Source organism: Capricornis sumatraensis, chromosome 12 (assembly GCF_032405125.1).
Source record: "Capricornis sumatraensis isolate serow.1 chromosome 12, serow.2, whole genome shotgun sequence".
Lineage (NCBI taxonomy): Eukaryota > Metazoa > Chordata > Mammalia > Artiodactyla > Bovidae > Capricornis > Capricornis sumatraensis.
Window position 1 is genome coordinate 45,045,493 of NC_091080.1, and position 243,793 is coordinate 45,289,285.

Consider the following 243,793-nt stretch of genomic DNA (forward strand, 5'->3'; position numbering starts at 1 on the left):
CCCCAGGAAACCACCATCTACTTCCTATAATTTCGCATTTAGATTTAATTTTCTAGAATTTTATTCAAATAGAAACACATACCATGTACTTTTTTGTCTAGCGTCTTTCATTCAGCTCAATTATTTTGAGATTTATCCATGCTGTGGCATGTTTCAATAATCCACCCGTCTTTATTGTGGAGTGGTACTCCATTGTACAGACATACCAGAGTTAATTCATTTCCCTGGAATATATCTAATACATTTGGGGTTTTTCCCAGTACTTGGCTATTACCTTAACAGCTGCATATGTCTTTTTCTATTGGGTACATACATAGAAGTGGAATGTCTGGATCACACAGAACCAAGCATTCCAGTCCCTCTGAATCCTTACCAACACTTAGAAGGGTCAAGTTTTTCAAATTTTAGCCCTTTTAATAGGTGTGTAATGGTATCTCAATGCAGTTTCATCTCCCATCTCCCTAAAGAGCAATGATGTTGAGTATCTTTTTAGGTAATTATTTGCCATTTTCATAATCCTTGTAGAAGTGACCATTTAAATATTTTGCCCACTTTACTGAGTTTCAAGAATTCTTTACACATTCTAGCTCTAGATCCTTAGGCAGGTAAGTCTGGACATAACTGGAAGATGTTATATTCTGTCAGCCTGTGGCTTTTCTTCTCATTCTCTTAATGGTGTCTTCGAAAGAGATTGTGCTCTTCCTGTATTGTATCTGAGAAACCTTTATCTAAGTTCACAGATATTTTTTTTTCCTATTTGATTCTAGAAGTTTCATAGTTTTGGGTTTGATGTTTAGGTTTATAGTCCATTTTTAGTTAATTTCTATATATGGTACAAGGTATGGATTGAATTTTTTGTGTATGATATATTCAATTGTTCATACCATTTGTTGAAAGGCTGTCCTTTCTTCATTGAATTCCCTTTGTGTTTCTGTCAAAAATTAGTCGTCTTGACTGGTAAGGATGTGAAGCAACAAGAACCCTCATCCATTCCCAGTAGGAATCTAAAACGGTACAGGCAGTTTGGAAGACAGTTTGACAGTTTCTTACAAAACTAAGCATACTGTTACCATATGATCCAGCAATCTTACTCCTTGATATTTACCCAAAAGAAATGAAAACTGTGGTTCACCAAAAACTCTGCACAGGGATGTTTATAGCAGCTTTATTCATAATTAACAAAACTGGGGGAAAAACCAAGATGTCCTTCACTGGATGATGGATAAATAAGCTGAGGTCCATCCAGGCAATGGAATACTATTTAGTGCTAAAATGAAATGAGCTATCAAGCCATGAAAAGACTGGGGAAAATCTCAAGCGTATATTACTGAGTGAAAGAAGTCAACCTGCAAGGGCTACGTTCTGTATAATTTCAACTGTATGATGCTGGAAAAAGCAAAACTATGGAGAGAGCAAAAAGATCAGTGGTTTCTAAAGGCTTGAGGGGGTGGAGGACAGAAGATTTTTGGGACAGTGAAAATACTCTGTATAATACTATTAATATAATGATGGATATGTGTCATTATACATTTTCCAAACCCCAAAAACGTACACCAAGAATGAACTATAACAGAAATTATGGACTTTAGGTGGTTAAGATGTTGTATGGATTGGAGGGGAGGGTAGTATATGGGAAATCTCTGAACATAAAATTGCTCTAAAAAATACAGTCTTAATTTTTTAGAAGTATAGAGATAAAAGTAGTGAATTTAGCACATCAGATCTCTTTTTCAGTGATGTTGCTTCTATAATACATTTTCTTTATGAGTATTTGCTTCTTAGCATAAAATAGAGAGTAACAAATACAATTTTTAAATTGAGGTGTCTCCCGATTTGTGGGTCTCTTTATGGACTTTGTATTCTGTTCCAGTGATGGGTCGGCACAGTCTCAGTGACTGTAGCCTTATAAGCCTTGAGTTTACATGGTGTCAGGACTCCAACTGTGCTCCTTGTTCTGGATGTTCTCACTCCTTTCTATTTTCATATGAATTATAGAATCAATCTCCAATTTCTTAAAAAAAAAAAAAGCTTGTGAAATTTTGATTGAGGTGACCTCTGATCAATAGGCCAGCATGCAAGAGATATACAGCTTAACAACACATAAACATGGTGTATTTCTCCATTTATTTGACGTCTTTTATCTCAGCCACATTTTGTAGTCTGTGGTGAATTGGTATCTTGAATATCTTCTGTGATATTTGTCCCTAAATATTTGTATCCTATTAAATGTTACTTTTATTTCAATATCTGATTGTTCATTAAGTATAGAACAGACTTTTGGACTCTGTGGGAGAGGGTGGGATGATTTGGGAGAATGGCATTGAAACATGTATAATATCATGTAAGAAATGAATCGCCAGTCTAGGTTTGATGCAGGATACAGGATGCTTGGGGCTGGTGCACTGGGATGACCCAGAGAGATGGTATAGGGAGGGAGGTGGGAGGGGGTTCAGGATTGGTGTACACCCATGGCGGATTCATGTTGATGTATGGCAAAACCAATACAGTATTGTAAAGTAAAATAAAGTAAAATTTTTAAAAAAAAGAAAGAAAGAAATAAAAAGATTAAAAGAAAAGAATATGTAGAAATGCAATTGGTTTTTGTAGTCCCTGGTGGCTCAGTGGTAAAGAATCTGCCTGCGATGCAGGAGACCTAGGTTTGATCCCTGGGTTGGGAAGATCCCCTGGAGAAGCGAATGACAACCTACCCCAGTATACTTGCCTGGGAAATCCCATGGACAGACTGGCACGCTACAATCCACGGGGTCGCAAAAGAGTCAAACGCAACTTGGCGACTAATCGATAACTTGCATTCTGCAACCTAAACTCGTTTTTTAATTCTACTGGCTTTTCTGTAGATATCATCAAATCTTCTGCATAAATGGTAATGTCAGATGCAAGAAAAAAATGGTTCTTCTTACTTTCCCATCTGGATGCCCTTCATTTCTTTCTGCTTAGGATCTCCAGGACAATGTTGAACAGAAGTGGTAAGAAGGAACAACCTTGCTGAGGGTTTTGTCAGGAATTATTTTTAATTTTGTCAAGTGCTGTTTCTAAATTTACTGAGATGATAACTTGCTTTTCTTTTTTGCTTGGTAATAAGTTGAATTACACTGATTTTCAATTGGCCAGTCAACCCTGCATTCTTGGAATAAAGTCCCACTTTAGACATGATACATTATTTTTTCTTTAAAAAAAAAAAAGGTTGGATTCAACTCGCTAAAATTATATTTAGCTAAAATTATATTTAGAAGTTTTAAATCCATATGTTCATGATGGATACTGATCTGTCATTTTCTCTTCTTGTAAAGTCATTCTCTGACTTAATTCATAAAATGAGTTTTAAATATTTCCTTCTCTTCAATTTTCTGCATTTATCTTAAAGTGATATTTCTTTTTCCTTAAACATTTGGTAGAATTAACTAGTGATGCTTCTGAGTCTAGAATTTAATTTGTGGGGAGGTTCTTAATTGCAAATTCATTTACTAATTTTGTAATTAATATGAGTATCTATATCTGTTGGTAAAGTTAATATTTCACATTTAAATATTAATAGCAATAATATTAATCCTATTAGTAAAAATAGGGCTATTCATGTTATCTATTTCTTCCTGAGTAAGCTTGGTATGTTGTAGTTTATGTTTTTCAGGTAATTTGTCCATCTAATCTAAATGTTTTAATTTATTCAACATTAAATTTTGTCATCAATTGTTCCTAGTATTACCTTATTTCATTTTAACATCTATAGAATCTATAGTAATGTAACCTCTCCATTTTTATATCTCTAACTTATATCTTCTTACTTTTTTCTCTGATCAGTTTGGCTAAACGTTTATCAATTTTATTGATCTTGTCAAAGAACCAGTTTTTTGTTTCATTAATTTTTTTCTGTTGTTTTTCTATTTCATTAATTTCTACTCTGATCTTTATATGTCTTTTGTCCTGCTCACTTTAGGCCAAATTTTCTCTTCTTTTTCTAGTTTCTTAAGATGGAAGTTGAGTTCATTGGTTTGAGGATTTTTTCTTTTGTTTCTTCCTTTCCTTTTTCTAATAAAGGAATTTAGTAAATATCAATTTCCCCTAAGTATTAACTTAGCAGTGTTCCACAGTTTTTGAGCTGTTGTATTTTAATTTTCACCTAGTTCAAGCTACTTTATAGTTTCACTTCTGACTTCTTTGAACCATGGGTTCAAAGTCAAAATATTTAGAAGTTATGTTTTCTTAGTTTTCAGTGTTTATGGATTATCCAGAGACCTTTCTGCTAAACTGGATTCTATTGTGGTCAGAAGGCATTTTATCTTACTGGTTGCTTGATATTTTTTATTTCCATAGATATTATTGAGCATTGTTCTGGGATAAAATTAAGCTTACTTTAAAATAGTTTGATCCTTTTTGGTGTTTCTTTTAAAATATATTAGGTAGAACTGGAACAGTGTTTAGTCTAAGGCTAATTACTCTCCACTATTCACTGGATCAGACCTTTCTGTGTACTCCACCCAAAGCTCTGTAAATCCTGAGAGGTTTTAGTCTATTCCTCTACCCTTTCTAGAGGGCAATTACTAATCAAATGTATTTATAAATTGTTCATACATCTGTCACACGCTCCTTAATATAGTCCCTTCAGTGTGCTCAGAACCACTGGGTGTGGCTCCCCAGTAAGAGAACCTCATGATAAGCCATCACATGTTTCTGAGATAAAAACAGTCACACAAGAATTTGGAAACTTAACGACTGTTCTGAATTACAAATATAGACTAATCATTATAAAATGTGCCCAAAATGTACGCCAAGTTATATCATACTGACTTTATATATGTTTCATTTTTCGGAGACACTTTTCAATTCCAAGTAAACCAAGAAGGAATACCTTTGAGAACAATTCTAAACATCCAGTTGAATGGGAATCCAAAGAAGATCTCCAAGAGCCCAAATCCATTATATTATAAAGCACCAGATGACACTCTGCTTTAAACCACATCCCAGTCCTCTTCTCCAGAAAGAGGTGATATTTTATACAAAGGGGGCAAGAAGAAAATTACGACAATGAACTCATGACATTTTCACAAGAGGTAGGCGCAAGTTGTGTTAGGTGTTCAGTTGTGTCCGACTCTTTGCGACATGGACTGTAACCTGCCAGGCTCCTCTATCCATGGAATTCTCCAGGCAAGAATGCTGGGGTGGGCTGCCATTTCCTTCTCCAGGCACAGCTAAGTGAGTCCATATAGATTCATATTGTATATGAAAACAAATTTTAACAATTCTGTTCTGCTTTATAATCCCCCAAATATATCAATATTTGCTTGCTGAATAAATTAAGGAGTTTCAGTTGAAAAGTTCCCTTCACTTAAATTTTGGTCAGATTCTAAACAATCCAGTGCGTATTATGTTGAAAGATCATGACTTTCTCTAAGAATAAAACTTTATAGTTGACCAATTTTAAATGGCTTAAAAATTTAAAGCACCAAATGTGACCTTATGACTACAAAAAAAACCTTCTATTTATCCAAGCTACAATAATAATATTTATTCTTTCTATTTTAGTTTTAGTTTTCCTATAATTTGAGCTCCTGCTATTTGAAAAAAAATGACTCAAGTGTCCATAGCAACCAACTAATTAGGATACAGAGCAGCTCGATGGAGTGCAGTTTGACTTTTTCAAGGAGTTGATGTGTTTGGCAACACATGTATTACCACGTAGAATGCAGAGCAGGGCAGTGGCTTGACTTATTTTCAGGCACGTTAATTCATGTACTTTGACAGGAAGCACTGCTGATATGACTCTTTCCCTTAATAATCCACATTTTAAGAGAAGTGATCATTTTGCTTCTGGAACCAAATGAAAGCTCTGAGATGAGAACAGCAGGATCCAGCCTTCTTAAACAGGAAATATGCCAGGAAGAGGGAACAGGAAGCATGGACATAGGCACATGAGAGTCACCTCAGAATTTAAAACTGCTTCTTGGAAGCAGATCATCATAAGAAATCCAAATTTTGCACCCTCCCTGGTGACTCCACAGTAAAGAATCTGCCTGCCAATGCAAGAGATCCAGGTCCAATCCCTGGGTTGGGAAGATCCCCTAGAGGAGGAAATGGCAACCCACTCCAGTACTCTTGCCTGGAGAACCCCATGGTCAGAGGAGCCTGGTGGGCTAAGGTCAGTGGGGTCGAAAAGAGTCAGACACAACTAAGCAAGCACAGGCAAGCACCAAAGTAGCATTTCAGGACTCAGATCTATCTCTGGATGGCACCACACTGGTGGACGGCCGTGTCAGGGAAATGTTCTGCCCTCGGGTTCTCTCCATCCAGGGCTGGTCACGTGTGTCTCCTGAGGATGGCGCTCTCTCTTCTTGCCACTACACTCTGCTTTGAATGCTCCTGGTGGTAGTTGATGCTGGTTACTTGTTCAGTCATGTCTGACTCTTTGCAACCCCATGGACCATAGCCGATGGGATTCTCCAGGCAAGAATACTGGAGTGGATTTCCATTCCCTTCTCCAGGGGATCTTCCCAACCCAGGAATCCAACCTGAGTCTCCTGCATTGCGGTGGATTCTTTACCATCTGAGGCACCAGGGAAGCCCTGCTTTGAACGCTGCTCTAATTCAATTAGCCCTCATCCCGCAAACCAAACACATCATAAACTCTTCCAGAGAAATTCTAAAGACCACCCACCACATCCCACTCATTCCGTTTATTCTGCAGCAGGCACTGAAGCATCTCTACTCTTCAAATATGGGACATACAGAGAAGACCCAGGAAAGCAGGAAGCCAGGGCCCCCTAAACTAGAAAAGGATTAACTACAGATTTTTAATTCTGGTGAAGACAAAATAAGAAGTTTTATCCCTCTAACTACAATGTGTAATTTCATCTCTTCAGTATAAATGTTGCTGTTAGATGCCTCTTTATATTTCTCTTTTATTTACCTTTAATTGGAGGATAAATTGTTTTACAACATTGTGTTGGTTTCTGCCATTCATCAGCATGAGTCAGCCATAGGTATACTTATGTTTCCTCCTTCTTGAACCTGCCTCCCACCTTCCACCCCATCCCAGTGCTCTAGGTTGCTACAGAGTACCAGGTTGAGTTCCCTGAGTCATACAGCAAATTCCCACCGGCTATCTATTTTACACATGGTATTGTATATGTTTCCATGCTACTCTCTCTATTGCCCCTTTCTTTATGTTTCAGTGAGGTCGGTTGTACGGGAGACGAGGTAGTTTCTGAAGCTTCATTGGTTCTTGTACCTTCAGACTCCTGGTATCCTTAAAAGATATCACAAATATGGAACTGATAATGTTTTGAAATTCTGGTGGGTTTTCCTGTGTATTTTCCCACAGAAGGAAAAATGGGGCTGCCTCTGTTTCAGAAGAAACCCATTTACTGCCCAGGAGCAGATCATCTACAGAAAGAATCTGTACCATCAGATTCAAGGGCACTCAAAACACCGTCCTGGGCGAACAGGGGTGGGAGAGGGGTGGAGTAAGAGGGTGGGTCTAGCAGATGCAAACTTATATACAGAATGGCTAGCAAAAGGTCCTACTGTATAGCACATGGAGCTACATTCAATCCTGTGATAAACCGTAACGCAAAAGAATATGAAAAAAAGGGGGCGGGGGGGGGAAACATTGTTTTAAAACAATAGGACTTGAACAGGAGTACATCTAACTATGTTCTTATATATTCCTGTAAATTGGATACATAGTTGAAGATGGGTGAAGCTCATGGAACATTGTCCTAATTGCCTTCTCATGTGGGCCCCCCAGTCCAACAGGATCCAAACTGCACGCTTACATAACAGTCGACAGAGAACCCAAACTGAATTTAAGTAACAAGCTCTGAATTTGACTTCTTTTCCTGCACGACATCTTCAGCGCTGTTTCATGTCATATAGCAGCTGCTCAATATGTATTTATTGAAAGAATGAAGTGGATATTTTAAAGCTTGTATTTTCACCTCTTTTATTATTCTGTATTTTCAGTGCTATCCTATTGTGGACTGTGCCTGTGACATGAGGTAAATGAGAGGGGGACATTAAAGTAATATTAACAAAAATTAATAGGGTCACCTTCCTCTAAACACAACGAAAGTCTGTGCGTGCAGCCCCCAAAGACACCGTGCAGCCAAGCTGGCCTGAATGCAGGCCGACTGCCTCCATCTCCAGGAACCAAGGCCCCGACCGGTGCTGGCCAATCAGCCAGCCCTCTCCACTTTCTCAGGGTCCATCACAGGCCCTGAGAGTTTCCATCCAGGAAACTCTAGTAAAAGACCCAACGAGCCCAGATTCTCCACGAACAAAGCACCGTCAACACATCCAGAGGGCCAGCAGCTATAAGCTCTCTCTCCCGTCCCTCCTGCTCTTTTATGTTTCATCTCAGACATGACGACTTCAGATCCTCAAAAGTCCACGAGGCGCATGTACATATCCCGGCCCCCGGCCCCTCCCATCCCCGGATTCATCACAATACACCAGGGTGCCTGTGGTTTAAGCTCCAGGACCCCTGGGGGACCCCGCCTGTCTCTTTACTGCTGATGCCAGATCCACACAACCAAAGAAAGGGGGAGAGAAGGCGTGAGGAATAAGGAAACAGAAAGGGAGGGAGGGAGGGCAGGATTTGCTCGGCCGTGAAGAGACGAAGAGACGTTCAGAGGACCGCCTCTTTCTGAAAGAGCAGTTATACTCCTCAGCACCCTCACAGGCCAGGAGAAGCCCTCTTTTTATTCATCAGAAGCAGAAATCCCACAGAGCTGCCATGCACACGCCCTGCACACCCGCAGACACTGGAAGCCAGAGACAGCAGCCAGGTGGAGCCTCCAGAGTGCTCTGCCACACCCCCCAAGGTGTTCAGGGAGAAGCCTGCCAGAGTGTGTTCACAGCAGGGTTCCCCAGGCCGGGCCACGGACGTGGTCAGGACCACTTGCCCATCCCTGGAGGCCCTGAGCAAAGCAGGCAAACTCAGCAGCACAGCCCACCACAGGCTGATACACCATCTTGTAAATCTTTCATTCCCAGCATCAAATGTGCCCGGTTCAGTCCATGAAAAACAATAGAAATCACAACCAAAACCACAACATAATCAGAAGGATCTTCAGAAGGGCTGGGAAAAACAACAGCCAGTTACAAGCAGTTGGCCAAGGGTTGTTGAGATACCTGGTGCTATGCTCAGTCGTGTCCAACTCTGCGAACCCCTGGACTGCAGCCGGCCAGGCTCCTCTGTCCATGGGGATTCTCCAGGCAAGAAGACTGGAGTGGGTTGCCGTCCCCTTCTCCAGGGGATCTTCCCAACCCAGGGGTTGAACCTGGGTTGCTTATGTCTGCTGCATTGGCAGGCGGGTCCTTTACCACTAGCGCCACCTGGGAATTTTAAGATAAACCTGGGGATGCCTGCAACTTTTTAAATTCAAATTGTTTTAAAAATGTTTTCCAAGACATAAGCTGGAATATATTCAGAGAATAATGAGAAATCTAGAGATGGGTTTTCTCTTTGACTATCAATCAAACAGCAAAGAGGCCTCTCTTTGGTGTCTTCCCGGCCTCCCTGGTCACCGTCAAAACACCATCCAAACTTAGAGCCGGACCCACCACCCTAGAGTGTGAGCTGGCGCAGTGCCAAGGGGTAGGACCCATATGGGCAATACTCATTACCACTTTCTTCCCAAAGATGATAGAAAAGGCCATATCTTGTTTCTGACTGCTCCCCCTACCAACCTGGTGAAGAAAATGTCAAACAAAATTCTTCTAAAGACCTAAGGGAACCAGCCGCCCAGGCACAGGGCAGGGAGAGAAGCCACACGGAGCTCTGCTCCCACCTGGCCAGCCCTACACACTCCCCAGGATGCGGTACTCTTAGTGATGGAGGCAGGCACCTTGCAGTCTCATAATTCCTCCCTGTCCCACTGGCAACAATAAAATATCAGTTTTAAACCATGAAATGCCTGTGGACACAGTATGTCACTGCATGTATCACAGATACATGCACACAGACACACGGGCTTGGTGGCTCACGCCTGTTTTGAGTCCATCTGGTGCTTTCCCCAACCCCCACCATTTCATTGCGCTTTCGCGCAAGTGGCCACAAACAGTGGATCTAAATCTGGCACGTTTCGAGGTCCAATGACACAGCACACACAGAACGCGACCTCAGACAGCGCCTTTGTCCCCTCACCGTCCGTGGAGGCCTGCACACAGCTCCGAGTGCTGCCCGAGGCATGCCCGCGCCTCTCTAACCCTGGCACCCCCCACTCCTTCATCTCAGGCTCACAGAAAAGACAGACACCTGGGTGGGTCTGCTCCCCCCTCCCAGCGCCCCACCCCCTCGTCCCCTCAACACACACGCAACAGCTGTAAGAGCAAGGAGATCGTGTTTTAAAAATTTCATCAGTTGGTGTAGGCACAGAGTCGGAAGCAGCTCCAACATGGACATCGAGTAAAAAATACCAGTTTTCCAAAGTCTGTAATTATGTATTTACACAAATTACATAATCCTGTATGTATTTACATACAATTACAGATTATCAAGTAAATAACACAGCATAGTGTCAATGAGATGAAATCGCATGAAAACCATAAACTGAAGCCGTTCACTGACCCACAGAGCAGGACATGGCAAGGACAGATGCCCCGGAGTGACCTGGCATGTCCTTCGACACGGCCGGGGGACAGGTGCCCCAAGGTGACGTGGCATGTCCATTGGCATGGCCTGGGGACATTTGCATGACAGATGGGGGGCGTGATCAGTCCATGCCTGTTAAGTCTGTGACTGAGGTGCAGCATTGGCACCAGTTAAGACAGTGGTTTGGCTGGCCAGGCTCATGTTTGTGAAAACTGGACCCACCACTCCAGAAGTGGGGGGCAGCTGTCCACGGCCTTGGGTGCCTTACAACAAGAACCGGGTGCAAAGCCAGGAGCTGGGGGGCTCACTCCACGGCCCCGCAGAACAGTGCCGGCCCCAGACCTGAGCCATCCACTCCCCCGGCACACTTATGTACAGAAATTGCATAAGTCAGTATTTATTTATTTACACACCATTACAGTTTATTATATCAGTTGCCAAAGCATATAACATTTTTTCTTAAAAAAAAAAAAGTCACTGAAAAAAAAAACAAACACCTCCAAAAGTCGACATTAAAGTAGCACTTTCTAGGAACCCATGGAGAGGTTTGTCTTTTTCGCAGATGGTTTTCTTTCTCTCCGACGGGTCAATCCAGCATCTAGGGCTACCTTAAGATCACTTTTGGCTGTCTCCTAAAATCAGTTTCTTCAGTGCTAAACATTGTACCCACGACATCCTAGAAACGTGATCCTTCCCTGTGGTCAGAGGCTTGGTGTTTCTCAGCCAAAAATATTAAATGCCTTTTGGAAAATCTACAGACTGAATATGTGCACATATTAGCAGCAGCAAAGGGTTAAATAATAAATAAGAATACTACATCTTGGGATTAAATGCAGCTTCTGTTTAGAGGAAAAAAAAAGAAAATAAATGAAGAGGACACTCTGACCTTTATCATAAATCAGATATTTTACATTGCTTCTGACCCCTCCCCCACAACATTTCTTAATTCCAAACACTGGACTTGGTTTTTCCTTAATGCACATCAGTGAACCTGCCCATTCTCTACTTTGGGCCAGGGAAGGGGCCCCTGTGCTCATGACAAGAACCCATGAGCTTCTACCTCAAAACAGCTTTGACTCACCAGTGACATAGTTTTATTTTTCATACAGAATGTGCATCAGAGCAAAACAAAGCTGGAATATTAAACTTTAAAATCAGTTACATAAATCCCAACACATTTTTTAACTGTCACTTTCAATTTCCCATGTAACTGGCTAGAAAGTGTTATAAGTGGTATTTGAATTTGTTATAAATTTCTTCTTCTTAAATATTGCTTTAAGAATTTGGCTCTCTTCTCCTTAGTATAGAGTAAGAAATAGTCTCCCTTGCCCAAGGGCAGGTTTCAAAATTATTGCTACTAAAGAAATATGCATTCTTATGCTTTTTAGCATAAAATGTTATAAAAGGCTAGTAAAAGAGATATTATATAGTAACTTCCCCTCTAAAAAAATCAAGTGCTTGTGAAGACCCTTTTAAAAAACAAAACACAGTCAACAAGTATTTATTTTCCCTCATTGTTATGATTGATGGAGATTTATTAGTTTCATTTTGCAAGTCATATTTGAAGGGTGTTTTTACCAGGTATTATGACAGGTCACACCAAAAGCAATTTTCTATAAAAGATGTTACAATGACCCCTATGGTGCTTGTGTAATTTAATATTTGAGAGCCAAGTTTATAAGAATTACCCTGCTGTTTTGATTCAGATTGTTGTCCCCTAAAAAAAAAAAAATCTGTACCAAGTAAGCTTTTTTTTTTTTTTTTCCGTTTTGAGAATTCTAAACCAGTACATGTTTGAAATGAGTCCTGTTGTTCTGGAGCTCGACTAAAACAAAAACACAGTCATTGTTTAGCTTTGGTATATTCTGTGATAGATTTAGACAAGTAGGGTATATACCAACCATCATGTTCAACCGTGGAGGAAGCCACTTAGGAGAGAGGAAATAGTACAGACACAGAATAAACGTTTGAGACCCAGTTAATCTTTAATCCTCTGGGGTAAGCTATGGGACAAGCAGTCTGAAGAGTGGATACTCGGTGTCATGAGCGGTACGCGTTAGTTTACAGTAACATGGGCACGACAGCGGCTGTTGCCTTCGGGACACAGGGCCATTCGAGTGTCTGAAATCCATGCACGCCACGTTCGCACGTGGACTCACCACAGGTTCTAGCGGACTTGCCATTTAATGCTTACAGAGCCTAAAGCTTCCAAATGCCTATCTGGCCTGTACATATTTCATTAAAAATAAACTCTATATAATAAATAAATATATAAAATAAATAAAATGTCGCCTTTGGAATCTCTATAAATAAATTTAACTTTTTTTTCTTTTTCTTTTTTACTAAGAGGTCTTTGCTTTAAATTCACTGGGATGACACCCGTGACAAGGAACCGAGAAAGTCTTGTCGGTAAGACCGCGCCCACCACACCTGCGGAGACGCAGCGGGCCCGTGGCCACCGGCCAGTCCCGACGCGTCCAGCTGGAGCAGCTGTGCTGACCAGGATGAGAAAGGACAGACCGGGCAGGTACATGCATGGCCTGTCCTCTCTCCTCCCCGCTCTCTGCAGGCCCTGCCCCCACGTGCCCCCCACCCCGCATCCCCGGCCGCCCTCTGCCCCAAGACCCACTCGGCAGCGCAGCGGGCAGGGGTCCCGCGGGAGGACGAGCCCGGGGCACAGCACAGTCACACGTCCCCTCCACGCCTCCGTCAGGCTATGCATGCGACAGAGTTTGGCAACAATGGATGTGATGACACAGCAAATCAATAGGGACCCACCGCGTGAAACCTTTATAGTGGTTACTTTTTTAAGGGCTCAAGTGAAGAAACGGTCTTTGTCAACTTTGGCTTAGGATATCCTTATAGAGTTCGGGTACTTTGTCGGGGTCCACGGGTCTGGGTAAAAAATGGGTGAATTTCTGGTGCCGCTTAGTCCTGGTTCCTTCCCGGGGGGTCCCGTCCTTATTTAACGCGACGTAGAACCTCCGTCCAGTGTCCACATGCTTATACAGGTTGGAGGAGTACGTGTTGTACCAGTTCTCTTCAAACTGTTCTCTGAAGACACACTCTTGCGTGAGTTTTTCCTGTCAAAAAACAAAAGCAAATATTTTGCAAAATCAGCTTCTTTCTGTATTTAAAAGTTGTTAAATAACTGGTGAGAAAATACCAATTTTAACCCACTTTAAAGGTACTCTGCAAAAGCTACTTACCTCTATAAATTCAACTATGTTCTAATTTTTTTTGTAATGATTAAAGCACAAAAAGAATCTAAATTTTTTCTAGTTAAACTTTTCCGAGTCCCAATTATATGAATGAGTCAGCAGGCAAACGCAACTAACACCATGAGCTGTTCCTGTTTTCACCACAACAGTTAGGATGGAGACCATCCTGGGGGCGGGGAACCTTCTCGTGGACAGAGTTTCAGAGAGCCGCTTCATCGTCAGGGTCCTTTCAGAGTCCTTGCCATGAGGACCAACATCGCCCATGACGTTACAAGTTTTCTGCCCTTTGAAGCAGTGGAAGTTATTTATTACTCTACAAGAGTGGTTTTCAAACTTCAGCGTGCAGAAGAATCACTTCGGGATACTTTTTTTCTTTCAATGAAGAGTTCCAATCCCCAGCCCTTTAAAATTCTGAGCCAGAAAGTCTGGAAATACACATTTTGAACAGGCCCTTGGGGAACTTGGAGGCAGCCACCACTGGGTCCACATTTTGAGATACAAAGCTTTCTATCAGGACTGGGTCTTCCTTAGTACAAAGAAGTGAAGACAAACATCCCAGCCCTCGGGCTTCCTTGAACTTAGACAGAAGAACCATTCCCCTCCCGGTTTAAAAGCAGAAAGGGTCCATATTTTCATAAATGTATTGCACTTTGCCCTTCACTGGAGCTTTATGAAAGCCTGGATTCCCAGGAACCACACAACCAGGGCCCCTGCAGTCATGTATCCTGAGCACCAAAAGGAATAAGGACCAGAGGCCCTGCTCACATCTCACCCCCACCGTGAGCTCACTCCAGGCACAGACACAAATGAGGCAATGTGGGGCGGGTTGGGGGGCTGCTCTTCTTGCCGTGCTGAAACTTCAAGGTCCATACCTTCCCAGGTGGTAGTGTAAAAAAAAAACACTAAAATGACTTTTGAAAATATTCCCCTTACTCTTGCACACCTGGCCCCTTATGTAAGAAAGAAAACCTACAAATATATGTTCACGCAGTTACACACTTGAGGATACAACTCAGAGCACTGATTCACAGCCAGCCTGATGGACAGTGAGGGTAGGGACAAGGGGGGGCAAGTCCTGCTGAGGATGCTGAAAACCAGAGAGGACTCATGAGCCAGCTTCCTGACATCGTTCACCAAACGCTTAAACCACCCAAGGCACACAGGACCCACACCTCCTAGGAGGGGCACTTCTGGGTGATCAAAAACACTGAGTGGGTTGTTAACAAAATATGTCCTTGGACAAGTCTCTGTTAAGTGAGTTGAACCAGGGGAAAGGATTGAGCAAGAAAGACCAATGGGGAAACACTGGACCGCTGAGGTTGCAGGGGGAGCAGCAGCCCCTCCCCTGGGAACTAACAGAAAGGCCCCCATCTCCCTTCATGAGCAAACCCAGAGGAAACCCCCACACTGGGGAGACCAGGCTGAATTTGATTTCTCTTCCATCTCCATTAAAGCAGACAAAATAAAACTAGTGTTAAAGACATTAACAGCTACTTCAGACTTTACTTCCATCTGTATAATAAATATTCTCCCCACAGACAAGATTACTCTTGGCTTAAAAGGTCTGGTTTGAGTTTGCAGTGATTAAGTAAGTTTTCTAACCAGGCGATGTTCATTTATTTTCTGCTTAATAAAGTGGACCAAAGAATGGAATTGTAGAGCCTTCAGTTCTACCATGGAAATCAAAAAAGGAATTTAAATCCAGCTTTCTTTTTCTTAGCAGGAAACCACATTACCTGATAGATGCATGTGTGTGCTAAGTCACTTCAGTCGTGTCCGACTTTGTGTGGCCCCCTGTACTGCAGTCCGCCAGGCTCCTCTGTCCACGAGATTCTCCAGGCCAGAACACTGGAGCAGGCTGCCATGCCCCTCTTCAGGGGATCTTCCCAACGCAGGGATGGAACCCATGTCTCTGACAACTTCTGCATCGGCAGGTGGGTTCTTTACCACTGCACCACCTGGGAAGCCCTGGCAGATACTTTGTTTATGAAACAGGGTTCCCCTCCTCCTGGACCCTGAGCTGTGCCCCGGCCTCTGTCTGCTCTGAATACGGGTCACACCTGCTGGACACTGGCCCTCTATGGATCAGGATGAGACACACCACCTCAGGGTCTGCACCCATGAGGGGCCTGCCTTTGGAGCCACAGGCATGCCCCCAGCTTCAGCCTCCACAGCCCTCCTGGAGCAGGTCAGCGCCACACCTGGGGCGGGGCCAGGTCAGGCGCACAGCTCAGGACACCGCTGGTCACCAAGGTGGCTGTGGACACTTGACATCAGAACCTCTCAGAACTGGAGCAAACCTCAGCCAACAGCAAGTGCATCTTTCCCCCGAAAATGCCCTAGATAGGGGTCCCTGCTCAGGATCCTGTTGTCATGGTGACGGCGCATCTCCAGGAGCTCTGCCCAGACTCTCCACCTTCCACTTCTCACTAACAGAGGCTCCCTCCAGATATCCTGTCTGTCCAGGGACTTCCAAGGCCCCTCCAGAGGGGCTTTACATGGGGGCTACTGTCAGTTTACAAAAAAACCTTTTTAAAAAAGTTGAACGTGGTTAAGAAACTGAACTAATCTTTTCACTGCTCCACAAACATGGCTCTGTTTCCCTTATGAGGCTGTTGTAACAGTTGTATGTGTACAACAGTTGTAACATATTGTATGTGTATGTCGTTACACATACAATATAACTTTTTAGACAACTCAGAAAATGAAGTAAACTGTTCCACTATGATCTCCAGGCAGCAGTTTTGTGATGGCTGAAAGGTCAATCATCTCATTCTTGGGAGGATTGGATAACTTCAGTTAACTAGTTAAATGAGGCATGCAGACAATACATTGCCAAACGCCTGATCCAGTTGAGCTCCTCTAATTATTATGCAAGGATTACAATGCCGCTCAGATAAACCTGCAGACCTTAAAAACTTTTTCTAATTTAAAGGATCATAAAAATTAAAGACCCTGATACCTTTCTATACCATGTATATGCTTTCAAATAATTTTTTCTTACTATTTGGGTTTATGTTAATGTGTGATTTTTGTTTTAGACAAGCACAAGATTTACAGAATCAATCTCTTCATGACCAGACTTCAGTACTTAGCGATAAAATATTTAGTTGAGGTGAATATATTTATGTTAGGAATGTGTAGTCCAAAGTTATTTATCTAAATTAAAAATAAGTAAATAGATGCAAATCAGGATAGCAAAAATATATATTTTAACCTGTATTTATATATATATATGTGTGTGTGTATATATATATATATATATATATGCAGGAGAAGAAACAGTTTCTGCCTTCAAATAAACTATACACTTTAGAATTATAGAACTCAGATGTTTTAAAACTCACCACATGTTTCCAATGCAGACGGTTTATAGAGTATTCCACTATAAAGTGATCAATTCTTGTTTTATTGTATTTCCATGTTTTAATTTTCTTTTTTAGATTATTTAACTGTAGCTGTTTATGGCATACCTATCTTTGAACTGCTGGATTATGTCACTAGGCTTGGGTGGAGAATGTGGCTTTAATTCAAAAGTCTTCTAAAGCCCATGCTTTGGAACAAAATCTGGTGAATGTTAGCAACTATGGAAACCTCTTTTCATTTTATATCATCAAATTCTAAGCAGTGGGAAAAACTGAAATTAAAACTTCAAAACTTTTACCAATCCTATTAAAACCAAAGCATGAGATAATAATGTGAAAATTATAGTATGCCCCAGAGAATATTTAGGAATGTTATACGACATAAACTCATATGGACACTAATTTCAACTATTTGACAATTGGAAAATGTGTAATTCACATGGGCGTTACCATGCCCAAGTCCCCATTTAAAAGCTGAAATCAGAAGTTTCCAAACTTTGAGAGTCAAGAGTTCTCATTGAAAATACTTAGACTTATGCTGCTATTTTAAAACATGATTCCATTTTTATACATATAAACATATGGTGTAGTTCTAACCACACCATCCAAATGCTTGCTTGTGTTCAACTCAAAGAGTTGTTTAAACCCCCAGCATAAACATAACTCAAAACATGTAAATCCCAAGGTCAGAAGTCACTTTGATAGGAGAGTTTCCAACCTTTTATAAGTTAATGATTTGATGTAATCACTCATTCTCTGCTGTTGTCCAGTTGCTAAGACCTTTCTCATCCATCACCGAGGTTTCCACGTGCAGGCTTATAGATTTCAGCAACCCTGCTCTCCTTACCTCCTTGTTGTTCAGTCGCCAAATCGTGTCTGACTCTTTGCGACCCCACTGACTGCAGCACACCAGGCTTCCCTGTCCTTCACTGTCTCCTAAAGTTTGTTCAAACCCATGTCCATTGAGTCGGTGATGCCATCCAAACATCTCATCCTCAGTCGTCCCCTTCTCCTCCTGCCTTCAGTCTTTCCCAGCATCAGGGTCTTTTCCAATGAGTCAGCTCTTCGCATCAGGTAGCCAAAACATTGGAGCTTCAGCTTCAGTCCTTCCAATGAATATTCAGGGTTGATTTCCTTTAGGATTGACTGGTTTGATCTCCTTGAAGTCCAAGGGACTCTCAAGAGTCTTCTCCAACACCACAGTTTAAAAGCATCAATTCTTTAGCACTCAGCCTTCTGCCTATCGTTTATCCCAGTCATGATATTTAGACTTCCCTTAACTACAATTACTTATATAGATCCACCTTCCTCATTAATAATCTAGCTGTAAAGTCTTAGTGGGAACTGTTGCAAGGATTGGGGTGATTAAATATAATGATGAAAGGACCATTAATAAGAAGCCAGGTCTTTTAATGCTTCTCTCCTGGGAGAAGTCCCCAAACAGAAAGTAACAAACACAGAGAACAGGTGGGAAGACACTGTGTCTTATTTGATTAGAAGCTCCAGTCCCTTAACATGTCTCACCTCCAGCCTCATTTTTCAAAACTTCTTTAAAATCCCCACCATCCCCAATGGGCCTGCTTTTACACCTGCAATCCTGGCCATCAAATGTGCCACTGGAATTGGGGGAACATGTGAAGCAGGTGTGTCTGGTGAATGCACATAGAACAGATGGACAGGCAACACTGTGTCATCAAATATACAGAAAATTAAGAATTCCTACATTCTCTCCACTCCTCCCACCAAACCAAACCAAACCCTCCAGAAGCGGCTTAAGCATCTGTGGACTCAAAGGCTGGGCCCAGTCTGAATCTGGAGGAACACACCAACATCTCCTAGGCTGTATGCTCACCAGCCACATGGCACCCACAGTTCAGCCAAGGACAGGACCTGCCAAGAGTACTGCAGGGCAGACAAGGCTACTTAGAGGTAATCTTCACAGCTACACCCAGAGACAGACAATTGTTTGGTACATCATGTTAGTTCACATACTTGCAATATATTTTCAGAGATGGAGACCCACAGGGGAAAGAAAGTCCCGCCCAAGGTTGAAGAGAATTCCAGTTTGAGAAGTTTAATATTCACTGTAGGCAATATTCTTACTTCTGTCTCAGTGTCTAGACAACACACATTTGATTCATCTGCGAAGAACTCTACAGGAAAAGTTCATAAAATTTCTTTCAGGATCTTAGAACACCTAGTTAAAAAGAAAGCTTATATAACATTTCTTACCATAATAACTATCTTGATGAGAGAAGTCATTCAATGACCACTTAAAATGCACATCACAGACTTGCAAAAGCTGAAAAAACTTCAAGCTAAACATTGCTCTCTCTAAAAACTGAAAGTAGAAGCACAGACAATGGAGGAGAAGAGGAGAGCTTCAAGGCAGGGAGGTGGAATGAAGGAAACAATTCCTGTTGTTAAGGAGGTACCTGGAAACAATGGGACCCAGACACCCAGTCTGCAGGACAATCAACACACACTGCAGGGGGTGGAGTCAAAACAGAAGAATGTACCAAAGATTTTCTGCGGTAGACCAAACAGGCAAGATTCAGGCCTTGGGTTGCGGAAATGAAATGAGAGAAACTGAAAGATTAACAAAGACAATGGCTGTGAAGCCCAAAGGCAATTTCTGAAGAACAAGATTCACAGAATCTCCGAAGTGACGGTGACCTCACACCCACACACACCCCCCAAATGGGGTTGATCAGCCATCCTGGGGGCTCAAGTTCCTCCTCTGTGAAGAGAGGGTACAGGACCCAGAGACATCTAGGGTCTCTCTCAACCTAAGAGCAAACGGTCCAGCCTTGGAGCATCCAGTGTGGAAGCCGAGATGCCCACAATGACTGGAGAAGGACGCACTGAAAGGGAAATGGAAAAGGAGCTGCAGTGTCGCCAGAAAATAGGGAAGAAACCAACTTAAAATGTGCAGCATCCGTTGCCAACGCAGAGACGCGGCCAAGTGATGCTTCTGGCAGCGGCCAAGAAGGGAGGCTGCTGTTTCGGGGAAGAAAGGACGGGGACAAAGACAGGGCCGTGGCACCAGAGGCCTCTCCTTCCCTCCCTGGGAGACTGGCAGGACACCCCCCTTAGAGGGTGTCTTATGTTGGGGGACCACTACTGACCTCTTCCCTATGTTGACCTCAATAATCACAGCTCACGAATCAACATCTGCCTGACCAACAAAACCTGTGTCATGAGCTGCCCCAAGAGAACTGACTGGGAAGAAAAGCCAAAACCTATAAGAAAACAGTTCTCGAAGTCACAGAGTATCCAGAGCAGCACATGTGTGCTTAGTCGGTTAGTTGTATCCAACGCTTTACAACCCCATGGACCGTAGCCCACCAGGTGCCTCTGTCGATGGGATTTCCCAGGAGTGGGTTACCATTTCCTTCTCTAGGGGATCTTCCTGACCCAGAGTTTGAACCCGTATCTCGTGTGTATCCTGCATTGGCAGGGGGATTCTTTACCCACTGAGCACCTGGGAAGCCTAGGGAGGGCCTAGAGCTGGGGGCAAAGCTGGACATGTCACACAAGGCAGAGGAAAGGCGGCCCCAAAGCGAAGTGACCGAGGACTGCGAACTTCTCAGACACACACTGTCATCTCCCCAAGATGCACAGAGAAACCCCTCGGGGGGTCACACACACACACACACATGTCTCTGCTATCTCCTGGGTGCCCTCACCACGCAGCTCCAACTGGATTCACATCAACCCAGACTCCTCTAGAACCAAACTCATCCTCCCAGCCCTCACCTGGTGGTAGAGAAATGGCCCCATGCTCGTGCAAAGTTACCAGTGCCACTGTCCCTTCCTCTGAGCAACATGCGGGTCACTCTCTCAAGGCCCCTCTGCTAACAGCCCACTTCCAGGACAAATACGAGCTGACACTATCAGTCACCCAGGCACCAGATCCACAGGCCATCATGGCCGTTTTCAAAAGAGTGCCTTCACTCTGAGACCCCAATTCTGGGGGTGGACACTCTGGTGCCGCCACGGCTGGTAGACTTCGCCAGCATGTGGATAGGAGAAACCATCCTCGCCACCATCAGTGATGGAAACTCTGTCCTTAATAAAGAAATCCAACTATTTAATTCAACAAAAAACATAACATACTAACGTGCTGCACTTGAGAAGAAGGTATACAAAATTAACCACGGCAAACACAGCTTTATGGTTTACAGTCTGAAGGATAACACAAGGGATGTCATAGTTTGACCTGAAGGAAAATGCTTATTTCCTTCCTAACTCTTAACTTCTGAATTCAAACGTTCAAGAAACACAACTTCCGTGGGTCTTGCACAGGGAGCTCTGAGGTCGGATAGGACAGCACATCCGTCGTGGCCGCACTCGGTCCTGAAGGAGGCTGAGGAGCCGCTGCTCAACCCCAGGGAGCCCAGACGGCGCCCGCGCCAGCCGTTCTCACGACGGGCTGTCGTCAACCCTGGTTCCTACTCCAGCCCGCAACCCTGAGGAGGCGGCCCTGGAGCTGGGGTCCCAGCCCTGTGCTTCCCCTACTCCACGCTTCATCTCCAAGTTCAAAGTCTTCAGGATGCAAGGACAGGCAGGAACCTTCCATCAAGACACAGCAAGCTGAAAACCAACTCAAAAGACAGGGAGGGAAGGAAAAGGGATGTAAGCCACTCCAGAGGACCCGCAGACAAGCCCCTGCAGACAGCGAGGCCGAAGGAAAACAGGGTTTGGGGAGCGGGGAGGAGGGGGCACAGAGATCAACCCCGGGTGGGGAGCAGACAGCAAGCCCGTGTCCACGTCCAGGGCAAGGCCCCTGCAGGCCACGCGGAGCTGCCCGGTGGCGGCTTTGGCATGACCCTGACAGGTCTGCGCTCACAGCACATGGGCACTTCCCACAAAGGAGAAGCAAACCGCGGCGGTGATGTCAGGACAGTGACAAGGACGACAAAGGGCTGAGGGAGGAGGAGACGAGCTTGGTCAGGATCCTAAGCACTCACAAGCCCTTCTTGGGCTCCACTTGATACCATAGCCTCCCCATCCTTGGGGGGCTCTCAGCGGGGGTGCTGGGAAAACACACACATCTTTCAGCTGCCTGTGAGATCACCGACGGACACCCAGGTCAACGGACAAGCCCTCCTGACTGGAGCAAGGTTGGGGGGGTAGCCCCAGGATGAGAGGCTTTCTCAGGGCGGCTCCAGGGTGCCAGCCAGGACACAGAGCAGCATGGCAGCAGTGTCTCCTGAGCGGCTAAGGACAGTGACAGTGGAGGACCCCTCAAACGTCAGCGTCGTGGCCTCTGGCAGCTGCCAGGAAAACCAGAAGCAGAGACAGGACCGCTGTGTGGGGGCGGGGGGCGGGCGGGGGAGCAGAATAGGGACCCGTGAGCAGCCACATCTCCAAACCCTGCAGCCCCAAGGTTGCCTTCACACCAGCCCCTCCCAAACTGCCTTCTCTGTGAACCATCCAGACCTCCCTCCCAGCCCGGGATGAAGCCCCGCCGCCAGCCCTCTCTGGACACAATTCCATTACCTCAACCATGTTTGCACATCCAACTCCCCCCAGCGTGGCAAGTTCCACTTGAACCAGCGCTAAGGTCGCCCCAGGAGGAAGCAGCCTTACACGCGATGACGCTCCATGTGGATCAGGCCCTGAACTGCAGCTCCTGAGGAAACGCGGGTTCGGAGCCTGTTTCTCTACTCATCACATGCTTGTCAAACAACCATTACACAGCCCTGCTTTGTTCTGTCTCCATTTAAGTTAATATCATGGATTTGTCAGCTGTGGACGCAGGGCAGTGACTCAGGACGGCTGAGACTCCTGTGAGGCCCGTGTTTCCTCTGTGACACACGCCCAGACTCCCGCATTTGGGACACGCACAGCATCTCAGTACTAGGCCCCAGGGGCATTCTGATCAGAGAAACCATCCTGGAAAAGCACAAAAACATGAGACTCAGGCACTAAACATACGCAGGAGAGGATGTTCACTCAGCAGGAGCTGAAGGCACAAGGCTGCACGGCCTCACAGGGCCCTGGCCAGCAGTAGCTTCTGCTGCTACTCTTGGCAGGTTTGTGAGTCACACCATTCCAGGGTCATACAATTGGGTACACAAACTCCAGCTGGTGGACAAACGTGCAAGCACATGGCCTGCAGTCACGAGGGTCGACTGTTCTCTAGCACCTATAAAAGTGCTGGCCTGTGTGCGCAATGACACCGCCAAACCCTGCAGGGTTATGAAAACAAGTGAGTGTGCACTCGCGTGTGGGCGCGTGTGGCAGGGAGTGTGCACGGCTGCCCCTCAGCATCAGTGCAAGGAATGCGGGGATGCAGAGACTGAAGAGAATCAGAAGGTCATGTCCCCAGCATCTAAGCCCCAGGCCAGGCCCCACCTGTTCTACAAAGAGATGCGATGTGGCGGGCAGGGGGTGGGGGTGGGGGAATCGGAGCACTGACTCAGGAAGCTTCTGTGCCGAGATCCTGGAGCCTAAAGGAAGCCCGCCCCTGAGCACGAACCCCAGTCCCAGGCCATCCTTCTCTTTCCCTCTCTGTGCACATGGGTGCACTGAGCCCAGCCCATGGGCCTGACGATGAAAACCAGGTCCCTGGTAGCTCAGACAATAGATCGTCTGCCTCCAATGCAGGATACTGGGTTTGATCCCTGGGTCAGGAAGATTCCCTGGAGGAGGAAATGGCAACCCACTCCAGTATTCTTGCCTGGAGAATCCCGTGGACAGAGGAGCCTGGCGGGCCACAGTCCATGGGCTCACAAAGAGTCGGATAGGACTTAGCGACTTCACTTTTCAGAGCCTGTGATGCCTCCCCACCTGTGAGCCCTGCCACCGCTTACCTGCCAAGTTAGCCACACAGGCCTCAGATCATCAGGGGAGTCAGCTTGCTGCTTAACAACAGAAACTTGACTACAGTTACATAAAGAAGAAGACAAATTTTCTTATAAAAGATGATTTTCCACTAATTAACAGCCAGGAGTATAGATGCTAAGGAAACAAATGAACCACTAAGTAAAAACTAGGCTGCTAGAAGGAAACAACTGTTTCAAAATCATGTCCCAGAAGGACAGACTAGACCCTGCTCTGATAAAAGGGTTATTTCTGGGGGGAAAAATATATATATATATATTTTTTTTTAATTCACAAAAACAGATGACCACTCTTGTGTGTATCAAACAAGATTAATTCACCTGCATTCAAACCAACTCCTTCCTTACCCTCTGTGTGACCTTGAGTCCGTCACTAAGCCACCAACCCCCATCTCCTCACCTCCAGCACAAAGATGCTCTACTAGCTAAACTGGCTAATACAGTAGGAATGGTCTCCTGAGGCGCTGCCCTCCTTCACAAAGAACTGCCACGCAGTCCTCTGACAGCCAGCAACCTGCGCATAGGATGGGAGGCCAGGCTCCATCACTCGGTGTCTGCTTAAAGCCACCCGCTTGCAGAGCATGCCCGCCCCAGGGAGGCCACAACACAGAAGACTCTTGCCATTTCCCCTGCAGGAATGACACCCCTCAGACTCAGCATCCAGGACCCGCTGGCATGGCCGCTGCCAGAGTTGTCTCAACTGACACAGCACACAGACAAACCGCTGAGTCCAGCAGGGACTGGCCACCAGGCACGGTGTCCTGTTCCACAAGCACACGCTCTCTGCATGTGCCCACGCTGCTCACACAGGCACTGCAGATGCCTCACGGAGACCACAGGGACCACCCCCTATCCCAGCACGTTTCCATACCTGCACATCCCGGGAAGATAAAGGCTAATCCAGGGGCAACAAGCTTCCTGCAGGAGCATCATCTCGGACTTTTCATCTCCCAAAAAGTAAAGGAATCCTTTTAAGGCCACTCAAAACCCTCCTGAGGCCTGCCTATAGCCACAGATGGTTGCCCAAGGATGTGTCTGTATCTGACGTCACCTTCAGCACTAAGCAGCAAAACCCTCACCACTGGAACTCATGGGAAGAGAAACGACATCCTTAGACTATCCGTGTGGCCCAGGTGACACCTGGCTTCCCAGCAATTCACCCAGGAGGCCATGGGAGGAGGCCACCCCCCCAACCCCAGTAGCCCTGGGGACAGGTATGCTGCCCACGAAGCTGTATCTCAGCCCCACTCAGGTAGCTTCACCCATCACATCAGACCCCGCCCACCGCTCCAGAGTCCAGCCATTCCACGGTCCAGGGTAAATTTTAATATACGTATGGTTTGCGTTGCAGTCGCCAAAGGAGCACAGAGTATCTATGTTTGTACATACTCAATTAAAACAAAAATAATTTAAGGCAAATGGGGTTTGGGATGTGAGATATTTTGCCGTTTCCTCTTACCGGGGTGGACATACACCTTCATCCTGGGATGGGTGGTCCTTGAAGCCCCCCAACCACTGCCCCCCTCTGTGGAAACACCGCACGAGGGACAGCTCCGGTTCACACAGGCCCAGCCAGTGTGGACAGGCACCCCACGTGATGTTCTGGGCTTTAAAGTTTCTACGCAGTGGAAACACAGTCTGAATCCAGCACACCCTGGTTACTGATTACACAGACTCACATGGACCCAGCCGGGCGCACCTGTGTCTCTGGAAATGTAACAACTAACCGACGGTCCACAGGTGCCTGTGTGACCAGCGTCTCTAGTGGGTGGTGGCCAGGCTCCCGTGCTCCAGTGCTGGTCTGAGTCCTTGCTTTGTCCCAAAAGCTCTGGCCCAGGAGCAAGTTACCCCACCCCTTCTCTTTCAGCCTTAACAGCTAAGCAAGGTCCCACCAGCAGAAAACCGGGGTGGCCCAGGTGGAAACCCAGGACAGTGGAGGTGGACAATGACAGTTCAGGTCACGCTATCTACGTGTGACATACTACACAGGTGCAGGCGTGACCGGCCAAATGGCTGGGGTGACGACCCTACGTGCCAACAGCATGTGACACATACAGCGGGGCCTTCAGGAGACAGAGACCGGCTCCTAAGAGCCAAATTCAGTGGGAAAGACCAACGAGAATGAAAACTCCAGACAGAAAACAGCAGGTGCTGAAAGGGATACAAACAGGGGTCTGTCATCCTCCTCATCACGTCTTCAGGTCCCATGCTCCCCTTTCCTGCACCGTTACAGTTTTAGAGACTGTGCTGCCTCTTTTTAATGAAAATGTCAACAACTCTCATTAAAGGCAGGCTTCTTGAAACAGATTAATTGTTTTCAAGGCATTCTTTTTTAAAGAGGTATTTATTACAGTGAATTATTCTTGACAGTTTGAAGTAACCTGATGATGCTCAGATGATTCAGGTGAAGACCCTAGAGGTAACGAAGCCTTACGTCTACTCTCTGTCATGAGAACAAAAGTGAAAAATGTAAACTAATATTCTAACATTTTAATTCTCTGCCCAAGTATACACTCGTGTGTGTGTGTGTGTGTGTGTGTGTGTGTGTGTGTGTGTGAGAGAGAGAGAGAGGGAGAAAGAGAGAGAGAGAGGGAGAGAGAGAGAGATCTAAAGAGAGAGAGAGAGAGATCTAATACCCTTCCTAAATCTCACCCAGGCAGGGTAGTCTAATCTTTACATTTGAAAAATTACACACCTTCACTTTTATGCCTCCCTTTTTTGAGACTCCTATACATCCCTCAAAACCCAGTGAAATGCTGCCACCCAATTTCCCCAGGCAACTACTTAGACACTCTTCTGGATTCTCAGGATATTTGTGATTCCTCTAACATGGTGCAGTTCACACTGAACTGAATTATTTATAGGTATATTTCTCCCACCAGAGTCTGAGACACTTGCTGTGTTGTCATGCACTTAGCACAATGCTGGGCACATATTAAGTATAAATGTTTGAAGAAATGAGCAGATGAATGGACATCTAGGGATGAATTCAAAACAGGATTACAATAATCAAACTCCATCCCAGAAACAGAATGGCTCAAGATGTTCCTTAAATCACATCATAGTATACATCAGCAATAGAGTTTTTCCTGTCTCCACAGTATGACAGGGTGTGTGCATGCTAAGTCACTTCAGTTGTGTTTGACTCTTTGCAACCCTATGGACCATAACCCGCCAGGCTCCTCTGTCCATGGGGATTCTCCAGGCAAGAATACTGGAGTGGGCAGCCATTCCCTTCTCCAGGGGATCTTCCCAACCCAGGGACAGAACCCACATCTCTTATGTCTCCTGCACTGGCAGTTGGGTTCTTTATGACTAGCGCCATCTGGGAAGCCCTCTGACAGGGTTCAGAATCCTATATATTTTTCTGAAGAAGTATTATCCCATTCACCTCTGACCTTTTAGATCTAATACTAATATAGTCTTGGAAGCAAAAGAACCACGTAAATGAAAAGAGAAAAAACAATCCTAAATACACTTCACATTAACTTTTGCTGCACTTACACATGCATAGACTTTATAAAAGTGATGGCTAATTCCCCAAATCTCCTGTTCACCTTCTTTCCCAATGAGATCAGTCTTTCCAAGGTTTCCTCAATGTTTAGAAACACACCTTCTCCACTCCGCTGAGCTTCACACAACTTCATATAGGTAAACTTCTCAGCTACGGTTTCTGGCGTGCTAATAACAGAATCGCTGCCTGCTTCTCTCTCCTTCTCTAGGTCTCTTTGCGATGGAGAGGGGATGTGCGGGTCACCCCGTTCTCACTGCCACACAAGGGTGATGACAACCACAGTGCAGTGTGGCTCTGGCCACCGAGGAGATGGACTCCCTCACATCTGTGTGAGGTGTGCACACAGGCAAACCAGGCAGGCAGCTCGGAAGAGGCAGTCCTGCTGTGTAACATCATGGGCACACAGAGAACATCAAAGGACAGGCAGGGAAGATGGGAGTGAAGCCCAGGGAGCCCAAGGCATGAAAGGCCCAGACCCAGAGCAGAGAAGCCGTGAGGCCGCCCGAGTCTAGCCCCTGTCTGGACAGGAGAAGCAGGCGGGGGCGCCTGGCATCCCAATGGCCACCACCCTCCCCGGACACCATCCTCTTCAGCCTCTGCCCCTCCCCCAGGGATGAACACTAGGACAACACGTCACAGCGCGGCTCAGCATGGGGACAGCAGAGAGGGACATTCCCTCCAGCAGGGCCCAAGGGACACACTGACCACACAGGCAGAGACAGCCAGGGCTGCACCTCAAGGGTCAGGAAGCCATGAATAAACCACAATGTTCAATCCACTGCAACCCAACGAGGACCCTCACCAGTGCAGGCCCAGGCTGTGTGCAGAGCAACACTGAAAGGAAACCTGCAGCCCCCACCTCAACACACTAGGGAACATGGACCCACAACAAACAGAGACACAACCACATCGGAAGTCTACATTTCTGGAGTGGACACATAACAAACATGGACACAACCAACATGGACACACAACCAACGCAGACACACAACCAACACAAACAATCACACCAGAAGTCTATGTTCCTCCAGTGGACACATAGCCAACATGAACACACAGACAACACAGACACATAACCACACCAGAAGTCTACATTCCTCAGGTGAGGATGGAAACAAAGAAGGCGCTGCCGGAGCCCAGAGGACACACACGCACACACGAGATGCTGACCCAGAACTCGGGCTCCCGTGGGTAGGGAAGGTTTTGCAGCAGAGGCAGTATTGTCACCGAATCCTAAAGAAAAAAAGCTGCCTCCTGAGGCACAGGGAGGAGGGGACGGCAGGGCGGGGTGGGGGACACAACCCCACGGCCCATCAGATGACAAGTGACCAGAGAAGAGCAGGGAGGCAGACTTGAGGCACATGAGACAGGGAAAGGAGACGGCCTAGCAGAGCAGACCTGGGCAGCAAGGTTTGCCGGGGCGAGTGGATGGAAGCAGGTGGCCACCGCCTTCAGGGCAGGAGCTCAAGCAGTCTGAGCGGGAAGCGGCGGTGTCGGGGGCTAAGGGACCCTCTGTTGGCGGAACCAGGGTGGGCACGGGGGAGGCTGGAGGCTGAGGAAGGAAATGAGGGGGTGGGCAAATGCGGGTCTGGTCAGCTGTCCACCAAGCAGGGCCCCAGCCTGAGGACACCTCCAGGCGAGCAAGGACATAGAGGGCAAGGGGGCTGTCCCACCTCTGCTGGGCACCTCAGGCTCTGAACCAGGCAGCGGGCCTCACAAGCCCCCAGTCAGGCCTCCCCGCCACCCCATGGTCACCAGATCTCTGCCCCAGGGGGGCTCAACCGGGGACACGTGGAAAGGGTGGGGGCAAGGAAGAAGGCAGACGGGCCCCTGGAAGAAGTCAGACGTGGCCCCACAACAGGCTATGGCCTCGAGGACACAGGTCCATCTGCTGTGGACAGAACGTGGCCTCTGACTGCCCACTTGTCCATCCCTGCCTTCAGAGCACTTCACCTTAATGCATGCTGCATAAAACACATAAAACAACATAATGTATATGGGCTACACTTTATGTACACAACTTTTAAACAATTTGACATGAGGCACTGAGATCTACGCTCAGAAAACTCTGAAGACCACAATTCCAGGTGCCCGGCCGGCTGCAGTGAGTGCTCTCTGCCTCCACAGGGAGCTTCCAACCCACTGGAGACAGGAAGGAAGACATAATAGAAAAGAAACTCATAATACTTACAAATAATTATTATATTTTTCTATTCCTTTTCGCCCACAAGAATATCTGACAGTACTTTCCATCTCCCTTGTCTCTACATAATGAAAATCTTATGTAGCTCAGAAAAAGGGCTGATACTCACTGCATGGTCTATTTCTAGTTTTAATTACAATGCTTGCCAAAGCTGGGGAGAGATCATTTCAATTCATTTCAAAAATAACTCCCATTCAATACCAGAAGATGGGATTTTTCACAGTTTTGAATTTTTTATTTACTGGGTAATGAAAATGGCTCAGCATATAAATAAAGCGTTTGCTTTAGAAACTTTGGTTTAGTGAAGATTCAGGGCTGACATCTATTCATAACAATGAAGTGGTTTTCTTCAAAAAGTGAAAGCCTACACTCCCCTTCCCACCACCACCAGTTTCATTTCTATTTATAACCTCAAGAAAGAGTGGTTCCCAGCAAACGTGAGTCAGGGAGGCTGGCGAGGTGGCCCGCTGCACTTACCGATCCATATAGCTCCCCCTTCTCATTCATGCCGAGGTAGAGTCCACTGTCCACGCCACGGATGCTGACCAGACCCACGGCTATACTGATGAATTCCAGGATCCCTGCAAGACCAAGACAGAGGGACACAGGTCAGGGCCTGGAGCACTGCCCTCCACGCATCCACAAGCCCGGAGCACCGAAGAGGAGCACTTACTCAGGAATCGTCTTCTCTTAAAACTACTGCCCCAAAGAACTGATTTTTCCACTAGATCTTAGCTTCTAGTTATGAGACAAAAACACTTATCAACATGACACATAACAAAGAAAATGTTTTTAAATAAAAAGCTAGCATTTATTTTCTCTTTTAAACTTTTTATTTTATTTTATATTGGAGTATAGCTGATTAGCAATGTTTTGATAGCTTCAGGTGGACAGCAAAGGGATTCAGCCATACATATACATGCATCCATTCTCCCCTACACTCCCCTCACATCCAGGTTGCTACATAACACTGAGCAGAGTTCCCTGTGCTGTACAGGAGGTCCCTGTTAGTTATCCATTTTAACTACAGCCGTGTGGACATGTCCATCCCCAACTCCCCTCAACTGTCCCTTCCCCCTAATTTTCCCCCCAACCTTCCCCGACCCTCATAACCATAAGTTCATTCTCTTAAGAAAAAATCTGGTATTTACATAGATGTGGTAAGAAATGACAGGTCAGATAAGCCAGTGTACATGTTTTAAGTTATACGAGTATAATGTAAGACAAAAGTTACTTCTACTTTAAAACTGTGAAATGAAGTATCCGTGTATGGGCATGGATTGGAAAAAAGTTCTATTCAGAGAGAAGTCTATGTCTCTTCAAGCAAGAATGGAGATGCCAACCAAAGACTTGTCTGGTTTACATCGAAAATTATCCGGCTCTCTCTATCCAGTATAACTGTATTATGCTCCATCTGGAAAACTAAAAGGCCTACATCCCAAATATTTCTGCTTAAACAAATTATTGATTTTTCTCTGTGCTTATCTAAGCCGCAAAGAGATAGTTAAGCAATTAAGATAACACAATATTTGGAGGAAAAAAAAATGCTCATTGCAAAAAAATGCTCTTGATTTAAAATAGGCATGGATTACTATAACCCAAAATCAAATCAACATAACAATCTTATTTCCTTCTTTCCTCTTGCTTACCTCACTAAGAATAACATTGCCTAAACTGGGCATAAATCCAGAATTTTATAGTCACACAACAGCAGCTCTAGGTTCCACAACAATAGTGTTGTTTTAACATGATTATCCAACGGCATTTTGGGACAATAGTAAGACACTCATGCTCAGCCATTTTCTCCACATTTTGTATTAAAGTGCTACACTCTGTGTAAACCTTGCATTAACACATACCAAATACTGAGCTGTTTTAGAAATATCTGCAAATATTAAAGTAATTTACTTACATTTAAAAAGTTTAGAAAAAAAATAGGGATAACTGCGCTACAGTCAGTCTCCTGTGACTTGTAAAAAAGCACTTACATGGATTTTTAAACAATTAATTTTGCAACTCTCACAAAACAGACTGTGCAGCAATCATAGCAAGACATGGAGTACATAAATCTAATAAAGTAAAGGTTCCAAGGTGATGGACAGAGAGAGAGAGACTGCTTATAAAAGGGTGTTCCTAGTCCTGTTATAAGCACAAAATGTAACACATTCTTTGAGCTTAGTTTACAGACTGTCCATCTGAACATGCAAAAGAAAAAAAACCAACTATGTATTTTAACAGAATGTGAAATAATGTGTGGGAAAATATGATGAGAAATTGCCTTCTGAATCTGATAATCGGTGAGTCTCAAATGAAAAACACATCTGAAATAAGTTCATTAATCAGCCATTCCCTACCTCACAAAGCAAATGGAAAGACAAATAAGGCAATATTTCCATGAGAGTCAGTTCATGTGAGATGCACACCCTTATTGATGAATCGTTTTATTTCATTATGCCACATCCAACTCTTAGGATTAAAAATAACTTACACTGTGGCATTTTATTACTAAAGGAGTCACATACTACAGTGTGTCTCTTCTTAGCTACCTGAAAACACACACTAGTAATCCTGAAATAGGATAAGGAATTCATTAAGGTCCAATTTTCACTGTAAAATGGAAACATTTTGCCCCATTGCAGCTGAACAATTTAATACAGTATGTCAACTGAAAGTCATAAAACTAAAAGATACTTGCACCTTCTAAGAGGGTATTTGATGATCTCTGCTTTCCCTAACATGAGGCAGCTCTGAGAGAACTAATAACAGCTATCAACCAACATTGCCCATCAGCCCCAACAAAACCTAAGTACACAAGCTCTGACAAAGCCATGTGCCTGGCTGGTCTACAGGACATCAGAAGCACCAGTCTCGTCAGTGACAACCCAAACAGCCAGGGTCCTCCAGCATCTAGTGTGTGCCCAGTGAGAGGCCTGCCACTCGGGCCACATAACAGCCCAAGGCGTCATCACATGCGAGCCTTCAGATGACATATGGGGACACTAGGCTTAAGGACAACCTCCCCGGGAGCAATCAGACTCCAAGGCCTAGATCCTTACTGACCACGCACATCTTCCCATCAGCTTTACCTTTCCTCAAAAGTCTGGGATTTCTGTACCACTTTTTTTTTAATTAATTTATTTTAATTGGAGACTAATTACCATATTGTAGCAGTTTTTGCTATACATTGACATGAATCAGCCATGAGTATACATGTGTTCCCCATCCTGAACCCACTCCCACCTCCCTCCCCATCCCATCCCTCAGGGTCATCCCAGTACAACAGCCCTGAGCACCCTGTCTCATGCATTGAACCTGGACTGGTGATCTATTTCCCATATGATAATATACATGTTTCAATGCTGTTCTCTCAAATCATCCCATCCTTGCCTTCTCTCACAAAGTCCAAAAGTCATTCTTTATATCTGTGTCTCTTTTGCTGTCTCACATACAGGGTTATCATTACCATCTTTCTAAATTTCATGTATATGCATTAATATACTATATTGGTGTTTTTCTTTCTGACTTCCTTCACTCTGTATAACAGGCTCCAGTTTCATCCACCTCATTAGAACTGATTCAAATGCATTCTTTTTAACAGCTGAGTAATATTCCATTGTGTATATGTACCACAGCTTTCTTATCCATTCATCTGCTGATATATATGGTCATTCCCTCACTAGTGAAATGGAAGATGTTGGCGAGATGAGGCTTGGCCGAGCCAGCGCTCAGGACAAGCAGCAGCAGAGGAAATGAAGAACAGGTGGGCTCCTGTGTCTGCACTCTCTTCACACAGGATGTGGGAAGGTGGGCAGCTCGGCGTGTTAACATACTGATTTTGTGCACACACAACGTAAGTTCTGAAATGATTATTACACATTTTGGAAATGAAAGTGGTAAGAGATCAATCTTGTTATCTCCTGGCATCAACAAGACATGTACTCATTCATTAAATCAACAAACTAAGGAGTAAGCCAATGGGCATGCCCGGTGGTTCAGCAGTAAAGAATCTGTCTGCCAAGACAAGAGATGTGGGTTTAAACCCTGGGTCTGGAAGATCCCTGGAGAAGAAAATAGCAACCTACTCCAGTGTTCTTGCCTGGGAAATTCCATGGACAGAGGAATCTGGAGGGCTAGAGTCCATGGGGTCACAAAGCTTTGAGTCAGACACCAGTGAGCAACTGAATAACAACAAATTGTAAGTCAAGCACCACAGCAAGGACTAGACTATGACCTCAAAGAGCTTCCCATCTAGTGGGCAGAAGGACAGACAACCAGGTAAGTGTAATAACAATGGGGGAGATGCAATGAGAGGTGGGTATTTCTGGTAGGCAGGCAGCTCACTCAGGCTGGGAAAGCGGAGTCTGGGGTGCTTCCAAGGGTTAAGACCAGAGACAAGTCTTCAAGGAGAGAGACTCCAGCTGAGAAGGAGCTACATCTAGGGACCCCAGATGAAAAGGATGTCATCACCTCAAACTAGCATCCTTAGCTCTGCAGCCCCTTAAGATGCAGAGACCTCAAAAAAACAGCCCAGCTGTTCATGAGGTCATCTCGTGATCTGAGGGCAAACAGAATCTAGAACATCTGAGTCACAGCTGCTCCCCCACATGCAGAGCTCATCAGAGCTACAAGGCCAGGAAGACCTGGCAACATGGCAACAAGCCCCTGCCCCACCCAGACTAGAATCCTTGACATTCCTGGTACTATCCTGTCCACCAGAACTCCAGAACCTCCAGCAGGTAGGTTATCCTCTCTCTGGGCCCAAGCCAGTGCCAAGCATCTGCTTCGGACTGCACTTATCTGAGCGGGGATGAGTGGCTGTTTCCACCAGCATGAGACACAGGGTGGGGTGTGGCTGTTGGCTCAGGAAGAACCTGCGGAGAAAGCTTCTGTGTAGACACAGAAGGGCAAGAAGGAAAGAACTAGGAAGAGTAGAAAGGAGGGAGGGAGGCAGTGGCCCGTCTCTCTTAGGCAGTGCAGAAGGGCCACAGCCATAGGCACTGATGGAGTGACCTGGGCAGCCAAGCTCCGTGATGGTGGCATCTAGCTGGGCCCTTCCACAGCAGGCAAGCACTCCCATGAGGATGCAGTCCCCAGGCCCAGGAGGCCTGGTGGGGTCTGACGGGGCCCACGGTCATCTGTGGTCCACAAGAGGCCAGGTCAGTTCCTGAACCCCTTCAGGAAAATGACCTCGGCACAGTATCCCCCTGACCCCAGACTCACCAGGTAAGTCGTGTTTGGCCCCAGGCTCTGTTCACATGGACCACTACCCCAAAGCTGGCCTTGCTCCCAGGAGGCCCTCAGCCCTGGGCCACACCTCTGCTGGCCCTGGGAAGTGCGTGGGCCACGTGAAACAACCCTCCAGCCTAAAAGCCCCCAACACTTAACAGACCTGCATTCTTCAGAGGACAAGAATGTGTGCAGGCTGTGGAGAGAGGCACCAGGGCAGGCTTTCTAAAATAGATTAACCTCCCCCCTCCAGCCCCCTGCTTGGGGAGAACCGCACACCAGGGCTGCCAGATCAGTCATCTCAGAGCCTGAGGCCTTGAGCAAAGCCCAGGGTTCATTTGGGAAATGACTAGCTGAACGGGAGCCACCACCTCACCGATTTTTCCAGAATCTGGGCCTATCCTGAGAAGAGCATCCTTTCTCTGACTGATACTGAAGAACAGATACACAGAACTAAGTCGTTTCAAGCGAGACCCTTGGAAATTGGATTGTTTAACCTGTCTTTTTAAAGCTCAGCTATTGATCATATTTCTCCCCTCTGGCACTACTACTACACCTGACCCAGGGACCGGCCGCCCCAAGGCCCCGGCGAGGACCAGCCGGCTCCGCACCAGGCTGGGTCACCCGGCTCGGCTTCCGTGTGCCAAGTCAAATAGCGGATCAGGCCCCAGGCTCCCTGTTTTTATTATCCGCATTACCATTTCCTCCACTGATTTTTCTGCTCACTTTTTCCGTCCAGCACTATTAGGGAATGAACCGTCTGGTTCCCCTGGGCCTATCATCCCAGATGGGATCCCGGGTCCCCTTCTCCGGGCCTGGCCTCCGCACCAAGCCAGCGCCCCCCACCCGGGGAAAACAAAGGGCCCCCCGCGGCCCCCGCGCCCGCGTCGCGGACGCACAGCTCCCGCAGGCACAGCCGCAAGGCTCCCCGCCCCCCGCCCGCACTGCCGATGCTGTGTCACCGCCGCAGCCGCAGTCACCTGCGTGGGGGCGCGGGGGGGCGTCTCTCCCGCTTCCTCTGCCATTTCCCGTGGCAGGTGGAAAACGCACCTTCTGTTTTAACCGAGGTGCAAGCCCTCTTGGCCCCCTACCCACAGCTCCTCTCCTCTAGAGGCTCGGAAGAGAAACCGGGGGTGCACTCGAGGTCCCCAGGGCGCGGCTGGGGGGGTGCGCGCGGGGGAGACGAAGGGGTCCTAGGTGCTGCGGGCGGGGCGAGGTGGGCGCCAGGTGTGCTGGCCGCGGCCCACCCCTCCCCCCCCCGCCCCGCGCAGGGTCCTAGCGCCCACGCGCCCCCGGGCGGGGCCCGGAGCCAGGGTGGGCGGCCGGCGCCGCGATGCGGACATTGCTGACACTGAACCTGCCGCGGCGGGAGGCCGCGGCGCTGACGGCTCCTGTGGGGGCTTCTCCGCGCCGCCCCCGGATGGAAGCCGCAAGAAGCCGGCCGCCGCGCCCTCCCTCCCCGCCCCCACCGCGTGCGCGGCCCGCTCCGCCGCATCCGAACCCGGCGCGGGCGCGCCCCTCCCCCGCCGCCCGCTGCGGCCGACCCCAGCCCCGGGCCCGGGCTTCCGCTGCCCGGCCCCCCAGCCAGCGCCGCCCCCAGCTGCCCGCCGGCCGCGCGGGCGGACGGGGAGAGGACGCGTCACCTCCGGGATTGGGGGCGGGGGTGCCGAGGCCGCGTTTTGTTTTACGGTCTCCGTGCAGCCGCCGGGCCCGCGTCCTTGTCGGCTGACCCCAGAGCGCGCCTCTCGGCCGCTCCCCCCCCCCATCCGCCCCCCGGCCCCCTCTGTCCACCCCGGTCCCTCGCTGTCCCCGAGGCAGAGGCACTGGATTCCTAATGACCGGGTTGCGTGTAGCGAACGTCCTACCCAAAAGGTGACTGCGTTTAAAAAACAAAAAAAAGCGCACGGAGAGGAGCAGAAGCCCCAAGCGGAGCCTCCCGGTCTCCCCGGGCGGGCTCGGCTGCTCCGCACCGGAGGTCGCCGGCCGCAAGCGGGAGCCCATGGCGGGCTCCCCAGGCGGAGAGGGGCGGCGGGTCCGCAACAATGGCACGCGGCCCCCTGCCTATGCCGCCCTTTGTCCCCTCTCTCTCCCCCGCGGCCCCGGCCCTGCCGGCCGGCCCGACCCACCTCCGGCGCCGCGAGCCCACCGCTCCGGGACCCGGCTGTGCGCTCCGAAGGACGGAGAGGGGTCCGAGACGGGACAGGACTCCGGGGCCTCGGCCCCGCCGCGCGCGCCTCCGGCGGCTCCCGCCCCACGCGCGGCCACGCTGCTCCCGGCGGCGGCCCGATCCGCTGGACCTGCGTTCTCACGCCGCGAGCGCGAAGTGACGCGGCCCCGGGCTCAAGGAGCCCGATCCCTAAATGCGGCCGGAGCGCGCCCGGGCCCGGAGCCCCGGACTCGGCGGTCCCAGCAGCCCAGGGCGCGCGGGGCGGGGGCGAGCCGCCGAACCCGAGCGCGTCTAGGACCGCGCGGAGCAGGCCGGCGGCAGCCGAGTGCGCGCGGGCCCGGGCAGCCGAGTGGCACCTGCCGGCCGGCGCGCGGGGGCCCGGGCTGGGCGCGACGTCCCCGCACCCGGCCGCCCGCCCTGGTCCGGAGCGCGGCGCGAGCGCTGGCGGCCTGGGGGCGGCCGAGGTGAGCGCTTGTGCGAAGTTTCGTCCTCGTTCCGCAGCGGCCGGAGCCGCCTCCACTTCTCGAGCTTCCTCTGGGTAACTGGAGACTGCAAAGCGGACGGGGGCGCGGGAGTTGGGCGGGGGGGACCCTGAGCCGTCTCCCTGGTGGGTCCCTCCGGGCCGAGGCTCGGAGACGGAGGACAGAGGCAGGAAACCCCGGGGCCGGCCCATCTCAGGCCCGGGCCGGCCTCACCTCGGCCATCGTCTGCAGCCCACGAGCTACACGGACAGTTCAGACCGTGCTCAGCATCTGGCGTGAAGCCTGATGAACAGAAAGCACCATAGGACTTTGCTTTTACGACCTAGTTTAAGTTGTCAGGGGGGTTCGCTCCATAAGTTAACTCCTTCCAACAGTCCGGTTGCCCAAACGCCGCCACCTCCCCCAGCCCACCCCCAGCTTTATTTTGTAAGTATGGGGGGAAAAAAAAACAGAAGCCCTTCCACCCACCACCCCCGGGGCGCTGCCGTCGGGCCCGGCGGCTCAGCGGGCACGTGTGTGCAGTCATTAGAGCGGATGGTCTCCAGCCTCCGGGGTCTGCAGCCCTCGTGCTGAGTCACAGACACCCTCCTCCGGAGATGAAGCCCTAGGAATGCCCTTTAAAATTAGCTCGCCGCTTTTGCATGCGCGCACACACGCACACCCGCACACCAGGGGCACCCAGGAATCCTACACAGGGCTGCGCGCGGTGGGTACTAGACAGAGCACAGGGCATAAGTCGATGGCTGGAAGGACAAACGACCCTGGACAGGGCCCTGCCCCTGCCCGAGTCCGTCCCCCAACCCCCCTGCGCCCTGCCCCTGCAGCCCCGGAGTCTGAAATACGACTTCAGTCTCTCCTCCCACGGAACAATCTGCAACCTTCGCCTAAAGCGCCCCAGTCCCTCTCGGTGGGAAACAGCAATACGCTTCATTTACAATTTAAGCAGGACACTTTTTGGAGGAATAAAGGGAAGGGGCAAAAACTTCATTTGGCACGAGATGGTAAGCATTGCCTTGAGCAAAATGCGTTTTAAGTTCTCCGTAGTTGATTAAAGCTTGAAACTCGTGGAATCACTCCATTCAAAAGAAACTTCCTAAACCCGATCTTGCTCGCCTATATGATGCAAAAGAACTAGGGGTATGTGTTATATTTATAAATCATGCCCTCCTTTAAAAAAAAAAAGCCTTCCAGTGTAGACCCGCATCAGTGCCAGCAGCAGGTCTGCAATTCCGGAGGCTTTTTTCTCCCCTGGAGTTAATGAGACCGAATCAGTCCGAGACCAAGGGAGGCAGACCCCTTCCCGCATCCCCCGCCCGCGCCCGGCCGCCTTCTGGGTAGCTGCGGTCCGAGCCTGCCAGCTCGAGCCCTCAAGGGTTAACGGTGCACCTACCGAACCGGCTGTGGTCCTTCCTGGTTCCCTGGATAGTACCGTTGGGGAAGATTTCTAAGTGAAATCCAGTCCTGCAGTACAGCTGCCTCCGCCTGAGAATCCCCTTTAAGTGATCCAAGTCCGTGACCGCGGGTCCCCTGGGAAGCCCCCCTGCTTCGGACTGACCCAGGTGGTCACTTAGCAAGACCGGGCTGTCCACCGGCAACACCGGCCCGTTCCCGAACGGCACCGCATCCTGCACGCCGAAATAGTTCCCAACTTCACCCAGGGGAGCCATCGGCACAGTCGGCAGGCGTTCCGAGCACAGCGATAAACAATGATGATGGTGCCAACCCAGGAGGTACTCGGCGAGGTAAATCCAACTCCCGTCCCTCACTGCAGTTGCAGAGAGAAGAAAAGAAAAAGAAAAAAGGTCCTTTTCTTCAATCCATGAAATGCATCAATAAAAGTAACCTGCCGTTTCGCTGGCTCAGGTTCAAGGTCAAACCGCGGATAGTCTAAGCAAGCACCACTTTATACTCGCACACTGACATATTGATAAACGTATCTATGTATCTCTACACACAGATCCCCAGCTCTCGGCAGGCACGCAGGTCTTCATCTCATCCGACCGTAGCGAGGGAAAAAAATCCGGAGTTTCTCCATTAGGCTTGCGACCAGAATGACCATAGCAACTTAAATGCCTAGGCGTTATTATAGGGGTTTTTAAGATGCACGGGCTACGTCAGAATTTACGGATCCTGACTCCAGGAAGGCATGCGCTGTTTTTACTCTAACCGACTCTGCAGACATCAGCAGGAATCCTTCAAGGGAGGAAAAAAAAAATCTCACGTTGGTGGCGGCGACGAATCTGCAGCCCCGTCCCCTCCTCCAAAAATGAGAAGGATGATAATAAAACAAAAAGAAGGGAAAACTTTAGGCGTCCAAGGCTGGTGTCCAGAGTCCTCCGGGGGCTCGGCTGGCGTCCATCGGCCGGGCGCGGGCGGCGGGCGGCGGCGGCGGCGGGAGCGAGGGGCGCCGCGGCAGGACCCGCGTGCCGCCGGCGGCCGCGAACAGGTGTCGCCGGGGCGCGGGGCGAGGTGGCCGGAGCGCTCCTCCTGCGCAGCCCCGCGGCGCGCAGAGTGGCGCAGGCGGCGGCATTGGGCCGGGTTTAAGGTAGCGCCGCGCCGCCCGTGCTCCCCGCGGTCCTAGCGCCCGCCGCGCCCTCCGCGCTGCGGCAGGCCCCGCGCCGCGCGCCGGAGCGCGGGGACCAGGGGACGCCCCGAGCCCCCGGTCTCACAAAGGAGGCGCGAGACCGCGGGCCCCTGGGCCTCTGCGGCCGCGTCGCTCACGCGGAGTCGCAGCCGCGAAGCTAACCTCTCGTTCGCTGCGGCGGCAGAGGTGCAGACTGAATCGGGAGAACTAGTTTTCCCACTTGGGGCTCGGGGGCTGCTTTGAGTTAAATAAAACTTAGCTAAGAGTTGGAGTGAAGGGGGCTGATTTAATGAGCTTGAACGGACCCCACAGTTCCGCTCTCATCTCTCCTGCAGACAGGAGCAAGCGGCGCGGCAGGTGGGACCGGTGAGGCGGGGGCGGGGGACTGTGCGCCCAGCCCCCTCCCACGCGCGCACACTGGCCGCAGTGGCCGCTCCTGGCCGGGTTCGGGGCTCTCCCGGCGTCTCACAAGCCGGCGCTGCGTTTAGGTCCCGCCCCGCGGCGCGGCCGGCTTGGGTGAGGGGGCGCCCGAGCACCGCCTCGCTCCGCGAGCTCGCCTGCGTCTGCGGAGAGTCCGGGTGCAGGAGCGCGCGCCGGGGGCTCCCCCTACCCTGGAACCCTGGACCGCGCTCCGAGGGGCGAGCTGGACCCGCCCTCGGGGGATGAGAAAGCCGAGGGCCCCGGGTCCCTCGCGGCCCCGAAGCCGCCGCCGAGCTGAGGGAGCCCGGTGCGGGGAGCGCCCGAGGGTCGCGGACGCTGCTTCCTGCTCTGAACCCGCGGGACGCACGTGGAAGTCGGAGCCCCGAGCCCGGGGCTCGGTTCTGCTCGCGGCCGGCGGCCCTCGCGCCCAACCCCGGGCTCGGGACAAAGAAATCCGGCGCCCGAGCGGCCGGGGAGCCGCGCGGCGCGCCCTGCGCCCGATCCCCGCGGGGCCGGTTGGAGCGCGGCACCCCCACGCCCACCCCCAGCCCGCCAGAGCGCCCGGCTCGCCCCTGCTCCTCTTTGTTCACATTGTCTTAGAAACGGCCAGACTCTCGGGGCCAGACGGTGAAAGTTGCCGAGACTGAGCACCGCTCCAGGCCGCGGGACGTGCCAGGGAGAAGCAAGGTGGGACGCAGACCGCGGCCCCGGCGCTGGGAGAAGTAACTGCAGCGTTTTTATGGGAAGAAGTCGGGCCCGCCTCTGCGGCCGGCTCACGGCTGGCGGCGAAGGACCGGGCTGGCCCTACTCGGCACGGAGGGCTGTCGCCGGAAGACGAAAGGGAGCAATGAATCTGCAGATTTCTCGGGCGCCGGAGGTGCCGGCGACCCGGGGCGACCTGCCCCTGCCCCCCAGGCTGGAAGGCGTGCTCGGCCTGCCGGGGGGAGGGAGGGGGCGCGGCGTCCTGCCCCTCCGTGCCCACACCCGCCGCCGCAGTCCCGGGTCACTGCGCGTCCGGGGCTGCCTCGTGCGTCTCGCTTACGTGTGCGCGGAGCTCCGGAGCCCTGCCCCGCGGCCTTTACAGCAGTCACGTCGACGGTGGGCTTGAACCTGAACTGCCCGGCGGCAGACACCAGAGGCGGGGGAGGAAGTGTCCCTTCTCAGAAACCACCCGAGCTGCTCGCATCCACCACGGAGGCGGCCAGCGGCGCTGGGCTAGGCGGGGGCGTTACTGGACCACTTGGGTACAATGCGCCGGGTTGCTTACTTTTTTTTTTTTTTTTGGGTAAAACCTAATGAAGAAAGACAGGCAGGCGGGCAGACGGAAGGAGCGATGCAGAGAGAGGGAGCCGCCCGACTCGGCAGGCCGAGCGGCACGTGGGCACGGGCCCTGAGGCCGGGCTGGGGACGCTTCCCACCCGCCGGCCGCGAGCGCATTCTTTCGGTCTGGATTTGGACCGGCAGCCAATGAGCCGAGAGCATTTCCGCTTCCGAACCCCGCAGCCGCGTGACGGCTACAGTAAAAGCGCTGCGGCGGCGAGCGAGCCCCCGCGAGCCGGTGGAGCACCTTCCCCGCCGCCGGGCGCCCCTCTCCGCCGCAGTCTCTCCGCCCGCGCTGCTCTGCGGCTCCACCCCCGGCTGCAGGCAGTGTACGCGGCTCCCTCGCCCACCGGCTAGCTCCCCCTGCCCCTCGTGCAGGGACGGAAGCCGTGTCCTTCCTCTCGCCCATCACACCCCGTTTCTGCGGACCTCACCCACCCCCCGGGGCGGACGCCCTGCAGACCTTCCCGGCTCCGCCGTGGTGCACGACTTCCCTGCCCTGGCCGGTGCGTGTGCTGCACGGGTATTCTTCAGTTAGTGCACAGAGGCTCAGCTCCGAGAGGACCCAGGCCTTGCTTTCTTAGAGGCACGCGGTGTCACCGCCTCGGAAGACTGTTGTTAGGAATAAAAGAGAAAATGCCCATGGAACAGGCAGCACACAATAGAAGCTTAAGACGTGGTGGCTGTGACCACACTCTTCCTAACACAGCTCCGTGGCTTCATCTGCGCGCGGGGTATTCAGCAAACACTGTTACTGATTTGAACCCAAAGCCCCCGTTAGGCTACCTCTTCCCAGTACGTTCATCCTTCTGGTTTCCCCGCCTTCCAGTTTGCCCCCTGTCTTTCCTGCTGATAATTTAGTCCTCGGACCCAAACAGGAGACTTGACAAGGGAAGTGAAGAGATTCGGAGGGGAGTGCGCACTAGGACGGGGTGGCATGCCTGCACCCGGCTTTGCCACCCCACCCGCTCCCTGCGACTTCCGGTTCCTCCCTCGCAGTCCTGCTGAGCGGATGCAAAGATGGGGCTAGGATACCTGTGTGTAAAGTGGCCTGAAGCTATTGACTCGCTACAAACCTAAGGAGGCATTGGAAATAGTGCTCTGTCCACCCTCGCTGCTTACTCCATCCGCGTGTGTCTCCTTTGATTTCCTTGGACCCCCAAACGCAGACCATCCAGAACCCTTTCATTCTTTTCCTACAACAACCAGGTAAGGGGTCTCTGTCCTTCCATCTCCATCTCCCCATCCCCCCACCCAATAGCCCTTCCTGTACTGGTGGGCTTCTTGTGAGAACTGGGAGGAGGGGCAGTGGTTCCCGAAGGTTGAAGTCAGTTCCCACTCTGACTCCCATGGATTAGATTTGAGCTTTAATGATGAAGACAGAACCACAGTAGCCAACATTGATCCGTGGCTTCCTGTGCTCCAGAGACTCTACTAAGGGCTTTCCTGCTTTATCTTTTTAACCCTCAGACTACCTTACGAGGTAGGTACTGTTGCTATCCCATTGTACACCAGAGGAAATTGGCTTATAAAAGTTAAGTAACAGTACCCAGTGCCATGGTGCTCCTAAGGCGTGGAGCCAAGTCCACAGACCTCAGACCCCTATGGTGCAGACCCCAGCTGCCCTCTGTTTTACTGAACATATGCTTGTAAACATTTAGAAATAGCATGTTTCCGTAAAATAAACATATACACATAAAAACAACCAGTTAAAATATGTAAGGAAGAAATAAAGGCCGCACTTAAAATAGGAAAAAGAGAAGATTCACAGGAAAAAACTTAACAGAAATGCACAAGATTTATATGAATAAATGTGTTTAAAGCTCTTTAGGGACATAAAAGAAAACGTGAACAAATGGAATGCCACACAATGTTCTTAAATGGAAAAACTAAATTTCATAAATATGCAATCATTCCTAAATTAATCTAAAAACAACAGCATCATAATAATACTATCAGCTGTTTTTATTAGAACTGATGCTAAAATTAATATACAAATTTTAAATTGACAAAAAATGTTTGAAATTGACATTAAAAATGAAAAAGTAACTAGCAGCCATAAATATTTTAAAGCTGTACTAATTAAAACAGAGTAACATCATCCTGTAACATTCATTTTAGCATGTGAATAAAGAGATAAAGCAATAACACAGAATAGGAATCACAGAAATAGACACAAATGCATATTGGAATTTAATACATAATAGTCAATGGGGGAAAAATGTGAACTATTGAGTAAATGATTTTGAAACAACTAGAGAGTAGATATCTAAATAGTATATAGTAGTGTCTATACTTCACATTCTACATGAAGATGAAACCTAAATGGAGCAAATATTTAAACATAAAATATAAAACCATAACAAGTACTAGAAGGTATAATGGAAGAGTTCCTTTATAATCTGAGTTATGAAGGCCTTACTAATTGTATCACAGAATTAAAATGTCTAAAAGAGAGTAATAATAAATTCAACACACACAAAACATTTGTTTAACTGCATGGGGAGAAAACACAAATTTAAAATATAAAGGACAAAATGGGGAAAAAATGGTCATCTTATATCAAGACAAAGGACTGATTTTTCCTAATATGCAAAGAGCTCCTACAAATCAATAAGGCAAATATGACTTCTGGTCTCAGTCTGGACATGCAGAGCTTGGAAGTCTCTCTTCACAGAAAGAAAAAGGTTGAACAAAGTGAAAGTCAACAGCTCTTCTTAGATCCATCAGAGAATTGAGGTCACAGGACAAACTGCTTGTCTGAAACTGGAGAGACAGATGCAAAGAATTCTCAACTGGAGCCCACAGCTGGAACCAGGATCAGTAGGAACATTTTAAACTATAATTGATGAATTTCTGGGGGCTCAGTGTGGACAAGTTTGACAATTAAAAACTCAGAAGAGCCCCAGTCTTAGAAGGGGCTCCACACTTTCCTGAGATTTGCCTCCAGAAATCCTACTGGGTTCTCACTGAGGAGATCTGAAAAAAATTCCTTCCTGCTTCCTTCAGGAAGAGGAAAAATAGTAACCATTTTGAATCATGTCCAGATCTCTCTGTTTTCCTTAACACAGCTTACCAGCACCTAACACACGGAGAAGGCAATGGCACCCCACTCCAGTACTCTTGCCTCGAAAATCCCATGGACGGAGGAGCCTGGTAGGCTGCAGTCCATGGGGTCACTATGAGTCAAACACGACTGAGCGACTTCACTTTCACTTTTCACTTTCATGCGTTGAGAAGGAAATGGCAACCCACTCCAGTGTTCTTGCCTGGAGAATCCCAGGGACGGGGGAGCCTCGTGGGCTGCTGTCTATGGGGTTGAACAGAGTAGGACATGACTGAGGCGACTTAGCAGCTTAGCAGCAACACACCTGCAGGGAAGGGAATACACAAGTCCAGTCCCTCCAGCCTTCAATGTGGGGGAGGGGAAATCCCAGACTCGAGCTCCCTGAGAGACTGAGACCTAGTCATGGGATCACAGAATACACCCCTGCCCGCACACCTCACTGGCTGCATCCACAGGGCTTCTGTGGGATAACAGGGATTAGAGCTAAAAGAACTACATGGGCTCAGACCCTATTTAAGGAGTCTCCAGGGAAACCCAAAGACAACAGGGGAAGCAAAAACAAGGACACCAGAAGAAATTTTAGCCCCTGACACCGTAACTACTACAAACAGTAAAAGCAGCCTAGCTCCCAGACAGATAAATATAAAACCTCACACTAAGGGACTATTGACCTCAGCAGTTTTTACCCAATACAACTAGCTTTCAACAAAAAATTTACAAGGTGTGCTAAAAAATAATTTTTTAAGCCTGTAATATGAAGAGACAAAGGACTCATTGGAATCAGACCCAAACAGACTCAGACATGATAGAGATTTGAGAATTATCACACCAGGAATTTGATATAACCATGATAAATATGCTAAGGGATCTATTTGGGGAAAATGGGCAACATGTGGGAACAGACAGACAATGTAAGCAGAGAGATCAAGGCTAAAGGAAAGAATCTGAAGGAAATGCTACAAGTAAAACCACTGTAACAGAATGAAAAATGCCTTTGATGGACTCATTCATAGACTGGACACAGCCAAGGAAAGAACAAGTGAGTTTAATAATATGTTAATAGAGGTTTCTCAAGCAGAAATGCAAAGATAAACAAATGGAACAGAATATCCAATAACTGTGGGACAATTATGAAAGGTGTAACATATATGTAATGGGAAGATAAGAAGAAGAAATATTTGAAATGATAATAGTTGAGAAGTTTCCAAAATTGATGACAGATTCTAAGCCACAGATCTAGAAAGCTCATAGATACCAAGTAGGATAAATACCAAAAAAATCTATGCTGTATCCCATGTTCCTCATATCATATTCCATGTCTACAATGTAGACAAACAAGGACAAAGAGAAAATCTTGCAAGTGGCCAGAGAGGGGATAAAAAATCTTGCCTATAGAGGAACAAGAGTAAGAATTACATCAGACTTCTCTTCGGAAACTATGCAAGCAAGAAAAGAGTGGAATAAAATATTTCAAGTGCTGAAAGAAGAAAGAAAAATACTAACAATAGGATAAAATAGTTTACAGAAAAGAAAATATAAATGGTTCTTAAACATTAGTAAATAAGCTCAATTCCATTCATACCAAGAAGAAATAAAAATAAAGCCACTGATATACCATTCCTTACCTATAAATTTGACAAATACTAAAAATAATATGAAATGGTGTTAGTCTGGAAAATTCAGGTACTTTCATACATTACCACGGAGGTGAAATTGACACAGACTTCATGAAAAGAAGTTTGGTAATATTTATTAAAATTACAAATGCACAACAATGTCTTTGATGCAGCAATCTCTCTTCTGGAAATTTCTCTTAAATACTTGAACATACATGTGCAAAATCATGTGCTTAGGAGACTCCTCACTGTTGCACTCTTCATGTTAGCAGAAGACTGGAAGCAGCCCATCAATAATATCCATATGAATAACTAACTGGTCATGTGACTCATAATAAATCCATAAAGTGAAACCTTGAGCAGTTTGTTAAAGGAAAAAAAGGGAGGAGAGTAAAGTTTTCTTATACAGCTCTGAACCAATCTCCAAAGAATGTGCTCAGAAGCTCAGTCACATTGGACTTCTTGTGACCCCCATGGACTATAGCCCCCACCAGGCTCCTTCTGTCCATGGGACTTCCCAGCCAAGAATCCCGGAACAGGTTGCCATTTCCTTCTCCAGAGAATCTTCCCAAGTCAGGGATCAAACACAAGTATCTTGCGCCTCATGTGTGGGCAAGTAGGTTATTTACTGCTGAGCCCCCTGGGAAGCCACAAAATCAGGGAGACCTTGATAAGAAATAAGAAATCATTCCAGGTGTGGTGCACAACCACTGTGACTGACGACAATTCCCTTGCAAGGGTCTGCCCAGTGGCCTTCACACTGCACTTGTTTCTCTTTTCAGACATAACAGACACAGAGCAGGGTTTAAAAACACCATGGGTGTCCTCTGGAATTTTATTAACTCATTAGAATCAGTCCTTATCTTTCCCGGTACTTCCTGTGACTCCATATTCTTTCCCAAGACTATATTTTCCCAGGTTTCCCCACACCCACTTCTCCCCAACTGAAGCTTAATTTGTAGCCAGGCACCCACTGCATCATCTGTCCATGTCCCCCACTCATATTTCCTGCCTCAGAACCTTATCATTAATGAAACATCCAGCTGCCTCGTTTCTCACAGTCCTATGCCTTTCAGCAATTCAGTGGGTAATTACCGAGTTATCGTTTTTATAACCTAAGAACATAAGACATTGAAAGAAGAGAAAAACTATAAAAGCATAAATTATATTAAGGAGAAAAATAGTTTTAGAAATTTTTTTAATTTTAAAAATTAAAAATTTTAATTTTTTAAATTAAAAATTAATTTAATTTAAAAATTAAAATTAAAAAATTTCTAGAAGCCATACATCAAATGTGGTAAAGGATGAGTGAAAGGAAAGAAGGGTAAAGAGAAAATCATTATTTTTTAAAGACTTTTATTATTTATTTATTTTTGGCCATGTGGCATTTGGGATCTTAGTTCCTCAACCAGGGATGAAGCCTGTGTCCCCTGCAGTGGAAGCATGGAGTCCTAACCACAGACCACCAGGGAATTCCAAAGAGAATATTAACAAAGAAAATAAGGGCATCTAATTCCTATTATCTCTCCTAGCAAAAACTTTATAATTCATGAGAAGGGCCAGGAGGGGCTTGTCCAAGGGCTTCGCTGACCTGACCAAGCTGTGTCTTCTGCTTTCTCATAAGGCCAGCTTGGTAAGGCTCTCTAGAGAGACAGGAAGGATAAACATGTCTTCCTCTTCTATGATATCGATATCAGAGGAAGACATGTTTATCCTTCCTGTCTCTCTAGAGAGCCTTACTAAGCTGGCCTTAGGAGAAAGCAGAAGACACAGCATCTTTAAGCACCTTCTTGTGGACAGCTTGGCCAGGTCAGCGAAGCCCTTGCCCTAGGGCACAGTGGCCACTCTCTAGCCCAGCTGGTCCTCAGCATGGCAGCCAGCAGGGCTTCTGCACTGACCTCTGGAAGCGATCCAGAAAGTCTCCCTGCCCAGAACTTCACCCCTTGGACTAACGCAATTAAAATCGAACAATATTCATGCTGATGTATGGCAGAAACTAGCACGATATTGTAAAGCAATTATCCTACAATAGAAAATTAAAACAACAAACAAACAACAAGAGCAAATCAGAAGGGGAAGGGCTGTGGCCTTATTCACAAACTGGTCAGACTCTGAGGACACCATTAATATCGGTGTGGGAGCATTTACAGGGCTTCCCTCATAGCTCAGTCGGTAAAGAAACTGCCTGCAATACAGGAGACCCGGGTTCGATTCCTGGGTTGGGAAGATCCCCTGAAGAAGGAAATGGCAACCCACTCCTGTATTCTTGCCTGGAGAATGCCATGGACAGAGGAGCCTGGCGGGCTACAGTTCACGGGGTCCCAAGAGTCAGACACAAATAAGTGACTAAAGAGAGAGACAGTGAGCATTTACTCAGGAATACTTAAATAGCATGAGCTCAGAGAAAAGGAGGAAAATGCAGCCGCACCCAGCACACTGCATCGCGGCAAGTGGTTAATGTTGGTGAGGCATTCTTCTTTGCAATATACAGGAGTGACTTAGCAAAGGAGGTGGACGCATGCTCCAAACACCAACAGTGCTGACACTCCCTCCTCCACAGGGCTGTGTTTTAATCCATCACCCATCAGCGATCAATACAAAGAAATAGAGGAAAAGAACAAAATGGGAAAGACTAGAGATCTCTTCAAGAAAATTAGAGATACCAAGGGAACATTTCATGCAAAGATGGGCTCGATAAAGGACAGAAATGATATGGACCTAACAGAAACAGAAGATATTAAGAACAGGTGGCAAGAATACACAGAGGAACTGTACAAAAAAGATCTTCATGACCTGGATAATCACGATGGTGTGATCACTCACCTAGAGCCAGACATCCTGGAATGTGAAGTCAAGTGGGCCTTAGAAAGCATCACTACGAACAAAGCTAGTGGAGGTGATGGAATTCCAGTGGAGCTCTTTCAAATCCTGAAAGATGATGCTGTGAAAGTGCTGCACTCAATAGGCCAGCAAATTTGGAAAACTGAGCAGAGGCCACAGGACTGGAAAAGGTCAGTTTTTATTCCAATCCCAAAGAAAGGCAATGCCAAAGAATGCTCAAACTACCGCACAATTGCACTCATCTCACATGCTAGTAAAGTAATGCTCAAAATTCTCCAAGCCAGGCTTCACCAATACGTGAACCATGAACTTCCTGATATTCAAGCTGGTTTTAGAAAAGGCAGAGGAACCAGAGATCAAATTGCCAACATCTGTTGGATCATGGAAAAAGCAAGAGAGTTCCAGAAAAACATCTATTTCTGCTTTATTGACTATGCCAAAGCCTTTGACTGTGTGGATCACAAGAAACTGTGGAAAATTCTGAAAGAGATGGGAATACCAGACCACCTGACCTGCCTCTTGAGAAACCTGTATGCAGGTCAGGAAGCAACAGTTAGAACTGGACATGGAACAACAGACTGGTTCCAGATAGGAAAAGGAGTACGTCAAGGCTGTATATTGTCACCCTGCTTATTTAACTTATATGCAGAGTACATCATGAGAAATGCTGGACTGGAAGAAACACAAGCTGGAGTCAAGACTGCCGGGAGAAATCTCAATAACCTCAGATATGCAGATGACACCACCCTTATGGCAGAAAGTGAAGAGGAATTAAAAAGCCTCTTGATGAAAGTGAAAGAGGAGAGTGAAAAAGTTGGGTTAAAGCTCAACATTCAAAAAACGAAGATCATGGCGTCCGGTCCCATCATTTCATGGGAAATAGATGGGGAAACAGTGTCAGACTTTATTTTTGGGGGCTCCAAAATCACTGCAGATGGTGACTGCAGCCATGAAATTGAAAGACACTTACTCCTTGGAAGAAAAGTTATGACCAACCTAGATAGCATATTCAAAAGCAGAGACATTACTTTGCCAACAAAGTTCCATCTAGTCAGGGCTATGGTTTTTCCTGTGGTCATGTATGGATGTGAGAGTTGGAATGTGAAGAAGGCTGAGCACCGAAGAATTGATGCTTTTGAACTGTGGTGTTGGAGAAGACTCTTGAGAGTTCTTTGAACTGCAAGGAGATCCAACCAGTCCATTCTGAAGGAGATCAGCCCTGGGATTTCTTTGGAAGGAATGATGCTTAAAGCTGAAACTCCAGTACTTTGGCCACCTCCTGCAAAGAGTTGACTTATTGGGAAAGACTCTGATGCTGGGAGGGATTCGGGGCAGGAGAAGAAGGAGATGACAGAGGATGAGATGGCTGGATGGCATCACTGACTCGATGGGCATGAGTCTGAGTGAACTCCGGGAGTTGGTGATGGACAGGGAGGCCTGGCGTGCGGCGATTCATGGGGTCGCAAAGAGTCAGACACGACTAAGAGACTGAACTGAACTGAACTGATGTTTGAGGCTGTTTAGGATGGCATGGTTTACCTCAATAGGTTATATACACAGTGAAAGGACAATGAAGAATTCTTAGTGTTTCTAAGCATACCCTAACATTGAGAGAATGCTACATTTTGAATCAGTTCTCAGTGAAAAGGTACAATGAGATCCATTTGACGGTGCCCATTAGTAGTCTTTGAATGTTTCTTTAAGGACAGCTGGATTTTTCTTAGTGTGCTTTCCATCCTTCCAAAAGGGTTGGGTGTCCATGGAAGGGGTTTCAAGTATGTAGCTGACTATGTGGATTTCAAATGGGATAGTTAACCAGTGATGAACCCAAACCTAAAAACTATGGCTTTTTCCTCTGCAAAAAAGTGATTGGAATGTGAACTAAATTTGAAAACATATATTGAAGCCAAACACCAATATTCATACACTTAAAGAAAAAAGGCATGCTCCCCTTTGCTGAGTTGTAGAAAACCATTTACACTATAACATAAAATACAGGGCCAGATCCTGAGTCTCTGACATATTCTTTTCCACAGAACAAGATGCAAAGGGATGTTCCCCACAGTTCATAACTCCTGAATCCACAGACGATCAGGTGAAATAAGCAAAACATGACAACATAGCAAGGTAGAAAGAGGACAGTCTTCAGAACCCTGCCACCTGGCAAACTGGATAGGCTGGACAAGCTCATGAATGGTCCTGAGACCAATTTCCTCATTGGATGGTATTTGCCATGTACTTGTTTTGAGAATAAAAACAGAGAGACCATGGAAAATGCCTGGTACCTAAAAAAGACTCAGTAAAAGTTATTAATGAGCATAAATTAATGTTATGTACACAGTAAAGCTATTTTCAACAAAGGAACAATAAAGAGGAAATGATATTTATGAAGACTATTCATAACAAAGGGAAAAGCAACAAAACAAGAAACCTCTTGAGACAGTATGACCCCCACCACACAGACGCACATTTGCCTGGGGCGGGAGGGCAGGAGGGGACCCTGGCGGACCTGCGGGATGCCCGGCCCTGCTGGTCACCGCTGTGAACTCTCCGCGTGTTTGTGCCCTAGTTCACAGACTTTCAATGGTGGGCTGAATGTTACTTACATAATGAAAAACACTGTTTTTGAACTTTGAAAGCTAAACGATGCCCTTTTCCATAAAAATCACCTCCTTCCTAGCAGAGACATTCAAAATATTGTTTTCTATACTCCAGAGCTGTTTGCATAATTGCTCATAATAATTTCATTCAGTTCATCATTTATTGAGCGCCCATGTGCCAGGGTCCAGGAGGAAACAAAATAAATGAGATAGGGTCCTGTCCTCATTATGTCCCTTGACAATAACAATGGTGGTGGTTCTCCTATTGTAAATCAGTTTGTTCATTAGGCTTCCAGGGAAACAGAGAAGGGGGGTGGGGTGGGAGGTTGATTGAAAGGCACTGTGGGGGCTGGCTTGGCAAATTCCAAGTTGGGCAGGCTGGAACGCTGGAGCACAGCAGAAATTTCCTGCACTTCAGGGAAACCTCACTTCTGCTTCTTCTTCTTCTTTTTTAGAATGAGCATTCTTTCTTTCTTTCTTTTTTTTTTTACTTATTTTTTCTATTTTTTGACCATGCTGAGCAGCATGTGGCATCTTAGTTCCCCGACCAGGGATCAAACTTGCGCCCTCTGCAATGGAAGCACGGAGTCTTAACTACTGAACCTCCAGAGAAGTCCCCTCACTTCTGCTTTTAAGGTTAAATTGATTGGATCAGGCCGGCCAGGTTATCTAGGATCATCTCTCCTGCTTCAAGCCATGTGGTCCGGACATTAAGGACATCACACATACTGGAGAACAAGCCTGGTGGATGGTTTGACTGGGTAATAGGGAGCTGCAGCCTCTCCAGGTGGACACCTCACACTGACCACCCGGGCACCCAACTTTCCTCTCCCTCATCTTCTCCTACTTCCTCCTTTGCTTAAAGCCACTCATATCTCAGCTCATTTCAGAAACAGGGCTCTCAGCAAACAACATTCTTGCTGATCCTTGGTCTTCCCTCCCAGGACCGGCAGGACACACGCTTGGTGGTTGTGGAACTTTCCATGGAATTGAACCATAGTTACTCAAACACAGTGCCATTACTACAGGGTGTAAGAGCTCTCTCACTAGACGGTGTTCTTACTCTGGGTAGGCTGCAGCCTTGATCCTGGCGAAACTAGCGTGGAGAGGGACCAGGGAAGTCACGCACAGCAAAACCCCTTCCTCTTAGCCACATGTCAAGTGTGAGGAGCCAACACTGCAGGCTCCAAATGTTCTGAGATTCCTTGTGCATGGTCAGTTGCTCAGTCGTGTCTGACTCGTTGCAACCCATGGAATGTAGCCCGACCAGGCTCCTCTGTCCATGGGATTCTCCAGGCAAGAATACTGGAGTGGGTTACCATTTCCTTCTCCAGGGGATCTTTCCCACCCAGGGATCAAACTCGCATCTCCTATGACTCCTGCATTGGCAGCTGGATTCTTTACCACTGAGCCACCAGGAAGGCCAAGGGATTCATTAACTTTTACCTTTCTATCAAGCAGGCTCCTGTTTGAACTTACTTGAGGCTTCGGTCCCTCACTTAGTCACATGCCTGGCCTTGCTCACAGCATCTGTGTCTACACAGCAGTCATTCTCTCCCCAGGGACTCCAGGCCACTGCTGGAGATCTGTTTGGTTGCCACCAACAGGGAAGCAGGAGTACCGCTGGCACCTACAGGGAAGAGGTGCACTACACAGATGGGTAGGACCCCCGATGAAGCATTATCCAACCAGGTGCACCGATGCTGAGGTTAAGAAACCCTGGTCTAGCGTGAGTTCTGCCACAAATTCCAATCAAGTACCTCAAAAACTAAAGCTATACAGAAAAAAAACTTGTTAAAATTTCTTAACTTTTAGTTTCCAGACATTGCTGAAATTGCCCTTCAATATTATGTTAGAGTTTTTAGGGATTTTGGAAGCGAAAGATGAAGAAAATACGTCTGCTTTTAAACTAGCTGAAAATACTAATGTTCTGAGTGAAAGTAACTGATTGTGGTAAGAGTTTTAAATGTGATCATGTGTATGAGATGTCTACCACACTGTTGTTAGTTTTTCATGAGGCAATTTATGTTATTGATGTAACATGTTTCAAGTGATTTATTCAATTTTCATTTATTCTTTAACTGAACCTACATTAAGTCATTTGCTCCTTTCAAAATGCATTTCATCTCAAATGTGGAAGGAGAGGAAGTTTTCCAGATCACAAGTGTAGCATCCTCATGCCCAGTGGTTCTGACTGACAAATAACACATTTACTTTTCTGCTAACAATCTGATATGTTTATCATTGAGGAAAAAAATAAAGGCTAAAAATACATGAAATACTGTGAACTTTTCATTCCCCATTGTATTAATCAGGGTTCTCTCAGTCCATTTCAGTCACTCAGTCATGTCTGGCTCTTTGTGACCCCATGGACTGCAGCACACCAGGCTTCCCTGTCCATCACCAACTCCCAGAGCTTGCTCAAGCTCATGTCCATTTAGTTGGTGATGCCATCCAACCATCTCATCCTCTGTCGTCCCCTTCTCCTCCCACCTTCAATCTTTCCCAGCATCAGGGTCTTTTCCAATGAATCAGTTCTTCCCATCAGGTGGCCAAAGTACTGGAGCTTCAGCTTCAGTCTTTCCAATGAATACTCAGGACTGATCTCCTTTAGGATTGACTGGTTTGATCTCCTTGTAGTCCAAGGGACTCTCAAGAGTCTTCTCCAACATGCTTCTCCAAAGCATCAATTCTTCGGTGCTCAGCTTTCTTTATAGTCCAACTCTCACATCCATACACGACTACTGGAGAAACCAAAGCTTTGACTAGATGGACCTTTGTCAGCCAAGCAATGTCTCTGCTTTTTAATATGCTGTCTAGATTGGTCATAGCTTTTCTTCCAAGGAGCCAGCGTCTTTTAATTTCATTGCATAGAGAACCAGGGTTGTCTACAGAAATATAATCAATATGACATATGTGTGCATGTACATATATGTAGGGGCTTCCCGGGTGGCACTAGTGGTAAGGAAACCACCTGCCAATGTAGGAGACACGGGTTCGATCCCTGATCCGGGAAGATCCCACAAGTCGCAGAACAATTAAACCCGTGCCTCACAACTGCTGAGCCTGTGCTCCAGAGCCCGGGAGCCACTGCAGTGAGAAGCCTGCACCTCTCAACTAGAGAGTAGCCCCTGCTCACCACAGCTGGAAAAGAACCCTCGCAGCAACACAGATCTAGCACAGCCAAAAAATAAATTAAAAAAAAATTTTAAAGGAGAAGAGGGAGAGCAGAGGCGGGGGGCGACGGGCTCTGAGGACCCTGTGACCCTGCAAACCTCCGCTAACCACGCCCCCAGGCCCCAGCTGCCCCCAGCAAACCTCCTCTGACCACGTCCCCCTGGGCTCCACCTCTCCAGGGGTGAAATCGTCCAAGTGCGTCCCATCCAGTTCTCCTCTGGCAGATGCTGGCTGTACATGCTCAATGAGAAAGGAAATAAACAAGCTCATAAATAGACACCACAGAAACCTGCACTGAGAGTGGAGGTGGACGCACAGACAGCGCACCTGGAAGTGTGACCCAGCCCCCCGCACGCGGATGGTGCGGACTCCTTACCTCTCTGGAAGAACAAGTCCCTTCCGGGAAGCGCATCCTCACCTGCGAGTCAGACGCGAAGCGTGCTCTAACCTGCAGAGCTGTGCCTGGTTCACGTTCCGTGTTTCTCTCTCTAAGACGATCCGTTACTGAGCCACGTTCAGTACATTAGGGCTGGATCAGGTGCCATTGATCTTGTTTTTCCTCCACTGGCTCCATATCCCCTCCTTGCACCTCCTTGAATTCAGATATCTCTCCTAGTTGACTTTTCCCTCTGCTTTGTCCTCAGAGTCATCGTCGTCTCCAGATGACAATTCTTCCTAATGTGAATACCACCCTAAGTCTCCTCTCCGCCGATTCTGTCATCCCACTTTCATTGTCCTCATTTCCGACCTTACTCTGTGTCTTGGGTTTTCTCCGCACCTCCCATAGAAGAGGACGTGCTCTCAACACCACCCAGGGGTGAGCCCTGCAGTCACCTGCACATTCAGGTCCCCAAAAGAGGCTGCCCTATCGCAGGGGCTCAGCAAAGAGGATCTGCCACCTTCCAGGTCTGATTCCACGTGACAAGTGAATTCTGCACCAGAAAAATTCAGTTGCCCTCTCCTGACACAACAGCACTGGAGCCAGGGTGTTTGATGACACCGCACAAGAGGAGACCCTGGAGAAGGAAATGGCAACCCGCTCCAGTATTCTTGCCTGGATAATCCCATGGACAGAGGAGTCTGGCAGGCTGCAGTGCGTGTGGTCATAAAGAGTCAGCACGACTGAAGCAGCTAAACAACAACACAAGAGGAGACGTTCTCAAGTTCTATGAGCTAGTACCTGTGACTTCTTTCCAGAGTGTTCCTTTTGCACTCAAGCTGTCTTATGCCCATCAGCCTTGAGGTTGTAGTGCTAACTTTGCCTCTAACATGTTTCATTCCTGGTTTCCAGAAAGAACGGCGGTGAGGTTTCATGCCAAGCCCCAGCTTTACCCTTGCTTCTGGGTCAGCATGCCCTCTGGCTTGATGGAACAGAGACTGTTGACACTGGGTCAGAAGCCAGTTTTGAACAAAGGCTGATGCTAACATCTTCCTCTTCCTGTGTGAGTGGTTATCTCCGCCTCGCGTTCGCTCCGGAGCACAGTGACTTCCGGAAGAAGGTCTCCGGCTTGGAAAACTGGGGGCAGGTTGCCCCTTAGGGGAACTAGGAGCTCGACCCTCCTCTCCCTCCATGCAGGGAGATTTGCTGTTGTTCCTCAGCCTATGCGGGAAGGAGAGGAAACCCTCCAGGAGGAACCTGAGCAGCTTTGACGGCTCCATTAGACCCTGGCAAAGGCCCAAAGAGACCACCAAGCTCGCTCATAAACGCACGGTGTCTAATAAACATGTGGTGATGATTTCTATGATACATTTATTGAGCAGAAGAAATGCGCTACATTTAAAAATGCATGCACTCTGCTTTTCATACCTCCTGATGGGTGTGTAGGAACTGCTAGCCGTATGTCTTCCCCAGTAACTGCATCTTGCTCTCCTGGCCTGAGGGCTGCCCAAGGCCACCATTCTGCTCATGTGCTGGGGGTTCTGCATGGGCTGAGGGCTGACCGCCATCCCACGTCAGGACCACTTAACTGGAGCGAGCTTCCGTGTACAGATTGCGTCAAGGATGATTACTGACCCCATTGGATTTTTTGTTCTATTTCTCCAGGGGAAAGCATTCATTTGAGCTTTCAGAGTGAGGGATTTGCTTCTTCACCCCCAAACTACATACACACAAATGCCATCTCGTACCCTGAATCCAGTTCCGATATAGAAACCGCTGCAGGAAACCAGGACCCTCGCAGCCTCTTCTGTTTGGAGAACAACAGCAAGAAATTGGTTCCTCAGGGAATTTCCCCCAACAACCATGATGTTACAAGCACTTTATCAACTCAGGCAAAGCGTCTTAAACAGCACGTGTTTAACAAGTGGGAAACCGCAAGTTGTGTTTCAAACCAGAAATTGGTGCTCTGTGCTCACCTTCTCTAAACTCTGCAAAGAAAAGAATAAACCCAGTCAATAGAAAACTCTTTAAATCAGGTAAAGTCTGTTTTTCTTCCTTCCACTCCTTAAAAGCTATAAGTCAGCAAAATGACTCAACCAAGGCAGAGAAGGCACATTTCAGGACCCAGAACAGGAAAGCCAGTACTCAAAATAACCGCCCCCCATTTTCACACCTGCAGCTATTTTCAGGCTCAATAATAGAAGTAAAATTGGTCACTTGTGAGCTGAACTCAGCGCTGGCTCCTTATTTTGACTGCATCAGAATCATCTTCTAGTGAAATTATATTTTACAACCAATTTTTGTATCTGCATGCAAGGGCTGAAATGAACTACTGCACAAACAACAGCAACTGCTCTCCTTAAAACTTAGGAAAACACAAAACGTGTTTGTCATTTTCTCCCCTCCTTGCTTTTCTAAGATGATAAATTAACACTTGCCATACATGCAAAATTAAAAACAGCTAAAATAAATTCAAAGTCTTACATGTTTTGTTTTCCAAAAAAAAAGGTCTGGGTTTAAGTCTATCAGTTATGCTTAAGAAAAATTCCTGTGATGAAAATGACCCAGGTTATCTCCAAATCCACTCAGTAAAAGTATTGTCCTATTTTTTTATGAGTTTTTGTGTTTAAAAATAGTCTGTAATTCCCACAACTCCTGTCTTTCTGCACAGAGGAAGTGGTATATGTGTCCATGTTACTGAAAGCTTACCAAGGTCTTAAGTGAAATAAAGATAAATGAATGAACTCACCTAAGAGAAAGCACCCATGACTAGAACCCAAGGGGCTCATCTGGGGAGGAACTGGGGTGGGCACATGAGGTACCCAGGATGCAGAGTTTAGGGGAGCTTTGGGGAGCTGGCCCTGCCCTGGAGGGACCCCAAGCAGAAGGCTAGCTTCCTCCCTCCCCTGAGTCTGGGTCACTCTGGAGCCCTCAAGGATGAGGAGACCAGGCAGGGCTGGTCCCTCTCACAGACGGCAGCCCTCACAGCCAGAGCTGGAAGCCCCCGTGCACCCCCTCCTGCTGTTTAACCTGTGATGCTGAGCTGGGCGAGTCCTTTGAGTAGGAGCCCTCCCTCCCTGTCCACTGTTCCAGGGAAATGTAGGTGGAGGTGGGGGGCTCTGTGCTGGTTGGAGGTGCAGAGATGTCTTTGCACTCTATAGGCAGAACTCGGGAGTCATGTACATGGGGGCAGACAAGCTGGGTCTGGACCCCAGCTCTCAGGGGGACCCCAGCTCTCAGGGGGACCCCAGCCCCTGGGGCTCACCGGCGCTCCAGCCCACTGGCATTGTTGCGGTCAGCAGGGCCGCGGTGGGCGGTGGCGAGAACTGCCCTGGCAGCGGGGCCGGGCCCGCTCATGTGGAACGGCAGCCGCGCTCATTCCCAGGCCCCCGGCCATTAGGGAGCCAAGCAGCTCATTAGAGTTCCTCCCCTCTCAACGCCAATTACCCCCAGATAATGACGGCCCGGCCACGCTCTGCCTGCCTGTCCTCTCGGCCGGTGCATCCTCACCCAGGCCCGGCCTCCCCCCACCAGCCTGGGAACTCGGCCCCCAGCGTGGGTCTCTGTCCAGTGCTGGTCCGAAGGGGGTTGGGTGCCCCCCCCCAGAGCCGGCCGATGGAGGTGCCCCAGTCGTCCTCTTCCAGGGGAGCAGGCTGTGAGTGGCAGAGATTGCCGTGTCTCTTCGTTGCAGAAAACACTACAAAAGAAAAAGCCAGCCTGAGCCCCTCCCCATGGCATATGAGTTTAGGAGTAAAAGGAATGACTGGAAAAGGAAGTGGTGACCCCTTCCAGTGTTCTTGCCCGGGAAACCCCATGGACAGAGGCCACGCTACAGTCCCCGGGGTCGCAAGAGTGGGACATGACTTAGTGACTAAACCGACACTACCAAAAGAAGCAGCAGGGAAGCCAGGAATGAGAGAGGGAAGCATTTCCCAGGAAAGCAGAAAACAGCCTGAATCTGTTCAGAAGCTGCCTCTTCGCCAGGGACTGCATGTTGAGCCTCTGGACTGAGGCCCTGGGCTCGGGCACTGCTATGCACATACTTTTATCTGCTGTCATCAAGCTTAACTTGCTCCTCTCGCTCTCTGACCTGCGTACTTCACTATCTGCGCTGCAAATTCACATTAGGTTCGAAAGCCACAATTTTTTGTTTGCTGTGTTGTTGTTCAATTGCTCAGTCATGTCCAACTCTTTGCAACCCCATGAACTTCAGCACACCAGGCTCCCCTGTCCTCCACTATCTCTTGGAGCTTGCTCAAGACCCAGTGATGCCATCCAACCATCTCATCCTCTGTCATCCCCTGCTCCTCCTGCCCTCAATCTTTCCCAGCATCAGGGTCTTTTCCAATGAGTCAGCTTTTCACATCAGGTGACCAAAGTTGTTGTTTGTTTTCTAATTTATGTATTTTTAATTGGAGGACAACTGCTTTACAATATTGTGTTGGTTTCTGCACACACATCAAGATGAATCAGCCATAAGTGTACATATGTCCCCTCCCTCTTGAAACTCTCTCCCACCTCCCACCCTATCCCACCCCTCCAGGTTGTCACAGAGCACCAGGTTTGAGCATCTTGCATCATACAACAAATTCCCACTGGCGGTCTACTTTGCATATGTAGTGTATATGTTTCCACGCTACTCTCTCAGTTCATCCCAGGCTGTCCTTCCCCTGCTGTGTCCACACATGTCTTCTCTATTGTCTCTGTCTCCATTGCTATCCTGCAGATAGATTCATCAGTACCATCTTTCTAGATTCCATATATATGCATTAATATACAATATTTGTTTTTCTCTTTCTGACTTACTTCCATCTGTATAATAGGCTCTTGGTTCATCCACCTCATTAGGACTGACTCAAATGTGTTCTTTTTTATGCCCAAGTAATATTCCATTGTATATATGTACCATAACTTCCTTATCCATTCATCTGTCAATAGACACCTGGATGAAAGCCACGATCTTTAATTTCCAGCTTTCTGGCCACGTCAAGCAATTTGCGTTTGATCACCTGTGCCCTCACCTGCAGCTCCTGCCTTATATCTGGTGCCACTGAGAAATGTCACATGACTCGCATCTAACCCTATTAAGGCAATGTCTCCAGGGCTGTCACTGTCATGAGAAAATGGATCATCCCATTGTTTCACTATCTTAAATGAACCCACTTGTTTCCTCTGTCATGTCAATACTCTTTCAAAGACGCAGCAGCACATTTTGGAAACTGTTATTTTATGGGCAGATCTGGTTCACAGGAACTGATGAAGGGGGTGTCTTCAAAGATCATCCAAACAGCATGGAGTCCATCCTTTAGAGGGACACTGACCAACCTAGACAGCATATTCAAAAGCAGAGACATTACTTTGCCGACTAAGGTCCATCTAGTCAAGGCTATGGTTTTTCCAATGGTCATGTATAGATGTGAGAGTTGGACTGTGAAGAAGGCTGAGCACCGAAGAATTGATGCTTTTGAACTGTGGTGTTGGAGAAGACTCTTGAGAGTTCTTTGAACTGCAAGGAGATCCAATCAGTCCATTCTGAAGGAGATCAGCCCTGGAATTTCTTTGGAAGGAATGATGCTAAAGCTGAAACTCCAGTACTTTGGCCACCTCCTGCAAAGAGTTGACTCATTGGAAAAGACTTTGATGCTAGGAGGGATTGGGGGCAGGAGGAGAAGAGATGACAGAGGATGAGATGGCTGGATGGCATCACGGACTCGATGGACATGAATCTGAGTGAACTCCGGGAGTTGGTGATGGACAGGGAGGCCTGGCGTGTGGCAATTCATGGGGTCGCAAAGAGTCAGACATGACTGAGTGACTGAACTGAACTGAACTGACGGTCAGGAGAGGCAGAGCCCACGCTTCCTGATGTCCTAAACTAATACCCCAGAGTCCCAGTGGAAAAAAGTCACAACTGTTTGTAAAGTAACAGAACTACCAAAAGCGAGACAAAATCAGCTGTACAAACAGCCAAAGCTAAGACTCTCTTCGGTTTATTCTGCAACAGGGTGAGGATGTAAATGGTGGTTTCCAGGTGGAAAATGAAACCAAAGAATGTAGGCGCCCCCTTGTGGACAGAGCCATCACTGCCCTTCAGGTGCCTCGTTTACATCACTGTGTGGGTTCAGTCGCGTCTGAGCGACCCGGTAGTCTGTAGCCTGACAGGCTCCTCTGTCCCTGAGATTCTCCAGGCAAGAACATTGGAGTGCCAAGCGCTCCTCCAAGGGATCTTCCAGACCCAGGGGTTGAACCCATGTATCTTACGTCTCCTGCATTGCAGATGGGTTCTTTACCACTGAGCCTGCGGGGAAGCCCCATTTACATTAAAAGTATTAGTTGCTCAGTCATGTCCGACTCTTTGTGATTCCCTTCTCCAGGGGATCTTCCCAACCCAGGGATTGAACCCGGGTTTCCTGTATTGCAGGCAGATTCTTTACCGTCTGAGACACCAGGAATGCCTAGGGCCTAAATGGCAGGTAAGTTTTCCAAGATCTTCACCTTCGTAATTACTGCTCAGATGAACATGCACCCTCTAGGCAAGAACATCAGAGCTTCATGTGCTATGTAATCAGGGTTCTTGACCCCAAAATTCTCCCTAGCAGACCCACTGTGGGTCTCCCGAGCCCCAACTGCTAGTGGCTCTGTGGCTGTCCCCTTCTCAGGGCACCCAGGTCTTCCCTGGTGGCTCAGTGGTTAAGAACCTGCCCAGCAGTGCAGGGGACACTGGTTCCATCCCTGGTCCGAGAAGATCCCACACGCCACAGGGCAACTAACCCCGTGCACCACAACTACTAAGCCTGTTCTCTAGAGCCCAAGAGTTGCATCTATTGAAGCCAGTGGGCCCTAGAGCCCGTGCTCAACAACGAGAGAAGCCCCCACAATGAGAAGCCCACGGACCACAGCTAGAGAGTAGGCCCCTCTCTCTGCAACTAGAGAAAGCACAACAATGAAGACCCAGTGCAGACAAATATAAAAAAATTTTAACAAATAAATAAAATGAGAGTTTGTGATAAATGAAAAATACACTTTCTTAAAAAAATCCACCCAAGTCAAATGCACTTGGATGGAGGCATGAGGAGGTGACAGAGGTTAGCAGTGACACCTGGACTGAAAGGGAAGCAGGGTCCCTCAGTGGCAGCTGGACCCACAGTGGCCTGGTGGGCAGGCAGGAGTGGGGGCCAGGACACACCTGGCCTCTCCTTCCTGTCCGTGGGATCCAACCTGAAGACCTGCCTACTGCACAGCCCAGAAAAATGGATTTTTATCATCCGTCAAAGCAGGAGACACATCTATGGCCACCGTCCATTTAGAGAAGCTGTGTGCATGTTGTACAAGAATCCATCCATTAAGACAGATAAGAAAACAAGAAGAGTTGAAGGTAGGAAAGAAGTAAAGAGGATTTCAGTCATTAACACCCTAACACAACAGGCTTTGCATTTGCTAGAATGTGTGTAGAATGCAAAAGTATTAAATCCTGGTAACACCATGGTGTTCGGGGTTTTTTTCTTTTCTTTTTTTTAAGTGAACTTTTTATCTAGAGGGAAGTCCCTAATGAGGAGTCGGTAAGTCTGGACTAGCGCAAGAGCAGTATAGAAACATCCAATCTCTGGGCTCATATTACTTCCTTTGTAAAATTAGAGGGTTAATTTAGAATTTTCCAAGGCTTCTTCCAAATCTAAAATTATATACTGCCTCTAACAACTCAACAAGAATTTTCAATTTCCATCTTTTACTTTTCTTAAATCTAGTTTTGTATATCCAATATTCCGCCTCATTTTTATGGCGTGTACACAAGTGAGCCATTATCCTACCAAAAATGACTCAGTTGGGGGAGAGTCAGCTCTGAAAAGACAGTAAATCAGTAACGTGGTTCCTCAACCTTCTCCCGGGTTGGGGGGAGCACAGCCCCAGGGTCAGGGAGGACAACTGGATCAGACTCTGCTAGGCTCCTAGCCTCGGCCCTGCTGCACCCAGTTTAGCGATGTGTACTCCTTCAGCCGCTGGGATGCATGAAAGGTCTCACACCCAGACCAATCCGCCAGCTGTGTGAAGCCACTTATATCGGCCATTACTACCCACATTAGCTCTAAGAAAAAGCTTTTTCTTCTTCCTAGTACACAGGGCTTCCCAGGTGGCTCAGTGGTAAAAAATGTGTCTTGCCTGCCAATGCAAGAGACACAGGAAAATGTGGGTTCAGTCCCTGGGTGGGGAAGATCCCCTGGAGGAGGATATGGCATCTCACTCCAGTATTCTTGCCTGGAGAACCCCATGGACAAAGGAGCCTGGTGGACTATAGTCCATGAGGTCATAAAAGGTCAGACATGACTTAGCAACTGAGCACCCAAACACAGTCAGCATATAAGAAATTTGCATAACAAAATTTATCGTGAAAAAAGTTTTTAAAATTTTCTGCTCAAAGAGTCATTCAGAAATAAAATTAACTTCCAGAAAATTCAAACGTTTCCATCATTACACATAAAGGACAAATGGGTCTTTTCTCCTGTCATTAGTATAAATATTAGAAGAATGAAAATACCTTTTCCTCTATTCAGATAGCATCTCTTTTCCCAAGGAGTTCGATATGTTTCTCAAAGGTATTTTCTTTAAATATCTTGACTACAGCAAATAATCTCAGTTACATACTCTTTGTCATCTCCAGTATCGTTTTTAAAAGCATCACATTTTAAGATAGACTTTACTATTAATTATTACTATTAACAATAATAATGCTAATTATGATCATTAGCCCTTGGCAGCTGCTCCCACAGAGAAACTAAAGACTCAATGAGCTTCTTCGAGTTTAGCATTTCCGTGAAACATATAATTTTGAAATACTGAAAATAGATTTAAACACTAGTAATTCTGTATTTATGTCCTTAATAGTGACGTAATAGATTTCTTTCCTACTTAGTTTTTTCCAGCTGCATACATAGCAATTACCCAAAACTCTGTAATTCACATTAGACTTAGATCCAGAGAGCCCAATAAATCTTTCTGGAGTTTGGAGTAAAATATATCAATTGACATTGTTAAACCTGACATGATTTATTATGCTTCTTCATTAAGCTTATTTTAGAGCCTAGAGACAAATATATATGTGTGTATATATATATGTGTGTGTATGTATGTATATGCATTTTAATGTATATATGTATGTATGTGTAAGTATGTATATATCTATATATATGTGTGTGTATATATATGTGTGCATTCTCAGTCACTCAGTCATGTACGATTCCTTGCCACCCTATGGACTGTAAAATTCTCCAGGTAAGGCTTCAACAGTACATGAACCAAGAACTTTCAGATGTTCAAGCTGGATTTAGAAAAGGCAGAAGAACCAGAAATCAAATTGCCAACATCCGTTGGATCATAGAGATAGCAAGAGAGTTCCAGAAAAACATCTACTTCTGCTTTATTGACTATGTCAAAGCCTTTGACTGTGTGGATCACAACCTCCTGTGGAAAATTCTGCAAGAGATGGGAATATCAGACCATTTTACCTGCCTCTTGAGAAATCTGTATGCAGGTCAAGAAGCAACAGTTAGAACAGGACATGGAACAACAGACTGATTCCAAATTGGGAAAGGAGTACGTTAAGGCTGTGTATTGTCACCCTGCTTATTAACTTATATGCAGAGTGGTGGTGGTGGTGGTTTAGTCCCTAAGTTGTGTCCGACTCTTTCAATCCCATGGACTGTAGCCCGCCAGGCTCCTCTGTCCATGGGATTCTCCAGGCAAGAATACTGGAGTGGGTTGCCATTTCCTCCTCCAGAGGATCTTCCTGACCCAGGAATCAAACTCGGGTCTCCTGCATTGCAGGCAGATAATTTACTAACTGAGCTATGAGGGAAACCCCCATATGAAGAGTAGATCATGTGAAATGCTGGGCTGGATGAAGTGCAAGCTGGAATCAAGATTGCTGGGAGAAATATCAATAACATCAGATATGCAGATGACACCACCCTTATAGCAGAAAGTAAAGAGGAATTGAAGAGCCTTTTGATGAAAGTGAAAGAAGAGAATGAAAAAGTTGGCTTAAAACTCAACATTCAGAAAACTAAGATCATGGCATCTGGTTCCCTCACTTCATGGCAAATAGATGGGGAAACAATGGAAACAGTGACAGATTTTATTTTCTTAGTCTCTAAAATCACTGCAGATGGTGACTGCAGCCATGAAGTTAAAAGACCCTTGCTCCTTGGAAGAAAAGCTATGACCAACCTAGACAGCATATTAAAAAGCAGAGACATTACCGACAAAGGTTCGTCTAGTCAAAGCTATGGTTTTTCCAGTAGTCATGTATGGATATGAGTTTGGCTATAAAGAAAGCTGAGCCCCGAAGAATTGATGCTTTTGAACTGCGATGTTGGAGAAGACTCTTGAGAGTCCCTTGGACAACAAGGAGATCCAACCAGTCTATCCTAAAGGAAATCAGTCCTGAATATTCATTGGAAGGACTGATGCTAAAGCTGAAACTCCAATACTTTGGCCACCTGATGGGAAGAGCTAACTCCTTAGAAAAGACCCTGATGCTGCTGGGAAAGATTGAAGACAGGAGGAGAAGGGGACAACAGTGGATGAGATGGTTGGGATGGCATCACCGACTCAATGGACATGAGTTTGAGCAAGCTCTGGGAGTTAGTGATGAACAGGGAAGCCTGGTGTGTTGCAGTCCATGGTGTCGCAAAGAGTCAGACACTGAGCAACTGAACTGAACTGAACTGGACTGTAGCCCACCAGGTTCCTCTGTCCATGGGATTCTCCAGGCAAGAATACTGGAGTGGGTAGGCATTTTCTACTCCAGGAAATCTTCCCAACCCAGGGTTCGAACCCATGTCTCCTACTTTTCCTTCATTGGCAGGGAGATTCTTTACCACTGAGTCACGTAGAAATCCCAGTATTAATACCAACAAATTACTCCAATTTCAAAACTTATACCACTCAAAATGTAAAAAGCAAATATTGCCAGAATTCCAGGAAGAAAGTAAAATCACCATCGCACAATGTATATGCAAACTGGAGAGATTTCAACATATCCTTCTCAAACAAGACATGTCAAGTAAACAAAAATAAAAGCAATAGCAACTATAACTATGGAAGAATTTGGACACAACAAACACGCATGACTTATTCGACAGATGTAGGATGGATTTAATAATTAAAAAATAAACATTCTCCTCAAGCACAAATGGAACATTTACAAAAAGTAGTATAAAGCAAGCCTTTACATTTTATAGAAATAACACATAAGTCACATTTGCTAAAGAAGACAATGAGTTAACAAAAGAAAAAAAAAGTCCCCCTATTTGGAAATTAAAGACTTCTGAAAATGGGTCAAAGAAGATACCATAGTGGAATTTTTTTAATGTTTATAAATAAATAATAGAAATACCATATTTGAGAACCTGCTGGGATATAGCAAAGGCAGTAATTCATGAAAATTTAAAGACATAAATGCTTATTTTAGAAAAGAATGAAGACTGAAATTTAAGTGTACACTTCAGTTAGTAAAAAGGAAAAAATAGAAATGAAACAAAGTAGAAAGAAGGAAAAATAAAAGAGCAAAATAAATATTAACTTAATAGGAAAACACAGAAGATAACAAAGAAATTGTCCTCTTATCCAATTATCTAAATCAGTGGCTTTCAAACTTCAATTTGCAAGAGATCATGTGGAGGGCTTGTTAAAATATGGGCTGTTCAGAATCATCCCCACAGTTTATGAGTCAGTACGTAAAAGACTCCACATTTCTAACAGACTCCCAGGTGGTGGTGGTGCTACTTGTCCAGGGACCAAGCTTTAAGAATCACAGATCTGAGTTAATGTCTTTAAATCCTAACCAAAATTACTGTAAAAGCACTTTTAATTCCAGTTATTGAAGACAGATTGCACATACACATATATCTTCTCTCCCTTCTGAGACTCTGCTAAAAGGTAAACCCAGGTAAAGGCAAAAGATTTATACGATCTGAAGAGAAACTGGGTGAGATGTATGGAAAGAGTAATATGGAAAGTTACATTCAGTTCAGTTCAGTCGCTCAGTCGTGTCTGACTCTTTGCGACCCCATGAATTGCAGCACGCCAGGCCTCCCTGTCCATCACCAACTCCCGGAGTTCACTCAGATTCATGTCCATCGAGTCCATGATGCCATCCAGCCATCTCATCCTCGGTCGTCCCCTTCTCCTCTTGCCCCCAGTCCCTCCCAGCATCAGAGTCTTTTCCAATGAGTCAACTCTTCTCATGAGATGTCCAAAGTACTGGAATTTCAGCTTTAGCATCATTCCTTCCAAAGAAATCCCAGGGCTGATCTCCTTCAGAATGGACTGGTTGGATCTCCTTGCAGTCCAAGGGACTCTCAAGAGTCTTCTCCAACGCCACAGTTCAAAAGCATTAATTCTTCGGTGCTCAGCCTTCTTCACAGTCCAACTCTCACATTCATACCTGACCGCATTAAAAACCATAGCCTTGACTAGACGGACCTTTGTTGGCAAAGTAATGTCTCTGCTTTTGAATATGCTATCTAGGTTGGTCATAACTTTTCTTCCAAGGAGTAAGCGTCTTTTAATTTCATGGCTGCAGTCACCATCTGCAGTGATTCTGGAGCCCAAAAAAATAAAGTCTGACACTGTTTCCACTGTTTCCCCATCTATTTCCCATGAAGTGATAGGACCAGATGCCATGATCTTCGTTTTTTGAATGTTGAGCTTTAAGCCAACTTTTTCGCTCTCCGCTTTCACTTTCATCAAGAGGCTTTTTAATTCCTCTTCACTTTCTGCCATAAGGGTGGTGTCATCTGCATACCTGAGGTTATTGATATTTCTCCTGGCAATCTTGATTCCAGCTTGTGTTTCTTCCAGTCTAGCATTTCTCATGATGTACCCTGCATAGAAGTTAAATAAGCAAGGTGACAATATACAGCCTTGACGTACTCATTTTCCTATTTGGAACCAGTCTGTTGTTCCATGTCCAGTTCTAACTGTTGCTTCCTGACCTGCATACAGATTTCTCAAGAGGCAGGTCAGGTGGTCTGGTATTCCCATCTCTTCCAGAATTTTCCACAGTTTCTTGTGATCCACACAGTCAAAGGCTTTGGCATAGTCAATAAAGCAGAAATAGATGTTTTTCTGGAACTCTCTTGCTTTTTCCATGATCCAACGGATGTTGGCAATTTGATCTCTGGTTCCTCTGCCTTTTCTAAAACCAGCTTAAACATCAGGGAGTTCATGGTTCTCGTATCGCTGAAGCCTGGCTTGGAGAATTTTGAGCATTACTTTACTAGCATGTGAGATGAGTGCAGTTGTGCAGTAGTGTGAGCATTCTTTGGCATTGCCTTTCTTTGGGATTGGAATAAAAACTGACCTTTTCCAGTCCTGTGGCCACTGCTCAGTTTTCCAAATCTTCTGGCCTATTGAGTGCAACACTTTCACAGCATCATCTTTCAGGATTTGAAACAGCTCAATTGGAATTCCATCACCTCCACTAGCTTTGTTCATAGTGATGCTTTCTAAGGCCCACTTGACTTCACATTCCAAGATGTCTGGTTCTAGATTAGTGATCACATCATCATGACTACCTGGGTCATGAAGATCTTTTTTGTACAGTTCTTCCATGTATTCTTGCCACCTCTTCTTAATATCTTCTGCTTCTGTTAGGTCCATACCATTTCTGTCCTTTATCGAGCCCATCCTTGCATGAAATATTCCCTTGGTATCTCTAATTTTCTTGAAGAGATCTCTAGTCTTTTCCAATCTGTTGTTTTCCTCTATTTCTTTGCATTGATCACTGAAGAAGGCTTTCTTATCTCTTCTTGCTATTCTTTGGAACTCTGCATTTAGATGCCTATATCTTTCCTTTTCTCCTTTGCTTTTTGCCTCTCTTCTCTTCACAGCTATTTGTAAGGCCTCCCCAGACAGCCATTTTGCTTTCTTGCATTTCTTTTCCATGGAGATGGTCTTGATCCCTGTCTCCTGCACAATGTCACGAACTTCATTCCATAGTTCATCAGGCACTCTATCTATCAGATCTAGGCACTTAAATCTATTTCTCACTTCCACTGTCTAATCATAAGGGATTTGATTTAGGTCATACCTGAATGGTCTAGTGGTTTTCCCTACTTTCTTCAATTTAAGTCTGAATTTGGTAATAAGGAGTTCATGATCCTTACACTGAAACCATACTCACAGAAAACTAGTCAATCTAATCACACTAGGACCACAGCCTGGTCTAACTCAATGACTAAGCCATGCCTGCGGGGCAACCCAAGACGGGTGGGTCATGGTGGAAAGGTCTGACAGAACGTGGTCCACTGGAGAAGGGAATGGCAAGCCACTTCAGTATTCTTGCCTTGAGAACCCCATGAACAGTATGAAAAGGCAAAATGATAGGATACCAAAAGAGGAACTCCCCAGGTCATTAGGTGCCCAATATGCTACTGGAGATCAGAGGAGAAACAACTATGGGAAGAACGAAGGGATGGAGCCAAAGCAAAAACAATACCCAGTTGTGGATGTGACTGGTGATAGAAGCAAGATCCGATGCTGTAAAGAGCAATATTGCATAGGAACCTGGAATGTCAGGTCCATGAATCAAGACAAATTGGAAGTGGTCAAACAAGAGATGGCAAGGGTACACGTTGACATTCTAGGAATCAGCGAACTAAAATGGACTGGAATGGGTGAATTTAACTCAGATGACCATTATTTCTACTACTGCGGGCAGGAATCCCTCAGAAGAAATGGAGTAGCCATCATGGTCAACAAAAGAATCCGAAATGCAGTACTTGGATGCAATGTCAAAAATGACAGAATGATCTCTGTTCATCTCCAAGGCAAACCATTCAATATCACAGTTATCCAAGTCTATGCCCCAACCAGTAATGCTGAAGAAGCTAAAGTTGAATGGTTTTATGAAGACCTACCAGACCTTTTAGAACTAACACCCCAAAAAGATGTCCTTTTCATTATAGGGGTCTGGAATGCAAAAGTAGGAAGTCAAGAAACACCTGGAGTAGCAGGCAAATTTGGCCTTGGAATGCAGAATGAAGCAGGGCAAAGACTAATAGAGTTTTGCCAAGAAAATGCACTGGTCATAGCAAACACCCTCTTCCAACAACATAAGAGAAGACTCTACACATGGACATCACCTGATGGTCAACACCGAAATCAGATTGATTATATTCTATGCAGCCAAAGATGGAGAAGCTCTATACAGTCAACAAAAACAAGACCAGGAGCTGACTGTGGCTCAGATTATGAACTCTGGAAAGTTACATTACCATATGTAAAATAGATAGCCAACGGGAATTTGCTGTATGGCATAGGAAACTCAAACGGGGTTATCAACCTACAAGGGTGGGATGGGGAGGGAGATGGGAGGGAGGTTCAAAAGGAAGAGGATATATGTATACCTATGGCTGATTCATGATGAGATTTGACAGAAAACAACGATTTTTTGTAAAGCAATTCAGTTCAGTTCAGTTCAGTCTCTCAGTCGTGTCTGACTCTTTGCGACCCCATGAACTGCAGCACACCAGGCCTACCTATCTATCACCAACTGCCAGAGTCTACCCAAACCCATGTCCATTGAGTTGGTAATGCCATCCAGCTGTCTCATCCTCTGTCGTCCCCTTCTCCTCCTGCCCCTAATACCTCCCAGCATCAGAGTCTTTTCCAATGAGTCAACTCTTCACATGAGGTGGCCAAATATTGGAGTTTCAGCTTCAGCATCAGTCCTTCCAATGAACACCCAGGACTGATCTCCTTTAGGATGGACTGGTTGGATCTCCTTGCAGTCCAAGGGACTCTCAAGAGTCTTCTCCAACACCACAGTTCAAAAGCATCAATTCTTCAGCGCTCAGCCTTCTTCACAGTCCAACTCTCACATCCATACATGACCACAGGAAAAACCATAGCCTTGACTAGATGGACCTTTGTTGGCAAAGTAATGTCTCTGCTTTTGATATGCTATCTAGGTTAGTCATAACTTTCTTTCCAAGGAGTAAGCGTCTTTTAATTTCACGGCTGCAGTCACCGTCTGCAGTGATTTTGGAGCCCAAGAAAATGAAGTCAGCTACTGTTTCCATTTCCCTATGTATTTACCATGAAGTGATGGGACCAGATGCCATGATCTTAGTTTTCTGAATGTTGAGTTTTAAGCCAACTTTTTCACTCTCCTCTTTCACTTTTATCAAGAGCCTTCAATAAAAAATAAATTTAAAAAAAATAGGTAAACCCAGATAACAATGAGAGTCAACAGATAAGAAAGTAAAACAAAGCTCTGGAAGAAGGTGATGGAGGGAGTGGTGTCAAAGCCAGAGTGAAGAAAGCCACGCCCTCCGTAAAGACTAGACTAGACGGTCTGTGTGACTCCCAGCAGGACTCCGAGGGGATCCGGATCAAGCTGGGTTGGGTGAGATCAGACAAATAGGAGCTGCAGGGTCGGGGACGGTTGTGGGGGAGAGGAGAGAGAAAAGACAGAAAAACAGAATTAGTGAGAGACACAAGAAAATACAGTATTCCCTTAACATTCAGAAGAGTTCTGTTCCAAGAGAACTTTCTCAAGTCCAATTTGTTTGTTAAGTCCAACAAAGATAGCCCAGGTATCCAAGCATAAAGTTGGACCATAAAGAAGGTTGAGTTCCAAAAAACTGCTGCTTTTTAACTATGGTGTTGGAGAACTCTTGAGAATCTCTTGGACAGCGAGGAGATCAAACCAGTCCATCCTAAAGGAGATCAACCCTGAATACTCACTAGATTTTTCCAGTAGTCATGTATGGATGTGAGAGTTGAACTATAAAGAAAACTGAGCACCGAAGAATTGATGCTTTTGAACTGTGGTGTTGGAGAAGACTCTTGAGAGTCCCTTGGACTGCAAGGAGATCAAAGCAGTCAATACTAAAGGAAATCAGTCTTGAATATTCATTGGATGGACTGCTGCTAAAACTGAAGCTCCAATACTTTGGCCACCTGATGGGAAGAACTGACTCATTTGAAAAGACCCTGACTCTGGAAAAGATTGAAGGCAGGAGGAGAAGGGGACAAAAGAGGATGAGATGGTTGCATGGCATCACCAACTCAATGGACATCAGTTTGAGCAAACTCCAGGGAACCTGGCGTGCTGCAGTTCATAGTGTCACAAAGATCCAGACATGACTTAGCAACTGAACAACAAGGTACCAAACTAATACAATTGACTGTACTTAATAGGTTTATAATAGTTTTCACACAAATAATACATTTAAATAAACACCATGAAACAAAGAAAACATTTTTAATCTTATGCTACAGTACCCTGAAAAGTACAGTAGTCCCGAACAACAGATGGTACACAGGGGCTGGTATTGAGTGGACAGGCAAGAAGAGTGACTGACTGGAGGAGGTGGGAGATGGCAGAGCTGAAGGGCTGTTTACAGTAAGAGACAAAGGGCAAACTGCAGTCTCACTCACATGTGATGCTGATGGCAAGGTCTGGTTCCTTGCTGGAACCAGATGGACATTCCCATCTTTGAAAGTTTACAACTTGGAGGTTCATATGTAAGGGCTTTAATATAATTTGGCTTCAAGTGCCTTACAACGTAGCTGGACAGATACAGGTACAAATGAAGATGTTGATTACGAAGCCATCAAGCTGGGTAACAAGTGACACAACATAAAGAAAGATTCTAGAAAAGAAGTAGAAACTGACCAAGTCCTTAACTGCCTATGTTACATGGGTAGCAAGAGTTTTGTTTTTGTTTTTTTCTGTTTTGAGTAACAGTTTTATTGAGATGTAATTCACAGAGCATACAATTCACTCATTTAAAGTACACAAGTCAGTGGTTCTTTAATGCTTCACTTTCTAAAGTAGTTTGCATCATCGATGGGTGTCCCAGGACAGGTTGCAAAACGTATCAAATGATGAAACAGATGACTTCCCTGGTGGCTCAAGGGTAAGGAATCTGCCTGCAATTCAGGTTTCCATCTCAGGGTCAGGAAGATTCCCTAGAGAAGGAAAAGGCAACCCACTCCAGTATTCTTGCCTAGGGAATCATATGGACAGAGGAGCCTGGCAGGCTACAGTCTACAGGGTTGCAAAACACACGACTAAGAAACCAAATAAGAACAACATTTGATAAAAACTATAATCCTGGAGAAATTACTAAGGAGAGTTGCTAATCTTAAATATTTGAGGCAAGCAGGAAAAGTACATAATAGAAATAATTTATGAGCACAAGGTCTTCAAATAATGTAAATAATAAATATATTCAAAGCAATATATTTTTATTCCAAAGACCATGGAAATTCAGAAACAATTAAAGTACACCATATACCTTAGTTCTTTGACATTAGGATAGATTCAAAATGAGTTTGTGAACTTATAACTAGAGGGGGAAAATGGAAAAGATTAAATTTAAAACTTGAATGTTAAATACTTAGTTGTACCTTGGGTCTTCACATTTCTTTAAATCTTACCCGAAGTCATATCACTCTTATGTGTAATATCATAGAACAGAGCAGGAATATTAAAAATTATTGAGCCAGTACACATTACCTTACATTTTATATAAGGAAAAGAAGATCCAAATGTATTCAATAAGTCCATTAATTGTTATTCTCTTAACATTAAAAAAATCAAGATTTTAGTTTAAAGAAAAACCTTATCAGCAGTTAGTTTTTTATGTGGTGGTATAGAATTTAGTTCAGTCACTCAGTCATGTCTGACTCTTTGCAACCCCATGGACTGCAGCACGCCAGGCTTCCCAGTCCATCATTCCCAGGGCTTGCTCAAGCTCATGTCCATCGAGTCAATGATACTATCCAACTGTCTCATCCTCTATCATTCCCTTCCTCTCCTGCCTTCAATCTTGCCCAGCATCAGGGTCTTTTCCAATGAGTCAGTTCTTCCCATCAGGTGGCCAAAGTATTGGAGTTTCAGCTTCAGCATCAGTCCATCCAATGAATATTCAAGGCTGATTTCCTTTAGTATTGACTGCTTTGGTCTTCTTGTAGTCCAAGGGACTCTCAAGTGTCTTCTCCAACACTACAGTTCAAAAGCATGAATTCTTCGGTGCTCAGCTTTCTTTCTAGTTCAACTCTCACAACCATACATGACTACTGGAAAAACCATAGCTTTGACTAGATGGACCTTTGTTGGCAAAGTGATCTCTGCTTTTCAATATGCTGTCTAGGTTGGTCATAGCTTTTCTTCCCAGGAGCAAGTGTCTTTTAATTTCATGGCTGCAGTCACCATCTGCAGTGATTTTGGAGACCAAGAAAATAAAGTCTCTCACTGTTTCCATTGTTTCCCCATCTATTTGCCATGAAGTGATGGGACCGGATGCCATGATCTTAGTTTTTTGAATGTTGAGTTTTAAGCCAGCTTTTTAACTCTCCTCTTTCACTTCCATCAAGAGGTTCTTTAGTTCCTCTTCACTTTCTGCCATAAGGATATAGAATTAAACTTAGCTTATTTTCAGAGACACCTTTGTTTGACAGTGGTTGACACCAGTCTGGGACAAACACCCATTGCAGTGCTTTTTAACTGACATTTCATAAATGAAGCTTCATGAGTCTAGCTTAGCAAATGGAAAACAGTAAAGGTACTACAAACATCTTATAGCAAATAAGGTTGATTTTTCAGCTTCATGGGTTTTTTTCTCCCCACAGGACATTTTCCTGGACATCTATGTGATCATCACACTGTTGAATACTTTTTAGGAAGAGATGGGCAGAAACGGTATGGACCTAACAGAAGCAGATGATATTAAGAAGAGGTGGCAAGAATACACAGAACTATACAAAAGAGATCTTCATGACCCAAATAATCATGGTGGTATGATCACTCACCTAGAGCCAGAATCCTGGAATCTGAAGTCAAGTGGGCCTTAGGAAGCATCACTATGAACAAAGCTAGTGGAGGAGATGGAATTCCAGCTGAGTTATTTCAAATCCTAAAAGATGATGCTGTGAAAGTGCTCCACTCAATATGCCAGCAAATTTGGAAAACTCAGCAGTGCTGTGGCAGGACTGGAAAAGGTCAGATTTCATTCCAGTCCCAAAGAATGTTCAAGCTACGGCACAATTGCTTTCATCTCACACACTGGCAAAGTAATCCTCAAAATTCTCCAAGCCAGGCTTCAACAGTATGTGAACCAAGAATTTCCAGATGTTCAAGCTGGATTTAGAAAAGACAGAGGAACCAAAGATCAAGTGCCAATATCCATTGATTCATAGAAAAAGCAAGAGAGTTTCAGAAAAACATCTACTTCTACTTCTGCTTTATTGACTATACCAAAGCCTTTGACTGTGTGGATCATAACAAACTGTGGAAAATTCTTCAAGAGATGGGAATACCACACCACCTTACCTGCCTCCTGAGAAATCTATATGCAGGTCAAGAAGCAACAGTAAGAACCAGACAGGGAACAACGGAATGGTTCCAAATTGGGAAAGGAGTATGTCAAGGCTATGTATTGTCACCCTGCTTATTTAACTCATATGCAGAGTACATCATGTGAAATGCCAGGCTGGAGGAAGTACAAGCTGGAATCAAGATTTCTGGGAGAAATATCAATAATCTCATATAAGCAGATGACACCACCTTTAGAGAAGAAAGTGAAGAGGAACTAAAGAGCCTCTTGATGGAAGTGAAAGAGGAGAGTTAAAAAGCTGGCTTAAAACTCAACATTCAAAAAACTAAGGTCATGGCATCTGGTCCCGTCATTTCATGGCAAATAGATGGGGAAACAATGGAAACAGTGAGAGACTTTATTTTCTTGGTCTCCAAAATCACTGCAGATGGTGACTGCAGCCATGAAATTAAGACGCTTGCTCCTTGCAAGAAAAGCTATGACCAACCTAGACAGCATATTGAAAAGCAGAGATATTACTTTGACAACAAAGGTCCATCTGGTCAATGTTTTTTCCAGTGGTCATGTACGGATGTGAGAGTTGGACTATAAAGAAAGCTGAGCACTGAAGAATTGATGCTTTTGAACTGTAGTGTTGGAGAAGACGCTTGAGAGTCCCTTGGACTGCAAAGAGATCAAAGTAGTCAATACTAAAGGAAATCAGTCCTGAATATTCACTGGAAGGACTGATGCTGAAACTCCAATACTTTGGCCACCTGATGGGAAGAACTGACTCACTGGAAAAGACCCTGATGCTGGGAAAGATTGAAGGCGGGAGGAGAAGGGGATGACAGAAGATGAGATGGTTGGATGGCATCACCTACTCGATGAACTTGAGTTCGAATAAGCTCCGGGAGTTAGTGATGGACAGGGAAGCCTGTCATGCTGTGGTCCATGGGGTCGCAAAGAGTCAGATACGACTGAACAATTGAAATGCCTGACTGGGCAGAAGTACACAGCACCTTTTTAAGTCTCAGGTACTTAGGGTTACAATGATCATTCTGTTCCTAAAGTTCTCTTTGTCCCTTCACCAAACTCTCTATATCTTCTATCTCACCCAGTGTTGCTGAGGTATATGCAAATACAGTGCTCCATCATTTAGAATGGACCAGAAGGAAATGGCAACCCACTCCAGTGTTCTTGCCTGGAGAATCCCAGAGACGGAGGAGCCTGGTGGTCTGCCATCTATGGGGTTGCACAGAGTTGGACACGACTGAAGCAACTTAGCAGCAGCAGCAGATTACCTCATACATTGTAGTATATATGTTCATGCTTCAAAAGCATCTTCCAGCTTAAGACCTGCTCCTACCCACATCGTTCATCAGAATTGATTCCTAGTCCTCAGGCATCTTGAACATCTTATACTTCCCTCCCACATATTAATATTGCTAGTGGGTTGAATATGGATGAGATGGTTGTATGCTGGTGGCACCAATTGTTGAAAAACACACATTAGAACAACTTGCTGATGAGCTCAGACATTGGATTCATTTTGGCTTTAAGATTACCAAGTGACACTATGCCGTATTTAAAACAGATAACCACAACCTACTGTACAGCTCATGGAACTCTGCTCAGTGTCATATGGCAGCCTGGATGGGAGAGTAGTTTGGGGGAAAATAGTGGTTCAGTCACTAAGTAATGTCTGACTCCTCAATCCCATGGACTATAGCCTGCCAGGCTCCTCTGTCCATGGGATTCTCCAGGCAAGAATACTGGAGTGAGTTGCCATGCCCTCCTCCAAGGGATCTTCCTGACCCAGGGATCGAACTCAGGTCTCCTGCATTGCAAGTGGATTCTTTACCATCTGAGCCACCAGGGAAGCCTTGGGGTAAATAGATACATGTATATGCACGGCTGAGTCCCTTCACTGTGCACATGAAACTATCACAACAGTTAATTGGCTACACTCCAATACAAAATAAAAAGCTAAAAAAAAAAAATTAAAGACAGACCACAATCTTATCTTTAATCTATTACAAAAACATTACTGCAGTGGGAGAAGATTCTAAATCGCTATATTTTATTTTTGTTTTTATTTGACATTCACCTTTTTTTAATTTGAGATTTACCATATTCAACTGGACTAATTCTGTAATAATGGTAAGCAAAGCACATATTCCAAGTATAGAAAGGAGATTATGATTCAAGTGAAAAAAGAAATTAAGTGATGAACTGAACCACTTGTGTATAGACAAAATGGTCAGTGTTACAGTCAATTCAGACATGTAAGGTCTTTTGTACTGTTACCAACTCTTCACATATTATAGCATAAATATAGTTTGATAATTTTTCCATCAAAACTCCAAGAGTTGGCTTGGGATAAAATGCTAAAGATATAATTCAAAAATAAAGCATCTTTGTAGCTGCCTTCAAAATTCAAACAAAACAAAACATTCATTAAAGCATATTTCCAGCCTTATTCTCCACACCCAGTAACTGAAAATATTAAAAGGGTTGGACAATCAGAGTTTCGAGGAAAGATGAATGGCACTAAGCTTATTTCCAGTCTCCTGTGAGCCTTTCAACACACATGTTCCTGGGTGGAGGCCAGGGTCAACTTCTAACAGTGCAGCCACCCAACCAGACGTTCAAACTCCTGAACCACGGGGTGCACCAAGAGCTTGGACAGCCTCAGGGCGACTGGCATGAAGCCAACTTCCCACCCAAATAAAACCCCTCAGAAACAATGTCAACAGCATTTTTCTAGATCCCACATGTATGCGTTAATATACAATATTTGTTTTTCTCTTTCTGACTTACTCCCTTCTGTATAACAGGCTGTAGGTTCATCCTCCTCACTAGAACTGACTCAAATTCCTTCTCCGCCTATTTGCAGGGAAGGGATGGAGATGTCAGTATATAGAATGGACTTGTGGATGCAGCGGGGGAAGGAAAGAGCGGGACAAAGAAAGAAAGTAGCATCGACATATGCACACTGCCAAGTGTAAAACAGAGAGCTGGTGAGAAATTGGTGTGTAACACGGGGAGCCCAGCTCAGCGCTCTGTGATGACCTAGAGGGCTACAGCAGTGGGATGGGCGAGAGAGGATACAGGTATAATTGTGTCTGATTCACATTGTTGTATGACAGAAACCAACACAACATTGTAAAGCAAAAGTAATAAGCTTCCAATTAAATTAATTAATTAATTTTAAAAATAAATTAATTAAAAATAAAAATTAAAGAATAAAATATTTTTCAAAAAGAAAGTCAGCAGGAGGCCAGTCCTGCTTTCCCAAAACACTTACAGAGTGGGAAATTTAAGGCCGCTCGAAGGTTGAATTACATAAAACTAGAAATTTCTTGTTTTTTTTAGAACCAAATGTTTTTGTCCTCATTGGTTAGAAGGACTTAGGAATTGCAGGCAGAATCCTTTTCCAGGTCATGGGCTGCCTGCACAGCTTTCTACCCCAGGGTCCCATCAAAACCCTAAGGTTATGATACTTTTATGCACATGTATTTCTACAACCATTCAGGGGTCCACCATAAAACATAAACCCAGCAACCAATTATATAATCAAAAATATAAAATCAATAACAAGGCTTCCATCAATCAACAAATAACTCTTCAAACTAGGCCCTGGCGAGTAAATCTTCTCTTATCACATCAGTGTTTTTCTATTTTATATGTTTTCCTCTCTAGACACAGTTGTGTTTAGTAAGTAATAATGCTCTAGGTATTCTTCTGACAGGATAAACTGACTCTCAGTTCAGTTCAGTTCAGTCGCTCAGTCATGTCTGACTCTTTGCGACCCCATGAGCTGCAGCACGCCAGGCCTCCCTGTCCATCACCAACTCCCAGAGCCTACCCAAACTCACGTCCATTGAGTCAGTGATGCCATCCAACAATCTCATCCTCTGTTGTCCCCTTCTCCTCCTGGCCTCAATCTTTCCCAGCATCAGGGTCTTCTCAAATGAGTCAGCTCTTCATTAGGTGGCCAAACTATTGGAGTTTCAGCTTTAGCGTCAGTCCTTCCAATGAACACCCAGTACTGATCTCCTTTAGGATGGCCTGGTTGGATCTCCTTGCAGTCCAAGGGACTCTCAAGAGTCTTCTCCAACACCACAGTTCAAAAGCATCAATTCTTCAGCGCTCAGCTTTCTTTATAGTCCAACTCTCATATCCATACATGACTACTGGAAAAACCATAGCCTTGACTAGACGGACCTTTGTTGGCAAAGTAATGTCTCTGCTTTTGAATATGCTGTTTAGGTTGGTCATAACCTTCCTTCCAAGGAGTAAGCGTCTTTTAATTTCATGGCTGCAATCACCATCTGCAGTGATTTTGGAGCCCCCCAAAAATAAAGTCTGACACTGTTTCCGCTGTTTCCCCATCTATTTGCCATGAAGTGATGAGACCAGATGCCATGATCTTAGTGTTCTGAATGTTGAGTTTTAAGCCAATTTTTTCTCTCTCCTCTTTCACTTCCATCAAGAGGCTCTTTAGTTCTTCACTTTCGGCCATAAGGGTGGTATCATCTGCATATCTGTGGTTATTGATTCTCCCAGCAATCTTGATTCCAGCTTGTGCTTTTCCAGCCCAGCATTCCTCATGATGTACTCTGCATATAAGTTAAAGAAGCAGGGTGACAATATACAGCCTTGACATACACCTTTTCCTTTTTGGAACCAGTCTTTTGTTCCATGTCCAGTTCTATCTGTTGCTTCCTGACCTGCATACAGATTTCTCAAGAGGCAGGTCAGGTGGTCTGGTATTCCCATCTCTTTCAGAATCTTCCACAGTTTATTGTGATCCACACAGTCAAAGGCTTTGACATAGTCAATAAAGAAGAAATAGATATTTTTCTGGAATGATCTTGCTTTTTTGATGATCCAGCAGATGTTGGCACTAGGCATGGATAATACAATATTCCTGCAGTAAAGGGCTCAGTATCCACTTTGTCTGTAAATCCGTTCTTTAGTTGATAACCTCTATCCTTGAGCTCTGACTGCTCTTCATGACTCCAAACATGCATCTTTCTTTTCCCCTGGACTTCCCTACATCATTGTTTCAAGAATACCAGAAGCCCACGTGGACTCTCCATGCCCAGCTCACTGTTCCTGCACGAGGGTCCTGCCGAGCGTCAGGTGTCTCCATGGTGCTGCCAGGACTCCCTCCTCCTCATCAACGGCCACGTTCTCCTGGGTCTATGTCTGCTTTGTCTTTGCTTCCCCTGTTCTCACATCCTCCTCCCCTTCCTAGGCCAGATCTTCATACCTATACGTTGTGCTCAGTTGCTCAGTCATGGCTGACTCTTTTGCGACCCCTCTTTTGCGACCCCTCTTTTGCGACTGTAGCCCGCCAGGCTCCTCTGTCTGTGGGATTCTCCAGGCAAGAATACTGGAGTGGGCTGCCATTTTCTCCTTCATACCTGACTCGGAGCCACTTCAGCAGCTTCCCAGCTGACCTTCTGGTCCTCCAGTGAGACACTTTGCTATCTCTCCATGCAACATGCAATGAAATCCTAACATTTCCATCTGGAATTCAAAGAAAACCCTTCTCTTTTGAATCATTCAGGCTTTTTCCAGCCCTATTTCCATGCCATGTCCATCTAACCCTTTGGTTGCCACCTTCCCCAGGACCTGCCCCACTCTGTCCAGATCAGAACCTTTACCCCTGTGTTCAGAGGGCCGCATCCTTCAAGGAACCGATGCTGGTTGACACCTTCTCCTTCATGAATTCCTGGAGCAAACCCCTGACCTCTTCCAAGATCCCCCCAGTTATCATCAACCCTCCTTCTCCAAACATCTGAACCTGGATTGCAGCATTTGTCCTATCTTACTTTATACCATAGTTATTTATTTTATATCTGAGTCTTTCTCCCATCAAACTGGAAACTTCCTGAAAGCAGAGACTATGTCCTATTTATTTCTGCATCGACCACAAATTCTAGCAAAATTCCTTGTTTATAGTGGGTGCTTTTTAAGTATTTGTGATAAGAATGGACAAAAGTCTCATGAAATTCAGAGTAGACTAACCTATAAGATGAATCAGCTTTTTAGGAAATGTTAAGAAAAGATGTCTTGTTTTCCTTTTTATGTTTTTAAGTCTATATATTGATTAACGAGATGTTGTACATTGCTACTGTGTGCTGTGGAAATTAATAAGACAGGAGAAAAGAGAAAACTGGTGGAGAAGATCAGTTCCACCAAAACTTGGTTGATGACAAACGTAAAAAAAATTTACAAAGCTTCCCTATTAGCTTTCCCAAAATGCTGGATTTGGGTTGTTTCCCTTGTAAAAGAAAAAATTTAGTAAATACTTAGAACCTAATGGGGAATATGTAAGAGTCCCTCAGAAATTCTTCAGTCACATAATATATTTCTTCTTTGCTTTTGGACTCAAAATAAAGGGATGACAGAGAGACTGAAAGGAAAAGGAAGGAGGGGAGGAGAGAGGTGGGCTGGGGAAGAGTGGTGGGAGAGAATGAAAGGACCAGAAGTGATTTACAACCCGGCTGGTGTCCAGTGGGCTCAGCGCTCTGCCCTCTGGTCCCCGGCTGGCTTTGATCTTCCTAGCAGCTCATCCCATCTGCTCTCTGGAGAAGCTGGAGGGACCAAGGGTCAGAGCAATGTTAGTTCTTCCCTGGCCGAACCTCAGCTCTCCCCAGAGTCCTGCTTCCTTGCTGCTTTACTGGGGCTAAAATCAACAACCTGCACATTGTTGCGGAGTGAATTTTGCTTGTGTGTGCTCACTCGTGTCCAACTCTGTTGCGTTGGACTGTAGCCCACCTGGCTCCTCTGTCCATGGGATCTCCCAGGCAAGAATACTGGAGTGGTTTGCCATTTCCTCCTCCAGGGGATCTTCCCGACCTTGGGATGGACTGCGTCTACCTGTGTCTGCTGCACTGCCGGTGGATTCTTTACCCACTGAGCCACCAGGAAGAGCCTTTGTGATCTCCAACAAGAGGCTCCAGTCCTGGCAACCATGACCTTGTTTGGAAATAGTCCTTGAGGTGTAATCAGGTCACAGGATGAGGTTACAGTGGACTGAAATGGACCCGAAGCCAGTGGCTACTGCCTTTGTAAGAGAAAAGAGAAGGTTTGGATACAGACACACTGATGCACAGAGGCCAGACAACTCGTGATGATGGAGGCAGAGGTTGGAGGATGCAGCTTTTAGCCCAGGAGTCCCAGGTGGGAAGAGGCAGGAAGGACTCCTCCCTGAAGCTTTAGAGAGACCACAGCCCTACAGACACCTGACTTCAGACCTCTGGCCCCCAAGAGTGTGAGGAACATGCTCTTGATGTTCAAAGCCCCCCAGTTCATGGTACTTTGTGTGGCAGCCCCAAGAAACCAGTACAGGCACTGAGGACGCCGAGCAGTTGGAGGGAATCTCAGACCCAAGAAGGCCGTCAAAGTCGTCTCCTCCTGAGATCAAAGTTAACCCATTTACCCAGATGGCTAAAGAATGTGGTTTGCTCTACTTAGAAAATGCTCTGTAATACTAAGTTCTAGCTGGGCAATTTCATTGTATTACTGTTTAAAATCTCCAGCCAAAGAAAGAAGCTGTATGGGAAGAAGAGAAGAAAGAATTAACAAATGCCTGGCACCTAGTAGGTATTTATTAAGCACTCATCAAGTGAATGAGTGAAGCAAATGGAAATAGAATTATCAGAAGACATCGTAAGACATTAAGTCAGAGCCTCTGATCTGCCAGCATAAAAAGCTTTCACAAGCTGAGCTGAGCTACACAAGAGCACAGGCTTAAGACTAGAGATCCACCAAGTCAAGAGCTGTTTGTATAACATAAAATATGCATAAAGTAACACATGACAGTGCTGCAGAAAGCACTATACGATCAAGGAAATTAAATGTCTTCCTAAGTGGATGGGACAGATCTGTAGTGTGTACTCCCTGCTCAGGGAAAAAAAATGCAAAAAGTCAAAATTGATGGACCTATAGATTCTTGTACTGAGTGAAGTAAGACATACCAAGAAAGACAAATACCATATGATATTGCTTATATATGGAATTTTTTAAAAAGCCTGTAAATGAACTTATTTACAAAACTGAAGTATATTTACAGATGTAGAAAATAAACATGTGGTTACTGGGGATTTAAATTGGGAGATTGAGATTGACATATATACACTACTACACATAAAATAGATAACTGAGGACCTATTCTCTAACTCAGGGAACTCTATTCAGTACTCTGTAATGAAAGGTATGGGAAAAGATTCTGAAAAAGAGTGAATTCATGTACATGTGTAATGGAATCACTTTGTTGTACAGCAGAAACTAACATTGTACATCAACTGTACTCCAATAAAAAATTTTAAAATAAAAAAATTAAAAGTCAAATACCTTATTATGATATGAGCAACTAATTTTATCCCTCCTCTCCCTTCCCCCCAGATTAAACCTGCCCCATTTCATTACCCTGCTCTCAGCTGAAATGGTGTCATCAGCAATCTGTCTAGTTGAACGTTTTTTCAATAACTTCTCGCCACCACATGAATTGAGCTTCCATTCCTTTTTTGCCCCTTGGGTCCAAAAGAACCTTCTGGGATGATGAAAACGTCCTGTATCTGCACCCCTAACCGGGTGGAATCCACTAACCACATGAACCTGAAACGTACTCAGTGTAACTGCAGAACTGAATTTACATTTTTCATTTAATGCTAATTAAACAGCCACAACTGGGGACTTCCCTGGTGGTCCATGGTTAAGATTTTGCCTTCCAATGCAAGGGGTACAAAATACGGGTTCGATCCCTAGATGGGGAGCTAAGATTCCCAGATGCCTCAGGGCCGAAAAACCAAAACATAAAACAGAAGCAATATTGTAACAAAATTCAATAAAGACTTTAAAAATGACCCACATCAAAAAAATAAAAAAAATCAGCTGCAAGTGGTCAGTGCCTCCTGTACAGGACAGCACAGCTCTGGACTATTTTTGAGAGAATGCCGGGCCTGTTCACGGCTTTCATCTCCCGCTTCCTCATCCTCAAGCTCTGGCCTGACCAGAAGACAGTGAACAGCCATCCGTCTGCGCACACTCTGTTGTCCACCAGCCTCGAAACCTGCAGAACATCCCCTAGCAGTGAAGGGGCGAGTCTGGGGGAGTTGATGAAGTTGCAGAGAAACCCACCATTCAGCCATTCGGATAATCCATTACTGAAAGGAATTTTATCACGAGACTGGATGATCCGGTTCCTCCTGGAATTTCCATCTGGTATTTGCAATGACCTGTGATGACAGGGAGTTGGCATTTCTTAACAGCTACTACCTACAGAGGGATTTTCTAGACATTCTATAAAAAGTGAAAAAGGAGCTGGCCAGGAGGGGCGTCCAGAGGACTGTGGAAGATATATCATTCAGAAAGAAATAACATACATTTTTTAAAAATCAGATGAATTTGTGTGTGCGTGCTCAGTCCAACTCTTTGAAACCCCAAGGACTGTAGCCCGCCAAGCTCCTCTGTCCATGGGATTCTCCAGGCAAGAATACTGGAGTGGGTTTCCATGCTCTCCTCTAGAGGATCATTTGTAAAAACTCATAAATCGACTAATTAATCATTATTTTATTATTGACATGTAGTTAATTTACAACGTTGTATTAGTTTCAGGTATACAGAAGAATGATTCAGCTATACATACATGTAAATGGATATTTTCCTTTTTTTACATTCTCTTCCATTATAGATTATTACAAGATATTGAGTAGAGTTCCCTGTGCTCTACAGTAGGACCTTACTGTTTATCTATTTTGTATATAGTAGTATGTATCTGCTAATCCCAAACTCCTAATTTATCCACCCTCTCCCCCGACCTTTCCCCCTTGGATAACCAAAGTTTGTTTCCTATGACTATGAGTCTGTTTCTGTTTTGTAAATAAGTTTATTTGTATCATATTTTTAGACTGCACGTATCAGTTAATTGATTGCAGTGTAAATTTGAGGAGTGGTATATTGCTGTGGAAAGTTTTCCACTGGGACTGAATAGAAAACCTGAATTTTCTATTCTTGATGCCGCCATTATCCTGTGCTATAACTTTGGGCCAGCCATTCATTTCATTAGATTTCAGTTATTTTATCACTTTTCATGTAAATATATAAAATGAGGGCTTTCTACACATCACTCCTAAAACTGGGACTCACAGGCTGTTTAGAATTTCACAAAAGAGTAATGGTCAGACCCCAAATTATCTTTTGTACCTGACAATGGAGACACACATCTAAGCCCAAGAGGGTCACCCAGGACTCACGGCTACAACATCCTCAAGTCCCAGGTTAATGTCAAGGCTGGTCTGAAGGCAGTGAGTTATCTCAACTGATTGATCACAGCCAGATTAATGTCAAGAGTAAAGCTGTCTCAGACACAGAAGAAATTCTGTTATTTTATAAGACTTCCGGAATTACCATGGGGCTGACATTTAACAGTCTCCACTGTAAAAGAACCTAAACCCTTCATCCGTAAGCTGTAGTTTGAGCCTGATTCCTCAGAGTCGTGGGGATTAGGGTCAGCAAGACCCCCTCTCTGAACGGAGCCCTTCGCGGATCCCTCCCTCGGATTAGCTGGCCATCAGAGGGACAGGCCCTCGGGGACAGGCGCTCATGGGGGTGGGGGACTCACAGAAGGAGAATGGAGGAGACAAAAACGCTGTGCACTGCTTCACCGGGATGCCCAAGGTCAAAGGCTTTTCAAGTCGAAGACAAACACGAGGCTGGACCCAGCCCTGTTGTACCAGCTCTGTGGCCTGTCCTTATTTCCTGGGCTTTACCATGAACGGGAAGCCTTTTTTGAGGGGGCGGGGGAGGGGGCAGGAGGGTCCAGCTTCAGTGATTTCGTACAGTCACTGCTTTGTAAAATTGAAAGCAGATCTGTCCCCAGTAGGGACACCTGAAAATGTTCCAAACCCTCAATGTTTTGGGGACTTGGAGCCGTACTTAGACACCCCACTGCATTTCAGAGAAAATGTGGTTTTCCTTGAAGGTTTGTCACATATCCCCACTTAAAACAAACATTCTTTCAAGTTAAGGAAAGCTCTACCTGCAGAGGCTGTGAATCTGGCTATAATTAAAAGGGGGAAAACATTCTACCCAAGAAAATGTGTTATTTGGTTAAAGCATAAATACAAAAACAATAAGGTATCATTTGTACTGCTGGTTTTTATTTACTGAACAAGATGCTGGAAGAAAATTGTTTTAACTATTAACTTACTATTTTCTCATACATTTTTAATGTCTCACATAGAAACTGCAGTGGAGCCTGTAAAAATAACTTCAAATTCCAATGTCAAGTGCAGCGTGAAGATTCGGTTTCATTTTCAAAACTGCTCTGTTGAGAAATACGCCCTAAAAAGCAATTCTCACTTTACTCCGTTATAGCTCCGACAGCTGCAGGACGAATTATAAAATGTATTTAACCCAATCTGAAATGTAGAATTCTGATCTCTGAGGAAAGTATTTTTGAAGAATCTCACACATGCTAGGAAAAGGATTTAGAACTCTGATAAGGCTTCCCAAAGAAAGAAGCACTGTGAAATTTTAACAAAGGGTACCTTCTTTTTTCTCCTCCAAGAATGCCTCAGATCTATACTATCCAGTTTACTGCTTTATATTCTGTGTTATATACGGATAAGTAATCCTTTATTCCTGAATTTGACACCCTCTAGTCACGTTATATTATCACATACAAAAAGATACTTTACACAAACAAATTCAAACATGTTTATTCACACTCGTGCGTGCACATACACAACCGCACACACACATACATACTGCACGGTCATATATACTTGTTTTCTGGCAATTCAAAAAGCCATGCTTTCAAACATGGTGTATCTTTCTGAAGCTGCAAGCAGCTCTTTAAGGACTTAGCAGTTAACAGGGACCCAGAGCGTTGATAACGTTTCAGTGCCCGCCCCAGGGGACATCACGACCATCCGGGGAATGAAAGAAGTGTCTGCAGCGCCTCCTGTCTGTCTGTCCTGGCGGCCCTGACTCTAGATGAGCGCGGCTACCTGAGCATAGACGGTCAGATATGGCTACTGTCAGATCACATTTTCACTCATTATGCCATGAAACTCATCCTTGCTGTCACCTTTTTTGAAAAAAAATCACAATTTCAGTATCTGCTTCTCTGGAGCCATTAAGATTTTGATGTTTGCACTAAGGAAAAACATACTTAATTCTTAGATTAGTAAAAAATGTCCCATGGGCTACCTCAAAACTTCTCTTTTTACTTCATAAAAAAGATACTTAATGAAATCTGTAAACACTATGTTTCTGCCTAAATACATTATTATGCTTCTCAACATTCTAGGTTTGAGTGAGAAACAAAATATTTCTTACAAAAAGATTGCAATACACACTGAGATCATTTGAACTAAAATATAGAAAAGCGTATATATAACAAAATACATGTGCACCCTAAATAATATACTTACAGTTTGTGTCTGGTCTTTATTTAGTGTTTTAATTTCCCTTTCCCTAACTTCTATTCCATTTTCCCATCGGATTCCATTTTAAATTTAACATTTTTAAATCAACAGTAAAAACAATACTGGCATCTTTATTCCTCAACCAAGAAATGGTTATTAGATATTATTAGGAGACCTACCAGAAAACCTAGAAAACCTATCAAAACTCTAGTTTTATATCCTAACTAAAAAATATGACAGATAACAGTAAAAGTCTCTATATTTTTAAATATGTTCATATCAGATCCTTTATCCAAAAGTATTCGAGGTATTTAAAGAAACATTTAAAAAGTGATTTATTTTTCATATTTTTAGCAAGAAGGTATGGTTCCCTGGCTCTCAAGTGCCTTGGCTCAGAGTGGTCACGAACCAGCTCTTCTGACACAGCATCGGCCAGACACACAGGCCTGACCACGTCTCATTGCCCGAATGCCCCAGCAAGGGACAGACGTGGGATTTGGTGGCTCTGTAAGGCTGTCTTGGCCACAGCTGGGAATGCCAGGCTACGACACTGGACCTGCTGTAACCAAGGAGAGTGCCCACAGCTCAGACAAAACAGGAGTGTGTGTGCTGCTTTATTTCAAGCCAACAGAAAGTTGGGAAGTCCCACAGTCCTAGGGGACGTGGCTTCACGCCACCAGTGCCCGTGCCTGGCCCTGTGATAAGACTGCCTGCCCGTCGCTGCAGCCTGGGGTCAGCGCACTGGCCTTTTGTGCATGGCGAGTGGACCCGGCGGGCTGGGTGAAGGTGGGGCGCTGCTGTGTCACAGTGGGACCTGGGCAAGATGGCCAGAAGTGCCAGTCAGCCAAGCTCCCTGCCCCCCATCTTCATCTACCCCAGGCCCCAGCCATGGAATCACAGCTTGTCCACATGGGGCCGCATGTAAGCCGCCCAGGGCAGCCAACGGCTCCCAAGGACACCACTGGCCAGCGGCGCTACCAAGTGTCTGCCAGCCTGGCCGTCACCCTGACCATCATCCCAACGATCAGAAATACATGGCAGCCTCCAAGCCTTCCCACGTGGCTCAGCACTCACACCCTCAGTCGCCTGCTGTCTTGGCTCACTTGCCCCCTCTAGCTCTGGACAGGGTTCCCACCCCAGCCCCTCTACTGAAGGCAAGCGTCCCCCGCCAAGTCCACCCAGCGGGCCTGTCAGCCAAGACTCACCAAACATTTTAGGCACCCCAGGAGACAGACCCTCAAGGAGTCACAGCACAAAAGCCTCTTGAGCCTGGTGTTTTAGTTCAGAAGGCCTGGGGCGAACCAGCAGGCCTGGCCCCACCCATGGTTGTCTCCCTGAGGACAGGCCTGCGGGGTCACCCCTTACCCCAAGGAGCTCAGAAGCAGCCCCATCCTCCCCCTGGGCAGGCTCCTCTACACCCCACCACCCCCATCCTGATGCCCAGCCCCAAATGAGCAGTTGCTCTGCACTTGACCTCAAAGACCCAGGTTATCGGCTCAGATTCTGAAGACGGCCCCATGGTGTGGCGGGGAGACATCCAAAGGTCGCCACGGAGGGTCTCACGACTGGTGGAGGTCACCGTGGTGATGGCCAGGAAGGTGTAGCCAGCCAGGCGCAATCACTCAAGTCCACCTGTGTTGCCTCCCCACTGGTCAAGGGGGTCCCGACGTGTCCAGCCATCAGTCCACTGTGCTCAAGGTGAGTTACCGAGGGCCACCTGTCCCCCAGCTCCCACCCTCCCTAGCAGGTTCCCAACATGTCTTGACCCCTTGGAGTCACTGTCATATCAGGGGAAGTCGCTGAATGCTGACCCCTCTGTGTATCTTTCTGAGTCCCTGAAGGACAAAGGAAACTTGGAAACTCTAATTAGTCAGGGAAGGAAGCTTCTGAAGGGACCTGCGACTCCACTGCCAAGTGACCACACTGGGTCCCGCCAACCTCCCTGGGACAAGGCCACGCGGTCACAGAGCCGGAAGACAGAGAAACAATAGACCTGCCCTTGGGGGATGGGAAAGCATAATGAAACCGAAATTTTATTTATTTTGAAACAATAGCAGTAGCAAAGCTTTTGTAGTAACATAATGCCTTAGTTTTTTGAAGACATCTATGGTTTCTGGGTGACTTGATCACACAAATACATATCACAGACTTGGAAATTTCTGCTGAAATCTTGGGGTCAAGGAACACATCATTAAGTTTTTTGTTCCCATCCCTGTCCTCCTCTTGCTCATCTGTGTGGGCCTGCCCTCTTTCTCAGCTCTTCTCCAGTCACCATCTTTGACGTGTTTGAGATGTACACTTTACAGGTGAAAAGGGGCAGAGAAAAAACAAGTGTTGGTTTTCTTTCTTGGTGGAATATACAGAACTTTGGAGACATTATAACTAACTTGAAAACAATATCCTGGACACACAGTTTATGGACAGTCTGTTCCATAAACGTACTCTCTAGAGAAAACCCCGCTCGCAACTTCAAATACTGCGCCGTCACTCTTTCATTACTGCACTTCATTACTTGCACTCAGCTCTCCCTGGCCTGTGGAGCTGGGACACACGCTTGCACAAGACTTTTTACTCACTCTTCTTCTTTTCATCACCTTGGGGTCCCCTAACTTCCTAGCATTTTTTCCTCGGTAAAGTTTTGTGTGTTCATTGGATTACAAACAGTATTAAGAAATACAAAACAAAAAAAACTGGTATATGGGTTTCCTTATGAGTGTTCATCTTTTAAAAATAAATGATGACGGACTTCCCTGGTGGTCCAGTGGCTAAGACTCTGCACTCCCAATGCAGGGGGCCCAGGTTCTATCCTTGGACAGGGAACTAGATCCCACATGCTGGGATCTAGGAGTTCACATGCCTCAATGGAAGATCCTGCATGCCAAGATGTGGCACAGCCAAATAAATAAATACATATATTAAAAAAAATAAGAATACATGATGAATTGTGTACAATATAATTATGTGAGCTTGAGAATTACTTCAATATAACCTAGTTGGGGAAATGGAGGAGATATGGGTGAAACAAAATAAGTCACGAGTTGGTAACTGTTGAAGTCAGGTTACACATACAGGGAGGTCCATTACTTTATTCTAATTTTATATATAAACATTGAATTTTTCATAATAAAATCTTAAAAGGACACAAGTATCATGACTTCATCCCTTTCATTAATAAGACACTCACTTCTTCCATTTGAACTAATATTTCTTTTGTGAGATATCTTTTTGAGCTATGACAGTCATTAAAGACTAATGTCTTCATTAGCTGAAAAGAATACCAGACCTTTGTATCTCTTAGCTCACAAAACTTAAATCAAGACTTTCTAAGTTAATGAATCCGGTTCAATCATACTGATCTCACTAAAATAATATTAACAGTTTTAGAGAGAGCAAAATATTCACTGCATCTTTAATAACAAGATTAAAATTTTATAAGTACCATTTCATGTTTAGATGATCATTTACATTTTTATTATGTGAAACTGTTAACGTTTAATTGTAAATATATAGATTAAGGAAACAAACATACACAAATGGGGGGAATATGCTTTCACAAGTTCTCAGCACAGGGGTGCAAATTGGTGTGTGGAGACCCCTGCCCGTGACAGGCACCGGGAGGGGCTGTGTCTGCATGCCTAGGGCATGGCACTCTGCTTGGCACGTATTCCACACTCAGTATTATTTGCCAAATGAAAAAGCAAAGCCACTCTGGAGTAGCACACGGTGAGAATTTTAGAACTGGAAAAATAAACGGAAAGTAATCTCCTCATTTTCCAACCAGGAGACGGAGGTCTAGGAAGGTTAAGTCGCACGGCTAATGGGAGTATGGTGAAAGAAATGTTTGAGGAAGACTGGTCTGACATAGATCTATGGGATGCTTCAGAGAAGAAAAAGAGGAGAAGGAACAGCCTCTGGAGAGACCCCGGTGAGCATCAAAGCCCCGCGGTAAGGAGAGAGCGAGCTGGTAATGGGGAGGGAATGAGAAGCAGAGGAGGATCTGAAAGACGTTGAAAATGCAACTCTTGGCACCACTTTTTCACTGTCAGAAAGATTTAATCTTGACCTATTTCTACACATGCTGGTATCAATCACGATACCCAGATATTTTTACCCACGGCCCCGAACCGCACAAAAAAGACATAATTAGTGATTCTTTTGACTCATCGAGGCCCTCTGAGGATGATTCATGCCTTCTGCTACACAATTATCTACCATAAATATAGATTAACCTCTGTCTATTCCAAGCAATCGCTCTTTATAATGTCCATTCAAATGCTGTTTACTCTATTACTATAGGACTGAGTCCAGCCTCCTTCATTTATCTTTTGAGACCCTCCATATTTTTTTCTCCTCTGCCTAAGATAGTCAATCTTTGCACCCATTATTCTATAATATAACAATAAACAATCTTTCAGAATCAGGATAGCAGTTTTTGTTTATCTTCCCCACACATGCTAGGATTAAAGATGCATTTGAGTTAACAACTTCATCTTTTAAAATGGAGATATGATAGAACAAATGCCTTCAATAAGAAGACCTAGGTGATCTCTTTTGTTCAAGGCCAGCAACCCAGAGAAAATCAAAGTCTGGTTGTAGGCAGGAGGAAAGATAATTTAGAGAGGCCCATGGGACAGTGGGTGAGAAAGGCCAGGAAGAATGCGGACAGGCAGAAGATAATCTCCAGGCAGAGAGGGTCTGAGCTGCAGAGGAGATCAGGTGGTAGGGATACCAGAGAGGAGGCATGGATACTCCGAAGACAAACATGTAGAGGGGTCAAGAGAGCTGACCACTGGTCTATATATTGGTGGAGATTATTCCATGACCCCTCAGCAGCCCTCAAGCCACTCCAAGGCAGCCTTAACCAGCCCTTGGGCCCCAAGCCACCCACTGTATCTACCCCACTCCCAGGCTCTCAACCTGGTACTCCTCCGATATTGCAGGATTTCCCTACCCAAACACTCTGGCTTCCCGAGTTCCAGACTGAGTCACCTAACCTACTTCCCTGGATGCCTTCCTCGCTGCTCACACCTACCATCCTCTTCCTCCTCTGCTCAGTACAGCAGTCCACGGCCACCCTGCCCTGTTTAGAAATTCAGGCTTGGTCTCATCAATGAAAGAAACCACCTTGAGCGCAGTTTTTCTGCCATAAAACTTGTTCCTCCTACCAAATAAGGAGCACAGAGGAAGTTAATTAAGAATATTTTGAGGACTTCCCTGGCAGTCCAGTGGTTAAGACTCTGTGCTTCCACTGCCCAGGGTGTGGGCTGGATCCTGGGTTGGGGAGCTAAGATTCCAAGTGCTGCACAGCACATTCCCCCACAACCACCACCAAATTTTTTTTAAAAGAATGATATTTTGAAACAGTGTTTATACTCTGTTTTTCTCCAATTCCCATTTAAAATAGTATAAACCTGATAGCTTTAGCAGCAGGCTTGTATTTGGGGATTGGTATATAAACTACATGGTTGAAAATACATCCCCGCCAAGGACTTTCTCTACAGCTGGTGAAGAAGAAATGAACAAAGCTGGAGCCTGAAAAGACCAATACATTCAATGTGTTCAGACAAATGTCGGCAGCTGCCAGGGAAGGCTGCATACTTAGAATGGTTAGTCGGCTAGAGATCAGCTCTATTATAAGAACGTGTTTCCTCTGCAAAAGAAAAGTTTGAATACATTAAGTCTTAATGAGAGTTCTAGAGGTCTGGGGACATAATAATCACAAAACAGTTTTTCAAATAAGTTGAAAGATTTTCAGCAAAAGAAAAATTAAAAATAAGGTTTTTGTCCTGGAAAATAAATTACACAAAGGGAACAATATATTTCTGTATGTTTGACTCCCAAAGAATGGAAATTGGCACAACAGAGCTCCATTTGCCCTATTCACTCATCACTCAGTCCCATATTCCATCACTGAATGTCTAATATGTGCTGGACATTGTGCTCTGTGCTGAGGATACAGAAAAATAAGATATCCTTGCCCATGAGGATGTCAAACTATGGCAGAAATACAATGTTTTTAAACACACCAAATGCTCTTATAGGAAGATAAGAGCACTTACTTGGGGCTTGGGGCCATGACTATGTAACATGCCAGCTTTCATTAAATGTGTAGAGGAACCGTGAATTAGGCAGCACCTTGGAGGCTTCCCTGGTGGCTCAGATGGTAAAGAATCCCCCTGCAATTCAGGAGACCCAGATTTGATCCCAGGGTTGGGAAGATCCCCTGGAGGAGGAAATGGCAACAACTCCAGTCTTCTTGCCTGGTGAACTCCATGGAAAGAGGAGCCTGGCAGGCCACAGTCCATGAGGTTGCAAAAAAGTCAGACATGACTGTCTTTCACTCTCATACACACAACTACATTTTGTAACTGTGGCTCCTCGAAATCAAGCATAAACTTTAGTATATTCAGGATGTACAAATATATCCTAGAAATCACACAATTACCACTGGACAGAAACGAGCTAGACATCAATGATTCGGAAAAGCAGGACATATGGTTTTCTGAGAGCTACCAGAAAGCTACGAGAATTTTCAAGAGCTACCAGAATTAGCAGAGGTGAAAACCAGCCCAGAGGTCTGGTAGGAGTCAAGTCAGGTAGGGAAGAGCAGAAAGATCCCAGGTTAGCCAGGCCAGCCATCTGGACTCACGGACATTTGGTAAAGCTCATTGTGATCAGAAGGCGGAAATGAGCCAAATCTTCAAGAGGATCAGCTGACACATGGGGTGAGTCTGCAGGGCATTTGTCTAGTCGCTTCCCTGGATGGCTTATGCAACACCCCTGCCCCAACCCCAAACCATGAGACAGTTGTTTACGGCTGAGAAAACTGAGATTCAGAGAGTTTAGGTAATTCGTCCCAAATCACAGTGATGATCCCGGCAAAGGCAGGAAGCAAACCCTGTAGTCTGGCCCACACAGCTGTGCACTGCGAGGCCCTTCCAGTGCCCGCCTTGGGAAGGACGCAGAAAGTGGTTCCAGCAGCTGGAAAAGTGAAGAAGCTCCAACTGCAGATCAATTGAGACAAGCTGGCAAAGGAAGAGGGAGCAAGAACCAAGGGCGGATCACGACAAGAGGATCCAAGGAATTAAGTGGTCACATTAGATTTAGTGTGGCACTTGTTCTTTGATTTTGGTTTGGGGTTTGTTTTGCATAACTTCAAGATGACAGTGATTATGCGATGAGGAATCCTGGCACCTTTGGCTGTGGGCTGTAAGTTACTGCATGCCCAAGTAAAGCTTCTGATGGCTCAGGGACATTTCAGAGGCTGAACCAAGTTTATTTAGTAAATCTACTCCCAAAAGTCAAGACCAAAGAATGGAGGATCAGAGACTACAAAACAAAGCCAAGTCATCTGCCTCAGCTAAATCATTTCTTACGAGCAGGGGAACGGCCAGGACTGAGATGTTGCCCTAAGGCTGCCCTTGGACCCAGGGAAACACCTGGGTCCCTGATGAGGGACACGTGAGGTGTGCAGCGTCTGAGTCGGGGCCAGATCGGATAATAGACATTATCAAACACTTTATTCGGAGAGTTTAAATCCAACACTCAGCAAAGAGTGATCGCCTCAAGTCAAGAGAATGACTCTGGGTGTTCATTAAAAACTACTTCATCAAAGTTACACTGCTGGGATGGGACATAATTTAGCAAAACCTGAAGAGCAGACAAGAATGAAGGACAAGAAGGATGAAAACAAGATGTGAAGACACTTTTTGGTTTGTCAGTTTTGCAAGATAAAAAACGTTCTGGAGATGATGGTGGTCAGTTGCACAACATGAATTGCTTAATGCCACCGAACTGTGCGCTAAAAAAATAGCTCAGATGGTAGTGGCATGCATATTCCACCACAACTGAAAAATACACCTTTTAAAAAGCGTGCTTGACTGTCACAGACAGACAACAGAACACAGTGTTTCTTACAAGAAACAATGTTTCTGAGGCCCGGAGGCCTGTGCGGATGCCTGCAGAGTTTGGGCGGCTTCCCGACTCAGATTAGCGGCAGGCAGGAGGTAGAGCCTACCCAGTCCCCACGACCCGCAGGGCACGCCCCTCCGCTCACAGCACCGCCTTGATCACGCCCACCGGGAAGAGGCTCCGTCTCACTGCGACCACCGCGCCGGACCACAGCCTCCCATCCCCGACTCGCGACCCCAGGCCCGGCTGGGTCTGCCCGGACGCGTACGACCCTCACACGCGTCCCGCCGTGCCCTGTCCTTGCCTCGGAGGCGTGCCCAATCTACCTCGGACACGCCCCCGTCCCCGCCCACAACAAGGTGCGCAGGCTCGGGGGCGGGGCGGAGACCTCGTTGGTCTCGCGACACCGCGGCCAGGCGCGAGTTTTCGGGACGCCGTGAGAAGCGGCGCGAGCGCCGTCTCAGAGCGCTTCCGCAAAGATGGCGGCGGCGGGCGGTGCGCGACTGGCGGCCTGGGGCGAAAGGCTGCGGCGGGGTTTCGCTGCCGGCCGGCGGGCCTGGCCGGGCCCCGGGCCCGTGGCGGCGGCAGTGGCCGGCGTGGCCGTGGCAGGAGCAGGAGCGGCGTGGTATCACGGCCGCGTGAACGTGGCGGCGCCCCAGGGCAGCCTCACCGTCCTAGCTCAGGTACGGGACGGGCCCAGTCCGGAGCCCCGCCGCGCCCCTCAGCCCTCGGGCGGCCGGAGGGTGGGGATGAGCAGTGGGCGTCTGGGGCGGCCCTGGGGCAGCCGTCTACCCGCGGGGACGTGGGGGCGTGTCCGGTGCAGGCCTCCCTGTCCCGCAGGACCGCCAGGTGGTCGAGCTGTGCCAGCAGGAACTCTTTAATAATGAAAGCATGCGCCCTAAAAGTCGGTCAGTTCATGATTCCTGGTTTCGTGGTTAACTGTCAGGAACATTGCTGCATGTCATAAATTGTGTGCTTCCATGCGCTCGAAGTACCAAGCTAAAGACGTTTCTTCTAAAACTGCGGTATTTGAAAGTAAAGTTCATATTCCCTGGTTCCGCATTAATTTTCCACGTAAAACATTTGAAGCTTTGAGAGTAAAGTTTGTGTATGAATACTTTTGAAAATTAAAAGCAGTAATCTTTTTCTGTGGTTAGACTTAACATTTTTTCTTTCTAATGGCCTTGAGTTCTGACAGACTCAGCAGTCAAGATTCAACAAGAGAGGAAAGAAAGCTGGCCTTGTGACTTAAAACTAAATATTGACAGCATTTTTACTTGTATTAAATTAAAGTGCCACAAAGTGAATAAGTGCAATAACTCTTCCCCCATCCTCATACCATTTCTGATCCCAGGAGGAAGAATCTAACAGCGTTTTATAGCATTTTTGTTCGTCCTGTGTCAAGCAGTTCCGTTTACTGTTCATCTTTGGTTTCTCTGCTTCTGTTTCATCCCTTTGGTTCATCCTGTTTAGTTAATCTTCCCGAGTGTCACTTTAACCATATCTTGTATCCTTCTTCAGAAACCATTAGTGCCTCAAGCTCCTAGGATAAAACCCACATTTTTAAGTTTTGTTATTCAGAGCCGTCTATAGTCACAGTCTGACATCGAGCTTCACCTGCCTGTTTCCTCCGTCCTTGGAACAAGGGGCCTGTCCATCTCTCTGCTGCCCCTGCTGCTGCTCTGCCAGCTGCAGCACCACCACCACCACTTTGGAGTCACTTGTGCACAGTCTAGAACTACTGAGCTATATGTGCTTTTGACACAGAAGTATGTATTATATAATTATTTTACTTAGTATGGCAAGGTGGTAAATCTTAACATGGTTTTAAAATAATAGTCATGATGTCCTTCATTTCTAGTCATCACACTAAGTGATTTCTCCAATAAAAATAGTGAATTTATATCCATTTGCTTATGCACTTTTCCGGTTTCCATTGTGACCCGTGCTTGCAATTGTGAGGGTTAGGAATTCAGGCTTGAATTCTAGGTCATGAAATAGCAGATACGGAATTTCCCTTCTTTTCACAGTTCTTCAAGTGCTGCCTCTGTGCCAGGCAGAATGCAAGGAACTGGAAATTCAAGACACATTTCAAGTGCTCACAGTTTAATGCAGGAGGGGACTTTAATCTAGGGTGAGGGGGTGATAAATGCTGATGCTCTGGGGGCATCTGGAAGAGCCCGGCACACAAGCCTACTGTCCTGAAGTGGTGGCCTGTGGGATGAACAGTGTTCGCAGGGCAGGGAGAAGGGGGTGAGCATTGCAGCAGTCTGGAGAGAAGGATTGAACTGGTAAGATCTGGGCTGTAGAAGATGAGGTTCAGAACCAGTGGCGGGGTATCAGGTCAGAAAAAAGTTTTTATCTAGAGGACAGCAGGCAGCCATCCTGAAGATTCCTAACCTTCATGGTTAGGAATGTTCCCCTGAGAATAAAGGCCTAGAATTCAGGGAGTCTGGGGCTTCCCTGGTGGCTCAGACATTAAAGAATCTGCCCGCAATGCGGGAGACACGGGTTTGATCCGAGGGTCAGAAAATCTTCTAGAGTAGGAAATGACAACCCCTCCAGTATTCTTACTTGGAAAATCCCATGGACAGAGAAGCCTGGAGTGCTGCAGTCCTTGGGGTCACAAAGAGTCGGACACAACTAAAGCACATGAACTTAAATACTAAAGATGACATTTTTGTTTTCAATGACCTAGAAACTTAACATTTTCTTAAATTGTGAGTGGAGGCAACTAGCTGAAGAAGTATTAACAATAGCTGACTGTCATCAGTAGCAATCTCAGATATTTTCCTATTCTGATACCATTGTTACAGATATCTCAACATAACACTTTGAAATTAGAGTGCTTATTCAGCCTGCCACTGTCTCATGTTATTTAATGCATAAATCAAGAATTATGCTTATTGCAGATTTGGCTTTCACCTTTGGAAAAAGAGTATGGAGACTTTTTTGAAGGGAGTGGATTGAAAGCGAGTTCAGAAACTTGCAGTAATTCAGGAGAGAGTTGGTGATGGCTCAATTAGTGGATGACTTGGAAAGAAGTTTAAAGATAAATTTGCAGAGTCTGAGTTGCTGGAATCTTGTGTAAAATGTAATTGTTTCAGCAAATAATACAGGTTCACTCCCCACCACTATCCAAAAGTAGAGCATTCCTTTGAAACCTTTTGTAAGCTGGAATGGTGTAAAATCAAAGAGCAGTTACCTTAGACACATCTTGCTCACGGATACATGAAATAAATGGAGCTGAGTCACAGATGTTCACAGACGCAGTTTGAGCTCTGGCATCTGATGCTGAGATGCTGAGTTCAGTTCCAGGGAGGAAGCTTGGCAGGACCACTCTTGCTGCCTGGGATGTACACTGCCCCTATGACGGTTCACCAAAAAAGGCTGAGCACTACTTTCGATTTTTGCCTTTTTTTTGTAAAAGCAAAACTCCTCTTCAGAATTTTTTTGGTTAGCAGATACAAGTACCAGTGTAGGTCTTTGGTGAAAGTGAAGTGGCCTGAAGCAGAGGACTCCTACAGGAATCCTGTACCAGTGATGACATCTGGGCAACAACATATTATTGCCTCTTTCAGAGATCCTCCAGAGCATGTCATCCTACCAGTCACATTTATGTAAGCTGCTTCCTCCAAAACACTTTAGTATATTTGAAAACTGTTCTAGGTTTCTAGAAATACTCTCTTTAAGTATTGTTGTATTTGATTCTGGCATAGTAAAATGAGATAAGACATGATAGAAGGGAGAAGACAAAATTATTTTATTATTCCAAGCCATTCTGCTATAAAAGGATAGAAGTCCTTAGTAAGCCTTGATATGTTAAAAAAAATACACAGCCCATATATATATATATAGTTACCTCATGGGAAAAACAGTTAGGAACTCTAGAGTTTTTGAGTTGCAATGGCAAAATTATTTTCTTCCTGCAGGAATTTCAATAATACATAAAAGTTTTTAGTTTTTATTGTATTTTGTTTTTGCAAACTAGAAACAATATATTGATAAACCAAAACTGATGAAAACAAATCTCCATATCAGTAAGTAAATCTCTAGTGACATGTAAGATCAGACTTAGGGTAGAACTTGTCTGAATCATTTTGATATTATATATGCTTATAATAAGGCCTAAAACTGGAAGGGGGAGGAGAAAAAAATTCATTACAGTTCGAAGTTGACAACAATTATGTTTTTATTTGTTCTAACTGATTTGTTGATTGAATATTTCATTTATCCTCTAAATTTTTACACTTTGTGGCCTTATAATTTTCAAGTTATATGTGATACTGAATATGTTTCCCTGACTTCATAGTAGGATTTTGGGGTTTGCTTTTTAATGAAAAATTTGTTCACTATGCTTAAAGTAAAATTATTGTGTATTGAGTCCATTGTTGTGCTTAGCTCTCAGTCCTATCCGACTTTTTGCAATGCTATGGACTGTAGTAGCCTGCCAGGCTCCTCTGTCCATGGAATTCTCCAAGCAAGAATACTGGAGTGGGTTGCTGTGCCCTCCTCCAGGGGATCTTCCCAACCCAGGGATCAAACACAGGTTTCCCCCATTGCAGGCGGATTCTCTACCGTCTGAGCCAACAGGGAAGCCCTACCTAGTCCGTAATACTGTATAAATGTTTTCTATTCTATGTAAATCCAAATTCCTTATTCTATAGCTTCATACACGTCAGATTCCATTTGATATTGTTTATTTGCATTTATAAATTCTTGGAAGCTTTCCTTAACATTTAATCTGTTATTCTTTTATAGAACTTATCGCTTCCTGAAATTGTTTTATTGTTTCTTTTGTCTGTCTTAGAAAGGTAGCCTCTTATCTTTTTCATCTCTGTATTCTTGGTGCATAAAACATTCACCATTACATAATGTTTGTCCAAAGAGTGAATAAATGAACTGCACTTTGTAACAAAGTGACCTTGTCTAACTTTGGTTTGATTAGCCTTTGTAGAAATAATAGACAAGCAGTATCCAGAATATGTTCATATTCAGCTGAGTTACTAAATATATTCAGTTACACGCTTAGGGTTATAGAGACATATGCCATGTTCCCAGTAGGAAACCTAAGTACATAGGAAACTTTGCTCTATTCTGCCAAATCCCAAGGGCCTGGAAAAGAGTCTTGTGTATAGTAGGTGTGCTAATTATTTATTGAATGGATAAATGAGCTGATGAAATCTGTGAGACAGTAATAGCTATTCCTTTGTCTCAGAATATTCCACCTGTTACTGTGTATGAGATTTAATTTTTAATTCATGTTGTTAATACTTAAACCTGTCTTTATACAGCAAGCTTTTGTCTGGAGCCATCACATTAAAATATCAAATTAATTTTAGAGTAAAATAAAATGCATTTTCATTCCAATTATTGAGATCCTTCAACTTGTAAACCTCAAGCCAAATAAATTTTTTAAATTAATTTGTTTTGACTGTGTTAGGTCTTTGTTGCTCCTCACAGGCTTTCTCTAGTTGTGGTGAGCGGGGGCTTCTCATTGCAGTGACTTTTCTTGTTGAGGAGCCCTGGCTCTAGGACAGGAGGGCTTCAGTAGTTGCGGGTCCCTGGCTCTAGGGCACAGGCTCAGTGGTTGTGGTGCACGGGCTGAGCTGTTCCAAGGCTTCTAGAATCTTCCCAGACTAGGGATAGAACCCATGTTCCCTGCATTGACAGGTGGCTTCTTAACTACTGGACCACCAGGGAAGTCCTAAATTATTTTTAAATTTGGAAAATAACCCTGACCTAGACTAAAACCAACTGTATCAATAAACTATTTTGATGTTAAATGTGTGGCACACATTTTTGTATACTATTGATTACACTAAAGATTCACATACAACAAGATCTGTATCTTAACGACTGACTCATTTCCTCTTAGGGAGAGAATGGTTTGGTTTACATGGTCAGTGTTTCTGGAAGAGTCAGCATCCCAAGGACCTGGATTTGGCTTGGGCTCCACAGGTGAGGGCCAGTGGCTGGCATAAGAGGCACATAAGTCTGGGCACAGAAACAGAAAGGGAGATGGGAGCTGGACTGGAAGGGTAAATTCCCTTACAACCTTTGATCTCCCTGCCTCCCACCCGTCTGGAGTCTGGTAGATTGTTACAGGCTCAAGCAGAGTCACACACGGTTCCTGTGGCTTAGGCAGGGGTCAGTGGAAGTGACACCCAGAGAGGAGGCAGTGAGATTGCAGTTCCTCCCATTCCCAAGGTATTAGCAGCACTCCAGGAAGGGGCTTTTTGCATTATCCTTCGGTTTTAATTGAGGTGTAGTTGACATAAAAATTGTATAAATTTAAGGTGTGTCACTTGATGTCTTATTTGTATACACTGTGAGATGGTCAGCACTGTCAAGCTGATTAACATCCATCACCTCATGAAGTTACCATTGTTGTGTGTGGGTGTGTAGTGAGAACACTTAGATCTACCCTCCTAATAAACCTCAAGCACATGATACAGTATTTATGTACAGTATGTGTATTGTCATGCTGTCCATTAGACATCCAGGACTTAGCCTGCATAACTGACACTTCATACCCTTTGACCAGCATCTCCCCATCCCCCCAGCCTCTGGCAACCACCATTCGCTTTGTTCTATGAGTTTCACTATTTCAGTTTCACTGATAAGTGAGCTGTGTAGTATCTGTCTGTCTGTATCTGGCTTATTTCACTGAGCTTAATGCCCTCCAGGTTCGTCCATACTGTAATCCTTGGCAGGGTTCCTTATCCAAAGGCTGAAGGGTGTTTGTCAACTTGTGGTATGGGTGTGTATCAGTATCTTCTTTATCCATTATCTGTTGATGGAAACTTGGGTTCTTTTCATACCTTGGCTCTTGTGAACAACGAGCAGTGACCTTGGAAGCTCGGATTTCTATTAGAGATACTGACTTTAGAAGTGAAATTGTTCATTTTTTGAGGAACCGCCTTACTTTCTCCACAGTGGCCTCACAGTTTACAGTAATGGTATAGGAGGGTTCCCGTTTCTCCACAGTCTCACCAGTGCTTATCTCCCGTCATTTTGATAATAGCCATTCTGACAGATGGGAGATAGTACCTCATTGTGGTTTTGATTTGCATTTCCCTGATAATTAGTGATTTTGAGCACTGCTTTTTATATCTGTTGGTCTTTTGTAGGTAGGTCGTCTTTTCAAAAATGTTGATCAGGTTCTTTGCTTGATTAATCAGGACTTTGGTGTTGTGGTTTTTGCCATCGACCTGAGTTGCCTGTGTATGTTGAATACTAACTCATCAGTTGTGTGGTTGGTAAATAATTTCTTCCCCTCCCATGGGTTGATTGCTTCCTTTGCTGTGCAGAAGCTTTTTACTTTGATATAGTATTGACAGTTTTTGCTTTTATTCTCTGCTTTTGGTGTCATAACAAAAAAATCATTGCCCGGACCAAAGTCAAGAAGCTTTCCCTCTGTTTTCATCTCATAGTTTTCGATTCTTACACTTAAGTCTGCAACCCATTTTGAGTTAATTTTTGGATAAGGTGCAGGATGAGGGCCCAATTTACTCTTCTGCATGTGGCCATCCAGTTTTCCCAACACTGTTTATTGAAGAGACTGTCCTTTCCCCGTTTCATGTTCTTGGCTTTCTTATTGAAGATGAGTTGACTGTAAATGTGTGAATTTACATCTCTTTCTGTTCCAGTGGTTTATATGCCTGTTTTTATGCCAGTACCATACTTTTCAGCACCTGCCACTTCTGGTTTTATTACTGTAGTGTTGTAATAGATTTTGAAATCAGGAAGTGTAATGCCTCCAGGTGTGTTTATCTCACTCAAGATTGCTTTGACTTTTTCAGGGTCTTCTGTGGTTCCATAGCAATTTTAGGATTTTTTTTCTTTTCCTATTTCCATAAAGAATGTCATTGGAATTTTGCTAGAGAGCTCTTTGAATCTATAAATCCCCTAGGTCTGTTGCAACTGAGAGAGTGAAGACAGACTGTTGAGCTTTGGGCATGCTGATATAGGGGAGTTGTTGCTGACCTTGAAAAAAGTCATTTCAGTGAAATACTGGAGGCAGTTTAATTGGAGTGTGTTGAGGAGAGACTGAAGTAAGGAAGCAAAGAGAGCAAATCAGTTCAGTTCAGTCGCTCAGTCGTGTCTGACTCTTTTACGACCCCATGGACTGCAGCGCTCCAGGCCTCCCTGTCCATCACCAACTCCTGGAGTTTACTCAGCTCTTGTCCATCGAGTCGGTGATGCCATCCAACCATCTCATCCTCTGTCGTCCCCTTCTTCTCCTGCCTTCAATCTTTCCCAGCATCAGGGTCTTTTCCAAGGAGTCAGTTCTTTGTGGCAGGTGATAGAGATGCTTCTTTCTAGAAGTGTTGCTGAAAGGATATGAAAAGAAACACTTGCTGGGAGAGTGATGTAATTAGGAGGCAAAACCTGGTCCAGCTCTGATTGTGGGGGAATCACAATCCTTCCTTTAAGGAAGGAAAAAAGCCCCTGGAGCCCAAGCCCAAGCCCAGGAAGAAAGGTCAGGCTATGAGACGAATAAGTTTTCCTCCTTCATCCTAACAGGGAGGGGAAGCAGAGGGTGTGGCAACCTAGCAGCTGGCTATAGACCTGATGAACTGCTCTGGAAAATCAGGAGGTAAAATCAGGGACACTGGGTGGTGGGTCAGAGGGCTCGTAATGACTACTGCTGGAGAGGAAGGCTGTGGAGGGCGGGGGAGACGGGTTCACGCACTCATGAAGAAGAGAGCTTGGCCCAGGGGCCACGGACTTCTGATGGCTTGCTTTTGGTGGATTTTCCCTTGTAGCTAAAAAATATTACCTAACATTATTTTTAAGAAGGGTTGGTATTATGAGTTTAATGTGGATAATATATTGCATTATGGCATTTAAATTTTAAAATTAAATTCTAAAATAGTAATAGAACATCAAAGGTGGTTTTTCTTTGATACTATTTAAATTCACATTTTGAACTCATTTTGTGAGTACAGCCTGACTGAAACAAATGGTCACACATTTTAAATAAAAGAAGGAGTGTGGATCTTCATGTTCTAATAGTCAGAAATATGTTAACTTGGAAAGCCGTTTTGCAGGTGTTACTAGATGCAGGACTCCTTTTCTGTTGCATATTAATGAATATTTTAAAACTCAAATAATGTAATTATGAGATGGAACTATTAATATTTTAATTTGCTATAAGAGCTCTAAACAATTTTTAAAATTAAATTGGCATTGCATCACAGCATTATTAATTGGCTGTACTCCAAAAATAAAAAGTTAGAAAAATTAAATTGGCATTGCTTTATTTTACTTCAAGTTGTCTGACTATATTTGTGGTCATTGTTTTTGTGAAGGGAAGAAAAGGACATTAGTAAGATCTTAGCAAGGTAGAACAAGAATATATTGGCGTCTGCTGGGATTGGGGTGTATTTGTGCACAGTCCCTTGGATTTAATGATAGTGCATTTAAAACTGGTTATGCCAAGGGCAGTGAAGTGATAGCAGCATACAGAGGTTTAATAACCGTGAAACACTGTAAGCCTAATGAATACAAAAGCTTTCTTGCAACAGTAAAGCAAGAATGCAAAGTTTTTATACTTTATTGCCTCAGGTAAAAATGTGTCTGGAAACAGATAAGTGATGACAAAGCTTTGATGTTAATAAACCCAAATGGAAGTCAGAAATCAAAGTGTGTAAGTGGCCAGATTATGGAAAGAGATGACAAGAGTTATACCCTGTGATTAGATGTAGTTTGTGCTTTGGGCAAAGCTATTTGTCCTGCATGAATGAGAAGCTGTCTTTCCTTCCTTCCTCGTGGACACTATCTCTATATCCTACTGTAACTCTTTGGAGGTGCTTTTTGGGGAGGTGGGGACAGAGGGGCAAGAAAGGAAGGAAAACAAATTATAAAAGCAGAAGCATTTTTAATCTGTCATTTTACAGTTATGTTTATTTAGCTGAACCTGGAAGTAAAAAATTACTATTTACTCTCATTCTATGAAGCATGTGTTCTGGTAGATAATGCGTTCAAATTAATGCTTTTGCTACTGTAAGTTTTGGAGCTTTATTAATTATACCAGTGCACAAACATATCCAAAGCCATCAATTGTAGCAGTATATGAACTTAAAAGTTACAGTTTAAAAAGTAATAAATATTTGGTAACATAAACAATAGCAAATATATTCTCTTAATAATCTGCTTTCCATTAAAAAAACTGTTAAATGTTTCAGATTATAAATAATTTCAATATAGAAATAATACTTAATGGAACCCCTGGAGGAAAAGTGGCAACCCGCTCCAGTATTCTTGCCTGGGAAATCCTGTAGACAGGGGGCTACAGTCTGTGGGGTCACAAAGAGCCAGACACAACTTGGCAACTGAACAACAGCAGCAGATCCTATGTTTAAGCATAGCCTGGTGTATATAGACATTTTTCATTGACATCTGTAGAAGTTTCATGAACATGGGGTATTGCAGAATAAAATTTGTGATTTCTGTGCATTAAGAAATACGGTCTTACAAGATCTTTAGCTTGTCTGTATGTATACTGTATGGTCCAACCAGTCCATCCTAAAGGGGATCAGTTCTGGATGTTAGAAGGACTGATACTAAAGCTGAAATTCCAATACTTTGGCCACCTCATGGGAAGAGCTGACTCATTGGAAAAGACCCTGATGCTGGGAGGGATTGGGGGCAGTAGGAGAAGGGGACGACAGAGGGCTGGATGGCATCACCGACTCGATGGACATGAGTTTGGGTGGACTCCGGAAGTTGGTCATGGACAGGGAGGCCTGGTGTGCTGTGATTCATGGGGTCACAAAGAGTCAGACACGACTGAGTGACTGAACTGAACTGAACTGATACTGTATGGTTGGTGTGTCCTATACTAGCAGTTGTGTACCTTCAGTGTTTCCTGTCACATTAAACTTTAACACAACATAGTTAAGTTTTAACACAACATAGTTCCAGGTGTCTTCCTCCTAGGTCTTCATCAGGGGGCTGCTCTGTGCCCGAAATGCAGACCATTTTTAAAGTTAGACAGAATGAACCTTAAGTAGGAAAGCACAATGTTCTTTCCACAAACTGTTGTAGATATTCCCAAGCAAAGTATGATGGGCTTAACTTCTCCACTGTTTGGGAAGATCAGTCATGTTTCTCTTTTGTTGGTGTACACAATTAGAAGACTATGCATAATAAGAAATTACAAATGAGTTGGTTTCTATGTTTCTGAGTGTGTGCAATGTATAAATATCAAGAGATTAAATCACACTATTAGTGTTTTAAAGATGGAATCTCTTCCAGTTTACATTTGTTGCTAACTGACCGAATTAGGGCCAGTTCAGATCAGAAGCAGGTCCCTGATAGGGTTTCTGCCTCTGTTCAGACCCACGGTCCTGGGGAGTTCTGGGGCCAAAATCAGGTCTGGAGCCTCTCTCTGGCTGCACCTGCTCTGGGTGCCGGGCTGGGATGGGCGCCCCTGAGCTGTGGCTGCTGAGGAAGAAGCATGAAGAGCTGACACTTCCCAGTGGCTCACCCAGTTGACAGTCCTGCCTGTGCTGAAGTGAAAAGCTTAGCTCCTTGTAGTGCCTGCTTCACACTTACCAAGTGAGGTGCTAGAATGTGGACCCAGGCAGAATGGTTCTAAGGGAACACTGTGCTGTAACCAGGGAGGAGGATATAGGAGTTACCTACCCTCTCCCAAGCACGGACACTGTTTTCACATATAATTTCCAGGGGCCTTGTGCAGCAGGAAGCATGGTTGCAGTGTAGGGTATGCACCTCTTCTCTAAATGTTTAGGTTACCTGTTTGTTCCTTCTAGGTTGTTAGTATTTGTCCTTCTTTACATCACAGAATGCTTCGAGTGTTACATTTAAAATTACTTTCAAGTGAACTGTTTGATCCTGTCCCTGCATTCCTCTTTGGTTTTGGATGATTCTCTGCTCAGATCAGATAATTTGCATGTTTGCTCTCCTCTTTGAACAGTCCTTCAAAGCGTGCCGACTGTATATTCTCTAGCCCAGCGTACTGTCCGTTGGCCCTGTTATGCTGGCTCATCTGTTGACATCTCTGTAAACACACAGATGCCTCTATTTCCACATCCCTCTCCTTTGAACGATAAAGACCCGTCACCCAAGAGAGTATCTTCACGTTAATTCTCTTTACCCTTCAGCAAGCAGGTGAGGTGGGTCATTCAGGAACTCAAAGCCTAAAAAGTCTACTTTTGGTTTCATAGTAACATGTTTAATACTGGTAATAATATAACTATATAAAGTCATTAATAAAGGAGTAACTAAATAGCAGCCATAAATATTTAGAAACTGATTTTTGCCACTAAACTAAGTGGCAAAGTTATCCAAATCTTCGGATATTCAGAGCAACTCTTTGGAATTTCACTAGCAATTTAGGTTTGGCTCTTAGGATTTCCTGAGTCTTCAGAACTTCAGGCCATATTTTAGCCTATATGTATATGTTCCTTCCTTTTCTCTACTCTGTTCCCACATTTAACTAGAATTATTCTCCTGATTATGAAGAGTACAGGAGTAAGTTGACCTGCAAATAAATGTTAAAAGGGCATGATAACCTTTTTAACTACCCAGGTGCTAGTTCTTTCCTTGCCTACCCTTAAAATATGTATGTGACAATTTACAATAAACGGTAGGTTTTCATTAGTTTTGTTTCTCATGTAAGAGTCTCAAAGTCTCAAGGGTCAAGATAAAGATTATTCTTTAACATGCACCCAAAGAGGAACTTCCCTGGTGTTCCAGTGCCTAAGATTCCATACTCCCAATTCAGGGGGCCTGGATCCCATCCCTGGTCAGGGCACTAAATCCCACATGCCGCCGCTAAGAGTTTGCATGGCGCAGCCAAATAAATAGATAAATGTTTTTTCAAAAATAAATGATGTGTTCTATGTTTATACTTCACAAAGTTTTAATGAACATTAAATTAATTTGCAAAACTATGTAATCACATCTGTGCATTACTTTTCATGTCATGTAATCTATGTATTGCTTCATTTGCTGATTTAACTTATAAATATCAACAGAAATAAGTGGCATGTGTCTTAGTACTTTTATTGTTAAAGCAGTAACTTTTACCTGTTTTGCCAGTGCTTGGTAAAATGTTCACCTCATCCCCTGCTCATTTGTTACAAATACATTTTAATCAAAACTTTATCTTAGACACATTGTATTATGTCCACTAACTCCAAGTGGAAGTTGAAAAAAAATCCATTGCAGTCTAAACCAAACACAACATAAAGCCTAAAGTCCACTGGATCATTCAGATTTATGGACAGAAAGTGTTCGGCAGCTGGTGCAGCCCGGTTTCAGAGCCTCCGTTTCCGAGATTCTGTGACTTCTAGAGCAGCACAGAAGAAGACACACTTTGAATCCAGTTGCCACTGCCACCAGCTGTCCACAGCTCTGCCTCTGTGCTCCTCTGATGAAGGCATCTTTAAAATCTATAGTCACTAGCAGTATGCGATAATTTGTGGTTGTAATAAAAGGAGACAAAGGGTCTTTATTTCTGTTGTGTGCACACTTAGGTGCAGTTGTACATGATAGAGCACATACCTAGTTACCCAAGGATAGCTTAATAAATTGTTAATACCATGATGCTGGGAAAGATTGAAGGCAAAAGGAGAAGGGGGTGACAGAGGATGAGATAGTTAGCATCACTGATTCAGTGGACATGAATTTGAGCAAACTCCAGGAGACAGTGAAGGATGGGAAAGCCTGGCCTGCTGCAGTCCATGGGGTTGCAAAGAGTCAGACAGAACAGCAACTGAATAACAATAACAACAGGATTTAAACTATATCAGCACAAAACCCTTTTGCCTGTTGGTTCAAGGTCTGAAATCTATTTTTTAATTACTTGTTGAACATCACCCTTGGAGTGTGGAATTGATTCCCGTTCATAAAAGCTCATTCATTTCTGGCACACTTTTTTGAACCATTTAACAGTATTAACCACATAGTAGGCACTGGAAACACAGAAGAGAGAGAGCCTGTCCTTGAGGCAGGCACTCAGGGGGCAGACACTCTCTGTCCACAGAGTTACCAGGCTTCAGTGAACGCTAGCTGAGTTCTGCACGTGCACTCTGAAAAACACCTAACCCACACAGGTGCTCAGGGAAGGAGTCAGAGGAGACAACCTGAACGCTTAACAAATGAGAGAGGGACAAGAAGCAACTCACATGCTTACCTTTGTGAAGTTTCTTAATCACAATCAGAAGCCAAGTGGTTACTTCATCTGTCTCCTGAAAAGAGCTGCAGTTTAAAGGTTTTTGAAGCTCATCAGAGGGACCCGGGTAACAGCTGAAACTCAGGACGTACCAGCAGACCCAGTCAGTTTCAGGAAAGTGATGTTGGCAATGAGCAAAACTAGGGTTGATGCTTTAAATTAGTGTGGTATTTGTTTTGTTCAAGACCAATTCATAAAAGTAATGTCAATGGAATTTTAAGATAGAAGTGTAATTTTTGATTTTAATAAGTTGCAAATCTGCCCCTTTGTTAAAGCTTTCATTATTTTTCCTTTTATCTTGAAGGTTTTCAAAAAACTCTGTTCTTTTTGTTTGAGATAAGTTTGTATGCAAGCAACATATTGCTGTTTGAGGGGTAGTGGTGGGTGTTTTTTAATCCATTTTTTTAATATCAAATTTTGTGTAGGGTCAGGGTATGGGCTTGAGGGACTTGGTGGTAGAAAAGCACACTGCCATCGTGTTGACCCACAAGCTGTAGAAACCCACCCTCACTGTGCTACTGTGAGCTGAGGAAGTGTGGAGCAAGACAGTCTTGCTGGGGATTAGGGGTGTGGGACTCTGAGTGGGTCAGGGAGAAAGTGGGGGCATGGTGGAGGAGACTACGAATGACTCATTTTCCTCCTGAAATCCCAAACTATAAAATACTTAGAGCTACAGACCACAGCTATTCTCGTGAAGGGACGGGAGAGAGTCCTTTAATCCATCCTCTCTGCGCCACACTGTGTGCTGTAGGATGCAGTCTCCTCAGTGTTGTCACCCTCGTGGTCACCTCTCTTTCTGACTCAGCCCTCTGATAACACCCTGTCCAGACTTACTGAGAGTTCTCAGTTTTGAGGAGACCTTTTTGCATGAGTGTGCAAGGTTCCTGCAATTAGATCATAGCTCATATCACAAAAGATTCCTTGTTACATGCTACTCTACTCCTCGGTTGCCCAAAGAGAGGTCACAGCCCAGATAAATTTACTGATACCACACCAATATAGTAGTCTTCTATTTAAATTTAATTAAATAATAATGAAAAATATTACTCTGGTGCATCTCTGTCTCTCTCCTTTTTTTTTTTTTTGGTTCCCTGTGCTATGCTGTAAACCCTTGTGGGTTATCTGTTTTATACATAGCAGTGTGTGTATCTGTTAATCCTGTACTCCTAAGTTATCCCTACCCTCTTTCCCCTTTGGTAACTATAAGTTTGTTTTCTATGTTTGTGAGTCTGTTTTATAAATAAGTTCCTTCGTGTCACTTTTTAGATTCCACCTATAAAGGATAGCATATGGTATTTGTCTTTCTCTGTCTGACTCACTTCACTCAGTATGACAGTCTCCAGGTCCATCCATGTTGCTGCGAATAGCATTTTTTATTTTCATGTCTGAGTAATATTCCATTATGTGTACATACCACATCTTTATCCATTCCTCTGTTAGTGGACTCTGGGTTGCTTCCATTTCTTGACTGTTCTGAATACTGCTGCTGTGATCATTGAGGTACATGCACATCTCTCTCATTTGAAAAGAAGTCGTAAAGTCATGGCTGATAAGTAACACTGGGAAAGTAACTATCGGAGATTGGGGTTTGTCATTGTGGGGCTTTCACGTTTGCTAAATGCTCCCTTCATACTTCAGTCCAGCTCTTCAGTTCAGTTCAGTTTAGTCGTTCAGTCGTGTCCAACTCTTTGGGACCCCATGAATCGCAGCACGCCAGGCCTCCCTGTCCATCACCAACTCCCGGAGTTCACCCAGACTCACGTCCATCGAGTCAATGATGCCATCCAGCCATCTCATCCTCAGTCGTCCCCTTCTCCGCCTGCCCTCAATCCCTCCCAGCATCAGAGTCTTTTCCAATGAGTCAAATCTTCGCATGAGGTGGCCAAAGTACTGGAGTTTCAGCTTTAGCATCATTCCTTCCAAAGACATCCCAGGGCTGATCTCCTTCAGAATGGACTGGTTGGATCTCCTTGCAGTCCAAGGAACTCTCGAGCTCCAACACCACAGTTCAAAAGCACCAATTCTTCAGTGCCCAGCCTTCTTCACGGTCCAACTCTCACATCCATACATGACCACAGGAAAAACCATAGCCTTGACTAGACAGACCTTAGTCGGCAAAGTAATGTCTCTGCTTTTGAATATGCTATCTAGGTTGGTCATAACTTTTCTTCCAAGGAGTAAGCGTCTTTTAATTTCATGGCTGCAGTCACTATCTGCAGTGATTTTGGAGCCCAAAAAAATAAAGTCTGACACTGTTTCCACTGTTTCCCCATCTATTTCCCATGAAGTGATGGGACCAGATGCCATGATCTTCGTTTTCTGAATGTTGAGCTTTAAGCCAACTTTTTCACTCTCCTCTTTCACTTTCATCAAGAGGCGTTTTAATTCCTCTTCATTTTCTGCCATAAGGGTGGTGTCATCTGCATATCTGAGGTTATTGAGATTTCTCCTGGCAGTCTTGATTCCAGCTTGTGCTTCTTCCAGCATTCCTCATGATGTACTCTGCATAGAAGTTAAATAAGCAGGGTGACAATATAAAGCCTTGACGTACTCCTTTTCCTATTTGGAACCAGTCTTTTGTTCCATGTCCAGTTCGAACTGTTGCTTCCTGACCTGCATACAGATTTCTCAAGAGGCAGGTCAGGTGGTCTGGTATTCCCATCTCTTTCAGAATTTTCCACAGTTTCTTGTGATCCACACAGTCAAAGGCTTTGGCATAGTCAGTAAAGCAGAAATAGATGTTTTTCTGGAACTCTCTTGCTCTAAGGGGCTGATTGTTCATGTGTCACTTTATACATTGCTTGATCATAGGAGATGCGTGATACTTACTAAGTTGGTGTTGGAGGTTTGTAGGAAGAGTGTTTCCCTCATGAGTGGGGCAGTGAGCTGAAGCAGTGCTGTCATTTCTCAGGAAGTGTCACGTCGTGGCTGTACTGAGTGACACTGAGGAAGCTGTATATGAATCCCTTGAAACCTACTTCACACGTTTTGTTTAGAATATAGACAAAAATGATGTGCCTCCTGAAAAGCAGTTATGAAGGAAGAGAACGTGCTTTTCTGCTCGGTGATCTCATCAGGAGAGAGAAGGTGCTGGGATTTTTATTATTACTGTTTGTTTATTTGGCTGAGTCAGGTCTTAGTTGCAGTCTGTGAACGCTTAGTTGTGGCTGTGGCATCTAGTTCCCTGACCGGGATGATGGAACCCGTGTCCCTTGGATTTGGAGTGCTAGTCTTAGCCACTGGACCAGGCGGGAAGTCCCGGCGCTTCCTTCTTTGCTCCTCAGCATCCTGACAGTGGGCCCTCCTCTTCAGACAGATTGCGATCCTAGGAGATACTTCTTTAACTCATTTATTTAGGCATATGTTGTTTCATTTCACCGTGCTCATCTAGGAAAAGCCACACTACCTTTCTTCTCATCTCCGGAAAAAAGTCTAGACTAGGCCATCACTATAGGAAACAGTGGGCTTCCCAGATGACTCAGCAGTAAAGATTCTGAATCCCAATGCAGGAGACACAGATTCGATCCCTGAATCGGGAAGGTCCCCTGGAGTAGGAAATGGCAACCCACTCCAGTATTCTTGACTGGGAAATCCCATGGACAGAGGAGCCTGGTGGGCTACAGTCCCTGAGGTCTCAAATGGTCAGACACAACTAAACACACAGAGAAAACAATATCCAGAGCCCACAGAGAATAGTTGCCAGAACTTGCAGGTTTGCCAGGAATGACCGTCATCTCCCCCACTAATACTCTGTTATTTTGTGGAATTTATCGTGAAGCATAGCTTACATAGTGAGTATTTTTAATTTAGTCCAGTAGTATTTTGTTTCATGTACAATAAAATCTCCCTGATTCAGAACGAAATGGAAAAGTTCTGTCTAATGACTGAAAGTTTCCAGTTGTAAAGTTTTCTCTAAGAAGAAAAGATATTCTTTAATTGTACCGCAGAAAGTTCAAAGACAGCAAAACAGTTACATTTTATCCAGATTATTGCAAATTCCAAAATAAAGACCCCCAAATGAATGGGTTTTGGGTCTGATGCAGTGTGTATATATTGGACATATTGAAAGCATTGTAAAGAAGGCCTGTTCTTTTCCCACCTTCTTCCTGAGAAATGCTGAAACCAAAGAATGTTCAACAAAGAACAGAGCACTTTTTCCAATTTGTCACTTCATGGATAAAAAGTAGAGACAGAATGCTGAAGCACCTGTTGCTTTAAAGGCAATAAACTCGTGAAATGTTTTAACAGAAGTCATCAGCTTTCAAAGATCTCTTTTATCCAGTCCACATCACTCATTGCTCTTAATTCCTTTGTCACATTTTTTACTGCATTACAAGTAATCCTTGAAAGCCATGGAGCGTTTTACATTTAACCAGAACCATGTGGACGGCACTCTCGGGCTGAGGCTGGCCCCACCCCTGCTTCTCCACCCCTCTCTTCCCACACACTTGGCTTCTGATGCAGGCTGGAGAAGCGCATCCCAGCTCTGTCACTCTCCAGCCTGGCCCAGTGGACCTGGAGGGCTGCTCTTTGATCTCCAGCAGCACATTCCACTCACTCTTGTCTTCCCAAGAGACCGCCGCCTGCCAGGCTCTCTGTTATTTATGCGTCAACAGTCTGCATTGGCCAACAGGGTTGACTCCTGGTGTTTAGGAAATTTCATTCAGATAAATGTCAGGGTTGGTACCATTTAGTCCGACCTACTGGGGTAGCTGTCTGAAACTGCAGTAAATTAGTTGAGGGTGAAGATGGGCAGAAAAATTCTCTTCAGCCTCTTGGGTTGAGTAGCTTGACCATGTTTCTTCCTTTCTTTTCCTCGCAGAGTACATCCACAAGCTTGATGTGTGTCTTCAAGAATTACTGCAGGAATGCGTCTTGCCTAATCCTTCACAGTGTCACTTTGTGTGTGACCTTCTCTGAGAACAGCTTTTAAGAGGTTCATCCCAGCAATAAGGGCATCCTGGTTCTAGCCTTATTTAGGTTTCCTGAAAGATCCAGAAGTGACCAGTCTCCCGTGTGGTCCTCATGCAGGCCGTGACAGATAGCATCCTAAATTCTAAATCCGTGGGTTTGCGTGAGGTTTCCACTCTGGTTTTGAAGTAGGCGCCCGATTTGTTCGTTTTCTCCTTGAAGCACAGCGTTTTCATGTTGAGCCTTGGGTGTCTGTCACATGTGTGGATGTTCTTTTCCCTAATTCCTTTCCTCTGCTTTTGTCCTCCCTTCTGTGTGATTATCCCCCCATCGTTAGTTTGTATATTTTCTGCAGTGTTGATTCTAGTCTTTACTGCTTTTTAAAATTTTTAGTTTCATTCCACCATTTTTCTCCTGTGCTGCTTTTCTTTGTTAAGAGCTGGGCGGCTCCTTTCAGGTGTCTGTCATCTTCATCTTCACTCTCCAGTATTTTAAAATCCATCATTTTTTGTTTTCTCTGATTTTCCCCTGCTTTCTTTCCGAATTTGATTTTTATTGTAGTTTCCTACTGTGGGTCAGTTAGCAGCCCGAGGGATTGGAGGAGAAGCAGGGCCGTGTCCAGCTCTCCTCTGGGCACCCTGCCTTCCTGTCCTGCTGGGGCTTAACCCACCCCCTGGGGTGGCCGTTGGATTTCCCTCTGTCCCCCATTGGGGTACCTGCCCTTTAGAGAAATACCCTCAGACAGGGTTGCTGGCATTTTGGTCAGTGTGGTTGCGGACACAGTGTTTTCCTTTCCCAACCATGCCCGCCTCTGCTGCCACAGGATGGGAGGAAGTCCAGTGACAGGCCTGTAGTGACTGCAGCAAGTGACGGGGTTTCATGGTTAAGTTTGCTACAGGATACAGGATGGCATGAAAGCCAGCAGAAACATAACCATCCATCCTGTTAATGAGACCGCTAGAGGAGGAGGATAAACGAGTAATTAGCCCCTTCAGTTGGCTGGCGTTTGGAAAGAAGGATTTGTTTATGTAAAAAGGATTACCAGTCAGTCCTAAAGGAAATCAATCCTGCATATTCACTGGAAGGACTGATGCTAAAGCCAAAGCTCCAATACTCTGGCTAGCTGATGCAAAGAGCCAACTCATGAAAAGACCCTGATGCTGGGAAAGATTGAAGGCATGAGGAGAAGGGGATGAGAGGATGAGATGGTTGGATGGCATCACCAATTCAATGGACATCAACTTGAGCAAACTGCAGGAGATGGTGAGGGACAGGGAGGCCTGGCATTCTGCAGTCCATGGGGTCATAAAGAGTCAGACACGACTTGGCAACTGAACAACAGCAAGAAAAAGGACTAAGTTGTTGGTAAAAGGTGTTTTTTTTAACTCATTATAAACAACTTCGGTGTTAGTATAAAAGAGCTGGCGTTTATTTAAAGATTTGGAAATACATATATATATTTCTGACACATTATTTTTAAAAATTCTCTTAGTGACTGTGTATTAACATTAATATAATAAAGGTAAATATTCTTTTAGCTAATAATGTGTGTGTCCACATGTAACTTCAGCTCTTCAGTATGCCGTGTTGTGTCTCACGTCTCAGACTTCACCAGTGCTGTGGTGTCTACTGACAAGACTCTTGCCCACCCTCCCTTCTGTGTCCCATCTGTAGACACTCTGTGAATCACTCTAGTAGGAATTAGTGTTTCTCTTGTTTCCTACCAGTCTCCTACAAATACTCACTATCCACTTGATAATATATCAAATGATAACGTGTCTGCCTCACATATAAAGTGTTCAGAAAGTATGAATGAAATCCAGTTTTCTGATGACTAGAATAAGAGTATGGACTTGTGTGATTAAGACATGCCTCTTGAGGTATTTTGATAGTAGTAATTTCAGGGGGAAGGAAAGGAAAGATGAACAGGCAAGTTCGCACGGAGCCAGGGCGCTGTCATGCACTGTTACTGAGTGTCCTGTCTTCTGGCAGGCGCCGCCATGCTATGGTTAGTTGCTCAGTTGTGTCCAACTCTGCAACTCCATAGACCTTAGCCCACAGGACTTCTCTATCCATGGAGATTCTCTAGGCAAGAATATTGGAGTGGGTTGCTATGCCCTCCTCCAGGGGATCTTCCCAACCCAGGAATCGAACCCAGGTCTCCCACATTGCAGGCAAATTCTTTACCATCTGAGCCACCAGGGAAGCCCAGGAGTGCTGGAATAGGTAGGCTGTCCTTCTCCAGGGGAACTTCCTGACCAGGAATCGAACCAGGGTCTCCTGCATTGCAGGCGGATTCTTTACCAGCTGAGCTACCAGAGAAGCCCTAAAGAAGCATAAAACTAGCTGCTCAAGGAAACCAGTTGTCACGTTGTAGGGAGAGAATTAATACTGGTCAGAGGACTGAGCTCAGCCACAAGGAGCTGTTGATGGCTTTGAATCTGGGGAGGTTTAAACGAATCGCTGTTTTTTCTGTTCCAGTTGCAGTCAGCACTCAGTGAGCATGACTTGTGTGTGAGCATGAAGAGGAAGTGATATGTCTGGGAAGACACTGGGGTCCAGGTTAGCGCACTGCCTTTTGGAAGCATCCATATGGCCGTGTGCTATCTCAGTTCACAGACAACGCATCTGAGACAGGGTTACTGTTTTGACCTTGGCATCTGCACTGTGCTCGCTGGTTGTCATCCTCTTCCAGTCTGCCTGGGGGGCCCCGTGTGGGTAGGAGGGTAGTGTGGTGCTGAAGAGATGGAAACACTGTTGAGCTGGACACCTGGTTTTACTTACCTCTACCATTTTGTCCACAATTTTCATGTCTACTGTGTCTACTGTTCAGTAACTGTGAGGGTCAAATTATATTTGACTGTAATTCATGGAGAATATTTAACAGTTCAGCGTGAAGCACACAGCAAGTGCTCAGTGGCAGGTTGGCAGTAGCTGTGTCCATATTGTCTCTGTGGCCTAAGATACTGACTCTTCCGGTGACAGTATTTTACTCGTTTCTGTTCTTGCAGCACTTTCCACGCATTGTGTGAATACACTCCTGAAGCAGGGCCCCTTATCAGACAGGCTGTGCTTTGTCTTCGCCTGATCTGCTGCCTTTCTGTCTCTGAGCCTCCTCCACCATGCGGTCCTGGAGCACACCACTCCTGCTCCCACCTCGGGTCTTTGTTCCTTTTTCACCTCCTGCCTGCAGAGTGCTCCCTCCACAGAGAGCCTGACTCCCAAGCTGCCTCACTTCACCTCCTGAATGTCACCTTTCCCTGTCCATCCTGTGTGACGTATTCTCTTTACCACTTCCTTATCCGGCTCTGTCTCTTCATGGTGCATCTTACTGCCTCACAGAATTTCTTGTATTTGTCCTTTGTTGCTGTCCTGTTTGGGGCTATGGGTTCCCTCGGGTTCACTGCATCTCTGCTTTGTCTCCAGTGCTCCAGTAAATCTCTCTTCAGTAAATGACTTCAAAGTTTGAAGGTTGTGAGACCTAAACACTAAAATTACTCTTTAAAGATTATTCCAGCTCTTTAAAGATTGTTCGTGCCCAACTCTTTGCAACTTCCTAGACTGTAGCCTGCCAGGCTTCTCTTTCCATGGGATTCTCCAGGCGAGATTACTGGAGTGGGTAACTGTTCCCTTCTCCAGGGGATCTTCCCAACCCAGGAATCGAACCCAGGTCATTTATTCCAGAAGTAGCTAAGCTGGGGAATAATGCTGGGGAAAAAAACCTAAGATTGTGATTTCTTTTTCTTTTAGAGAAGTGTGAACCCCGGAGAGATTACAGGGAAGCCGTCTCCTCGTAAACAGCGCTTCATGCAGTTCTCGTCCTTGGAGTATGGTGGGGAGTACTACATGACACCCCGGGACTTCCTCTTCTCTGTCATGTTCGACCACATCCAGCGTAAGTGGTTTGGTTTTTGAAGTTAAGGAATCAAATATTAGGGCTGAGAAACCTCTGGTTTTCAGAATTGGTAACAACTTTTTCTTCATTTTAATTGTCATCATTTTTTGTACCATGTGTGTGCTTAATTATTTAGACTTTTCCTCCCTTGTAGTACTAAACTTATTTATTTATTTATCTAAGAAATAGTTGCTTGTTCATGGATTTTTCTAAAGAGAGAAAAAATAAGATTTTAAATGTCACTAAATAAATTATTAATAGGATAACTAATTCTTCCAGGATGTTAGGTTTTAAATCAATAAAACATTTTCTTTTGGGGGCAGAAAAAAAAAAAAAAAACTAGGCTAAAGCAATTAGGAGGGTCATATAATGGAGTCATGATGCAAAAAAATCCTGAAAAAATAGAATTAAGAAGCAAAAGTCCAAAAGCTATAATTAAATAATTTTATTTAATAAAGTCAACTCTCAGCTATCCCAAATTGTCAGAAATCCTTATTTTCATTTATCTAAACATTGCAGAGAGTAGACATGACACCCCTTCTGTCCCCCGTATTGCCAAAGTGTTCTGTCAAAAGTTCTTGGCTTCCTGACACCTTGCAGAATGGACACCATCCACAGTGTTGCCCTGTGGGTAGCTGCACATGGAACAAGCGGAGTGGGCCAGGGCCGGGTGAGCTGCGAGACATGTAGGTCGAATTGGGAGACTGAGAGGATCTGGGAAGGCATTGTTGGTATTGACGGATGACCTGAACAAGTGCGTGGTCACGGCCTGTTCTTGGGACAGTGAGTTCACCTATAGCTAGACCAGAGCATGGTGCTGGGGAAAAGTGAGAGGTCAAATGAGAAACAGGGCCAGATGTAGAGATTCTGGTGACCCTTTCACCAGCCACAGACATGTGTTTCTGGTGGGGATGGGGGTTCATCTTGAACCTGTGAGGGAGAGTGAAGTGAAGGCGTACCAGAAGGAAAATAGTGTGGTAACAGTGTATTTAAATTATTTTGGTAAGCTTCTATTCATCTAAATTAATTTAAAAAAAGTAAACAGCCAGTTATGTTACCTGCAGAACAGTTTATTTGGGAGGAGCAGAGAATTGTAGTTTGGGACATGCATCAGTGATAAATCACAAGCAACCTAAAATGAAGGAGAGAAACTGTCTCACAGAAGAGAGGACAGCTCTGGGGAAACTGTCTTAGAGAAGAGAAAGGACAGCTCTGGGGGCCTGTTATCAGTAAAGAGTCCAGGGAACTCCCTGGTGGTCCAGTGGTTAAGAATGCGCCTTCCAGCACACGGGACACAGATTCAGTCTCTGGTCCAGGAACTAGGACTCCATATGTGTTGGGCCAACTAAGCCCGCCTGTCTCAACGAAGATGCAGCACAGCCCAAAATATAAGTAAACAGTCCGCTGGAGGAAAGTGGGGGTTTGAAGTGCCATGGCTTTTCATTGCCTGGCCAGGAGAAAGTGTTTCTTCTTCCTGCTGGGATCTGCGTGGACGTGGGTGTGTTGTGTGTGTGTGAGCACCCCACCCCGGACTCCCGACTCAAACTTCTTTGGAGAAAACTTGACAGTATGTATCAGAAACCTTTGCAACATTTATTAATACTTACATGGATGTGATAGGTTCACTCCTAGAAAATTAGTGTAAGTAAGTAATTGGAGAGATAACGAAATTTTCTTTTAAAAAGTAGTTTAGCCTCTTCAACATGTAAAGACCGTGGATGTCATCATTTCCTGTTCTCACAGCAAAAAAAGAAGCTGAAAGATAGAAAATCAACAGCTGTTCCTAAGTCCACAAGAGAACTGAGACCACAGGGCACACACACCTGAACACTAAAGAAGACAGATGCAGAGATGCAGAGCCCACCCAGGGTGGATGCTGCCTGGAAGCCATTGCCAGAGACAGCATCTGACAGGAATGTTTAAAGAGTTGCTAGAATCTGAGCATGGGCTACCATGAAAGACAGAAATTTGTGAAAATCCAGCCATGAGGGGCCCCAGCAATCCTTACAGTGAAGATCTAAAAAAAATCCTCTCCTGGATTTTTCATGATTTCCTTTTTTGTGCAAAAGCTATTAAGTTTGATTAGGTCCCATTTTTATTTTCATTACTCTAGGATTCAAATCCAAAAAGATACTGCTGTGATTTATGTCAGAAAGTGCTCTGTCACCTGTATTTTCCTCTAGGAGTTTCATAGTGTCAGTTTTACATTGAGGTCTTTAATCTATTTTAAGTTTATTTTTGTATTCATCCGGCTTGGTATTCTGTGAGCTTTTTGAATCTGTGTTGTATGTGCAAACACACCATGAACCATGAACAGAACAAAAAGGCAACATACAGAATGAGAGAAAATATTTGCAAACAATGCAACCAACAAGGGATTAATCTCCAAAATACATAAACAGCTCAATATCAAAAAAACAACCCAATCAAAAAATGGGCAGATCTAAATAGACATTTCTCTAAAGAAGACATACAGATGGCCAAAAGGCACATAAAAAGATGCCCAATATCACTAATTATTAGAAAAATGCAAATAAAAACTACAATAAGGTGTCACCTCACACCAGCCAGAAAGGCCATCATCAAAAAATCCACAAACAATAAATGCTGGAGAGGGTGTGGAGAGAAGGGAATACCCTGCACTATTGGTAGGAATGTAAATTGGTACAGCCGCTATGGACAACAGTATGGGGGCACCTTTAAAAACTAAAACTAGAGCCACCATGTGACGCTGCAATCCCACTCCTGAGCGTATATCCAGAGAAAAACATGAGCCGAAAGGATACATGCACCCTAGTATTCATTGCAGCACTGCTTACTATAGCCCGGACATGGAAGCAACCTGAATGCCCATCAACAGAGGAACGCATAAAGAAGATGTGGTGCATAAAGAAGATGTGGTACATATAGACGGTGGACTGTTACACAGCCATAAAAAGAATGAAGTCATGCCATCTGCAGCAACATGGATGGACCTAGAGACTGTCATACTGAGTGCAGTAGTCAGACAGGAATATCATATGACATCCCTTATATATGAACTCTAAAAAGAAATGATACAAAGAACTTACAAAACAGAAAGAGACTCACAGAGAATGAACTTATGGTTGTGGGGGAGGGATAAGTTAGGGAGTTTGGGATGGACATGTACACACTGCTATATTTAAAATGGGTAACCAGTAAGGACGTACTGTATAGCATGCAGAACTCTGCTCAACGCTATGTGGCAGTCTGCACGGGAGGGGAGTTTGGAGGAGAATGGATACATGTGTATGTGTGGCTGAGTCCCTTCACTGTTCACCTGAAACTATCACAACATTGTTAATCAGCTCTGAGTGCATGCATACTCAGTCATGTCCGACTCTTTGCCACCCTGTGGACTGTAGCCTACCAGACTCCTTTGTCCATGGGATTTTCCAGGCAATAATACTGGAGTGGGTTGCCATTTCCTACTCCAGAGGATCTTCCCAACCCAGGGACCGAACCCATATCTCCTATATGTCTTGCATTAGCAAGCAGATTATTAACCACTGAGCCACCTGGGAAGCCTTAATCCACTTAATCAGCTATACCCCAGTATAAAATAAAAAGTTTAAAAACAAAAGAATTTTCCCAAGTTTTACTTTACCTGGTTTTAGTCATAGTCCAGGTTGTTTTAATGAAGTTTAAAAAGTTTACATGTTTTTTTTTCTTTCTTGTTTTTATGCAGCCTTTGATTCAACCAACTTAGGTTTTTATAATGTTTCCACTTTATTTTTCATTGGAATGCAATTAAGCTCTATCAGAAAGCATTTAACTAGATCAAGAATTGAGTAATTTTGAAGGCTGAATAAAACATCCTTTAAGCATATGATGTACTTCATCTTCATTTTTCATCGTGGATAAGAAGGAGAATAATCTCTATTGCATTCCTGTGGATCATGGTGAACAGAAAAACAAGGAAACACAGAGCCAACCCAGTGACCCATGATCCTCATGTATAAACAGAAAGAAATACACCAATCTGAAATTTATTAGCCCCTAAACTTATTTTTACCTGGTGTTTATCTTTCTGGACTCTGTACACTTTGTGCCTTCACTTATACTTCAACATAGATTTTGTTGCACATAAATACGTAAGGGTATAAATAATCCAAATTAAGATTAACCCATTGGCATTAACAGTTTACTCTGAAAAGGGCTCTAATTAGGGTGACCGTAGAATTTATTGTGTTGCATGTGCCAGAGTTGCTGGGTGAGTGTGTGTCTTGGTGGATTTATCTTAAGACTTTTGAAATTCTACAAATGAATCTTAAATTTTAAAATTGTTGCAGGTAAAAGAGATCCTTTTTATCTTTGCCACTGTTGAAGCTATTTGATTTGGGGCTGAGTTTCCACCTCTCTGAGGTTGTTTCCCACTCTGTAATTTTGGGTACCGTTTCATTCTCTCTAATCAGAGATGATGACAGAATTCCCCAAGCTTACTTGATAGTAAATTCAGACAGAGCCTTTTGCTGAAATTTCAAGTCCTTCCCGTGTCTCCCCTCATGATTTTGATTTAGAAGGTCTGAGATAGGGCCGTGGAATCAGTAATTCCCTCTCGTCCATATCTGGCTGCCTGTCCTATATTCCCATATTTCTAACAAACACTCCCAGGTGATCATTTTGATCAGCAAGTTTGAGGAATAGTTAAAGGACACGTGTGAAAGTGCCGTGAAAGATGTCATGTCCTTATAGTAGAGGCAAAGGGCGCTGAGCACTGAGCCCACACTCCTCGAGGTCTGCCTGCTGACGCACACGGCAGCACACGTGAACCTTGAGCAGGTCATGCTGGATGGGAGAGGCCAGTCTCAAAGACCACACATGGCTTGATTCCCTGTGTATGAAGTGTCCGGAACAGGCAAGTCTACAGAGACAGGAAGTAGGTTAGTGGTTGCCCAGAAGTAGGGGCAGGAGAGTGACTGCTAATGAGTTTTCATTCTTTTGGGGGCCTGATGAAAACATTCTGAAATTAGATGGTGGTGATGGTTGTACCACTCTGAATATACTATATTCTAATATAATATACTCTGAATATACTAAACACCGCTGAGCTGTACAGTTTCAATAGATGGATTCTGTGGTATGTAAAATGTCGCAGTAAAGCATAAAAAAATGTATATATAAAACTAATCCTTGTTGCCAGTGTAAAATATTAATTTAAAAATTATTATACTGTTCAAAAAATGGAGAGACTAAAATAATAAAAACGTGGCTCTCTATATGCTTTCCTCATGTTGGTTCTAAACCAAAACATTTTCACCTAGTGCAATTCTATCAGAAAAGTGAGCTGATTTGTAAGAGCCAATGCAGAAGTCTTAAATACGTAAAGCTTCTGATAAATTCACTTTCCAAATAGTGGCTCTTTGGTCTTCCAAGGCCTCACTGAGAAGTCTCCTTCCCCACCCTGAAGTGGAGTAGAGTCAGCACGTGGGCAAGACTGGGCCGTGAGCGCTGTCTGCCCTGGCGGCATCGAGCACCATGCCATCCACTCACGGAAACACGCTCTCCTCTGCAGGCCTTCTTGTGGACACACGTGCATACCCGTCCCCCAGATGGGCCCGAGAACCATGTCTGTAGCTGTCAAGCTGCAGGTGGGCAAAACTTTCATCTGTCCCCTGGCACACGACCACCCCCAACCCCAGCCTGACTGGAAAGGAGGCATTTTCCAGTGTGAGAAGAGCAGGTTTTAAAGCCCATCGACCATGGTTTTTTGTTTTTTTCTTTTTTCTTTAAACACAGATTTCTCCTCCTTGGGAAAATATTCAAGAAGGTCAGTTTCCCTCCACCCTTACAGTCTTTAGACACTCTTAAGCTTTTCATCAGCTTTCTTATTGTTCTCTGAATGATGTAAAAAGGAATCATTAAAAAGAAGAGATGAGTGTGAAATGAAATAAATGAAATGAAATCTTTAAAACATGACTCTTTTTATAATCTAAGCCCAAAGCACATTACTATTCTTCTGATGGCCTTTGTAAAAGCATTCTAAGTATGAGATTCTGTGAAATTGCATGCAACGCAATGATTTCCATCATTGCTGGGACTGAATTCAACCAAGTGTTGGCGTAATCAGCTCTTAACGCCAGTCCTGATATTGATGCCAGAGCTCTTCCATGTACTTATGCAAAAAGTATGAAACAATGTAAGTGTCTCTATTGTCTGATTTTTATGTGTCGAGTGTCTGCTGATCTCTAGCAAAATGAAGTTGAATTAGGTACCATTAGCAATGTTTTTATAGTTATGGCTATCAAATAACTTTATTTTGGCAAAGATTTATTTGACCTGTAACTGTACTTAATATGTAGTAATGCAGTTTTACTTATTTTAAGTATGAAAATGGCTGTTTGCCTGTAACATGGTGTGCTTGTTCCTGGTTTTCAACTTCAGAAGTCTCTGTAAACAGTGAAAACCACGTGCTGGAATCTCCAGAGTAGGTGGAGGCTTTTAGAACATTCTGCTTCTTGAGCCAAAATTCCATTGTAGTGCTTGAAGATTTATCCCTCCCTGCCCAGAAAAGCCACCGTGGACTTTCCATCCTTTCACACTCGCACCACAAAGCACGACAGCCTCACCTCTGAATCTGTCTTTTTGGCTGTTGTTTTTTATAAGAACATGAATATGTATGAAATAGCTATGAAAACAGTAAGAATGAATTTCGTATGTGTGTGAAAATATTAACAAATAATATGACTGATTAGGGGTTAATATCAAAAATATATAAATAGCTCATTCAGCTCAATCTCAAGGGAAAAAGGAAAAAGGGACAGGAGACCTAAATAGACATTTTTCCAGAGAAGACATGCAGATGGCCAATAGGCATATGGAAAGATGCTCAACATTGCTCATCATCACAGAAATGCAAATCAAAACCACAATTAGGTATCACCTCCCACCAATCAGAGTGGCCACCCTCAAAAAGAACACAAATAACGAATGCTGTCAAGGAAAGGGAACCCTCATACGCTGTTGGTGGGAATGTAAATTGATGCAGACACTGTGGAAAACAGTAGAGACTCCTCAAAAAAAATAAAAATAGAACTGCCATATGATCCAGCAACCCCACTCCTCCTGGGCATGTATCCAAAGAAGAAAGAAACTAATTTGAAAAGATCTGTGCACATGTAGCAGCACTATTTACAATAGCCAGGACATGGAAGCAACCCGAGTGTCCGTTAGTAGATGAAAGGACGAAGATATGGCATATACATACAGTGAAGTACTACTCAGCTATAAAAAACGGTGAACTTTTGCCTTTTGCAATAGTATTGATGGACCTGGAGGGTATTGTGCTTAGTGAAATAAATCAGAGAAAGACAAATACTGTTATGTCATCACTTATATGAAGATCTAAAAAATAAAGCAATGTAACAAAAAAGGAACAGACTCACAGGTACAGAGGACACACTAGTGGTTACCAGTGGGGCAAGGGCAGCAGGGAGGGGCAAGATGGGGATAGAGGGTTAAGAGGTCCAAAGTACTCTGTATAAAATAAGCTACAAGAACATACACTGTGCAGCACAGGGAATATAGCCAATATCTTATGAAAATTATTAATCACTGTGGTATATATCTGAGACTAATATTGTGCATGAACTCTACCTCCATTTTTAAAAAGTGAGGGAAGAGGACTGCCAGAAAAGGAATCCTTGTATCGCACTGAATTTCCTGTGTCCCTATGTGGTTGCTGCTGTCAGATGGAGAGTGGTCATGCCCCTCATGTACATCAGACTTTGCATCTCTTACTCTGATGCCCGGTCTCTCTCCTGGAGGAGCCCATAAGTAAAGGGTGTAAAACCCAGCAGCCTGGGTGAGAGGCGTAAAGAAACCCCAGCAGAGCATCCTGGGTGTAAAACACCACAGTCCCCTCTGACTCAGAGAAGTGTTCATGACTTAAGAGAAAGGAAGTGAGACTACATGTTCTACTAGGAGCTCTGCCTTTTCTTTTTAACCTGAAAATGAATTTTTTGTAACAGAATGTACCCCAAACTTTTTGTCAGCCAAGATAATTTCTTTACCATTTTCTAATTAGTGATACCGTTTTGAAAAAATTTTTGCAAGAGACGTTCATTAAGTACATGGTTTCTCCATTTTTGATAATCAAATACCTATACAAGTATGAAGCAGAACTTGTAGTGAACATGAAATAACGGGGAGCGTTTGTGTGTTTGATGATCTCGTGTTATAATAGACCTAGCATTAAAATCTGGTTGTCATTGGGTAACACTTACTAGTTTATCAGCAGCAAACAATCATTCCAAAATAGTGGCTCCTAAGCTTACCAACTGGAGGAGGCAATGGCACCCCACTCCACTACTGTTGCCTGGAAAATCCCATGGACGGAGGAGCCTGGAAGGCTGCAGTCCATGGGGTCACTGAGGGTCGGACATGACTGAGCGACTTCACTTTCACTTTTCACTTCTGTGCATTGGAGAAGGAAATGGCAACCCACTCCAGTGCTCTTGCCTGGAGAATCCCACGGACAGGGGAGCCTGGTGGGCTGCCGTCTATGGGGTCACAATCGGACATGACTGAAGTGACTTAGCAGCAGCAGCAGCAAGCTTACCAACATGGTCATAGGTGTTTCTGAAATTTATATAGTCATATTCACAACTAGTGTTTTTTGGTTATTAATGCAAAAATAAAATCTTGGTAATTTATTAACAATAGATAATAGAATTTGTCCCCAGTAGATTTATAATCCAAATGTAAGCATCCCAAACTGCAAAAGGACACGTCTAAAGGTATTATTTTTTTTAACCTGTCTTGTGAATTCTCATACACTTGTAATTGTCCTGAAGGACCTTTATAGATAAGATAATTTTGAGAACAAGAAAGGAACTTAGTGACGCACATAGCTTACAGAAGAAATAAAATAAACAACGTACTTTTCAGTGTTCTGGATGTGTAAAATGGCTTGAGGCTGTCTTCAGAAAAAGTCTTCAACCAAACAAGCAATGTGATTGCTTTAGAATTTACAGTAAATGAGAGAAAATGAGGTCAGTCTAAAGAAGATGGTTAAAAGCCTGAGTTTTAATCTGTTACCTAGTAGGAAACTGTTAACAGTAACATCACTTTAGAATGAACAGCCGTGTTGGGCAGCCTTTAGATCTGACTGGGGAGCTGTGAACTTAAGGACTTTTCAAGGTTTAAAAGGTAGCATTCTGAAACGTGTGTGTATATGTTTATAATGAATTAAAGCAAAAGGAGACAGATTTTAATAATCATGTAAGGAAAGCATTTGTGTTTGGCACAGATTTATTTCTCTTGGACAGCTATGATGGGTCAGAGGCAGTTAGAAGACCCCATGTGTCTGGAGCGCAGTGACAGTGAGGATGAGTCTGACACACAACTGCAGTGTTCATGTCTCGAGTTCTCTGGCTTGTAACTTCTGTTTAAAGATCTTAGCTAAAATTGCCAGACATATTTTTTATAAACTTGTTTTGTCTTTCGAGCAGTTTTCTCTCTTAATGGAAGCTGAGTTTTACCAAGGTATTATAATATATGGGCACTCAATAATATTTCCTCTTTGCTATAGGTAAAAGTTCTGTCAAGAGGCTGACAGATAAGGTAAGCAATGGAGGGGAGATCTCTTTTTTTTTTAAGATGGAAAATTAATTTTTATAAATTATTTCATTTATGAAAGATTTATAATATGTGTATTTAAAGGATATCGAGGACACACTAGCAGGAATCAAAAAAGCTGGTTGTGGATCAACTTTCTTTAGAGACCTCGGCGATAAAGGTAACTTTGGTTTGTTGTTAAAATTCCAGTTGCATTTTACTTAACATTATTAAGGAGTTATGAGGTTTGCACCTATAAATAGGAGAATATATATTAGAGAATCTACAGAGAGGATGTTATAACGCTGTGTTATTTAATAGATTTTTAAAAATCATAATAAAGTACTCATTACATTGGAAGTAATTTTCACAAACTCTTTGAGCAATTACAGAAAAAGTATTTAAACATCAGTTTTATTAAGCTTGGGTAAAGGATGAGGCAGAGCATCTCAAGTATGAAGAGAAGGCCTCGGAGAGAATATGGAGGCCTTGTCAGAGAACCCGCCCAAGCTGGAGCCAGGAAGGGTCGTCACTGAGAGCAGGCTGGGCTGTGGTCCTAGGGGGAGGGTGAGGGCAGGTGTAGCACTGGGTTGGATCCTGGAGGCAGAACACGGAGAAGGGCGTCTGGTGTGAGCTGAAAGCCCTGGGGGATGGAGGCCAAGGGGGTCTTGCTCTGTGTTGAATAAAGGGACTGGAGGCCTCTCTGAGTGTATGGGGTTCTGTGGAGTGGGCGGGGGTAGGGGGGTGGTCCTTCTTGGCGGAGGACCAGCTCTCATTCCATGCAGAGTGGGCCTGCCACTGTCCTTAGCGGAGGACCTGTTCTCAGGTGCATCAGGGCTCAGCCGAAGGCGTTTCCTGAGGAGGGGGATTTCGGAGCATCCACAGCAGCATTTTGGTGGTAGCAGGACGTGTGGTGGGTTGAGTCAGGAAGGGGGAAGAAAGACCAGCTGCAGGCGTATCAGCAGAGGACAGAGGCTGTTTGGCAAGTGGGCTGTGGTCGTGAGGGCAGCTGGGCATGAGCCAGAGTGAGCGGACCTGACCCACTCCGGGGGTGAGAGAGGGAGTCTGGGCCTATGCTGAGAGCAGTGGGGTGTGGGTGGGGTGTTGTGAGAAAGCCGTCTGGGCGGAGGGAGCTGAGGGGCTTTAAAGGGTGGGGGAGGCTAGGTGACGGTAGAATAGGATGACAGCACTCACGTCAGAGTGGGAGAGGAGGCGTGCTGGGCAGTGGCTGGAGGCACAGAAACCTCACTTCCTGCCATCCACGCAGGGGTGTCCTAAAAACAGCCAACAGTAAGGAGTAGAACTGGCTGGCAACAAGGAAGGTAAGCAGAGCTGCATGGTGGTAAGGAATGGGAAGGAGCGTGAACAGGCCTAGTGAGAACAACTGCCCTCGCCAAGTGCTGCCACTTCTCCAGGAGTGAGCGCCCTTACCCCAGGCTCTGTTGACCGTTGCCTTCCCTGGTGGCTCAGACAGTAAGCAGTGCGGGAGACCTGGCTTCAATCCCTGGATTGGGAATATCCTCTGGAGAAGGGAATGGCCTCCCACTCCAGCATTCTTGCCTGGAGAATTCCATGGACAGAGGAGCCTGGCATGCTACAGTCCATGGGGTCACAAAGAGACGGACATGACTGAGCTACTTTCACTCCTGGCCTTTAGTGCTGCTCACTGGAACCTAGAAACAGCTTTGAGCTCTTTCTCTTTGTCCTCCCATCCTTCATAGGCAGTCAAACAGACATCTTTCTAATTTTGCCTCCTGAATATTGATTGAATTCATCCTCGCCTCTCCCATCTCTTAGAGAAGCTAACAGGAAACAGAACAAGAAAAAGTCGTGAGAGAAGGACTTTAACCAGTTTTTTTTGTTGTTGTTTTTCTCTGAAATACATGAGTTGAAATGCACATTCCAACTTAAAAAGCGCTGAACGTTTTATAGGAAAGATTCAACAGATACACCTTTTTCCAGATATACCCTTTGTTGATACGAATGAAGTCATTTGAAAATCAGAATGTAAAATTTAGCTACATTTGGAGCAATTTAAAATATTCTATTCTACCACCTAAAAAAACTCAAAATGTTTATTATACTGTAACTAGCAAAAGATAATGTACTTTTGCTAGTGTACTACAGTTTTTTGAAGTAAGAAAATAGTCCACCTCCAGGCATTATTATAAAGAAAAGTAGATTATAAGTTATAATTATTATGTATTTTTTAAAACTGAGCAGAATTCTTAACATAATGCTATCCTCAGGGATATACTGAATATAAATTATAAGATATATTGTAAGATACAAATATGTTCCTGTGATTCACGTAGTAATTTCTCTTTGGGGAACAGAGTTCTCAAAATTGCTTTCAGTAGCAGGTCGTATTTTTCAATGATTCCAAATTTAAAATGTTTGTTGAGAAGCATGGTAACTAATAGAACTTAATCACCTCTTGAGACTAGTGGCTCTTAAAGATTCTTTAATAAATTTTTTAATGTAAATTATTTAAAATTTCTATTTGACATGCAGTTTTGAAACATTGCCATTTAACAGCATTTATTTTACCATTCAATATAACAAACATATATTAAACTGTTTCTCCTATAAATATTCAGAAGTGTCAGTTTTCCTTAAAAGCATTTTCAGAGGCAGCTGCCTAGAATGCTGTTGGAGAGCAGTGTTGTCTATAATCTGTCTTGAGAGTGTAGGCTGCTATTTTTACACTGTCTCAACTGTGTTTATTCAAGCATTTTATTTAAGTCAGTATTTCAAAGAAAGACTCTGGAAGTTTCTTTTTCGAAAAGCCCCCTCCCCACCACACACAGGACACATACCTGTGTCTCGAGAAAAGAAAGCTGAGGTTCCCCTTTGGCACCAAGCCCAGCTCAGTCCATCAGTCTGGTGGTTTTTTCACATTGCTGTGTTCCTTTGAAAATCAGAAAAAAAAAAAAAAAAACACTTCACTTTTTTTGAGGCTGCCAAGGGATGGAATACTTTGATCCTTCAACTAAGATTAGAGCATTTCTCTCAGGTATGAGATATGACAAAACACACTTAATTTATTCTCCATTCATGTAAACACTGAATGTTTTTAGGAAAAAATACCTAGAGACTTACTGTGGGCTTTTTTATTAAAGGGAAGTACACCTGCTTCAGAATAAAAACATCAGAAAAGTTGGTGATATAAAAAAACCTGTAAGTCATTGAGAGCATTTAAAATATATACCTGAAGTTGCCTATGAGCTGAAGCAGTGGACCACCTGAGTGGTCAGACCCTCAGCCACCTTGCTCTGCACGGCTCTCACCCCGCGTCAGCTGTGCTCTCTGGAGCCCTTGGGGACAGTCCTCCTTCACAGCAGGATGTGCCGCACTGTCACCCTCAACCCACTCCCTTCCTCATCTCCAAGCCACCCGGCCGCCGCTGCACTTCCTGGGGTCTCTTCGGCAGGCACACGCTTGCAGACAAGCCCTCGCTTCTCCTGGCTCACTTCAGCTGCATCTCCCCTATGCACATGCCTCTGCTTCCCCCACCCTGGCATGCAGGTCTGCCCGTCGTTCAAAGGCCACGATTAGAACTACTTCCTCTGTGACTCTCCCATCATCTCAACTCTGGAAACGACTTCACCTTTTGTTTAAACCCTGTATAACTTACTGTCTGCGTCTCTTGGTGGCTTTTAGTATTTCCTGTAAACATTTGCCTTCTGGCCTCCTGGTGAAAGTACACAGCACAGTATAGAATTCTGCCAAAGAATTTCTGCCAAACTTGAATCTCAGCTCAGCTCTGGATCTGAATACCAGTTTGTAGAGAATACAGACCTTAGAGGAACATGTGGAATGACACCAAAAAGATGCAGTTCACAAAGTCTTCTAGACACTTAAACCTTACAGGACAAAGGACCAGGTTTCTTCAACAGTTAAGCTGAAACTGAAGGGGGAAAATGGTGAGGGACAGCCTATAGATGAAAATGAAGTTACGGCTATAGAGATTAGTTTCTTCATTTTAAAAACATAGTTTGACTTCTGGTGTATTGAAATCTCTGGCATTCTCCTGAATTTGTGAATTTGCTTCACTTGAAATGCTATTAATAGTAAAAGTAGAAATTACACAAAGTGACATGCAGATGAAACCTCCAGTGGACACTTTTACCTGTTGGCCAGCGACCATTCCCCTCATTCCTAGTAACAGTGACCTAATAAACCTCAGTGGCGCAGAGGTTAAAGCGTCTGCCTGCAGTGTGAGAGACCTGGGTTCGATCCCTGGGTTGGGAAGATCCCCTGGAGAAGGAAATGGCAACCCACTCCAGTATTCTTGCCTGGAGAATCCCATGGAGGGAAGAGCCTGGTGGGCTACAGTCCACGGGGTCGCAAAGAGCTGGACATGACTATGCGACTTCACTTCACTATATTTGACTCTCTTAAGAAAACTTTCCGCTGTAGGAAAGAGGTAGTTTAAAGTAAAAATGTATGTGTTTTGATCGGGTGGAGGCTCCGAGAAGCATGTGTTTGGTTACTTCTAAACCATCTAAAGCTGATTATCTGATATTGGTGTTTTCTCCCTTTCAGGGCTGATCTCCTACACTGAGTATCTCTTCCTGCTCACGATTCTCACCAGTAAGTGCTCCAGTCTTGCTTATCGATCATATGAATCCTCTCTCCTGGTGCGAGAGGTTTGGATTCACTTTTCTATCGTTAAGGATGTCGCTGGTGCCGCAGTTCCTGTGCCTGCAAGGCGGCACTGCTGTGAGGTTATCCGCCCACTGCTGTCTCAGAGTCAGATGCAGCCTTCTTGTAGGAATATGAAACATTCCTCCTCTGACATTCTGCAGAATCCCTGACCAGTAACTCTCCTCTAACTGCCAAGGTCATGAAAATCAAGGAAATATTAGGAAACTTTCTGAGCTCAGAGGAGATAAGGGGACATAGCAGCTAAATGCAACAGGCTTTCTTGTGTTTGATCCTAGAATAGAAAAAACATGAAGTCCAAATAAAGTCTGTAGTTTAGTTTAAAAATGCTACACCAGCATGAATTTCTTAGTTTTCACAAATATCCTGTGGTTACATAAGATGCTAACTTTAGAGGAAGCTGGGTGAAGGGCCCCTTAGAGCTCCCTGGACCAGCTTTGCAGTATTTCTGTAAGTCTAAAGTTATTTCAAAATAGTTCTTGCAAAACCCTCGTCTGAGAAAGGGAAATAAAGAGTAGTAATCAAGATGTGGGTTCGATCCTGGCTTAGGAAGATCCCCTGGAGGAGGAAATGGCAACCCACTCCAGTATACTTGCCTTTAGAATCCCATGGACAGAGGAGCCTGGCGGGCTACAGTCCACAGGGTCGCAAACAGCCAGACAATACTGAGCACATGGCACAAATGTCAATCAGTGTGAAAATAGCCAAGGTATATAAGAACATAGGAAAGCCTCTAGCAGAGCTGAAGAAATAAATGAAGTTCTCAATTGGATTTTGCTTTTGAAGTGCAGAACACCTAACAGCAGAGTAGCGCACCATGGACACGTACCAGCCTTTGAGAATTGTCATCCATCCTGAGAAGGGATTGTTGTTTACTTTAGGTGCTTACTTGTGTTGTTTCTGGTGGCTTGTTTCAAGTTTGAGGACCTGTAGATCTTCAGATACTTGCATTCCACCAACATGTATGTAATGACATGCTCACTTTAGCAGCACATACATCAACGTTTATGTGATGATTCATTTTTCACTTGCAGAACCCCATTCTGGGTTTCATGTTGCATTTAAAATGCTGGATGCAGATGGTGATGAGATGGTTGAGAAAAAGGAATTTTTTAAGGTAAGTAGGTTCTAGTTATTTTTGGTTTATCATAAAACACCTGAAGGCTTGCATGGTAATTCTACATTTTTATTAAGATGAAAATTATATCCACTGCCAACATATGAAGTGTCAAAAAATTCTATATACATTCAAAAATACTAAAATTTCTGTAATACACCCTTAAGGAAACAGTTACAGAACAGGGGATAAGATTCTGGAAGAGGGAATGAGCTGAAGCGCCTGCATTTTGTAGAGTTTTATTTTTTTGATTTCAGCAAATGATAATACAACAGAAAGGGCTTCATAGATAAGTAAAAAATTGTTGTTACATCCCACCAAAAAACAGTAAGAGAAATAAAACCTTATACCTTCATGAAGAATATGAGGGAAAACGAAAAAGCCACAATAGGTATAAATTGGTGCGAATTTTCTAGGAATTTGTGCAGGCTCATAATTGAAAAGCTGAAAATATGCTTAAATGATGTTTCTCAATACATAACTGTGTTACATGGCAGCAGTAAATCTCACTCCATTCCAAGGAAGTTGGCAGTAACGTTCAGAAGTGCATCAGTGCACGTAAACAGTGGGGAGTGTGCCAGGCAGAGCTCCGTGTTCATCTAGAGGAGCACTTTATGGAGAAAATGCCTCAGCTCTCTCATCTGTGCTTCTTCCAGTCTCCAGTGTCATAGGAAGAGAGAGAACAAAGCTTGTTGAAATTATATATAAAAGTGGGAGTCTATACTTAACTTAAATTCAGTTAAGTAGCCAGTAGCACATGGGACTGTTAAACCCTTGAAATAATAACTGTGACTAAGAAACCTGAGTTTCTAAGTTTTAGTTCACTTAAAACTTACATTGAAAAACTGACATTCACTTCAGGTATTGGCAGATTCTCAACTATGTTTGAAACAGCTTGAGTATGTGACTCTACTTTTTAATTTTTACCTTTATTTACTTTTTATTTGCTTTTATATGAAACCTAAATACAGATCAAGTACAGGTACACCCTGGAGAAATTGTGGGTTTTGGAGAAATTGTGGGTTGTGGGCCAGATCATCTCAGTAAAATAAAGCAAGTCACACAAATATTTCAGTTTTTTAGGGAAGGTGGAAGTTATACTGTGGTCTGTTAAGTGTGGAATAGCATTATATCTCAAAAAAAAAAATGCACATGCCTTAATTTAAACATTTTATTGCTAATAAATGCTAACTATCATCTGACAATGCAGAGTTGCCACAAATCTTCAATTTGTAAAAAAACACAAAATCAACAAAGCACAATAAAACAAGGTGTGCCTGTATGTCCTATGACTATATTACCTCAATGTCTTGTAGTGTAAAATACACACTGGATTTTGAAGAAAAGAGAAAGGAATGTAAAGTACCTTTATTTTTATATGGAATATGTGATAAAGTCATAATTCTGAGATATTAATTTCACCTGTTTTTCTTTGTATTTTTGCTGCACTTTAATGAAAATGAAACTAAAAACTGCAGATGATAAATTATCTTTTATATACAAGAGTAATAACAACTTCAGTCATTGGCTTCACTCTGAAGAAAAGGTTCTAAAATGGATGTAGATAAGTAAAATTTGCACCAATTTATACCTATTGTGGTTTTTTCATTTTCCCCCATATTCTTCATGAAGGCTTAAGGTTTTATTTTTCTTTATTTTGGTGGGATGTAACAACAATTTTTTACTTATCTACTTATCTTTGGTTCTAAAATGGATGTTACTTACTTAAGTATCTGTTACGTTGGTATCCTTATTTTTTCAAATGATTGCCCAGGTTAATAGACTTTTTAAAATAACTGAGCAGCTACTGACACTGGCTGCATGTTCAACTGAAAGACAGGGCCATTCCCCTGTGGCTTCACTGCCTGCTCACTCACACGGTCTTGGCATTCACTTTATTCACCTACTGTACACCCTCTCCCACATGGTTTCTAAAAATGTTAAATAGTTGTAAATCTAATTTTTACAGGATCCCAACTGATTTATCAATGCATTCCCTGCTTAAGATCTTTCTTGCTATATCCTTTGTTTCTAATTTTTGAGAGTTTCTTATACATAAAATCAATTATTTTAGTAAATTTGCAAAGCCTATGGATGGGCTCTTCTTACAGGGATTTCCTGAGGAATCCCGTCTGCACCTGTTTGAAGCATCCAGTTGCTTGTATCACCATATCTCATCTTGAGGACACTTACCTTAAAGCTTTTCAAGTACTTTTTTTTTCCCAAGTACTTTTTTTTAACATAATACTTGAACACTCTAAATTTACAGGACCACTTTCTGAACACTACATTTTTTTCTTATATGTTTGGGAAATTCTTAGCATTTCCATGAATTAAGAAAACAAGAAAAAAAATTATGTTAGAATACATCACTGATTTTTTTTTTTTTCCAGTTTATAAAGCTCAACCTTCTAAGCCCGTAAAAGGTTCTTTGTGCTGATCTCAGGAATAAAACACTAAACTTGATAACCCATGGAGGATGATAGTTTGTTGACTTAAACAGTGTAGAGGAGAAAAAAACTATGTTTATATTAACTATTTGAATAATTATTTCATTTCCATGATCATTATATTAGGAAGCCTAGGTATATAGCATCTTCTGCTTGAAATTTCATTAAAAGAACCAACAACTTTTTCCAGGTCAGAAAAGCAGAGTTTAAAAGGCAGGATTTTGTGTGTTTGTTCCTTCTTCCAACTTATCTGAATGTTTCTCCAGTGAATTTTACTTGCTCTTCCCACCATAAGTGCTAGAAAAGTAATGAAAATTACTTTAATACCCTAAACATAAATATAACAGACTGACTTGGAACAGCAGATGGAAAGTAATAGATTTGTATAAAGTCTTGTGAAAATGTCCCAAAATATAAAATTCTTAGTTTGTGACTTTTGTGTGATGTGGTACACCCCTATCTTATTACCATCCTGATCTCCTGGCTGTGTTGGTTGGTGTATTGTTCACAGCTTCATCCCAAGAGTGAGTAAAATAGCCACTCTGTGTATAAGCCAGTATAGCCAGTATCCACTCTGTCAGATAGTAACAAACACCACCACCAGTGATCAAAGCCGGTAATAGTAAACCAATTTAGTCTTTTGCCTTGATAGATGGTGCATCTGCTTATTGGGATGAGTGCCAGGATTTTAGTGCAATTTCTTTAAACAATAGGTTGATGACAAGTCTGTTTACTAGTGTGAATTTCTCCTTAGGTGGTCCTCTGACTTCACATTTCTCCCACACTGGTGGGAAGGGCTGTGCTTTTAATGCAGTGAGGTTATCATTTTAGAATGCTACATATTCCTGCTCAAGATATTATTAAATGCAAAGACCTTCAGTAGAATTCACTCTTCTTGATTCTGGAATAGTATTCTTACTCCAGAATTTAAATTCTCATGATCCGTCCTGAAAGCAAAAATAAGTTAAATTGACCTGTGTGTTACACTTTTCTTCATTTTCAGCCTGAAATTGAAAATATGGATCAGTATGAAGTTGGTCATTTTGGCTGTATTTTCTTAGACTTTCAGAATGTGTGTTTGAATGTGTCCTCCTGGCTTTTTTCACCACTAATGTTAAGAAAAAATACTTTTTTTTTTTGTCTAACAAAGCACCTCTGTTTCTACCAGAAACTCTTCTTCCTCTGCCTAGAAGGACTTGCCCCCTTCCTTTCATAGCTAGTTACTCAGAGCTCCACCCAGATGCCCTGTCCTCATAGAGAACTCTCCAGAAGGAGCCAGTCTTAATAGAAGCCCCTGCCCAGTATCTCCGATTTTTCTGGTCACAGCACTTGACACTGTCTGAAATTCTCCTGTTTGTTCGTTAGCTTGTTGGTTACCTCTAGCCCATTAGAACTTAAGCTCAGTGAGAGCAGGGATACTCTCTGTCCATGACCACTGTGTTCCAGCACTTAGAACAGTCGTTTGAGCAGCACCTAGTCCTCTGGTCATGACCCACATCAAAAACAAATACAATGACTCTCTCCACTTGACTTTAAGATACTTCAGAGCAACAGTGACACCAACACTATGACATTGCCCAAAGAATGGACAGGTTGATAATGGAGCATGGAGTCCACACTTACATGATCACTTGATTTTCAGTAAAGACACCAGAGCAGTTAATGGGAAAAGCAAAGTCTTTTCAACAGATGACAGTAGAACAAATGGATAGGATATATACATGGAAAACATTAGCCACAACCCCTCCCTCACACCGTACACAAAAATGTATTTGAGATACACATGTAAGCATGAAAACTGAAACCAGAAGCTTCTGGGAAAGCACCTAAGAGATTATCTTCAGGATGTGGGGTAGGGCAAGGGGTGGGGTAGGTGGGGCAGGGAGTGGGTAGGAGAAGTGCAGCTGGACCAGGAATGGCTGGATGCAGCTAACTGTGAAGGCTACATAATGCATGTATGTTGGGTTGTTACAGGAGTCTCTGCTGTGTCTGAAATTCTCCATGAAAAAGTGGAAGTGAACGTTGTTCCATTGTGTCTGACTCTTTGTGACCCCATAGATTATACAGTCCATGGGATACTTCAGGCCAGAATACTGGAGTGGGTAGCCTTTCCCTTCTCCAGGGGATGTTCCCAACCCAGGGATCGAACCCAGGTCTCCCACATTGCAGGATTCTTTACCAGCTGAGCCACAAGGGAAGCCCAAGAATACTGGAGTGGGTAGCCTATCCCTTTTCCAGGGGATCTTCCCAACCCAGAAATCGAACCAGGGTCTCCTGCCTTGCAGATGGATTCTTCACCAACTGAGCTATCAGGAAAGCCATAATGAAGACCTTAGGAGGTGTGGGAAACAAAGCAAGAAATGTTTGGGCATTGAACTTGGCAGTATGTCAGTTGTCAATTTAAAAATAAAGGATAAAATGAAAGTTTTTCAGCTTTATTCCCTGAAATAAGTGGGGGGGAGGGGGAGGAGGGGAGAATGTTGAAAAGTTTGAGGGCTTTAGAGAACTAGAGATACACCATATGCCTAAAACAAATCTCATAGAAGCAGCTGCATTTAAGATAATTTGCAATTTAGTGGCAGCATTTTTCAATACTAACAAAGAAATAGCCTAGGAAAAAATGGGCAAAGGTTTGTCTCCTAATTGATTTGGATCCATAGTATGAGATTTTGTCTACATTTAATTTTTTTTTTGTTTTAATTTGCTTTCCATGTGAGAATTGGTACAAATGATTCTGAAAGGTAGGTAGGTTTTTTTTTAATGTATTCAGTCTTAAGGTACTATTGATAGTTTCATAATTAGTAGAAAGATGTAAGCCTTTAAATTGTTTTAATGCTTTATAAATGCATTAAGAGACAAGGGGAGAACATTTATAGGATATGAATAGCTTTTTTAAGAGCTGGGTACTTGAAATGTGTCCATGAAGCATCAGAGATAGAAAAAGAAGAGAGGAGATAGAGAAAAGATAGAGGAGATAGGAAGAGAAGAGAATAAAAATTCTCATGGAGATGAGGATAATCATGATGTTTTTATACCTTAATGTGACGCTTTTAGACTGAATTAAGTGAGCCAGCTTTCTTAGGAGAAAAGATGATCCAAATTGTAATAAACGTAATAATATTAATACTTGCATATCCATTTTCATCTTTGATTCTTGTATGATCTAAGGGGAAAAAACTATTAGGAGTCATAAGGCAAAAATAATTTATTATTTAACAAATAACTAGTATACATTTTATAATAGAAACTTAGCATCTGTCTTTTAGGTTGTTTTTAAAAATCCAGTAGACCTGCACCTGAATTCCTGTTTGCCCTCTTCCTAGCTGCAGAAGATCATAAGTAAACAGGATGACTTGAAGACAGCAATAAGCGATGAAATGGAATACCAGGTATTTGCAAATAAATTGAGTATTTCCAAGCAGATGTTGTTAGAGTAGCTTCTCCATCCTATTTTTTCAAATAAGGATTCCCAGATAGTTGTGAAAATTTTTCTAAGTATTTTAAATAGATTTGCCATATTCACATGATCCAGAGCTCAGAAGATTCACCCAGACTATGTGTGCAGGACAGAACCCCCCTCCAGTGACCCTGGTCTATGTCCCCGCTTCAGGCTCTTCTCAGCACCTGCTGCCACTTCCCCTGGGCCAACCCTGGGAGCCAAGAGCACCTAGCAGCCAGCATTGTGTGGTCTCTGCCATGGGGACAGTGCATCCTGGGCTGGGAGACAGGCCCAGTGCTTACCTGGCTGACTCTCTGCCTGGCGGAGGATTGGTGAACTTGTCCTTGTGCCCACCCTGTCTGATCCCAGTTACCTTTCTGGCTCTGAGCTGCAGGTGTGGGTTTGTGACCCCTGTCCTGTAGCACTCCCTGGAGGACTCAGTGCACTCGCTCTCCTGGATTCCCATTTAAAGTCCTAGACCACAGCCCTGTTCACCCTCCAAGCACATTTTTTCTCTCTGGGTCCTGACTATCCCTCAGCTGAATGGTGCCCGAAGATATAAAGTCGTGGGAGCTGGCCCATCCTCTGCCTCAGCCCCCACGCCAGCTGCCTGCCCCTCTACAGCCCAAGTTCTGACGAGTTCTCCCACTCCCACACAACAGTCACCTGCCTGCCACTGATTCTGGGCGGTGGGGGCAGGATTGGGGAACACCTGAATCCAGCCTGTCTTTCTGTAGCTGTTCTTTTTCAGATAATTTGGTTTAAATGTATACCCCCTTTGTTGTTTAGTTGCTGCTGATCATCTTTTTAGCCGTTCTGATTTTTGTTTGTTTGTTTTATTGACATTGTGAAGGAGGAAGTCTCTGAACCTGCTTCTCACTGTCTTGAATGGACTCCTCACCTGGGGACCTTGTAATTAGGAAAAGCTAGTGTTTCAGATTTCTAGCATCCTGCAAAAGGTTCCAGACTTCCCTGCTTTAATTCTCTCAGTCCTGCTTCATTAGAAAGTGCCTAGGGGGCACATTTTGAAATAACTAATCTTACTGCTGTAAGCTCTCTTGTTGGCCTGATCCAGAGTTTGTTCTCTGTGGAGACCTCCTGAGTCCTCTCTGTGTTTAGCCATGGGTGTTCGCCTTCTCTTGGTGATACAGAACAGTGTTATGTAGAGTGATGAACAGAAGGGTTGCATCTATTTTATGCACTTTGTTGTAGTTGTTATAGAAATCTTTTGTAGGTATTGTCCTAGGAATTGTCCAGGCTCCAGGATCCATTTCTGTTCTTGGTTATAATTTACTTCAAATTATTCTATCTTTTTTTAATAGGAACAAACGGTGCAAGAACCTGAAATTAACACAACACTTCAGATACGTTTCTTTGGAAAAAGAGGAGAAAGGAAACTTCATTATAAAGAATTTCGAAGGTAAATGCAAATATATATGTTCATTTAGGGGAATTTTATAGCTAAGAAGTAAAGAAACAACTGAATACATGTATTTATGTCCCAGAACTGCATACCGTAAGACCAGATACTGTGTGTGAGTCTCTGTAGTATCTCTGAGAGCAGAACCTATGAAGTGTAAACTAAAGTTACTATGTTCAAAATACATCAGTTAACCAGATAGAAATGGTTTGCGCGGGGAGGGACCAAGGGACAGAGAATAGCAAGGACACAGAGGCATGAGAACATGTGCCTTGTGCAGGAATCAGAGAGGCTGGGTCTGGTAGAAATAAAAGGGAAGGGTAGAGGTGAGGGCGGAGGCCCTGAGGCCTGGGACTTGAGTTACACCCATGAGGGAGGCCCTGAAGGGGACCGTGGAAGGTGCTGGTCAGATGGGCTTACTCTGGCAGGACAGGGGTAACAGCAAAGGAGGGATCCTGTGAGAGACAAGACACAGTTAGGAGATAAAATCATTGGGCTTGGTGGTTGTTTAAAGGGAATAATTTCACTTAGAATTCTTTAAACTTTCTGAATTAGAGTTTCTGTAAGTAGTGGGCCCTGTGAAATTTGTTACACCATTATGCAGTTTTTAAAAAAGATGCAATGAACAGAGAATGCTTTAAATGCAGTTTTTCAGGAACTTGTCTGTTGGATGGAGTAGGGTACCCTAAAGTTAAAATTATGGGTGTACTGAGTTAGAATTCAGTAATCTTTAAAATTTTTCATAAGTTGTAAAGTAATAACAGAAAATAGCTCCCATACATGTTTTATATATGTGTGTATGTAATATATTATAAACATATAATTTTTTACCTGCCCAAAGTAATCCTAGAAATTCCACAAGAAGCTCTTTATGTGAGTGTGGAGCTTTTAGTTTTGTTTCTATAGGCCTGTGATGTTTCTATAGAACATCTTTAGAAAGATGTTGCCTTTTCTGCCCTTTGTCTCAGTCTCCTCCTTACAGCCTATCAGATGAAGGATACTGTTTCATAAAGACATACAGCTTGTACGTCTCCAGGAAAGACAAGGAAGATGATACCAAGAGACACTGTTGTGGTAGCTAATTATGGTATTAGTATAGATATTAATATTCTTATTTAAAGACACAGTATTGTATTTTGAAAAAGTATCTGATTTAGACAAACCTGGGTTCCAACACTGAATTTGACGGTTTGCTAAGTGTGATCTGATGGACAAACGGTTGGAGACCTGCAGTATATTGAAACTCATGGGATACTGCTCAGGGTGCCCATGCTCCTGAGTGGGCGCACACTTAGTTACAGCACTAAGGTGAAACCACAAGTCCTGACGTCCATCTCGTATTCCAACATTTAGGTTTATGGAAAACTTACAGGCGGAAGTCCAAGAAATGGAGTTCCTTCAGTTCTCAAAAGGTTTGAGTTTCATGAGAAAAGAAGACTTTGCAGAGTGGCTCCTTTTTTTCACTAACACTGAAAATAAAGATGTTTATTGGAAAAATGTGAGAGAGAAGCTATCAGCAGGAGAGGTTGGTGTGGCTTTTTATAATGCTTGTGATGAAGATGAAATGATAAGTTAGACATTGATAGAATTCAGTAAAGTAGCTTCCAAATTAAACAAGACTGAGTGACTCTGTTATGTAATTATATGATGCATGAAATGATGACTGCCAAACTACTAGTAATGATTAATGAACAGTGGTAAGATTTCAAGTGATTTTTTTTTAATATTTACTTTTATTTATTTATTTGGCTGTGCCAGGTCTTAGTCGCCACATATGGAATCTTTAATTGTGGCATGTGGAACTTAGTTCCCAGACTAGGGATCAATCCCAGGCCCCCTGATTTTTTTTTTTCTTTTTTTTACTTTATTGTTCCAAAAAAAAATTTTTTTGACATGGGGATGTGTTTCTATATAATTTTTTTAAAGCTATCTCTGATGAGGGAAAATATAATGAAATACAATGAAGGTTTCATTTATAATTACAATAGAGATACATAGCAATTAGAAATATATTTAACAAGAAATATATAGAAAAAAATTTAAACCTTGGATAGAAGAAATAACTCATCTAACAGTAGAGACATCCCCTGCTTTTGAACAGAACCTCTTAATATTACAAACATGGCAGCGGTCCCTTAAATAACCCCTAAGTGTAGTGTCAGGTCAGTCTGCACGGCCTTGATTTGGTACACCAACACATCAGCCCTGGACACCCCGCAGCCGACACAGGAGAGCAACCTTCTCAGTCATGCTGCTCATCCATGGTGGGCCGGGGGTAGAACTGCCCACATCCTTGCTTGGGGACCAGACTCTCCAAGGCTCTGCCCCCAAGGAGCACCACCATCTGCTAGAAACCATCCAGAAAAGAAAGGAGTGAACCACGTTCCAGCAAATAAATGTTTAGGCCTGGAGATGTCACACTGAGCTAGTGGCTGGACTGATGGCCTGAAGGCCCTAGCTAACTGGGCAGAGCTGTGTGGTCCTGAGTGCACAGGGCTCAGAGGAGTACCAGGTACCGTGACCACCAGCCGACATCCATAAAACAGTCTCAGATTCTTGGGAGGGAGCCAGACAAGCCACAAGCCTGTGTGATACTGCTGGGGTTCCAAGGGACAGGGAAACCTCTGCACCTTCCCTATAATTTTGCTGTGAACCCAAAAATGCTCTTAAAAAGAATTAAGTCTTCTTAAAAAAGAAAGCTGAGATATTAAAATACAGCACCAAACATCAGAACTAAAACAGTGTGACTGACAATGAATTTGACAAATCAGTTGAACAGAAAATAAAATCAGAGATAGATACAAATATAGAAATTTAGTATGTGTAAACTCAGATTATAAATCGGTTGCATAAAAAAAACTTAATAAATAGAACTGAGGTAATTCACTGGGTATCTGAGGGAGAAAATGAAGGTGACCTCTGCCTCCCTCATGACTCAGAAATAAACTTGAGGTGGATCAAAGAACTAAAGTTAAAGAGAAAACTGAGTAAGTATGGAAGAAAACTTGGAAACAATCTCTGAGAGTGGGTCTGCGTACTAAGTAAAACCCAAAAGCCTTCTGTTGAAATTGATTAAATTACTGCATAAAATATAGAAATCTGTTGCCGTCCTCACTCCCCCCCCCCAAATTATCAAAATCAAAAGGAAAAATTAACAAAATGGAGGAATTACTGGCATCACAATAATAGACCAATTTCTTTATACAATGAGATCTTTAAAAATCAATACCGCAGAAGGGTCTGACATTCTACCGTATTTAATGTAGAAAATGGGATCTCAGATAGCAGTGTGTTAATTACTAATGCGGCCGAGATATTGTCTCTGCAAGTTAGCTTCTGTCACTTCCTGGGTGCCAATAGAAGACCCAAACCTGCCAGCTCAGAGCCAGAGAAGGTTATTGTCTGTAGTGTAGAGGCTGCCCAGGCACCACGTCTGTCCCCCAGGGCCCATGAGGTGGGTTTGCGCCACAGCCAAGGAGCCCAAATCCTTCATGAGGTACAGTAGGTGCGGTCGTCCCTACTCTGAGGGAGACAACTATGTCTACTCCAGGCTGTTCACTGTACAGATATCCTGGAAAGACCCTGGAGTAGAATAGTAGCTGGGCCTCTGTCTATGAGACGTGAGAAGCTCGGAAGACCTACTGAGAATTGACCCCCAGCATCAGGTCACCTGGCAGCCCCTCAGACACCAGAGCAGAGACAGCAGGGACACGGGAAATCCACAAGTGCCTGATGAACATAGATGTGCAGAGTGTTTAATTCACTCAGGGCTTTGAGGGGAGACAGCGGGCCTGTGACACACGCCCCCAGCCTTGCACTCATGTTCACACCGTGTTCACTCTGCACAGGCACATCCAGGGCCCTGCACTTAATCTGAGGGATCCTCCTAATCTCTATAAAGTCCACACATTTGTGCTCAGTTGGGTCCATCCCAGACTTCGATAGACTACATTCATAGACTTCGTTATATAAAAGAGGACTCATAGTTATAACATTGTTGAATAAATTTACAAAGTTGTAATAAAAACTCACTTTGTTGTTCTTTTAGAACATTAGTTTGGAAGAGTTCAAGTCATTTTGTCATTTTGCAACCCACTTGGAAGACTTCACTATTGCCATGCAGATGTTTAGTTTAGCTCATCGTCCTGTCAGACTAGGTAAGTTATGTGAGTCACTGAATTTTTACTATCTATGAATACTGTCACCCTGTTCTTTAACTGATTGATATCAGTCCAGGGACCACTTACCAGAAAAACAATTGATTGGCCTTTCAGTTAATCCAGTGTGGTTATTCTAGATTTACAACCATTTGCCAAACAATTTATTAACAATTAATTTTGCTTTTACTTTCTTATTTTTCTCCCTGAGAAGGAGGAAACATTTAAATGTATATTCAAAACACTGATTAGATTAAAATAGCCTGCTGACGTTTTTCAGCCAAATTTATTATTTGAACACATTCTTAATGAGTATTTGTGTTGTTTTTCTTCCCAAATGATAAATATATAGAGTTGTTTTTACTTCTCAAATAATAAAAATTTAGACTTAGACTATTTTATGTGGTTGATGAGTTTTTATATTTTTTCCCTCCAGCGGAGTTCAAGAGAGCAGTCAAAGTAGCAACAGGACAGGAGCTATCCAACAATATTCTGGACACCGTCTTCAAGATCTTTGATTTAGATGGTGATGAGTGTCTGAGTCATGAAGAGTTTCTTGGGGTGTTAAAAAACAGGATGCATCGAGGTTTATGGGTAACAGATTTTGAGTCTTTAAATGTATATGTAGCTTATATGTTTATATGTAGTTAAGTGAATGGAACTAAACCTAGAATTTGATCTAATGTATAGTCTTAAATGGAGTTTTCAACATTTTTAAAGAGATTATAAGCAATTACAACAAAATTATAAGTAATTACAACAAAAGTATCTCCTACAGATGGGATCCACCATTTTTGTTTTCTTTTTAAAAAAAATCTGAATCAGGAACCATGATTCCAAATTTTAATTTGGATGTTGTAGTTAGATACCAAGACCCAAGCTGTAGCCCTATCATGTATTAACTATCAGATCTTGCAAAGCTACATAGTTTTTCTGACCCTCAGATTCCTCATCTGTACAACAAGGAACCAATACAATCTACTGGAGAGAATTATTAGCATACTTAATGTAGTGACTGAAACACTTGAAGTAAATGTTCACTATTAACATGATTCACTCAGATTCACATATTAGTCTATAACTGAGGGACAGATCAAACTTAGAATTTTGTTTAGATTTGAATCTGCCAGAAATACTCGTGAAAGCACATTGAAACGTCGACAAGTTGAAGACAAGGGTCCAAGGGGTGAGTAGGAATTTAGTCCAGAGGAGGCAGGAGTGAGAACAGGAGAGGCCGTGGTGAACTCACATCAACAGTGCTGTTCGTTTACAACTGAGACGAGCATATTGATCTTCCTGCTACAAACATTATTTATAGAAAATAAACAGATATGATTTCTACTAGTGATTTACAGGCAGCACCTCATAGTTAATAATCATACTCGTAGAAATTAAACCAGCCTTTCCAATTAACTTGTAACATACCCCAGGGCCTCTTTGCCATTTCTCAAAAACATACTGAAGAGAAGAGCTTCAAGTCAGTGAGCAGAAAAGGCCATAAATATAATCTGAAACCAACTGCGGCTTCCAGTGGTGGGTCTCCAGCAGTGCTGCGCTCTGTGGGCACAAGGAGCCAAGTGTTTTCTCACCTTTGCTTTTTCATTTAACTGAGATAAATAATAACCACAAAGTACTTGTGTGAGTTGTTTCTTCCTAAGGCTTCTCATTAAGTATATGATGACCTCAGTTTCTTTCTTTTTTAATTTTAGCCAAGATTAGGTTTATCGTTTTTATTCCACGTAGCTAAGTGAAGTTCACCAGAAAAATAGAAACATTATGAAGTATTGTGAAAAGAAAACATTATGAAATGATTTCATTTTAAAACCAACATATGAAAGTCACAAGTCTTTGTTCTCTTCTTGGGGAGGAAACTCCATTCTGTGGTTCCCCTGAGGCCACCCTTGCCTCACTTCTCATCTCACCTTTTCCCTTTGGCTTTCACCTGTGCTGCAGGCACTTTCTGTGTCATCACTTGCAGGCCTTTCTGGAGGTGGGTGGGGATGACGGGGCTAAAGGTTGCAGACACTGACCCTGAGTTTTCATTTTGGTTGACAGGTGCCACAGCATCTCGGCATACAAGAATACTGGAAATGTGTGAAGAAAGAAAGCATTAAAGGAGTGAAAGAAGTCTGGAAACAAGCAGGAAAAGATCTTTAATAGAAAAGAGAGTGTGGGAATTCTGTCGCCCTGAGCAATCAGAATCGGGCATTTCTTAGAATGCTAGATGTTTATCCTCCTAAGTCTTCACTGATTTTGTTTGTAATATAAAGATGCCTTGTATTGCTTTCTGATTCAGTCATTTCTTAGTAAGATTTCATTGCAGAACTTCGTAAAAAGAAAAAAGTATTCTTTAACAAAAAGAGACGTTGGCATCTGTCAAAAGGCCTAGGATTAAAGGCTTTGACTCTGGTAAGATGGACAACCTGGTCATGCAGTGTCTAAACTGACTCAAGGTCAGATCAACCTGCGAGCCCCAAAGCTCCTGGAGGTAGATTAAGTGACAGCATTTTAGGTTTCCTACCTGTCCCTTATGTCTCGGACTTCTTGTATATTTTATCTCAAATGAGCTGTAAATTAGTTGTCTTTAAAGTAATATGTAAAGTTCAGTATTCCACCTGGAAACTATAAAGTATTTATAAAGATTAAAAAAATTACTGAGGTGCATTTTATGTTGTTGATGGGTTGGTCAGTCACCAAGTCGTGTCTGACTCTTTGCGACCCCGTGGACTGTAGCCCACCAGGCTCCTCTGTCCATGGGATTCTCCAGGCAGGAATACTGGGGTGGGCTGCTGTTTCCTTCTTCAGGGGATCTTCCCAACCCAGGGATGGAGGCTGCGTCTCTTAGGTCTCCTGGCAGGAAGGTTCTTTACCACTCGGGCCACCTTCAGCCCCATTTTGTTTTATATGTGTGGTTTTTTTTTTTAATGTAAATACTTTTAAATGTAAATACTCCTAAGCCAAAGGTATTTCCCACTGAATTGTAATGATTATGTGGATTTTTAAAGAAATGTCCCAGCTCTTCCTGAGGAGGTACACAGCAAATAGCAAAGTCAGGGTTTGACGTGAAGAGGAGACAGGAGACGAAGGCAACCCAGGGTAGATGAGGGGTCAGCTGTGTGTGTAAGGGAAACCTCTTGTCCTCAGAAGGTGGAGCAGACCGACACCAGTCCATCCCCCTGCCTACAGAACGTGGGTCCAGATGAGCTGCAGGGAGAACTCCCCAGCTTCTTTAAATTAAAAGCACTGCAGCGTGGATGCTCCACAAGATGGCACTCTCGCTTTTCCAAAATACTTTATCTTCCTTGCACACCAAGCATGATCTTTAACAGAAAAACCAACAGAAATACCCAGAAAATCACAGAACATTTCAAAAATGACTGACTTGTTGAAGGAGCAAGGTAGGAGTCTCTGTGCAGACATACCTTAGTTAAACATTTAGCAGCTCCTAGGGAAATGAACACAGGTGCTATCACGGTAACCGTCAACTTGCAGTCTGTGGTTGTGTCCAGTGATGAAGGCAGTTAATTTGCAGAATCTCCAGGTAACATGTAGTTGGGTGGGTTATGTCCTCAACAGCATCAGGACCAAACCTCGGCCGAGCCTGCGCTGTCCCGCGCCCTCTCCCAGGCACTGGTCCTCCTCTGGGTGAGCTTTCTTTCTAAGAGGATGAAAAGGAACCAGATACTTTGCTTATGTTGTTGCTTTGCTTATGTTGATACTTTGCTTATGATGTCTGGATTTACATATATTTAGACATTCAGTCTTGGGAGAAATGGTGTTCATAAATAACTCTATGGTTTATAGAATATCATATAAGCTCTCCCCAATGACATTTTTCAATCCAGACAGAATTGAAGGAATTTTCATTGCAGGATCAATCATTTCAAATCATGCAAATCTGGAAGTAGCTTGAATGTGCCACACCACAGAAGTGGATAAATCAGTTGTGCTCGATTGCACCATGGAGTTCCAATAGCGCTTACCATCATGAATGCACCCGATTAAGTTCAGTGATTTTGCTAGTTGCTAAGCTGTTACTTCTGTTCCAATTCCCCACCACACGCACGCACACACACATTTTGCTAGTTGCTGTTACTTCTGTTCCAGTTCCCCACCACACACACGCACACACATACAGCATTGTGATGCTGGTCCTGCCAGTGTCCCCAGACCCCAGCCAGCAGCGTGGCAGCCCTTGGTGCCAATCTTGTGCTGTTCTGGCTGTTGTGAACGTTCTCGTGCTCCCAGAACCAACTCCTTGAGTCCTGCAGAGCCAGCACTGCTGGCCGCTGCCCCTCCCTGGGCAGCCCGGGCCTTTCCTTCAAGCTTCTGGACCCTAACACCCTGCCCCTCTTCTCTGTGTGCCCCTGCCTCAGGGAGGGAGCTCTTCCTGCAAGTGCTTGCTCTGTGGGACCTCAGTTCCTGTGGCCGTTCGACTCTGACACCTATTTACATGTGTCCTTGTAATATGTTTTCTCTCGATATATTTAAAGTGGCTCCTGACTGATAAAATGACCATATGCCAGGAACTATAGACACAGAAGACAACTTAGATAATATTCACACTAGATTATTTACACACAGGATATAAGTTCATGTATACATACAAGTACATATTACATATTTTTACATATACTACATTTATACCTGTCCATACACCTATGTATATAAAATGTCATCTAACCCTCCCACCATGAGAGACAGAAGAAACTTGAGTCTCAGAGAACTTAGAGAAGTCCCACAGTATTACTGAGCAAAAGTGAGGAAGCTGGGGCTGTAATCCACAATCACTGACACCACAACCCATCTTTTTCCCACTCTGCCCAAGTCAGTCTATCCTTCCTAGTGTTTCATGGTTCAGTCCCTAGGCTGGTCTGCACGTTTCTTCATGTCATTATATAAATAAGCTTTAACTACTCTAATAACACTAAGACTGTCACTGCTGTATATAGCAGTCTGTGCTATACCAGAGTTAGAAGTTTGAGAAAACAGGAAAACATGCGTGCATGCTCAGTCACTTCAGCCATGTCTGACTGACTTTGCAACCCCAAGGACTATATCCCGCCAGGCTCTGTCCATGGGATTTCCCAGGCAAGAATACTAGAGAGGGTTACCATACCTTCCTCCATTGGATCTTCCCCACCCAAGGATAGAACCTTTGTCTCCGTGGACACCACTAATTCCAGGTTACTTGTCTTTCAAATATTCAGTCAATATGATTCAGTGCCTCTTCTGTGCCTGCTATGTGCTGGGCTCACTTGGAAGCAAAAGAAACCTAGTCCCGCCTTCAGAAAGTTTATAGTTGAATGCGGGGCTCCTTGGCACAAGGCCTTTGTGTCGCCCACCCCTTTGATTATTCCTGTAATCAAGGAGCCTTCGTTCATCTTCCATGCCCTTTCCTGAGTTCCAAGGGGCAGACAAGCAGTTGTTCATTAGGGAAGGGAGGGGATGCAGAGACCAGGCAGAAACAGTCAAGAGCAGCCTTGAGGCAAGGTCCTATTTCCCCATGAACAGATAACATACAACAGCATCTTTGAGCTATTCTGCAGCTACTGAACCCACTCCAGTGTTCTTGCCTGGAGAATCCCAGGGACGGGGGAGCCTGGTGGGCTGCCATCTATGGGGTCGCATAGTCGGACACGACTGAAGCGACTTAGCAGCAGCAGCAGCAGCTACTGAAACCCACTCCAGGTGGGAGAAGTTAACAATTAACCATGGTATGCTGCTCACATAAATCCCAGACCATCTGGACTTGAAGGCTGATCCATCAGAAGACAGTCCACAAGCTGATCATGCCCTCTTTGAAAAACTGCCATAAGACCTCTATCTTCTCCAAGTTGGGACATATGGTTTTGAGGGCAGGAGTCTGCTGTGGCCCTCTTTGCTTGGCAAAGCAATAAAGCCCTTCTTTTCTACTTCATCCAAAACTCTGAGATTCCATTTGGCACTAGTATACAGAGAAGCTGAGCTTTCGGCATCAGCAGACTGGGGAAACTCTAAATAATCCTACAGAGGAGAGGCCCTGAGTGTATTACATGGGGGTTTAACATAGATTTCATGACCTCCAGGGCAGTCTCAAATGCTGACCCCACACACATACTCTCAAGAGCTTGGCATGTGCCCCTCTCCTGCCTGGAATGGTGTGTCCAGTCTGCCTTTGTTTAGCAGAAACTTGTCAGTTCTCAATCAAAAAGCATCCACAGAGAGATCACAGCCATGGAGACTATACAGCTGTGTAATTTTTCCTAAAAACCTGCTCTTTTCTGGTGGGGAGTCAATCAGTGTTCCCAGTGACAGCAGCCAAAGCCCAGGCTTTCCCAGTTTAAATGCAATCAGTAACACGTTCTTGGACTGATCCTAGAACCAGTGGCCAGGACACTTTCTGAGGACAGATTCCAGATGTCTAAACGCAGATCTAACCAAACCAGAAATTCCTGCAGTCATCAGAGTCAGGACTCTGTCATCCCACCTTGACAGCTAAACCTCTGAACTCCCTTCTTGGCTGCATCTCATTAGTCAACAAACAGATCATTAGTCAACTATGCAGCAAAGAAAACGGCCTGGTGCAGCCAAGGTCCACTGATAGATGCTCCAATTAGTGGGAGAAACTTCAGAGAAGCAGGATATTTGCATAGCCTCAAAGGACCTCCCCCAGGAGACTTACTAAATACTGTAATGGTTTGCACAGATGTATCTGATTTTCTCAGTTCAGTTCAGTTCAGTTCAGTTCAGTTGCTCAGTTGTGTCTGACTCTGCAACCCCATGAATCACAGCATGCCAGGCCTGCCTGTCCATCACCAACTCCCGGAGTTCACTCAGATTCATGTTCATTGAGTCAATGATGCCATCCAGCCATCTCATCCTCAGTCGTCCTCTTCTCCTCCTGCCCCCAGTCCCTCCCAGCACCAAAGTCTTTTCCAATGAGTCAACTCTTCGTGTGAGGTGGCCAAAGTACTGGAGTTTCATCTTTAGCATCATTCCTTCCAAAGAAATCCCAGGGTTGATCTCCTTCAGAATGGACTGGTTGGATCTCCTTGCAGTCCAAGGGACTCTCAAGAGTCTTCTCCAACACCACAGTTCAAAAGGATCAATTCTTCGGCGCTCAGCTTTCTTCACAGTCCAACTTTTCTCAGGTTTCCTCCAACACCAGGCTAGAGGCGAACAGAATAACAGAATGAACAAAAGCTGCACGTGGGCCAAAAGGTTGTCTCTGTTCCCCAGGCTCAGGACAGAGCCTGACGCAGAGTGAATAAAGGAAGGAACTAACTGCAGATGGATTAGGGAAGGCCATGCCCGAGCATGGAGGGGAGAGGAGGGGAGAGCAGACTGGAAGCAGGAGGGACAATGCAGGCCCAGGACTCACCAGCCATAGTGAACCCACAGGACAGTGAACCAAGAAAGTGGGCCTCCAGCCACAGATGAGGGCTCTGTTACCTGAAACAGCTCCCAGCCCCTCTGGTCACCTGCCCTATCACATCCACCTGGTAACCATCATTCTACCCTCTGTCTCTACAAATCTGATTACTATGCACACTTCTTAGAAGTGTAATTGTACAGTACAGTTGACCCTCCAACAACAGCTGTGAATTGCACATGTCCACTTATATGTGGATATCTGTCAGCTGTAAATCTTACAGTACTACAGTCCATGGTTGGTTGAATCCTCAGATGCAGAGGACCCTTGGATATGAAGTCAATGCTTATTTACTCAATCACATCCAACTTTGTGACCTGGTGGACTGTAACTCTCCAGGCTCCTCTGTCCATGGGATTTTCCAGGCAAGAATACTGGAATGGCTTGCCATTTTCTCCTCCAGATTTTCCCGACCCAGATATCAAAGTCTCATCTTGTGTCTCCTGCATTGCCCAGAGATGCTTTACCACTGAGCCACTGGGGAAGCCCTGGATATGAATGGATGACTGTAACTTACATATGGATTAACCCTCATAACTGTTTTTGTCTTTTATGATTGGCTTATTTTACTGTCTTTAAGATTCATCCATGTTGTAAACTGTGACAAGATTTCCTTCCTTCTTAAGGCTGAACAGTATTCCACTGTATATACACATCACATTATGCTTATCCATTATCTGACAATGGACACTTGGATTGCTTCCTTTTGCCAGCTGGGAATACTGCTGCAATAAACATGGATGTACAAATACCTGTGGGAGTTCCTGCTTTCATTCCTTTTGGAATGAAATGTACCAGAAATAGAATTGCTGGATCATGTGATAATGCTGTGGTTAATTTGCAGGGGGGGAGGGGAGTGGGGGAAAACTGCCGTAATTTTCCACAGCAGTCACACCATTCTATATTCCTACCAGCAACACGAGTTCCCAATTTCTCCATATCCTCAATACTTGTTATTTTCTGCTTTGTGGTTGTTCTTGTTTTGTAGTAGCCATCCTAATGGGGGTGATGTGTTCTCATTTTACTTTTGACTTGCATTTCCTGGTGGCTCAGATTGTAAAGAATCTGCCTGCAATGTGGGAGACCTGGTGTTCAATCTCTGGGTTGGGAAGATTCCCTGGAGAAGGGAATGGCAATCCACTCCAGTATTCCTGCCTGGAGAATCCCATGGACAGAGGAGCCTGGCAGGCTACAGTCCACGGGGTCACAAAGCGTCAGACACAACTGAGCAACTCAACACATTCACTGCACTTTAATCAGTGAGGCTGAGCATCTTTTCATGTGGTTATTGGTCATTTGCATGTTTTTTTGGGGAAATGTCTATTTAAATCCTTTGCCCATTTTTAAACAGTTGTTGGGTGGTGGTGTTGGGTTGTAGGGGTTCTTTACACGTTCAGCATAGCAATCCCTTATATATATATGTAAATCTTTCTCCCATTCCACCATTTGCCTTTTCACTTTGCCTGTAAATGACCATTTCTCTGGCTATAAAATTGAAGGATATTACTTTCTATCAGCACTGAAAATACTACTTTGTTGTCTTGGGATCTGTTATTGGTAAGAGGTAGTCACAGAGAGTTGGATCATAAAGAAAGCTGAGCACCAAAGAATTGATGTTTTTTAACTATGGTGTTGGAGAAGACTCTTGAGAGTCTCTTGGACTGTAAGGAGATCCAACCAGTCTATCCTAAAGGAAATCAGTCCTGTATATTCATTAGAAGGACTGGTGCTGAAGCACCAATACTTTGGCCACCCAATGGGAAGAACTGACTCATTGAAAAAGACCCTGATGCTGGAAAAGGTTGAAGGTGGGAGGAGAAGGGGATGACAGAGGATGAAATGGTTGGATGGCATCACTGACTTGATGGACATGAGTTAGAGCAAGCTCTGGGAGTTGGTGATGGACAGGGAGGCCTGGAGTGCTACAGTCCACGGGGTCAGAGTCAGACAGGACAGAGCGAGTGAACTGAGAGGAAGTCAGCTGCCAGTCTTAGTGTTCTTTTGGTAATTTGATTTCTATCTCTGGAATCTGAAAAACCCTAGATTTTTCTCTTTATTCTAAATATTTGATAATTTCACTACTCTATGTCTAGGTTTCAAGGACTTAAGTCTTTCTTCAATTCTTCAACCCAGGAAGGACCCTGAGTCAGAGTGACTGGCCAAAAACTAATGCAAAAACTAATCCCATCACCATAAAACCTGAGACTGCAAGCCAGTGGCAGAACAGTCCTCCTGGGTTCCCCTACCCTCCTATATAAAGCGTCTTGCTTTGTAAGCACGTGTCTTTCCTCGGACAATTCAATTCCCAGTGTTAGACAAGAGCCCACTTTCAGGCCCTGGAAAGGGTCCTCCTTCCTACAACTTTGTGGGTTTTTTCTTCTTCAATCTTTCACATTTACAGCTCCATGGCTTCCATAGACCCCTCTAATAGTTTCACAGCTGCCTTGAGCTGCCCTTATTCTTCCCCAGCCCTCAGCTCAGAACTAGAACCCAAAATGGCGTTTTTTGGAGTTGCTAGCCAGCAATAGCAACGCGGGGGGTGGGGGGGAACCTCTGTGGATGCGGTCCTCAGGCAGCTGGCCCTGATCCAGGATGGGAAGCAGCCCGTTGTCCACCAGGCTCTGCTGGTGGACGATATCTAGGGAAAGAGGAATCACAAGTTGGGGTACCGGGGAGTCATCTTGGCTGGGACATGATCTGGCCGCTTTACCTGCACCAGAACATGAGTCTCAGGGCAAACAGGCGTTGTCCATCTGCTTGAACCGCTGAAGAAAGGGCTGCGTTATCAGGGAGTGAAGAATGTCCACACCTTAGGTGGGGACGAGTACCTCCCCTCCCTCGGCGATAAGGCCCATCCCCGGGCCAAGGTTATGCCAACTCACTTCAGGATCTTGTCTCCTCCGAAACCTGCAGTAAGTGATACTTGTAGGCGCGTCTATGTCCAGTTATTGTTTAGCAGTACTCGCCAGTTATAAATAAGAAATTTCAGGAGCCTTCGGACGGTGAGAGGGGGCTATCCCCCGGTTCACAACTCAACCTTAAACCCGGGTTTCAAATCAAGATTGACTACACGGGGCCACCCTAAATCACACGCACCTACGATTTCCGCTTGAAATACAAGCAAATTACTTCAAAGCGCGGGGGTCCGGAATCAAGACGCACGCGGGGTCCTTGAGGCCGCAGTCTGGACGGAGGCCGTCCCGCTGCAGCTAGCATCCCCGCGCCCCCTCCCGCCCAGCTTGCGGCCGGGAGGTGCCTCGAGCGCCTTCCACTCACTTCCGCCGATGTTGCCCCGCCCCTTCCGCCGCCCGCCCGACAGACCACGCCCCGGCGGCGGGCGCGGACGCAATGCGGGGTGGGGCGGGGCCGTGCGCGACGCGGCGCGGGGAGGGATCGCGGCGGAGGCGGGGGCGGGGCGCGGAGCCGGGCGCGGAGCCGGGCGCCGAGCCGCCGGGAGCGCCCGAGTAGCCACCGCCGCCGACGCCGTCGGGGGCCTGGCGCGCCCCGCCAGCCCGGGCCGGTGGGTGCCACGGCCGCCCGCGGAACATGGCGCCCTGTACGCTCTGGCGCTGCTGCCAGCGCACCGTGGGCTGGGTGCCTGTGCTGTTCATCACCTTCGTTGTCGTGTGGTCCTACTACGCGTACGTGGTGGAGCTGTGCGTGTGTGAGTACCGGGCGGGCAGCCTTCGGCCTCTCCTCAGCTTCCCCTGGCGCGGCCTCGGCGCGCCCGCGTGTGCGTTCACCCGAGCCCGGCCGCGGGGCCCACTTCGACCCGGGGGTCTCGGGACAGTGTCCGTCTTCTGAGGTGGAGGGAGCGGTGCCCCCGGCCCGGCCTCCCTGCCCGGCTGTTCGCGGAGTTGCCGTGCCCTCCGCCGGGGTTCCGAGGGCTCTTCTCGCCCGGGCCCTGGGCGCGGGCGGAGCCGCCGCGGGTGCGGACCCGAGGTCCTGGCTCAGCCGCCGGCAGCTCCTGCCGCTCCTTCCCGGAAACTCGGGGCCGGCGGTGTCGCGCTGCTGGCGACCTCGGTCCCGAGGTCCCCCAGAACTACCCACTCGGTCGCGAGCGCACAGCTGCCTGAGGGCCCTCGGGGTGCACTTCGAGGGGAGCCCCGGCACCGGGCTGGGTGCTGGTGGCGAAAACGGGGGGACGCCGCGGCACCCGCGGCGTCCTCCACCCCGAAGCGCAGATGCGGACCCGCGCGAGCGAGCTCGCGTGAAATAAGTGGGTTAAAACAGCATTCCTACGAGGGAGAGACCGCTTTGGCTCAGAAGGTTTGAAGGAAGGTTTTGAAACAAACATGTCCACTTTCAAGAAAGTTGTTTTGTACCTGTGAAACATTAAATTCCTGCAAGTAGATCCAGAATAAATTAGTTGTGAAATACATATCAAACAGTAGTGGAGTTCGTCTGTTGAATATGATTTGTTTAGTTTTGTCCTTTTGGATACCAAAATGTTTGCCGTAAAGGTTGTTCGAATCCATTATAAAACTGACTAGCTTTAGGCATTTCTTAAAGCTACTGCTTCCAGAAAGTGATCATGATCACAGGATTCTCATCAGCTTGTGGTGAGACTTTCCCTCACTCAGTGCTCTGAGGTAGGCATTTATTTATTCCAAAACTTGGACCAGTCTTACTCAGTTCTTTCAGAAGATAATTCCCTCCCTCTCCCCATTCCATAGGGATTTTGAAGTAAAGGTTCTGAAACTTTACTTGAAAATGTGCGTTTATGTTGAAATTGCACATTTAACCTATAGTTATCAAAAATATCAAAAGGTGATATCAAACATGAAAGGAACATGAATGTGTACTGGTAGGGATAAAGGGAACTTTTCGTCTTTCTCTCCTTTAATCTTAGTGTCTCTGAGCATAGATGTCCCTACCTACAGATGGAGGAAATGAAAATGAGTAATAGGCCCTTTGGTTGGTCACGTGAATGTTGAGTACTTGCAGAAAAGTGACCCACATCTTTCCACTCTGCATGTAAACTTAGTGAGCTAGCCAGGGTCCCTGGAACTGTGATTGTTTGGTCCATAATGGGGAGTTGGGGCGGGGCTAAGCGCTTGCCCTTATAGGAGATCAGTAAGACTTTAGACCTACCCTTTAGAGATCATCCGGGCTTCCCTGATGGCTCCCACGGTAAAGCGTCTGCCCGCAATGCGGGAGACCCGGGTTCGATTCCTGGGTCGAGAAGATCCCCTGGAGATGGAAATGGCAATCCACTCCAGCACTGTTGCCTGGAAAATCCCATGGATGGAGGAGCCTGATAGGCTACAGTCCATGGGGTCGCAAAGAGTCAGACACGACTGAGCGACTTCACTTCACTTAGAGATCACACCCCAGCATTTCTTCAAGTTAAAACATTGTGCAACAACTGAGGCCCAGTGCTTGGCAGAAATTTTCAAATACTCAGTGGATTAAAGGTCTTACATAGAGCCTGCATTTACTACTAAGATACCAGCCTTGAACTAGGGGAGCTTTGGGGATGTCTGCAGTGTCACTGGACTTTATGGGGGAGCATAAACACTATCATATTGAACCTGTCCTTTAAACCACTTGTGTATAATCCGTGTTTTCATAAGCACAGATTGTCTTACTGAGATATACCAATGTTTAACTTTATAGAAGCTTTAAATCGAGTGAGTGTGAGTTTTACTTAAAATGCTGTTTCAGTAATTTTTGCAGGATTTTGTTTCTGGTGTTCTTCAGCCAACTACATGGGAGAGAATGATGATAATTGTATCTTAACACATGTTAATTTATTTAGTCCTCATAATAACAAAAGTGATTTGTGCAGGGTCATACAACTAGTAAATGGCATAACCAGAACTGGAACTCAAGTGGTTTAGCTCCAGAGTACCTGCTTTTATATTTAACTACTATGCAAGACTAGTGTACTTGATTATCCGGATCTAGACAATCGGTAGATTCCATTCTTATCTAATTATTTATATAAAGTAGTTTTCTCCTGAAAGGTAGCAGCTGAAGGTTGCTAAATATCTCAGATGGTAAAAAGGCGTGGCCCACTGAAAGGCATTTGAAAAAATAAATTGTTTATAGGAAGCCCTTGTTCCACCTCATCTTCTCTATCTTCTCAATTTTGTAGTTACATACACACACACACAGAAGTAGTGGTAGGAATAATATTGCGGGTAAACTTGAGTAGTAAGTGATGCATCTGAGATGGCCATCACAGGGGTGATAAGCAGAGAAGTAACAACTGAGTAGTAATATTGGTCCTTGATTTTAAATAAGCTGAAATTCTTTGATTTTCCCTCAAGGCTAATATTTGAGCATTCGAGGTTAGCTGTGCGTGGATTGACCAACTTTTCCAGTTTGGTCAAGCTGGTTATTTGCAGGGGAAGTGCTAATACACTTCCTCAGACTTTATCAGGTTGTTTGGAGCTGTTAGCAGTAGATGTGTAACTCTTGTTTGGCGTTTAGAGGATCTGAGAGTTTAAAGAGATTTTAGAGATGACCTAATTCAGTCTCTTTATTTTACTTCTGAGAAAACTATTAGTTGGAAGAGCTATATGGTTTGTCCAAGGACAGATATTCCTTTTTACCTTTTTTCAGATAGAATATGTAGGATAGAACTGTAACCTCTGGGTCTACATATCTAATAATTCCTATGTCTCCTGTGTAATTTCTTCAGAGACAAGATAAATAGCTTAAACATTAACATTGAACACACTGTCTCCACACAGTTGATTCCAACATGTTCTACTGATTTCAAAAGAACCAGCTTTTGATTTCACTTATTTTTCTGTTTTTTTTTTTTTTTTCTGTTTTCTATTTCATTGATTTCTTATCTGATATTTCCCTTTCACTTTGGGTTTAACTTGTTCTTTTTCTAGTTTCTGAATTTAAAAATTGAAGTGATTGATTTGAGCCCTTTTTTTAGGGCTTTATTCACATCCCGTGAATGTCGATATATTGTATTTTCATTTTCATTCACTTAAAATTATTTTCTGGTTTCAGTTTTCACTTCATAAGGAATGAAGTTTGTGTAGATGGCAGTTACTTGGGGATTTTTTCTTTTTTTCTTTTTTTACTGATTTCAAACTTAATTCCGTGTGGTCAGAGAACATACCTTGTATGACTTGTCCTTTAAAAATATATTCAGGCTTGCTTTATGGCCCAGAATGTGGTCAGTCTGAGAAGTGTTTCATGTGCATTTCATAAAAATGTATTCTGTATTCAACAGTGTTAATTTTGCTGTTTGTGCTGGGTATTCTGTTATGTCATAATGCTCCATAAACGTGAATTAAGGCAGGTTGGTTGATAGTGTGGTTCGAATCTTCTGTATTCCTGCTGATTTTCTATTTGTTCTAAGGATTAATTACTCAGAGAGGTATAAAATAATAATTGGATTTGTCTGTCTCTCCTCATAGTTCTCTCAGTCTTTGTATTTATGTATTTTGCAGCTCTGTAATTTAGCACATGTGATATTTTGCATTGTTGTGTCCTCTTAATGAATTGACTCTTTGTTATTATGAAATGACTTATTCTTGGTGATAGTGTTCGTTTTGAAATCTACTTTGGCAGATATTAACGTGTCCATTGATGTTTCTTTTGATTAGTATTAGCATGGTATGTCCTTTTACTTTAACGTGTTTACTTTAATCTTTATACTTAAAACGCATTTCTTATAAGCACCATATCGTTGGGTCTTGCTTTTTTAACCTAGTCTGAAAATACCTGCTCTTTTGTTTTTTTGAATTGAGATGTATTTGACATATAACATTCATTTCAGGTGTCAGCATAATGATTTCAGATATAAATATATTGCAAAGTGGTCATCACAAGATTAGTCAACATTCATCACTTTACATAGTTATAACTGTGTCTTCCCTGTGATGGGAACTTTTAAAATTTACTCTCGGAGACTTCTGGCAGTCCAGTGGTTAAGAATCTGCCTTGCAATTCAGGGGATGTGGGTTTGATCCCTGGTCAGGGAACTAAGATCTCACATGCTGTGGAGCAACTAAGCCCACGTGCCACAACTAGCAAGCCTGTGTGGTCCAACTACTGAGCCCACATGCTCAACTAGAGAGTCTATGTGCCACAATGAAAGATGCCCCTGCCGTAACTAAGACCTGATGTGTTCAAATAAATAATATTTTTTGAAAATAAAATTTACTCTCATAGCAACTTTCAAATGTAACAGTACTCACTGTGCTGTACAATCTCTGCCTTTTAATTGGCTTGTTTTGACCATTTTAATGTGGTTGTTGATGTGAGTAACTTTAAGTCTTTCTGTTTTTTAAAAAAGTCCTAAAATATTCAAATAAGTAAATAAATCTTATCTGTTTAACTATGTAGTTACTGTTTCTAGTATACCTCATTCTTTTTTATAGATCTGTATTTCCAAGTCCTTATTGCACAATTCAGACTTAAAGAAGTAGGGAAAACCACTAAATCATTCAGGTATGACCTAAATCAAATCCCTTTCAGTCGTCATACAGTGGAAGTGACAAATAGACTCAAGAGATTAGATCTGATAGACAGAGTGCCTGAAGAACTATGGATGAAGGTTCGTGATATTGTACAAGTCAGGGATCAAGACCAGCCCCAAGAAAAAGAAATGCAAAATGGTTGTCTGAGGAGGCCTTACAAATAACAGAAAAGAAGAGAAGCGAAAGGCAAAGGAGAGAAGGAAAGATATACTCATTTCAATGCAGAGTTCCAGAGAATAGCAAGGAGAAAAAAGAAAGCCTTCCTCAGTGATCAATGCAAAGAAATAGAGGAAAACAATAGAATGGGAAAGACTAGAGATCTCTTCAAGAAAAGCAGAGATACCAAGCGAACATTTGATGCAAAGATGGGCACAATAAAGGACAGAAATAGTATGAACCTAACAGAAGCAGAAGATGTTAAGAAGAGGTGGCAGGAATACACAGAACTATACAAAAAAGATTTCCATGACCCAGATAACCACCATGGTGTGATCACTCACTTAGAGCCAGACATCCTGGAATGCAAAGTCACATGGGCCTTAGAAAGCATCACTATGAGCAAAGCTAGTGGAGGTGATGAAATTCCAGTTGAGCCGTTTGAAATCCTAAAAGATGATGCTGTGAAAGTGCTGCACTCAATATGCCAGCACATTTGGAAAACTCAGCAGTGGCCACAGGACTGGAAAAGGTCCGTTTTCATTGCAATCCCTAAGAAAGGCAGTGCCAAAGAATGTTCAAACTACTGCACAACTGCGCTCATCTCACATGCTAGCAAAGTAACACTCAAAATTCTCCAAGCCAGGCTTCAACAATACATGAACTGTGAACATCCAGATGTTCAAGCTGGATTTAGAAAAGGGAGAGGAGCCAGAGAGCTAATTGCCAACATCTGTTAGATCACTGAAAAAGCAAGAGAGTTCCAGTAAATATCTACTTCTGTGTCATTGACTACTATGCCAAAGCCTTTGACTGTGTGAATCACAACAAACTGGAAAATTCAAGAGGTGGGAATACCAGACCACCTTACCTGCCTCCTGAGAAATCTGTATGCAAGTCAAGAAGCAACAGTTAACAACATGAAACAACAGACTGGTTCCAAATCGGGAAGGGAGTACATTAAGGCTGTATATTGTCACCCTGCTTATTTAACTTATATGCAGAGTATATCATGCAAAATGCCGGACTGGATGAAGCACAAGCTGGAATCAAGATTGCCAGGAGAAATATCAATAATCTCATGATACGCAGATGGCACCACCCTTATGGCAGAAAGTGAAGAAGAACTACAGAGCCTCCTGATGAAAGTCAAAGAGGAGAGTGGAAAAGTTGGCTTAAAACTCAACATTCAGAAAACTAAGATCATGGTATCCGGTCCCATGATTTCATGACAAGTAGATGGGGAAGCAATGGAAACAATGAGAGACTTTATTTGGGGGGGAGGGGGGGTTCCAAAATCACTCCAGATGGTGCCTGCAGCCATGAAATTAAAAGATGCTTACTCCTTGGAAGAAAAGCTATGACCATCCTAGACAGCATATTAAAAAGCAGAGACTTGACTTTGCCAACAAAGGTCCTTCTGGTCAAAGCTGTGATTTTTACAGTAGTCATGTTTGGATGTGAGAGTTAGACTGTAAAGAAAACTGAGTGCCGAAGAATTGATGCTTTTGAACTGTGGTGTTGGAGAAGACTCCTGAGAGTCCCTTGGACTGCACGGAAATCAAACCAATCCATCCTAAAGGAAATCAGTCCTGAATATTCATTGGAAGGACTGATGCTGAAGCTCCAATGCTTTGGCCACCTGATCGGAAGAGCCAGCTCATTGGAAAAGACCCTGATGATGGGAAAGATTGAAGGCAGGAAGAGAAGGGGAGGACAGAGGATGAAAAATGGTTGGATGGCATCACTGACTCAATGGACATGAGTTTGAGCAAGCTCTGGGAGTTGGTGATGGACAGGGAAGCCTGGTGTGCTGCAGTCCACGGGGTCACAAAGAGTCAGACATGACCTAGCAACCCAACTGGCTGATTTCCAACTGGTGCCATTTTCACCTGCCTGAGGGCTTCCTTTAACATTTATTGTAATTCAGGTCAGTTGGTGATAAATTGTTTCAGCTTTCTGTGGTTAAGAATCTACCTTTCAATGCAAGGGACATGGGTTCAATCCCTGGTCAGGGAACTGGATCCCATATGTCTCAGGGCAATTGAGCCCAAGCACAGCAACTAGAGAGACCCTCACTGCAATGAAAGATCCCTTGTGCCACAACTAAGACCCAACACAGCCAAAAACAAATACTTTCAAAATGCCAAAAATACTTTATTCATTCACAGTGATTTTTTTTTGGACAACTTACCAAGTTATGCTTCCCTGATAGGTCAGTTGATAAAGAATCTGCCTGCAATGTAGGAGACCCCTGTTTGATTCCTGGGTTGGGAAGATCCCCTGGAGAAGGGATAGGCTACCCACTCCAGTATTCTTAGGCTTCCCTTGTGGCTCAGCCGGTAAAGAATCCGCCTGGAATGCTGGAGACCTGGGTTCAGTCCCTAGGTCGGGAAGATCCCCTGGAGAAGGGAAAGGCTAAAATTCCCTGGACTGTATAGTCCATGCGGTCACAAAAAGTCAGACATGACTGAGCAATTCTCACTTCACTAAAGCAAGTTATGCAGTCATTACAACCATCCATTTTTATTACATTTTTTATCACCCCAGTCAGAGCCATTGTGTCCATTGTGGTTAATTTGTTCCCATCCAGTCCCAGGTGACCACTAATCACCTTTCCGTCTCTGTGTGCTTTTTCTGGACATCTCATATAATTGAAGTCAAACAGTAAATGGTCTTTTGTGTCCGGTGTCTATTACGTTTTTTGAGGTTCATCTGCATTGTAGTGTATATCAGTATTTCTCCCTTTATTACCTACTTCACATTCAAATTTGTATTTTTCTTTTTCTAAAGTTCAGTTTACTTAAAAATATATTTCCAGTAAGCCTCCATAAATCACTTGTGCATTGAATTAGACTATAAATAAAAACCATGCACTTTATTATGTTTAAGTATATTAAAAATCCTGCTTTTGAGATTTCTAGTATGATTGGCTCCTGTCCATCTTTGTATCCACTAGAGAATCTAGTTACTAGTAGACTTTCAATAAATAGTGCTCAACTGAATGGAATTATATTCTTAAAAAGTTAAATATGGAAGAGGTACTGGACAACTTAGAAACCAGGTCAGACTGTTTGGAAGAACAAAGTTATGCCCTAGTCATGTAGATAAAGCTTTCCTTCTCTTCTAGTCACTTCCGCTTTGCGGCAAAGAAGACTTTGCGTGCTAAACTCCAGCCTCTAATATCTGTCTACTTGACATCTCTGTTGTTATATCTTATTGGCTTATCTTCCAAAAGAAAACTTATCAGACTTATCCACCAAAATAAAACTCCTTTGAGTTTTTTCTATCTCCCTAACTGTTCCTCATATCTTAGCTCAGTAAATGGCAGTTTCATCCTTTGAGTTCCCTGGTTGAAAAGTCATTCTACATCCCACTGATCAGCAAATGTTGTCATTACCTGTATCACAACCCAGTTGCTTCTCACGACTACCACTGCAGGTGTATTCAAGCCACCATGATCTCAGTCTCGTGAAAAATATGGCCACAGTAATTCTCACTTCCTCCCAAGAAATGGAGCCTATTTGCCCACCAGTGAGTCTGGGCTGGCTTTATACTTGCTGTGACCAGTAGAACATGGTGGGAGTGATGGTGAGAGCTGGAGCCTCAATCTCAGGTGGTCCATGGGCTCCTCAATATTAGGGATGAAAATGTTCATTCCCTACTGGTGGTGCAATAAAGGGGATCTGGGAAGAATTCAAAATGACTGTACTGTTTTAAAAAAGTGAAAAGCACAGATATCTCATGGTAAGAGTTAAAGGATTTAAATACAGATGACCAACAGACAAAAATGCTCAACATTGCTAATTATTAGAGAAATGAAAAATCAGAACTGTGCCTCCCTGGTGGTTCAGTGGTAAAGAATCTGCCTGCCAGTGCAAGAGATGTGGGTTTGATCCCTCACCTCACACTGGTCAGATGGTCATCATCAAAAAGTCTACAAACAACAAATGCTGGAGAGGGTGTGGAGAAAAAGGGAACCTCCTACATGTTGGTGGGAATGTAAATTGATACAGCCACTGTGGAGAACAGTATGGAGGTTCCTTAAGAAACTAAAAATAGATCTAACATGTGACCCAGCAATCCCACCACTAGGCATACACCCTGAGAAAACCATAATTCAAAAGGACACGTGTACCCCTGTGTTCATAGAAGCACTATTTACAATAAATAGCCAGGATATGTAACAGCCTAAATGTCCAATGACAGGTGAATGGATAAAGAAAATGTGGAACATATATACAGTCGAACATTGTTCAGCCACTAAAAGGAATGAAATAAGGTCATTTATAGATGGTGTGGGTGGACCTACAGTCTATCATACAGAGTGAAGTAAGTCAGAAAGTGTTAGTCACTCAGTTGTGTCCAATTCTTTGCGACCCCATGGACTGTGGCCTGCCAGGCTCCTCTCTCTATGGAATTCTCCAGGCAGGAATGCTGGAGTGGGTTGCCATGCCCTCCTGCAGGGGATCTTCCCGACCCAGGGGTCTATCCCAAGTTTCTTTCCTCCTGTATTGGCAGGCACATTGTTTACCTCTAGTGCCACCTGGGAAGCAACACCCTTTTATCATGTCTCTCCCTCCTCACTTCATCCCTATCCTCTCACCCTGAACGTATCCTCCACAAAGTGGCCAGAATGAGCCCGTTAAGATGGATACCAGACTCATCACTCCTCTGATGAAAATCGTGGCTGGCTTCCTCTCTCGCTCAGTGACACTCCTGACCATGGCCTCTTCCCCAGTGGCATAACTTCCTCTCCACTCTTGCTTTCAGCTGTTCTCCAGCTGCCAGGCTGGCCTCCTTGCTACACCATGTTCCTTGTCGAGTGAGCTCAGTACCTTCCTTACCCAGCCTCTCTGAGTTTGCTCCTGTGCTATAAGATGGGAGTGGTGTCTCTTAATACTGTCATGGGAAGTCCTCAGCAGAGGAGGCTCTCCGATGTTACTGGGGCTAGGGGGAAGACTTAAATAGCCACTGGCATACTTTTTCTTGCTTTCCCTTTTCTGCCAGGAAGTTGTTTTGTTTTTTGTTTTGCAATTCTTAGAGTGACATTTCCCCTCACCGCTCCCCCCCGCCGCCCCCAACCAAGCCCACACATAGGCTGAATAAGTGAAGGAGCACATTCTCACAGATTTTTTAACTGCTGCATTTGAAGATGAAATTGCACAGTAAGTTCCTGTTTTCCTTCGAGCTGTTGGTCATGTTGGGAGCGTGAGTGTGGGGGGTGGTTGTCTGGGAGTGGGGGCCTGCACACTGTGCCACCTGGGACTTCATGAGGATTAACACCTGAGCCTTTGCTGTAAGCCTGTCAGCTGCCCAGATTTAGATGTGCTGACACACGCAGCACATCATCTTGAGCAGATGGGCGCCTACACCTAAATGAGTGGAGAGTCACGAGCAATGGTGACTCCGGTTTCATGAAGACAGGAGACAGACCCACGGGTCTTGAGGATAAAAGTTGTTTTTAAAAACATGATTGCCCTCTGTTCTCTCACTCTTCCCAGTGCTGCGTTACTACTCACTCATGTGAACTTTGGCTCACCCAGTCAGAGTCATAGGAAAAATAGTTTTTATTAACATACTAGTTGAACAAACATGAGCTTACTAAAGGTGAAGTCTTCAGGGCTGCTTCTTAAACTAATTGCATGGAAACCCTGTCATCAGCACCTGAAGGACCTAGTGCCGACACCTCAGGGTGTTAGCAGCGTGCGTCTGGTGTCAGTATTGAGAAAGGAGCGAGGGGCCATGACTGTGGCCGGCGGGACATACTTGTGTGCATTGCCCTCCATATTGCACACTCTCCAAGAAGCCACAGTGAATCTTCTGAGTGAGTGAGTGAAGTTGCTCAGTCATGTCTGACTCTTTGTGACCCCATGGACTATAGCCTACCAGGCTTCTCTGTTCATGGGATTTTCCAGGCAATAGTACTGGAGTGGATTGCCATTTCCTTCTCCAGGGGATCTTCCCAACCCAGAGATTGAACCCGAGTCTCCCACATTGTAGACAGACGCTTTACCATCTGAGCCACCGAAGCTTGAGGCAAAATGCTCACTCCTCTGTGCTCCAGTGGCTTCATCCCTCACTCTTAATGAAATCCAGAGATCCCTGTAGCCCGGGAGGCCCTGGTGCTGCTGACTCATTCCTTCCTTCACTCCTTCTGCCTCAGCACTGCAGCCTCTTTGCATCAATCAGGCCTCACATGGTCCCACCTGAGAACTCTGTACCAACTGTTCCTTCTGCCTGGAGTGCTGTCCTCCCCATCCACATCCTAACTTCATCTTGATTTCTGCTCCGAGAGCCCCCATCGAAAACATGGAATCAGTACTTATCTTTCACTCTTCCTTGACCCTGCTGTGTTTCCTCATAGCACTTATTAATCGTTGATGTGCAGTCATTTGTGTTTCTCTCCTGAGTCATGTTCTGGAACCGAACATAGGCCCTCTGTAATGTGTACTCTATAGATGCGTTGAATGAGTGAATTGACTGTGTTGCTGCTATTTGCCTTGCTAGTGCAAGACAGAGAACTGGGATGCATTCACATAGTAGATGACCCACAATTTCAAATACACACACTCTCCTGACCTTAGAAACATCTCTGTGTTAGTTCAGCAGTGTAACAAACATCGAATGCTTACAGTGTTCCTGGTACTGTATTGAGGCTAGAAATTAAAAAATGGGTAAATGTACATGGTCAGATCCATGTGGACTTTATACAACAGTCACTGTCTTCACTACCACAGTGCTCACTTGCACATTACTCATTTTAAGAAGTCCTCCTGTAACTTAGTATCCAACTGTTTAATCCAGTATTTTTCTCTATTCTTTTTGCCTTGGAATTCTTTCATGGAACATCTGTTTCAATCCTTTTAGACTTGGACAGTTGTTGACATTCAGGAAAGCTCCCTTAGTGCTGATGAGGGTGGCAAGAGATGAAGACTGAAGAGGCAGGTACCTCTGAAGGAAGTGGTGTTACCGGTAGATCTGAAGGGTAGTTATTGGTCCTTCTACTGTGTTACTAAATTGTGTTAATACACTTAGGAATTTAAAAGTCCACTATCCATTCCTGAATAGAAACACACACACACACACACACACGGAATAGGAGTAAATGGATACTTTTCAAACAGAATTGCACACACAAGAATCCTTAATCAGTTTCAACTAAAACCAGCAGTAAATACTTATCACTATGTCCATTGCTGTGTAACACTGTATTGGCAAAACCAGCTACCACATTCAATCAAGAGAGAATAATTAGAAACAGCAGACGCTGGAAAGGAAGAGAGAAAGCTATTGCTACCGCAAACAGTTGACAGTATACATTGAAAAGCCAAGGGTCTCAGTAACAATAGAACACCTAAATAAAAGGAATTGAGTAAAATGGCAAGGTGTGAAATTAGCAAACAGTACTCAATACTTTGTTTATATACACAATAATGAATAATTGAAAATATGGTCAAAGAGAAGTCTCCATTCCCAAAAACATCAAAAAGATGAAATACTTAAGAATAATCTCAAGAAAAATGCCAGGTCTATAGGAGGAAAACATTCCTGACAAACATAAAAGCAGGCTTGAACAAATGGAAAGAGTTTTCATATTTCACATTCATGAATAGAGCAACTTGGCATTACAGCGACTTTAGTTCTCCCCAAGTTAATGTCTAAATTCCAGTCCCAACAAAGTTGTTTTTTAAAATTTTTCTGGCACTAGACAAATTGATCCTAAAGGTCACATGGAAAAATGAAATAAGAACAACCAGGAAACCCATGGAAGAGTGATAAAGAGGCCACACCTTACCTGATTGTTAAGCCACAAATGTCTATAATTAAAACTGAGAGCAGGGGGTGTAAATGAGAACTCTCTCTACTTTTTGTTCAGTTTTGCTATGAACCTAAAACGTCTCTAAAAAATAAAGTCTGTTATAAAAATTGTGTTCCAGTTCTATGGTATGATGTGTGGACAGACATACTAGACAATGGAATGAGTAGAAAGTCCAGAAATAGTTAATTATAGAAATTTAGAATGAAGCATCTCCTCAAATTACAGAAGAGAATGTGGGACAACTGGATAGATATTTGATAAGAGATAAAATCAGATCTGCATCTCACGCTGTATTCCAAGATAAACTACAAATGGATAAAATCTTATTATTTTTCTTTTTTTATATTGTACACTTTTTATTTTAAAATAATTTTAGACTTCTGAAAAATAGTACAAAGAATATTCCTTTATCCTTCATCCAGATTCCCTAAAGGTTATCATTTGCTGCATGCTTTATCATTTATTTATTCTGTCTCTGAAATATCTGAGAGTAAGTTGCAGACCTCATGTCCCTTTGTTTGTAAATACGTCAGTGTTAGGGGCCTCCCAGTGGCTCAGGGGTAAAGAATCCACCTTCAGTGCAGGAGACGAGGGTTCTATCCCTAGGTTGGGAAGGTCCCCTGGATGAGGGCACAGCAACCCACTCCAGTATTCTTGCCTGGAGAATCCCATGGACCGAGGAGCCTAGTGGGCTGCAGTCCATAGGGTCGCAGAATCAGACATGACTGAAGTGACTTAGCACACACACATAAATGCATGTCAGTGTAATGTGCTAAGAACAAGAATGTCTTGGTCTGTTCAGGCCCCTATAATAGGATACCATAGACTGGGCGCCTGTAAACATTTCTCAGGCTTATGGAGGCTGGAAGTCCTGGATCAAGGTGCCAGCAGGGGTCTGGTAAGAAGCACTTCTTGGTTTGGCCATCTTTTCACTGTTTATCAATATGATGGAAGGAGTGAGGGATTGTGCTCTCAGTTGGACACAGATCCCATTCCTGAGTAATCACTTCCCGAAGGCCTAACTTTCAGACACTACCACACTGGGCATCAGGATTTCACATAGGAATTTTGGGGAACACAGACATGCAGTCTTTAGCAAAGAACATTCTCTTACATAATCAGAGTTATCAGAATCAGGAAATAAGCATGACAAAATGCTACTCTTTGATCTGTAAGCCTCACTGGGACTTCCCCAGTGTCCCACGGAACGCTTGTTCTGACCCACAGGCCAGGCCAGTTAACATTTTGCAGTCAGCTGTCAACTCTCTGCAACATCCTTTGATCTGCAGTCTAGCTTTATGTTTCATGACCATGACATTTTTTAAGAGTACAGGCTTCTTGTGTATAATGTCCCTCAGATTAGGTAGGTTTGACATTTCCTCATGTATACGTTTTTAGCATGAATACCACAAAAGGAATGCTGTGTCATTGGTTGTACTATCTTGCTATGCTATGCTAAGTTGCTTCAGTCGTGTCCAAGTCTGTGCGACCCCATAGACGGCAGCCCACCAGGCTCCCCCGTCCCTGGGATTCTCCAGGCAAGAACACTGGAGTAGGTTGCCATTTCCTTCTCCAGTGCATGAAAGTGAAAAGTAAAAGTGAAGTCACTCAGTTGTGTCCGACTCTTAGCAACCCCATGGACTGTAGCCCACCAGGATCCTCCATCCATGGGATTTTCTAGGCAAGAGCACTGGAGTGGGGTGCCACTGCCTTCTCCATGTACTATCTTAGGGACTGTTTGTTTGGGTCAGCACTTAAGGTGGTATCACCAAGTTTCCCTGTAAAGCTATATTTTTTCCTTGTAATTAACAAGTATTCTGGGGACTTCCCTGGTGGTCCAGTGGTTAAAGGTCCACTTTTCAATTCCAGGGACCCAGGTTTGATCCCTGTTCGGAGAACTAAGATCCCACATACCATGGAACAACTTGGCCCACACATCACAGCCTGAGAATCCTTGTGCCGCAAAGAAAGCCCATGTACCGTAACAAAGGTCCTGCGTGCTAGGCTAAGACCCAGTGCAGCCAAATGAGTGAGCATTCTGGTAGACCCAGACAACCCCTACACATCCCTCCTTGAGGAAAGACTTGGTCAGTTGTGGTGGGCACGGTCAGCTCTTTGACCATGACTTGGCTCACCCAGGGTCACAGCCATCCTGGGCCATGGATGACACGAGAGCTCCCTGCCTGTGTCCAAGGCTTGGACAGGCCTGCCCCTCAGGGAGACCTCCCTCACGTCCTTTCACATGTGTTGTTCCCTCATGAGTTTCTTGCACCCCAGACACTGTCTCAGCAGCTGATTCTAGAGAACCCAGCCTAAGATAGGTATCTCTAGAAGAATATCTGTTCACAATTACTTGGACTTATTCTTTTTTATCATCTCTTGAGGATTCTTGCTTGGAACAAGTTACTGTGCTGGTTGCCAAATGGTGATTTTCTTTTAATTCTATGAGTTCGTCGGCATTTAATAGGATTCTACTGAAAGGAAGAGCTTTGCCTCCCCCTCAATCATTCATTTCACTCATTTATATCAGCATGTTCTCATGGATTATTTTATGGGTTATAAGTGAAAGTGAAGTCACTCAGTTGTGTCCAACTCTTTGCGACCCCATGGACTGTAGCCCACCAGGTTCCTTCATCCATGGGATAATCTGTCATTTATTTTGTTGCTCAAATTGTCCCAATTTTAGCCAGTAGGAACCCTTGCAGTTTGGGTTCTGTGTCCTTTTGACATGACCCCATCATTTTTTTTCCCTTATTTTCTGTCACCAAGAGATTTTTTCAAAACTTATTTGATACTTTTCCTGCCCCTGGAACCTGCCATTTCAAAGTTGACCAAATCTGAACATTAAAAAATAAGAGCCTTCAAGTACTAGGAAGAAACGTAGGTGGATGATCTTATGACCAGGGAGTGAGGAAAACCTGTTTAGGGAAAAAAAAAAAGATGGATGTGACAAAAACAGTTTACAGGGCAGGGGAAATGAAAATGGCTTATAAATATATGAGAACATTCTTACCCTCATACACTAAAGGTTTGAAAATTCTTAATTGTAGAGAAACAGGCACCTCATGCACTGCTGGTAGGAGTTTTAAAATGGTACAACCCCATAACAGGGATTTGGGGGAAAGCAGACAGATTTGCTTTCGTCCAGTAATTCCACTGTCAGGAATCTACACTGAAGATAAACTTCCACCAGTAAACAACACATGCATAGGGTTATTCATTGCTGCACTGTTTGTAACAGCAGAAGATTGGAGACAACCCAGATGGCTATCAATAGAGGCCTCCTTGTATAACTGGAACACCCACACAGTGGAATACCATGTGGTGCTCTAAAAAGTAAACAATGGTTATCTCTATGTACCAATGTGTAATGATTTCTAGGGTATAAGTGAAAACAGCAAGGATTGAAGAGCAACATTCTAAAAACTAAGATCATGGCATCCGTTCCATCACTTCATGGCAAACAGAAGGGGGAAAAGTGGACACAGTGACAGATTTTATTTTTGGGGGCTCCACGATCACTCTGGATGGTGACTGCAGCCATGAAATTATACGCTTACTCCTTGGAAGGAAATCTATGACAAACCTAGACATCATATGAAAAAGCAGAGACATCTCTTTGCTGACAAAAATCCATATAGTTAAAGCTGTGGTTTTTCCGGTAGTGAGAATTGGACTGTAAAGAAAGCTGAGTGCTAACGAATTGATGCTTTTGAATTGTGTTTCTGGAGAGAACTCTTGAGAGTCCCTTGGACAGCAAGGAGGTTAAGCCAGTCAATCCTAAAGGAAATTAACCCTGAATATTCACTGGAAGGACTGAAGCTGAAGCTCCAATACTTTGGCCACCTGATGGGAAGAGCCAACTCATTGGAAAAGAGTCTGATGCTGGGAAAGATTGAAGGCAAAAGAAGAGGGTGGCAGAGGATGAGATGGTCAGATAGCATCACCAACTCAATGGACATGAGTTTGAGCAAACTCTGGGAGATAGTGAAGGACAGGGTAGGCTGGCGTGCTGCAGTCCAAGGAGTCACAGAGTCGGACCCAACTTAGTGACTAAAGAGCAACAACAAACCGGGATATAAAGGAAGAAATTAGAAATACGTACTTACTTGCTTATTTTGTTGAAAGAAATGGTGGAAGGATAAAACAGTAATAAAAATTATTACCTGGGATGAGGGAGTGAGGGATGAAAGCCAGACCTTTCTTGAGTACCTTTTTATATAATCTTAGTTTTTAAACATTGACATTTGTTATATATCCAAAATAAAACAAAGAGGAGATAAAAGCAAACTAAAATTCAAAATCACAAAACAAATGAACTTAATTTTTAAAAGTTAGTATTATAACTACACAGAAGAAAGAATTGTTTCAAGTGACTTTTGAACATACTACTCCTTAGTTGGTTGTCATTTAAAGCCAAAACAGAATAAAACAAAACTTCTAAGAAATCTTAAACTAGTATGTAGTTTTTAAACTGTTTTATATATATTTTAGGATAAACTTAATAAATAAGTTAGGAACTGAGATTTTTATTGTGAAAGTAAAAAAATATAATGCCAAAAAATTAAGAAAAACCAATGTTCTGTTTGAACTGGAAATATGAATATAAATATAAATGTATAACGCTACTTCTAATGTATAGTACTATTTCTGTAATTCAAAGGGCCTAAAGGCAGTGAAATGCCAGTAGCTATAAGCACCACTAGAATTCAAAGCTTAGTCTCTAAATGTCATTGAAAGGGGCTTCCCTGGTGGATTAGTAGTAAATAATCCAACTGCCAGTCAGGAGACATGGGTTTGATCCCTGATCCGGGAAGATCCCACAAGCCACCAAGCGACTAAGCCTGTGTGCTACAACTATTGAGCCTCTGCTCTAGAGCCCGGGAGCCACAGCTGCTGAAGCCTGAGTGCCCCAGAGCCCTCGCTCTGCAACAAGAGAAGCCACCACAATGAGAAGCCCACAGACCACGATTAGAGGGTAGCCCCTGCTTGCTACAACTAGAGAAAAGCCGACATAGCAACAACCCAGGACAGCCAAAAATAAATAAAATTATATTAAATATCATTAAAAGGAACCAGTGCCCCTTGGAGAAATGGCTAACGTCAGGTCCAGGGGAGGAGGATGTACGGTGAGCCTAGACATCTTGTGCTGTATTAGGAAGTGCTCAGAGACCAACAAGGATGATTCAAGAGGCTAAGCTGAGATAATTTGAACATAGGAAATGAGTGTGGTTGATGACACATTGAGTAAATAAAATCTAAATTTCTGTATTGATATTCAAAAAGGGAAAAAGTAAAATTATTTGCTAACAGTGGAGGTGAATATTATACCAAAATCTTGTTCTGAAAATGGATAATTAAAGGGAAATATATTTTTGTACTGCCTTTTTAGAATGACTTTAGTTCATCTCCAGTGAAGGAAAGCTTATTGCAGAAGAATACCAGCTTAAAAGTATGGAAATAAATAATAGGGGTGTTTAATGGTGCTTTTCTAATTCTACAAAATAATAGGTTCAGGCCAGGCTTATTGGTGGATGCTAAAACCATTATGTGGAAAGTTTTAGGGAAGAAGATATTCACATACCCTTAACGTTTTACCCTACAAAACAATTTCATGATTGTCAAAGTGAGAAATGAACCTTTACAAAGGAGAGGCTTGAAGTCACTAGGTCACCAAGTGCCCCAGGTGTAGCATCGCTGATGGTGACAGACTGGAGTAGTGTGCCCGCTGAGCCGGTTCCCTGCGCAGTACCTCATCAGTGCTGTTGTCCACCTTCCTCAATGCTCTCACCCATGGCACTCGCGGAAAGTCCATGCCAAGATGCATAACCAGACTTAAGAACTAAAGGCAGAATGTCAAAAACAGTGCCGAAAGTATACCTACCCTCTGGGGGAAAGTTAGAACAGAAGGCATCTCATCAGAAATTGTGGAGGCCAGAAGGAAGTGCCATGGCATTTCTCAAGTGTTAGAGGAGAACTGTCAACCCAGAATCCCACGTCCAGCAAAGGTTGGCTGTTAGAGATATCAGCATCCTCTTCATTACAAGTATCCAAAGCAAAAGCTGGATGAAGGAAGTAATACGGCTGTCGCCTCACATGTTCTCACTTGTCAAGGAAGAAAGGTTTTTTTTCCACCATGACTTCTTTACCAAAGACGTATTCATCAGCCATGGCTCTATCTCACATGGCCAGAGTAGAGACAGAGGATGGTGGTGAAGTGAGAGTATCTGGGATTTTCAGTCTCAGTTAAAGGGGGAGCTAGGCAAGAGAAAGCAATGGCACCCCACTCCAGTACTCTTGCGTGGGAAATCCCATGAACGTAGGAGCCTGGTAGGCTGCAGTCCATGGGGTCACCAAGAGTCGGACCCAACTGAGCGACTTCACTTTCACTTTTCACTTTCATGCATTGGAGAAGGAAATGGCAACCCACTCCAGTGCTCTTGCCTGGAGAATCCCAGGGATGGGGAAGCCTGGTGGGCTGCTGTCTGTGGGGTCTCAGAGAGTCGGACACGACTGAAGCGACTTAGCAGCAGCAGCAGCAGGCAAGAAAGGATGTTAGTCACTCAGTCATGTCTGACTCTGCAACCCCATGGACCATAGCCCGCCAGGCTCCTCTGTCTGTGGGATTCTCCAGGAGAGAATACTGGAGTGGCTAAACATTCCCTTCTCCAGGGGATCTTCCCAACCCAGGGATCAAACTCGGCTCTCCTGCATTAAAGGTGAATTCTTTATCATCTGAGCCACCACGGAAGCCATAGATGAGACGGGGGCTGTTAAGTGGAAAAGGGCATGTGACAGCTCTCATGTTCACAATCTTAAGTTTAGATTAATATTATCTGCAAATGAAATTATACATGGTCACTGACATGATTGAGTAAAAAACATTGATTATACCTTTAAAAGGCACATGTAACCATTTAGGTATATGTAATGTTTTTGTAATTGTGGATTTATTATCAGAAGAATTTTTTCACCTGTATTGGGATCCTTGGAAAATGGAACATGCCTGTGTGAGGCTTGAGGCTCTGCAGATAGCTTCTGACAGTCCTGTGTCTCTGTAATCGGTGGGCAGCTAGCAGATACTGAGGGCTGTCTCCACACCACCCTGTGCCAGGTGCTGATCACTCAGTCATGTCCTTTCCTCTAAGAGAAATCTGGAAGGAGCTGCAGACTAGAAACTTGCAATTGCGCACCGGTGTCAGTGGTATTATGATAAGGGAATTTTAGAGTGCCATAGGATTGTGTGCCTAGGAGATGTGTTTAGCCGGCTCTTGGGGTCAAGAGAGCCCTCTGGGAGAAGTAAGCTCTGCTCAGTCTGGGTTTGTCCAGCTTTGGGGTGAGGCAGCTCTTTTCCGTCCTGTAGTTGCGTGGCTGTCTCGAGGGAGTTGGATGAGGCAGACCAGATGCTGTCAGCCAGATGCAGTTAAAACCAGAACTCTGCTTTGACAGTGTGATCACAAGTAGGCTGCCAGCTTTTGATTTTCACTAATGTGATGATTAAAAATGTTATCCTCCTGTAGTTTTACTTTGGATTTCTGTTATGAATGAGGTTGACCATCTTTTTTATGTTTGAGATGTCTGTATTTCCTTTTCTGTGAAAAAGTAGTTTTGTTTTTTTTAAACAAATTCTTACTGATTTGTAGGTACTCTTTTAAATAGAGAAATTAGTTTTTAGTCTATAGTAAGAGTTGTGACTGTTTTTTTCCTTGCTTTTCACTGATTTTTTTCAAGCATTTACTTTTATAAAATCGAATGTATTGATATTTTCCTGTGGCTTCTATGTTTCATGTCATAAACTGAAACACCTACTCAGCTCCAAAAGTGTATATATTTTTAGATTTCTCCTGTTTCATCTAGTATACCCATGATTTTGCTTTGTTTTATTTTTTGCATTTGTCTTTGATATACATTTGGGGTTTATCATGTTGTGAGTCTCAGTGGTATTCCCACATGGCTACCTGTATCCTAATGCTACTTATTGGCTCTATTCACACTGACCTGAAATCCCATATTTATCGTAGTAAATCCTTACATGTATTTGGGTCCAGCTCCAGGAGATAGTGAAGGACAGGGAAGCCTGGTATGCTGCGGTTCATGAGTATGCAAAGAGTTGGACTTAGGAACTGAACAGCAACCATTTTGGAGTTTTCTGTTCTATTCTACTGATCTATTTATTCGTGAGCTGGTACAACTGTTTTTTAATACTTAGAGCATTTGTAGTATTTTTATAATACTGTGCCCTATTATTTAGCATGACTACTACTTAATTATTCATCTCTTCCAGAATTTCCTACCTCATTATGTAAGTTTATTTTTGCACAAATGAACTTTGAGATCTAACTGGTTAAAAAAATAAAAGTATTTTCACTGAGGTGACACTAAATTTATGAGATTAACCTCAGGAGAATTGCCATGTTAGTGATGACTCTTCTGTGTAGAATATAAGCCCTTGCACTTGTTCAGATTTTTATCAGTATCCCTCAGAAACATCAGATTGTAGATCACAGAGGGCATAAATATTTGCTACTCTGAAGACTTTGGACTTCTTTCTGTAAAGTAACCAGGGGTGTTGAAGCGTATTCGATCTTTAGATTTGCTGGTAGTGAGGATGTGTCAAACTTATGGTAGAGAGTAGCTTTAAGCCATTGCATTTGAGAAAGTCCTGAAAGAAGGCAATAGGAGAAATGAGAGGGGGTGGGGTATTTGAAGAGACTGAAGTAGTAGAATCTATAGTACCCAGAGGCCCCTGGACTGTCCAGAGAGGGGAATAAATAGCTGTTCTCAGGGTTTCAAAAACTGGAAAGAAAAAAAATGCTTACCCCCTGCAGGGGTAAGTTCCTCTGTTCCTGAGTGTCATAGAGGAAAATCCTTTTATGTAGGCAGCATTAAGAAAAGCGAAAGAAAACATAGCTATAATCATATTGACATACTTAAAACTGACAATGGTCTGAAGAAAAATTTTAATGATTGCAGTGTTAATGATGAAGAATCTGAATTTTAGTTTTTCAGGGTGTTTTTGAGTGTACAATTCTGAATTTGCATTAGTGTTTACATCTTATAACTAAATTTTATGTTTATAAAAATGATATTAAGATGAATAGTCAACTTGAAATAAAGTTTATAAACAAGTGTTTAAAGTATATTTATTCCCTGTGTTTTCTTCTAGTTACACTTTCTGGAAATGGAGAAAACGGTAAGGCACTTTTAATTTTTAGTCTCAAGTAGATGACATAGTGTCTTAATTGCAACCCATATACTTGTTATTTTAGTGATGACTGTTTGTTTTGGTCTTCAGAAAGAAAATATACATTCTTAAAGTTTAAATTTTATTGGTTTGTTTTGTTTGTTCTCTTGTTTTTCCTTTTGTTTAAAATAGTACTTTACTACTCATAGTCATGTAATAATTAAATGACCAGACTGAATTTGTAAATTAATAGTACTACTTCAGTTTGAAAGAGAATTAAAGTTTTTATGACTAGTCAAGGAGACAGTGTCTAGAGAGAAGAATCATGACTCAAAATTTCATTGAAATAAAAGAAAGTTTTATGTCCTTTGATATCAAATTTCAAAAGTAAAATTGGATTTGAGATACAAAAATCAAAGTTTCTGAAACAGAATAGTTAGAAATTATTATTATTAACAAAAAATGTTTTTTGGCCTTGCTGTGCAATATGAGGGATCTTAGTTCCCTGATCAGGAATTGAACCCATGTCCTCCTACAGTGGAAGCAGGGAGTCCTAACCACTGGACCACCAGGAATTTCCTAGAAATTATTAATAAATATTCTTATTGTTGAAAATAGAAGACCTTAAGCATATAAGTCTCAAGTTGACTTGGGGTCTAGTTTCTCAGTAACAGAATAAGTAGAGACAATCTCGATAGGCTTGTTTGTCTTGCTTAAAACTATTTCCTCTATGTTGAAAGCACAGGTACAGAAAGTAGAGAATTTCTGAAGTTCTTATAAAAGAACTTTTACTTGAATCATTATTTCAGGGGGCTGTTTCCCCCGTATCTTTCAGAGTCTTTTGGTGAAGTTTTTTTGCTTGCTTATTTGTTTTTTTTAATTCAGTTACAGGTGATTTTTGAGTCAGACTTTTTTGATTTATAGATTTAGTTTTTTCTTTCAGCTTTGATTTAATTTAAACTTTTACTTTAAGTATTACTTATAAACAATATTTACCATATATATGGGATTATTAGTAATCCCATTAATTTGAACTTATTTAAAAACAGTATTTCCTGTTATTATTTATATTATAATTTGATAGTTACCATCTATTAAGTACTTACTGTATTCCAAGCATTATACTTAAAGATTTATTTAAGCTTTTATTTCTTTATCTCAAAGTAAAGATTTTTTTAAGGGAAAAACTATTTGTTTTTGTTCTTACGGAGAGCAGAAATATTCTAAAGAAATATTAAATGTTTAACAGTGTTAAAGAGTTCTAGCCTTTGTTGTAAGTAACTAAATGATTAAGAAGTTTAAAGTAACCTCAAGGTTACCATTTATCTGAAAGCTCTACAATAATATATAGATGAGGATTGGTAAACTTGATTGAATATGGGAGCCCGGCAATAATATAAATAAGTGAAGTGAGCTAGGTGAAGATAAAATTGCAGACTTGGTAAAGAAAGGACTTCCGTGTTCATATAACAATAGGAGGCTGAGATCTAGCATTTTGTCCCAAAGGAAAAAAAAATGAAGGAATGATATCAAATCCATTGGTTAGACCATAGGGTTTAGCCTAGAGGGAGCTGAAGTGGTAGAGAATGCAGAGTTTTGAGGAACCGGAGTTTTCAATGAGGAAGACAATATTTGTGATTATGAAAAGAAAGCGTATTTGCAAATAGAAGGAAGTTGTGGTTAGGACTTCATGTGGGACTGAGCTGTCTCTGAAGTAGGAGTGACTCTAAGATAATAGAGAAGTGGAAAGGATAATTTTAGATATGACATAGTGGGAAAGACCTTGGATTTTTATCAGGCATATACAGGGTTTGAATTCTGGCTTTATCATTTAGTCAGTAAGTGACACTGGGCACGGTAAGAAATTCTCTGAGCCTTTGGTTTTACATTTGTAAACTGAAAGGATACCTACAAGACCATCATGAGGGTTATAAGTAAGAGGTACAGTTGTCTCCTCGGAGACTTTCAGCATGAGGAAGGGCTGATTGAGGCGCTTCGGTTAAATACGGTTACTAGGAAACTCCGGAGTTTTAGCATGCGTTTGTTAGTCGTGTAGGTGGAGCTCTTTTTCAGGAGTTTCACAGCCAGTGGGCAGAAGAAACTCTGAGCCACATATTCTTCACTGACCGTTGAGATGGACCAGGAACCAGAGTGGAGGCGAGGACACCTGCTGGCTTGTGCAGTGACCCAGACGAGACGAGCAGCAGTCGAGGAACTAGGGCACTGGCAGTGAGAAGACTGAGATGTTTACCTTGACACAGATCTTGGGAGCTAGAAAGTAAAGTATGCATTTTGTGAGATTAGCCAGCTGTGTACTGAGGAGTCCTCGAGCCCTGGCTTCCTGTTTCGATCACCAGTGTGACTTAGGCTTCTGTTCTGTTAAACCACCGTGAACCAGTGTAATTGCAGAAAGAAATGTTGGGGTTCAGCAAGTTGGGGTCAATTTTTTATCATTTTATTTAAAAGCATTTTTTTAAATCCAAAAACTTAAGGAAGAATAACCTCAGGGCAAAAGAAGGACAGTTGTTCAAATTGAATACGTTAGCTTTAAACTTCACTGCATTGTTCTCAGTGTTTCTCATTTAACTGCAGACCAGTGAAAACTCGGATCAGTCCGTAAACTTGGGAAACACTAAAATAGGGAATGCACAGAAAAACACAGATTTTGAGAAGAAGGAATTGATATGCTTGGATAGCAGTGATGACGATAGCCAATATTCACTGAAGATTTATTTCGTGTCAGACACTGTTCTGTTTTCCATTTATTCACTCATCAGTGTTAGGCAGCTAAATTAAACTCATTTAAAGTGCTTTAATTGAAGTCAGAGTAAATCATTTGGGAAGAATAGTATGAAGGGGGGAGAAATTCTGAAAGTAATGGGAAAAGTAACATTTGGAAAAAGTACCTTTTGGAAAAAGTAACATTTGATCTGAACTCTAAAAATGAGCAGAATCTCAAACTTTTATGCATGTCTCTGCTTTCTTTTCTTCAGTGAGTTTGTGGTGCTTCATTCCAAACTGAAAAAGGATTTAAGCACTTGATAGATAGTTCTTGCTTCTTTCTATCTTACAGATAGAAAAACTACAGAACACAGCAAAAAGTTTTTAGTTATATCAGTGAGTTAATGACGTTGGAATGTTACACTAATCCACTTAGGAAACACTTAACGGGAAAAATTCAAAGTGGCTAAACTTTTTCATTACCCTGTGTTGAAAAGGACAATGAAATTTAGGATAACTTTCGTGAACAATCCAGGAATTGAGTTATTTTCAGTGTTATAATTCCTTGGATTTAATGCTCATAGTGATGGAATCTGTCTTAAATAATTTTTAATTCATTTAAAATATAACTTTTAGGAAGTCCTTTTGAAGGAGATGCTTTAAAGATTTCAACTTAAACCTTCAGCAACTTAATAAAATGAAATCTTTACTTATAAACCAGGCCGATAACCCTTAAATGCAAGAACAGAGTGTTTTTTCATATCTGTAATGTTACATCATGCAGATAAAAGAGTGTATATATTTGATGTTTTTAGTATGTTTTAATTAAATTTTTTATTGGATTGAGCCTCCTGACTCTAAATACTGTGTTTTAATATGTGATGTTTTTTCCTGTTTTCATCTGGATTCAATGAAATGTTGTTTGTTTTTATTTACCAGGAAAGGCCGTTGTTTACCTTGTGGCTTTCCATCTGTTCTTTGTTATGTTTGTATGGTCCTATTGGATGACAATTTTCACATCTCCCGCTTCCCCCTCCAAAGAGGTAAATTTAATGCTGGTAAATTACCAAATGCTTTCACTGATGATGGAATTGTTTTCCCTGTGTTACCTTTGTTGAAACTCTATTACATGACGCGTTTGTTCTGTTTCCATTCATAAACTGCTCGGTACCTACGTTGTGAGTTTGAGTCGTCAGCCTCTCAGACACAGCCCACTGATGTCCTTCGTAAAAGATCCGTGACGGCACTACGGTTTAGCGGTGCCATGCTGGGTTTTTTTAAAGACGTACTTTATGTCACTGGAGTGAAAAATCTTAAGGGACGGAATTTAGTTAGGAAAATAGAGTTTATTTTTAGAAACTCTCTTAACACTTTTTTCCCTCAGGCCTGAACAAATAAGCTGCAAGTAAATAAAGTGTTTTGATTATGGGAAACAAATCGTCTGTGCTGTTGCTTGTGACACCTAGTGTGGCTAGTGTTTTTTCTACTTGGAGGTTTCACTTGGAAATAACACAAGTATACACGTATGTGGAATAAAACTGAAGATCATTGTGTCCCTTTCAGCTGATACAGCCACCTGGATTCTCTTCAGTTCAAGTTCAGCATAGCTAGATAAAGCAGAACACACTAGATAGAGAAGGACACGCTGGATGGAGAAGGACACACTCTCCACAGAGTTAGACTTGTCTGAGTTTGATCTTCTGCTCTAACACGTTTTTTAATGAATCCAAGGAAGGTGGAGCCAGCAGTCGTTCCATCCCCGTAGGATGTTTGTGAGGAGTAAATGAGATTCATTCATGGAAAGCTTATGAACATTGGGCCTGCCTTATGGTTAGCACTCAAATATTAGATGACATAATAATATAGTTCCTTCCCTTTGTATTGAATTCATCAGAATGCATTAAAAATTACAGACATAGGTTTAAAGACATCGACTTCCATTTAACTTTCTGTAGAAGAACATATATGCAGAAACTACATACACTGTAAATGTATGAGTGAGTTTTCATGAACTGAGCACATGTGAGTAACCAGCACCCAGTTCCAGAAGCAGAACGTGCCTGGCATCCCATGAGCCTCCTGCTTGCGTGCCTTTCATGAACTTTCTCCTTGTGTGTGATTCTTCCATGCTGTTGTATGTAGTTGTGGCTCAATCCTCCATTGTGCTTATGGGACACAGTTTACTTACCTGGCCTCCTGTTGATGGGCATTTGGGTGTAGAATTACTGTCCATATTCTAGCACACACAAACATGTTACTCTTTGGGGCAGGTGCCCGGGAGAATTGCTGGGTTCTGCCTGTACAGTCAGCAGTAGTGGGTGATGCCAAATGGTCATTAGCCCATTGTTTCTATTGGGCACTTTTGTTTTAAGGGATAATGTAAACCATTAATCAAGCTTACTGTTGCTTCAAATATATTCTTCAGGCATTTGCTAATAATTAGTTGGCCCTTAAATTTAATTACAAACTGCCATCCATACCTTAATCTCTTAAATTGAAAAAGATTACCAGTAATGATGGCTATTGGGAACATATCACGTACAAAACTAAATAGTCTTTACAGGAAACAGAATAAGGAGAACAGTTGGTGTCACTTTTGAGAAGCAGGCTAGTGCAGAGGCTCAAGCTCCCTCTGCCTCCTCCCTCTGCTCTTCTGGCTGCGGGGCCCTGGGCCTGTGGCCCTGGACCTCCGAGCAATCCTCTGTAAAGTCAGGGTGACGGTTGCACACACCTTATTGGATTGTTGTATAGGTTGAATAAATTGATCATACACACACATGATCGGTTGTACTTATAGCATATAATTACTGCTATATGTAAAGTGCTTAGAAGAATGCCAAGCATATAGTAAGTGCCATCTAACTGCTACTTTTTCTTTTTTTGGCTGTTGTTTTTACGATATTGCACCCAGGTAGCATTTAGCCCAGCACCTAAGCCTTTCCATCCACTCCCACATCGTTGCCAGGGGTCTGTTTGCTTCCTGGGTATAGTCCCTCAGGAGCTGAAGTCTCACTGACTTTATCTCCACTAATTCTTCCTGGAAGTCTGTGTTCAAGTAGCATGTTGACCTCAATATACCATTTTCGCCTCTTTGTGTTTTCCATATGCTGCTGCTTTTGCCAAGATTTTCTTTGCTGTGTTACCTTCCTGGACGATTCCTGTTTATCTTTCTAAACCAATTTAGGTACCTCTTCTTCCAAGAAACATTCACGGACAGCCCCCACCCCTCCTGAGGGAGCTTTGATCACACCTGGTAAAGAATTGCTAATTTGTCATTTGTTCTTAACATTTGTAACTGGACTATAGGAATGTATTTTTGAAGGCAAAGGCTATATTTTTATTCATCTTTGAATCCCTGGTACCCGGGACAGTACCAAGCATACACTTAAATTGAAACATCTGAACACTGTGTTTAAGATAATGACATTTCATAGTTTGAATTCTGTTCAGTAGTACTTAATGAAAAACAGACTAATAATTTCAAAGGTCTAAATTCATTTTAAGTTTTATCTTGTTCCATTCCTCATCTAAAATCCTGGTGTCTGTTGATATTTTCATTTGGTTTAAGCTTTTCATAATTCTTAACCATAGTTCCTAAGGAAAAGTAATGATTTTGAGGCCTTCCTAGAAACAGGCCAGGGAAGTCTGTTCAGATTTTACAGGGAAACTGCAAAATTTGATTAGAGCATCTTTTTTCCGAGTATGTGTTTAATATTATACCATATGATCTTTCCTGGAGGAGGGAACAGCAACCAACCCAATCCAGTATTCTGGCCTGGAGAATTCCATAGACTGTATAGTCCATGGGGTTGCAAAGAGTCGGACACGACTGAGCAACTTTCACTTCACTTCATATGATCTTTATTCTCTATTTTGAGTGTTTCAGAGATGTATCTTGTCAGGGAAGAACTTTTAGCAAGTCAGCTCTCTTAAAGGAGAGCGGGCCATCTTACAGAGTAGGGAAGTGTTCTGTACCTGAAAGTGTTTGGGAGGGGATGGATCTCAGAAGTGCCTGGGTGTTTAGATAGGTGACCTCCAGAGTCAGCTTTAAGATGGTGGGTATTTTTTCTGTCCAGTTTGTACGTCCAAGTTCCTTCTTGTCCTTCCTAAGTAATTGGGTGATTGCTTTTGCCATTGTGGCTTGGTGGTGGGAGCCAGGCTAGGTGATCCAAAAGGACTCTTGTTGCCTCAGCCACTGTGTTTTAGTCTAGGTTAGAGGAACAAGTCTGTAAAAGGCAAAAATATCTTTTCATATTAGTGGCATAGGGAGAAACATCATAGAGCAGAACTAACTCAAGGGACTTGTGTTTTTCTATCAGCTCTGCCAATAATTATGCAGTCTTAGAAAATTTCCCTAAGATGCATGGGATCACAGGTTCCTTATCCCAAGGGCTCCTAATCTGTGCTGTGCTATCCCGTTTGTAAAAGAAGAGGCAGTGCCGTTACTGATGAAGAGTCATCAAGGGTGGGCAGGTTTTGTTACTTGAGTTAGCAGGTAGACCAAATACTCAAACTTTAAAAGATGAACCTCTAGTTAGGACTCCTTAGGCCTTTTCAAGCAAAACCCTGTAAGTAAATAATAGTTGAGGGACAATATTGTATGAAACATGATCAAGAGCATGTCTCAGGCCAGTCTTTGTTTTTTAAAAGAAATCTATGAAATAAACACCAAGAGAAATGTAATAAAAGCTCCTGGTTACATGAAATAGAGTCGTGAAACTGAGGTCCGTGAGATACAGGGATGACATGGAAAAAAGCAATGAAACAAGTCCTTTATAGGAAAATGCTGCCCACCACATGGGAATTAAAACTTGAGAAATAGAAGCTGGAAACAGCCCTACAAAAGAACTGCTCCTTAAGAAAAGGAGACTGTGCTTGCCTTGACAGTCCTTAATAGTTCTGGAGAAAGTTCCCTGATTGGTTAGTGTTTTAAAAACAAAACAAAAAAAAGCAGTAAAAGTTGTCCTCAGGAGAAACTTGGCCAGAAAATAGCAGGACCCCTGCCTGTGATTTGCCCCCAAGCAAGTGAGTCTTTGAACATCTTCCCAAAGATTCAAAATCTCTTGACACTTTCAAACAGCAAGTGTTTTACTAACACAAAATGTATATTAAGCTCTTTTTGATGGGGAAAGTTAATTTTTTCTGTAAAAAACAAAGATGCAAAAATATTTTCATGCTCTTTGCCATCATTAGCATGGAGGGCAAATATTTTCACTCTGTCAATGTAAAAGGTGCTTGATTAGCTTTCTAAACAAATTTGAAGAAAAATTTTGCCTTTGTAGAAGGAAATATTTGTCTTTTTCTGTTTTGGATAAAACTTGTTTTTCTGAGCATGATGGTTAATAATCACGGGATTGAAAAGAATTGATAGTTATTTCTCCTCCTATAGTTCTGCTTGTCCAATTCTGAGAAGGAACGTTACGAAAAGGAATTCAGCCAAGAAAGACAACAAGAAATTTTGAGAAGAGCAGCAAGGGACTTACCTATCTACACCACATCGGCTTCAAAGAGTAAGAAAAACAAAGCTTACACTTTTCCTCTCCAAAGAATTGTGAGAATGTGGTCATTTTTGCCAAAATACCTTTGCATGATTTGACTGCTAAGTGGGTATTGTGGTTGTCACAAATGGCGTCTGGAGAAACAAGACTTCTCTGTGTTCTGTATCTTACATGGTGTTTCAGATACAGGTGTATACCTTTATATGAAATACAGGTCTTTATCTCAGGTAAACCTGTCTCAGGTGTTTGAGATAGATTTACCTGAGATACAGGTATTTCAGATACAAAGTCTACTTTGATACAGACTTTTTATGTGGTTCACTTTAATGTTGATCTCTCTTGTTCTGCATTTTTTTCTAGCTCATCCTTCATGGCTAAAAATTTCATTTACAATTTTTAGTAAACTGTCATTTGGAAATCCTGGTTTGAATTTGAATATTTTGTGTCATCCCTGAGTAATATTTAAAAAAGCAAGAATGTGCTAACCTAGAATGGGGAGAAATAAAAACCACAGAAGGGAAGAAGCTCGTTAAGGTTGTAAAGCTACCCCTCAGAGGGCTGGACTTGGAAGTCCACTGTCTGCTCCAAAGCCGTGGGTGCTTCTGCTCTTCGCGCACCACTGACACTTGGGCCTGTGAGGGGGATGGGTCTGTGAGTAGCCCAACTGGTTACTTAATTGTAGGAAGTTGTTTAAAATTATGTATTCTATATCTCATTAATTCATTCAGATAGAAGATAATGTTGACAGCTGACAGTCCGATCTAAGTCCTTTACACATATGAGCTCATCTGAGCTTCACACCAGCCCTGTGGGGAGTTGCTGTCGTGTCCACTTTACAGATGAGGAAACAGAGGTGAAGTACCTTGGTAAAGGTCACACAGACAGTGTGGGGAAAGGTGCCCTGCCTCTGAAACCCACTATGCTGCTCAACTCCAAGGGGAAATGGAGCGTTTTCCTTTGTATAGTTCTGTACATATGCTGACTTAAGAAAATTTAAAATTCATGCTAGATTTTAGGAGGGGATATCTGGCCAACATTTAAGTTTTCACGTGTTTAATACAGGCACCCTTTGGAGAATACTATGGGTTCAGTTCCAGACACTGCAGTATGGCAAATCTTGCAGTAACGCGGGACACATGAACTGTTTGGTTGCCCAGTGCGTGTGTGAGTTATGCTTACACTGTAGGGCAGCCTATCAAGTGTGCAATCACACAGTGTCAGAAAAACACATACATACCTTAATTTAAAAATACCTTATTGCTAAAAATGCTTACCATCATCTGCGCCTTCAGCAAGTCGTAGTAGTAATATCAAAGGTCATTGATCACAGGTCACCATAACAAATATAATAATCATGAAGTTTGAAATACTATGAGAAATACCAAAATGTAACACAGAGATACAAAGTGAGCAAATGCTGTTGGGAAAATGGCACCAGTCGAGTTGCTCAGTGCAGGGTCCCCAAAGGCTGTCAGTTTGTGAAGAAACGCAGAGTCTGTGATGCACAATGAAACCAGGTGTGCCTGGCCTGTCCTTTTGCACAACCAATATATTACTGTGTAGAATGAAACTATGGATTTCAGATCAAACCCCAGCTTTTTAGTTACTAGTGCCGTGAGAATCACTTAGACTTTCTAAGCCTGGTTTCCTCATTTTAAAATGAGAATGCTAGCACCTAAATCTCCGGAGGTATTCATAAATGAGACAAGCACTGAGTGCAGATCTTGGTGTATAGTAACACACTTTCAGTACATAAAAGCTAATTTAAAATAATCCTTCTTATGTTTAACTATAAAATGTCTAGTTCACAGCAGTTGTTAGTAGTTGTAGTTCCATAGATTAGACATTTTTTTCTTTTTGTACATGCTGGGAGGCATAGCAGGATCTTAGTTCCATGAGCAGAGATCAAACCCGTGTCCCCTACCATCCTGAAATAAAAGCTCAGAGTCCTAACCTCTGGACTGCCAGGAAATTCCCTAGATGTTTTTAACCCCAAGACCAAGATTCTAGAGGATTTATGAAGCTCTGAGATTATATACAGAATTTTAGGTACTTCTTGAAGTAGCCTGTTCATAGCAAGATCTGATTTTCAGAGCAGTAACTCCAAAGAGTTGAAAGCCACTAAGGTAAAATCTTTACCCTTAAATTTTTATTACTCTTCATTCATTATAATGGCTTTCTACTAATCTGAATAATACCCTTCATCCGTTGACTATTACACCAGAATTATGCTGGGCACTTTACGGTGATCATTTACCCCTCAGAGCCACCCTGAGACAGTACTGCGCTTGTCCCCATGTTAGAGATGAAGGGGTGACACAGGTGAGGTCCCTAAAGTCCCTGAGTGGCAAGGTCTGGGATTCATGCCTTATCTTCTGACTGCAGACAGTCTCTGCCCTTGAGCACTGTTTTATACTGCATTTCTACTGCTTAGAATCCCAAACATTGAGTTTTTCCTTTTTATGGAAATAATACCATACATCCTTTAAAAAACAAAATATAGAACCACACATCATATGAAGTGGACCTTTCCTAGACCAGAGATAGTGAATGTGATGGTGCTGCCTTCACAGCAGGGGTGGCGACTTTCACTAAATACCTTCCTGTGCTTTTTGAACTATGTGCCTAACAGAAGCAGAACCATGTGGACGTCTTATCTATTAAGGAAACAAAAACGAGTCTCCTAAAACTCCCCCGTCCACAGTCTGGATATGGCCAGTGTTTCTCTCTGGCTCGTCCTGCACCATTACCTGGTCAGCTCTACTAAAACTCTGCTTCCTGCACCGTTCCCTGGGTCAGCTCTACTAAAACTCTCCTTCCCCACTTTATTTTCACATCTTTTTGTCTGCCTCAAATGATTGTTTTCTCCTCTCTAAATCTGTCAGTACTTTAAAATTTTAATTCGCTGTCTACCTCTTCAGCCGTTTGTTCACTTGAACAAAAGGTGATTTTTACAGTCTTCTCCAAACTTCTCAGCTTCTTACCTTGTTGATCCCAGCTTGCTGTCTGGTGGTTGTCTCTGTTGTCCTACAACCTGACTCGGTCCTGCAGCTCTGGCAGCTGGAGCTCCACCTGTCTTCCTAACACAGTGAGCACCTTCCCCAGGCATTCAGTAGGTATTTGTGGGGTGAAGCTGTTCCTGGGTGTTCTCTGTAATGCCTGCTTATATATACACTTGAAAAATCTCCCTTTTCTCCTCTTCAGTAGTTTTCCCATTCTAGAAAATCTCATGGATGGAGGAGCCTGGTAGGCTGCAGTCCATGGGGTCGCTGAGTCGGACACGACTGAGCGACTTCACTTTCGCTTTTCACTTTCATGCATTGGAGAAGGAAATGGCAACCCACTGCAGTGTTCTTGCCTGGAGAATCCCAGGGACGGGGGAGCCTGGTGGGCTGCCGTCTATGGGGTCACAGAGTCGGACACGACTGAAGTGACTTAACAACAGCAGAGCTTCACTTCATGTTTTATCAGAAATAATATTGTCATAACAATAATAATTGCTTTACTGAGAATTTGATAAGTTCCAGAAGATTTTTTTTTAATTTGCACAGTAGTCCACTATACTTAATATTATTTGCACTTAACAAAAGCAGAAATTGAATCTTTTAGCAAGTAAGTTACTATCAAGGTCACAAGGGAGTAAGTGGGAGAGAACCAGTGTGAATCATGGTAGCTGAGTCTGGCTGCCTCTGGACTTGGGGCTGCCCTGCCCATGTTCAGCTGTCCGCAGGCCTCTCCTTCTGGTGTCATCGTTCTTGTTTTGTGAGACTTGCATAGAGATCGCTGACCTTTGTCTTTCCTTCTCCGTTTGCTCCGCATAGTCTTGCTGCTTAAACATTTCCAGCTGGTTTCTTCCTTCTGCTTGCAGGTGTACTTCAAAGTACATCTCCTCTTAAAAACAGCCACAAAGGTTAGGTTATGATGTGTTCCAAGTGCGACTCTGTTTTCTCTTCCCCATGATTCCAGGTCTCCTTGTAACTTGTCTGCACACCGGCCTCTTTTCCTTTCCAGGAGGTTCCAGGCAGCTGGCTTTCATTCTTCCTAACCAAGCTTAGTGGCTTTTTGTCAGTCTAGCTGCTTAAAACACTTTCTTCTTTGTGCTTTTCTGTTCTAGTTGTTTTTGCATTCTTGAATGTTTATTCTTCCTCCTACACTTTTTAACCCTGCCTCACAAGGTGCTTTTGTCCTATTCTTTTCATATAGTTCCTTCAGCTGTTTTCAGCCGTGGGAGTCTGACACCACAATATTGTGGTGTTTAGTTTACTGTGTCTCAAATAATTTGTTTTCTGAATTGTTTTCAGGACTGAGTTAAACCTTCTTTTTCATATGAGTTTGCAGACTCAAGGCTGTGGTCACCCTAGCGCTCACTTGTTAGGTGGCAGGGGATGACAGCTGCACTTTGGGCCACACATTTACCATGTCTAGGAGTGAGGGTTTCAGAAGGGCACTTCCCAGCCCTCCCCCAGGGCTCCTGGAGACTGTCAGGGCTTCACATTCACCTTGGCGTGTGTGCCCACTCGAGCTCCATTCTTGTACTTCTCCAGCTTCCAAAGGACAGTGGTTCCTGAGTGACCTGTTGTCCAAATTCAAGCCAGACAAAACCTAACACCTTGGGGGCAGGAGGGAAGTCTGTTGTGTTCAACTGTATTTTCTCAGCATGAAGCAGTGTTTATCTCAGAGTAGAGACTCTGAATGCTTATTGAAGAGCAAAAAAAAACAACCTAACCCTCCTCCTGTACTCACCCCCTCAACCCATCAAGCTCATTTCTGTCACTGGCAACATTATTCTTCTGGCAAAACACCCTGGAAACTGCAGTTTTTCTGATTGCTGTGTTTACTTCAGTTTTTCTGTCTATTCCATCATCTAAGACTCTTCAAAAATCTTTTCAAAAAGTCTGTTTAGTTATTGGTATTATTTTTTAAATTATCCGTTGTCAATTTCCCAGAGTTGAACTTGATCTCAAATGTGCTGGAGAAGAATCCATTTCGGTGTTAATAAAATGAGAACTAAGAACAGATGTGCTCAATAAATTTAATGATAGTCACAGAAAGAAAAAAAAAAGCAAATTTTATAGTCGTATTAACTCTAAAACATATATCCTTCAACAACTTCCTTTTAATTCTTAAATGTAGCCGTCAGATATTGTGAAAGATGTCAGCTGATTAAGCCTGACCGTGCGCATCACTGCTCAGCATGTGACATGTAAGTGCTTCTTGTTGGCTGTCATTCAACCCAGGACCGGAACTAGCGTGGGGAGGACAGGGGGAGAAACTTGCCCAGGACACTGCCTTGGCTCCTGGTACTGCTCTGTGTGCAGAGCTGACAGGAGTCCATACACAAGCCAGAACACTCGCTGAAGTCACCTCAGATGACAGTTCCTGCACCACTTAGATCTTTAAGTATGTGTACTACTTCTGCTTATATTTAAATGTAATATTGATGAGCAAGTAAGTACTACCTCCATGAGAAAGATAAACTTTATTTCCTGAGTTAAAAAGACCATGACAGTTTTCTTGCTTTTATTATTAATGTTGGTATTAAAACCTAACAAACCACAAAAATATTACTTTCAGTTACCACTTGTGAAGTTATTCCCCCTAAAATGTGAAAGATTTTATCTCTTATGCTCTTGTGAGAAGGTGGTATGTTGAAAGAAAGACTTAGTGTGGAAATCCCAGTGAGTCCTTGTACTTCAGTGAGGGAGGCCATTTGATTTTATTTATTGTCTAACTTTATGCAAATATCCATCGCATATACTGATGGAGGGACAAATGTGGGGATTTTTTTTTCTGATTATAAAATACAGTGGTTTTTATACATGGGATAGAATTGTAATAAATCTGTGGGAAGATGGACTGCCTACAAGCCCATTCATTGAACACTGTTTTATTTCCAAAGTTGTGTTTTTATGACTTGCATGTGTTTAAAATAATTTTCCCTTTTGTCTTCCTCAGCTGACTCTGTAAACTACATCTATCTACTGTTCCAAGTGCTATATGCATCTTATCTGTGTATTATTACAGTGTTGCTTGATGTAGTTCAAGGCAGCCAGCCACGTTCAGCTCAGTTCTCAGTATGAAAAATCACTGCCTCTTACCTATGTGAATTAACAGAAATTATCTCTAACCTAATTCTACTGGGTTGGTTTTCGTAAGATGTGAAAGGGAAATAAGTCCAAAAAACACGAAAATCAAATTAGAATTAGTGGAATTTTTTATATGGATTTTCTTCTGCTCGTTTGTTTCTTAGGTGTATTCTTAAGATGGACCATCACTGTCCTTGGTACGTATAAAACACGAAGGAGATGACATGAGGAGGGGAAGTGGGAAGGAGGGTATTTATTTCAAGTGATTGATCTCAGTGTTCCTAAATTTTGAAGGTCAATTTAATTACTCATAGATATCAAGATTAATGTAGTTTTATGTTTCTGTTTACATGTCTTTCTTTAAAAATATATTCTGGTGTTATTAACCCAAAAAATTGTACAGTAAGAATTAACATTGAAATTCCAAAATCTTACAGAATTGATTTAAAACACACATCCACAATTAAGACACTGCCCCTTTCTTCTCAGATGAACCATTTATAGTTATAATGCTTTTACAGTTTTTGATATGTCCTATTTGTTTTCATCATGATTTAAAAACAACAATAAATTTACCATCTTGGCCATTTTTAAGTGTACAAGTTCAGCAGTGTTAAGCATGTTCGCATTGTTTTGCGACTAGTGTCCAGAACTGTTCATCTTGCAAAACTGATACTCTGTCCCCATTAAATAGCTCCCTACTCCCCTCCCGAAAGTCCCTGGCAGACACCATTCTAGTTTTGTTTCTCTAAGTTTGTCTTGTTTTTACAGTGTGATTTTGTTTATTCTTCTAGGGTGAATAACTGTGTGGGATTTTCTAATTACAAATTCTTCCTGCTTTTTTTATTCTACTCTCTGTTATATTGCCTTTTCGTGGCTACAACAGTTTTACAGTACTTCATAAAATTTTGGACGGTAAGTCTTTTTTCTATCTTAAACATGTATTTAAGATTTTTAAGATGGTATTTCATGAATAAATTCTGTATTATAAGTAGACAATATTTAATTGTACTAGTTAGAATTTATAATGGCTCAGAAGACAAATGGGGTTAAAACTTCCCTTCCTATATACATGTTTATTTGTGAATAAATGAGTATTACACAGGACATAGTGAGTTTCTTTTAGTAATTCAGACTGTTTTCAACCATACTCTTAACAATGGGCTATCAGTTTTAGGGAAAGAGTTCCTTTCTTTGAGTTGATGAGACTTAGTGAAGTTTTTACAGTAATAAAATTGAAACTCCCAGCCTTAGATAACCATTAATCTGTTCCCTGTCTCTATAGATATTAATCATTTTCCTACTGTGAGTGGCAAATGTTTTCCCATTTTAATTGATGTCTTATAACTCCATTTTGTTTTTACTAAATCAGTTTTATATTTTTAAAGTGGTACTTTTAAATTATGATTTCTGGCTTTATTTTAGTCACTGTAAATTTATACAAATATTCATCCAACTTTTCTTCTAGCATTTATTTTCCCTTCATTTAAGTCTTTAATTTTGAAGGTGGGGGTTATTGTGGTTAAAAGGTGCTTTTGTATTTACTCTTCTTAAAAACCCTATGAAGGTATTTTAAAATGTAGGTTTTATTTTTATTCAGGTGTGGTGAAACTGACAGATCAGGAGGTGATAACCTTTGAAAAGATAGCTTGTTACTCAGTTCCAAGGGAGGATTCCCACCACACTCCACAGGCGCTCATGGGGAAGCACCAGAGTCACTCAGGAAGTCAAAGGCACAAGAACCAGAGCCTTCATTAGTGTCCATGGGAGAGGCACAGTGAGGCAGGCTAAGTGCACATAGGGTTAGCTAGTTTGAGCCACCTCAGTGGTCTCTGGGGCTCCAGGCAGTCCCTTGTTTGCTGTGAGTAGGGCCGGGTAGTATTGCCCACTGGACTGTGAGAGCCAAGTAACCGGAGGTGTTTTGGAGTGTGGGCTCTGGACCAATTAGTTTGTATATAGTTTGAGAAGTACATTCCTTGCTGTCTCTTTTAAGAAACAGATAGCCCTGGGAGAGGCACTCTCTCCCCAGTCAGCTAGGATCCAGATGCTCAGAGCATTGAGGCTGAAGAGAAGAAGAAAATATAGTTAATGCAGAAGGAGCTCTTATTTGTCCAGCTTTCAGAGTTGTAAACTGAGGTTGGAGAAGTTAGGTAAATAAAGCGAAGGTTGAATCAGTGCCAGATGAATGAAGTCCAAATTACAGAGTGTCACATTTCTTTACCAGAAACTTCAGCAGGGTTTGTATGTAATGATTTGTTAATGAAAAAGTAAATATTGTCAAACTTTTTAAGATTCATGATGAGTAGGGAAAGACTAATAACTTAAGTCTGCTTTTCTTTTCATTCTTCAACAGTTACTATGTGCCAAGCACATATGTTCTAGGCACTTTGGTTATATCAATGTATAAAGCAGACAAAGAATTCTGTCTTCGTAGAACTTACTTTTGAGAGGGACTAAACAAACAGTAACCATAGTAAATAAGGAAATTGTGTTATATACTGGAAACTAAATGCTATGGAAAAAAAGTAGATCAGGGTAAAGGACTTAGCAAGTGTGTGGGGCAGGTGGGTATAATGGGCAAGTTATAGTACTAAAAAGATTGATCACGGCAGACCTCAATAAGAAGATTAGATTTGAGTGAGACTTGAAGGAAGTTAGTGGATATCCGAGAGAAGATTATTTGTGCACCCAACAAATGAGCATGTAAATATATAAAGTAAATATTAACAGAAGTAAAGGGAGAAATAAGAGCAAGACAGTAGACAGAAATAAAGGGTGAAAGTAAAGGGAGAAATAGCAAGATCACAGTAAGGGCCTTTGATCAATGGATGGATCATTAGACAAAAATGAAATAAAGAAGTATTAGACTTAAATGACACTTTAGTCCAGAGGGACCTGATGGACAGAGCACTCTGTCCACAAGCAGCAGAATGCATGTTCTTCTCAAGTGCACATGGGACATCCTCTGTGATAGGTCACAAAATGTGTCTTGTCATTTTAGGAATATTGAAATGATAGCAGGCATCTTTTCTAACCACAATGGTATGAAACTGGAAATCAATTTTAAGAAAAATAAACTGGAAAATTCACAGATATATTTAGATTGAACAACATGCAGCTGAACAACCATTTGGTCAAAGAAGGAATCAAAAACTATTAAGACAAATGAAAATGGAAATAGAACATAAAAAGAGTTCTGGGATGCAGCAGAAGCAGTTCTAAGAGGGAACTTCATAGAGAGAAACCTATGTTAAGAAGTAAGAAAGGATCTCAAATAACCTAACTTTATACCTCAAGGAACTAGAAAAAGAACAAAGCTGCAAGTTCATAGAAGGGAGGAAATAACAAAGATCAGAGTGAAAATAAGTGAAATAGAAACTAGGTAGCTAAAACTAAGAGCTGGGTTTCTTAAAGAATAGAGAGACCTTCAGCTAGTCTCACCAAGAAGAAGAAAGAGGGGACTCGAAAGAGGAGACGTTACAGCTGATAAATACAAAGGGTCAAAGGGACTTCTCTGAACAACTATATGCCAAATAATTGGACAACCCAGAAGAAATGGATAAATTTCTAGAAACGGACAACCTACCAAGACCAATCATGAAGGAAGAGAAAATCTGAATAGACTGATTAATAGTAAAGAGATTGAGTAATCAAAAACCTCCAAAAGTTCAGGACCTCTGGCTTCACAGGTGAACAGCCTACACTGATCCAGCTCACACTCTTTCCAAAAGTAGACAAGAGAACACTTCCGGGCTCATTTTATAAGGTCAGTATTATCCTAATACCAAAACCAGACGAGGTCACCACAAGAAAATTGCAGGCTAAAATGCCCATTGAACATAGATTTTTTAAAATCCTCAATAAAATATTAACAAGCCAGATTCAACAATACATTAAAAGGACCACATGCACCCTGATCCAGTAAGATTTATTCCAGGGATGCAAGGATGGTTCAGCATCTGTGGAGCAGTATGTGTGATACACCCCATTAACAAAATGAAGGATAAAAATTATATGATCATCTCAATAGACACAGAAAAAGCATTTGACAAAATTCAAGATCCACTTATGGTAAAAACTGTCAACAAAATTAGTATAGCGGGGACATACCTCAGTTTAATGGCCATATACTGACAAGCCTACAGCTGACATCATACTCGGTGGTGAAAAGCTGAAAACTTTCCTCTCATATCAGGAACTAGACCAGGATACCCACTCTTGCCACTTTTATTCAACATAGTATGGAAGGTCTTAGCCAGAGCAGTTAGGCAAGAAAAAGAAATAAAATGCATCCAGATATGAAAGGAAGAAGTAAAGCTGTCTCCGTGTGCAGAGGACATATTATGTTAGAAAATCCTAAAGACTCTACCAAAAAAAAAAAAAAACCTGTTAGCTAATTAATAAGCAAGTTCATTGAAGTCTTATGATACAAAACCGATGTACAAAAATCAGTTGCATCTGTGTACACTAATGACAAATTTTTAGAGAAGTTAAGGAAACAGTCCCATTTACAACTGCATCAGAAAGAATAAAATACCTTGGAATAACTTTAACCAAAAAGATGAAAGACCTATACACTGTAAAGTATTAGTCATTGATGACAGCAACTGAAGAAGACCCAAATAAATGGAAAAATAATCTGTGCTCATGGATTGAAAGAATTAATATTGTTTAAAATATTAATACTATATATCAGTTAGTTCAGTCGCTCAGTCGTGTCCAACTCTGCGACCCTATGAATCACAGCACACCAGGCCTCCCTGTCCATCACCAACTCCTGGAATTCACGCAGACTCACGTCCATCGAGTCAATGATGCCATCCAGCCATCTCATCCTCTGTCATCCCCTTCTCCTCCCGCCCCCAGTCCCTTCCAGCATCAGAGTCTTTTCCAATGAGTCAACTCTTTGCAGGAGGTGGCCAAAATACTGGAGTTACAGCTTTAGCATCATTCCTTCCAAAGAAATCCCACGGCTGATCTCCTTCAGAATGGACTGGTTGAATCTCCTTGCAGTCCAAGGGACTCTCAAGAGTCTTCTCCAACACCACAGTTCAAAAGCATCAATTCTTCGGCGCTCAGCTTTCTTCACAATCCAACTCTCACATCCATACATGACCACAAGAAACACCATAGCATTGACTAGATGGACCTTAGTCAGCAAAGTAATGTCTCTGCTTTTGAATATGCTATCTAGGTTGGTCCTAACTTTCCTTCCAAGGAGTAAGCGTCTTTTATTTTCATGGCTGCAGTCACCATCTGCAGTGATTTTGGAGCCCCAAAAAATAAAGTCTGACACTGTTTCCACTGTTTCTCCATCTATTTGCCATGAAGTGATGGGACCGGATGCCATGATCTTTGTTTTCTGAATGTTGAGCTTTAAGCCAACTTTTTCGCTCTCCTCTTTCACTTTCATCAAGAGGCTTTTTAGCTCCTCTTCACTTTCTGCCATAAGGGTGGTGTCATCTGCATACCTGAGGTTATTGATATTTCTCCTGGCAATCTTGACTCTAGCTTGTGTTTCTTCCAGTCCACCTTTTCTCATGATGTGCTCTGCATATGTTAAATAAGCAGGGTGACAATATACAGCCTTGACGTACTCCTTTTCCTATTTGAAACCAGTCTCTTGTTCCATGTCCAGTTCTAACTGTTGCTTCCTGACCTGCATACAGGTTTCTCAAGAGGCAGGTCAGGTGGTCTGGTATTCCCATCTCTTTCAGAATTTTCCACAGTTTATTGTGATCCACACAGTCAAAGGCTTTGGCATAGTCAATAAAGCAGAAATAGATGTTTTTCTGGAACTCTCTTGCTTTTTCCATGATCCAGCGGATGTTGGCAATTTGATCTCTGGTTCCTCTGCCTTTTCTAAAACCAGCTTAAACATCAGGGAGTTCACGGTTCACGTATTGGTGAAGCCTGGCTTGGAGAATTTTGAGCATTACTTTACTAGCATGTGAGATGAGTGCAACTGTGCAGTAGTTTGAGCATTCTTTGGCATTGCCTTTCTTTGGGATTGGAATGAAAACTGACCTTTTCAGTCTTGTGGCCACTGCTGAGTTTCCCAAATTTGTTGGCATATTGACTGCAGGACTTTGACAGCATCATCTTTCAGGATTTGAAACAGCTCCACTGGAATTCCATCACCTCCACTAGCTTTGTTCGTAGTGATGCTTTCTAAGGCCCACTTGACTTCACATTCCAGGATGTCTGGCTCTAGATGAGTGATCACACCACTCATACCAATGTTCCCTTGGTATCTCTAATTTTCTTGAAGAGATCTGTAGTCTTTCCCATTCTCTATATATAAATACTACCCAAAGTAATCTGCAGATTTATTGCAATCCCCATTAAAATTAAAATTCCAATAATGTTTTTCCAGAAGTAGGACAACCCTAAAATTTGTATGGAACCACAAAAGGCTGCAAATGACAAAAACAGTCTTGAAAAAGAACAATGTAGAGGTATTTCGCTTCCTATGTTACACATCTGTAGTAATCAAAGCAGTGTGTTATTGGCATAAGAACAGACACATAGATCAGTGGAACAGAATAAGAGCCCTGAAATCAACCCAAGCATCAATTAATTTATGACAGGGAGCCAAGGATATACAATGGGAAAAAGACAGTCTGTTCAGTAAATGGTTTGGGGAGACCTATACAGCCACATGTGGAATAATAAAACTGAGCATTAGTCCTCCATCATGGACAAAAGTCAGCTCCTAAAGACTTGAACATGAGAGCTGAAATTGTAAACCTAGAAGACATGGGGGCGAGCTCCTTGACCTCAGCCTTGGCAGTGACTTGTGTGGATTTGACACCAAACATAAAAGCCACAAAAGGAAAGAAAACTCAGCAAGTGAGACCACATCAAACTGAAAGCTTCTGTACAGAAAAGGAAACTATTAACAAAATAAAAAGCCTACTGGATGGAAGAAAATATTTGCAAATTATGTATCTGATAAGGGATAATATCCAAAATATATAAAGAACTCACAGCTTAATAGCAAGAACAAGACAAAACAGCCAGATTTAAAATGGTCAGAGGGTCTGAATAGACCTTTCTCCAATGAAGACATACAGATAGCCAACAAATGCAAGAAAAGATGCTCAGGATTACTAATCATCAGGGAGATACAAGTCAAAACCACAGCAGCAGGATTTCCCTGTGGGTTGCAGTAGCTAAGACTCCACACTCCCAATGCAAGGGGCCTGGGTTTGATCCCTGATCAGGAAACTAGGTCCCACATTCCTCAGCTAAGAGTTCACATGCCACAACTAAAGATCCTGTGTCCCACAACTAAGACCTGGCACAGCCAAATAAACAAGTGAAAGTATTTTTAAAAACCTTATACCTGTTAGAATGGCTGTTATCAAAAAGACAAGAAATAACAAATTTTGGCAAAGATGGGGAGAGAAAAGAAGCTTTGTGTGTTGGTGGGAATGTAAATTAGTGCAGCTATTATGAAAAATGGTATGAGGAATCCTCAGAAAATTAAAATTAGAACTATCGTCTCACATAATCCAGAAATTCTGCTTCTCGGAATATATCCAGAGGAAACGAAAACACTGACAAAGATAACTGCACCCCTGTGTCACAGATTATTTACAACACCCAAGACGTGAAAACACTGAGGTTTACATTGGTGGATGAAGAACTTGTGGTATAAATATGCCATGGAGGATTTCACTTTTAGTCCAGTGGATAAGAATCCACCTGCCAATGCTGGGGACAGGGGTTCAATCCCTGGGTCAGGAAGATCCCAAGTGCCATTGAGCAGCTAAGCCCGTGTGCTGCAACTGCTGAGCCCATGTGCTGTAGCTGTTGAATCCTACACATCTAGATCCTGTGCTCCCCAGCCAGAGAAGCCACCGCAAATGAAAAACCTGTGTACTGCAGTGAAGAGCAGCCCCCACTCACTGCAACTAGGAAAAGTCCAGCAAGGAGCCAGCAGAATCAAGAATAAACAAAAATTATTAAATGTGCAGTGGAATATTCTACCATAAACCAGGAAGGAAATCTTGCCATTTATGACAACTCAGATGGACCTTGAAGGCATTATATTAATTGAATCAAGTCAGAGAAAAACAAATACCATATTATCTAACTTATATGTGGAATTAAAAAAAAAAGCCTCGTAGACAAAAAGAACATTTTGGTGTTTGTCAGAAGTATGGGGTAGAGGATGGGTAAAATGGGTGAGGGTGGTCAAAATAAAGTCTGGAGATAGAATGTCCAACGTGGTGACTATAGTTAATAAGTATATTTGAAAGTCTTTAAGAATTAGAGTTGGAAAGATCTCATTAGAAGAAAAAAGATTCTGTGACTGTGTGGTGTTGGACATCAGCTAGACTTACTGTTAGGATCATTATGCAGTTATAGACGTGCATGGAATCGTTATGTTGAGCTCCTGAAACTAATGGAATGTCATGTTAGGCCTCAGTAAGAAGGTAATAGTTGACAAAGATATGACGGAACTTAATGGATATCTGAGAGAAGAACATCTCAAACAGAGGAAGCATGTATACTTTAGAGTCAAGGCCCACGAGGAGGAGCCAGTGCCAGGAGGCTTGTCTCGTGAGGCTGAGCCAGAGGGAGGCTGGTGCAGCCCAGGAGGAGGCCCAAGGGGAGAGGCCCTCGGGGGTGTTGCCAGGGTCAGAGTGGGGAGCAGAGGGGTGAGGCCGTCTGATTTCCTCAGGGCCCCTCGAATTGCTATGCAGGAACTAGACCACATGGTAGGTGAGGGCACCTTTCCCAAGGCTGCTGCCCACCAGTGAGGTGGGACAGAAGGGACCAGGCCTGGTTTTCAGAAATCACTCATCAGAAGTTTTTTAAAAAGCTATGCGCTAAGCAAAATTAATTTTATTCCTTCCTGGATACAAATCTATTTTAAAAATTGCGTGGAAGGGTGTGTAAAGTATACCCTAAATGTGCTTGGAGAGCGGAATCTCCTTGTCTTTTGTGTTTTCTTGAGAAAACGTCATCGATGACGTTTAAAGAGCAACAACTTGGTGACCCTTCAAGACATGAAAGGTTTACAACAATAGTGCGCAGGATAATTTTGTATAAAAAGTGGTTTCTTAATACACTGTCTCTATTTGTACAAGCTTTGCCGCAGGAAATCTACAGAGAGTTGTCCAAAGGTAAAATACATTATTGCCATGACATTCTTGCCATCTTTTTTTGTGACATTTATAGTGAATATGTGTAATACTCATTTGCTTCGCAAGATGGGGAGATAGAAGAATCACTTGTATTTAAAAGGAGTTGTGTTTCCTCTAGAAGACAAGAGGAAAAGATGGGTGTCAGAAATAGCTAACGCTAAAAACCTACCACTTAGGCTGGCTTCCCTGGTGGGCTCACATGGTAAAGAATCTGCCTGCAGTGCAAGAGATGCGGGTTCGGTTAGGAAGATCTCCTGGAGAAAGGAGTGGCAACCCACTCCAGTATTCTTGCCTAGAGAATTCCACGGACAGAGGAGGCTGGAGGGCTACAGTCCGTGAGCTCGCGAAGAGTCAGACACAACTAAGCAGCTAACACTTTCACTTCACTAGCCTATGAACAGTGTTTTAAGTCAAGCAGGAGCAGCTCGTGTTCTCTGAGGCTGTGGTTGGCCTATACTGTGAGAGTGACTGCCCAAGGCTTCTCCTTCTCCCCTTGCTAGATCCTCACTTCTTCTAGGTGAACATGTGCTTCTGTTGAGATGAATATGACCATTATGATAGGTAACAGAGTTGCTGTTTTCATTCACTAATACCTTGTGGCAAATATATATACCAGAATTGGGAATTACCAGGAAAAGGTCTGTAGGAATGTGCAGGTAGGCATGGAAGCAGCTCCAGGGGTAGCCTGTTCCCAGTATGTTTGTTCCAAGAACAGAGACTGGGGAAGTCCAACAAGAGCTTTATCACAGCTAGCTTCTGGTTAGCAGCATACATAACTACCACAAGCAAATATTTTAGCTTAGATGGAGAAAACCCTCATGTATCCTAGATTTGGGGGCAAGCTTAAATATATGTATAAACTGTGAAAGAAACATGTTGAGTAAAATGTTCATCTTTTTATTTGTTACTGAAAATGTTGCTAAAATTTAAGAGGAGTTTTTAAAGTGACTCTTTCTGACATGTAAGCAAGCCCCTTTGGTAATACTAGCTCTCTGCTTTGGGACATGTTGCTTTTGGATGTATTATCTAATTTATTTTATTACTTCTCATACCTGGCTTTTTTTTTTTTTTTTTTTTTGGTGAATTCAACAGTCATTGAAAAGAACCAAATAATAAGAGTGTATTTTAGAGGTTGACTATTCTCAAAAGTAATTCGTCTCTTCTCTTTCCTCAGAATGAACTCACAGATACACGTGCAAAATTCCACGTACTTTTTCTTTTCTTTGTGTCTACAATGTTCTTCATCAGCGTATTGTCACTTCTCAGCTACCACTGCTGGCTAGTTGGAAAAAACAGAACAACCATAGGTAAGTAGGTTACCTAAGTTATAATTATTTAGGAATCCCAAAACTTTAGAACTGTGCCATAAGGCACACAGTAGGAAGTTCATACATAATGAATGAGTGAAGTTGCAAGAGATAGAATATCTTATATATATATGTATATATATATGTATATATATATATGTAAGGTATATTGAACATACTTCAGTAGATTTTATAAAGGTGATGAAGTATTCAGAAGTTACATTGTTTTCCAAGAAAAGTTTTAGAAACTCATTTTTAAGTTACAAATATAGTATTTGTTTTAAGTTATATTTATAGTTTTTGATATCAAAGATATAAAGCAAAAAAAAATTGGTACTTTTCTTCCCTCTTATAATTTTCAAATAGGTTAACTCTTCTTTTTTTAATATATCCAAACAGAATCATTCCGTGCACCCATGTTTTCATATGGAGCTGATGGAAATGGTTTCTCACTTGGATGCAGTAAAAACTGGAGACAAGTCTTTGGCGATGAAAAGAAATATTGGCTGCTTCCAGTATTTTCAAGGTAGCTTCTAAAATGCGTGTCTCAGATATTATGGAATCTATGACAGTCTCTCTCTGGTTACATGTCTTAGGATTCAGAAAATCCAGTATGTTATGATATTATGAGCCTTGAGAATGAAAACTCAGAATATCTTGATTACATAAGTATTTTGTTTTTCATATTTTTTTAATGGATAAAGGAGAGTTTGGGCATATGTTTTAGTGAGAATTGGGGGGGGGGGGAAGATGATTCATAGAAAATAATAATCACTCCATATCCTTCAAAATGAAAATGTTTTTGAAGTAAAAAATCATAAGAATGTATTAGCCATATCTTCAGAGATTTTTCCACTTCAGTTCAGTTCAGTCGCTCAGTCGTGTCTGACTCTTTGTGACCCCATGAATTGCAGCACGCCAGGCCTCCCTGTCCATCACCAACTCCCGGAGTTCACTTAGACTCACATCCATCAAGTCGGTGATGCCATCCAGCCATCTCATCCTCTGTCATCCTCTTCTCCTCCTGCCCCTAATCTCTCCCAGCATCAGAGTCTTTTCCAATGAGTCAACTCTTCACATGAGGTGGCCAAAGTACTGGAGTTTCAGCTTTAGCATCATTCCTTCCAGGTTATATAATCTGTTGTATCTTAAAGAAGACCCAACACATAATGCAGTTTTTACCTCAAATTTAAATGAGAATATATGCTCAAAATGATTCATAATTTCCTTTCTCCCAAATTTTCAGCCATCCTACGCCATCCATACACAAAAGTTATTATAAAAAAGGAAAAAGTATTTGAAATTCAAATACCATATTTATAAGTGCTGTGGGTTCCTTTTTCTTTTTTCCCTTAATTAACTGTATTGCTTATTATTTGTTTGAAAATGACATATTTGCCTTCTTTTTCTTTTTTGCCACACCATGTAGAATCTTAATTCCCCGACCAGGGACTGAACCTGGGCCCTGGCCGTGGAAGTACACAGTCCTAACCACTAGACTCCCAGGGAATTCCCAATTGCCTTCATTTTTGAAAGGCATTTATGCTCGGTATAGAATTGTAGATGTTACTTGCATTTTTTCTGATGAGAAGTTTGTGGACATTATCTTTTTTCTATTTGTGTAATATGACTTTTTTCTCTGCCTACTTTTAAGATTTTGTTTACCTCTAGTTTCATACAGTTTGTTTATCACTTCAGTTCAGTTCAGTCGCTCAGTCGTGTCCGACTCTTTGCGACCCCATGAATCGCAGCACGCCAGGCCTCCCTGTCCATCACCATCTCCCAGAGTTCACTCAGACTCACGTCCATCGAGTCAGTGATGCCATCCAGCCATCTCATCCTCTGTCGTCCCCTTCTCCTCCTGCCCCCAATCCCTCCCAGCATCAGAGTCTTTTTCAGTGAGTCAACTCTTATCACTAGTTTCATGCAAATAATGTCATTTTCTTCATGATTCTTGTGCTTAGGATTGTTGTGCTTCTTGGATCTGTAACTTAAAGTTCCATCAAATTTGGGAAAATACCTTTAACCACTGTTTCTTCAGGTATTTCTTTTTTTTTTTTTTCTTCAAGTATTTCTTCTGCCACCCCTCTCCCACATCACTGCAGGGGCTTCAGCTGCATGTCTGCGGCCAGCTGGGGTCTCTGCCTCAGCTCACTGGTGGGCAGCTCACTTCTCGTTCAATCTTCTTCCTGCGTTTCACCTTGAAGTGCACCAGTCTCTTCTGTGTGCTTTATCTATTTTCTCTCATATTCAGGTTTTTCCACTCTTGACAGACTTATTTTTTAAGGTTATTTTCTCCTAAACAGAAATTTCAGTGTTGGCAGTTGGTTTTTTTGGCTCTTGTGTGTTTTTATTTTTTTCTTCTTTAAAGATGTTGTTCCCTTATCCTCTGTCTTATGTTGTTTGTGTCAGTAAATCAGCCTCCCTCTTATTAATAACCTTTATTCCACTGTTTGTACAACCGCACCTCAGTGATAGTGCGGGTTTGGTTCCCAACCCCACATAAAGCAGGTATCACAATAAAGTGAGTCATACGAATTTTTTGGTTTCCCAGTGCATATAAAAGCAATATTTACACTAACCATAGACTGTTAAGTGTTTGATAACATTATATCTTTTTTTTAAAAGGACAATGTACATACTTTGATTTATTATCTAAGCCTTTAGCAAGTTGTGATCTTTTTGCTAATGGAGGCTTTGAAATATTCCAAGAATTACCAAAACGTGACACAGAGATGCAAAGTGAGCAAATGCTGTTGGAAAAAATGGCACTGGAAGACTTGCTCAGTGCAGGGTTGCCTCAAGCCTTTAATTTCTAAAAATCACAGTATCTGCCAAGAGCATAATGAAGCACAATAAAATGAGATGTGCCTGTAAATTACTCTCTCTCTCTCCCTCTCTGGCTCCTTTAAGACTCTGTCTGTATCACTAGTTACAAGTGGTTTGCTTATTATGTTCCTCTGTATGCTTTTCCCTATGTTTATCCTCTTTAGAGTTCATTAGGCTTCTTGGATCTATGAATTTTTAGTTTTCATCAAGTCTGAGTAATTTTGATACAATTTTCTATTGTTCTTGTTGCCTGCTTCCCTCTTCCTGTGCCCTCCCCCAACTAGCTTTTCAGGTTCTTCTTAAACATTGCTTGAGACGCACTGGTTGTTGCTGTTGTCCCTCTCTTCTCACTTCCATCTTTCTTCTTTCTTTGCTTCAGGTTGGATAGTTTCTACTGTCACATGTCTGTGAGTTCACTGATCTTTTCTTCTGTAATGTCTACTGTTAAGCTCATCCAGTGAGGTTTTTTATTTCAGATTTTAGAAATATATATATTTCAGCTTCAGAAGTTCGATTTGGTTCTTTCTTCATATTTTACATTTCTCTTCATTTAAGTCTATGTTTCTGGTTTTCATGGTCATTTCTAAACCTTTTCTGTTGACTTTTTTTTTTTAATGCTAGTAATTTTTGACTGGATGGTGGACATTTCGAATTCTGAATATTTAAAATTTGTCTCCCTTTAAAGAATGTTGGATTTTGTTTTGGCAGACTGTTAAGTTACTTGAGTTTCAGCTGAGTCCTCCTGAGGCTTGTTTTAACCTTTGCTAGGTTGGTGTAGAGTAGGCAAGTTAATCCTACAACAAAGGTGAGAGCCCACTAGGGTCCCCGCCAGATCCCGCTGTTCAGTGCGGTCTCTCTGCTCTGGCGGGTCAGCGTGGATGCTGGCAGTGCGCTGCGGCTCCACTGTGCAGTTGCTCTTTTCCCAGATTCACACACGTGGCTGAGAATTCATCTAAAGGCTCAAGTAGAACCCTGTGCAGATTCATGGAGCCCTTTCTCTGCACATCTTCCTCTTGCTCAGCTCTGTCCCCTCAGTTCAGTGAGACCACCTTGCCCTGCTTGCCAACACAACCCCTCCCCACCCCCACCCACTGGTGCTCAGGCTCTGGCAGAAACTGTGACTCCTTGCCTGGCTTCACTTCTCTAAGACACCACAGTTCTGTGTGGCCTGTTAGGAAAACAGTTGTCTCTCAGCTGTTTGACAGCAGGTCAAATCTTCCCATTAATCCATCTTGGCTGGAAGTGGAACTCCCTGCTGGACACAGTTTTGATGTTTTAAAAATGTGGAAGTGAGGCATAGCTGTACTTTTTTAGATTTTCTTTTCTTTTATTCAGTGATATATCCCTAACAGTTAAAATGGTACTTAGACCATCCAGTAAATATTTGTTTAATGAATGTTGTTGAATGAATGAATATATGGAATTTACATCTTGAATTTCAGTTTGAGCATCTGTGATATCTTAAATGATTGTAACAGGCAAGTCAGTTATCCAGATGTTTGAATCTATTGTTTAAGGTATCATAACTTTAGGTATTATAACTTTAAGTCATCATAATTTTAATAGTCATAGAAGATATTGTTTTTAATTGCATGTAAATTATAAAAGACAGACTTACTTCCTCAGTGAAGTCTAATAACCCTCTGAATTAGAAATCTTAGAAATTATTCTCTGAAATGACAAGTTATAGTAATCTCTTTATACCATCCTTCTGAAAAATAGGTGTTAAATTTGACCACTTTGATTTAACTTGATATGATTAGATTATCACTGGTATTTTTCATTATTGCAGCCAGGGTGACGGCTGCAGTTTTCCGACTCGCCTTGTGGGGACGGATCCAGAGCAAGCTTCTGTCTCAAACCAAAGTGAAAGTGCCAGAAGGTGTGCTTCTTGTTGTTGTTAAGTTTTTCAGAATTCATTGTAAAGCAATCTGCGTGTGTGTGTGTTACACTTAGATAAATACAGTAGGAATGTGGTAAGCCGGCAGAGACAGGAAAGATAAATTCTGTACAGGTTTCTAACTGAGGGTCCGTGTATGCATACAGCTGATATGCTTAAGGTAACCATTCAAACTGGAACACTTTGAGAGTATGAAAATGAATGCCACCTAAAATGAATGTTAGTAGTTGGGCCAAGACAGGCTCGTGTCATTGGAAGTGTCTCGGCAGAGAAGGAAGCATGGCTCCCCTACCTGTTCTGCATCTTCCTGGAAACAGAGACTCTTGAGATTTGATTATGTTGGTTTCTGTCAGTTATATTTTCAAAGAAGTTAGTCATTGTACTATTCTCCATTTTATTTTGATAAACAGATTTTAACTGGACTGTGAAAATAATATGAATGAGGATTCAAAAATACAGATACAAAATTTCTTCTTATTCATCTTAGAGGATATTTTCTCAAGAGTTTGTATGGCAAGCACACTGATTGATAAATTCAGAGAAATAGTTCATTTTAGGTTAAATTTTAAAGAAGGTAGAGGTACCTCTGTCAAAGTGAAACACTTGAAATGTATTTACTCCAGAAATAAACTGTGGGGGTTATTAAGGAGTCACAGATTACTTTTGTTAGAACATGGGCCTTAGAACCTAGAACCTAAGGCCTTGGGACCTCACAGCTCTAACATTTACTGTGGGCCTGTGGACCTTAGACAAGTTAGTCTGAGCCTCAGCTGCCAGCTCTGTGAACGGAGGATTCATCCTGTTTCCAGGGTTGTTGTGAAGCTGGCGATTATGAAAGCACCTAGCGCAGTGTCTGGCCCATAGTGCGTACCCCAGAATATTAGTTCCCTTTTCTTCCTTCTTGTGTTCCTCCACTCCCTCCCTCCCTGGATCTCTTAGCTAGAAAAATAAGTCTGCACTGAATCACTGAATCATTTTTCCCCCTTAGATCTATACTGCAGAGGTAGAAAGCAGAAAACTTGGGAAATGACAGGTAATTTTTTGTCCTGGCCACAGACCTAGATCCTCACCTGTTCTGTGCTACCTTACAGCTCTTGATTAACATTAACACGTTAAACACATTTCAGATTGGCCTCTGAAGCTATTTTTCTTTTGCCTAATTGTTTTCTTTGGCAGTGCTGAGTACAGATTCTTGAGTCTAGGGAGCCATTTAATCGGGGGTTGGGGGCATAATTTTCTTCTGAAGATGGAGTTTTTTCAGCGTGCTGAGATCTCATGCGTTGCCCTTACGTATTTAGGAAAAGGAATGCTAATTTGCTGCTTATTAATTAAATACTCTTAATCAAGCATTAAACTCTTTACTGAATGATTTGCTCTTCTTTCAGTATTGGGTCAAATCAGCCCTTTCCTATCAAACCGCTTAGTGAATCAAAAAACCGCCTGTTGGACAGTGACCCTCAGTGGCTGGAGAGTGGATCTGAAGAAGGTGTTGGCGGATCAGGTAATGGTTGTCATCTGAAAACATTGCTTCATCTGCTTCAAATGAAAACCACCAGACTTAATAAATGTGGAAAAAGCGAAATACACTATGTGATATTTTAAGATACTAAAATATTTGAAACTTTTTAATAAAATGTCTACTTTTTGGGCTGTTAGTGTTGACTTGGAGCTTTCATGGAGGCGAGGGTTCAATGAGAAGTGTAGTGACTGCTGCTGTTTTTTTTCTGTTCACAGTTTTTTGTTTTTCCTTGTTGTTATCCAGCCATGTATTTCATCACCTCAGATGTAGAAAGTTGTTTAGGGCACAGTATTCTGGATAATGTTTAAACAAGGTTATTCTTTAGGGTCATAGCTTTTGCTTATTTGAAAATAATTTTAAGTCTTTATTGAACTCGTTACAACTTTGCTTCTGTTTTGTTTTGGTTTTTTGGCCACAAGGCATGTGGGATTTTAGTCCCCGACCAGAGATCTAACCCTCACCTGCTGCGTTGGGAGGTGAAGTCTTTAACCACTGGACCATGAGGGAAGTCCCCGAAAAGATAATATTTTTGGAATGCCTTGTACTCTTTGGCTGTCTTTTCTTAGTATAAAAATAGTGCACTGAGTATATTTTAACATTTTAACCTTTTAGTGATGACTCTTAATCATTTCATGAATTTGTGGATACGTTCTAGAACAGTTGGTAAGATAGCAGTGGGATTTTGAGTCAGGCCTGGGTTTGTAATAGGTAGTCTGACCATTTACTAGCTTAATACGTATCTGTGGTTCTTAAGAACACTAGTAATAATATTCTCCTGGCACTATAGGAAAATGGTTTGGACATTCAGATCCATTTTTAACTAACAATCAGTTTGTAACTAACTGTAGGAAAGAGCCTTGAAAACTTCTTGTCAGAATTTCTGACTTCTTGTTGTTTTGGCTTTAAGTAGCATTTAAATTCTCTTAACTTAGCATCATTAAGGCCTTCATCCAGGTTATTCGCCCCTCAGTATGAAGTCGAGGGAAAATCAGAGGTTTTTGGACTTGAAATGACTGCTGCTAAACATCTTTAGAGCCAGTGGACATTTTCACCTAGTGTGAAAACCAGACTTTCAGATCTTAGTGCTGCTTTCCTTCCTTCTGGGTTCTAACAGCAGACAGATGGTTAGCACCAGAAGCCTATTTAGTTTTACATAAGACTTGCTTTTACTGTGATCATCAATTTTACCATTTAGCTAGGAACCTAATACTTCTTTTTCTGTCATGTCATATATAATTATGTGCTTACAGGGACAAATAACCATGTAACAGTGGCAATAGAAAACTGAGTACCACTTGTTCATAACTAACCAATTGAATAAGAGCAAGGTAAGACAGTATAAAGGTAATTGCTCCAAAAATTGCCCCTTATTTGCATGTCATACTCTCAAAAGAGTCTGTAGTTGAGTCTTTCTCACTCTTTCCATTATGGTATCAAATAGCTCAGGACAGACTGAAAGATCACAGCTGCCTACCTCCCGGTTTTCTTCCCATTTCTAGCACAGTCTTACTAAATATTTATTGGTAGAATAATGAAGAAATGAATAAATATGGACAACTAACCTTTTCAGTAAACAGTATTATTAATTTATCTAAGGGGAAAAGGTGACTTTTGCCCAGTGCTGAAGAAATTTGATCCAGAGAAGAAGGACTAAGACTTAAGAGGCTCATTGATGTTCTTTACCTGGTAAAAGATGCAGCAGAAAGCAGTTCTCTGTGTCTGAGTACCCAGGCCAGCAATACTGCCTCTGTACCCAGCAACAGTAGCCAGAGGAGGTTTACTTAAATAGGACTAGGAGCCCTTGTGAGGGCAGTGCTGACCCTGACCCACAGGGACACTGAGCTCTCGAGAAGAAAGCTGTGCACCTGTCAGTGGAAGCTGAGCTCACTGGCTCAGAAGCATCACGTGGAGCTGTTACATTTTTTAAAACCCACGTGTGGTGTTTATTGGTTACCTGTTGCTGCCTAACAAAGTATACACACTTAGCAGTGTAAGACAACACACCTTTATTACCCCAGTTGTCCTGTTCTTATCTGTAATCTCATCTAGGACATCTGCTGCCTCATGAGTGTTTGTCATTAGCATTCAGTTCCTTACAAGGACCTGGAGCCCATTTGCACATCACCAGCCCCTGTTGGGGCTCCCAGCAGGCAGGGGGCAGCCCGAGCCACACGTGATAAAGACATGTCACCAGCAGCCCCGGGGAGAGCTGGTCTTCCTCAGACAGGGCTCCCGGTCCTGTCTCTGCGCTCTTCTGTGTATAGGTGGAATGATGGCTGATGCTTCTGTTTAAGAATCCTCACTGAAATTCCTGGTGGCTCAGATGGTAAAGCGTCTGCCTACAATGCGGGAGACCCGGGGTTTGATCCCTGGGTCGGGAAGATCCCCTGGAGAAGGAAATAGCAACCCACTCCAGTACTCTTGCCTGGAAAATTCCATGGACAGAGGAGCCTGGTAGGCTACAGTCCATGGGGTCGAAAAGAGTTGGACATGACTAAGTGACTTCACTTTCACTGAAATTCCCACAGACATCCAGTAGCAATCTCCTCAGCTTAGGCCCGGGTTAACAGTAAGGGAAAAGTGTAAGCCTCGGCCTCTGTTAAAATGCTCATGTGATGGCTTCAGGGAGACAGAGTCAGAGATCTGGCCCTTGTCTCCAGCTTCTAAAAACCTTTATTATTAAGAGCATATTAGTAGAATTAAAGTATTTCCTTTCTTGTTATATTAGCAGCTTTATACCTTAGCTCAGGGAACTGTTTAATCAATCTTATTTTCAGAAATATAAAATCAAGTTTTAATAATTCAATTGTCTTTGGTTTTGTAGGTTTATAAAAACATATTGTGGACTGATATTTTCTGTTTTATTTGCAAGAAAATGATCAATGGGTGGAATAATTGAAGTATAAACGAAGATATATTTTTTAAAAAAGGAAACCTTTGTACAGATTGCTGGATCCACAGAAGCACTGCTCCAGAGCGGGAAGATGCCTTAATCTTAAATGAGCCCATTTGTTCAGCGTTGACTCACAGCTACAAGAGACTTCATTTTCCTTTGGAAGTAACATTTTCTCATAATAACATGAGATGCCATAATATGAGCTATCAGGTCACATGTTAACATGACATATGCATTTTTTTTGATAAGTGAGTTATATTATTAGAGTTGTTTCTTAGTTTCCATATAAATTTTCACTCTAGAAACACAAGCTAAAAACTTAAGTACATCTAGGTAAGTATGGTGGCTGAAAGTGAATAATAATATGCAAATTACTGCTGCTTGTACTGTGTAAGAAAGAAAATAACTGCTTTTTTAAAAAAAATTTGGTGTTTGCTAATTTATAGTTAACTGTTTTATACTTTTCAACATTTTTAACAAAGATTTTTTTTATTGTTGGCTATAAATTAACACTCAGAAGGATTTAGATACCTAAATATAATCATTTGGAGCACATTTGTCTAATTCATTGAAGGCTTAGTTCAACCATTAATTAAACCATGTGTAGTTTTGTGCCCAAGGCTTAAAGAAAATTTGGCATCGTAAGAAATTTTTTATTTGTGTTTGCTTTTAATGCACTTTTTTGTTGAACTTTCATGGGTATTTATACGGGTAGGGAAACAAAGGTTACATGTGCTGTAGAAATACTGGACACAGTAGGATTGAGTTGAAGTGACTAGAAGAAAAAAGAAAGAGAAGCTATAAGCAAGCTGTTAAAATATGTTTTCAGAGTGTTACCTGCTGTTGACTTTCAAATTTCAGTTTTAAGTAAAGATTGAACTTTGCTTTGAAACTTTTTACAATAATCCCATAACAGCTTAGACAGCAACTTAAAATGCATTTGAACGGAGGATAAAACTGTTCAGTATAACAGTTAACCCTAGCCACTGTCAAGAAACAAATTCTCACCTGAGCAGTCATTCAAAACTTCCATTCTCTGAGAGGTGGATTTCACTTTTATATGCAGGATTTTAAATCTGACTTCCTAACAGCAACCCCTTTCTGCCTAGACGCTTATTACCCCTTTTCCTTTTGAAGTCTAATCTAAGTGACAGAAATTGCTGCATTAACTCTAAAGATTAGAATTCATATCCTATAAGGAGAAACAATGTACTGATGTTACTCCTGTTTATACTGTTCAGTCAAAACTAAAATGATTGATTGCTGCTGGAAGTGGGTAGATTTTAACCAGCATCTATAAATATCCCAGTTAGTTTTCTCATCTGTAAAATGGGAGTGGGGGAAGGTCTGTTATAAATGATTTGGATGGGACAACCTTTAATATTCTTCGGTTTCTAATTCTGCACAATACCTTACTTTACATTTGTCCAGCAAATATTTTTGGACGCCAAACAGTATACTAGGGATAGCTCTGTAATTTCCATCTATTGCAGGTTTACAGTTTACAGGATTTGTCTTAAATTCATGGGCTATATTACTAGATTTTAAAAGGAAGTAATTTTTCCCCTTCGAGCTAGAGGAATGAGTTAGCTTTGAAAATACAATTTGGAACACTATAATATGGCTTCTACCTTTATTTCAACACGGTAGTCTTAATAATCTTGATTCTAGAAAATGTTAGAGTTAAGGGGTATCAGTTTCCAACCAGAAACATCACTTTAGTCTGGCAGTTTGCCTATTATAAGGAAATGGTAAATGTTTAAATGTATATGCCTGCTTTCAGAAATGTCCTCCTGGTACTTCTTATGGACATTTCTATATTCAAGTCAAAAGATTTGCATGCACCTGATTAACAACTGAGGAAACTTAATTTTCCCCTTAACCTATCTCGGTGCTTTTTGGTGTTTTTGTCTTTTTCAGTTCTTTCAATTTCTGTCATTTAACATCATCTTTTTTAATAACATAGTATACACCTTTTCAGAAATTTTCAGCTAAAGCCTTTGTTACCTTTGGTTTAATTAATTTATGGCCAATGTCTGCCACATTTTAAATAATAATTGACCAAGTTTATTCATACTTGTTAATGACTATTCAGCAAGGGCCTGCAGTGGGATGGGAACCAAGGAAAGGCTGTCTCCTTGGTATTTCAGCTGCTACAGATCAGTGCTGCCAACCTTTGGGGTGAAATAGTCAAAGTGAAGCCCTGTCAAAAATTTATTAGTAGGATCTTTGTTGTTTCAAGCACTTGAACAGTTGTGACATTTAAGGAAAGTAAAATTGAATTTCAGGTCTTGCCATTGCCATTAAAAACAAATTAAAACAGGAAACTTGGTTTTACCTGGGTACGAACTGACTTGAATATTCAGTACCTGAGACATCTGACCACTGTCACTGTGCCAAACCAAAGAGCAGCTGCAGCTTAGTGGTCACTAAACTTGCACTACTTAGAAAAGCAGTTTCATCTTTGCATGTGGAATTTTTTTAAAAATCCTTTTACATATTTAGTGGTTATGACCCAGTGTGTCCTAAGTTAATTGAACTTAGCTTAAATGAAATATGCAGTGTTTACTTGAATTTTATTTCTGTTGGAAGCAGATTTTGACTGTTTGTCCCATTGCTTAAATTACAGATTTTCAGTTATGTGAGATTTCCCTTCCATCATATTTAAAGCAGATGCATATAAGGGCTTAGTGTTAGGATCTGCATGGACAAATGACTTTGCTTACATGTTGTTCTAGGACTAGCACTGCTATCAATGCAAAGTATTTTTAACCTGTTGCGAAATTAACCATATTTTTACATTTCAGCCAAAATAAAGACCATATTTAATATTCTATGATACAGCTAATATTAAACCTGAAATTGTTTCATATGATCTGAACTGTATTTTCCAATTTAAATTTAAAATGCAATATAGATTCAGAAAGGTCCGTATTTTTCTAACGACTTCACTTTATATTTTGTTGAGTTGCATAAAGCAGCAAGGAACTGTATTTGTATTAAAAGCTTCAGAAAGTGATTGAGTTTATCATATTTGTACGATTGCAGATGAGTCTATCCCCATAAGATGGACACTATTTTAAGGTGATCATTAATGTTTTTATATGGAAGAATTTGGAATACAGTTTGTTTTTACTTATCAAGTCCCATAAGTCTTGTATTTGTTTCTCATGAATGTAACCCTGGACCATGACTTTGGTATCTCTGCTTTTTTGTCTTTGGGTGGCCTAACCTACATTAACGTGAAAGTTGAACATTTTAAAACTTTTCTCCCGAAATCATGATGATGATTTACTTTATTAATAAATAAATTCCTGTATTTGAACAGTTGTTGTTATTGTTATAAACTGATATTTACAAAGTGAAAGAATAGCTATGATTTTTGCCATCTTTAAAATCAGGTAACATACAGTGTTGAGTTAATAAGAATCTACTAATTTTCTACTATTATTTTCTAAATAATAATCTAATAACCACAAGTATTGACTGTGACAAGACTGTAGCTTACCTAGGCCAAAGATATAGATGGATTTATCAAAAAAGCTTTAATTCAGCTTTTACTGAACATAATTTTCAGTTGTCCACTTTTAGAGGTAAATCTCAGTAGAAAACGTTATTTCCATGAGTCTTTTTAACTGAAAAAGCTCGTTTTTTTCCATTTGCGTTTAGTCAGTTATTGTTGACAGAGGTACGGCTGCGTGATCAAGCCCCAACAAGAATCTCACACTGACGCCCAAAAAGCACAGTTGGTAGCTTTATTGCGGCTTCGTAAAAATGACGTTTGTGTCGCTTGTGACGCAGGCCATGCCCCCACCGTCCCTCAGGGACGAACGAGACCCGACTGCGGGCAGTGGAGCGTGCGGGGCCGGGGGCCAGCGGGGCTCACGGTCAGGACCACCTCCTGGTGACGTTGAGGTGGTCGAGTTGGTCCTCCAGCCGACGGTGCGCGGGGAACTTGGCGGCCTGCGCCGCCTTGAGCGCCTCGAAGGCGGCCGCCCTGCGGGCCGCCGCGTGGCCGCGCTCCTGCTCGGCCGTGAGGAAGGGCCGGCTCAGCCAGTAGTGGTTCTCCGCTTCTATCTCCAGGCGACGGATCATGTTCTGTTTCGCCAGTGCCGACACGGTCCGCGGCCGCCGGTGCTTCCCGATCCACTGCCGGCCGGGGATGCGGCCGCGGCACAGGAGCGCGGTCAGGAACATGGCGCCTGTCGAGGGGAAAAGAGGAGATGACTGCGCGCTGGACGCGGGACAAAGGATAGGGGAGCCCCGCCGCCTCCCGCAGGCCACCTCGGCCCGCGCAGCCCCACTCACCAGCCGCGCGTCCGGGCCGCGATTCGCACGCCGGGGAAGGACGCCGGAAGTGGGATGCCGGAAGAGCCGGTCCGACTCACTGCCGTTTCCTCGCGTGAGGCTTCACCTATCGCGAGAAAGGCCGTTCGCGGCTACGGAAACCAATGGCGCTTCCGGCGCCGGAATTCAAACGGCCGTGAGCTCTGAGGCGGGGAGCCGGCCTCCTATGGATCCGATCCGAGGCTTTTGCGGGAAGCTGCGGTCTCTGGCCGTCACTTTGGACAGCGAGACGGCCCGGCTGCAGCGAGCGCTGGACGGAGAGGACAGCGGTGAGTGAACCGCAGGAGGGGCGGTGAAGGATGTGAGTTGCCATCCCGGGGGGCGGGAGAGGTCTTCAAGTCCACAGAGTGTGTGTAATAAAAACAGAACCAAAAGAGGAAACGTGTAGTTTCATAGCAGCTTCTCCGCATTGTTCTTGACACGTGGAGTGGCTTTCAGCTGAGTTCAGTAGACCAGTCGTACCCGACTCTGCGACCCCATGAACCGCAGCACGCCAGGCCTCCCTGTCCGTCACCGACTCCCGGAGTCCACCAAAATCCATGTCCATTGAGTCGGTGATGCCATCCAACCATCTCATCCTCTGTCGTCCCCTTCTCCTACCCTCAATCTTTCCCAGCATCAGGGTCTTTTCAAATGAGTCAGCTCTTCGTAACAGGTGGCCAAAGTATTGGAGTTTCAGCTTCAACATCAGTCCTACCAATGAACATCCCGGACTGATCTCCTTTGGGATGGGCTGGTTGGATCTCCTTGCAGTCTCAAGGGTCTTCTCCAACACCATAATTCAAAAGCATTAATTCTTACGCGCTCAGCTTTATAGTCCACCTCTCACATCCATACATGACCACTGGAAAAACCATACCCTTGACTAGACAGACAGACCTTTGTTGACAAAGTAATGTCTCTGCTTTTTAATATGCTGTCTAGGTTGGTCATAACTTTCCTTCCAAGGAGTCTTTTAATTTCATGGCTGCAGTTGGCATCTGCAGTGATTTTGGAGCCCAGAAAAATAAAGTCAGCCACTGTTTCCTTTGTTTCCCATCTGTTTGCCATGAAGTGATGGGACCAGATGCCATGATCTTAGTTTTCTGAATGTTGAGCTTTAAGCCAACTTTTTCACTGTCCTCTTTCACCTTCATCAAGAGGCTCTTTAGTTCCTCTTCACTTTCTGCCATAAAGGTGGTGTCATCTGCATATCTGAGGTTATTCATGTTTCTCCCGGCAATCTTGATTCCAGCTTGTGCTTCTTCCAGCCCAGCGTTTCTCACGATGTACACTGCATATAAGTTAAATAAGCAGGGTGACAATATACAGCCTTGACATACTCCTTTTCCTATTTGGAACCAGTTCGTTGTTCCATGTTCAGTTCTAACTTGCTTCCTGACCTGCCTACAGATTTCTCAAGAGGCAGGTCAGGTGGTCTTTGGTCTCACTCAGATCGCCCACAGTCCTAGTGTCTGTATTTTCCCCAACAATTCGTATTGCCTACAGAAATGCTAGTACTCGACACTGCTTTCTAATAAAGCAGAATTCTCCACCATTGACATTTGTATTAGGTTTTTTTTTTAAGTTTTTGGAAGAGTAGTTCAGATTTTGAAATTATTTTGTGTGTTGTAATTGTAATATGCCTTAAAATATTGCACCCTGTAGGCACAGACTCCTTTTACTTTAATAATGTTGTCGATAGTTTTTCAGCCATTTCAAAATGTTTATCCTTGTGACTGTGAAAACAATATATGTGTACAGCAAAAAGTTTGAGGTAATGGGAAAGTAGAAAGAAAATCTTTGCTACAACTTCACCACCAGAAGACACCGCTATTAATTTTCCTTTTTTTTTTTTGCTATTAATTTTCAATAGGCTTTTCTACCATTCTTACTTTTCACTGTTGTTTTGTTATGCTTTACTTTTTTACATGGTTGAAATAATGCTATAAGACACAGAATTGTATGAGTGGTTTTCGATTTTTAATATACAGCAGAATTGCTTTCCATAAAGCTTTACCTGCTTATCATTGTAGATATGTTCACTTTGAAAGTTCATCAAACTATATATTTCTGTACTTTTCTATATAAAGATTTTATAATTCTAAAAAATCTATATTTTCTGTTTTCTTATTTTTTCCTCCTTTTCATTGTTACACTTTTTCCATTCAATATTCATATTGAAGACTTTGAAGACTGTCCAATGAGAGTTCTACATGACCTTAACTCAGAAGTACGAATTCTAAAGGTATCATTCCTACAATATTAATTTGTCATTTTTATGTGGTAATTTTTACAAAATTATAAATAGACTTAGTCAAATGTTAAAATGTACTTTGTTTCTTCATGAAAGGATGATGTCAATATTCTTCTTGATAAAGCAAACTTGGAAAATCAAGAAAACATTGGTTTCATAAAAGCAACAAAATTATTGATGAAAAAGAATTCAATGGATATCATGAAAATAAAAGAGTTTTTCCAGAAGTATGGATATATTCCACGTGCCAAGAAAAATTCAGGTGTGAATAACTAGCCTTTTATAGCATTTGTTTTAGTATTAAAGCAGCATAATTAAGACTACTATAGGGTTGGCCATCGTTTCTAGTCTGATTCTGCCATTATGTGATAGACATTTGATCGTTATTCATCAGTCCCTGTGTTCTGGATGCAGTGCTGATTGGTAGTGCAGTGTGAAGGCAGTCCTTGCTCTCCTTCACAAATGCTAGATGAGAACCAATACAGTGCTGGATGAAAGAAGGATACAAGATAAATCTATGTGACTTAAGGATAGCTGGTTGTTGGTTAGTTTTGACAATAAGTAGCTGAGAGACCACCCTTAAGCCATGCTATTTCACTTTCTTGCTCTCAGTTTCTTCCTCCGTAGAATGAGAAAATTTGAGCTATGTAAATTCATAAAGTCCTTTTTAGTTATAAAATGCTGATGACGGGTAGGAGAACATGGTGGTTTAGAATTTAGAGGCAAACTGCCTGAGTTCAAATCTAATTTCAGTACTTACTAGTTATATTCATCTTTGACCAGTTACTTTATACCTCAATTTGTCATCTCTAAAGTAGAGATTTTGTTTGTTTTCTGATCCCACCAGGGCCACAGCCCTGAAAGTGCTGAGTTCTAACTACGGGACCACCAGGGAAGTCCTATAAAGTAGAGATGTTTAATAGTAGCTACCTCTAAGGTTGTGTAAGAATTAAATGAGACAGAATTTGCTTAGAACGGGACATTGTATGCTAATCATCCATTGTTAACTATTGTTGTTAGTGTTATACCCATACCTGTAAGGAACTAATTTCAGTATGCTTCAGTATCTTCATTTCTGTTATGAAAATGATCTTTGTGTGTAAATAAAACATTAATTAGATTCAACAAATATGTACATACATATTGAGATATATGAAAGGTAAGTTAAACAGTCTGCATGATATAATGGAAAGAATTCAGTTGACTTTGGTGTGAACAAGTTGACTTTGGTTACTCAGAAACTGGTTCCACTAGTTACTATTACATGTAATAGTAATTTCTCTAAATTACTTTTCCTCACTAGTGAAATAGAGCTGCTAATAAATACCTCCCTAAGAGGTAGTAATAATGGTGATGACTTTATTTTATTAAACTCATCAGTGACAGCCTTGTAATCAATTCAGCAGTAGTTTTTCTGGTAGTTCTTGACGTTTCTCAGAATTAACAGCACAATGACAAAACACAATTCTGAATCAGCAGCTCTTCAAGGGCCAAAAGCCAGGAAATCAAAGTTTTTATAACCTTTTTTTTTTTAATGGTGCATCCTTCAGATTTAATGTGTCGTGGCATATGCACACAAAAACAAAATCCTGTCCTAGTTCATTTCAGCTGCCAATTAAAACAAGAAATGTAATGTCTTCAAAGAAAAAGTGTGTGCCTCTTCACTTCCCTCAATCTGTTGGATCTCTTAGTTGGTCAAGTAAATGTACAGCCTAAACTTACCCCTTTTCTCTGCCTGTGAGCCCAAAAGATTCTGACAGGGATCAATAGGGTTAGGCTTAAGAAACTGCAGTTTTGTTTGTGGGTACTGATTTTTCATCTTTGGACAGTTTACTTCCCTCCTCTGATGTATCATTAAGATGAAATATGGAGATATAAGCGGTACATGTCAGAAAGTGAAAGGTACAATTGAAATTAAAAAAACAAGAATATTTTCTCCTTAGAAAATAAAGAGAGAGCTTTTGCTGATTGGGGACATTTCAGATGGAGCTGTTTTATGTGGTTGTAGTATATGACATTTTCTAGTTTGATGCTTGATTTTTCCTCTCAGTGGATGAGCAAGAAGTCACTGACTCTAAACCAGAGTCCAGTGAATGTGAACGTCCTGAGATGCCTGACGTGAAAGACAATTTGTTGGATTCTGCTGCTGCAAGCACTTCTGTTCCTGAGAAGTCACCACGTAGTCCACAACTTTCTGATTTTGGACTTGAGCGGTACATTGTATCCCAAGTTATACCAAACCCTCCCCAAGCAGTAAACAACCAGAAGGAAGAGCCAAAAATTTTAACTCCATTGTCCAAACACTCACTAGTAAAAACTCCAAAATGTGCACTAAAGATGGATGATTTTGAGTGTGTAACTCCTAAATTAGAACACTTTGGTATCTCTGAATATACTATGTGTTTAAATGACGATTACACAATTGGACTTAAAAATGTGAAAACTAACAGGTAAGCAGCTTTCTTAAAAGAAATATTTTATCTAACTTTCTAAATCTTTTGTATTTATTGATTTTTTCCCCCCTAGAAGAAATCTCTCTCAGACAATACCTTTCTTTCAAAGGTTCCAGATACTTCGTATTTCAAACCTCTGAATCACCAATTCCATCAGTAAAGTGTGAACTATTAGTTTCCTTTGTTCAGAAGAAATAGAAGATTTTGAATAAGTTTGAATAAGAGCCTGAAAACACTTGGTATTTGATGGGCTAGAGAAGAGAGGATAAAATAAACCCTAAAATTACTAAAACAAAAAAGGGATTGTTTCCATATGGAAACTTGGGAAGAAAAGAGGATCTAGGATAGAGCACAGATTTCTGATTTGTTGCCTGAGATGATGCTCAGGAACCAAAAGAATACCTGCAGCGTGGGGGTCCCTGGAGAAAAATGGCAACCCACTCCAGTGTTCTTGCCTGGAAAATTCCATGGACAGGAGCCTGGTGGGCTACAGTCCATGAGGTTGTAGAGTCAGCCACGACTGAGCACAGCTTGGGGGTAAAGGTGTTGAGTTTCTTTACATGTTGGTTTTGAGGTACTCTTAAGCTTAGGTATTGAAATACGATTTGAAGCACAGTGATGAATTCCATGCTACACTGAAGAGATATGAGAGTGATCGGTATAGAAGTGGTAATTAATGTTAAAATGAAAATACCACATATCAAAGTACCACTCTTAAATGCATATCTTTAAGAACTGTAGTTATTAAAAAAGGAAAATAAACATTCAACTCAAAGTGTCAGAAAAACACAATTGGAGAAAAGAGACAGGAGTATTTGGAAACTCATAAAATACAAGTTTCCTATGATTCAAAAAAAAAAGTAGGATAATTCCAATAGATGAGAAGAATTTTATGAAATTAGACACCTGTTCTTCATTTAAATTGTTTAGTTAACTCTCAGTAAAAGGATACTTCATTAATGTAATAATGTGAATATCTAACTTAATGGTGAAGCTGTCACCATTATTAAACATCACTGGTTTTATTTTTTATTTTTTAATATTCTTAATATTGTAGCCAATGTAATGAGATACAAAACAGAAATAAAGATTACCGTGATGTATTTCTAGGCCATGTTTTGTACCTGGGCAACTTGAGAAAGGCACAGCTGAAATCTGTAGAAGCTGATGTAAGATTTATTTTATATAATTATGAGACAACTACTTAAAATAATATGCATTCCTATAATTTATTATAACTAGTTGGTAAATACAGGGGAAAAGTCATTAAAATTCTCAACAAAAAAGTAAAATACTCCTGCAGTTGTATGTGAAAGACCTATACGAAGAAAACCACTAAACATTTCTAAGTTAAAGGAAAAATTAGAATGAAAATGTATACCATGTTCCTTAGCAGAATGACTGAATATTACTAAGATGTTTAACCATATCAAGTTAATTTATGGATATCATACAATTAAAATAAAACCTTAGGTGTTTTTTTTTTTCCTCTAAGGTGAAGCGTAAGGGATGTGTGAGAAAACTATTCAAATGATTTGGAATAATAAAAAGTAAGGATAACTAAGAAAATAATGAAAAATAACAGTAATGAGGGGATTTAACTTACTGGTTATTAAAATATATAAAGCTACAGTAAGTAAAAGAGTATAAAATTGTGACAGAATAGACCTATTGCAGAAACAGCCAAGAAACAGCCTCTAATTTACCTAAGAATTTAATATATTCTGAAAATGTTTTTCAAGTAAAGATTATTCAGTAAATTACACTAGGACAGTTTGTTAATTGAACTATTTTATTGTAGTCAGTGATGTCCTTTTTTATAACTATATTTCAGACATCTGGGTAATTGGCTAGAACAACTTTAATAAGATGGCAGAGTCAGTCTAAAAAATGTTCTTAATCTCTGTCTCTATATTGGTATAAAATTCCACTTTATGATTTTGAAGCCAAGAGCTAACAGTTTCTATATTTGAACCAAGAAGTTGAAGTCACAGCTTTCCTTGAAGTCAATTTTTTGTGTGTTTTTGGACTATGTGGCATGCAAGATCCTGCTTCCCCAACCAGGGATCCAACTTGCACCCTCTTCAGTGGAAAAAGCAGAATCCCAACCACTGGACCACCAAGAAGTTCCCTAACTCAAAAGATTTTTAACCACTTCTAAGTCAAAGTTGCCAATACAAAATAGTTTTTAACCTTTTTTGAGCTATGGATATACATTTTAGAAAAAGAAAAGAAAAAAGATTTCCATGGAATTTATCTTCCATAAAACATAATTGAATGTCCAGACTTAATGATATATAATAAGATTAAATAATTTTCCAGAGATTTAATATTAACTTTTTTTAACTCTAATATTTCCCTATGAATCACACCAGTGAGACCAAAGAAACAGAACCAGTGCCCAATGATAATGTCTTTGCCACTCCTGGCCTCATAACCCAGCCATTGGGAAAAAATAGTAAGTATGAATTTCAAGTTATTTCTCAGCCATACTCTTTCCAGACTATCTTTGTACAATAAATGGTCCTATCACCTAAGACATTCTAATAGCCTTCTGCATCTTCTTGGTTCATAATACTGAATTATATAAAGTACCATTATTTGAAGTACCATTCCATTCAGGTTCAGTATGATTTCATACAAGAGAAATACAGTTTTCTGTTTTTCACACTCTTCCTGATTCTATTCAGTGTTTTTGAGCTTGTTTGTTAACATTTTAACTTAAAATATAAATATAGTATGTTTTTTTTGTTTGAATTTAGCTTCAGCTTATTGATTAGAGTTCTAGATTATCTTTCTTACATAAACCACACCCAGAATACATCAGCTATCATTTCAGATTGTGGATTTTTTTAATAGTAGAAAAACTTAAAATATTTTCATTTAGTATTTTCACATTTGTCCCAGCAAACATGAAAACATTGGTTTTTATGTAAATATAAAATTTAAAATCCTAGAGTTTTATGATTTTGAATAATTATCTATAATCTAAAATTCTCTTTCAGTGCTAACTTCACTGACTTCTTACTAAATTAACAAGTACTGATGGCATAAACAGTTTGAAAAAATACAACTGACTCATAGTAAGCTGAGCTCAACTTGTAAGAGCATGATTATATTAAATAGAGGCCTTTAAAAAAAAAAAAGGTTGAACCACTACCTCTTTCACACCACACTCAGAAATCAATTCCCAGTAAACTATAACTTTTTAGAAAATTATAATGGAAGATATCTTTATGCCTTCTGAAGTGAAATGGGTTTTCTAAAGAATAGTTTACTGATCAAAATTCTTCAGTATATTATCAGCAATATCTTTTATGGAAGGAACAGAATGCTTAGGTTTATCCATTAATAATTTGGTTAAGTGTAAGCTTGTTAATAGAGCCATATTTTGTTTCTTAAGGGATAGTTGTTTTTTAGTCATTAAGTCATATCCAACTCTTTGTGACCCCATGGACTGTAGCCCTCTGGGCTCTGTCCATAGGATTTTCCAGGCAAGAATACTGGAGTGGGTTGCCATTTCCTCTTCCAGGGGATCTTCCTGACCCATTTTCTTTACCACTGAGCCACCTGGGAATCCCTTACTTAGTCTAGAAAATGCTAAAATGATACTATAGAGTGGCTGTTTTGGTGTACTGTCTCCAACATTGTTTGAATTCCTGTTTCTCCAGCTTTCTAGCATTTGATGATTAGACTAGATAAAATTTTGCGGGTTTAATCATTCTGCTGACATACTTACTTTTCTCTCTGGTATTTAAGGTTTCTTTCACACTTTGTTACAGACAGCAAATCTCTCTTTATGCATGGTTTCTAGGATCTCTTTTTTGTTCCAATGGCTGTTTTTCCATCCCTGACTAATCAAGTAACTTGTAGTTACTTACTATAGCTTTAGAGTAAGTCCTAATATCTTGGAAGGCAAGTGACCTTCCTTAACCTCTTCCTCCTCCTGTTTCATCTGCAAAAATTTGATTTTCCCATAAAGGTCTTATACAATTTTTAACAGATTTATATGTAGGTATATTTTTGTTGCTATTGTAAAATATATTCTTTTTCAAATACAGTTTTTATTGTTTGTAGAGCTTACTAGAACTGTTCATTTTTGTGCATTACATTTGCACCTTGCAACCTTGCTAAACTTTTATTAGTGCAAATCCCTGGTGACTCAGATGGTAAAGAATCTGCTTGCAATGCAGGAGACATGGGTTTGATCCCTGGGTCAGGAAGATACCCTGGAGGAGGGCATGGCAATCCACTCCAGTATTCTTGCCTGGAGAGTTCCATGGACAGAGGAGCCTGGCGGGCTACAGTCCATGGGGTCACAAAGAGTTGGACACGACTGAGCGACTAACACTTTGAACTTTGAATGATAATTAGATTGTGAATATGACAGTTTTGTTTTTTTTCCAGTCAAGTACACAATAAAGTTAGAATATTTTAAGTTATTAAACATAAAGTGCTCAGTTGATACTGACATTTTGTAACAGTTACAGTCTTTTAGATCTGTATTTTCATGTCCTTGTATGTGTCTTCTAGATGCTGAGCACGCACACTCTCCTTTGGCACCTACATTCTGCACTCCTGGTTTGAAAGTCCCTTCTACAAAGAGCAGCACAGCTATGGTAAACACCCATCCCTAGCGAATCAGACATACTATTTCCAGACTCAGTCAGTCTGTTTAGAATACATAGGCTGCACTAGCCTTAGGGAGTGTATTTAGTATTTCCAGAGGATCATTTGGCAGCATGTATCCAGAGCTTTCCATTTTTCTCACACCCTTTAACCAGAATTTATTCTCAGGCATTTTGGGACAGAGATGTATAACAGTAAAGGTATAGCATTATTTATAAGAGCAGAACATGGGAGTAAATGTCAAATGATAAAGAGGGGAAAAAAGCATATTAAGGAAATCCATAAGATCCAATGTCATGTGGCAAGCATGTTTTAAAAAACAGATAAGAACATAGAATGTCTTCAAGAAAACTTTAACGATGTGGACAGTGATATGTATGTGTATGTATACATGTACACACATACACATATATTTTAAGGAAGAATAATGGATAGAAACACCAAAATGGGTGATTCTTACACCTTTTATTCCACAATTTTCCCAGTGAACAAATGTACTAGGTACGCAAAATCTCATCCGTGTGTCAAGTTGTTAGGCACACTTAAACAACTAGTCTGGTAGCGGGGGCTGTCAGCGGATCCTCCAGCATTGATGAAAATGGTCCGTACTGTGCGCTCTCCGGCTCGGAGTCCGCTTCTGAGCACATGAATTGTGTCTGGTGCAGCTGAGGCACTCACTTTCAGTTTTTAAAACTTTATTAATGTATAATTGCACCGTGTGCCTTGTGGTAATCCACTGTGTTCCTGGCCATGTGGAAGGCACCCCCTCAGTGTTCCCTCTGCCTCTGGGGAGACAGACCGGGTCTGTGGGCATGGGCCACTACCTCCCTGGCAGAGCTCATCATCGCTGTGACTCTGGCTTGGCCAGGATAGAGTTGCCCGAGTCTACGCAACTAAATCTGGCTCAGCCAGCCAGTCTGCTTAGACTGCACGTGCAGCCCTCCCTCAGCCCTGAGTAATGAACATGGTACTCTGTCCTCCCCATGCCCTTTCTTTGTGTCCTTGATTGTATTTCGTTCTCGGTCAGGGAAGAGGGGGTCACTTTGGGCCTCCTTAGAGATCCCAACAGAGCTAACAATTGATGAACAGTTTTTATCACTATATTACTTTATACCCCCAAAATTTAATGATTTCTTTTTATTCAATAGGTATCCACAAACAGTTCATCGAATGACTTAGAAACGAAAGAAAGTACATCATTAGTTTCAAATTCAGACAAGTGCTTTGAGAATTTTGCAGAACCCTCTTCTCCTACAATTTCTTCTTACGAGAATCTGCTCAAAACACCTACACCTCCAGAAGTTACTATGATTCCAGAAGATATTCGCCAGGTTATTTTTCTAGGCTACTGTTTTGGTTTTATTTTTCCTGCAAAAAGACCTGAAATGGATACAAACTGTTTTATTTATCAGGCTAATGTGCTGATATGGATCTAAATCTTAATTCTGGCCTGTTAAGGCCATCTAAGCTGGCTAAGGCTCTTCAGAGCTGAGCTGTGATGTCACTATACTTTTGTGCCCTCATAAGGCATTTTCTCCTTAATTTCACATTCTTAAATGTATTCTTAAAATATTTTCTAATGATTGTTCAAATGTGATCACCTTGGTAACCATGTCTCCCCTGAGGTTTCTGGCAAGATCAGAAATGTTATTTACCCTTCAGTTCTCCATCATTGGAGAACCTTGAATAACTTGGATCAGGGTTTCTTGAACTTGAGACTTCCAGATGTCTTGGACCTCAGTTTGAGAAGCACTTGTTTAAATATGTTAGAATATCTGATTCTTTTTTTTTTGTGATCTCCACATGGCTTGCAGGATCTTAGTTCCCTGAGCAGGGATTGAAACCAGGCTCCAGCAGTGAAAGTGCTGAGTCCTAACCACTGGACCACCAGGGAAGTCCCATAGAATATCTGATTCTTTATTTGTTTTGTTTTTATTTTTTATCTGATTCTTTAGTACAACATAATTTACCAGCAGTCTGTTGGGCTGGTTTATAACAACTACCTATTCCACTAAGTAACCACTCTGATTCTTTGAGCATCCCCGCTTAATAAAAGTTAGTGTTCGGCAGTTATTGCTTAGGCAAATGGAATTCTTAATAACCATTCTAGAAACCTTCCTAGCTTATGGAGAAAGAGAATACTTGGGGAAATACCCAAATGCCATTGGAAGGGACTCATCCTAAGACATCAGTAAAGCATTTGCTTTCATTTCCTGTCTATAGCATCGTACAGTCTCCAGTTTGCCATAGTGCCTCCTCTCTTTATTTCTGTGTTAAAGGAGGGAAATATTGTATTTAACATATCAGCTCTTTATGAAAAATCATAGTTAATACTTCAGGTTCTTCTTTGTGTAATCTTTCCTTTGAGCATTTTTATCTATCTTTATCAGCATCTGCTGATCTTTCCTTTGAGCATCTTTGTAAAGGCTTGATTTGCTCTTGGGGCTGCCCTGCTGCTTGCTTCCTTTGACCTGTGGTACATTTAGCAGCTTTCCAGCCTGTATGCCCAAGCTCACCCTCTAACATCTCCATCTCTTCTGCACTGTGGCATGTCTGTGCTGCTAAACATTCTGCTTCAAATAACCCATATCTTCACATTTTCCTTGACCTTTACTGACTGTTTTATAAAGGCTTCAGATTTATATTGTTTGTATGACGTAGTAAAAGGAATTTGCTTTCTTTTAGATTTTATCAAAATACAACTCAAACCTAGCATCTCCAGGAGCAGTTAGAGCGGTGTCACCCATCAACGTGTTCCTTCCTCGGCATGGAGGACAGAATATGCGAGATGCCAGCAACAAAGAAAACTGGTGAAGGTGAGTATGTTCCCGTGTTATCTGAGGAGAACATTGAAAAGTTCACATTGGGATGGCAAGTAAACATCTGAAGTTGACACTTGCAGCTTAGGATACAACCCAGAGCCCGTGATCCCTACGTCTCCAGCTCCCACACCAGCCCCCTGGACGATGTCGCTGGGAGTTCATTTCCAATTGTATTATGAGTGTGAAAACAGAGGTCTTCAGTGTCCTGTCATTTGTGTTGTTGAAGGCTACTGGTTATATCCAACTGATATTTTTTATTGTATTTTCCTACAGAAATGATAGTGGATCCATCCTTCTATTATGGAAACTGAACAGAATGAGATGAACGCAAATCTGGTCTCAACTTTGTCTTCAACATCCCTACATTGTCCCCCTTTTGAAAAACCAATTCATGTTAAAGATGAGTATGGACACTAATAGCATAAAGTGCTTTTTATTAAGTTTGATTTAATCTAACCTGTCTTGTATAGTTCAGCTGCTCAGTTTTGAAAGATCATTACTATTTCACTGATTTCAAGTTTACCCTGCCTCATGGAACTGTGTGGTTTAAGTAATATTAGGATGCAGGATAATTTTTGAAATTTAAACATTACTGTTTGCCACTCAAATGAGGCCACCTTCAGTCTTCTCGTGGCTGGACAGTTGTTGGTAGAGCTGGGCTTCTTCCTTGGGGCTAGGTCTGCCTGCTGTCTCCTCATGACTGTCCCAAGTCTTCTACACCTTTTATTTTAAAAATATTCTTTCAGACACTGCTGTTTACAAAAGACAGCTTAAACTGATGTAGGAAAAGAGGAATATATAGGCCTAGGTAGCTATACTGAAGTGGGTGTCTCAAACATTTGGACTTAAGACACTTGCCTGCTGTCATGTCAGGATGGGTGTTTTCCTCTAACTTGTCAGTTTCATGCTCTCAAATCAGCTCTTCCCAGCGCATGACTGCAACTTCCCCAGACCTCCATCTAGCTCAGCACCCAGCAGGGCCCAAGCCTCACCCTTGGAAGATCCTAGGCATCCTCCTGAGTGGGTGCTCCTCTCTGGACTCTCAGCTATGCCTGTGGACCAGTCTCTGAGAGTGCCAGGCTGCCCTGTCCATGGAGCCCAAGAGCATTATGATCTAAGTCAAGCTGATTCAGCAAAGATTATCCTCTTTTATGGTTGTGCCTTGAAAGTCAAATGGGAAGACGCGTCACGTTGTGTCTCTTTGTTTCGTCAGAAGATTGTCACTGAAGAACAACTTATTCTTTGTTCTAGTAACTACTGAATAGTTATAATTTAAATTTTGCTAAATAAAATGTTAAATTCAAGATACTTAATCTTGCTTTTCAAGGTAAGCTCTTGTCAACCTTATAGTATATGAGGCTAACTCCTGAACTGTATCAACCTTTTGTAAGTTTACCGTGGCTCTGTATGTAAGTCCACAGAGTGGATAGGATTGCTTAAGGAGGAGTGAGTATATTCACAGTATACTAAGGACTGAATCCTGGAGTTCTCATTTTAGAAGATGGAAAGAGGCAGAAAAATCTAGCAAAAGAGATGGAGAAGCAGCCAGGGGAAAAGGAATAAAGCATTTCAAGGAGAGTGATCAATTCTGTCAGTATTGTTGAGAATCCAAGTAAAAAAGAATTGCCACTGAACTTGGCAAAGTCACTGTTACTGACAGCATTGATGAATTCTCACAGAGTGCTCAGGATGAGTGTCTGGAGTTGGGTAGAGAGGTTGGAGGTGAGGAAGCAAAGACGATGAACTGAGATGGCTCTTTTCATGAGTTTTATTCAAGAAGGGAGAGAAATGGTGTGGCAACCAGAGCGGGTGTGAGTGAAACAGGAATGTTGGAGATGGGACATAAAAAACATTATATGAAGCACTTCCAGTGGCCTGCTGGGTGTCGCCACTTGTCTTGTGAGGGCCTTGCAAATTGAGCTTGTCTGGAATTTCTCTTTCCCTAGCTCTCACCACCTGTGATCATCTCCTGTGATCCTAATATCTGTTCCTTAGAACTAGGCTTTTTCTAGCTTATCAGGCTTCAAACGTGACCCTTCAGTGTCTTCCCATTGCTCCTAAGATGAACCCAAGGTCCCACAGTGGCTTCCACGACCACCCTTGTGTGGCCTGACCCTCGGTCATCCTTCTCTTGCAGCCTGCACTCTGGTCTTCCCTTCCTCCCACCGCCACTCAGCTGGCTCTCCCTCGTATCCATAGGCTATAGATTTTTGACCTTTCTGTCTGCTTACCACTCCGACCCCCATACAGGAAAACAATGTTCTGCTTTTCCTTGAACTCATAGCTCAGCTCCAAGATCTAACAAGCAGGGCCACAGTCCCTGACCACACAGGTCGGGGCTGGGCACATGACTGATGTGAGATCTAAGAGCCAGTTCTGGGCCTTTGGGGGAACGTCCGGGAAGAGCAGTGTGCTTTCCTGGGTGTGCCGAGATGAACACTCAGAGCTGCAAAGGGTGAGCCTGCCTGAGGAGGGGCTGCTGCTGAAGCTCCCACAGGAGACTTGTGACTCCACCTCTTCAGGTAAGTGGTTCATAAATCCATCTTCCACCCCCATCCTGCACCCCCGTTTCCTTGTTACATGAAACTCTAACCAGTGTTAGCTTATCTGTTTCAGGTCTCAGATTAAAAGTCATTCTATCAAGGAGTTTAACTGTTTTTCCAGTCAGCACCCCATTCTCATCCTTTATAGAACTTGGTAGAATCTGTGACAGAATGTTCCTTGCCCCACCAGACCAAAGCTCAGTGGGGACACGGAGCTCACTGGCCCCCTTGTCCACTGTTACACTGGCACCTGCCAGCCTGGAAGGTCCTAACTGGGCCAGGCATGGTACATTCATTACATTTTTCAACCCACTGAATTTTTTTTAAGTAACTCCTAACGAATAGGTGCTACCATTTCCATTTGGCAGATGAGAATGCTGAGGCCTTAATGATGGACTTTTCTTTCCATGTCCCATTTCCCTCCCCAGGCCTTGCTGACTGCACCTGGGATGTACCCCTTCCCCTCCATTCTCCACCATGCCCCCACCTCCTCACCTTCATCTCCAGCCAAACTCCGGGAAAGTACCTGATGCTTCAATGCCTTTGTTCATACCACATCATTAATCTACTGAGAGCCTAAACGCAACCCCTATGGGTCCTGAACAAGCTCACCTGCCATCTTCATCATAACCTTTCTCTCTCAACCCTTTCCTATCCACCTGTGATCATCAGCACTTACACCTCTGTCACCAGACAAAGGCTTTCTGAGGAAGGACCTGCATGTCAGGTTTTTCTGCACCCCAGGCGCAGGGTACCTGGTGTGTAATAGGCATTCATTCCACATACTTTTTCCCTGGAAGTGTGCAAAGACTTAGTAATAATTACAATTTCTAACAGCTTTATCAGTAATGTATGCAGATTTTGAAAAGTGCCTCAGATGGTTCTTTGGATTCAGTTTAAATTGTTTTAATTTTATCCTATCCATGACACTGTCTCAGGAGTTGGTTATAGCTGGGCTGGCCCATGAGCCTGTGGAGTAGGAAATTCTCCTGGAAACTGAGGGCATGAACCAAGGGAGGGGCTACAAACACATTTTATCTTGTGTTTAAAACAGCTATTTACTGAACAGTTGCTCTCTACCAGGCCCTCCTCTAGGCCCCTTTCCCTGGCTCTTCCCAGTGTTGTGAGGTGGGTATGTGATTAGGACACCCTTATACAATGAACTCACATTCCCAGGCTGACAGGTTTTTCTTATTAAAATTATTTTGGTATTTAGTATTAAATTTGCTTTTTGTATGTATGTGTTAGTTCCTCAGTCGTGTCTGACTCTTTATGATCCCATAGACTATAGCCCACCAGGCTTCTCCATGGAATTCTCCAGACAAGAATAGTGGAGTGAGTTGCCATTCCTTTCTCCAGGGGATCTTCCCAACTGAGGGATGGAACCCAGGTCTCCTGCATTGCAGGCAGATTGTTTACCATCTAAGCCACCAGGGATAGGTTTTAGCTTATTCCTCCTAGGAATTACAGGGGGGGTAGGAATCAATAACTGTCCTCATAGAATAGTTGCCTAGCTATGTATGTATGTGAAGTCGCTCAGTCGTGTCCGACTCTGCGACCCCATGGACTGTAGCCTACCAGGCCTCTTAGTCCGTAGAATTTTCCAAGCAAGAGTACTGGAGTGGGTTGCCATTTCCTTCTCCAGGGGATCTTCCCAACCCAGGGATCCAACCCCAGTCTCCCGCACTGCAGGTAGACGCTTTACCGTCTGAGCCACCAGGAAGCCTCAGTTGCCTAGCTAGTTCTGATTAATCCTAGCAGAATAAACACTTCCTTCAAGGTGGTTCCATTACAGATTCCAAGAAACTACAGAAATTTTTTAGAACAACTTGTTTAAGCAATGGTGCTTCCCCAGTGGCTCAGCGGTAAAAGAACCCACTTGCCAGTGCAGGAGACCCTGGTTTGATCCCTGGGTCAAGAAGACCCCCTGGAAAAGGAAATGGCAACCCACTCCAGTATTCTTGCTGGGAAATTCCACGGACAGAGGAGCCTGGAGAGCTACAGTCCATGGGGTCACAAAGAGTCGGACACGACTGAGCAACTAAACAATCTAAGCAATAAAGTACACACAAGGACACACAGACCTCACTGGCTGCTCTGATACTAAAACCAGAAGCCATGACCGTATTATTTAAAAGAGGCATTTGGTTTGTACAAAGACAACCAGGTCCACATGCTCCAGATGACGTCCCTTGGCAGAGTCTTCACAGACAACGGCTTCACTGCCAGAAAGGACTGGTGGAGCTGGGTGGACGCCAGCCTGAAGGGAGCTGAAGACAACAGCACTATTTCTGGAAACATGTTTCCAGTCATCCATTGTTGGCTTCCTCCCTTCACAGCCCACACTGCGAGCTGTTATTTAAAGCAGGCCTCCATTTCAGCTGAAGTGAAGATTTAGCCACTGCCTGCACCTCAGTGCTGAAGATGAAATGAGATCAGGCACCACTCAGCACTAACATTATAACTGCTTGGTCACACTGAAACTAAGTTTGGAATTTGCGATAGAACAGAAACAGGCTGAGTTCAGCTCTATTTAAGAGTAACAGAGTTTACCTAACAGTTTTAACTGCTTTCTTTCCCCTTCACAGCTACCCCTACAGGCACAAACACAGAGTTGATATCTGAAACATTACCTCACCCAGTGACCACTATGAGCATGAAAATATAAGTATAAACTCAGCACTGACTCCCTACTGAGGTAAGGACTGAAGATGCTAAGCTCCTGTGCTTGCTTGCTTTAGTCACTCAGCTGTGTCCAACTCTGTATGACCCCATGGACCCCCCTGCCAGGCTCCTCTGTCCATGGGATTCTTCAGGCAAGAACACTAGAGCGGGTGGCCAATTCCTTCTCCAGGGGATCTTGGAATCCAACATGTATCTCCTGCATTGGCAGGCAGATTCTTTACCGTCTGAGCCACTGAAGAAGCCCTGCCAAGGTCCTAAACCCTGTGAGAAAACTGAAAAGATGTCACAGGCAATGAGCATTCTCTACTTCACCCCACAATGGGAAACCACAAGAGCATGAGGCAGTCAGGACACTGAAGGCCAAGCACGGTGCTGTCAGGGACCATGAGACAGCTCAGTTACTACCTCAAAGCCATACTTGGACAGCCAGAGGTAAATAAGGACTAAGTACAAGTCTTTTGAGTCTTAGCATTATATTCAATGTTAAATTCACCAAGTATTGTTTAACTGTACTTTTGGTGGAAGATCACAACCTTTAAAGGAAAAATTCCATGTTGGAACACACAGGTAGCCAACAGATACATGGAACGGTGATCAACAGCACTAATCGGAAATACAAATCAAAACCACAGAGATTAACAACTCACCTGTCAGCATGGTTACCATCAAAAAGTCAAGAGATAAGTGTTGGCAAGTGTGAAGAAAAGCTATCTGCACCCACCTGTTCACTACAGCATTATTTATTGATACAATATCCATGGTATGGAAATAACTAAGTGTCCATGGGTGGGTGGACAGATAAAAAATTGTGCAACAGATACACATACATTCATTTTTTGTCTAATAGCCAAAAAATGAAGTCTTGCCATTAGCAACAACATGGATGGCTTATGCTGAGTGAAATTAGAGAAATACCACATGCTCTCACTTGTATGTAGAGTCTGAAAGAGAAAATCCAACAAGACCCAACTCATAAATACAGAGAGCAGATTGGTCATCAATGGTGAGGGGTGGGCAGGAAGCGTAAAGGGGGTCAACATATTATAACTAGACTTGTCATCAGTTTGTAGTGTATACAAATAAATTATGCTGTATACCTAAAACTAATATATTGTTATATATACCAATTTTACCTAAAAAAAAAAAAAAATCCATGTTGAAACAAAGCAAATAAGCCACTTTATTTTCAGCCAGTGGGAGAGTAACCTGGAATAATTACAGGAAAACCCCACTGGAGGAGTTCATACCATTATGAAAAGTTGGCTTGGGAAGTCCTGTACTGACTTCCTGTCTTCATCTACAGAGTACATTGTTTCTTCTCCACAAACAAATAGGATGGTAATTAATCATGGTTCCTCTTCTCTAATATATCAGGTTTAAGTTAATTTTATGACTTTACGGAGCTCAAGCCTAGCTGGTCTGAATGAATAAAGCACTGAGGGGTTTGGGGCAAAACTCAGTGGAGAAGAGGCCCTAGGTCTGGGTTCCAGGCCCACAACTGTCACCTACGTGCTGGCTGACTGACCCCAATCCTACAAGTGTTAGGTTTCCAAGGCTGCTTTTGTCTGTACAAGATCAAATTACTACAATCTTACTTTGCTAGTAATATGTATTTTTTAATTTGGGGATACACAGTTTCCAAGTTTTCTATGCAACAGAATGAAGGTAATAGGCCTTAATCACATACTGCACACTGAGACTGGAACTGTTCTGTGGACGAGACAGCGCCCGTTCTGTTTATGTTTTATAAAGTCCTACTTTATGGCTAACTTTATTATTAGTCTTCACAGTCCTGTAGGCTGTCACTTGTATTTTACAAATTTTAAACAAAAACAAATTCAGGTAACTTGTCCAAGGTGCTCCTAGCATAACCAGGATTTAAATGTTCAGCCCACCTGGTTTTAACCACTCTGTATACTGCCTCAAATCAGACATGAGTCAGTCCCAGCACTGAAGAGAGTGAACACCCCTGCTTACTCAGCTTGACCTCATCCCAGACCCTCTCCCATGCTCTCAAGTTTCCTCTTTCATTCTCCCTGCATTTTCAGATCTTCAAGGTAAATCTATCCTTATCCTAAGTTCTAACCCTTGTTCCTCTATACTACTTCCTGCCCTCAAAATGCTCTGTTTTCCCCATTTTTAAAGCGTAAACGTCCTCACTGTGGCAGCTTTTCTCTAACTTATCACACCCTGTTTCAGGCAGGCCACTCTCTTCAAACACAGACAGCTTCTTCAACTTGCCTCAGCTCAGACTGTTCCAAAACACTACAGCTGTACCCCCTCATTCCCACAGGTCCTCTTCCCAACTCCATACAAGCTTCTAGGTGACAAACCCGTTCCATTTAAGATAATATGGCTTTCTTGTTCTGCCCCATTTGGGCCAAAACATAGCAACTCCATTATTTAGCATAAACAAGCAATACTATATTAAACCCCAAACCCAGGCCCCATTAACTTTCACACTCATAATGATTGCAACATATATTTAACAATACAGTTTTACATAGAATGCTAAGAGCACTTTTCATATTTTACAGAACTTGAAACATATGGAGTTTCTATTAATATACCATAGCAAAGCCAAATCTAATTCCTAAATAGATGCATTACAATTTGTTTATAGAGTTTAAAGGCTTAATGGCAATAGGAGGGGAGGAAGAAGTGAAAGTTTATTTTACATAACTGACTGGAAAATAAATTCAAGAAAAAGCAAGTACAATTTAATACGGTCTCATGCGCCCTGAAGAAGGTGGTGCCCGATTTGGAGGGGTAATCGCTATGTCCAGATAGTCTCCTATTTGGAACTTCTGCGACTGCAGGGTCATGGAGTCATCAGTCCCCTTTCTCCCAGACATGGTGCTGCCAATCTCCTTTACTCTGCAGGAAAGGAGATCAACTGTTACAGGGTGGCTGAGCAATGACACTGTGTGTCCCCTAAAAAGTGAATGTGGGGCTGGATTTGCTCCATGATCTTAGAACACAATAAAAATGTGATACATAATAATCTAAACTAGATAGTAAAATAATATGGATTATTCCTAGCAGCTAAAACATACTGAAATCCAAGAGATTATAAGGAATTAAAAATGAAAAGTTACCTACCGATAGCCAGGCCTTTTAAGATCCGTAAAAACAATTGCAAAATTGAAGTGTGTGCCTTTTTTTCTGGCTTCTGGGTAGACTTCTTTTACTAAACTAGTCAATTCTTTCAAGGTTGCATCCATCCTGAATTTTTTTAAGGAAAAAAAAAAGACAATCAGCAATAATGTAACAAGGATACTGACATATAATGAATTAGTTACGTGTATCTCAATTGCAACTTTGTTAGAAACTGTCAAGGTCTCACAACTGACTTAATTTTAAAGCACCTAATAATACTGCTGCTGCTGCTCCTGCTGCTAAGTCGCTTCAGTCGTGTCCGACCCTGTGCAACCCCACAGACAGCCTCCTATCAGGCTCCCCCGTCCCTGGAATTCTCCAGGCAAGAACACTGGAGTGGGTTGCCATTTCCTTTTCCAATGCATAAAAGTGAAAAGTGTAAGTGAAGTCGCTCAGTCGTCCGACTCTTAGCAACCCCATGGACTGCAGCCTACCAGGATCCTCCGTCCATGGGATTGCCCCCAAATACTATTTCCCCTTATCAGCCTCAGTGTTTGAAATTTTCATGAATGAAGGTAGACTAGACTGGTAGTGTGCTAAAGGGACTTCAAAATTACCCCCACTACCTTTGCTGCTATGCAACATTTCACTGACCTAGTGATTTATCCACTTAAGGATAACTAGTCCAAATTAATCCAAATTCTCAAATTAACTGTTTTTCATTATTTCAGAGGCATACTTTTCTACATTTTAGCATCTCTGAAATTGGAGTGCATCTTAGAATCAATGTGTCAGGAAAGCATTTTCATAAAGATTGTGCATTGTTTTCCTTTCTAAGACTGAATGTTCTGATGATTTCTGCAATAGATGGAAAAGCCAACGAAGCACATGGAATTTTCAAGGCTAAGCATAGGCTCCTTTCACAATATATATTCCTGCCCTGCCAATTTCTATTTGAACTGAGAACTTTATATAGACCTTGAGCCAATATGACACAATCTGGAAAACTCTTCTTAAAAATATTAGCATCAGGTATTAGGAGCAAAAGTTTTTGAACTGTCTTCTTCCCTGACACCTGGGAGCATGAAATGGAGTAAAAGGAACTTGTCAGCAGCACTGTCTAAGGATGCTCTACAGTGACCCGGGATGCAAGGCACCCGTGAAGAGCCCTAAGGCATTAAGCAGGGGGTCAAACACCCAAGAAGTCATCTAGTTTTAACTCAGTTCCCAATTTACACCATCTCCACTACATCACATTGAGGTAACAAACCATGGCTTCAGCTGCACTGAGAGCAAAAAGGCCACAATGATCACATCACCTTTCCTCCTCTACTGCTGCTGAATCCTTCTCAATACACCCAAAACAACTCTACAGTGTCCCCCAAACATGCCCTTCTTCTCATATGACCATCACCCTCTTAGATGCCCAGGTCACAAACCTAAGAGTGGTAAAGTTCTTCCCATTGCTGGCCTGTTGTTTCTACCTCCTAAAGACAGATCAAGTAGGACTTCCCTGGTGGTCCCGTGGCTGACTCCAGGATTCCACTGCAGGGGGCACAGGTTTCCATCCCTGCTTGGGGAACTAAGATCCTGCAAGTTTTGAAGTGCAGCCAAAAGACAGATCAATCTATTTTTTTCTCCATTCCCACCATCAGGCTATACTTAACCTCTCATTATTCAAATCTCTGCAAGAGTTCCTGGTGACTGTAAGGGTCAGTTTTATATGTCAATTTAGGAAACTACAGCTCCTAATTATTCAATCAAACAAACACTAAGGTAGGTGTTTTTGAGACAGGATCAAAAATCTATAATCAGTTGACTTTAAAGTGACTATCCAAGATGATGTGAGTAAACTTCATTCAATCAATCAGTGGGCCTCATTCAATCAGGTTGAAAAGGCTTCATACTGGACCAAAGACTTCCCTGAAGAAATTCCAAAAGCTTATGATGGAGAGTTCCAGCCTGCACCACAGACCTAGGCAATCCCCACAACTATGTGAAGCCATTTCTTGCTCTGTCTCCTATTGGTCTGTTTTTCTCACTGAACCCTATTTCAGTAATTGAGATAATTCTCTTCCAGTAACCTGTTTAGTGACCACCCAATCACAAGATCTATCACTCCTGGGATGGGGTGTTCCCCCAGCTCCACACAGTCCCTTGGACTTACGCCAATTCAACTAGCTTCTGCTGGGCTCCTCACTCCTCTTTCCTGGACTTATCTCAAGGCCACCTACTCTGGCCCCTCAATCTATTTCTACAAATTGAGAATCCCCAATCTTCCCTCATTGCTGCTTCTGGAATGACAGCAGGGCTCCGTTCTGTCCCTCACCAACATCCAGTCTGTCTTTGTCCACCATTTTGAGGTGTAAGATAAGGTGGTCTTGTTTGGTTGCAGTTTATGGACAGGACAATTGAGGACGGGATTTAATTTTTTGTAATTTTTTTTTCCTTGATTGAGAGTAGAGAGTGTGGCACAATCTCACCCTCCATTTATTCCATCTGCTTTCTTTTGGAGATTGAGTTTACTCTAGAGAGGGGATGTAACCCTCTTTATACTCTTCAGTCAAAGCAAGTATCTGGCAAGTAGGAACTCTAAATTTATTGGAGGAAATATAGACTAATCTGAACAGAAGTGTTCATCAATCTGTTAATAAAAGTTCTTCTCTATAAGTTAAATCGACCTTCCTGAGCTGTTTTCCTGGAATAATACTGAACTGAAATCATACTACATAAACTTAGCTGACCATAAATCATACTATAATCCCACTGTGTTCACCAGCAGACAAGTGGACAGACAAGATGTAACAAAGCCTTCCAATGAAACGTTATTCAGTCAGTCATAAAAAACAATCACGTTTTTTCATATCCTTAATCATCAATAAACCTTGATTATAAGTGAAACAGGCCAGACACAAGACAAATACCATATGAGAGCATTTATATGAAGTACTTAAAAGAGACAGATTCACATACATAGTGGCGACCAGGGGAAATGAAGAATTCCCATTATTATTACCTACTGGGTACAGACCTGTTGTAGGGAATTTAAAAGTTTTGAAAATAGATAGTAGTAATGGTTGCACGGAAATGTACCCTGAAACAATTAAAATGACAAATGTCACATATTTTACATTAGGCATATTTTAAATAATTATACACCTTTTACTGCTACTATAAAGCCACTGTAACGTCAAACCAAGGAACTGCATACGGCTTGCTGTACGTAACGGCCCTAGTTAGACGTGGGTAGTGAAGGTACACAAACATTCAGGGGGAGACCCTCAGTAAACACATCAAAAGCTTCTCCATTAAGCACATCAAAATCCACCCGGTTTCGTTGTTTTGAAGAGCGTTTTAGCACCCGCGCTCTATGAGGACGACGAGTATCACCCAACAGCACCACTCCCCTCCCCAAATTATTCTAGCGCCACCCTCTACCAAGAGCCCCTTGGGAGCCGCTGCGGTACTGGACGCCCGACGTGTCACTTCCGTACCCAGCAGCCACAACAGTGACAGCAGTCCTGGGTCAATTCTTTACAACCAAGAAGTTTCAACGTGAGCGGTCAAAGTGCCACAAGACGAGTTAACACCATTTCCTCACCGAACCTCGACCTCCCTCGAGCTGCCTCCAGAGGCCCCGAGCCGAGGAGAGCCCGAAGGCGGCAGGCGGGCCCCCGGCCCCCTGACTCACCAAGTGTAGATCTGCAGCTCGCTGGACGGCACGTTTCCGCGGGAGAACTCGTCCATGCGGTGGTGGCGGCCGTTGTTGGTGGTGAAGACGCGCAGGAGCAGCGGGCAGGTCTGGGGGCGGGACAGGGGGGAGTCAGGAGGCTGCACGCGCGGTCCCGACCCTTCCCTCCGGCCCCGCACCGCCGCCCCACCTCCCCAGGGACCCCTGCATCTCTCCGGACCCTCACCTTCTCCCGATCGATGGGCTTCTCCGGCTCCTTCTTAATTTCCTCCTGAGTAACGCGCGACTCCACCGCCATCTTCCTTCTCCGGCCCGCAAGACGCTCGCTCTGACCTCCGACCCCGGCAGCGAGCATGAGAACCAAGCCTCTCGCGAGGATACGCTCGAGGTTTTATATATGACCAGCTCGAGGGCGGGGTGTCTCCCGGCGCAGGCGCACTAGCTATGCTAGGCGCTAGCCCGTTAGGCGCGCCTGCGCGTTGCCTCCTGGGAAGGGGCGGGCACTGGCGTCGCGAGTGGGGCGCTGAAGGAGGGGCTCGCGCCGCAGAGGGACGGCCTGAGGGACGCGGAAGCGGTACTGCAGAAGCTAAGAGTGAACGCGCGCTCTGAATTGCAGTGGGCGGCCCTCAGGGCGGAGGCCGGGGCGCTGTTGTGTGAACTACAATCGCTAACCGGAAAAGGCGGGTAGACCTGATTAGATTAAAATGAGGAAAAACAAAATTTAAGAGAGAAGCCTACTGGGAGGAGACGACTGAGAGGCGTGTGGTGGCCGGAAAGCTGGTATCCAAAGCGTCCATGGACTCCTGGAGAAAAGCACGGTGGGAAGTGGGGGAAAGAGTTGGAAAGGTGCTTTAAAACGAAGAAGTCCAGGAGTCCGGTCAACACCGAAGGCTCTGGAGCGCAGGGCTAACCCGGACCCGCTAAAACCACAGGGACTGGCTTTTCAGGAAGAAAAATTATGAGCATCCTAGACAGTATATTTAAAAAACAGAGACATTCCTTTGCCAACAAAGGTCAGTTTAGTCAAAGCTATGGTCTTTCCAGTAGTCATGTATGGATGTGAGAGTTGGACTTTAAAGAAAGTTGAACCCTGAAGAATTTATGCTTTTGAACTGTGGTGTTGGAGAAGACTCTTGAGAGTCTCTTGGACTGCACGGAGATCCAACCAGTCTGTCCTAAAGGAAATCAGTCCTGTATATTCATTAGAAGGACTGATGCTGAAGCGGAAGCTCCAATACTTTGGCCACCTGATGCGAAGAACTGACTCACTTTAAAAGACCCTGATGCTGGGAAAGATTGAAGGTGGGAGGAGAAGGGGAAAACAGGATGAGATGGTTGGATGGCATCACCGACAAATGGATATGAGTTTGAGCAAGTTGCAGGAGTTGGTGAAGGACAGGGAAGCCTGGCGTGCCGCAGTTCCTGCGGTCGCAAAGAGTCGGACACCACTGGGCGACTGAGCTGAACTGAATACTTCAGACGGACTACACGCACTGGCTTGACAGGAGACGCGTGACCTGTGTTGTGGGTAGACGGGATTCTCTGAGGCTGGCGCCCTGGGCAGAGGGTCGCATGGTAACAGTGAAGGTGCCTGTACTTCAGATGTAACAGTTCCGTTCTATGGTGTGTACTCTAGAAAAAAGCTGGCTCACGAACATCCTCAGACGTTACAGGAATAATCCTGGCTGGTTTTTCATGAGAACGAAAGTCTGAAACCACCCAAGTGTCCAAGGCTCGAATACTTCACTGAGTTGTAGTAGGCCAGGCAGCAACAGAACTCCCAAAAGCAGTAGATGTCACTGCAACCAAAAGGAACACACTGTTGGGTTGGGCCAAAAGTTCATTAGGTATTTTCTGTAAGGTGGCTCTAGTAGCACTTAGTTGTCTTTACTTCCTTTGAAACAGTTTTGTTAGATTATGTTGTCATATCAGCATGTTTTTTAAAACAAAAAAACTTAAAAATGGTGAATTTTTGTGTAGCCATTTAAAAACTATTAACATGCTCCATTAATATAACCAAGCTTGGTTATTCTCAGCTAATGTCTCCATCTCTGGATCTCTGTCAACTTCAACTGGTCTACCTAAAGCTGGAAGGAAAACATTTTCAGTGTATTATGCTTTCCTGGTGGCTCAGATGGTAAAGCATCTGTCTACAATGCAGGAGACCC

The 243,793-nt window shown here is 43.1% G+C and overlaps 6 protein-coding genes across 6 annotated transcripts; 3 read left to right on the forward strand and 3 right to left on the reverse strand.

Annotated features, from left to right (window-relative positions):
- Positions 1-13,446: 13,446 nt before the first annotated feature.
- On the reverse strand, positions 13,447-39,305 carry FGF9 (fibroblast growth factor 9). Its single transcript, XM_068984640.1, has 3 exons — positions 39,029-39,305; positions 30,241-30,344; positions 13,447-13,692 (listed from the first exon to the last, which is right to left on the reverse strand). Exons 1-3 carry the CDS (start codon positions 39,303-39,305, stop codon positions 13,447-13,449), a joined length of 627 nt encoding a protein of 208 aa, XP_068840741.1.
- Positions 39,306-96,811: 57,506 nt separating this feature from the next.
- MICU2 (mitochondrial calcium uptake 2) lies at positions 96,812-148,777 on the forward strand. Its single transcript, XM_068984454.1, has 12 exons — positions 96,812-97,015; positions 119,203-119,347; positions 128,901-128,932; positions 129,032-129,107; positions 133,475-133,522; positions 134,629-134,711; positions 140,485-140,550; positions 141,923-142,020; positions 143,374-143,545; positions 146,069-146,177; positions 146,614-146,771; positions 148,233-148,777. The coding sequence occupies exons 1-12, from the start codon at positions 96,812-96,814 to the stop codon at positions 148,332-148,334; spliced, it is 1,293 nt and encodes a 430-aa protein (XP_068840555.1). The 3' UTR covers positions 148,335-148,777.
- Positions 148,778-157,137: 8,360 nt separating this feature from the next.
- Positions 157,138-216,431, forward strand: ZDHHC20 (zinc finger DHHC-type palmitoyltransferase 20). The gene is made up of 12 exons (XM_068984188.1): positions 157,138-157,255; positions 179,189-179,215; positions 182,867-182,970; positions 187,317-187,437; positions 192,559-192,628; positions 193,676-193,708; positions 194,306-194,426; positions 203,844-203,976; positions 204,376-204,502; positions 208,598-208,687; positions 210,091-210,206; positions 213,049-216,431. Exons 1-12 carry the CDS (start codon positions 157,138-157,140, stop codon positions 213,054-213,056), a joined length of 1,068 nt encoding a protein of 355 aa, XP_068840289.1. The 3' UTR covers positions 213,057-216,431.
- MRPL57 (mitochondrial ribosomal protein L57) lies at positions 216,405-217,487 on the reverse strand. Its single transcript, XM_068984189.1, has 2 exons — positions 217,429-217,487; positions 216,405-217,322 (listed from the first exon to the last, which is right to left on the reverse strand). Exon 2 carries the CDS (start codon positions 217,315-217,317, stop codon positions 217,009-217,011), a length of 309 nt encoding a protein of 102 aa, XP_068840290.1. The 5' UTR covers positions 217,318-217,322; positions 217,429-217,487; the 3' UTR covers positions 216,405-217,008.
- Positions 217,488-217,633: 146 nt separating this feature from the next.
- On the forward strand, positions 217,634-229,974 carry SKA3 (spindle and kinetochore associated complex subunit 3). The gene is made up of 9 exons (XM_068984671.1): positions 217,634-217,736; positions 219,633-219,694; positions 219,800-219,965; positions 221,754-222,153; positions 224,532-224,614; positions 226,690-226,775; positions 227,934-228,116; positions 229,471-229,601; positions 229,881-229,974. The coding sequence occupies exons 1-8, from the start codon at positions 217,634-217,636 to the stop codon at positions 229,597-229,599; spliced, it is 1,212 nt and encodes a 403-aa protein (XP_068840772.1). The 3' UTR covers positions 229,600-229,601; positions 229,881-229,974.
- A 5,465-nt stretch (positions 229,975-235,439) lies between these two features.
- On the reverse strand, positions 235,440-241,980 carry SAP18 (Sin3A associated protein 18). Its single transcript, XM_068984459.1, has 4 exons — positions 241,852-241,980; positions 241,626-241,735; positions 237,938-238,060; positions 235,440-237,712 (listed from the first exon to the last, which is right to left on the reverse strand). Exons 1-4 carry the CDS (start codon positions 241,978-241,980, stop codon positions 237,556-237,558), a joined length of 519 nt encoding a protein of 172 aa, XP_068840560.1. The 3' UTR covers positions 235,440-237,555.
- Positions 241,981-243,793: the final 1,813 nt, after the last annotated feature.

Excerpts from the sequence above, each read along its gene's own strand:
- ZDHHC20 (XM_068984188.1), top strand. The coding sequence starts at position 157,138 with ATGGCGCCCTGTACGCTCTGGCGCTGCTGCCAGCGCACCGTGGGCTGG. Across the intron at positions 182,971-187,316 it reads CCGCTTCCCCCTCCAAAGAG|TTCTGCTTGTCCAATTCTGA; the intron begins GTAAATTTAATG and ends CTCCTCCTATAG. Across the intron at positions 193,709-194,305 it reads ATGGACCATCACTGTCCTTG|GGTGAATAACTGTGTGGGAT; the intron begins GTACGTATAAAA and ends TTATTCTTCTAG.
- SAP18 (XM_068984459.1), bottom strand. The coding sequence starts at position 241,980 with ATGCTCGCTGCCGGGGTCGGAGGTCAGAGCGAGCGTCTTGCGGGCCGG. Across the intron at positions 241,736-241,851 it reads AGCCCATCGATCGGGAGAAG|ACCTGCCCGCTGCTCCTGCG; the intron begins GTGAGGGTCCGG and ends TCCCGCCCCCAG. Across the intron at positions 237,713-237,937 it reads CTTAAAAGGCCTGGCTATCG|AGTAAAGGAGATTGGCAGCA; the intron begins GTAGGTAACTTT and ends CCTTTCCTGCAG.
- FGF9 (XM_068984640.1), bottom strand. The coding sequence starts at position 39,305 with ATGGCTCCCCTGGGTGAAGTTGGGAACTATTTCGGCGTGCAGGATGCG. Across the intron at positions 30,345-39,028 it reads GAAGGACCACAGCCGGTTCG|GGATCCTGGAATTCATCAGT; the intron begins GTAGGTGCACCG and ends TTGGTCTTGCAG. Across the intron at positions 13,693-30,240 it reads AGGGGGAGCTATATGGATCG|GAAAAACTCACGCAAGAGTG; the intron begins GTAAGTGCAGCG and ends GTTTTTTGACAG.
- MRPL57 (XM_068984189.1), bottom strand. The coding sequence starts at position 217,317 with ATGTTCCTGACCGCGCTCCTGTGCCGCGGCCGCATCCCCGGCCGGCAG.
- SKA3 (XM_068984671.1), top strand. The coding sequence starts at position 217,634 with ATGGATCCGATCCGAGGCTTTTGCGGGAAGCTGCGGTCTCTGGCCGTC. Across the intron at positions 226,776-227,933 it reads CAAAGAGCAGCACAGCTATG|GTATCCACAAACAGTTCATC; the intron begins GTAAACACCCAT and ends TTTATTCAATAG. Across the intron at positions 228,117-229,470 it reads TTCCAGAAGATATTCGCCAG|ATTTTATCAAAATACAACTC; the intron begins GTTATTTTTCTA and ends GCTTTCTTTTAG.
- MICU2 (XM_068984454.1), top strand. The coding sequence starts at position 96,812 with ATGGCGGCGGCGGGCGGTGCGCGACTGGCGGCCTGGGGCGAAAGGCTG. Across the intron at positions 119,348-128,900 it reads CATGTTCGACCACATCCAGC|GTAAAAGTTCTGTCAAGAGG; the intron begins GTAAGTGGTTTG and ends TCTTTGCTATAG. Across the intron at positions 142,021-143,373 it reads CATTATAAAGAATTTCGAAG|GTTTATGGAAAACTTACAGG; the intron begins GTAAATGCAAAT and ends TCCAACATTTAG.